The sequence below is a fragment of the Struthio camelus genome, chromosome 2 (assembly GCF_040807025.1).
Source record: "Struthio camelus isolate bStrCam1 chromosome 2, bStrCam1.hap1, whole genome shotgun sequence".
Lineage (NCBI taxonomy): Eukaryota > Metazoa > Chordata > Aves > Struthioniformes > Struthionidae > Struthio > Struthio camelus.
Genome location: NC_090943.1, coordinates 151,602,749 through 151,888,781, shown reverse-complemented (window position 1 = coordinate 151,888,781; position 286,033 = coordinate 151,602,749). Strand labels below are relative to the sequence as shown.

At 37.9% G+C, this 286,033-nt stretch overlaps 1 protein-coding gene across 1 annotated transcript; it reads right to left on the bottom strand.

The window, feature by feature from the left end:
* Window positions 1-95,270: 95,270 nt before the first annotated feature.
* MMP16 (matrix metallopeptidase 16) lies at window positions 95,271-282,261 on the bottom strand. Its single transcript, XM_009674683.2, has 11 exons — window positions 282,215-282,261; window positions 280,546-280,740; window positions 192,041-192,189; window positions 183,851-183,973; window positions 172,172-172,476; window positions 151,498-151,659; window positions 148,351-148,568; window positions 118,994-119,132; window positions 109,453-109,603; window positions 104,415-104,530; window positions 95,271-99,821 (listed from the first exon to the last, which is right to left on the bottom strand). Exons 2-11 carry the CDS (start codon window positions 280,675-280,677, stop codon window positions 99,487-99,489), a joined length of 1,830 nt encoding a protein of 609 aa, XP_009672978.2. The 5' UTR covers window positions 280,678-280,740; window positions 282,215-282,261; the 3' UTR covers window positions 95,271-99,486.
* Between the last annotated feature and the right edge of the window lie 3,772 nt (window positions 282,262-286,033).

Sequence of the window (286,033 nt, the reverse complement as noted above, 5' to 3'; positions counted from 1 at the left end):
TACTGGTACTTCTAATTCTCTTCCAGTACTTGAATGTCATCAGCACGTTGTTTATTCTCTTTTTCCAGATCATTAACAAAGACACTGAGGAAGACTTAATCTAAGATGAGGCATTGCCTCCTAACTCAATATTTTCCTCATTATCAGTGTGATTTGTTTATGATCTTTTACACAATTTTCAATCAATATAACAATGTTTCTATGTATCAAAAGTGATTTGAATTAATTTTCCAGGTAAGATTTCCTTATTCACTTCATCTAGTGCTTTACTAAAGTATTTCACATAAAACGCTTTTATAACATTTACAGATTTTGTAAATCTATTTTAAAAAGCAATTAAGTTTGTCTGGCAAGATTTAACCTTTAGAAGCAAAATGCTATCTACTTTCTCTATAGGCATAAAATACTTGTTAATATATTGAGACTTTGCTGCACAGCAAGATTAGCTGTGCTTACCTTTAACAATTTGTGAAGCAGGCTCACTGATAGAAAAAAAAAAGATGGAAAAAAAGATGAAAAGAAAAAAAGGAATATATCCAAGTGAATAAGAAGAGGTGTGAGCTAGGCCAAAGGGACATTTCTATTAACATTCACTTCTGACAGGAGCCAGAAATAGGAAAGGATTCAATCATATTTGCTAAGTATGCCCCTTTTCCTCTGCCTTCTCTGTCTCTGGCCTCATGATTGAAGTAATAGGTGGGTCACTGCGTTCCCATGTCAGAGGCTGACAGACATTATTTTTATGAATTTAATAGTGAACCTAGCCAGCCATTTATCATTTACTAAGTCATGCAGCATTAAATTTCATAGTAAATCTAATTAGTCATTGTGCTTCTTGCTGTTTGTGACAGTGCTTTCAGAACTTGATCCCTTCATTTATGTTTCCTCCTCTATTTCAAGAATCAGTGAACAGCCTGTCCCTATTCACCTTCTCCATATGACTCATGATGTGTACCCACGTACCATACCTATCAAACTAATCATCATTTTTCCAGGCTGAAGACTCACAAGCTTTTAATTTCTCCTTGCAAGGAAGCTAATACGTACCTCTGATCATCTCTATCTTGTCCAGTTCTTCCTCAAATGGAATTTGCCGCTTCACACCCAATTCAAGACACTATGGCACTGCGGACTTAGCCAGTGCTATAGAAATGTTTCCTATTTTACTCTCTGTTTATTTCCTAATTCCTAACATTCTTCTTGCCCTTTTGACTGCTGCTGATCATTCAACTAATGCTTTTGTTGTTTTTTGGAATAACAAATCCAAGATATCTTAGAATATATCTTGAGTGACAATAACTCATCTGAATGTCATCATTTTGTCAGAGGGCTATTTTTCCACTTTTGCATTATTTACGTCTATAGACGATGAATTTCGTCTTTCATTTTGTTTTCAGAGAGATACCTTACTTTCTCTAGCATTAAACAAGGACATTTCCTCAGCTTCTCTGCAGAGACTACCAATTCAAAGAATTCATCGAACTTTTCTTCTTTGACATTAGCTTTTTTGTTAAGTGTGAGAGGTAAGGTGAGGAAGAAATGAATGACCAAGCATAGAAAGCAAGTGTAAAGGAGAAGGAATAAGAAAAGCGAGAGGAAAAGAGATAAAAATAAACTGAAGGAGACAGGAAAATGACAAAGGAATTAAAAATGAAGAAAGGAACCCATAAAATATGAAACTGCTTGGGCTACTTGAATGGTAAACACAACCATTTCTATATCAAGATGGGAAAACCTGTATTGTCCTGCAGTTATCTCAAGTCTTTTGCCCTGGACATCCACAGCAGAAGCCTGGCATGCCCATTTTGGACTTCCAGGCCTTAAATGAATAAAGTAGCATGTTACTGCATGTCAGCTTCACATATTCTATCTGTTTTCTGCATTTTATACCTTCCTGAGGAAGGGAGCATCCTTATTTTCTGGATAAAAATCTATTTTCTGAGATAAGTGTGATATTTCTTTTCCTGTTTGTGTGGCAAAGGAGTGCCTGGAGGTGGAGAGTTTCTCATGCAGATGTGGTTGAGCCTGCTGAGTCACTGTCCTTTGGTGTGTAACAGACTTCCTACAAAAGGTTAAAGAAAGCTTTAATCTCTCTTCCCTACCCCATTAAAGAACTAAAATCTCTTTCTATGTTATTAAACTGCTTCTGATGTCACTTATGAATTTCAAATAAGTCTTTTAAATGAGGTGCATTTAGTCAGTTTTAAATGAATTGTATTTGGAATTAGTTACAGTGCTAGACCTCATTTTCCTTGTTTCATTAACGGCTAAACTGCTTAAATAAAGTTCAGTCTAAATATAACATCATTTTGTTCTGAATATGCCTTTTTAGAATGTTTACTTGGCATTTGCTAGATGAGCCCTCTAAATAATCTAATTTTAGGAAAAGCTTCATCAAAAGGTCATTTTCTAATGCTGAAAAAGTCACCATGATTTTCTTCTGAAATTATCTCCTTTTCCCTTCTCAGACCGTTGTATGTGATGCCCCAAAACTGCTTTATATCCCTTGCTACCTCTTGTGTTAGGGGTATTTGAATGCTAGAGCTGGTATTTATCAGCAAACAGTAACTGGGAAATGACAGCAGACATGTGTCTTGGTGACAAACAGGTTTGACTGGCTGAGACAACTCGACCGTGCTAGGCATTACAGATGCACGGGAATGGTTTGAGCCGTTCAAGGAACAGGGAAACGTGCAGTCACTTACCTATTTCTTACCTACATAACTCTGAATTCTCTAATTTGTATACAGCTCTGTGAGATTATTTCTTGATAGATATGCAGCTAATTTACTAAACCATAATCAAATATACTCCTTGCCTGCTAGTTGTGATTTACTACTGCAATATGCTTTCTCTTTTCCTATCCCTGTCCTCTCAGTGCTTTTTCCACAGCCTTTTCTTGGGGTACTTTATGCAAGAGCCTACTTATAGAGTTAATATTTTGTAAGTTAACACTATTACAAATCTTACAACAAGTTCTATTCTGCTATCAAATTTTCCCCTCTCCATTTCCTCCAATTTCTTTCTCCCTCTTTTCTTTTTTGCTCTGAGTAAGCATTTTCTCATTCAAGGTTACTTAAACATGAATGAAGAATTTCAGTGGAGCATCTCTACCCTTAAATGCTGTTAGGACCGAAATGAAGTGGCAAGGAAGATTGTACAAGTGAAGAAGTAAATACGCAATGAACTCTGATAATCGTGGTTATTATAGTAGCAGTGATTTTCTATTACAATATAATTTTTATATGTGACTTTGCAGATCTAATTTACCTGAGATTAGCTTTTGGTGGTAGTGCTGATGATGCTCATGAACATTATACAAAACTCTGAGAAGAATGAAGTATAAGGCACATTGGACACAGACAACAGGACAAGTCACTCTTTCAAAGTGCTTATTAAATAGTTAGCTAGCAGACAGAGGTGAACAGAAGAGAACAGACTTTACATTAGCAGAAGATAATTTTTTTTTCCTTACTATTAATTATATTCTTCTAAAGCCAAGATAAGCAGTCTTTACCTATTATTCTTCTTGATCTCCCACCATCCTTCCACGTTCTGACCCTTTTACTTAACTACTTCCTTTCATTGCCTCCTGTTAATGAAAAGGAATTGGAGCTGTCTTTTGAAATATAGAGAGTTGAGAAAGTTACCCAAATTTTCATTTTAAAAATTCAACCAAAACAAAACCCTCAGCCCAACAAAATAGGATTGTTTTAATTGGGCAATATCATGTTATAGACAGTTTCTGCTGTAGTCATCTGACAGTTCTTTAGCAGGCTGTATGCTATATTTTAAAATATATATTGATTTTCAAAACCTGTAGAAAGAGAATAATAAAAGCTTTGACTGTTACACTGTGAAAATCTCAGCTGGACACTGCTTGATAATCCAAGGTTTTTATCATAAAGCTCTTATTTGGTTAAGTTATTTCTCTTTCTTATTAGATCCTTAGATCTAATTTTAGATTTTTTTTTTTAAAAGATTAGATGCAAAATATAGGCCCTTAAATCTCCAAGAAGCATTTCGAAACAAAGCCTCTTAATTTGCTTTGGAATTAATACCAAGCTTCTTCAGCCGTAGTAGATAAAGCGATTTTAGTTTCCTCTCTCTCTCCAGCACACATATATTTTGTCTATCTATCTCAGCTGTGTTAGATCATATCCACTTCATTAAAATGTGTAATCTGTTTTACTTGGCTCTTGTTTCTGAAGTGAAAAGATGATCTAGAACTGCATAATCTCATCTGAATTAACAGCAATAGTTCCTAACGCTTCATTATTTTTTGCACTGGCTAAGATGACTTGCAACAGCAATAATCTTGATTTTAAAATGTCTCTTTCTTTTTTTTTTTTTTTTTTTTTTAATTTCAGTAATACTCCTGGTAGAAGAATATGGAACTAGCTAAAGTAAAAGTATACAACAATATCACAGCGGCTGTGAATCATAGCTACAAAAGCAGCTGAACAGAACAGATAGCTCCAACATTAATGTTGTATGAAAATGAACATACTGTACATTATTTTCCTATCTGGCCTGCATAATGTAACTGTATTACATGAGTCCAAAGTTCTTAATTCATTGCAGGACACTAAATTTTCCCATTTTTTTCTTTTGCCAGTTTATTAAGGAGAAAGTTTTGTGTTTTCTAGAAGAACTAGGACAAAGAGGATGTGTTCAGATTAATTTCATTTGCAATGCAAATTAACTCCATTTGCAGTACTTGAGATAGAAGCAAAAAGTTCAACAGGGTATTTAGGAAGTAAAACGTGTATATACATGTGTAGTTTGAAATATAACAAGTTAAGCTTTTGTCTTGATGAACTGTCTTTGTCTCCAGCATGGATGAGTATTTCATTAACTTCTTGTCCTCGGGGTAAAATTTAAGGTTGACTAGGTTTACAGGAGCTACCCACTTGTATCCAAGCAATCATAGGAGATTGATTTGTCAAGAATAAATTGTTTCAAACCAATTTAATATCCTTCTGTGATGGGTAACACACCTCATGCACTGAAGAGTAGTGGTAGATGTCATGCCACTTGACTGAAGGAAAGCCACAGATATGACATTCTCACAAACAAAATAAACACAGTATAGATTAACCCTACTATAACTGACTGAAAAGCCATACTCAGAGTGGCTGGTAAGAGTTTAATGACAGAATGGAGAAATGTACTGACTAGGATTCTGTAAGGATCTAGCCAAGGTCTGGTGCTGTCAAAAATTTTCACTACTAACTTGGTTGATGGAAGAGAGTGTATTCTTAATGAATTTGCAGGTGAGAGAAAGAATAGCAAGTACTTTGGAGAACAAGAATGAGTTAAAAATGTTCTTAACAAGTAGAAGTGTGATCTGAAAAAAAGGATACAGTTCAATGAAAGTAAGAGCGCTTAGGCAAGAATTACCAAAATAATACCATATCAGGAACAAATAAGAAATAAAGCTGATCAGTCTGAGTCTGATTTTACTGCAATCACAATTTGAGTCAGCAATGTCTTGAAGTTGCGAAAAATGCAGATACAATAAAATACACGGTATTACATAGTATATATTATGTGTCCATAGGTCACAGAAGCAGGAGTTCAGATTACTGAATACATTAAATATTACATTTTTTATTTACATTTGTAAGTCTTCAGTTAGATTATTCCTACAATTTTGAGTACCACACTACAAGTAAGAGATGTATTTATCGGAGAGCAACAAGAATGTTCTCAGCCTAGAAAATATATGAGGAAAACTTTTAAAAAACTGCAACCATTTAGCTTAGAGAAACATGGGCAAGGAAGAAGATTACAGTTCTCAAGGATCTAAAAGGATGCTGTAAAGAAAAGGAAGTCTGCTCTTCACATCCACAGTATATGACCAAAAGGAATACAATGAGGAGAGACATGACAAAAAAGATTCAGTTACATATCGGGCAAAGCTTTACGGTAATTATGGTAAAGCAGTGGAAGAGGCTGCCTGGGAGAAGCTACAGACTTTAATGGTGCGATTATGATCAGGCTAGACAAACAATTTTTATTACTGGGGTATGGGGGTGATCTGGAAGGCTTCCTAAGATCTCCTCCCTCCACAGGACTGTAGCCACATTCAGAATTGGGAAACTGAGATTCCTACATAATTATGGGAATTTCAAAAATTTGTAAATTGTATGGAAATTATCTGTGTCATAGAAATATATGAGTGGGGCATGGAATCGTTTTGTTTACTTTCAGTTACAAATAATTTAAGATACATGGACAGGAAGTTTTAACTCCCCAGCTCATTCATCAAAACTCAAAATTTGGGGTTGTTTTTTATAGTCTGGAAATTCTTCTTGTAATATGTGATTCAGTTTCAGTGTTGAGATTTAATGGGCCAAACTAAGACAAATATATGAGATCTGAAACTCTTTGGAAGAAAATACCGTTTAATGTTTTCTCTTAATTGCCTACTTAATAGAAGTTTAGGAAAGATTCAGATGGGATTCATCGCAGTTATCCCAGAGAGAGAAGTCCAGAGAAAAGGCAAAATCCTTACAGCTCATGCTTGCAATCACTGCAGACCGCAAAAACTCAGGGCATGTTATGATCTGCATTAAAAGAAATAAGATCAATGATTTTTTCTGTGGTATTTTCAAGGTAACTATCAGAAAAGGATCCTTTTTCAATTAAGAGTATTACTCTGCTAGAAAGTTGTAACCGATTTTGGCCAAAGCAGCTTTCAAGCCCAAAGTTCAACAGTGTCCATAAAAGTACAGCTGCTCCATGACAGACTCGGCGTGACAGTGAGAAGCCACAGTTCATCACAGGAACATATCTCACTGATGTAATCTGCTGAGCAACAGGAACCTATCCCAGCTTTAGGATTTCCTCAGGGACAGGACAGGAGCCAACCACAACACTTTTACTGACAGCAGTCCAAACATTATTTTACTCTTTGTCTGTCTGTCTTTCTATTTTACTTTTTCTTCCTTCAGTATATCTCTCTTTAAAAATACAAGGAAGAGGCAGCAGAGTGGAAGAAAGCAGGGGCTTTTCCTTTTTTTGCTTTGGAATAGACAGGCTAATAAAGTCTTTTTTTTTTTTTTTTTAATATAGAAGAGTGTTCTAGCCCACATAAAATAAATACATGCAAATAACTAAGAAAAGTCCACTGATAAAACCTTTTCAATTTGCAGTCTGATTTTTTCTCAGATTCCTGGAGGAAGAAGAAACAAATAAAGTTCTTTCTCATCTCTTGTTGGTTTGTACTTTCCATCTCATTGGCCTGCTAAATGTGAGCCCCTTAGGCCAAATTTAGGGTAAGCTTGCATACAATTCTCATCATATTTACTTAATATGCCTCTAAGAATGAATTATAGTGTTTTGAATATTACATCACAGGATCTAGCTGTAGGATCAAGTCAGCTAAGCCCTTTGCAAGCTGGCTACACTAGAACTGATGTTATCAGTAGCATTTTATTGTTTCAAAGGCCTTTTAGATATTGAGAACAGGAATTTTATGATTCACGTTCATGACGAGGATGGCTACTCAGAGTCAGTAGTGACAAAAGGAAGGAAGGCAGAGTCTGGCCTTAACTATCTCTCCTTATACAAATATTGTCAGACGATGATGGATAATAATATGTCACCTCTGTTTTTCAATAATCTCCATTTCTTCTGTTAGAGCATCTGTAGTGACACTATTATTGGGCATCTTTGTGAATGGGATTCAAATACCGAAAGCAGGAGTTGCTCTTTCATTACTACTAGAAGAAAGGAGGAAAAGATCTTTTTCTCTTCTTAACCCTTGTGGTGTGCCACCATAGCCCTCTTTAACCACCAACAGTCCTTAACCCTGAAAGCAGAGGTAATGAATTAGATTTTCCACCACTCTTCTGCTGTCCACAGGGGTTATAGATGTTGATGATATTTGCTTGGGAGAGGTTAATTTTTTATTATAGGCCTACTAGATGATCTAACCTGCCCCTCTTATATTTCTTAGATATTCCTCCATTTTGTGAAGTTTCTGTTAGCTCTTCTTTCTTCATCTCCAGGCACTCATGCAGTTTCAGTAGTAAATCCATTTTCTCCACAACAGCTGCAGAACTAACCAACTGTTCTGAAAAAAATGTGCTTGCTTGGCTATCCAACTTTGCTGGCATGGTCAAGATTTACTGGAAACCTGAAGTATCTTCTGAGGTTTCAGAGTTATTGCAAGGCTATTCTTAGCACAACATCTGAAGCTCCTTAGGGAAACATCCAAACTAAGAGCTCAGCTGTTTAGGAGTACTGCTTCCTTATCTATCTCTGCAGTGCTGGTACCTTATTAGTACCAACCCCCTTCCTCTATTGCTTTCATCATCCTGCCGTGTGTTAGGGATGGAGGAAACACTATTTTCTGTATTTTCAATTTTTTTTTTAGTCATAAGCATTTTCTGCTGTTACTTCATGTTTTGATTTCTTCTTCCTCTTTTATTTTTTGCTTTCACTGTGGAAAAGATAGTAGGTTTTCTAGTCACTCCAATGGATCTGGTTAAACCAATGCCACCAAATGGATGATATCAAATATCCTTTAAAATCTGGTTTAACTACATCTGAATAGTCCAGACTGACTGTATACATTAATAATAGTAGCTCATTACAGTTATTTATTCACATGCTAAGGAAAAGAGGAACATTTCTCTTCATCTTTATTTGGTGCAGCTGGCCTGTCCTACGCTGTCCTATGAACTAATCTATAGAAACATTAACAGTGGTTCTCCGTATTATAACTATATGTATGATTGGTCTTTATAATGGTCTGATAATACTTTTTTTTGGCTCATCTCCTGTCTATCTTTGGATAATATGGCTTAACTATATTACCGTATCACGTAGTGCCACATCATGAGCTAGAATTCTCCAAACTGTACCAATAACCCATAGAGTACAGCTAAGGCATCACTGCCCTACATTATAATACTATATATAATATATAAATATAAAGGAATTCTCAAGTCACACAGTGTGATGAACTGAAGCCTTTAAATAATTTTTCTTGGAGCTAAAATGTGAGCCTGGCAGCCATCAACAACTATTAACACATTCCACACTTTCTTTGATGTAAACTGGGAGTAATATAGGTGAAAACAGCTATAAAGGAGAAGAAATCAACCAGAAATAGTTTTTATTATCATTCCCATATAGCTGATAGGGAAGAAAGAAAAGTAAAGGGACTGGTTTTTGGCCTCAAACATCATTAAATATTACACTTTACTGAAGTGTAGGTAATACTGTGATGAAAGATCACATGTCTAAATTCATGAACAAAGGATGAGAGACTCATCCTCTATATTCCTCCCAATGGAGATCTAATAACCTGCTTCTGCAAGAACATTATACAAAAGAAACAGCTCAAATATATTTTGGAAGAAAACACAATGGAGGAAATGTTTCTCTTGTCGTTAGGAGAAACTATGAAGCCCATAATGAAAAGCTATATAATATTGTATTCAAATCACAAGAGAAAAGAAAATGTCAAAACAAAGTAAATTCGAAAAAGAAACTAAACTAATAAACCAAGAGGTATTTTACAAACTCTTCCAGAAAAAAAGTAGGCAGAAAATGCTCTAATTCACAATAGCTGTTCAACACACACTGAAAAAAAAAAAAAAAAAACCTTACATTTTTATATCTAAAACAGAATACTGTTTTTAAATCAGTGGTGAAGAATAGCTTGGAAAAGCACTTGACTCATCAGACGTCTTCAGCCTAGTTATTGCTATGTGCCTTAAAATACCAGCAGTGCAACCATAACTACCAAATTTCAGGAAATAATGAAAGAATGCTGCAATTTCTGGGAGAAACTTGATGCAACTAAACGAAATCCAGAGAAGTTCATGAGGGCTGGGCCAAACATTTACAGCTGTTGATCCTTCCAAAACCTGAGATGTTTAAAATCCCACTATAGCCAGAAGAGTTTGAGCCAGCCATTAAAAACACCAAATGGTGAAAGGCTTAGAATCTGCATGGATTTAGCAAAATATTCATAAAACTTCATTTAATCCTTCCTTCAGAGCAAATTTAAAGGCGATTTTATAGGTAAGCTATTAATTTTCAACTGATATGTTTCCCATGCAGCAAGAGCAAAATACACATTTTCAGTTTTTTGTGACGTTTATTTTAACTGAAGAAAATCTACAGGGAACAAATATGAATTTCTCTTTGATAGAAAGTGGAAAAGAAAGCGAGAAAAAGCACGGTGGCTTGAATTGCTTTATTTAAAGGATTCTCAAACTGCCCTTAAAAACGAACAGATAAACAAACAAACAAAAACAGGAAGGGGGGGGGGGCAAGTTCCTTTGGCTGAAAAGTGTAGTCTATTTATGCTAGGAAAGGGATGGGGGGAGGGTACAGAATTCCCCCACACCTGGGAGATGTCCCAAATCCTCCATTTCCTGTGCAGCTTCTCCCCCACCCGTTAAGTACCTTTTATGGGATACCCCAGACACCCCTCCCCAACATCTTCCAGACCTCTCCCTGCTGCTCTTCACCATCTAGTGAGTAGCCCTGGACCTCCCTGTCTCTAGTAGCCCTAGAGCACCCTGCTCTGTTCTGCCACGGGGTCGTGTAGGACCCTACCTCACTACTAACCTGGGACTACCCCACTTTAAGGGGTCACTGCTTCTCCTGGGAGTGGTAAAGATATCTCACCTGTCTGACAAAGACATCCCTCTTCAGAAAATCCTACTCATTCTGCTAAATATTGAAGGCACTGCTGGCAATGTAAGAAAGCCCATATTCATTTTTATGGAGACTGATAACACTACAAACCAGCTGGTGGTGTTGCCATACTACCCATTTGCCTTATGTTAGGCCACTATGTAGGTTCTGGTATTACTTTGTGACTGGAGCTCCTGGTACTCTTCTTGAATGGTCTTAAAATACAGCTTCCAGCAAAAGTAACACATTGTATTTCCAGTTGTGGGCAATACTGTTGAAAGAGCAGAACCGTGCTGCAATGCTAGTAACTAACGACTCCTTGCAACGCATGGGTAAGTATAGATGCTGCAAAAGCTGACAGGCACACTAGCCACTTGTTATTTACATTAAACGGAAAAAGCTGTTTTACAAGATAGCTGGAGATACCATGGAGAAGCAGCTGCTCAAGCCACTGAGGGCATAGCTCTGCGGCAGCCTACGCTGACCCAGCTGCTGCCTGCCAGGGCATCACCCTCCTCCTTGCCTGCGCCCTCCTTGGGCTGGCGCCAGCCGAGCTGGTCAGAGCGCCGTGTCAGCACAAAATGCTCGTCTTTACTGTCGGGTTTATTTTCTGCTGACTGACTGCGCTGAGAGCAGGGTCTGGCAGGCGCTGGAGCCAGCACAGGGAAGAGGCTGGAACGCATGGCCAGGGACAGCAAGAGGAAATGGCAGTAGAGCAACCAATAATCAGACTGGTTTGTGAGGCATTATAATTGCAGCCTGTATTGCATCTAAAGACAGTTAGCAATTAGGCTGTGTGTCTTGTGTGTCCAGTATGGCTGCACTTATTAGAGCATGGTGTGTATGAATGTGTGACAGAAATAAAACGTTGAACAGAGGCAACCAGCAGTAGAAAAAGATGTCCAGAAAGCCAGGGAAACGATTGCCTCAGATATAGCTCTTTAGAAAACTGGCTCAACCGTGCTTAGGATATTATGAGCAAAGATAACACGTGCTGTTTTTTTCCTGATTGTGTTTAGCAAAACAGAACTGCTCTATGTTCTTTATCAGTATGGACTAAATCAAAAAGCACATCTCTGTCTGACCTGAATCTCATCTGCTGTTGGAAGCTGTTCAGGAAAATGCCAAATATCAGCTATCTGTCCAGGCCTTGTGCAATAAAACTTAACATTACTTGATCGGTATTGATCAAAATAGCTAACCAGTGCAACCCTTTAACCGTATTGTTTGTGTTAAGTCTTTGAAGGCACTTGGGACACACTTGCGCTGGGGGGGGGGCATGGGTTGGGAGCAGCTCGTGCACGCACCTGGGCAGGAGCCTCCCAGGGGCTGGGGAGAGCCAGGCCCTGACATCTCGCAGCCGCACTGCTGATTAAATGGCTTCCTGCCTCTGACTTCATGAACTCTCGTGGTCAAGCCCACACGCTTCCTGTGTTGCCTGCAATGATATTGCCATGCTGGAATGCTCTAATTGCATAATTACGTAACAGCAGGTTATGGCTGATCTTTCTGTTTTTGGATTGTTGTGAATTTCTGGTTATAATAAAGCATACTTAAACCGGTTTCCCCTGATGGCAGAGACACAATATATCCTCCCTGCGAAGAACAAATTGTCTCACTGTGGCAGATCAGCTTCTCACTGTCAGGATAATTTCTTTACAGGGATTCCTAGTGATAAAAAGAAATAAATAAATTAATAGAAATAGATTAACTGTTACCAGCTTATATATTGTTGCATCATAAATATAGGATAATAAATTTCTCTGCTTAATACATTTTGTATTAACTTGAGCAGAGCTTGTGGTGCTGCTTTCCTTTCCAGTCTGAACTGCAAGATCATTTTCTGCCAGTTAGAGAAAAATAAACAGCAAAAAACTAGAAAGCCAACTGTAGCTTTAAACCCTACTGCTCTTATTACCAAACAACACAGTTTGCCTCAGCAGCAAAATCAATATACTTCGGCTAAATATCAACATTTTTATTAGATTTTTTTCTAAAAAATAACACAAAATGTTGTGCACTGATGATCTCAAATTGCTGAAAAAGGCAAGTGAAACAAACACATCAGAACAACAAAAGGCATCTACTTTTTCTGAAATGAAAGTAGAGCAAATCTTTTCTAAATGTGCTTGTGATAATGTGCTTTGCAGAGTCAGTCTTGCCCTTTCAGACGTCATCATTAATTATTCAACAAGGCAGTAGAGAAAAACTCAAGCTTCAGGCAGTATGACAACTTGTTAGCTATGCAGAATTCACAGTCAAGGTTTGGTGGTAGTCCCTTCTAACAAACAGTACCAGCCAGGTTGACAGGATCTGTATCTAGACTCGTACAGAGTTTAACAGAAGCTAAAGCTGCTAAAACAGTGAAGACGAATTGGTCAGGAATGATCCAGGGACCTTCTTGTAGGTAAGTTTTTCAGATAGATTTTTCAGTCCTTTCTTGCTACAGAATTGGGAAACAATCCTGAAATCATATGATCTGAAAAGCAGCTCTTCGCACTACAGGCTTGCTTAATGTCTTCGCTACTGACTCATCTTGCTAGTAGTCTGACTAAACAGATTTGTTCACTTGAGCATCTTCTGTGCCTTCTCTGAGAGACAACTGCTAGAAGATGTTACACATAATCCAGAATATATATTGGACTAGCATTTTCCGAGATTAATCTCTACAACTGAAAAATTAGTTAGACAAGATAGATTCTTTCAGCTTTTAAAATCTACTTGATTAAAGGAATCTATAGGTAGCAGCTTTATATTGAACAAATTTCGCTTTTGTAAAAATCTCAGTCAACATTAATGAAAGCAGTGTGCAATTTATATGTGCTTTAATTGAAAAGCATATATATTTTCAATGAAAAATAGAAAAGCAGATGGAAACACATCAACCGTATTCTTGTAATCATGACTGAATCCATTTTCTTTATTCTTTATCACTCAATGGCTTCTTCTTACAGCGTCTCACAAAGCAACTATGGCATTCTCTTTGCATACAGAGAATTAAGTAATAATAAAGTTCATCTAAGTAGCCTTTTTCAGCCTGTAAATCACGTTGCTTCTAAAAGGTCTTTTTTTTTTTTTTTTTGCTGTTAACTTCTTCAACATTTACTTTACTTACAAAGAGTCCCTAGAGAAAATAATTCCTGAATTTCTCCTTAAAAGGACTCTCAGGAGAAAATAATTTCTGAATTTCTCCCACAATAGTGGGAATCACATCCAGAAGACACACTAAGTGATCATGGAACTGAAAAATTCGACACTTTTCAGACGGGAATGATCCAGTCCAGTTTTGATCTCTGCCCACTGAAGGAGTAGTCTTAATTTTGTATTTTCACCAGCACAAAAATAAAGTTCAGTGTTACCATTTATTTATAAATAAAAATCTGTTTTAATGAAAATGTTTTAATGAACTGTTTCTTCACAAAGGAAACAGAAAATGAAACACATTTTGTCACCTAAGGTAAATAAAAATTGTCAGAAGCAAGAGGGGTGACTTCTACCTTGGCTACTAAAACTTGGACTTACCAAAGACATCAAAACTCATATCTGATAAACCTGACTGCATCCAGGCCCAGCTTTCCTGGAGAAACGCAGGGGAAAGAAATAGGATGGGAAGGGAAGACAGAAAGGTGTAATCCCACCAATATCTGGGTCTGGCTCATGTTCTATCATGTGATTTTTGCAGCCATTGTCTGTCCTAAAACTGCCATGGAAAGACAACTTTGTGCATAAACCACTGGGAAGTCTTGAGTGGTGTATTTCCGCCAGAGATCATCTGAGTAAATTTCACTTACCTTATCTGTAAGATGGGGATAGTTCTTAAAGCAAATTAACTACAAAATATTTCTGGGCCAGTATTTTCAAGTGTTGCACATGCATCACCTACTAATTTTAGGAAATCTACCTCTTTGATTCATTTCTAGAAATTACTATTTTACAATCCATGGACCTTCTAGCTGTCATTCTTTTCTTCCTTTCTCTCTCTAGGCACAAATTGTCCTTAGTAACTAAACTTGGAAACTTAAGCTTTTGTTGCCTGAAAAACATAGTTTCTGTTAGAGGTTAAATCATTTTTATTGATTATAGTGGACTGGAGGTTTAATTTTCATTTTCAGAACTTCTCTTTCGACATTGCACATATTAAGCAGTGTGAAAGAGCAATCCTCACCCAGGAATGGAGGTGGGGGCAAAGAGGAAATGTGAAAAAGAAACAGCTAAAGATGCTACAAGACCCTGACACTCATTAAGTACTGCGGACAAAACTCAGACGTAAGTATGATGGTCTGTTTTATTATCAAGTAGCCAAAAAGGGAAATTAAATAAGATAAACTCTGAGGAAACTAAATGAATTCTTTGTATCAATCCTTACCCTTAATTATAAGGAAATTCCTGTTCAGAATTTATTTTTCCTGGGTAATCAAGGAGAAGTACTAACAAAGATAGAGGTGTGTACACAAGAGCAGTTAGCCTAGCACAGGAAGCAAAACAGTAGTAAATCACTAGAGCTCAATGGCACTCATCCACCCAGAGCAATGAAGAAATTAAAAAACAAAGCAGCTAGTGAAAACAATAAATAAAGTGACATTTACCAAGGACTGGAAAGTGGCCAGTGTTGTATTCATTTTTTTTTTTCTTTTAAAAAGGAGTTAGAGGTGATTTAAGAGTTGTAAGACTGGAAATTTCAGTTAGGTATGGAAGCAATAGCTCTGAATATGATTAGTAGCCTAGGGAGGGCTGCTGTCTCTTGCCACGGACAATGCCTACAGCTCCTGGGGCAGGCAGGAGAGCACACTTCTGTGCTGCTGATGGAGGCACATGAGGCTGGAGCCAATGGCATGAGCCTTTTGCGTAGTGTACAGGAGCAGATCAGTCTGCGTGAGGATCGGGGACAAGTCCCCCAGGAAGACACTGCATGGGACAGCTCTCAGCTGTGCTGGTATGTCCCCCAGCAGGCATTGGCTGAAGTGATTTGCCAAGGCAGGATAAACTTTAGGATTAGGAAGAGAATCCTGGTGCCTACAAGGAATTTTGAACTGAAGTAGATAGCAGCTCCAAAGGAGCCATAGCTTTGAGCACCATGAGCAGCTCCTAGCTCCTGTAAGTTGCAGGCAAGGACTGGTGGCTTTTGGAGCAGAGCAGGATGTGGAGGATAACCTTCCTGATCCCCTCCACTCTGCCTTGTGTGCTCTGTGGAGGTACAAAATCTCAGTCCACAAGAATAAACAAAATTATATGCCTGTGAATCCCCCACGGGTTCTCTGAGGTGCTTAAAGTCTGGGATCAACTTCCTAATACTACCCATTAGCCATCTGCAGAAAAGCTGTTTCATCGAGGGTAGGCAAATGAAGGAGGAATCCTGCAGCCAGAGGCTATCACTTGTCAGTCTGAAAACTAGCCCTGGTTAAGCAATACCCACTTGCAGCTTGGCCTCAATGAACAGACCTGTGCTCCGAGATGTCCCACTGCTCCTACCTTGCCTTAGGCCAGTATTCATTAAAAGAGCTGCAGTGGGTTAATCCTAGCTCTTCTAAGGAAGATTTAATGCAGATCTGGATATGACTCATTTCCTACGTCAAAGAAAACTTGATTGAAAGGGAGACCTGTTGATTTTAAGACAAGCTGGGACAAAAGACTTTTATTGTCACATGGGTTAAAATAGGCTGTTTACATAGGACTTGTCAGGATACTGAAATTATGAGCATAGGAAGGGAAAAAAGCAGAAGGACTGGAGAGCGGGGATCTTTCTCTTTACTCCATGCTGTACTAAAGCAGAAAAGATCAAACTTCTGCTTTTTACTGTTGTTTTCACTTTTTCTTGTCCCTCTCCCTAGACAAACTTTCACTGACGTCAATGGCAGTATAGCCCTAGGTATCCTAGGCCAGTAGGATTGCAGGATTTGGTTTTCACATTTCATTCTTTATTTACGCATGTGTTTTCAGGTAAAAGCTGGGCAAATCACTTGGGAAATACTAGTGTTCAAACTGAAATCAGGTCACTTGATCCTAAATTCCATCTTGCCCTGAGTCCATTAGCACAACAATATTCTGCTTCTTAATAAAATACTTTGTTTCAAGGAGTTTCAAAATGCACTTGATCCCAGTGCATTTTTTCATCTTTCTTTCCCCTGCACTATTATTATCATTGTCTTTGCATGTTTTATCTATGAAATATTTAAAAAGTGTTCTTAAGCTATCCTTCTTGTCAGATCTATCTCAATAGACTTAGGAATCAGCTTGTCATTGCCATTACTTGAATCAAACTATTCCACAGTTTCCCCAGTCTTAAGGAGCCTGCTTTAGACAATCCTGGGGCAATCAAGCTAGTGAGCTAAACTCTGATAATTTACATCCAAATTTTGCATCAATAAATACCTATGGCAAAATATCAACAGAACAGAATCAGATTCTTACTTCAGTGTGAGAAATTGCATACTATCTGAAAGATGGCTCAAGAACCTTTCTCTGAATATACAGGTAGGCTTTATAACAAAGACCAAGCAATGTTATCTGCCTCAATTTTCCCTGAAAATGAAATAATGGAGCTTAGTGCCCCTCACTCTAATTTCTCATCCATATGTGTTTCATTCCTGTATTTTTCCTTTTGTAGTCGCCATTTATACTTAGGGACTCTTTACTCACTTTTAACAGCCTGAGCCCTGAGCACAGGTCTACAGTCTGTTTATAGGCAGATGGAAGCCTGCACTGCGCGTACTCAGAGGAGACAGCGGTTTGTTTTACCTAAGCCGTGAGCTGGTACAAACTCATCCATATCTTAAGTCATAGCAAGAGACTAACTCAGAGCTGCTGAGCCCCTATGAAAGCTCAGTCTTGGTGCCTACTTAATCTAGTGACGTGGTTTTTTTAAGAAACAAACTCATAGTTACCAGCAATTTGCCACATGCAGGACTTGGAGATCTGGAGAGGCATATAAAATACTATGTTTTTTGCTGAAGCAGCAGCAAGAGCAGCTCCTAGTTTTGAGATTCAAATGTTTTCAGATTAGTCTCAAACTGCACAAAGATATCTTGTTAAACTTGCATCTTGAAAGTATTTAAAGCTGCTCCCTTTGCAGTTTCATTACTCTGCTCAGTAACCAAATTTTAACAGTGCAAGACAGATCTGAATCATTTTCAGAAAGAAGTTTTTTGGTTGAACTGAATCCTTTCTGCAGGATTCTATTTAACTGTTGCCTGTGATTTGATATTCTGCCACAGACCTTCGTAAATTTTATACGTATCCACCTTGGCACCATCTCTTATGACTTTCTTTTTCATGAGGGAGTAGGAAAAAAAAGATTACATGTTTCCTGAAAAGTAATACTGTCAAAGTTTTGTCTTTTGCACTTGTGGTTAGGACTTAGGTATCTACATAATATAGACTTTTAAAACTACATATTTCATGGGGATAAATAAAATATAATACAATGACATAATTGCATGAATTTATCCAAATTCCCATTTGCCAACTTTCGAACAAATCTTTTATTTTTTCTCTGTGAAAATGTGAAAACATCTGTGAAATTTTCTGTAGGCCCTTTCTCCTTGCAAAAAAAAATGAAGTCTGTACTCAAAATGCAGGAGGAAAAAGAACATTTTGAGACAGAATGTTGTCAGCCATTACAGAATCACAGAATGGTTGACGTTGGAAGGGACCTCTGGAGATCATCTAGTCCAGCCTCCCTGCTCAAGCAGGGTCACCTAGAGCACATTGCCCAGGATCGCATCCAGGTGGGTTTTGAATATCTCCAGCGAAGGAGACTCCACCACCTCTCGGGGCAACCTGTTCCAGGGCTCACTCACCCGCACAGGGAAGAAGTTTTTTCTCAGGTTTAGGTGGAACTTCCTGTGGTTCAGTTTGTGCCCGTTGCCTCTTGTCCTGTTGCTGGGCACCACGGAGAAGAGTCTGGCCTCATCCTCTTGACACCCTCCCTTCACATACTTGTACACGTTGATGAGATCCCCCCTCAGTCTTCTCTTCTCCAGGCTGAACAGGCCCAGCTCTTGCAGTCTTTCTTCATAGGAGAGGTGCTGCAGTGCCCTCATCATCTGTGTAGCCCTCTGCTGGACTCTCTCCAGGAGTGCCATGTCTCTCTTGTGCTGGGGAGCCCAGAACTGGGCACAGCACTGCAGGGGAGGCAGAGAAAGATTTTTTTACCTTTTTCTTCCCAAAGTAGTTAATGAAAGACAATGACAGAATCACACAATGAATGACAGAAATAAGTGCCCACACTGGCCTCCAGCTTTCTTAAATCATAAAACTTCATCATTATCTCTAACATCATTAAATGCAGATTTAAGTTGATTCTCTCATATTCTCTTAAAGTGGGGTAGGGAAGGGGAAGGGGAAGGAGAAAGGGAAGGGAGGAAGGGAAGGGGAAGGGGAAGGGGAAGGGGAAGGGGAAGGGGAAGGGGAAGGGAAAGGGGAAGGGTAAGGAGAAGGGTAAGGGGAAGGGGAAGGGGAAGGGGAAGGAGGAGTTAAGATGATAAATGCCTCAGAGTAAATCTAAATTGCCATGGTTTACAGGGCATTGGCAAGGCTGAGTCTGCTCTATTTGCCAAAAGATTTAATTCCTTGACTAAACAAAATGAAACACTGCTGCATGACTATAGCCAACAAAGTAGATGGAATATGTGCATGTCAGGATTTGAACATATTTTAGTCTATTCTTTTAAATATGTTCCTTACCTAAGAGGTTATGCTACACTAGTTAACAAAATAGGGTATGATACTTGGCATGGTTTTGACTCTTGTCAACGAATACATTCACAAGCAGTACCCAAGTATAGTTTGCAGGTTATAAGGGGCCAGAAATCACTCTTGTTGGACAGTGTCAACGAAGTGTCTCTGTTTTGGGCAGTAGGAGAGTTTAACTGTGGGGGCGTGAGCTCTGCTGAGCCAGAGATGAATCTCTGCCTTATTATTTACTGTTGCATAGCTGTAGCTATAGCAGTCATGGTGATTACAGGGTTACATAAACTGCCCATATCAAAGAAAGGCTCTAACTAAAACATTTTTTTTTGTGGCTAAATAATCTACTTATAACTATTCACCAGTAGAAAAAGTCTTGTAAGCAGCATTTATTTTTTCAGTTAATCCTGGACTGAAATTACAAAGGAATACATTTCCTATCAGTTGTTCTTTCAAAACCTGAAAGACCTGTCCCTGCTCTCTGCACTATGCTGTGGATATTCCATTCCAGGACTTTGTGAGTACTAATAAGATATATAAGGTCATATATTCTATCTGTGTTTACCGTGGCTGCTATTCTCTCCCTGATTGCTGCAAGTGACTGCTTTTGCTAAAAAATAACCCCCCCTCACTGACAATCATACTGCAGAGAATATTTTAAGTGGTGAGAGGCAAATCACAGTAGTGAGTCAGCCAATCAGTCAATCAAGAAAATAGTGAAGATTGGCTGTGCAGCAATATCTTGCCCATCAGTGTCAAATTCAAAATGCAGGTGCATAAATGCACTATGATGACTGCAGAGACAATCATCATTACAAACTTCAACCAGCTGATAGGTATGCTTGGTAGAGTGAATCACTATTCAAATTCCCTTCTCACCAGGGAAGTGTTTTGTTTTCAGACTCATTTTTTTCCTTCAAGACCAAGAAGGAAAATAAGATGGATGAACTGCATGGGGATTCAAGCCTACTGGCAGGAGAAATCAATTTAAATATTCTCTTTCTAAGCTGCCTCATTTCCTCTTCCTTCTCATTTGACCTTTTCTCTGTTGTCCTTCATGTCTTCTCTGTGGACTGAGGCCTTAAATATAGCCCCCTTTCAGTCACTGACAGCTGATATTCAGTGAGACTATGCAAAATGCTTACTGTCTTCAGTGCTAAACACCCAGTTTAGGTAGTTATATCAGGAGTTGTGGTTTTCTTGTTTTCATGAAGACATGAGGTTTTCTGAAAGGCAGTTCAGAGCCAAAGTATCTGGCTCCTCTTCTAAACAGTTGTGCGAAAGTGCCTGTCTGCTTGGATTGATTATAGTTTGAAGGGACTGATTTCATGATTTAGGCCCTTAATTTAGGTGTCTGAAAGGGAGTATACCTTTTTAGCAGTGTCAAAATAATTAAAGCCAATCTAAGTTGCTGTTGTGACACCACCTTACCTCTTGAAAGTAGTCACACTTAATCTCTGTCCTGATCTTTCCTGACACTGGGGCATGCTAGACGCTGGCAAACCATTTTAGGGTGATAGCATCATAGAAAATTAGCTTTGTGAAAAAAATATCTATTGTTTTGGCTCCATAGACTCTCTCACTTCAGATGTGGACAATTTGTTGATGCTGAGAGTAGGAGTGAGAAGCTGAGACTGGGAAGGAGTGTGAGACTCTAACCTAAATCAGCAAGGATTTAGATTGGCTTATATTGTTTTGAAACAAAAGATGCAGCATAAATCTCATATGCAACTGATTTCTTGAATAGATTCATATTGCTGACTTAGGCAGCTATGCTTCCTCGTTTGTTGATGGGATTTAAAGTAGATAGCAACCACGGCATAGATACTTAAACCAACCAGAATTAAACAGTAACAAGCCCTTTTTGGGCTTAAATGCTTATCTTGGTCCACACATTTGTAAACCTGGCCTTTAGGCCTGTAACTCATTCCTGCACTTAGATGCCTAAGTTTGTGTCTGAGAACAGACAGCTTCCTTGCTGTTTTGTCCTTAGAGACTAATGATGCCTGTGTCTTGCACAAGAAGCTGGAATGGGGACCCACCGGGGAGTGAGAGGACTGGGGTTCAGGCCCTTCTCCACCACTGGGAGACTGCAGCATAACATGTCCCTTTAGTATCTTGAAGAGAAGTACTTTGCATTCCTGCTTTTGGTGCTAGGCTGTTGTGTATGAAGATTATTGGGCCCAGACAAAAAGAAAGGGTCCAAAAAAGGGCTGTGTTCCTGGATGTATCTCAATGCACATGAAGAAACACGCTCAGGTTCCTCTGTGTTGGTTCTGAGGTTGGCTATGTATGAAGCAATTCTTACCCAGAAGCCACATACATGATTTACTGTGGCACCATGCCTGACCCAGTAAGCCCATGGCTTATTAGCTTTGGCACAATACCAGCTTAGCATGGCTAAGCAGTTTTTCATTCTGGCCAGCTCAGATTATGAGCAGAACAACCGTAGGTCTGTCTGCACATGTCTGCATATTTTAGGTGTCGTGGCATTTGATTAAATGGCGAGAGTTCTTCAGTGCTTTTCTCTGGACAATATTTAAGCACTGAACATTAGACAGTTACTAGAAAAAACATTTAAGGGAGCTGGACCCAGGGACTTGTCCTTCTACCTGAAAACTTGACTTTCCCTTGTACCTCTCAATCATGTTACCTAACCACGTAGCCTAACCTGGAAATTTGATGAAAGGAGGGAGTGGCGAAATGCTTCAGTTCTCTAAATAAAGCTACTCTATACCAAGAATGCAAGAGTTATGGAGATAGAAGAGCAGCCAAGGGAAGCCCCAGAAAACCAAGTCTAGGAAACCAAGAAATGGTTGTATCGCTTTCCAATTCACCCTTGCTTGTTCTCTTTCTGTCCTAATGAGAGTCTTGAACTCCCACCTGAACAGAAAATGAGCTTCAGCCTCAGAGTGGAGCATAGTCTCTCCCGGGCTGTAGAATATGCAAGTTCAAATCTGTACCAGGTAACACAGAGTGCCTGTCTAAAGTGCAGGTCTTCCACTTCCTAGCCAATTGCATGAACCACCGTTATACAGATATTGTCTCTTGCATATAAACTGTAGTCCTCAGTAGGTGTAAGAACTTAGTGTTTTTATGATTCAGATGATTGTCTGCCTAAATTTGGAGTGCAGAGGAGCTGTAGGTAGAGATCTGTGCCTTGTTATTAATTACAATTAGTTTCTTTTGGAAGCTACAGCTTAAGCAGCAAGATATCCATTGAATTTAGGCACCTGATGAGTTGGACAAAGTAGGAAATCTGGTGAACCCTTGTTTGGGATTTAAAGGTATTTTGGACACTCTAAATATCCAAGACAAATGATACAAGCTTTAGTCCACTAGTATGAGATATTTCTTTCACCTTTTTCTGTTCAGGACTCGTGCATTTTGCATCCTGTGGCGTTCAAAGTTCTAGCTCCTTCAGAAGTGGGGAATGATGGCATTTGCTTTTCAGCTAAAAAACTCTTTACCCGATTCTTAAAGGCATTCTCCCTGAGTGTGAAAGTTACTTGTTTGAAGCTCTTTTTTCTGAGGTGTATGGAGAGAAGTTTCCCATTTTCTAGACGAATGCCTATTGCATAAAGCTGGTATTACCACGGCCTCTGTGCTTTGAATTGGATAGAGTATAATTTTAGATCCTGTCTAAAGGGAGTGCCAGTAAATGGAGGTGTAGAACAGATGTTCATATCAAATGCAACCACAGGTTTGAGACAGAAGCAGGGGTGCCAGCTGCAGTATTCCCAAGTTATGTATAGAAATGCAAATGTATGCATTTGAAGGAGTTTTTGCCAGAAAACATAAGCAGCTAGGCTTTTGTGCAGGTTAGATATGGGGAGAAGGATAATTTTTGGATAACTTTTCTGATCTGACTTTCCTAAGTTCCATTTGAAGTGTCTAAGAAATATTTTATTCTCACCTTCAGGCCTTGTGAAAAATTTTCTCCAACTTTCTGACTCGTATACTGAAAGTGAAAATGACTTTTTTTTGTCATCTTGGCATATCCCAATATTTTTCTTTTGCATGAGATGCATAATTTGTGCTGGACATATTATGAGTCATTTTTCTATTCTGTCTTTTATAAAGTACCACTATTAAACATATTCTTTTTATTTTATAATTTGAATAAATGCAAGCTCACTCATTATATATTTGTTTATTTTAAATTTCTCCAGATAGGTTTAAATTTCTCCAGATTTGATCCTTTCATTCTATGCTATTTGCTGGTCCAAATGGTTTCGTGTCACTTAGAGACATAGAAATGATAGTAATGTTAGTTTTATCTTCCTCTAAGTCATTTAGGTTCACACTGAATAAATACATCAGGCTCAAGACTTTCCCTCTTGTACTAGCTATTGAAAGACACTTGTTTAAATAAATTACTTAACCTTGTCACCACATTATGGCTGATTCTTTCATTATCCTACTGCTACAGGAGTCTATATGCCAGTTTGTCCTTCTAAATTTTAGTTAATACAGTTTATTTAACAAGAACTCTCGTCCTACAGCTGATACACCAGAGGGCTGTGCTGCTGTTCAGAGGGACCTTGACAGGCTGGAGAAATGGGCCAAGAGGAACATTATGAAGTTCAACAAAGGGAAGTCCAAGGTCCTGAACCTGGGGAGAGATAACCTCATGTATGAGTACATGTTGGGGGCCAACTCACTGGAGAACAGCTTTACAGATAAGGACCTGGGGGTGCTGGTGGACAAGCTGACCATGAACCATCAATGTCCCCTCATGGCCAAGAAGGGCAGCAGTATCCTAGGCTACATTAGGCAGGGTGTTGCCAACAGGTTGAGGGAGGCGATCTTTTCCCTCTACTTAGCACTGATGAGACCACATCTGGAGTGCTGGTCCAGTGCTGTGGTCCTCAGCACAAGAAAGATGTGGATTTACTGGAAAGACTCCAGCAAAGATGATTAAGGGACTGGAGCACTCTCGTGTAAAGAAAAGCTGAGAAACCTGCGACTGTTCAGCCTGGAGAAGACAAGGCTCAGGGGAATCTGATCAGTGAGTATAAATAACTGTTAGGAGGGTGTAAAGAAACCGAGCCAGACTCTTCTCAGCGGTGCCCAGTGGCAGGATGAGATGCAATGGGAACAAACTGAAAAAAGGAAGTTCCACTTCAACATAAGAAAACACTTCTGTAGCGTGAAGGTGGTTGAACATGGAAACAGGCCCAGAGAAATTGTGGAGTCTCCATCCCTGGAGATATTCAAAACCCAACTGGACACGTTCTTATTTGAGCGGGGGAGTTAGATCAGATGATCTCCAGAGGTCCCTTCCAAACCCAACTATTCTGTGATTTTGTGATTAGCTATTAGCTAATATATCAGACTGCTAGTATTTCTGTCTATTTGAGGGTTTTTTGTTTTTTTTTTCCTGTATTTTTTCTTAATTTAATCATTATATTAACTGGGATACAGGCTAGGAAACATTAATTTATTGATTACATGGCATATTGAATCCAGATCTTTCTTTACACTTTGCAAAAATTATATGACATTGTACCTGAAAAAAAAAAAGAGAAAAAAACACACACAAAAAATCTCCACTCATTGCATGATTAAAGACTGAACATGCAAACAAAAGAGGTATATATTCATCTTTACTTTAACATACCTAGGTTTTTCAGTGATTCACTCTAGGCCTTCATCAGTGGTCAGTTCTGACTAGGATAGAGCCACCATCAGAAAGGTCTGATTTGAAGGAGAGGGTGACAAAGATATTTTGCTTGAGTATTTATTTTCCCTAGCTTTTAATATTCTGCTGTTTGGAAAAAAACATGCCTTTTAAGTGTATTTATCAGTTGAACCACAGATACACTTTCCATTTCCTAGACAGAAATATAATTAGTGTTCACTACAGCCGTGATTGGAGATACATTAACTGAATAGTTCCTTTGAAAAGAGCAGTTGATATTGATACTATGAAGAGTAACTTGGAGTTACATCCTATCAAATATCACAGGCTCTGGCACTGTACCAGCACACAAGGATTCCAACTACTTTCCAGCCCTACTCTTTAGATAGTCCCATTGAAGTCAAGCAGTGTTCAAAATGAATAAAAACATCGGAAAGCAACCCACAGAGATTCTATCCCATTTCTTATAATCCGCAGTATTTAATTAAAGAAAATTCTATTGCTCTTTCATCCAAAACCATTGAAAATATTGTAGGATGCATCCAATCAGAACACGGTTGCATGATTATTTTGCTATCATGAGCTGAATTTTTCAAAGAAACTTTAAAAGACATTGTGTGCTGTGTTAAGTAAAATATTGTCCAGCAATATCATTTCTCAAGTAGCAGAGCTTTAAAAGGAAAAAAAAAAAAGCTGACTTTAAAAGGAAAAGGTACTTTAGGATTTTGAGGGATTTGTTTTAAAGGGATATGGACTTAGTAAAGAGAAAAGGATGGAAATTTCTTTGCTTTAGTTGTTCTCTAATCTAGAACACTTTTTCATGGCTGAAGAACTACTGAAATAAATCCATTAAACAGAGCAACAGCATGATATCTGCGTGTCTGAGATTAAATTTTAACAACATCTTCTAAACTTGTGCTTGATTGTTAGTTTTAATTCAGATCTATATTGAACAATTAATATTTTATAAAAAAAAGTCTTTCTATGAATTCTGTCTACTCTGACACCATGTCTTGAAGAAATTATTCAACAACAGCAACAACAACAACAAAGTCTGAATATCATAGTACATATGCTTATACGTTCTGAAACAAAAATGTGTCTCACTTTTTCTACCTATGTTCCTGTGGATTTTGTATGTGTAACAACATATGCCTATACCTATAGCTATACCTATGCATATACACACACACACACACACACACACACACACACACATAAATACATACACAAGTACTTATATACATATAATTAAGATATACCCCCTCACACACTCAAAAGCATATATTGAAAAAAACCATAGATAAAATTAAAAAAAATGCAGGCTGAATAGAATTTATAAACTACCTGCATTTTCCTTTTTACAATCTGCTATCATTATTTGATTAGAGCTACTTTATTATTTACTGAAGCAAGAGAAGATGCAATCAGTTTTCGTTAACCTGGTGAACTTTCAAAAAATTCACAGATTCTTGTGGTAAAAAAAAAAAAGTTACTGCCTTATATCAGGTTCTTAAGTTCATAGCCTGAAAACAATCACTTTTTAGGGAAGCATTGCTTCTACATACCAGGAGGAAAAACAGCGATAAAATTGTTGGGAGGCCTTTCCTTTAAGGAATAGGAATACATCTGTGAAAAAGACTCTGAATATTTTTTTTTTAAGTTTGAGCTGTCTTACCAAAAAGCCCATATAAATCAAATTTATGTACTGTATCTTTATGTGTGCCAAGACCCCTGAGCCTACTGAAGCTGAAATCCTTCATGAGTTCTCTGGAACTTGCTATTTCACTCATACGGTAACTGTTGTTTTGCATGGTGCTTAATCTAGTTAGATAATGAGGGATTTCACGCACTTAGCTACTATGTCCAAAACCAACTTTCTCATATAGTTGGAACACAACCGTTGGCTTTCCTAGCTGTCTTGGACTTGGTATGTATTATATGGAATGCAGTCACATTTTGTCTATGAGGGTTGTCTTGAGAAATTTATCTTTTCCCATGTTAATCTTGCCGGTGATCTAACTATATTGTATACGCAGGATATTAAACTGAAAGATACACCCTGCTGCAAACCGCAGATTTTAACCTGCTTGGAGCAGAATCAATGCATTCCATCTCTCTGGAAACTTTCTTATGAGCACCTGCTGTGTTTATTAAAGAAAATAATTAAAAATACTACCAGTGCTACTCACAAACATGTGTACTAGTAGCAACAAGTACTGTTGTAGCTTTGATGATTGCCAAAGAATTGAGGCTGTTTGTAGGGAGATTTTATATCTTTTACATGAGCATCTGATTTAACTGAAAAAGAGACGTGCTATTAAGCCTGTGAGCCCTTCTGCAAATGGCAATAGCAAAAAAATTTTAAAAAATCAATACCAATTTCCTAAATTGTGTAAGTTAAGAAACAAATGTCTTTTTTACCCCTGTGAAAATCTCAAGTGTCACAGACAACTAAAACTTTATTTTATTTTGGAATATATTGATAATATTATCTATCACTTGTATTTTTAATTTATGGGGGCAATTATATAAGAAAACACATTCAAACAGTAGTGCCTACCAGCCTCCTCTTCTACCTTGTCCTCTCCCTTCTCCCCATCCAACTCACCTACTAATTTCCTCTTTGCCAGGTTTCAGCTTTATGATCCAAGTGGATGCATATGAAGATAGAGGGCTACCACTGCAGTTGGGTCTGAGTGGTGGCAGGCTGCATGTTCCCTCTCTTGACCTTAAGGCTGCAGAGTGATGCCAGTCTGTTGGGCAGGAGGTTCATTCGTCCTTCTATTTGAATACCTGAAGGCCACAGTCCCTTTTGGATCAGCTTTTAGCAGTGAAAACTTTTATAGGCTGATATATTTTCTTGTTATGATGGGAAATTTAGCATAATCTGGGGTGACATTTCACCTCTTTATCAATCATGAACAGAAACAGGCAATTCTAGCAGAAATATGTGACCTGGTAGTGTGTGAATATTGCTGGCATAATTTGATTGTTTCAGACTGAAATAAAAAAATAAAGAGTTGTAACAAAGCACACATTAGAAACATAAGTTTTTGTTTCGTTCTGTTTTGTTTTCAAATGTAGGTTAAATCAAGCAGCAGAATGACAGGACTAGACGTTCTGAGGCAGTCTACACCTGGGATGGCTTGCGTCTCTGCTCTCTTTTCAGGAAAGAGCTGATAAAGAAAATAAATTTCAAAATAAGTTATCATTTTGGTTTATGCATCTGTGAGTTTTATACAGATTCAGGGTATCATCATCGTTGTTTCATACATCATGGTCCTATTTTTCCCTGAGGTCAGTGGTGGGAAACATTGCACGTTTCGGTAGAAAGCCTCAATTCCTTCGTACAGACTGGGCAGAGAGCAGTGCTGATGACTGTACCAAAAATAGTTATTCCCCTTGGCCGCTGGCAAGTGCCATCAGTGTCATCCATGTCACACTCCCCAGTTTGCACAGCTGTAGACACATCCTTCCTCTTCTCCCATCCTCCTGCCAGGGGCCCATGGGCACCACCAGTCCCCTGGCATGACCCAGCCGCCTGCACCCTGCCACGGCGCGTTTACCCTCTGAGCCCAGCCCGGTGCCGTCACCCCCGCAGAGCCGAGCTGTAGCTGTGCCTGGCTGCAGCCTGTGCCTGGCAGACCCTGGACTCAGGCAGCAGGTCACTGGTCTCCTGGATGGGCTTGTCTCCAGCCATGCCTCTGGCCCTTCTGCTCCCGATAGGGCTCCCTGGAGAGACCCTGGCCCTGCTTCACTGCTTGCCATGTTCAGGCCCTGGGGGACTGCGCCCATCAGTGAGGGCACAGCCTGCGCTGGGCCACCCTTGGCTCCTGGGTCCCTGTCCTTTGGGGAGCACCCAGCCCTTGCAGCACACCTAGTAGCTTCCCTTCCCGTTTACTGCAGCTCTGTTTATAATCTATTTTGAATTGCAAGGAAGGATGTCCTGAGAAAAGTGTGTCCTAAGAGAAGTGTAACGCAAAGCTTGGAGCTAGGCCAATAAAAACTTGATAGTGTTCAGAAGAGTTCAAGAGATAAGAAAATAGAGTCAGTCTCAAGCAGAAAGGTCAGGAATTGGTTTACAGGAGCAAGACGTTGTGCATTTCTAGGCGAGGCATGTTGCAGTTTTAGTCAAGATTTCAAAAGATTATAAACAACCCACATGTTCAAATGAACAAACTTAAAAAAAAGAGATAAATATATCTAAAATTAAACTTCTTTAACTATTTCATTTCATAAAAGTTTTTTCATTTGGAAATGAAATCAAAACTATCTATGAGCTTGTGAATTCATAGATAAACTGTTAGTAAATTTGGAAGCAGATCTTTGTAATTTTATTGATCTAACCCTTACAGATGCAGTACGGAATATGTATAATATAAATGTCAGATTGAAGATCTAAATATGGAATATAAAATCACAAAATCACAGAATCACAGAATCACAGAATCACAGAATGGTTGAGGTTGGAAGGGACCTCTGGAGATCATCTAGTCCAACCTCCCTGCTCAAGCAGGGTCACCTAGAGCACATTGCCCAGGATCGCATCCGGGCGGGTTTTGAATATCTCCAGCGAAGGAGACTCCACCACCTCTCGGGGCAACCTGTTCCAGGGCTCACTCACCCGCACAGGAAAGAAGTTTCTCCTCAGCTTCAGATGGAACTGCCTGTGGTTCAGTTTGTGCCCGTTGCCTCTTCTCCTGTCACTGGGCACCACGGAGAAGAGTCTGGCCCCATCCTCTTGACACCCTTCCTTCAGATACTTGTAGACACTGATGAGATCCCCCCTCAGTCTTCTCTTCTCCAGGCTGAACAGGCCCAGCTCTTGCAGTCTTTCTTCATAGGAGAGGTGCTGCAGTGCCCTCATCATCTGTGTAGCCCTCTGCTGGACTCTCTCCAGGAGTGCCATGTCTCTCTTGTGCTGGGGAGCCCAGAACTGGGCACAGTACTGCAGGGGAGGCCTCCGCAGGGCTGAGGAGAGGGGCAGGATCACCTCCCTCCACCTGCTGGCAACACTCTTCCTCATGCAGCCCAGGATCCCATTGGCTTTCTTGGCCACAAGGGCATATTGCTGGTACATGCTTAACTTGTTGTCCACCAGCACTCCCAGGTCCTTCTCGGCAGAGGTGCTTTCCAGCAGGTCAACCCCCAGCCTGTCCTGGTGCATGGGGTTCTTCCTGCCTAGGTGCAGGACCCTGCACTTGCCTTGGTGGAACTTCAGGAGGTTCCTCTCCGCCCACCTCTCCAGCCTGTCCAGGTCCCTCGGAATGGCAGCACAGTCTTCTGGTGTGTTAGCCTCTCCCCCCAGTTTAGTATCATCAGCAAACTTGCTGAGGGTGCACTCTGTCCCTTCCTCCAGGTCATTGAGGAATACACTGAACAAGACTGGACCCAGGACTGAGCCCTGGGGGACACCACTAGCCACAGGCCTCCAGCTACACTCTGCGCCATTCAGCAGCAACCCTCTGAGCTCGGCCATCCAGCCGGTTCTCAATCCACCTCACTGTCCACTCGTCTAGCCCACACTTCCTGAGCTTACCTAGGAGGATGTGATGGGAGACAGTGTCAAAAGCCTTGCTGAAGTCCAGAAAGACAACATCCACTCATCTACCCAGCCAGTCATTCCGTCATAGAAGGCTATCAGATTGGTCAAGCATGATTTCCCTTTGGTGAATCCATGCTGACTACTCCTGATCACCTTCTGGTCCTCCAGATGCTTAGTGATGACCTCCAGGAGGAGCTGTTCCATCACCTTTCCCGGGATGGAGGTGAGGCTGACAGGCCTGTAGTTTCCTGGCTCCTCCTTCTTGCTCTTTCTGAAGACTGGGGTGACATGGGCTTTCTTCCAGGCCTCAGGCACCTCTCCTGATCTCCAGGAGCTTTCCATGATGATGGAGAGTAGCCTAGCAATAACATCCACCTGTTCCCTCAGCACTCGTGGGTGCATCCCATCGGGGCCCATGGATTTATGGATGTCAAGTCTGGACAAAAGATCTCTAACCTGATCCTCCTCCACCAAGGGAGAGTCTTCCTTTCTCCAGCCTTCCTCTCTTGTCCCCAGGGTCTGGAATTCCTGAGGACTGGCCTTAGCAGTGAAGACTGAAGCAAAGGCAGCATTCAGTAACTCTGCCTTCTCTGTATCCTTCGATACCAGGGCACCCGCCCCATTCAGCAGCGGGCCCACATTTTCCCTAGTCTTCCTTTTGCTACTGATGTATTTGAAGAAGCCCTTCTTGTTGTCCTTGACATCCCTTGCCAGATTTAATTCCAACTGGGCCTTAGCCTTCCTCGTCGCATCCCTGCACACTCTGGCAACGTCCCTGTATTCCTCCCAAAATAATTCTAGACACTCATATTCATTTCTAAAACCTCTCTAATCACTACAAACAAAGCAAAATTAAATTATTTTTATTAAATTAAATAATATGAAACTATAGCATAGTAATGTATTTCTTAGTAGCTGCAATAGCAGTAGCAATCATACACTCAGGACTTGGTGGTCCGAGGAGGGTTGGATAACTTCTCTACATAGTATTGTATGTTGTATTTGACACTGTACACATGCTTCTAGGGAAATGTACATAGCTATAGAGCAGAGATAATAAAGTATATTAGGGATGAAAACGTAATTCTGCCAATGATATAAGCTCATAACTAGCCACAGATGGTAAAATGCTAATGATAATGGAGAAAAGGCATGAGTGTTCAAGAAATGAAAATGTTCTGTAATTGGTAAGAAGCAGAACAATGTATATGTATCAGGTAAGGACAATTAAATACTTCATTGTGCCATTATTAACCCCAGAGAACAGTAAAAATCTTCTACTATAAAAGTACATATTTAATAGTATTGTCTGAATAGCAGGAACCAAAAAATCCTAGAAGATCTGGTTGAATCTGGCCTGCTGATGCTTTAAATTTTTGCAAACCACTGGATACCAGGGGAATTTTAGAAAACTAGAGGAGCTTGTGACATGCCAGTAATATAAAGGGCAAAGAAGACAACTGTAACAACTGTATTCCAGCTGGATTAATATCCAAACACTCATTTGGAAGAACTTTTGGAAAAATAAAGTAAAACTGATATAACAGAGGAGTGATTTAATTAAGCATCACAGTTGTCTTCAGTTCTAACCAGCTGGTTTAGGGAAAGCAGAACTTATCAAAAACAAAACACTAATTTCATTCTTTTATGAGTCCACATGTTCCATTCCTAAAGACAATTGTCTAGATATAACACAGTTGAATTTTACATGACCTTACTTACTATTACTTCTCATTTTAATACAGCATCAATAAAGTACAAGATAAATAGATGGATGACTATATTAAATAGTTTTCAGTAGAAAGATATCATTGAATGATGAGATTCTGAGTGGACTCTCAAAAATTATTCAGGACTTGATACCTGTTCCAGCATTGTCTAAACTGCTCTTCATATGAGCATGAACAAATAAATTTATTGGAAATGGAACAGCATATACATCTACGGATAAAAGGTAATACTGTAGTCATGCATAGTAAAATCTATGTTCAGTCCCTGCCAGATAATGTACACTGTGAGTAGATAGAACATAGGAAGAGTGGAAGAAAAGAGTTATTATTCTTGATTGATCCATACTATGGTATATAGATTGTATTTCGGAAAATGTCTGTTATATGCTTTTAGACATTGTCCATAAGTACATTCTGGAATTAAGGCCAAAGAACTTTGTCTCAAGCCACACAGAAAATCTTTAGAAAGACTTCTGCAATTTTCTAAAATTTTATTTTTCTTCTTTTTTTAAAAATCATTTTTTATTATAGCCGAGAAATAAAAATAATAAGAATTCTTTCTCACAAACTTTTGACTTATTTGTTGTTCATTTACCTTGTTTGTCTTCTTTTCATGGCTTTGAATACTCTATAAGCTGCTGTATACACATTTATTCAATAGATTTTTCCAACTAGTTTTATAAACTAAATATAAAATTGAGATGCTAACTTTTTTTTTTTTTTTTAGAAAGAGTCGATATTGTGTGACTACACCACTGCTCAATAATTTCAAGAGACTAACTTTCTTTTTTTTCTTCCTAGTCCTCCCTCCCTCAATCTACATCCCTCTAGCCTCACTTCCAGTCAAGTAACATACGTAATTTTCTTATACTAGGTCTGGCAATTGTCTGACCTACATGAATCAACCCATGTCAGTAATTCTGCAAAAAAAAAAAAAACCCAAACAAATACATTTCTGACAGATTTGTCAATTGAATTGGCTCATTATGCAGCTAAATGAAGACCAGGGCAAGATCATCTAACCAAAGCCATAAGGGAGAGAGGAAGAAAGGGAGTGGAAATATAGCCATATACTGTTCTTGTACGTATGCCCTCCAGATCTTTTTCTGAACCAATCTTCATCAGCTTTTTCTTTTCTCTTGTTATTGTTTTTCTATTCATTTATTATACTGAAGGTACTGTGTGTTATGAGCAGTGGACTGTCAGATATGCACTTCTATGAGTAGGCAAAAAGAAGTAAAATAATCCAAAAGCCTGAAACAGCTGATGAGACTAAGGTTTAAATTATCAAACCAGTATTTTCAAAAATGACTTGTTGATTATCCATATTTTTTTTCTTTAGAGACAAATATCACACTTTTTCAAGTACCATTGGCAGGAAATATAAAGCAGCTAGATTCTGAAAATCGTAATCTGTTCATATGTCCCAAATAGCAGCTCCAGCTTCCTAGTCACTTTTGAAAATCTCAGCTGTGATGCCATCCTTTGGACAGCCATTTGATGCCAGTTTCTATATATAAGTTTAGTCATAGACTTCAGCCTATTCTAGAAAGACCATCTGTGAGTGCATGCACAACTGCGTTCCTGTGACTATTCACACTTTCACGGCCCTCAAGATAGATTCACCTAGCCCAGGGTTGCCATTAAAAGTTTTAGAAATAATTCTGAGATATTTCATATACACACATATATATACATATATATGTATATATATAAAGCTTAAAGTACCTGAATAGCTTTCCAAGTATAATTTTTCCATGGAAGTAATAGTTGTGGTAGCCACAGAATGCTATGCTAATGTGTTCTGTGATACATTCCCCTAAATAAAATGACTAAAATTCCGGTGTTACTTGGAAAACAATATTTGGATATTTCTGGCAATTAGCAGGTCTTTTAAAGTTGATTGATAACTGAAAATAAAATTGTGTTGAATCTCATCTTGTATCATCTCTAAGAACGAATTCAAAAGGATGTCCAAAACGAAAATATCATCACGGAGCTTCTTGCCATGCTGTCTACATTCCAGTGAATAGAGTGCTGCATTCTGAGATATGAATTGTATTTTATACCTTCTTCTAAAGGTTTTGTACCAGGAGTAGAGCTAAATGGGTAATCTACGCTCTAGTAGCTGGCAAATCTACTTGCTTCAAAGAAATATTTAGATTCACGTAGTTGACATTTGCTCTGAGATACATTAATTTAACCTGGGAATTGGAATATTCTGAATTCTTACTGATTGCATCCTGGCCAAGGAATTGAAATTGGAACAAAAACATTCCACTGAGTGGAATGTCATTGTTTTTTTTTTTTATAGGAAGGATTTGAGAAACAGCTGTAGAACTGTATAGCTATGAAGGTTAAGTGCTTTTTTCTGATAGCAAACACAGGAAAATTATTTGTGTTCCTACCTACAAAACTAGAAACCCAACCAATGTGTTAATGTGACAGCACGCATACTTGTGTTATCTAACTACAAGGGAAACAGTTTGCAAGCACTGAAGAGATGAGATTTCTCAAGATGTCCCACCAGGAGTAAGAATGAGGGAAAAAGATCTTGAGGGTGAGCCAGCGTTGTAATTGATGTGTATCTAGTGCTTTACCAAGCCAGTCATTAACATAAGCAATGATAATAAAAGATAATTTAAGGAATATTTGTTAGTTATCTCTTTGGTCATTCATTAATATTAGTTTTTTATTACAGAAACATGTAAGAGTCCCTCATAAAAATTAGATGTCCATTGTGTATGACTGTGAGACACAGTCTCAGACCTACAGTTTTCTCTTTAAGTCTTTGCAAGGAAGAGAATTGAAAGTGAGGTGTAAGTAAGTCAGAGGCAGAGAAGAAGCCAGAACAGGAACTTAGAATTATATCCAGTAGAATATGATACTTTATGATACTTCTTTTGATAATCTGAAAGCATAGCCCTATTCCGCTTCCATTCTCTATAGCCTGAAATTCTTTGAGGTGTGACTATTTCTTTCAAAGATGTATAGCATGATAATGTGCCAGTTCAATTTTGTGGCTCTGCTATTCATGATTGTCACGAGTAGCTATCAGGTTTGGTTACATGGTAAATATAAATAATTGACTCTTGGACAGGAAGTGGTCATTCTTCTTTGTAGAATGTTATTTGGCGATGATGCAAACATCAATATGCGAAAAAGGAAACGGCAGTAATTGAGGAGGAGAGGAATAAGCCTGCCATTCAAGTACATAATATCAACTATCTTCAGTCTAATTTGGGAAGGAGAAGTCATTCTCTTCCATCTTTTCATCAAAATACAGAATAACAGATTCTTCTAAACTCTTCTGAAATATTTGTAGCTCCATGACTGACTCCATTTGAGTCAGCCTGATCTTAAACAGCACCATCTGTTTGGGATTGAGTAGAAGCACTGCTTCCAGATCTACTGAATCTTCATGAGATGAGTGGTCCAGCAACTGCCAGAGATATAAAAGTTTCTATTTCTTAAAACCTATACATTCAATTGAAGGATCTTTTCCTTAATTCTAACCTCCACAGCCTGGCGGCAGAGTCTTTATTATTATTTATATTTGATTTATGATAGTACCCACAAGCTTGACGGGAGATGTAGGGTCTATTGTGATAGCTATTGTATTTTTTTTTTCTTTCATACACAATAACCCAGACATAAAAGCAATCACTGACTTAAATGGAGATTTAAGATGTAATACCTTAAAATAACTGTGGTTGCAAGCAGAAATTATTTATATACAAAAATTGGCTCACCTAATTAAAAACCTCAGTGTTCAAGCATTTTGGGGTACGGTAGGGTAAATTACTGCAGACATGCAAAGGAATTAAAGATAAACTATTCTTATGCAGGAGCCTGGAGTGCACAGGACTGACTGTCAGCTAAGTAAGTTTTATGTGAGTGAAAACTGTGCTGTTTGCTGGAACAGCACAAGGAACATCAGGCTGCAATAAAAAGCTCTGACCATTTTTTTCTCTGGCAGTTAAGGTCACCAAGCTGTGACTTGGAAATATTGGCTTTTAATTAATTGCTTCTTTAGCAAAGAGAAAATGTAACAAAACAGTACTCAAGACATACTTGTAAAACTAATGCATAACACTTCCAACAACATGCAGAAACTTGGGCATACAAGATGCTTGTATACAGAATCAAGCAATGCGGCAGATAGATAAATTTATCTTTCTAAGAGAGAATCTGTAGAGCGTAGAACTGGTTTAGCCTTTGAATTTGGGGTAACTGCCTCTGCATACCAGAAACAATTCCTGAGCCAAGAAAAAATGAGGATGAGTGACTTGAGGAGTTAAAACTAGAAATCTTATCTCCTTAATTCTTGGTAGAATTTTTTGACTTATTTATTGTGTAAGTTTAAAAACAAAGAAAGGCTAAACATTCAAACTCCACGCTCTTAAATTACATAATTCCCAAAGTTACATAATCTGTAAAGCCTAAAATACTTTACACTTTGTTTTCTTTTCCCTCTTTGCATCCATATAAATTACAGGAAAGTTCAGTGAAGGCCATTTGCACTTTCTGGTGTTCATGGTACAGCTGGCTTCTTGTTCTTGCTCTCTCAAATTATTTAACCACCTAATATTTTTAAACCTAACCTACTTTTGTATTCATTTAATATGGTTATGAGACTCCCACAGGAATATCATAACAATATACTGACATACAATGTTATGGAGCACTTAAATGCTATCATTAAGGCACTTTAGACAACTTTTTTCTTTTATGTATCATTTACTATCGAAGAGAGAATTAATTTAAAGCTAAGTAAAGCCAAGAAACTCTGTTAAAGAGGAAACTATATAAAGAAAAAACTCTAGAGGAGGAGTAAATGCTTTTTTTTTTTCTTTAAGAAAAGTAGCCAAGAAAATAGAAAATAAAAAAATGTTGATGGAAAAAGCCATTACTCACATTCTTTAAAACATAATTCTTTACCTGGAAAACTGTTAGTCTGCACTATATTATAGTGCAGTCTGAAAATGATGAACATTTAGTGCTTACTAAACAATTTTACAGATATGCTTGTTCTCAAACCTGATGACAAAAAGATTCTAGATAATAGTAACATTTGTTTTAGATATATATTCTATAATCTAACTCTGTTCTAGCACTGCTTGCACTGTCCAGATTATGCAGCTAAAAGAGCTTTTGCTCAATATGATAGCTAGGATTCTTTTGAAGCTGGTTTTGTTTTTTTACTTTCTAGAAAATTTAGAGGATATCTAGACCAAATGAATTGGACACCAGTTCCCATGGTAGCTGTTCTCCCATAGATCTTTTGTTCCATACTCTCTAACTCTGCTGTAAACTGATATAAGTTATGACAATTTTTCAGTATACTCTATGTTTAGATATAAACGAAGGGCCATCTTATTGCTTTTGAGCTCAGCTCTGATTTCTAAGTCATTCATTTAAGATAAGAGAGAGGTTTTTCATATACTGACCCCTACACTTATGAGAAACTTTAATATTGTAGTTCACTTAATATACAGCCTCCCTGAAATGGCAGAAACTTGGAAATACTGAGGCTAAAAATGCTTATGTCAGAAAAATTCATTTCTGTTAGTTCTCACATTGAAGCAGGCCTGGCAAATTTGACCATTCATAAATAATGATCCTCTTGGATCTGCATCATCTTCAGATAAGTCAAAGTAAGGGCCCAGATCTGGAATTAGTTTAAACTATGATTAAAAGGCAACTCAAATCCTTTTTTTGATTTTTATTTTGAAAAGAACATAGTGTATGCTCCTTCATAGACCAAAATATATTTTCAAAGAAGCGACGATAAATAGCAGTCTTTAAAAGGTGGATATACTGAATTATACAATAGGAATTGTTTTGGTTAATTTGTTGAAGTTTTAGGGTTTTTAATTTTGGTTATATCTCCTGCAGTTTCTAGTTGCTTTGTTTCTCAGACCTGGTATATAAACGTTTGTCAGTTACACATGACTATTAATCAAATACATGACTAGTTCAAGATAAATAATACAATTAAGATGTTCACATTGGAAATCTTTGTTGAAAAATTACTTGACACTGAAGGTGTATTTTGCTGCAAAAGGAACAAAGATGTTTGTGAAGTGATCAGAATGCCTATTGTTCTAAAAATGTCAAAATGTCAGATACAGTAAAATCTTCTTTAAAAGAGCTCACTCTTAAACAGTATTGATTGAAAAATTTTATTCTTCCTAGTACTTCAAAGAATAAAGGTTTAACACTTCAGCTCTTTGATAGATTTTCTGTTCATGCGGTTTCTATTTCTGTGCAAAATTTTCGGATGTAGAATTTTAGGCATTGTGGGAAATTTACTGGGGGAAATATGAGCAACTATTAGGTTATGAAGATTCCTCTATTTAATGGTTTGGGCCTACATTTTGTGTAAACTTTATCTTATGCACCTAAATTCTTTTGTAGACCTGACCTCAGGATCACACAGGAAACTTGTAGTGGAGCAGGAAGTTGAAATTAGGTCTTCTCAACTGCAGACTATCATCCTAATCCTTAGACTGTCTCCTTCTCCTGAGAGATTTTGTTCTGATGGGGTCAGTGGCAGCCACTCATTAGAGTATGGGGAGCAGTGTCAAGAGAACTTGGGCTATACACTGGATTCAGTCCCTCATGTACAAAACAGGAATGGAAAACCCTTATAAAAATTTGAAGCAGGTTTCTAGACACCTGGTAGAGAGAGAGAAAGAAAGAGAGAGAAAACACAGGAAAAAGTTAGATTTATGCAAAATCTAGAAACACTGGGAACCTTAAGGGAAAAATAAATATTATCTTTGCATAAAAGGATGGAAAGAGATGATATAGTTAAAGAGGACACCACATTCCAATTATTTAAAATAATTAAAGACTGTCATTCCTAGATCCTATGAATCACATTGTTTAAACTGTTTTTCTTCTGCAGATTAAATGCAACAGTCCTGCCTCTTGTTCAATATCTTTCTTCAGGTTTTGTTTCCCAATATGCATTGCTCAATTTTTCCCTTTTCTAATTTGACTTATCTGGAGAAATCATAATTTTGACAAGGATACAATAATGGGACAAGAAAATGCCAGAATTTTGCTGCATGAGGTGGGAGATACAACCCCCCTCCACTTTTCACTGACAAGGCCAAGGGTATGAAATGGTTTGTGGAGTTCTCCTGGACTGAACTGACTACTAACACTGCTAATGAACATAAATTTCAAAGGTCCCCTTCCTCAACTGATCACTGCCTAATAAAATACTATAAATGTGGAGTTTGTGAGCAGCAGAAGCAACCAAGCTTGGTTTCCTACTGATTTATATATGGAGGGTGAGCTCCTGAATGGGTTTCTCTCTGCGAGGTGTAATGCTCTCACACTATAACTTTCCCTAATGCAGTTTATCTGCTCTACCCAAGTATCTGCTTTCCTGACATGCGTAAGAACCAGGTCTTATGAAGTCTTCTACTCTTGCATTTAGTATGATTAAGATTGCACAGAGGGTCCAAATGCTAATAAGGGGATTCACACACGTGTGTATACTGACAGTCACACACGCACACACACACACACACACACACAAAGAGGCTTACTGAATAAGCCTCATTTCCTTAGGAAATTAAGTTACAGATGATCTTCTAACAAACTGTGTGTATTAGAAATTGAATAACATCTTAACTGAACAAAAAAAAATTCCTTCTAAAATCCTCCCCTTGCCTCCATTTTCATCATAAATTAATAACTGGAACAATTTAGTGGAACTTCTGCAAATCTTTTTGAATATTATGCTTTTCGGGGAGCCTGTTAAGGAGGAGATTGAATTCGGACTTCTGGCTAGGTTAAACTAGTGGAGGGCAAGAATCTTAGATTCCGGTCCCAGCTCCATTTCGTGCAAAGCACAACAGAACTAGCCCTGTAATTTTTATTCGTAGAACTATTTCTCCTTCATTAAGGACAGGTAAGGAGGTTGAAACCCATCTTCTAAATAAATATCTGAACCTCATTTCAACATCTTCAGAAGAGGGGAAAAATATTTTTTTCTGACACAAAGTAAATGTGAAACTCATTCATGTCAGATCCCAAAACTGATACGTGTGCATTAAGGTTGCTGTTAAATCGTGTTCATTAAACATAAAAGTCTAATCTCACACAAAAAAGTGACACTCTCAGCAAGTGTTGCAAATTGTCGTGGGTGGAGAATGTCAGAAAAGACTATAGTTTAGAGGTGACTGGAGAGCAACTGATATTAAGCAGAAATCATGAACGGAAAAAACACAGATTTTGGGACACATTGTAGTTGATGCATGTTCATCGATGTTGAACAGTGACATTGACAACAAAAGAGTAGTAGAGGAAGAATGTTTTCAGTAGAATACATAGATATCACAAACAGAATGGGGACTGTTCACGCATAAAAGAAAAATCAAATATCATGCAAATACTGGATATAATTTGCATGAGTGTTTGAAAACTGCCAGTTGTGCCTCCTAAGAAATAGCAGCAAATTGGATTTATATAACTTCATGTTCGAACTTATAGAGTTGTGGGTGGCTATTAATTTCTGTCCTGAATTCATGCTATTACAAAATTTCATGGATTTCAGCTATTTTTGCTCAGCACAGTAGGAAATCTCCAGTATATTTCATTAATCAGTAACATTGACCATGCACAGAGGATCTAAGAAAAGTCCTGTGCACCATTATTTGCCACTAGCAGTGCTCTCTGTCTTGCAGAAAATTTGGGAAAACTTTTTTGTAAAAACTTTTTTATATTTAAAAGAATTTCATGCTCTAATCTTTTTGAGAGGCAGCCAAGACCAAGATGGAAACTAGACTAGGCTGTGTTATTCATGCAAAATGGAGCTGTATATCTTTGAGAAAAGTACCTCTCCTTACCTCTTTTTCTCTTCATCAGTTTGTGTGCCTTCTTTCCTTTGATACAATTTATTTTGGGCACATTGGGCCTTTTGTTACAGCTCTCAGGAATCTGATGTGATCCTACTTTCAGTGATGGTTCTGGATGCTACTTGTGCTCCAGAAGTGCAAAACATATTCTATGAATTTTGTTTAAAAGTGTTAATAAAAATGGAGCTTTCTCAGAGGCCAATCAAGTCCCCAAACAGCTGGAATCAGTTTAATTCGAACAAAAGTTTTGCCTCACTCTTGGATCTCTTTTTGTCTCTTTCTGTACATTTCTATTACATTTTTGTGGAGACAAATACATCAGTTTTCAAATTAAGCATGCTGTATAACAGCTACTTGAGGGTGGCCTAATTTTCTCTCATTTCAAATACTCTGTTATTAATGAGAAATGCAGTCTAATTATATTTCCATGTGCTTTAAAATTAAAAAAGAAAGATCTCTACAGAACACGGAGACATTTTCCAGGTTAGGTATTAACACAAGCATGCACTTTGTTTATTTTTTTCTGGAAATTGACCTTTTCTTTTTCAGCTCCAAAGTGATGATAATTTAATAACAGCGGATAAAGTTCAATGCTACAATAGCTTTCTTGTCCCATGAGGGCTCAGGTACATTTCTGAATCTGCTTATTCCTCTGTATTAAAACCCAGAAACCCTCTTGGGCACAAAAATAAATGATTTCTGGATCTTCTTGTAGTGGCACACAGGAATTAACCACTTGGAGCATTTGCATTACAACTACCATGCAGCAAAATCTGAGTGTAGGGTGTATCATCTATGTTCTTTTATTTAATGTGACCTGTACCAAGATTAGCAATTTCTGACGATTTAAAAACCAAACCAAACCAAACCAAAATAAAACTCACAGAAAAATCAAACGATTGTTTTTAATTTTGTGCTAGTTTTTACATTATGTACTTAGATGTCTATCTTATTTTCTTTAAAGAGAAAATTTGAAGAGCAGTAAGCAAGTTAAACCTTTAATCTAACCTCCATTGATTTAATTCATTCAGATTTTTAAATTTTCTACTTTCCTAGTTAATTTCCTTTAACATCTTGTTAATTCAAATGTTCCTGAAGAGCTTTAGAGAAAAGCTACCTTTGTTTCAGATCTGTTTCAGATCCTTCCCCTTCAGTGAAGTACAAAGAAAGTGCTTTTATGGCATGCCCTATTCCTTAGTAAAATGAGAGCAGATCAGGTGTGATATTTCTAATACTAACTTTTACAATTTTTTATTTGACTATAATTCCACTTTTCCAACCACCTCAGTATAAGAAAGAAAAAAGAAAAATAATCAGGCATATACTCAAATGCTGTGACATTTACCTCTGAAATGTTTAAAGCATTCAATTATGTTTGAAAATAGAAGTGCCAATTTGTGTCACTCATAAAAATGCCCAGTGTACTGCTACATCTCTCTAGCTTAGAAAATTTAAGCTGCGTGTTCTGATTCGTGAATATAATGATGTGAGCAGTGTTTGCTTAGTGTTCTTTCAGAGGACTGGGGGGCAGTCAATGTCATTCTTCCAAAGAAGTGAATTCACATATTCACTGCTGGCATACGATACTGGTAAAATAATCAGAAACAAAGATTTCTGGACTCTTTCTATATACAATATACTCAATACAATTTTGTGCAAGACTTCCTGTGTTATCATGACTCTTTTCCGTAACATAGAATCCGTTGACCGAGTTACGGAACTTAAAGTTATTTTTCAGCTGGATAATGTTCTCACTTCAAAAGTCAGGTGAAAGAAAGCAAGTGGGGTTTTTTGTTTGTTTATTTGCTTATCAGAGAAGGTTCACGATCCTGGCAGCTAATACAACATCCGACCAGTTTTGCGCCAAACCGCACTGCTTGCACCTGGCACTATACAGTAGTGTCATGGAATCTTCTGGTTTGGAAATACAGATTAGCTGAAGCATTTCTAAAGTAATATCATACCAGGAAATCTGAATCCTCTATCAACAGAATGTGTCACAGCATTGACCCACTTGAGGTGCTTCTGTTTTATCAATATATAATATAACTTTTGTTATCGCTATGTCTGGGGCTGCAGACGTTCTACCTGAAGTCACAGGCAGCTCAGAGACCTGAAAGCAAATTCCAATAATAAGAGAGTAAGTCAGTCAAAAGTTATGGTGCCAAAAGAACATGTGGAAGGAAATATTCTATTTTCTACTTATTTAGTGTAGAGTTACTCCATCCTACTTGTGTTATATTGAGTCATAATCTCTTTAATACTTCTTCTAATACAAAGTAAAAGAGAAGTAATATCATTTAAAAATATTAAACTTTCTGGTTCATAAATTTTGGGTAATTTTTAAAAAAGAAAGCAAATCTCATCAAAAATTCTAATATTCTTTCATTTTCCCAGTACTTCTGGAAGGAATAACTTACAATTTCATTAAATAATTCATTTCTTTAAATTGTATAATACATTCCTAAAAATCTATCTGCATTTAGTTAGGGATCTCTTCTAGGAAGGCTGTTGGAAATATTGTATACATTCTTATCATCCCTTAGTATTATGTGTTCAGTAAAATGAAACATGAACTAAATTTGAAAAAAGTAAGAACAACTTAAGTCCCTGTAAGAATTATGAGGAAGATTTGGTATTTCAGTACAAATTCAAAGGTGAGTTCAGTAATCGAAGTATATGTAACCCTTTAAAGAAAATTTGGGAAACTGATTTGTAGTTTAACATAGAATAGGTGACATTTAGAGACTTAGAATATATAATGTGCTTTGAGTTTTTAGGTTACTTTGCATCCAGAACAAAGCCTGGCTCATAGCATACGCATCCAATTTCATATGAAAAACGGATTTCTTTTGTCCTTGAAAACTAACAGAGCTTCTCTCAAGTCGGAGCAGCCCTGATTCTCCCTTCCTCCCCAGCTGGATCACGCTCTACAGTGTTTTCCTTGCTGTTTGCCTTTATGAAAACAAGAACTAAGAGAAGGACTTTGAAACTAAAGTACAACAACTTCTCCACTTCTGTTCTAGTTAGGTTTCTGGAATATAGGAACACTTTGCCACGAATATTTTGAAGGAAGACTTTTTTATACTGAATTTAAAGTCAGATTATAAAGCACATCTAATAAAGGATAGTGGCAGCTTTATAATGACGCTAAAACACTGTTTACATGTCTGAGAGGTAAGACCGGAAGGCTACAGAAAGTCGAGTGGGAGTAAGAAGTGCAAATTAATTTGGAAAAGTCTTTGATATAAAGTAAGACAGAAGATAGAGACAACTGTTAGCAGTGGATTGGACAACATGCCTCTGCTCCAAAGGAAAGTTTGGCGAAGATGCTGTGGTTACTGTAGGAATGCACAGCTGTATTTGTGAGCTCACTGCAGAGGGCTCAGCCATCTGAGTCAAATGTCATATCAGAGCTGTGTTTCCAGAAGATCTCATTTTGGACGAGAAAACTCTTGCCTTTGCACTTACGTGTGCGCACAAGTCTGGGGTTTCTTCCTCTCAGGTCAATAACTTTGAGATTAAGTTGTTGTTCTGATTACTTTGAATCACCAAACGTATGGAGATATTTGGTGGAAAACATGACAGGAAAATCCCCCCACAAAAATATTCAGCGATTTGTTCGAGCAAAGCCTGTCTGTTTGTGCCTTTGAAAACTGGGTTCCTAAGAGTTCTCATCTTCTTTTTCTATAACAACAGGATTCACATGATAGTAGAGGTCATAGTTTTAAGTGAAGGTAGGCCGCAGAAGTTACATCAATGTATAAATTACAGGATACATCATTGCCTTTTGTGAGTAGATTTGTTTTCCTAGATCTTAGGTTTGAGTAGTTTCTTTAACAGGTCAGGCCATAGCTCCTACTTATGCAGAGTTTTGTCACTTTAGCGGGAAATTTTGTGTCCTGTGTAATTCAGTCACTTTCAATTCATAAAGAAGTTCCCAATATTTATATCTTACCATCAACAAGATAACTCTACTGTATTGCCTTGTCCCTGGTTTAAAAAGTTATTGTTTCTCCTGTTTCTAAGCCTGTTCTAATTCTGTCTCCTGTTGCACTTTAAGCTGCTCAGAAAAGTGTTTAGGGTTTTCTTAACTTGAATTTCCAGGAAGTACCTGATAACCAGTACACAATAAATGATGATAATGCTAAATGGCCATCCGGGAATAGAAGGACTAAATGACGTGAATTCTATACTGAAAAGATCAAGAGATAGATTAGAAGGTCCTGAATGTTTAAGTAACCAGCGTAGTTTGAAATCCAGTGTATGATCTAAATATAATCCCACATCTGCAAACTAATACTGGTTATTCTCTAGCCACATGCTAGCAAATTCAGGCCACGGGGAAGATTATGTGGGTTATGTCATGATCTTCAATTAGGGCAGGAAAACTGAAATTCCACTGGAAGAATGAAGTGTCTTTTTGGCGTCAAATAAGTACTCTTTAAGGGATTTTACCCTTCAGGGCAGGAAGTCTCTTTCAGGCTAGGTGGAGTTTACATGCCCCAGAGATAAGTCAGTTAACTGCACAAGAGGCAGCACAGCTCAGTCGTCTCGTTTAACATGCCCACATCTGCGTTCAGCATAGTTCAGAGCACTTTAAGCATATCATAAGCCTGCCAGTGCAGCAAAGAGGATACAACACTGCTCTTCTCTGCCAGGTCACCCGCTATAGACTGCGGCAAAGAACAGGACGTGTGTGTTTCACTGGGGGAACTCGCAATATGCCATAAGCTCTCTAACACACTGCTGTCTTTGAGCCTACGCATGGCCTGATTCTCCCTCAATTCAGATACTTCCATGCAGAATTCATGAGACTTTTGACAGGCAGGATCATTGCCATGGTATTCTGAAACACAAGTCAAAGGAGTAAGAATTTTAGCTACTGTTTCCGCTACTGTCACTCACTGACTCAAAGGCAGTTAGTTATTCTTGAAGTATCTATAACTAAAGGAACTTATTATCCAGATTCACATATACCACAAAAACAGTGGACAAAATAGGAATTCAGTCTTTAGCATGAACACTAGAAGTGCCTATAGGTAAATGCTGAAATGCTGTTGTAACTTTTAGAAAGCCAAGGTAGCATACTGACATTTACCAGCTCTTTCCTGTTACTGCGCTGAACAAGAAACCACTGCTTTCAGAACACAGTATCTACCTGACGGCAACAGGAATACAGAGATGTAGCTGAAAGGGAATTTATCTGTATAAGAATTTATCTGTATGAGAATAAGCAAAAAAAAAAAAAAAAAAGAGAGAGAGAGAAAGTGACATGATTCTTAGGTCACGATTTGAGTTTGCCTGGTGGGCAGTTGGGAAATAGTGCAATAACTGTTATCATTACAGTTATTATGATTTTAAAATCAGCAAATCTGAAGCAGAAGTTAGCAGAGAAAATTAGCATTCATTATTCCCTACAAATTGGTTTTCAGCGTGGGACACACATGAATTTTCTGGTGTATTCTGGCTCTATTAGTTCTTTCTTTTAGGATATATCTACTGTTTAGAATCAAAAGTCTCTATAATAATTTAATACACCCATCATATTTTACCAAAAAAAAAAAGCCATTGTGGGTTCTCTTCCAATATGTAGCATTTCATTGGGGCTTGTGGAATAAATTGCGATCCTCTTGCTAATGAACGTAGACACTGAGAGCAAGATTTCTGTCAGTAGTTCAGAATTGACCATCTGTTCGGTATGGGTTGTCTGTGAATATTTCCTTCCCCAGAACTGATTTCCTTTCCCCAGACTTGCCAATGTGTAGCTGAGTGTTTCATGGTGGCTTTTTTAGCACTGTTCCCTTTCTAGTTGAAAGAACTATTTAGGGATGCTCGAAGGTATTTTAAAAAAAAAAAGGTTTGCCCAGGAAACTGCAAGGAGAATTCAGTTGAAGTAACCTGCCTTGACCGTCCCAAAACAACAGGATGGGAAGTCCTGAGATTTATGATTCAGGCTGCCCTAGGTGTATCTAGGAAGATTTTGTACAGAGAGCTCTGGCAGACTGTGCAGGACGTGGCCGGACGTCTGCGCAGATGCTTGCAGCAGGGGTGTGAAGAGGCTCTCTGTTGAAGTTCGAGACAGAGCACAGCGGGGAGGAGGAGCTGGCCACACTGACCTTCAGGGCACAGGAAAGCAGGAAGGAAGGAGGCACTGTCCTCAGATGTACCCTGGAGCCTCCTGGTGCAGACACCTTTATGTTTACACGAAACACATTCCCTGGAAATGGAAAGCCGTTACTACCACAGCTGTGCCTCGCAGCCAAGGAACAACTAGGGACTTTCATCGTCCGTGTTACAAGGATTTCACTTCATTCACTGTTGTTGTGAGAGGGCTCTCTTGTATTCCAAAAAACTAAATCAGGGCAATTCTGGACTGTTATTCCTAGAAACTCTGTACCTCTGACTATTACTTTTGGAAACGGCTAGAAAAATACTTCAGCATCCACTGTTGCCTGTGTCAACAGTGTCAGGAGCAAAATATTTTTTCTTCCCCTAGGGGCCTGTGAACACGGTTTCTAAACTCTTTTAAAATTGTTACTGTTCCCCTTTATTGCTAAATGATAGGTTAGACTTAATTAAGCATAGGAAAGGCAATGAATAGAGGAACCTGCCTGTTTTCCTTGCCAAACCTCCTGTTAAATGCCATCTGCAGCTCTCTGGATAGAGTCTTAAATCTAGATTTGATCTAATCTCAAAATACAATCTTCCAAGAAATAATAGATTTTCTTATCCGCATATTAGTCTTATGCAATACGATTTCCATTCTTTTTAGAAAAATGAGAAGCAGCAGTCAGGGCACCTGCCAAAAGAGAAAATACAAGCAGTAGCCTTCTTCAGCATTATTTTCACTTGGCATATTCAAACATCTTTTAGTCAAAAAAAGTTCTTCATACATGCAGAATACAGACTTGTGTTGTCTTATTATAGCAAGCTCTGCTAATTTTCATACAGCTATTTCTTTCTTCAGACTCCTGGCAATGATGAAGTAGTTGCTAGTAGTTTAAATGGATTTTCCAACATTGTTTAATTTGAAATTTTATGGTATTTTTGCACAACTCTGCCCATAGCCAATATTAAGTAGCAATTTTCCATCTGGATAGGGTGACATGTCGTCCAGATGGTACTGGTGTTTTCTCTAGGGCTCGCTAAACATCTGTGTTGCAGAGAAATTAGAAATACTCTTTTTGTTCTGAACAGAATATACTTCTAATTTTTCTATACTGTGAAAACATTATTTTCAGATTAGCAACAGGCAAGCCGTCTATTACTTCTTTAGAAGAGGTTGTAACATAGACCTTGTGGGAGACTAAAACTTAATTGTAAGGATAAAAAGCTTAAAGACTAAGCCTGTCTGGGTTGGAATGGTCTGCAAAGAGACAGACACATGAAAAATTTTGTTTTAGATAGTGTGTTTGTTTCCGTGTTATTCCTGTTAACCCACAGGCAAATGTCTAATGGTCTAGTGCTTCATTTTTGGTTCACACCTCCAGGCTGACAAGACAGTGTGCTGGGGAGGTGAGTAGGGTTCGGACCGCAGATTGCAAGGGCTGCTCCTCCTCGTCCTCGCAGTGAGTCTGTGCTGGCTTTGCATCTGCCTCGACTCTGCTCCAGACTTGACCCCTCTTCCACCGCTGGCAGCTCCCGACCAACATAAGGGGCTAGGAGAGATGTTTGCTGGCTGTACTGGAAGTCGAGTTTCGCCATGGCGGTGAGCCAAAATGGGATCCAGACAGGACTGGCTTCAACAGGGGAATCTGTGATGAGCACAATAAGCTTAGTTTTATGGGAATCAGAACAAATGGAAGCCGGTGCTCAAAAAACTTAAATTTTATTGTACACAAGAGTATGAGAAGGAGCAAAAGCAGAACTCAGTCTCGTTGTGGAAAGGGCTAGGATGTTGCACATTAAACTATTATCTTCAGGTCTAAAATGCATTGCCATAAAATTTTATAAAACCACAATACTGGATCTTGGTTGCAGTAGTTTGCCTCTCACTTGTGCATCTGATTAGTGTGGAAAATAAGCACACTCAGAATCTTAATTTTACCCTTTTTGTATATGTGAGTGTTATAGGACTCTTGACAGTTACAAATGGGCTGATCACAGTACACTGCAAAACAGACCATATTTCTGAAATAATGACCATTATGCTTGTCAAATGAGAAGAAGGGGCTCGTTTCAGAGAAACTACCAGTGAAATTGGTGAATTCAACAGTCTTGAGTAGGGCTCTGGACTTGCACTGCTAGCTTGGTTAGTCCCATGGTGCGTAACCTTGGTACAAGGTGTTTCCTTCTCCTTATTCCGACAAGGAGCTCTTTCAGCATCATCCCCTACTGCGCATTCGTGTAGTAGCTAGTATAACTGGCCCTGCTAGGCATTTATACAAATAATAATACATCTAGACCTCTGCCATTACAGGGTTGCTTGCTAAGGAGCATTTTCTATTGTTAGTGTCATTCCCTTAGTCATCATTTAGCTAAGCTATACATACAGAAGTCTTTTATTCTTCTCTAATAAAGCAACCCTTCCAGTCTCTTCATCATTTTTATTACATTTATCTGAAGGAAGAAGTTGGAGAGGCACTAATGGTAGAGTAGCCCTACATTTTCTATGATTCTTATCAACAGTGAAAGAGTTTAAAGTTATCCATAAGCAATGTATTACACAATTCCTCGGAAACAAGCTAAACTAATCAAAGGAGTTTTGTTTGGTGCACTTCTTTCTCTAGAATTCCTGCATGGCTCAGTTTGCATTATACTTCTGACTTCCATAGTGTTATCATGTTTCAAGATATGCAATAAGAGTTTCCAATCTTAGTCGAGTTTTCAGGTGCCTTGCATGACCTCCCCCTGGTGTGCAAAAAAGTTTGACCTCAATCAATCAGCCCTGCCTTGGGATGCACTCGCCACTGAGTGCATAGTTAACAGATTTGAATGCCTGAATATGCAAAGAGACTGAGAAAAAAAAGCTTTACCTGAGGCCCATGTTCATATAGACAAATAAAAACACACCATGGAGGGGAAGGGGAATTCTAAAATTTAGGCCAGGTAAAAATGTCTGTACATGAAGCTATGCCAAACACAATGTCTTCCAGTGAGCACTTGCTTGTTAAAAAGTTATGCATCCCTTCTTTTGAGGACAAAGTAGGAGTAAAAATGAACTTTTCCCTTAAGAAAGAACTGAAAAATGCTGAATTCAATTTTATAAACAATGTTAGAAGAAAAACTGGAGAAAACTGGGACTTGATGTGTCAAGGTCATTCATTTAAGAGTACTCATGTCACATTTTAAATAGTATCAATAGCATTGATAGTGATCTATCTTTGAAAGATAGTACCGGTAAAGACAGGAACAGCAACCAGAGCTATGTCTACAGCTGCTTAATTATACATGCCTTTGTTCACATTACCCACCACATCACCTCTAGTCTCCTGCGATCCAAAGCTAGTTAATACAATGGAGCTAAAATCTACATTTTGCACTTGATAAGTTTTCAGTAAGCAGAATGTTTCTTTTGCAGTTGCAACAGTACTGCTTTAGCTACAGGCAAATTTTAGTGAAAATTAACACTGGTAGTTACTTCCTCATATGAACGTATCCACTGGAGCTGGCATTCCTAAATAAACGTTCACCCACGGAAAGCTCTGTAAACAGTCTATGAAGAATAAAATCAGTTATTTGCAAATTAACTACGGGAAAGATGGAAGAGATGATTTTGTTGTGAAAAGGATCATGCTAAAGCTGTCAAGGGAGCAGACAGACTGTTTGGTATTGCATAATGCATAGCAAGCACAGGTAGAGTTATCTAGATCAATGAGAAGCATAGAACAGATAGAATTACTCCAAAGGGTTGTTATAAAGTGTTGATTGCCTGACCCTCTCTGAGACCACAGGAGTACACTCTGCTGCATAACCCATTTCTTATGCAAAGTAATTAAAGACAAGTTCAGACAAAATTCTTGGACATATATTCTACAGATCTTGAGGAATTCTCTCTACGTATTTAAATCTTTTGGCTGCTTTTCATCAGGCTTTAAAGCATGGATCATGCTTTAGAGCATAGATGCAATCTTCAAGACCTTGGTTTTTATAAAAGTAAAATAATATTTTAAAAGACAAAATACTATTTCATTCTGGATCTTAGCTTTTCAGCTTGAACCTATCTGCAGCGTTAATAAAGTTCCTGTATGTTTGAACTTCACAAAATTCTCAGCATTGCTACGCAAACCGGGCACTTAAGCATATCCTTAACTTCATATATTTGAGCCATCCCTCTCTGTATATTTGAGACAACCTTTTGATTTCAGAGCAAAGTCTCATGGATGTAAGTGCTCTGCAGGATCAGAGCCAAAGGATTTAGTATCTTGCAGGACATAACCCCTATAAAATGGAGATAGCCTGTACTATAAAACAGGCTTTCAGATGCAGATATAATGCCTTCTTTATAAACCTATAAATACAAAAGAGGAAACAATAATTTTACAAAAGCAGTGGGTTAGGTAAAATAAAATAATAATCCTTTTCCGTGATTTTTTTGGACACAGAAACAATGTCTCCACACAGTATGAATTACTGAACTCTTACAGAAAATTATTGCATTGCCTGAGACAAGAATCAATAGATGAACTCTTCTAAGGCATGACAAACATACAGAAATAGAGCCTTTCAAATGGGCTACAGAAATGAAGTGTCAGGTATAATCTTCCTTATGTAATCACTAAGTAGGTTCATCATGAAGTATTAATGTATTAGTCAATAAAATAAGTCTAGGTAAGGTCAAACACCTTAGGTGTTATCTCCTCAGCTATAATTGCTGTTACTACATGAGTTTAAGAACAGCATGAAACATCCTACCTTTCAGCAGAGAAAAGACTTTGGCAAGCAACAGCCTGTTTGAAGACAATAATAAATAAGACAAAACAGTTAGCAGGACCTATTACACATGTGGTCACAGGGCTGCTTCTGGAACTAGAGAGCCTCTTCCTGAGGCCGATTCTCCCACCCTGCTCCTTTTGTGCAAGATAAATATGTGTAAAAGACTGGAAACCATTTGCCTTTTGGTGGAAAGCTCCATCCTTTGTGTGTTCTTTAGGAGGTCATTTTACTACTCTTATAAGGCTATGATTGAGGAGTAGTGATTCAGGAGGAGAACCTGGCTAGGGCACCCTTGATGATATCAGCTAGCAAATGGCCCTTTAGACATCTTTGATAAATGCTGTAGTTTAGGTTAGATCCTAGGATACTCTAACCTATTTGGTAAATCAGAATGCAAGGTCACCTAATTTGTATCAAATTTTTTAACAGAAGTCCTCCTGGTGGTAATCCAGCAGATCTTGGCTGATGAAAATCTATTTTCATATATCAGCTAGTTTAAGGGGTAAAAGACAGTCAGTGCCTGTAATGGATTTGGGAAATAGAAATAGAGAAAATCATAAAGAAATCTAACAGAAAAGCGTGCAAGTCACTAAGAGTAACTGTGGAACCAGGGGATACCCCCCTCCTGGTCAGCTAGATGTGAGGCTGCTGCTTTTCCCCATTTCCAGCTGTAGTCTGAGCATATACTCCCAACCAGCACCTCAAAAACACACAACAGAGACACAGCCAACCACAAACAGATCGACAGATTGAACGGGACCTGCACAGGCACCCACACAAACACAAACAGGATCCACATCAAAAATGAGCCTAACTGGTTTGATCCTATTCCTCCTCTCTGGCTAATCAGGCTTGAAGTTGGCTAGTGGAAGGTATGCTTGTCCTCACTCCCTTAACTCACATGTGTGTCCACATTTATGGATCCCTTGAACTCTGCCCAAATCTTAAGTCCATCAGGGATCCTAGCCCAAACCTTGGGTCTTTTTATCCACTCTCCTCCTTCTTGCTGGGTAGTCCAGCTTGAAGTTCACTAATGTTTAATAAGAAGCTAGGACAGACTGTGGTGATCAAGTGCCTGGCTTGATGAGACAAGCAAACTGCCTCCTCTTCTGACATTTTCCATGCTTGTGCTTCACTGATCCACCTAACCCTTCGCTTCCTCTGCCTTTGTCCCCCCTCAAATAAACAATTTACCACTTGTTATTTTTTCTCCTTGTCATTTTGCTCGCAATTCTGCTACTTCTGTAGTCAAGTTTGGTAATTCTGGCAGCTAGGTAATCTCAGCTGTATATTGTACTACTGATAGGGTTACCAAGGTACTCTTAACCTTGCAAGCCTCCACTCCCTCAAAGGTTCCCCCTTTCAATATACTGTGAATCAATACCCTGCTTCAGGAATCTGTGAAGTTTGGCCATTTATCTTACAACACTCCCATAAACACTTGTGAAATCCAAACATCCCTAACAGCACTAACTATAACTGTTGTCAGCTTCTCACATTGTTATTTCTCACATCTGCAAGTGATGCCATGTCCAGTAGTTTCTCATGCTCCTTCCAGTTAGCTTAACCTCATAACAGGGCTCATCCATCTCCCTGCATACCTTAACACTAGTTACCTGTTAGCGTTTTTAAGCACGATATGAGGGCAAATGAAAGCACAACTCTCTTGTAGTCAATTGCAAGTACTAAAGAAGCAAGCTTCAAAAAGTTATTCTTATGAAATGCATGCCATTGATTAGGTTGCTTGCAAAAGCTGACAGATACTAGTATTCATAGAGCATGTTTACTCTTACATCAGTAGCAAGTTTTCCCTAATATTGATGGAGTTTTGACTTTTGCCTTAGAAGGACTAAGAACAGGCAATGAGCAATGAGAATTATAGATTCTAGGTGCAATACAACATTTTTCTTCTTGTTGTCAGAATTTAACAGGACTAGAATAAGCCAAAAGACTTCCACTGATTTCTCTTTCTTATGTCAATTAACAGGCATTAGGATTTTGATGAAATGTAATCAATCTGCAAGACACTGGAAGAAAAAAAGCTATGTAGAGATTACGCTTCTGTACATTGAAAGTTATACACAATGTTATACATCAATCATTCAAGAGAGTTCCTCTCAGAAAGTCTAAGTATTCATGAGAAGCTTCATTGATTTCAAAGTAGGCCTAGTACAAGCCTGATCTTGCAAGGAGCTGCATGGGTCAACCTTGGTCCAGCAGTCTGTGAACACAGAATTCACTGACCTTTCCTGAGAACCTGGAGCAGGATTGTGTCTCCTTTCTATTTATACACCACCTGGCAGATTTCAGATGAGTTTCCTTAAAGGGTAGTGTAATATAAAGAAATGTCATTATTGGCTGTGGTGTCCTGATAATCTTGAATATGACAACTAAGTCATTTTATCTGGCTATTAGAAAAATCAGTTTTGTAGCATGAAAACTTTAGTGAAACTAGTTCATGACTTATAATCTGGTATAAGATGCCTTTTCGTAACATGTGCTACAGTCTCACAACGTAACAGTAAAGGTTTTAATTTTTAATCTATATGATTCAATTGATCAAGAAGTGTACAATAAGCTCATCAGCTTCATTGCCCATTTCAGAACAATGAATATATCTTGATTGCATTGCATTTCCTAAATATTTCACTAATGATGAGCTGAAAACATTTGTGTTCAACAGAAATCAGGGTCTCAACTCTTCTTCATCAGGAAAGCAAAGGGAGGAGAATAGCTGACCTAAGCAATCACGTTGATCACGATAATTAGTCTGACTACAGATCAACAATGGATCAGCTTCCTCTGGTAAAACTGGTCACAGAACCTTCCTAACATCTCTGCAGATCCTGATAAGAACGGATGTAACCAAGTTTGAAAGACTGAACAATTTTCTCCTGTGTCATTCTATGGATCATAACGGGCAATTATTTTTTCCTTAAGTTTCTGTTCTGTTCTGTCATCTCTTCAGTATGTACAAATGGCTCCTAATAGAGACAGTAAAGCTTTTGCTAAAATAGAGAAATTTCCTAAGATAATTTGAGACTTTTCCCCCCCAAGATTACAAATTTTTCACTAATAACAACTGATATGCTAAAATGATCATTCAATTCTGGTCTAACACAACCGTGCAGAACATAAAACACCAGCAGAAGCACAGAGGTTTCACCTTTCATAGTTAATTGATATTTCCAGGGAAGATTTTTGGACACTGAAGCATGATTAACTGTTAAACTGTTGGTATAGCTTTTAAATTGCTAGTAAGGTCCTTAGCATGCTTTTGGCCTGGGCCAACTACCACTCTCCCAAACAGTATTTAGACGTGATCCATGGATTATCACAGGCCAGAGATCTACTTGTACATCAGGTAGGTAGTGCAGCCAGCCCATTTGAACAGTAAAAGAGTCTAATGCTATGTAATATGAGACTATGAACTGTGTTCTGCCAGGTGATTTCAGTGCCAGAATCAGTCACAAGTCCCTTACTAATCTTGTTCCAGATACAGGTCCCATTTCATCCTCTCGGGTGCTTGCCCTCTTCCTATACCTGTGACTCCTTTTTCCCAAATTTGCTTCAATAAATCTTTTTTTCTCAGTCAAAAGATAATGAAAAAGTATATTGTCTGTAGCAATTGTTCAAGGTGCATCAATGAGACACCTTACAAATTTCAAGGAAGTCTTCTTAGAATGAGAAATAAAAAGCACAGAGAAAAAGTCCATCGAGAGTTATTAAACACAAAGATATGGCCTTGGCTCAGAAATTCCCTCAGCTTCTGATTGCTAAACCTGCGGAGGATTTACCAGAGAAATACTGCTGTATGATAGCCCCGTTCTTGCATTTTTCTGAATCATTTGCAATGAACTAGAGAGACCGCTCCGTCTCAGTACAGCTGTTCTTTTGTTCTTATAAGAACAGCAAGAAATGGCCTAGGAATTTTTGGATTACATACTGGCATCAAGCAGAACAGCAAAGTATGTAGTACAGTGTATGGAGATCCGTCTTGTTGATTAGCATAATTATTGTAGATGTTTTCCTGCAGTAATTATCTGTTATAAATGAAGGAAGAAAGTGGGAGATGTTCATATACTGTTGTAGAACAGAATAATTTGCAAAATCTGTTAAGAAGAAGTTACAATAATATAAGGCATCGCTCCTAAATATGATAAGATTTAATATTAATGCTTTCCTTTTGACAATAGGTTTTAGAAAACACTAAAAGATTTATCAATACACTTACATGCACATACAAAAGTCATGCAATGCCATTTTAAAAATGTAATGGAAAACAAATAATTATATTTTATGTGTCACATATAATTTGTTAGAGAAATAGTAAAAGGCACAGTAGCAAAAATGCTTCTATTTCAACATGGCTGTGAACTGCTGCATAACAGCTAGTAAGAACAGTATTGGAGAAGGATGCAGGACTCATTTTATTTTTCCTGAGGTCTGTGGGATGTTGTATCTGGCATTTATTTGAACAAAACTACAATTTTCCTCATGGGTTAAAAATCATCTACCTTTTTATTTATAGTAGACCAATTATTTAATTCCGGACATAAGCCAGTGATTGAAATCAAGAAAATGCTTTCTAGTAACCTTGACTTATATTCTTCACTGTTTAATTTTTCCCTTATAAGCGTTTCCAATCCATTCATTGTTAAACAGTAATTTTATGTTTAAAACTGCAAGTTTCATTGAAATAATGCAACCTTTCAAAATCATTTGAATGTACTTGCTCTTTTATTTTTAATATATTCCACTCAACCCGTACTTATACTAGTAGGTCTCCTCTTGAAGCAGTATTCTTTTACCAGTCCAGGGAGCTTCAGTTGTCTTTTATTTTCCTTTTATAAGAACATAGTGTCAACCAGGAAATGCACTGCTGAAAGAAACAGATATTAAACTTCCACCTGGCATGTAGAAGGTTACACTCTTGCTTTAATCTGTCATAGCTTAGGTGTTGTCCTATCCAGTATAAAAGTATTTCTCACAATATACTGAGCAAACTGTGCAAGTCTATTTTAACTTTTGGAATAAAACCTTTTCAGAGGTTTTATTCATTAACTATAATTTTGGACTCTGTCCAGACAGACAATATATGTCAGATTTCATTTGGTGGATAATCTACATAATGAGACTTTGCAGACTTTTTTGTCATGTTAACATCACTCTCATTAAGGTTTTTCATATTTCTGTCTAGACTGTTTTAAAACAAACTCTCTTATCACATAGGCAGGGCACACAAATATTTATACAAATAAATTTCCTATTATCCTAGATCAATTATGTATATTCTTCAAACACTAATAAAAAGCTAGATATGTCTCTGAGCTAAGTTTGTGGCATTTTTCTGACTTACAAAGCTTACGATACAAAATACATCTCATTCTTTCCACAACGCATGGTTTCTTCTTGACTGTAAATCACGGAAGGCTAGAGCAGAGTAGAGCCATGAATTACTATCAAGAAAGGCCAATCTGTTTTATGAATCTGATGATTTGTAGGGAGTAGCCTGTTGTCAATGTTTGGCTCCAACCCGGACTTAACAGAAAGCTTCCCCCATTACGTTCACAACAGTTTTGAATGCCTTTCTTATCTCAGATCCCTCCGTTTTCACTGTCAACACACATTTCAGTTATGAGGGAGTTTTTCCAGGAAATTGAGTCACTAAATCAGTATGCCCTATGTTAGAATTTCTCTATTCTAGTAAGAACGCTTACTGAAGAAATCTCCAGAAGAGAAAATATGTGTTTGACCACAGACCTATACAATGACCTTAGCCCAAAAATGCATATTACCATGATATATTCGCATCCTGTTAAGGACCAAGAGGACCCTTGTGTAATTGTCTTTTATTTTCCTTTTGCGTAGGACACAAGGTAGTTTTTGTGTAAGGCAATTTGCACAAGGTAATTCTCGTGTAATTACAGAATTTCGCAGACTCTACAAGCCAGGCAAATAGGAGGCTCTTGTTGCCTCTGTAGGTCCCTGTACTCCAGCAGCCATGGTAATGGGAATCAGAAAAGGGGCAGAGGCTGCGACATCCCTGCTGGGTCTCAAAAAATGGCCTAAAAAAAGCCCATTGCCCCACAGTTGCTACACTTATCAGTAACTATCACGAAAATCTTTCAGTTCCTCAGCAGTGTGTATGCCACATTGAAATATTCAGCATTTTGATTTTGAACACATAATAGACTTTGTCATTGCTCATCTAGCCTAACTGACCACTTGCAGCAGATCCTCTGTGATTCTACCTGGCTTTTTTTCTCATTCCTTCCCATCTTCTTCTTCATGACTGTTTCTGTAGCCATTTAGTTCTCTTATTCTCTTAACCTTTCTCTTGTCCTGCATTTCTCCCTACCTCTTTCTTTATCATATCCTCTCATTTTCCCACGCTCATTCCATGTGACCATTTCACCACAGAGCAACTTTTAGTTTACCCCAAATAAGTAATTATAAACTACTCGTATAGGTAGCAAGAAGTGTAAACAAGAGGTGGAGAAAATAGCAATTGCAACTTTCCTATTATTGTAACTCTCATGCTCTCTTGTTTGCAATTACTCACTTTGTCAGATCTAAGTTTAGACTATAAACTCCTCAAGGCAGAGACCATTTTCCCCTTGCCTAGAAACTGTTATGCCATCCTTTTGCACTATATAAATATTGATGTACATTTTTAAACACAATTAGTCATTTCGTATGCCACAATGTTCATCTGTCCAGCTAAAGAGCGCTTAAAGGGTTTGGGATTTTATATGGCACGCACTGTGCACTCTCTAAAACATGAGGTTCCTTTAGGATACCATAATTTGGGTAACTGAGGCAATTAATCATGCTAGAAATATTGAGCTAACAGCAACATCAGTCTTACGCATTTTGCACACGAAAATCTCACTGACATCACTGCCAGGAAGAACGGAGGAGAAAAGCAGCAGAAAGAGAACTGCCCAGTATTAGGAGATGCCATATTCAGTAGCCTGATAAATGTAAGGCTGCCGCAGCTCCAAGCCCCCAGGTCCAGCCAGGGGTGAATCTGGGCAAGTTTTCCCAGTGGGCACACACACAAACACATGTATATGATATACATATACACATGGCTGGTCACATGGTCAATACAGAGAGAAAATACAGCACTCAAACAAACACAGACCCCGTTATCCCTTTATTTCTCATGCCTGTTCCTCCCCAAACCACCTTGATCCTTCTCTTTCTTTGTCTTTGGTTTCACTCCTAAAAATCTCATAATCAGTTTTGTACACTCCCAGACTGCTCTTCCTGGCATGTCATAATGGCTCCCAGATCTGCAGGCAGTGACCCCCCTAGCCCATGGGGTGCTCCGATACCCCAGTCATGGCATCTCTGGGCTCCTTTGTGTGGGGATGAGCCTTTTATCACATAACCTAACCCTATCATTGAATTCAAATACTACCAGTCATACAGGACACTGCTTTTGAAAATAAAAATTTAATTCCGGCTTGAACTGTTGAATATCAACCGTGAAAAAAATATCTTACTAGGAAGAAGTATACTTGCTTCGTTTTGATTTGCTTTTTATTAGAGCCCATTATCAGAGGTTATAAAGCAACACAAATCTCAGGTTGATTCTTGGAGGGAACTTAGTATTTAAAACCTCAGATGCTTTGACTGTTACACTGAAGTAGAGAATCCCGTCCAGTTCCCTCAACTAGGTGCTGCAGCTGACAAGGCACAAGAGGAGGGCTGCTGCCTCAGCCTGTTCTACTTTCAGAAATGGGTGTTATCACAAGCAAAATATCGAAACAACTTCAGATAATGTTCAAAGCAAGATGAGAAGTAATGCCCAACACGAACTTTTTCAAAAAGCTCCATGGCGTCAGATGAGTGAAGCTTTCTTTTGAACAGGTCCAAAATCAATATTTGATCCAAAAAGATAAACAAAAGTGTATATACAGTTGGGCTTAAAGAAGTACAGTGCTCAGCAGAGTCAGGGAATGCTATAGTTGCATTTGTAGCTAATAAATCTGCTAATGTATATTTCCCAACGGTATGTTTTAGTCTTTTAATGACTAGTAAACAGTGAAATTCAAGCTGCTAAGCAAGAGGTGCCACTTCATTACAAAGAGTTCATATTCATTAAAAATGTGCATTAGGATTGCCTCATATCCACTGTTTCTGAACTATTGTAATTCTATGGACAGGAACATCAGATAAAGAACTTTGAATTGCCATTTCATTAACCTGATTAAGCACAGTACTGTTTAAAAGAGGACAAAGTGTTTACTTCGTGACCTACTTGAGCTAGAATGTAAGTCCTTAAAGGGCTTTGGTTTTCTGATGATAGTTTTATTGATTTACTTTCTGAATGTGCGGGTCAAGTCCTTCATAATCCTTCTTTACATACCGGAAGCTGGCTGTCACTTGGGGGGCACTGAGGAGAAGTCTCTAGTCACGGAACATTAAAGACCGTAACTGCAAGTAACACATTAGTCCAGAGACATTGGCTTTCCTCTTATCTCATTAATGCCTATTTCAATTAGCACTTTTCAAAATGTGTCCTGTAGATAAGGTGGCCTGCTACTCTGCTAACTGGAAGGAGCTAAACAAAGAGCACTCCTCCGTCAGTGGGTGATGTTGCAGAATTCCATGTAAAATGATGCTCAGAATGGAACTAAACAACATCTCTGCATGAATAAGATCAAAATAAATTTAAGTTTTATGGCACTCAATCTTCACATATAATTTGCTTTATTAGTATTCCAGATAGTTTAATTTTTCAATGTTCTTATCAAAAATCTGTCTATCTCAGAATTACCCCTTTTCTTTTCACCCTCCAATATTTAAAAATAATCATCTATCTGGTTTATTTCCACATCTGATTATTTCTAGAAACTGGTCTATCGGTTATTTGTTGATACAACTGTTTGCAGCCAAGAGGAGGATGGTATAAAGCAGAAAGTACAAGTGTTTGCCTATTTTTTTGTGGCATTGACTGACACGTAGATTGGATCTTTCACTTGTTAATAACTCATAGGTTATCCATTCTTGTACTCTATGGAATTTACTAAGATGATATTTGAAAGAGAAGAATTTTCTTCATCTAATTCGTAATCTGGAATTAAAATAAAAATATTGTTTTTCTTTTCCCTTAATGTTAGTATTCTCTCATGCTTATTCAATATCATTTACTTTTTATTTGACATGAAATGTACTGTGTTTACAAATAAGCTTAAGAAGGAGGGTATCTGGCTTGCTTCACCGGGTAGTGTAGCTCAAGCTACAAAAGCGGGTGTTGCACAAGCTGAAAATTAAGGTTTGCCTTATTTGCTTTTTGGAGTCTTTATTCTGCTTTATTGATGGAAATGCCAAGCTCTGACTCTGAAGGCTGGAAGCTCCCTGGGCACAAGCGCTTTATGTGGAAAGAACATTTCCTTTGCTTGCAGAAATGAAGGGAAGAAGACCGAATTTGAGGTTTTTGAAAGAAAGAGAGTGAGAGATTATCCCTTTCAATTAAATTACTGCAGAAGTAGTACGGATATTTGAGTACAGTAGGTGGGTTGGACCTACCAAGTACAGAATCCAGAATTAGACTTAGTGAATTTTGTGAAATGAGATAAGACGTAGTTAAGTGACAAGCACCAACAAGTTCGGCACATCTAAGATCAAGGTGAAGCAAGAGCATTTTGGAGGTCTCTGGAATTTAATTTAGTCAAGTACTACAGATTGTCAGGTGCCTTAGAATTTAAGCAAGGATTTGCATTTTATCCTTAGGCAAATTATGTACCTAAGCACCACCTTTTGTAAAAAGGTGTTTCTCCACTGAAAGTTATTCAAGATTTAGTGCCCTGGGAGAGAGGAAGCAAGGAACTGGAAGTGACTTTCACTCAGAACTATGGCTCAGGTCTCTTACGCACAGAACAGGTTGGCCATTCTGTTAGGAGTGGTCCTTGGCCCTTCTTAAGCCCCAGACTGTATCTGAGCATCTCAAGGTGCCCCATGCTAGCTGCTGCCGCAGATCAAACCAGCCAGGGGCTTTTGCTAACAATTTAGCAATGTGGAATATCACGCACAAGTGCTTGTTCTTGTGCCTGGTCATTTTTAGCTTAACAGTTTGATAGAACGCATTGTTGTTCTATGATATAATATACTGTGATATTGTAGCTACACGAGACATGCAGGACTGGAAACATCCAATGAATTCATAGCCTACCCTTCAAGTATGGCATTCCTTCCGTCGTGTACCTGAGGATGATCCCAAAACCGTGATTTATTTTTCACTAGATCATGGGAAAGACTAGATCACCTTAATATAGTTGCATTAAGTACGGGATGAATAGGTTATGTATTCAGCTTCCTGTGGGCACCAAGTGGAAAGGGATACAGTTGTCTTCTGCATTTTATACTTGCTTGGAAAGGACAGTAACAGAAATATTAAGACTGGCGTGAATGGAGAATGAATAGGAAAGAATGGGGAACTAGAAGGAAGAAACGACGATGAGGAAAATGGCTGTAAGTCTCGCATGTGGTGTTGGCATCCAGATTAGCAGGTAATAAAGATCTCAATGCATTTACTTTCAATGGCTTAGGACAATCAAATTGAGAGACAAAAGACAGTGAATAAATTCTGATGACTCATAGAAATGGGAAAGGATGAATAGTCTAGTTGTCAGCGCTTACAGGACATAAAAAGGCATATCCAAAACCAGCTCAGGAAAACCTCAGGAGACCTGAGGCGGACAGGCATCCTCTGTTTCCTGTGCCGTCCCAAGGAATCCTGCTCGGGCCACCTCAATACTAGTGTCTTGGAGCCCGCATGCTGAATGACCTGCTTGGGCACATACCTTTTAGTGCTTGTGAGTATGTGCGTAGGACAGTGTGAATGAACAAAATTGTTTTTTGTGTTAAGATCACCTTCTCCTGTGTCACCTCAGGTTGAGCTTTGCTACATTTCTGTTACAATGTGTGACATTATTTCCTGCAGGTGGTTTAGATGTCATCCTACTCAGTGTACTGGCTGCTGTGAATCCCCATTACTAGGCATACTGTAAATTATCCTGAGAACTTAAATGCTTAGCTTCAATTAATGAATTTCTCTAGGAGCTTGGCACATAAACGTTATGTGTGATAGCACGTCATGCTATCACACCTAAATGTGCTTGTGGATCTCGCTGTGTTTCAGTCACCATTCATTCGTTAGGAAAGATCTGTGCTGGAAACCTTGCCTGGTGCTGAAAATAGAATTTATTGATATATTTAACAGGCAAATATCACTTCTACATCTGACTACTAAAGGGCTCACACGCTCCTAAAGAGTTTCACAACAAATTGTAAACCTATGCAGCAACGCTTATTAATTTTGAGTTCTGAAAATTCCCCATGCAGCCAGCTGCGATCTTTCTCTGTATTCATAGAAGTTGTATTATCCTCATTGTACTATTAAATGATAAGCAAACAAGCCTAGATCCTCATGATCTTAGAAGGGCTGAATTACTATTAAGATGGCTTTAGTCTGAGCAAGAACATCAGGTTTTAGTCAAGCAGTTGGAGCTGAATTTAAAGATGTACAACCACTTATGGAGGAGCCAGGGCATGTGGGTGAAGCCAGACTGTGGGGGGAAAGCCTCCAGTATGTGCATGTATTGCTATTTGTAACCACCCTGCATACACCAAGTGGTATATTCTTGCTCCCTAACAAAGGACATTTCTGTCTGCTTCAAAGAAGGGTAATTTTCACTTTGCTTCTTTCGTTTATTTTGATATGTAGGGTGTCATATAATGTACAGCTGTAATAACAATAGCTAAAAACATTGTAAGGAGCTAAGCAAAAAGCGCAGTATAAAAGTGACTGCTAAACTTACAGGGATGAAACACCGGAAGGGGTCAAAGGCTGTTTCTCCATTAATGCTGGACATACATTGTAAGAAGGGTGGCAGAACAGGTTAAAGGCAAGAATTTAAATGCATAAAATGCCCTAGGTACTATAGAGTAAAGATTTAAATTCCCTTCTCCTTCTCCTTCAGGAATGTTTTCTTCACGGTTAAAATAGCACTCCGCTTCTTGGACCCTCCTGTCTGTCTCCATATATGACTTTCTAGAGAACTGCAGAATTGGAGCAGGGAAGGTGCAAAGCATGCCATCTAATGTTTAGGTCACTCTCCTTGGAAGTGAGAAGTCTGGGCTGAACACAGTCAAGCTAACAAGAGTTCGACCCCCAGGCCAACACTTCCACATCAACTGCCCTAAAGCTAGAAAAGAAGCACATCCAGTGCAATGGCCAAGTCCATAAGGAAGCTTTGGACTGACACAAGTACTAGATTCTGGGAAAGAGGTTGAACAGAGAGAGCGCTACAGCCTTCTCTTCACTTTTCCTACTAATTTCATTTGACATTTGCTCAACATGCTTGGTGCCGCAAATTCCGCTCTGTGCGGTGTATACAGATATGAAAATGCAACTGGCTCTGATCTTTTCCTAAACAAGCTTGCCTTCTGATAAATACTCATTCTCTCAATCTTCACTTTAGTAGGGGAAGCCGTAACTTGTTCCTACATGAACATTTTCACAGCTACAGATTCAGTAGCTGAGCCAGTCCCTCCTATAAGTGCAGACTTTGTCAGCAGTCACAATGACTGGATTTAGTCCATGTTTATATTTTAAAATACTTTAAGAAATGTTTGTGAATGCCTGCTATCATTGAACCAAAGCCAAGCAAAATCTGCATTTCCAGCTATGGGTCACAGTTATATAAAAAACATTGTTCACAACATTGTCTTCAGTTTAAGTTTTTTGATTATATCATAGTTTTATTTCCCCTTAAAAAGCAAGCTCAAAGTTATTTTCTGGATCTTGCACTAATATATGATATTCCTCCTTCTGCAGTACAGTTTCTTAGGTGAAGTTTTCACTCTCCTCAAATCAATGATGGGAGTCTACTGAGTTGGGTGTCAGGATTTCATCTGCAGTTACAAAAAATAAAGCCTCTTCCTGCCTGCAGTTCTGAAAGAGGGACAAACAATTTTAGCAAAAAATGTGGTTAATATACTGTAATTTATTTGCAGTATGCTGTAATTTATTCGTGGGACAGAATTAAAGACATTTCAACCATCTGGAGTAAATATTCTGTTTCCATGGGTTTGTTTTGAAAACTCATAAGGTGACATCCTGGACGCATAAGCAGCACAAGACTTGTTTTTCAGATACAATGGCTTTACTTGATCATTTGACAAATCCAAATGTAAAAAGATGTTCTCTTCACCGTTTAATGTCTTCCTAGCTAGGCTTGTTACTAAGACTGGGACTAATCCAGGCTGTTTTCTTTTTCAAAATTTTCATTTTCTCATCTCAAAACTTCTGAAGGAGGGATGTGGTCATTTTTTGGTTTAGAAGCCTCTTCTCTGACTCTTTCCTTAATTACAGTTCTCTTTTCCAAACTTTTCCAGCTGCTGCTCTAACAGAAGATAAATAAATCAACTTGAGAAGTTGTTCAAAAAGATGGATTCAGAAATGTGCATGGGATCTAAAACAAAAAAACTTCAATGATAGGAAGGAATGAGATTATGCTTTGGAAAAGGTTAGGGCAAATTGATTTTCCCTATATATCAGAGTTTTCCTACACTTGTAAAAATAAAATCAATAAATGCATGAAGAAAAATTAGATGAAATCTTGGGTTAAAATTGAATAAAATAGAAATGGCAGGTTAATATACAGAAAGTGATCCAAACCCAGTAAGTCAGTCAGCAAGTCTAATTTAATGTGAAAAGTGAAAAGACCAGCATCAGATATTTGGTGTAGCATGGGAGAACTGCTGCAAGGTAGAGTTCCCAGCCTTCTCCTTACACCTGAAGTCTCATCCTGGGAGAGGGTTGAATGCACTCACAACTTCTGTTTTCTGTTGTCTTCTCTTAGGTAATGCTGCTATTTCAAGTTCCCAAGTGCAGTACGTTGCACCACCACATGTGTTACCGACTTTTCTTGTTATTATTCTTTTACTTTCTTGTGTGGATATTAGAGATATTGGTAGGGTTTTGACGTACATAAAAAGAAGAAAGAGATTGGATCTATTTGGGGAAATATTAACTGTGTTAAATAGGAATTATTATGGCTATTTATTTGCAGTGCAGTAGCATCCAGGAGCCACAGCCCATTATTTCTTTCTTGAGGTGCAATCTCAGGATAAGAGATGTAACTCGGGCCGAGTGGAATAATTTGCTTCAGACACTTTCCCAGGAATTTGTTGTGCTTTGCCCGACTATGTGTGACTTCAAATTTCAGCCAGCACTATAGATTCTTGGATATCTGTGCCAAAAGTATTCAATAAAAATGTCAGCATTTTTTTCATCCATGAATTATTTGTAGCTATTTCTTCTATTATTGGCCTGCTCCACCATATTATAGTGCGCTTTCATGTGCGTGCTGTAGCTTCAGTACATAAAAGTGAAATGAGATTCATATTTCCTTAGAAAGTCAGTGGAGATATTTTGGATCTGCTTTCTGATCTTATCTATTTTGTTTTCCAGAGGAAATCTATCCTGGTTCATTTTTTTGAAATCACTGTGAACCGAGAACAATTTCCAGAAAAAAAGAACTATATAGAATATCTATAAGTAAATCAGATTAGGCTAATCCAATGCCCTGAGACATAACTTCTGGCCTTTTAGGGTGTAACTCCCTCTACCTTTGCTTGATTTTATATCTGATTTTCATGCTAGATCCCAAGTGATAGCTTTGCAGGTCACTCTGCCTTTAAATAAAAGACAGGTAAGTAAGTTGGCCAAATGCTCTCTCTGGCGGTGGGAGTTCACGCTGGCCTAAATATTAGAACTTAAGGCCTCACTATTGGGAAAGGGCTGTTCTTACCCAACCAACGGAAAAGGCAATCTGGGAAAGCAACGAGAGCGCTATTGAAATAAAGGTTGGGGGAAAGGCTATGAAGAGTCTAGATCTAGGAGAAAGACTTAATGGAGAGTACTGTAATTCAAAAGAGATAACTGTAAGAAAAAGGTTGCCTGAAAATGGAGGCTGTAAAAAACATCGACCTATGACCTACCTGATCCTTAAATATCTTACAGTTCAATGTGGTTTTATTTTATATATATATTTTTAATTCTTTCCTCCTTTTTCTCTGGAACACATTTAATTTATCAATGTTCTTCTTGGAAATGCAAGCGCCAGAGCTGAACACAGGTCCCATCTCACCAGCAATGGTCAGACTAACTAGTAGTGGTATCAAATGCTTCCTACTACTGATTACTATTCTGCTCTCATAAGGAAAACCCTTTCAGCCAGAGCATTACTCTGAAAGCTCACATTCAACTAACTCTCCACAGTGATCTCTCAGACTCATTATCTCCTGGGTTTCATCTTGGAAGCCCAGCCTACATGCTTTGTTCCCAGGTGCATGATCTTGCGTCTAGCCAGAGAGAAAGACAAGGAGTGTACTGAACTTACAAAATGATTCAGTTTACCACGTTAGTGACCTGTCCTCTTTGTTATTTACCGCTCCCTCAATCTTTGTTAACATCAAACTTTATCAGTAATGATTTTATGTCTTCCAATTCACCAGTAAATATCAAGTACTGTACAACCAAAAATAAATCTCCGTGGGGCTCCAGTAAAATCATAGTTAGATGGGTCTCTGTTCAGAATGACATTTTGATACACGGAGTTTTAAATATATACAATATGTGCATGTTGTTTTTCTGTTGTTCTGGTTTACGATTTAAAATGCAGTAAAATACAAAATGCGAGACAAGAGCTTTCCATTTTATCCATTAAATACATATTTTTTTCTTTTAATCATATTAATTTCATAACATTTTTAATCATAATCATTTGATGATGGGATTTGTTAAATCATCCTCTTTTAATAGCAGTGCCTTAATGACTAGTTGGTACTACTACCTGATGAGAATGTGATGAACTGGAAGCTAAGCACCAGTCTTTAAAGCTGCCTGTTCAACTCTCTGTGTAGAAGTTTAGATGCTCTACTCAAGCATTTGGATTTGAAAATGTTTATTTCCTTGCAGATACTACTGCTAAGCAACTCAGAAGAATCACAAGGACCTATCTACTCACAAGGGCCTAAAATCTAGATGCCACCTTAGAGATTTGCATGCAAAATATAAACTCCCTAAACACACAATCTGCTCGCAGAAAACTCTAGCGGTACAAACCTTAGATGCCTAAGGCTTACCAGTAAGGAGACCCTGGGGACTGAATGTGTACCACTGACCATATGCAAAAACATTACGGACATTAGTGAAGTGAATTGGTCTGAGCATAAGCCAGTTCATCTCTCATTCCTATTTTAGTGCCATTTCCAGAATTTGTTGACTGGTTCAGACCTCCTATGTAGGGAGGAGTCTTTTTTTTCATCCACCAGGCCAATGCTTAGAGCAACAAGACCTGTTTATCTGCTTAAGTTGAAGAGAGCCCATAACCCTTTTTCATAGTCCTTATTCTATTTAGGACGCACAGTCACAAATCCTACTCCTGCAGATAGTTGCTTCCTCGCTTCTCAGAGCAAGAGCTAATTAAGAATTTGTATGGCCAGGAGTCTTCAGGTTCATCCATACTGAGTCTAGTCTCCTATACAGTCCAAGGAGAATAAGGTATCTCAAAATGAGATCCAGAAAAAGTTGGCACAGTGAGTCAGGAGCCTCCTACGTTAGTATTTTTTGGCCTGCGGCTACAAAGAGCTAGAAAACAGAGGAATGGTAAATGCAAGGACAAACCTCATATCTATTCAGTAGCTGGATTCAGGGCCCCAGGAGATGTCCCTGACCATATGCGTTCCAAAGGCTGGGACCTCTCGTGAAGACTGGTGCCTGTAGAGTGTCAGCATCTCTTTTCTGAAATGCTGGAGATGGTAGTTGTCTTTCACAGATTCAGTAAGCAGATAACTGCCACTGAATTGAATATATGAACATATTTCACTTATCTGGTTATTGGATGATCAGTTTTTCATTTTCTTAAGTATAAAGGTACAATGGGGGATTAGAGGATTTAAAACAATAGTCACATCTAAAAGAAAAAGAAAATATAGATGCAGATGTAGATTTTTTGTAATCACTTGAAAAATTCTGTTTAGAACAACAGTGCTGACCCTTTCTCTACTCTGGAATGTCTGTAAGGTGCTCAGAAAGCTTTGGGGTCTGCAAGTTCAGCAGTTCTGATTTAATAGCAGATTAAATGACTTACGAATTAGAGTACTTAAGCAACTGACAGTTACCACACAGGCAAGGGCAGGACTCTGGATGGTGCAACCCGTAGCAGAAGGGTTTGCTCTGGGGTGCTACAGGTGCACCACAGCTGGCACCACCACACTGCGGGGTCTCTGCACCCTCCAATGATCCCATGATTGACAAGTACAGGCAAAGGAGAAGTGACACTGCAGACCCACACCACAAATACCTTGGTGCTGTGGAGCCATTTCCCACAGAATAAGCTGTTCATGGGTGCAGTGTTAACCACCAAGCAGCACTGCGGGCTGAGCATGGGGTTACCTGATGCTGTGCACACTGCTGTTGCCTAAAGTGTACAGCTTTGGTGTAACTAGGGGCTGGCATGGTTCTGACCGGCTATAAAAGGGACTAAACCACATAGGTTTGTATGTAGACTTGGATACACATTCAGCTGGCCTGCAGACCTGAGGACCCACTCATCAGTGGGGACACTCCTGATGTCAACAGCGTGGTGAGGAGAAACCAAGGAAAATTATACTGGAAGGGTGGCCCATAAGGGGCAAGAGCGGTTGCTGTACTGCACATGTGTTGTTCGACAATCTGGGGAAAACTATACCGGAGGGCTGGCCCTCAAGGAAAGGGAGGTCATTGTAGCATGCACCCATGATTTAACTGTAGAGCTATGATATGTATATATATTTTCAGCTCTGTTATATTTCTAGCTTTACTACACTTTTAGCTTTGTTACAACCTCTTATCTCTAAAAAAATCTCATACTTGACAAATAATGATGTCTCGAGTTTAGGGCAGCTAATCCCAGAATCCAAAAGAATCCCAGACATCCCTCTATTGATATGTAACAGCAAAGCAAGTATAAATGGCTTCCTCAACATAACACCACAAAGCCCTAGAATTTACTTTAGACTTTTAGATTACTTTGTTGTGCAGTTACGTGTCAACTTTCTACCCTAGAGGGATGATCTACTAAGGATACTTCTTCAGCTTTTTAAGATGGGAAATATATATATTTATATGATTATAGCCCAGATGTTTGAATTTATTTGACATTTCATGGCCTTGGCCTTGTCACGGTTTTTCTTCCTTTCTGGATCTATCCCTCTCTGTTTAGCTGCCAGAGGAATGCAGCTGACATCTAAGAATTTTCCTTGATGTATCATAAATGTTCTGATTTAACACTTACTGGTTCATCTGACGGGATTAATCTACCCTTTCCACATACATAATGCAACACTTGTTGCGATTAGCTCCTACCTAGTGGAGGTTTAACTGTGCCAGCTACAAAGCAATGCTTGCTGGTGGTTTCTCCTGAGTAATACGCAGCTGCAGTATGTTTGAAGCATTTTATTTTACTTCTATCTTTCTTATCACTAGACTACTTTCAATGATTTTATTTTAAAACTTTCATTATAAGAAGGAAAAACAAGAGGTGCATCCTGTCTCACTTTGGCATTTTATTCTTTTATTTGAAAAAGTCCTTGGCTCCTCTTCTCAGGATAATTTAAAAGACAAGCTCATATAATATGACTTTCTCATTTAAATTACATTAGGCAGCAATTCTTCAATTCAGACTATCCCATAATGCTCTGCTCTTATTACATTACAGAGATTAGTACTGCACCTGAAAAGAAAGAGAGGAATCAAGCCAAAAGAACATTTTATGTACATTAACTTCCTGAGTGGAAAAAAAAAAAAACATTGAAATTTGATTTTAGGCACCTTACCTTTTGTAGTCCTTTATGGCACGCTACTGGGTGCTGGCCAAATCTCCTGGATTCTTAGGAATGACTAGCAGTTCCTCTAGTCTTAAAAGAACTAGTTACTGGCAGTCAAACACACAATCGCTCACATGCCCTTTCATAGAAACAGCCAATAGACACAACACTAAAACATATTAAATGAAAAAAAAATTATTTAATCTTAAATTCAACATTATAATTTTGTTTGGCATGAAATAATTCCTCTCTCTCCCCAAAATATCTAGTTTTTAAAGTAGTATATGAGTATGGAGGTATAATAACATGAGAGATTATTACTTTTCTCGGCATTAGGATAAAGTGAAAATACAGAAAGTCCAGCTATTCTATGTTTTGACTAAGAGCTTCAAATATGTTGTAGTTACAACATAAATATCTTCTCTCTTCTTAATTTTTAATAAAACAGAATATGGGGACAGTATTGCATTAACTGTCATTAATACCTATCTGGACTAAGATGGTCAGGAAGGCTCTTCAGAGAGTGAGACTTCCTTTAAGGTGAATAGAAAGACATTGTCATATCCAGTCCATCTCAAAACAAATGCCTAAAATAAATAGCATTCCTCTTTCTTGTAGTAAATACAATAAGGAATGCCTGCATCTTTCTTCTAGAAATTTCTACCTCAAAACACCGGCTCTTAAAGGAGCCTAGATAACCCATTTAAACTTGACACTGAAAAGACATTAAATGAATCCAATCTAAAAGGATAATATAAATAAATAAATAAATTGTTGCAAGCCACTTCACTAAAAAATAGGTCCTAAGACATTAACAGAAACACCACTGACTAAGGTTTGGATTCAGAACAGAGAGATATAACTCTTTTTTTGCTTTTGTTTTGCCTTCCTTTAACACTAAGATCGTCATGCCCAGCTCCAGCTGGGGGCCCTACAGAGAAGTTCCTCAGCCCAAGGAAGAACGCTGTTAGATGTCCTGGTGTATGTGAGAAGCACTAGATGATGGAACGTCGGAAACCTCAACCTCTTCCTGTCTAGTCATTTAGGATGAAGTATGCTCTAATATCACTTACTAAAGCAGACACTGCAGTAAAGACCGGATTTTGCTAAGGCCTAAGCCACTCAGAAGTATTGGGCTTGAGTAGTTCTGTGCATGATTTGCAGTAAAATTTAGCTTTTAGAAGACAAGACTTTATTGATGGAATCATTATGACACGTTGATTAAGGACTTATAATTAACAGCTGGGTGGAGCTTTAAAATACCTCTCTGGTACCTGAACATTGGGCATAAAGAGGTAGAAGGATACACTCCATCTTATTTCCCACCTATGCTGGAAATATATTCCTAGCTGCCTTTCTAATGAATGAAAAGAGAGAGAGGAACTTCCACAGAGTGATTCAGCCTCTGGAGTAGTCTCTCCCTGTTATTTCGACATGAACATTTCCAGTTAGCTGCCCACTAACCAGAGACAGGGTGGGAGGATTTCAGGCTCTAGAATGGACATTGATCTTTTCGTTCTTTGAATATTTTATTTTTTGTGTGCTACCCTTTGGCTGTTTTTTGTTTGGTTTGGTACATATATATGTACAAATATATGTAGTTATTCTATACACCTTTCTGCATGGTTTCATAACTATGTTAACCACATAACTAAAGTATATGTTATGTGGTTTTCATTATCTGAATGACAACTGGTTTAAGCCCTGACCTGAGTAAAAATACTCATCTCAAAATTGGTTAGGTTATTGCTTGCACCCTTCCACTCCTTGGAGCAGTTTTTTGCAAGGTATGGCATTAGACCCAGCTGTCCTCCAAACTCCACCTTCTTCAGTTACCGTTGTTTATGTATAATGTTATTCATGAATTTGGTTGATGCAGATAATCAGCATATTGGTTAAGGAACTGATTCAACATTTGCATAGCGTTTAAATATATTTTCTATCCCTCTAATAATTTAGATCTTTACATTGCTGTCTGCCATCTAACTATGTCTGGTAACGTACTCATTCTCACAGGAGATTCTACCATACGTTCAAATACTGCTGAAAGATACTTTTATAAAAGCAGCTAGGCTGGTGGGAATTTTGAAGTAGCCAATTTCTCAGCAATACAAAATAAACAGGAACTGAACATGTGTCCCAGCTCTATTGCCTGTAATTCTGGTAAATCAGCCACTTCATGTTGTATAGGAGTCTGGTGATGCCCGCCACAGTGATTCACCTGCCTTTATTTTATATTTTATTTGGTTTGCCTGGCTTTCTTCAGTGAGAAGAGAGCAAACACTGCTGATTTATATTATGCAGCCAATCCTTCCAGAATCAGAGGAGCTTTACTTTAAATAGGTAGCTAAGAATCCGTCAGAATGAGTTATCCTGTTCCTCTCACACTCAAAGCAAATTGACGTCGTTGTTGAATTTCCTACGGTTTGTTTAACAAACAACCCAAAGTAAAACTAAACCTGCAGGATGATGACAGCAAGCAGTTGAAAGCTGATGGCAGATGTTCTTAGAGACCAATCATAGCAAAATTTCATTTAAGCTGGGAGAAAAAAATTAACTTTAAATGAGATGCTGCTATGACAGTTTTATATTTCCTTAAAAAAAAAAAAAAAGAAGCTTGGAGTTATATTCTAGCTCTATGCCTTTCTAACTAAAGTGATCTCGCACAGTAGGGATGGAAATTTGATAAAGGGCTGTTTACTATAGTGCCTGCCTAATTTGGGGGTCAGGTGTGGCCAGGGTCAAAAAAATAGGTAAGTGTGACTAAGACACATATGTGATGGCATTTAGATTGATTTCATTAGAAAGCATCTATAACTACAATTAACTAAATAGGGCAAATTTTTCTATTCCTCTGATAGTATGAGGTAAAGTTATTTAAGCAAGCAAGAAATGTTCCAGTAACTTATATTAAACTATTGCCTTGGATTACGTAAAATCACGTATTATAATTGCTTACTTAAAATCAGTGTTGTATACACTAAGCTAGAGTTTTGGTCAGCTGCTCTAGTGCTGCCATTCTCTGTCAAGGAGATTTTGTTCATTCTGTAGAGCAAGGTTAGAAGAGAAAGTTCAATTACTAGGAGAGACAAAAAATGGGAGCTCAAAGATTAATGAATTATCTTAGATCAACATAAAATTACTAATAACCCTTGTATCCCCCAAACCTCAGGCTCTATTATCTCAGGGCACAATACAGATCATTAGCATTCAGATCAACTGGAGTTCTTCATACACTGCAGGAAAATAAGGTCTTTTCAGACTCGACCTTAGATGCAATGTCAACATCTTAAGTATTTTTACTTAACTGTTATACTATTATGAAAACTCTCCATAGCTTTAGAGTTCTCAGATGTCCTGAAATTCACTTACAATGTCATTTATCATAGCATCTGAAGTGAAATAATTATCACTGACAGGCTTTTACTGAGATATTTAGTTTATGGGTACAGGACACTTGAAAGAAGTGGACGACTGACTTTCCTTGTGTGGCTTCTCAGTTAACAGTATCTGAAGTATTGTCTCTTTGGGAAAAAAAACCTTCACTGAGTCTTTTTCTTTACTGGAAGTGGAGCTCAGCAGTTGATGACTGCTTTTTTTTTTTAAACTAAAAATATCAGAAATCTAGCTATAATATTTTTCATGCCAATTCATTCAATTAGTTCTTCTAGCATCAAGCTTACATAATAATAAAAAGATCATATTTTACACTATTAGGATTGTCTCTTTAAAAAGACTAGGGTACATGGTCAGAAGAGCTTTATCATAATATCTCCAGGAACCAGCTGCAAAGCGTCTGTGTTTGCCTGAAACACCTCAGCTTGCTTTAGCAGATTCAGAATTTCACAAGCCATCTGCAGAATTTTAATAAAGTTAAACACAAGTGAAGGGTTCAACTAATCTTGAGGTAAAATGACCCTCTAGAACTGGAGAATATAGAAGATAGGAGAAGGAGTCCAGTTTAGGGATCAGGATACATAAAAGGTTCAATCTTCTCCCATTTAGATGGAAACTGGATACTGCATTTGACTACGGCTCAGCAAGTATGGAAATAATACTACTTCATAGAATTTTTTCTCTGTATGGTTGCCTTAAAATGACTAATGACATAAAAATATAGTTTTAATAACATTTTAGCTTCACTTCTGTCATGGACGCTTCAGTTTATTAATTCAGCTCTGAAATGCAGACTGAGAAAAATCCTTTTTTATGACAGAATTATGCTTTTCAGGAGAAGAACAGTAGTATATTCATATGCACAGCTGACTTCTCATGTAACGATCCACAATCCTAAAAAAAAAGAAAAAGGAAAATAAAGAGTATGTTTGCTGATAATGGATTTGTTAGAATCTCTATCCTACTGCCAACAGGCACAGGAAAAAAGTCTCTGGCTACATGTCATGGCTACTCCTTGTGCTGATGGAAGAACTGAAACATCTTTCAATAGCATCCAAGTGAAAGGAGATCTTTGTTCTGTGTTTTAATAGGACTGAAAACATTCATTTGGAAACTCAAAGGTGTATGTTCTAGGAAGACTTAGAAGAAGTTTGTTAACAGAGGAGGCTCCAATGGGGGAACTTAGGCTAAATGTGTCACTGTTAAATTTATGATGAGTTCCAGAGGCCCAGACAAGTTTAGGTTCCAAGAAATCTCAAAGTAATGGAGACTATGAAGGAAAATTATTTTTGCATGTACTTCACAAAGGCAGATTCATTGATTGCATAATTCTATTTTAATAAAATGTTTAAATTTGAAGTGTAAACTTCCTTCTTAGGAACACAAAATATTTCCATAGTATAACTTGCAAGTGATAAAAAAATGTATGAAAAGTATTCAGTTATTCTAAAAGGCCCTAACTCAGGTATATACATTACTGCAAAAAGCTTATAAATATCAATTTACACAAGAGTTTTCTCCTAGTTTTCTTAGTTATTTCATTTTTTCCTCTTAAAATTCTTTACTTTGTCGATGCTTAAGAAAAAAAGTAGTTTCTTCTAGTTTGGTTCTGTACTAGTTGCAAGACATTTCAATTCTTGAGCGGCTCACAAGGATGCTCACCTTGCTGAAATGGCAGCTGACAAGATAGGAATGAGTGTAGCAGTGTGTGTGAACGGGACACCTAAAATTTCCCTCCGGACTTATCATGCTGAAGAGGATGATGGTGATCAACCGGGTCATACAGTAGCTGAGGACCAAGGAACTTGAAATACTGGAGGAGTCAGATCAAAATAAAGTATAAGAAACTTGAAAATTTGTAATGAGGAAAGAGACATTTTGGAGTGGAAGCTCCATGTTTTCCATGGTGTGCTGTGGGCAGAAGAAAAAAGTTTAGTGTTTTGCAAACTGGAGACCACAGCTAGCTTCACATTCGGTGCCTCTCAGAGCACCACATTCTGCATGATGCTCCCCGGGGTAAGGCAGGCCATTCTGTGCAGGATGCAGGAACATATCTTCTACATCAATCCTTTCAGTTATAGGAGTAGTAAGAAAAAGTAAGTGAAGGCAGTTGTCCACTTTGCCTCTGGTGAACAATTCATTCTTTCATCTAATCTAGTATGTAGCACACTCCTGAGATGCAGAGAAGAGAGAGAATTTGACAAAATGACGGAAGAGTTCATCTGATAATTGTTCCACTTTGCATCTCTCCCAAACTAAACTGCTAATCTATTTGATACTATCTTTTAGTGATGTTACAATATATTTATCAATTCAAAATTAGTAGTTTGTAGAAATAGTAGGGAAAGAGAAAAACCTGTGAAGGTATTAGAGTTGGTAACATAATTAACCCGAAGAAACAACACAGCAATAACTTGTGCTTGGTACTCAGTAATCCTAGAAGAGATATTTGCCTTACTTCATTTTAAAAAAAAATTCAAAAAAATTAGAAATCTGAAATCATATCTTTATTCCTAAAAATGTCCTACAAAAAAGATTTTAAATGATTATGAGGTGATTATTGGTTCAGCACAGAGAGCACCATGGCATTCTGTAGTTGATCAGTCCCCTTCTAATACAGCTATATACTTCAGGCAGGTGGACCAAAACTCTGCAGTCCATCCATCTCCAGTAAAATATTTGAGAATATGCAGGCACGTAGGATTAATTTCCCTGTTGAGCAGTGCTTAATCCTCCTACCTAAATGCTTCACACAACTGGGGCTACAAGGACTCAGAATAAGTGCACATATTTGTAATCTATCTCTCTTCCGAGGCATGCATGTATAGTTCTAATTACTCATTGATAATTAGCTGCTACTTATTGCATAGGTATTAAAGCATATTAAACAGTATCCCTCTTCCACTTAATGATATTTTAGCTGATTCTGAAGTTTGCAATATTTGCATGTAACTGATGTTTTCAGAACCTTTGCTGGAATTACAGTGATTTTGGTTCACCTACAAAACTGTGAAATGCAAGTTTTGCAAAGATAATTGTTGCTATAATTTCTTTGCTAAGTTATCGTCAAGATGTATATACCTAGGAAATGGCTTTTAGTTAAATTGAACAATCAAATAAATGGTATGTGCATAAACGTAATGTAAGGATAAGTTAAATGTAAGGATGTATGGTTTGTCAGGATATCTTGTTAATGGGAATTCAGCATAAAAGACTAGGATAAGACGTGGTAGAAACAATAAATTAAAAGCCCAGATACACAACCCTAATGAGCTTTAGATAGCAGAGGTAATATCAAAGACATCAGGTTGACAGACCATTAAAGGACGCCTCAAAGCCTTGAGGAGGTTCAGCTGGACTTTTGTTCCTGATGAGAAGGGGGAAACAAGATGATTCTGAGTCTCATGAGAAAGAGCAGACTTATTACAGGACACTTGAAGGAGCTTATGGGATCACATAAAACCTATTATGGGACATTTGGGGCAAGGGACAAAGAAAGCAGTGTGTAAACAAGCTGCTGGCCTGCTACACTTGTCTGGCTAAGCCCTGTGCATGATCACTGCAGTCTGTTCTGTCCTCTTACTAACTCTCCTCCTAAGTGTTTTCCTATGTAAGTGTATGTACGTGTGTGGTGAGGGTGAGGCTGAGTGGGGGGGATATTTGTGTGAGACTTGCTAGGGAACTTCAAACCGGACTAGCTGGCAAGTAGGATGAGCAGCCTAAGTGCCTGCCATGGGAGATGGACACTGTAGGTCAAAGGGTCCTATAGGTCTGGTGGCTAGCAATGGGACATATTGACGGCCTGGAGGCCAGATGGATACATAAATAGATCCCTCCAGCTGGCCACATCGAGTGTCTAAGGTCAGCTAAAGGGATCCATTTATATGTATGTATGTGATGCTGGGGACCTGCGAGGCAGACTCGCAGGCCAGTAGCATTAAAGGTCTGGGAGCCAGCTGTCAGAGAGACCGTAGGTCGGGGGTGGGATACTGAAGAGCCGGAGCCTGGTGGCTGGTCACTGGAGAGATCCTAGTCGGGGCCAGCCATCACGAGGTGCATAAGGGTGGAATCTGTGCAAAAGCTTTAAGCCTGGCTAGCCAGCTGTGAGAATGGGATCAGACCTTTTGTACCATTCGCGGTTGTGTGAGTGCTGTCTGTGTGCCTCTGGCACCTGTGCCGGCCCTGCTCTCCTGCCTGCGTCATTCTGCTGGTGGCTGAGCATGTGGACAGAGGTCGCCACACACCCCTGGGAACCCGAATCCCAAACCCAAACAAGAGATGGGGGATGCCAAAGCAAACAATGCGACACAGACAGAGGGAGGATAGGCACCAGAGCACAGAATCAGAGGTGCCAATGCGCCATTTCTGACAGTTACGGGAAATTAATTAGGAGGAGCCTAGGGCCATATCATGTGCTACAAAGCAAACGCCCCCAAAAGCTATAGGTTCCTGCCAACTTAATCTGGAAGCTGACATGCAGTTCTTTCTTGACCATCTAACAGTTGGTTTGAGCTTGAGCACGTGATTAAAAACACCTTGAAAAGACACCCAAAAGTCTCACTGGCACTACTAAAAGCACAAATGTATCCTCTCCCATGTGCTGCATTTAGCATGGCCTTTCTACAAATTTTTAAAGGAAGGTGAAATATAATTCTGACACACAATTGTACAAGTACAAGGGAAAAAAAATCTGTCCCCAGAAGTGCCCGGAGGAAACTGTAATGAATGGAGTCCATTTAATATAGTACAAACACAGTACAATATGTTTTCTATAATGTATCAAAAATTCATGGCTAAGTGCTATTGATAAAGAATGCATCTATTTTTATCTTGCCAAGGTGCTGAAGAGGAAGAAATGGGGACAGAAAGAGAAATAATGTTAGTGCTATTTCTTTTGTCAGCTATTTTTCTCATTCTGTTTTGATTTTTATTTTATTGCTGTTCTGTTTTATATCTATGTAAGTAATATGTAGCCTACTGACAAAAACACTTTTCCGTGGCCTCATTCAAAGCACTAGCAAATATATGAAACATCAGAACAAACTCTTCAGCTTTCACTCAAGCTAAGACTTTCAATTTCATTGACAAAGTTCATTCTTTTAGGATTAAAAATGTGTCACTCACATCCCAGGTCTGTATTGACACTTCCTAGTCCATTTGTTTATGACAAATTGTGAAAAGATTGAATATACATTAGCTATGGAAAGCAACTGCTGTAGAAAGCCCATGGCAAAATTCTGAGGTAAAAATTTCCCGTGCTACCTTGGCTGCTCCTAAGGGCAAGGAAGATGTTATGTGCTGGTCATAGCTTACCACTATTATTAAATCCATTACCAGGACATCTTGTTTTTAAATTCACATACAAAATGATGATTTCTGAGGGTGTCATTTGAAAAAGTTCTTTAATCATCATTTTTCTACATCATGTGTCTTGAATTATTTTCTTAACACATTGGGCAAATTTCTCCCTAGAAATGATAAAGAGCCATTCATTCAGTGGAAACTGTGCATCATGTACCTAGATTTTACTTAACCTTCCTGGTTGCTTATATACAACTGCATGTGTTACAGAGTATAGAATAGGCTGAGCTCAAAGAATTATACTGATTGACTTACTATGTTAGGGATGTGCAAGACATGCGAAAACTATTCCAGGATATACTGTTTATTTTTTATTACAAAAGTACTCAGTTGGCCTCACCATGCTCAAACAAAAGAAAATAAAGTCTTTTCATGAGTCATACTGAATACTAACACACAGAAGGCATATTCAGTAGACAGTTCTAGGATGTAAAGACCCATATCAGGAAGACTGTCATAATACAACACACAGAAATCCTTATCTCAGATTAGGCCTTCATCTACATACAGATTCAATTGCTGATGGTGAACATGAGTGTTATGATAGCCCTCAAAGACATATTTTCAGGATCATTTTCCCAAAATTCAATATCCCCCAAGTGGCTGATTAGTATTGTGTCTGGTTTCAGTCAAGAGGTAGAAGGGAATTACATGTACTTATTCTATTTAAATATTGATATTAAGTATTTATACTAATGTACGGGTTGATATGAAGTATAAGATTCAGTAAAGGAAGATCCTTCACATTCACATTTGTAGTCTCAGTTATGCAAAACAGTGGGAAGCTTGGCGGTTATTCCTCACTAAGTCAATTACAACAAACGCAGCTTGTTTACCAACTTTGTATGTAAATGATGGTATGGGATCGGTTGTCTAGCCTGGTATCTTGAGCCACTTCTCCAGAGACACTGTTTTATATTTGCCTTATTCTTATCCTTTTCTACAGTCCACTAGCACTATGTAAAGTCCTGTCTCCACTGCAGTGTGTCTGAAGGACTCCCTGGGCCAGCGGTGATGGTTTGTATTCAGTTGCTCAAAAGAGATTTTACTTCTTTGCATTTGTCGGTTCACTTTTTGAGTATATATCAACTTTTAGTATAGATGATAAGTTTTAATAAGTAGTTCAGCAGCTTACCTGCGTGGCGAGTAAAGTACCTTCTTTTGCTTGCTTTGAGCCTGCCACCTGCTAGCTTCATTTCTTGCCTTTATGGCATAAGACAATGAATAATGATTTCCCATTCCCCTCTTCACGTAGCTCAGGATTTTAGACCATTTTGTGTTCCCTTTCAGCTATCTTTTTTAAAGCGTTCTTCTATATGGAGTCATTCTGCATAAAATAGACACAACTTTGAAAATTGTAATCATCCTTGTAGCCTTTATCCAAGCACAGCTATATTGTACAATATTACTACATTGCTACTATAAGCACTTTTGACATGTAAGCAGAGTAAAGGAAGCAGAACTTCAAGTAGAATTCAAGGTGCAGATGTATAATAGATTTATACAGCAGCATAAGTTTTTGTTATTTTACTCTATTCCATTTCAAACAACTTCTAACACCTCAATTGTTTTTTTCACTGCCATTGTGTATTAAATTGACACTTTCATAGATCTCTCTCTCATAGTCCTAAGAGCTTTTCTCAAATGCTAATACTTGGTTCAGAGAACTTCATTATGTATATTAAATTTAATTTTATAACTGTATATTTCACTTGTTCATCATTACATTTATAGGCCATTTCATTACCTAACCCCTTAATATTGTGCAGCCCTCTGTTTTGTACAATTATCGACACTCAGTCCTTAGCTTTATTATCTCTGGTGTCATCAGTAAACTTTGTCATATTAGTCTTTCCAGATCATTTATTAATATAATGAATAGCACAGGCTCTGGTAAAGACTCCTGCAGGGCTTTATTTATGATGTCTTTCCATTGTGAAAACCAGGTAATCCTTCCCTATTTCCTGTATTTTAATCACTTATTCATGTGAGGACCTTCCCTCCTTTGCTATAACAGCTCAATTTCTTTAAGAGTCCTTGGAGGAGGACTTTGCTGAATGCCTTTTGGAAAGCCACAAAAGCACATCAGCTCAATTACTGTTATTTACATAACAAATGTTTCAGAGAAACTATTAGAGTTTCATGAACTCTAATAGATGATTGTCTAAAAAAAGTCATTCTGATTCCAGTCGCATGTACTATACATATCTATGTTTTTACATATCCCTTTCTTAAGATCAGTTTGCTTACTAGAGTTGCCAATTTACTTGGCTGCAGTTCTTCAAATTTTGCACGGAGCTCTTAAAAATTGCTGTCCCTTTAACCAGCTTCCAGTCCTGAGGCCCTTTTAGGAAGACATGATACAGTACAACTCATAATTCAACTATTTTTTTGTTTCAGTGAAAGAAATGAATTCTTAAGTGAATTACAGCATTATCAATTATTCTTTAACTTAGGCTGATATTTCAATTTGAGATGGATGCTGTGATAATCCCATCCAGGAAGGCGGTTTCTGACGTGGGGACCTTCCCATGTTCCCATATTCCCATATTTCTCGATGATTAACATGCAAAATTTTGCATCTCCAGAGAGGTGCCAGGAGTCTCATCCAGTAAAGTAAGATAAGCTTTAAGAAGAATAACTAAAGCCCTCTAATCCCCCAAGAGGACTCTGGGAAGCAGATTAAAAACTAGCTTGGTCCACTTAGAAGGAACTTGCTCTGACAAATGCAACCTTAAACTTAGAATGTGAAGAAACACAGAGTCCACGCAGAATTTACTAAAGTGACCCAGCTTAAGTTTAAGGCACCCAATGCAAAGAGGCTATGTTTATATATCCAAGCTAGAAGGAGTTTAGGCACTAAACTCCTCCTACATTGATTGGAGAAGCACTTTAGAGTAAGATTCACAATAGTTGCCATAATATTTCCACAATACTGAAAAATACCAAAGAGAAAAAGAATTTAAAATCCTTCCTTCTCAGGGTTATGAATATGAATGGCAAAAGCACTTTGAGGATTAAATGTGTAAATTGTTCCATTTAAGATATAGAGGAAAGAAGACTGATCTGAACACAAATTGTCTAATCCCTAAGGGCAATCAGTCCAGCACTGCCATCATCTAGATATCTTTCCTCTCCTCTTTCTCACTCCAGTCACAAGACTACAAAAGCAGCTGCAAAACCACTTTATGGGCTTTGCAGGCAGAAAGAAGCAGCCTTAGAGGATCTCCTGAGTGTCCAGTCTAGTCACTGGGCTGCAAACTGAGACTTACTGCTGTAAGAATTCATGTAAAGAGTCTGAAGGGAAAGAGACACGAGAGAGTAAGATTGCCAATGCTAAAATAATTGCTTTTATATAATAAAGAAGAAAGCTCTGCATGAACTGAGCAGCTTCTGAGATAAATAGGCACATATGATTATGCCACTGCAATTTGGAGAGGATTGGGAGAGGCGAGGATAGAGGTTTTGTCCCTCTGTTCCTGCAGTCCACACCAGCGGAGATGGCATACATGCTGTGCAACACCATACGGCCTGCCTGGTCAAAGGAATAATTTAATCTTTAGAACTTTCAATTTCTTGTCTCTCTGAACCACTTCCGTTCCTTTAATCAAAATTTAAATGAGATTGCAATTCCCTGTTTATGTTTCCAAAGGTCATTAGGACCTTATGACATTTGACAATGTCCCTTTCATACCAAAGGATTTGAGAAATCATCTCATATTCAGGCGTTTTAAACTTTCCCAGTACTGTCAATCTAGATTTTTTTTCTCCTTCCTCTTTAGCTACTGATTGTACTTGGATTTAATAAGCAACATCACCAGGAAGATGTGCATTGTGCTGATTTCCCCAGAAGTTAGGCAAATAGAAATTCCACTGTCTAAACTAACTTCCGTATGTAAATGGAATAAAGCAAAGCTCAAAACCTTTTTTTCTGTATATCCCAGTCTTTACTGCTTTTCTCACTTCTCACAGAATGTTTACCTTTCTCTCATTTCATCTGTCACGTTTGTACCATGCTGTGTGTCCTCATTTGTCTGTTACCTCTTCCTCTCCGAGACCTGAGGACACAGAGTAGAGTAACATTTCTCAGCAAGATACGAGCTTGTGCTGTATGGTATAAGACAGCATTTGAGCCAAGAGCTGTACAAAGCACTGTTTGTGCAAGTGCTGTAGGCGGTATTCAGCATTACAGTCTGAGTGCATTCAGCACTGCTGCCCTTGCTAGACCTTTTCCTGCTCTCACATACTTCTTTTCTGCTAACTGATGTCCATATAGGCTAGCTCAATGAACGTGTCTTCTTTACGCTGTTTTAGGGTGCAAAGCTCTGCTATACAACCCAATTTCAACAGTGAATCAGTGTAGCAACCTTCCTTACAACTAGTAAGAGTAATGTAAGCCACTCTAAACCGGAATTTTGGTTTATTCCAAAAAAAAAAAAAAAAAAGGAAAGAAATAAGAAAGTGGTGCACCTGGAAAGAATACATTTCTGCTTGTCGTTCCTAGATGGGAGGCTCTGGGTCAGTTGTCCCTTGGGTAGTGTCCTGCAGTAGCATACAATTCTAGTATAGTCAGATGTGCAAACGTGAGTCAGATATTTGGAAACAGAAAGGCATGTATTGAACTTCCTTTGCATTTTCCTTTTTTCTGTTTGTACTGTGATTCCTGACACAGCTTATTTCTTTTAATTGTGTGGAATCTCTGAATGTTACTATTCCCAGCATCTTTTTGTGTTGCCTGCATCTATTTTTTTTCTGACTGAGGGGTTAAGGGAAAGAAGAATTGCTATAGGTATTAATAGTTCCTCTTTTTTATTATGAGACCTTAAGAAACGTTCTTACATTTTAGGAGTTCCTAGTATTGTAGAAGAGGCGTGGTGCATCACATGTGTGTAGTTTAAGAACATCCATATATCAGGGAAACTGTGGCAAGCAGATAATGACACAGAGAAAACTTAAGTTTTTTCCTTCTTTCTAACATCTAAGTAGGAAGCCTAGGGAAACATCGTCAGCTGTGCTGTTTACAGTTCAGTAGCATGTTAGCCTTGTGCTATCTTCAGCAAGTCACCAAGGACTGGGTGAAGGGATACAATCCATTTAACTTAGGTTAGGTTATCAAGATGACCAGTCCTCTTAAATGAACTCTAAAATTTTGCTCTCTACTCAGTGGAGAGAGAAAGATACCTTTGAAGGTCTCTATCTAGGGTAGAACTCTGTTATAGCCAGCTAGAGGCTTAATGTATCTACTTAATGCACAGGTTTGGGGGCTAAAAACTGGCAATTACATCCTACCCTAGACTTATAAGGGGCAGTTAGGTTCCTGTATCCTCAATTTATCCTCTGAAAGGCTACAGTTAGCTTGGAGACAGTTTAAATTTCCTTTACCTCTGCTATAGTCCTGAATCTAAAGAGTGCCTAAGTGGCTATCGGTGGTAGTCAAACAAGATTTCTTCTTGTTAGTAGTCAAACAAGCATTCTTCTACATGTCATTCCTGGATGGAAAGGTTATGTTTGCTTTTCAAACTGAGCTATTTTCAGAATAGGCCTTATGCCTGAGAGTGTTGTACCTGTGGAGTAGATAATGCTGTCTTATCCAATATTCTTAAAATAACTGTCTCCAAAAGAAAACACAGGTTTTACCACTGGAAGAACCACTTAGTACACTCCAGAAGAGTGTGACAAAAGTCAGGGGAACAGGACCTGAAAGCGATTTGGGTACTAAGTAACTTAACATGGTAACAGTTTTTAGACACCCCGCATCTTCCCTGTGAAACTACTCCTTCATGAATTATAGAGTATTTTCTTCCAAAGAGCAACACGACTAGAAAGACTCTTTAAGTTCTACTACCTTTTCAGCCTGAAACTATTACTTTAATGAAAGAATGAGCAAAGATATGCAGCAAGAAGTTGGCCAGCGTGACAAGGTAATAAATTCCCAGTGTTGAAGCAAGGGGACTGCAACCACATTTGTCATTTGTCATGGTCAGAATAATCTGACTGGTGTTGAAAATCAAAGCAAAAAGTATTTATGAACCACAACACAGCAGCAAATTGAAGCTCTGCACAATGAATCTTTTATCTAGCAATTAGATAGCAAGCAAGCAAGTCATGGATAACAAGGATGCCTCTACATGTTACTTCAGATAAATGTTTAAAAATAGAATCCTGGAAAAAAGAGGAAATATAATCAATACAGTGATTAATGAAAGTAATTTCACACAAATATCTGGGCAATTAAGCATGCTCTTTAGGAATTATTTCTTGCAGTGACTTGTGAAGGGATGAATGTGTTGCAAATCAAACTTCACATCAATATATTGAACAGTACGGTAGCAAAGATACTTATTCAGCTTGGAAACTTTCCAGAAATTAAATGCTAATATAAGAATAACTTCAAAACATATTGGCTCTTCAAATACTCTTTTTTTTTTTTTTTTGGCTGCTACTTTACTTTTGTAGCTTACGCACCCTGTTCTCCTGAATTATAACACCAAAATTTTGGATTAAAAAAAAGGAAATAATTGCATGGAGGAAAAAGCACTTAAGTGAAAACTTCTATGCTTTGCATTTAATGTAACAAACACTGAAGAAACAGAACATGTATTTGCTAAGCAAGCTCCTTTATATTCTGAATGCTTATGCAGAGGATCGTAATATGCCTCCTTTCTGGTATTTCGAAAGTGACCAAAGTCTGCATTAGTTACACATTGATCAAGGTCTAGCTTTTTGCCCTAATGAAGCACTGTTCAAATTTACACCTAAACCTTGAATAACTTACAGCAAGAATCTCTCTACTAACACACTGGTATCACTGGCAGCAGAGTACCACCAATATACTCGAGAAAAAGCAATTTGTGCCATGTCTATCATAAACTTTACGATTGAATGATATTATCATTGAAGCGCAGGCAGGTCTAGATTAGGTAAGCACCTGTACCATTTTGCAAGTCAGCCTAGTAGATGGCCTGTAAAATACTCATCTCTTAGCTTCTTTTGGGTGGAAATCAGCTGTGTTATTGTATGCTGCTTAGAGCTAAAGAAAGACATACATAATATATCCACATTTTTAATTCCACTGACAATTGTTGATGACCAGATGTTTTATTTTATCACTGTTTGCCATAATTCAAACAAGTAGCGTGAGAGAAGTTGCCAAGCAGTGATTAGAAATATTTGTTATTCATAACTAATTTTGTCTGATTGGTTAACAGAGTCACCTAGTATTGATTTTGTTTCTTGCTTAGAAAGATTTTTAGACAAGAATAATTCCAGAAAGCCAAATCTCCAATTTCAGCCCAAACATTAAAATGGAAACCCAATTTTCTGCCAAATGATCATGTGAAACAGGTGTGAAATACCTATTTGATTATGGCGCCAAAGTTCCGATGTGTTAGCTGTGATTGCTAGATTTGTTACTAAAAAGTTTTCTGCTCATAGTAACATCTTCACTTATGCTTTGAACAGTTTGATGTAAGAAAAAGACTTAAATCAACTTGGAAGTTGCTTTAATTCAGATCTTCCAAAAACACCACACTTTCATCAACTGAAGATGCTAAGACATTTATGATGTTCTCCATGCTCTCCCATTCCAAACCAGTGTTCTGCTTGCCAAATACCCTCAGACAAAGCTCAGCCAGAGCTGAGCTTCCTTCCCCTGGCATGTGAGAAGGGCAATCAAGGACATGTAGCATCTGCTGTATTCAGTTCTCTTCATTTTCTCAGGCAAAAAATAATGAGTGAACTTCTTCTTTCCTTTTTTTTTTTTTAATGATGAGCAATGTATGTATGCTAGCAAGTGTCAAACACATCCTTCAGATTTAGAATGGGAGAGAGTGAGGTTTAAGGTAGCTTAGACATCTGATGAATTTGGCCTCTGGTCCTGGATCAGGTACCAGTGCTGATCTCTTTCTTACTGGGACTCTGAAACAGTAACACCTTTTAGCTTATTTCCAAATAGATTAGACTTGTTCCTGGTTTCCTGTACCCTTACACACTCATCTCATCCCTGAAGTCTACATAGCCTGAGAATAATTACATCTTTGCAAGGCTGAGCTGCATGGCCAAAGTGCTGTAAAACTCTCCTTTGCCTTTTAGGGTTATGGTCTTCTATGTTTCTACCTCAAGAAAATCATATTTTTTGCTTTCTATTCTTCAGCTATTTTCAGCTGAATGATTAGACTCACCTTTTGTTTACACTATACCTTTCATGGTTTGTCTTACACACAAGAAGTGAGAAAATTCAGTCATCTGTTGACCATTTTTTTAGTGGCTGCAACAATAATCTCTAACAAGTGGCCCTGCAGACATTACAAAAGTAGGCCCGTCACCAGATATTCTCCCCCTCTCTCACACAAATTAGTTTTTCCTACTTTATTTTGATTAGAAAAAAATAACCAATGTTTCTTTCGCTTTGCTCATACCCACATATATCCATAATATCTCCATGCAATGGCAGTATCATCTTTTATGTATTCTTTCGCTGAGGCTCCAGCTCTCCAAAGAGCAGCAGCTATAAAACTTACACTTACAACATACACTGAGTAAACCACAATGCCTTTATGAAACTTTTTTTTCTGTTCTCTTATTTATTGACAGATTTTTTTTTTAATTACAACACAATGAAACGATGGTAAGTACATAAGATGCGATAGTATAAAAAGCCACTTTAACCCTTCCCTTGGTTAAGACACTTACAGCAGACAAAAACTGCCCCACCCCAACTCCCCCCTTCTCAAATGAAAACAAAAATAAATATAAATTAATAAATATAAAACAAATCACTGCACAGCCCTTAACTCTTTGATTGCCATGGCAAGAACCATAGTGATGATTCTAGCATGTGACTTTTTGTGGTTAAAGGTTGCCGCAGCAGTCAAAGGGTTATAGCATTGTAAACATAAGTACTTTGTTGAAAATGTTTGGTCATGTTAATGGTCTACAGCAATGAGATTATTATGATGACCCCTTGACCTTTAATGACACAATGTTGTAAGGAGTTAAAGAGATAATAGCTTGGTGAGCTGTTATGTAGATTAAGTAACCCATTTTATTTAACAATGCACTATGAAGTCTTGATTTACCAATAAAAGACAACTTGTATATAATAAAACACTATTCAATGCATTGATCAATAAAATCAATGAAAAAATCAGTCTAAGCACCACAAAATTTTGCCTGATTATATCTGACAGTCATAATACACTTTTAGCACCATTTAGTCAGCCTTGCATTTGCACACAAACAAGCTTTGTGTTTGTCAGTAGAAGCTACCTGAAGGAATAACATATGTCAGTTATAAAAAGGTTACTGTATAGAATGCTGTGTGAGACAATAAAATAAAATAAAATAACATTAATAAAATGAAATTTAGTTGTAGAAAGCAAATAAATGCTCCAGCTACTTTGTTACTAACACACAACCTAATGAGCCAAACATGGGCATGAGATGCATATGGGGCTATGCAGCTAAAAGGGAATAAAGATGAGAAATTTGCATCACACAAAGCAATCATCATATCCATATTCCGCCTTAATTGTCAGGCTTTGCAAATTAAGCGAGCAATTGTTGGGTGGTTCAGGAAGCAGAGCTTGAAAGGACTTATGTTTAACAGTAAGTGGGTTTTACGATCATATTATGCACAAAACCACTTTCAGAAATATCCTGACAACAGTACCAAAATCCTTGTCGCTACGTGAAAAGTTCATTTCTTCTGCTTCAGAGGTGGAGTAAAAACAAACACGTCACAGTGTGGGAAGAGACTCACATTTGTTATAGGTTCTTGCAAAGATGTTGGAACCAGACCAATTTCTGCTGGAATTATGGGGGATTATAGGGAGGAAGGAACGACATCTACAAGGAAAATTGAATCAGCTGCTAAAATCACAGTAAACATCCAATAAGAAGAATTAAAGAAGGAATCAGGTTCTGGTAGATACAAGAGCACAGCACTCGGAGAATTAGTAAGGTGCATGCTATTGAGAAAGTGACAGAAACAAGAATGTGCGTGAAGTATGCAAAACAATGCACCTTTCTTGTATATATATCCATATCAAACTGACTGACAACACACTGACAAACCCAGCCACACGTGCTTTAACCACTAACAATACCAACCATAGGACTGGCAGGGAGCAGCCATCACTCCCTGGAACAGCTTCTGAGCATATAGGAACACTTATCACATACAATGAACCTACAACAGTGAAACATCTGCACCTTTCTCTGCAAGATGTAACTGAACAATGCAATGAATCTGATTCCCAGCATACAGTAGCGGATGCAAGAGAGCTGTTCATAAATATGTTATTGATGTCAAAGAATTAGGAATAATTGTAAAACAAGATGGTAAAATAATGCATGATAGGAAAGCATTCGGCCATGCAACAGTGCTAGCTTATTATGCTACAGCAATAATATACTAGTGGTTGATGTATGTGTATGAACTGACTTGAAGCAGAGGAAGAACTCCAGCCATATAATCACGGTTTGCATATTTGTGGCAAATATGGTGCCGAGTATAGGCATCAGAATGCAAAGCAGAGAGAGAAAAGGTTAACGACAAGAACTGGAAATAGTACCAGCACTTTCGAAATGCAACTTTATAGACTGCCCATCTCTCAGAGACAGCATAAACCATGCAGGTAAATGGCGTGCAAGGGCTGACATCAAAAATGATAGTTCTCTTCTGTCACATCATTGTTCACAAGAGCAGTGTACAGAAGTATCCATGATGATCCACACAAGGAGTCCGTGATGGTCAATGCTGGTTGTACAACATAACTTTCGTAAGAGACTCAAAGGCAGGCTGTGACAATGGAAGGCAGAGACGTTAACGATCTTAAGTGAATACCATGGAGCTTAACTGTCAAGGGACCGACATGGACAAGATTTAGTGAAAACGTACCCTAGGTTCCTCAAATGTGCACATCATGTATTTGAGTAGCTACTACCTCTTCACGACAGACACAAAAGGTGCATTTCCTCGTGACAGACTATAAAAATGTGTGTGCTTAATGAGATGGACAGTAAAATTGTAATTTCTTTGCTAGTCTGTATATCTAAAGATCCTTCCTCGGTTGTCTTCTGAGAGTAGATTACATTAAATATCACCTCAGCCAGTCAGGAAACACATCAGGGCACAGTGAGGGAAAAAAAATAGGATCAGTAGTTTGACTGTATTTATCAATTTACATAAAGATGTAGCAATAAATGATCCATCCAAAGGTCATAGATGTGTTTCTATTACATCAAATGCCTAAAGAGTGACATAGCATGGACATAAAGTGACATAACTGACATTTAGACTATAAGGAGTGGCTTCTTTCTCCTTCAACATCTCACCTTGTGGAGTTCTTCAAAGGACAGATAACTTTGTGGTTCTAACTTCTGAAAACAAATATAAGAACATTTCACTGTGAGAAGATTCAGGTTGATGCTGGTTTGACTAAATCTATTGGGAAAGATTTGTGACTGCATCAGATAAACAATGTGCTATCTCTCTGTATTTGTAGTCAGGCTCAGAGTAACTATACTGAGGGGTCTTTTGACTGACTACTGTCCCATGGATTATGACAGCAAATATAGAATTCGATAGACTTCTATACAGTCTAACATGTCTCCCTGTTGTTGGAGATCGATAATACTTTCCAAGCCATCACTAAGTTCCTGATAACATCTCCTCCATTTTAATGTCGGTTATCAAGATAGTGGTTACATGCAATCCTACTGGTGTCAGTGGTGTATGGTTCCTTCCCTTCCTGTCAAACTGAACTTGCACTTTTATTTATGGACCAAGCTGTTCTCATTGCCCTTCTTATATCCTGCTAGAAATGAAAAATGGAAATGTGTTCATGCCGTTTCTTTTATGTCTGCTCAGCAGTCTTTGATCAAAAGACCTAGTTGGCTCTTCCGTCGATCCTAGAAGTTGTGAGAAGAAGGCTCATTTAATTCTTTCCTCTGAAGAAATTTCAGTGGAGTGGTTCTAGACAGCTGTAATTTTCATTGCTGTGAGCCAAGGGCTACCACTTTCAAAGCAACACTTAACCTATAGCAGGTCTATCTATGGTATACCTATCTTGTACAATGTGAAGGGGGAATCATAATCCTTGGTCTTATCTTATAAAATGGTTTTCATCCAGACACCATTAGACAGCAATACTGAATGACAACATAAGTCAAAATTTGTAAGCATAAATTGACAAGAGATGACTACTTGGTGTTGGAAACATATACTAAAGACAGATGCTAGGCATGTACTTAACTGACAGCGTTTTGCTAAATGCATTGTATAGCGTAAAAGCAGAGAATAGATTATTCACTTCACTGCACGTTCTTTCAACACTGGATTCTTATTCAAGATTACATTTTCTCAGGTACAACAGTCTCAGGTATTTCTGAGCTGTGTGACAATGACTACCCTGAAGGACTTTTTTAAGGGTTATCACCTACCTTGGGATGCATGGCCAGAGCTGACAGCACTTGATTATATGAGGTAAAAGACAACTATGTAAATATATGCCATACCTATGCCTTTGCAGGTATGAATTGCTGTGTTTGCCATGATCATTTGAAACAGTACTGTAAGTTGCTGATGATGCCTTCTGAATGCACATCATCACAAGTACGATTTTCTAATGCATATAACTCTGCTCACATTCAATAAAAAAAAAACTGCTTGCAACTGACATCAGCTTAGTGATCCCATAACATATAAAGAGGATCAGTATGTGGGCACTCATTATTTTTTTGTGGCAATAGCTAAGCAAAGGAGATGCAGTATGTGCCTCTCTATTTAGATTCATTGTACACCTAAATATAGGATTGTGCTGTTTTGACTGGAATGTATCAGTTGGACAACAGGGCTTGCTGAGCCGTAGTATCATGTAATTGTGAACACTGATGGAGTATTATAAACCATCACTTTATATTATGAATGGACCTACATTCTTTTTCCTGAGGCCGTGAAATGAAAGTAGGAGAATTAAAATTTGCTCACGTCTCATAAATGAGTTAACATGACTGCGCGTTGACCTTAAGCACTGTCAGCTTCCACAGGCCTTTGTTTGCAGCCATGTAAGTTAGGAAATATGTGCACAGACTGGTTGTTATACTATGCCAACATATCAGGATAGAAATGTTGATTAGATATATTATTTTCTGACTTAACACACTACGCTCTGCAAGTGGTGAACCCATCTGGGCACGCACTCATTGGCAGAATTATATTGTGCTGCCACGGGTGGGTAAGTGACATAATACTTCACAGAAAATTCTTCCCATTCTGTTGTCCTGTTGTTAAGGGCTAGACAGGTACCGTGCTTTAGGTTAGGAATTCATCAGATCCCAGTCTCCTGTTGCTAATTCCACTTCCCAGAGACCCAGTTTCCAGAATGACGGATGAAAAAATGGATGATTCAGGACACGGGCATGAGAAAGAGTAAAAGTGATTAAATCAGATGTTAGTACCAGATGGCAAAATGGAGAGATTGCTCAGTATATATTTTACTGCAATAGCAAAAAACAGCTGACGTAAAAGACTATGAATTCACATGTGCTGATAGCTGGCCAAGGAGATTAAGGGTGTAGATAAGAAAAGGATTTGACGCAATTTTGTAGGAGAGAGCTGACTACCACCTAAACAGAAAATTTTGGTTTGTGTGGCAGTTATTAGGATTATCATCTGCGGACAATGTAATTTATAGAAGCAGAAGAAACCAAGCCATATAACTGGAAAGCTTTGTGCCATCATAAATGGCTGGCATATGGCAATTATTTCTGTCAACGGTTATTTTGTTAATGCAGTTTTACTGTGACAGCAACTAACATTATGCTGTACACACAGGCAAGTGTAGAAAATCTTCTTTAGCAGGATAGTTTACACCAATGTTTCTTATATGCTTCATCTGTTTCTAACATCTATTTGCCGTATACTGTGGGTGGACGAGAGCAGTAATTAAAGGTAATTCCACAGGGCCAACTCATTTTATGTATACTTTTCACAGAATGCCAAATCTCAAAGTCCTGTTGGGCCGTTGCAGCTACAAATGTGAATAAACTGACTATAATTGTTAGATAATATGCTAAAGTGTACTTGTACTGGGAAACAAGTCTTGTTTATCATGTATGCATTTAATGTTGTTTACACACTTTGAAATTGGATTTTAAGAGCAAATGCTTGTTGTGGTCACATCCTGATGATCCTCCAAAATGTGAACTCCTGATTAGCAGTGAGCTTTTCTGGTTCTCTATGTGCACCAAATAACCCTGCATCAGAAAGAACCTAAGCTAACATTAGAAACTACTCTTAGATCAGGTGCCAAATGGAACCAGTCTATAATAGTAATGGCCTGCTTTTGATGCTTTCCAGAAATTTTCTGCGTCTATGGCACTGATGACAATCTGTTTCTCTACCAGTCAAGCCTTCTTGTGATAGTCAGCTGGAAAGTCATAAGAATGGATTAGATAGATGGGACAAACACATTATATATTATCATGTGACCGCTAGCAGACAATTTGTTGATTTTCAGGCATAAATCAGAGAGATTATTTTATGAGCACATGACGTATGGTTCATTTGTATCTGATTTTGTAACTGACATATGTTAAAATGATCTTATGATAGCTACTCTGTTTGTCTACAATCTGTGCACCGTGAGCTAAGAAAGTATGCTTCATGTCACAGCACTGTGTATCAGTCATGGCAATATCATTGGATTCAATATTAATCTGTTCCTCAGCTCATACACAATACTACTTGATTTACAGCATAGCTGAACACCTTAGCGGCCAGTAACATTTGTTCCTTCCACTGATAATAATAACGATTTTCTTTGTGGCTCATAGTGCTGCAGTCATCTGTTTATGCTTCTGGGAATAGAGCTGTCCAAAAACAGTCATGGCAGCAGCAAAAAGTGGCAGGGAGCTATTGTTCTATAACAGCCTCTTCACGTCTCCTACTGCCACTACATGTGGCTTCCTCCACCTCTGCAACGGAGGATAAAACTTAGGATACACTCCACATAGGCCACAACTTAGGCGAGGACTGTGCAAACCCCTCCTAGCTCCTCAGTCGGGTCATCTTAAGCTATCTTCAATTTAGGCTGCCAGTGGTGTCGTAGCTTGAGTTTCTGCTTTCTTAGAAACACAATTTCTGGAGCATGCAGTCTTCAGTTTGCTATATGCCTTTTTCAAGCTTTGCCCCACCGATGGTTCAAATGTGGTAAACCAGAAATGGAGTGATTCCATTGCTACTTTCTATCCTACCCACTTTTTTTTCTAAACAAAAAGTCAGAATTTGATTCTACATAGTTTGGTACCAGAGGCTACATTTAACTGACATGAGGATTGTGAAGTAAGCCAAAAAAGCGGAAAATTCAAAATTAGGCTTACACTCTGTTCTTAACCCACAGTGCCCTTGGCACAGGAGTCTCGGCTGAACAACCGGGGAGGTGAAGCACACTGTCAAGAGAAAGTGCAAGTCTGCCCCTTCAGTTTGAATCTATTGGCTTCTGTTACCTTATTTCACAATATTTGCCTTACAACATCTTTTTCTGTAATTGTTCCCTCCCTTTACCCCACTTTGAAAAAAAGAAGAACAAAAGTTAATAGGAAGATATAAAATATGTATTATGTTTATTCACGAGACTTGAAAGGGCTCCTTTGGAGCCATTTGAGTCTCTCCATCCCAGCCTATCCAGCAAATATACAGTTACATAGTTTCTTTAAATGTACTTTTGATAAAAGTTAATTTCTGTCTACAGTCAATAACCTTTTCTTAGGTTTATACATTAAAAGATCAGAGGAAATACTGCCATCATCTATTCTGGCTTCCTGCATAATACAGACTATAGTACTCTGAAGGTACACAACCCTGTATAGTCAGCTTCATAGACTGTAACTGATTAAAACAATCCATATTCAGTTTTGTATTGTTCCACAGTACAGATTGTGACAACAGCAATATGGAAATGTTTATTAAAAATTTTATGAAAAAAGTTACGGCATGTGAGCAGGAACCCAGATTTCAGAAGTCAAACAAAATATTTTCACCTTGTTTTTTCTTGATGCCAATAATTATAGGCCCTGGTATAGAATAATTGTTTAAAAAATAACATTTTCTTAAAACTATCTTTTGCTTGTTTAAGTTCAAAACTAAACTCGGCAACACCACTAGTTTATATTGAACTACTACTATAATTTGAAGCCACCCAAATATGTATTTGGAAATCAGACTGAACACAATTGCTTCTACATCTTTCACCTAAAGCAAATTTTAATGAATGTGTTACAACCTACTGAAAACAGGAGTATATAGTAGAAATGCTGACACAACCTTGCCTTGCATGACATAAACATGCCAGTATAATATTCATTTTTTCTCCTTCTCTGTGTATATAATATATATGCACTTTTAAGTAAAAGAAAATAGATTAAAGAATCAACTTATTATGTATTCATGTATCTATGATGTACCATATACCAAGCACTAGACTTATCACACTTACCTTCCTGCATAATTAAAGTTAAGTAAGTTCTCCAAATACAAACATTTTTTTTTTTTTACCTTACCAAAGAACAACAGTCAACATGCTCAGCACTTCATTACTCTCAGGGAAACAGTTGCACAAAAAGTTAAAGCTGCCACGAAAAAGATTTTGAAGTTGAAGTGAAATTTCTAAGTGAATAGGAAAACAGATAAGATGCTATTCTGCCCTAAGGATAATATAAAATTAGTTCTCCCATTGTAAAGGAAAACCAAATGCAGATTAAGTAGTGGTGTTAGCGCTTTCCACCAACTATCCAAGGGACAAAATCAGAACAGTAACATGAATCATTTTGTTCTGTCTGTGGCAGAACATAAGTTATAGCAGTTTGCTGGCAATAAAAATTTCTCTACGGTTTAAAATATGCATGTATGTGTATGTGTGTTTGTGTGTGTGTTAAATATACCAACACACACACACACACACACACATACACACACATACATACACATATTAATATATATCACAAACAGGCATAGAACTATGAATTCACTCAATGAGCTGATTTGCAGTAAATATCCTATTTACTTGATTAGGAAATAATCTATATTTTTAGTAACAATGGAATTGGATTTACTAAATAATGCTATGGGCTGATACTGGTGCACTTCTAACCTACAGTATGCAGTACCTCTACAAAACATCTCCAAAATGCCATCTGCATTGCATATTTGCTGTAAAACTATATCTTCTTCTAATCTTCATTGTTTGTTAGCCGTACATACATATATCTGTTTATGCTCTAAGAATTAAGTTTGCAATGCTTTATAGCATGCCACATATGTTCATAAAATAAGTCCTCAAATCAATATAAAATCATGGAATTGAACAAAAAGGCATACTATTTTTCATGCTATGCTCAATATAAATATAAATTCAAGGCAGTCAAGCTATCATTTCATTACCAAAATAATAATAACCATAATATATATGTATATATACCTACACTCTCTAAAAAATGATCTAGCTATGTGGATTAAGAAATCAGTAAGAAATTGGTTGTATGTAGTATAAAAAATCTTGTTTTCTGTAAAAGCCAATACTGGCCATTTCAAGTATCTTAATACTTTCCTATAACCTTTTCATTAATAACTAGTTATCTGTAGAAATGATAATTTTATACTGAAAATTTTATTCAAGTTAAATAAAAATTCACTTCTACTGTAGTTCATTTTTAGAGTGTGCACGTATACATAGCAAAATACCCTTCTACAGATTTATCATAAATATTTTAGTTTCTGCCACTTCTTTTCTTTTCTAAGAAAACAATTTCACATTCTTTCTTTAGTTTTTGATAGTATATACCAGGCCTTTCAAGAAGTAAAACCCATCTCAATTGATTAGCAACACCAGATTCCCTTCAGATTGTGCCAGTTTGCAAGTTAAAGGTCAAAGAGCAAAGACATAGGACGGTACACTTTAAGGAAATTCAGACAGTGAAGCTGTTCACAGAAGACAATGTTTAACTTGGTAATGACAGTCAACAGGTCAATAATCAAGTTCAAGGCAAGCTGTTCATTGTTTCAAAAGCTACTCCCCTCAAATCCTGGCTTCCACAAAAAGCCAGGTGTCTGACTCATGGGGTGCATTCATTCTGACCATCTTATTAAGTTCACAGCCCAGTGACTGTAAAGCCTATCACTGCAAGAAGCAGCTCCTAAAATCAATAAAGAGGTCTGTCAGTTGCTGACTTTTCTCTAGGAAAAAAATATTGATACAAACCTGCTCTGCAGGTCACATGAAAATGACAATACTGCTGTTAGCACAAATTACACGCAATGACAAAATGCTTTGGTGGTCCCTTGGCTCTGTCAGTGACATAAAGTTCGGCTACATGCCAGAGATTTGACTAACCCTTTGAGAACTATAGTGAACATGCAATGGGGTAAAACACTGGAGTATATTCATGCAACATCAGAGTCGTCATTTTAGCTTTCCTTTGAAACTGTAACTCTACCTCTGTAGAGGCAAATTGAATTATCATGCAACATAGTTTAAAAGAGAAATTCAATATGCTTAAGATAAAAGGCTAAGCTATAAAACTGTAGCCAGTTCGGAAAAAAATCCTTGGGAAGTGGTAGCAGTTATTAAAATAAGTTTGGTTCATTTAACCGGAAAGGAGCTGGTAAATATATTTTGCTTTCTATTTGTATGTTACAAATGCTTTTTTTTTTTTCATCAATAATGCAAATAATAAAAACATTCACTTGCAGAAACAGAGGAAATCTGCTTTAAAAACCTGATTTTTCTTTTAAAACCTGTATTTCCCATACACAATCCTATAATTTAATGACAATAAAGATTAGTATCCACCAGACTCTGAAAACTGATGCAATAGTTCTCAAAGGGTTACACCGATATAATACCAGTGTCAAGTTTCTCTGTAGCGCGACTGTTGCTTCAGTTCATTGAAATCCACTTCAGAGACACACGGCTTTTTACCATGCTTTGGAATGAGCGCTCCTGACAGACCTGTGAAAGGCCTGGGGCAGCTGGCTTGGTATAATTTGGGAAAGATTATGCAGGAAAACCAACCAAAACCCAAACAAACTAATAAAAAGGTTCCGCTTGAATATAGTAATGAATATAAATGAGTTTAAAACATTGAGGACATAGCCCAGAGCAGCTGTATAAAACACAAAATGAATGTATCATTAAGGCTGTTACTATATTGCAGATATTTTGGCCCCTTGTTTGTTGGAAAATGGCTGTCCGAACAGTCTGAAGTCCTGCGTGTCATCCGGCTCTCCCACCTGACAAAACTGGAAGTAGGAGTATAGGACTTTATCCATAGCAGACAGAAAGCAATCCTCTTTGGAGACAAAGCTGTTTTGGGTCTTCTCACTTTCCTGAAAGTTCCGTTGTGGGTCGTTGTTTTTTCTAAAAAAATTTACTTTCAGCAAAAAATTTTTTTCAAAGGGGAACAGGCCTTAGGGGACAAATGTAGAAACATTGGAGATTTTTTTTTTCCTCTTCATTAGTTAATCCTGATAGTTTGTCGGGTATTGAGCGTGCAGAGGAAAGGCCTAGAATCGAATGACAAAGAAAGACAAAGGACTGAAGAGACAGCAGATACTGTGTATCATGGAAGCTTCCCAGCCGAGCGAATCACCACTCATGCGCAGGACAGGCAACCCCCGGGGTTTTAAAGATCAGCTTTGTTTCAGACTGACAGATGCCCGCTCCTAGCTAGGAAACTGCATAACAGCTCTCGTGTTGAATCTCAAGTTACCACAAACTCCTGGGAGGGAAAGAAAAAAACCCAAACCCTACATCACACCCACTCTTGCATAGAGCGTTTGCAGTACAGTATGTGGCGGGGTGTTCCTTTCCTTTTGAACTGGAACACAGTGTAAACCAAGACAAGGAGGCACAAGGCCAGGATGCAGGGAATGACAATGGCTATGGCTTTCACAGTGCTGGCTGTGTTGTCCAGTTTGATGACAATGTCAACGTCATCTTGAGGGCTGTGTCGGTCTTTGTCTCGGTCTGTTGGTCCATCACAACCCATAAAATCCTTGAGGATGGATCTGGGGTAGCCAGGTTCCACCCTGAGCATCTGGTTATTGAATTTCCAGTACTCTTTTCCTTTGTAGAAATATGTGAAGCCTGAGGAAGGAAAGTGCAATTATTCATGGTCATATAGGTCAGATCATGTCATCTATATACAGCGACTGAAACCACTGGTACTGAATTTTTGTAACAATGAGAGTCAAAAAATGTAAGGACTATACTTTAGTCATGGACTTCTCAAATCTTCGGGGCAGAATAACTTCTTTCTTGTCTCTAGAAAATCTTAAAAGCCTAGATTTCTTATTTGAATAACCTGGGATTTTATTTCCCTGCCTTACTAAAAAAATAATGAAATTACAGAGGATAAGATTTTGAACAGATCAGGGGCCAGCTGATGTGTTCAACCCTTCCCCCCCCCCCCCCCAATACACAAAAAAAAAGCTAGGAAACCCAACTGAAAAGCCAAATAAATCTCTAGAGCTAGAGAATCATCAGGGACAGGTCTTGTACCTTGAAGCATCCCAACCTCTTTCAATATAGGAAGCAAACTGCAACACTGTGCAAGTCAGAAATGAGAAGTGACCCTCCTCAGTGTCACTTAAATCTATTGCCGTACTTCAGAAGAAGGAAATTAGATAAAATAACAGCAACTTTGCCAAGAGAAAACAGGTGTACCCAGATTCAAATTTTCTGCAGGGAACTGGTACTTGATCATTCAGGTGCAATCCAATGCAATTACCAAATGTGCCTAAATGAAGAAAAACTGACTCTCTGCCAAAAATCTGCAGTACTTTATTACAGCAGCTGAAAAATGGCATTGATCTGGCAAGAAATAAACCTTCAGGATGGGTGAACTTCCTCCTACTGTTTACGAGCTGATTGCAACAGCTGGATTTTTTCTTATCTTTCCTTTATAGACCTCAGCTTTTTCCTGTAGTGCTAAAGGCTACTAAGAATATTAAAACAGATTGGGCACTATTTGTCACTTTGACAATGTTTCCTGGAAAGATCAGTAACTGGCTATCTGGAGAGAATATTAATAATGACTATTCAAACAGCTGTTAGAGTCTTTCAATTCTACAAAAAAGGACTTGTTAGTCTATTTCTTTTCCAGCTCAAACTATGTACAAAAGTTTTCACAGCCTAGTGCTGCAAGTTTCAGAACGTTTAGAATATTTGAACATTTTTCTACATTAGCTATTTATGCAATTCTAATTGCCTTCCTAGCTGCTGAATAGATACTATTTTCCTTTCTTTAATCCTTTGCAGTTTTATTGTCAAAGAATATGTCAGTGTATCTAAAAAAAGGTATAATACTGTTTTCAATAAAAAAAAGAAAAGAAAAGAAATGGATTGAGTTATATAGAAACAGTGGTTAGGATGCTTGGTCATAAAATGTCTTCTATTCTGATTAGAACAAAACAAATATAGGACTACAATTCTTTAAATATGAAGAAGTTTTAAAATGTTAGCATATATAGGGTTCCTTAAAGCAATCTGCAATTGAAATTAAAAATATTATCAAGTGCAAAATTTCAGTATTTGAGCCACAAGGTACCCTATCTATGTATTTCATGTAACAATATGTAGATAAGAAAGCACTGCTCATACTGACCCTGAATAAGAACTCCAACTTTGGCAATTTGATATATCAAGACTCTACCTATATTCTGATATGTATATATAGACTATATATATACATATATCTCTCACATATCTATATCTGTGTTCTGATATATATAGACTATATATACATATACATATCAGGTGTACATATAAATCAGAATACTGACTTTAGTTAGTATCAATTGGTATCAAATATTGAAATAGCAAATGAAAAGAATTAAAATCAAAGCAGTACAGCAACTACCAGCCCCTACAGAACCTTCAGTCAAAGCACATCTCCCCCTGGAAAACACTGAAGGTAGTTTAAGCTTTCCTGCTGTTTTGCTGCGGCGAGAACCAGGATAACATGGTCAGTATCAGCCGCCGGAGGGCAGTTCCCAGCTGAGAGACGGGAGGTTGTAAGAGGCTAAGTAGTTTTAGTGCTTCTCACTGCAGAAAGAGGTGATTTCAGCTGACCTTTGAATGAGATTTCATCTAATCTGCTTGACTTTGTCCTGCAGGTATCCAGAAATGCTCCTGCAGGTGGTTACGGAGAAGCCTGTATAGGGAGCTGCTCCTTACCTCTCTGAGGAGCTAGTTGTTGGGAGCAGTGAGAGCAATGCCAAAACCCCAAACAGCGTGGAGGGGCTTAGCAGTCCCTAAGGTGTCAAACAGCAGCTCACGTTAGGAATGGTAGCATGCCTGAGGCAGAAAAGCTCAATGGGCTAATCAGGTAGACAACCTCTTATCTTTCCTCTCACTAACATTGCCCCACTGTGACTTCAGCAGAATTTCTAGGTGGGGTTGAGACTTTCTAAGCTGCTCTCAAGGCAGAAAGAAACCAGCTAACTGGAGAAATTTGTGTTGTCTCAGACTGCATGAAGCAACAGAAAGGAAATTTCTTCTTTGCGGAGTTCCCGCCACAGCGCTAGAGACCAGACTACATTACAGAAAGCAGCAGAGCGTCCAAGATGTTATGTGTGTCTCACCCAGCTTCTGGGACACTCAATGAGTCAGGATGCTGGCAATAGCAGCAAATTGTTTTTTTTTTTCTCATCTTTCCTTAGCCTCTTACTTATTCAAACATTTGTAGGTAGTAAAAGAAACCCCCTATCATCTATGAGCAGCCTTAATGTTACTTGGCATGGTTTACAAAATAAAAAGGCAAGAGAAGAAAAAAAGTATTCTTTAAAATTAGTTAGTTTAACTGGAAGACAGGCTTATAAATGGTCTCCTACAAAACTATGCAGTAAAACTTCATGTCAGCTCTGTTTCTACCCAAAGGAAAACAGTTTGAGGCAAAATACAATCAAATTCTTTCCAAGTCAGCTGTGCTACCTTATTGTATCTACTTTTGCTTCTTTTCTCTCTCTCCATACAAACAGCAGTGGAGATGTGAACCGTTTCTTAAGACATGTCTGTTTTCATGACTTCAAGGGAAATGTCTTAGTGTTCTTCTTGGGAACGTTCTGGTGTAATTTTCAGTCCTTCTTTCTGCCCCTGCGGCCCTTGCAGCCTCTCTGAGAGACCCGACAGTACCCTCCTTTCCATCCACCTCCTCCACAGTCTGATAATCAAGCTTTGCCACCCTCCTCATTTGAAGACTTTTAGAAAGACTATTAAAGCTTGTAGGAAAAAAAAAGATAAAAGAGCAGAGGAGAAATGGGTTCGCTATAACCAGGTCTTTTCTGCCTTAGCAACAAGTGTTCTCTCCTTGCAGTAGTTTCAGACCCACTAGTCTCAGTGTTAAGATAATTTTCATTGGTAATGAGAGATATATGTACCTGAGCTCAGTACTGACACTTTATTATGGGGAATCCAATCAACACAAGAAAAAATATATATCTACCTACACAGACACACACACACATGCAAATATATATGTATGCATGTATGTAAAATATCTTTTGAATGTAGCCTTCAGAAATATGCCTAAAAAGTAATGAAGGAAAGATAGCACAGATTATGTAGATTATGTATATGTGTGTATACATAATGTTTGTCTAATTTCCACATATATATGCCTATTTATAAACAACAGTCAGCTATTGAGTGTGATATATGCAGAATGCCATCTTGCCTGACCTACTTTCCTGTTAACCACAAAACAAAACAAATCAAAAACAACATGAAAAAAACACACTCTAGCCAAAATGCTGGAATCCAGAGAGGGCTTCTGCTTCTGGATGAAGCAGGTACAAAGCAAGGAAATAATTAAATATATTTCTGAAAAAAAATATACACCTATAGTAAATTAGTTAATCGAGTTAAAATTTGAAACAGGAGACTATTCAGGGTCTATACAATGAAAGAAGGCTTTTTTATCTACCTATTAAACAGAAATTAAAATAATATGGCAACATATATGTGTGCTGTCTGTGAGGTGAGTGCAACAAACCCCAAACCTACTAATAAATCAGTCATCCATGCCATACAAAATTCTTCCAACAATGAAAAGTGGTGGCAAATTCATATGTTCATCCATATCAAGGGGATCTAAAGTCTGCGCAACTGAGAGCTCTGCTGGCAGCCTGCCAGCAGCCCTGGGTAGTATTTAACTCATCTGAAAGGCAGGAGTTTGGGTTACTCTCATTCGTTTGGAGATGCTGAGATCCTAGGCTGCTCTGTGTGATGATCCATCTTGGTCCAGATAACACAACTGCATGCTAAGCAACCTGTGATCTGCATTTCTGAATCATGGATTTATGACATCTTTGATTTACACAGATTCTCAGGATATTTCTGCTTAGATAATAGAAGGTCTTGCTTCCCTGTTCTCGTAGTTCAGATGGAAGATAATAGCTTCCAAGCTGTATAAGCAGCCAACACCTTGGCAATTCAAATAGAGATATACTCTGGGTAGGGAACTTGTTCAAAGAAGTACTGTAATCCAACAGAGAATAAACATAATGGTGCAACCACATAAACATTTCCATATTCACAACAGTAAACTCTACAGCAGGAAATACTTCCTCTCTTCATAAAACAAGAATTAATTCCCTGCTTAACCTCATCCCTATACCACTCTATCTTACATAAAGGGTGTTGTTCATAAATCATTAAAACTGGAATTTGTTTGCATACCATTTTCTTTGTGGACAAAGGCTCCCTGAGGAGATTCTGGGATACCTTTCCAGATTGTGATTGGTTTGGGATAACCAGGGTCCATGGATCTCATTTCTTCACTGTACCTCCAATACCTGATTTTTTTTTAAGATACAAAATAAGAAAAAAACATTTTTAACATAGCAGATGAGTAAACTACTTTTTTTTTTTCCTTTGAACATTTGCTACATGCAGTGGCCACAAATGGCAATACTTGACTTCTTTTCCTTGGAGATACTACCAGATAACAGATAAATCAAATCTATCTGCTGATTGAATAACTGTTTTATGCAAGCACAAAGAAGATAAAAGATTTTTCCACTGTGACAACTAAATCAGCATGCATCTTAGTTACAATCAGAGCAATTCTGATTCCTACGGCTTCTGCACAGCAACACAGTGACACAATATATGCAGAAAAGTTATATGAATGTTTTAGCTAACATTTGAATCACAAAAATGACAGTAGATTCAAGACAAAATATTCACAGAAACTTAACTTGATTCCTTATGTGTATGCATTACAGTGGACTTTCATTTCATTATCATTAAAAAGGTTTGACAGAATACAAAATCCGTCCGTGCTTTGGGCCTCTTTACGAGACAGCCGTTCTCCAGTTTAAAAAGCCTCAACATGCAAATTCTAGGCAACGGGAAATTTGAGAATTATAAATAAATAACTGATTTCATTTAGACTTAGGAAAAAGTTAATACTTTCTTTATGGGCTTATGCAGCTTGCTAAACTGCTGTGCATATCTTGTTATAAGTGGTGTTGTTCTAAGTATTATCATACTATCTCTCTGTATATATAATGATATAATACATTTGGGCTGGTCATTTCATATTTTGACTGGCTCCATTAATTTAGTGGATAATTTTTAATTACTTATTTTATGCTTACTCTGATTAAAATAAATTAGCATTAATGTTTGTTGCATGATCTCCATTTCTGAATGACTGCTCCCAAATATTGAACAGTTGCTGCTTTTGAGAAAAATGAAATATAGCCACCTGTGAACAGTTAGAACAACTCCTTTTGTGCATTCTTGCAGCTGTTAAGGAAATATAGTGATATTCTATATATGTTCACTGTGATACAGGGTTTGTAAATGTTTGTGAGTGCTGTAAATTCGTTTGGGCAAAGTTTAATAAAATGTAATGAGGACAGAGAAACTTCCTATACATATTTTGAGAGTTCATACATAACACTATTATTTCATTTTGTAGAATGATTTAAAAAACTTTCGAGTAGACTCCATTAACGTGTACAGTTTTCTTGGAGAATTCTCTTTAGAAATCAATTTTACATATGTGAAAAATCATCTAAAAAAACAGTCATTCTCCATTTCAATACACAAAGAGATTGAGAATTTATCACTTTCATTGAGAAAGTGGCCACAGCTACAAACTTGACCCTATTTATAATTTGAATTTGTTTGACTCCAGCTTCTGACATCCTTGCCATGATCATTCCTGATACACTAAAGAGTCCTTAAGTGAATGATATTTTGTCCTTGTGAAGGTACTTAGACACTCTAATCAAGTCACCTCTTAATCTCCTTTTTGAAAAATTAAATGGACTAAATTCCTCTGTAGCTCTCCCTGTGAGGCATTTCTCTGGCTTTCAACTGCCAGTGAAAGTAAAAGGGGACAGATTTCAAGTGGGTTAACAGCAAGTAGTAAGTGACACTAAAAGTACTTGTGTTTATTTTTTTCCTTTCATATGCCTAAATTATTTTTATAGCCTGATTTCTTAATCTAGGTACATATGCGCCGGCTATCCAAACCGTGTTCCTCATTCTGAAATGGATCTTCTTTCAGAGTTTACATGGAGAAAAAAAACAACATACAGAAATAGTAAACAAACTTCTGAAACCAGTATTAAAACGGCTAGTCTTTTGACATCTTTTGACTCTGCATTTCTTCAGTCTTAGTTTTTCTCTTTTCACATTGCCTATTCACTGTTTCTCTCTCTCTGTTTATGCTTACTCTTTTCTGAGCGTAACATTCTGTTTCCTTTTTTCTAACTGCAACTCTATTTTTTTTTCTCAGCTATCTTACTTTTTCCTCCAGTTCTCTTTACTGGCACCCTCTATTTTTTCCTTCATATTTCCCCTCCTCTTTCTACTTTCTTCTCTTCTAAGTTTTTCCTATTTCCTGAGGTTCTTCTTCTGCTAACCTCTGTGTTTTCCACTAGTGTGAGCGTTGGAAACAGGCAGTCCTATAGGACTTTCAAAAACATACTTTGTCTTTCATTACCGGAGTATCTGGGGACACACCCAGTGTGCACTCAAAAGCCTTGAAATTGTCTTTTCTGCATTGATGAGAAACCCTATTACGTAAGGACTGATCAGGACACTAGCTGTATGCAGTCTGTGCTGGGATAATGAGCATGTCTAGAGGGTAAGGAAAAGTCTAGGCCCAGTTCTCCTCAGCATGCCACACGTTCTCAAGCAGACTTGCCAATGATGATTTGAGTGCTTTGAGCTTTACCAACTCTATGCACTCTGTTAGGACATCCCAGAGACTAATAAGTTAATAGAGGTAAAATAAATGAAAAGGTACTTTGTGGCTTAGGAGAAAGATAACTTGGAAAATATTTGCTAAAATGTTTATAACCTCTAAAACATCTAATCCTGTTTACTTAGCAATAGTCTGAACCACTGGATGACTAAGTTTTCTGGAAAAAAAGTGTTCATTTAAGCTCTAAAGAGAGCTCTGTTTATGACAGGGTCATAAACAAGGCCACGTGTCAAGAAGTGCAGCAAGCCTGTCATCATCTTGTCCTAAGCTACTGAATTCTGGTAAGAGAGAAATGACAGAGCGCAAAATGTTTTCTCTGTGGTCTTCTGTCTGCTCTTTTGCTTTTATACAGCTATTAGGAAGAATTCTCTTTAGTGTTTAAATGGATCATTTCAAATGTTAATAATAAGGTACATGGGTTGCTTTAGACATACGATTATTAGAACATCATTTATTACTTGGACCTTAAAATCTTTTTGTGATCATTCATTTTATAGCTAATATTTGAAATCTTGTATTGCTTTGCTCTAACTACTTCTTATTTATACCGCCGTTCTGGGATATTTCACTATGTCTAGATTCTGCCCTGGAAGAATTTTTTTTTTCTTTTACTACAGATTTCTGTCAATACAAAATGAGTGTATATATCCTTCAGTTATATAAGGAGAAACATACTTTCCTATTTTGACTCTGGCATAACTTTTTGATTCCCTTTCTTTGCAACCTCCTGCCACCCAGAAGCTACATTTATGTTATACTTTCTTCAGGAAAAAAATGAACCTTCCTGGTAGACTTATACAAACTTATAAAACAAGCAGGAAAATTTAACTCTAACTCTACATAAACAGCAAACTGTGATGTAAACAATATTCATGGAGAAGCTTAGTGGTATATGGGTTTATTCCCACCGGTGGTCAATATCCTGTAACAGCTCAATTATCTCTGCAAGGTTCATGTTCTTCGATCTTCTTACATACTGTATTCCATTTATGTCCCTCTGAGTTTCATTATCTTTTTAGCTCTAAGTAGCAACTTCTCTACCAATAGATGTTTTCTCTGATAGCTCTTGTTTTCTGTTATTGCCACTGTTATTCTAAACAAGCTTTGACTATAAGGAATTGTCTGCGCATGGAAATATAGAAGGACGCTGCTGAATCAAACCTAAGGGAAGTATAGGTCACATAATATTCATACTGTACATACTTTCCCAGGAACATGAAGGTGAAAAGTTGTTATCGGAGAATGAACTCATCAAAAAAAATCTTCTCAACCAACGGAAGCAAATTATGCAACTGACAACAGTGGAGACTGATTGCTTTAAATAATACCTAGCTTTCAAACGCCACAAATTTTTTACTGAGTTATTTACTTTCCTCACCAAGAGCGTTGGAGAAATTTTTTAAAAAGCTACAACAGTAAAACTGGTTGTGGCAATCTGTAATGCACTCTTACAGTACTGCTAAAAAATAATCAACAGTTGTGTGCTAAATATAGTCTATGATGTGTAGTGAATTCATTATTAAGAGATCCAAGAATACTTTTAGTGTCTCAGACTAAGTACCTCACAGTAAAAACAGTAGTAATCATACTTCTATTAATACTAACAGAAAGATTACAATAATAAAGAGTGATTTGTCTCTGAGCACTCAGAATTTGCACAATGATTCATCAATCAACAAATAGAACAACATTCTGAATACCTGTAAAAATCCATCCTTCAGAAAACTTGCAGGGCTTCACAAACCAACGAATCCTCTTGACATTTCCATAAAGCAGATAAATACTCTTTCCCTCATTTTTACAGATGGGGAAATGAAGACACAGAGACACTAAGTGACTACTGTAAGGCTTTTTCAGGGTTGGAACAGAACTCAGATTACATTTTTCTTCTGTGCTTTAGTAATCCTAAAGATGAGTTTCCCTTCTGAAGGGAATTAAAGGCTTTACTTAAAAATAATTCCTCGGGATCGCATCGTAAACTGCTCAAATAGTTTTCTGGCTTCCTGTTTTAGATACCATTTCCCTTTCCTACCTCATTCTACACCACAGCAGAAAAGCCATTTCTACTGACCTTAAAAAGCTCTGGATCATGCCATGCCTGCTTATGCGCCAGGGTTTAGAAATGAGGGTAAAAAGAAAAAGTCAAGACTCTTCATAAGATTGAAGAGCAGGAATCTACTCAAATAAAGTGAAAGATAATTACATTACTTTGAATACTTAAGTTTAAAAACTGCGACTTGCCTGTTGACTCCTGAATTATAACTTTTCCACTAAAAGGGGATATGTCATTTCAGTATATTTGCACAAATATAGTACAGGTTGTAAGAAATGTGAAAACAGGAATATGGCTGTCTATGCAGGAGGAAACAATTACATTCACAGAAAACAACGAGCTGTTTAAATGAACTGATCTCCTCTTTTCCAAAATAGAGGAAAAGATTAACATGCTTTTCTTGATATACACCAAATTGCTTCCAGCATTCCTATACCAACCTATCTCCTTTGAAGAAGTAGGTTTTCCCAACGTCCTCCCACCAAATTGCTGAATCAATACCATGGGAAGGAATTCCGCTTCCAAGTGTTATCAAATCATGAGGATACCCTGGCTGGAGAGTAGTGTCCTTGAAGACCCAGAATTTGTTACCTGTACAAAAGCATATATACACATACACGTGTGTGTTAGTCTCCAGAACTCTCAGTATTAAAATTAACATAGCTTAAAGATATAAAAAAGAGTCTGATTCTGCTAAACACATTAAAATGAAAAATGTCCTATTAATGCAGAGAATGCAAAATAAAGTGAAATATCTCTCACATACAACTTGCATTTATAAAGCACCTTTCTTTCAATATGACCACAGAGTATTTTCTTACCACCCATATAGGGATCAAACCCACAGTGAAGAATAAAGTCATCTCGGGGGCGGGGTCCGTGGATTACATTACCATCCACAGCCATTTACAGCAATGCAATAGATTTACTTTTCATGGAGGAAGAGAAGTGAATTGAATACAATGGGGTAACATAAACAAATAAAAAAGTGGAAATTCCTGTCCTCATAAAGACTATATACTTTCTGTACTCTCATTCTCCTGAAGAAGTTAAATTACTTACACAAGATGTACAAGTTCATTCTGAAAACACTGTAGAACTTGAATTTTTTTTTCACCTCACTTTTTTCCTTGAATGAGGCCTAAACACAGCAAATGGAGGTTTTAAAGACCACCAGGTGAAATCCTTATGCTACTATTTGCACCTATTTGACTTAGCACATGCTAATAATACAGGGTAACTATGTGACCTTAGCTAGTGTGCAAATGTCCGTGCAAACCTCCTATTACCTAAACTGTCTTAAATACCAATAGCAGCTCAGTGCATCCTGCACAGCAGTGCCCAGTGGCTGAATCCCTACTTTTGCAATTACGTTCAGCCTAGCTGAGTATATTGTCTGTATAGGGGTACGTATGCCTACACGCATAGCCGCAATTGCACCAGTGTTTTTGCAGGATAGCCTTCCCTGTACCTGCTTTTCGTAAGGATGTTTCCTGTGCGCTCTTTCATGACAGGATGTGACGGGTTTATCTCACCAGCCCACAACTCCAGTTTCCTCTGTTTAGTTTGCTCTAGCTTCCTAGCCAGCCTCTTCTTCCTCACTGAATACTTCCATGGATAATGTCATCCGGCTCCTCATCTCTTATTATACTTTTCATCAAATATTTTCCCCTAGTCATTCTGTTTTCCTTCAGATTCCTGTCGTGTTCTCTCCCAGGGTCTTTTCAATATTTTGTATATGTTGTCCTATATTCCTGCAGCTATCGTCTCCTTCATTTTATGTTTTTGTTTCCTTCTAATTCTTCTTCAAGATACACTTCTACCAGATTCTCTTCAGGAAAGACTTCTCTTAAACATAGCTTTAACTGGAAAAAGGCAACAGAGATCCTCATATACCTCCTAGAATCAGAGAAAGGGGAGCATAATTTGTACCTTAGCGCTCCTCTGAAGAACTTAGTTTGAGGTTGCCTTGTCTGCATTATGTCATCTAGGCCACAGCAATGTTCTTTCTAACCTAAGACTACAGGCTCCAATGTATAGGAACCATGTGTTTATTTTCTCTTCAAGACACTGTCTTCACCTATGTTTCCAAAGAGCATCGCTACTGTTAGTAGTAATAACACTGCAGGGGAAGATAGTCTTTGACATCATGTAATCCCTTCCGAGTTACATCACAGGAAGGGCTAGAGAAGGTCAGTGAACAAATAGATCTATACAAGGCCTATTGGATCTTGCACTTTGGTCCTTGCAGTGATATTTATGAAATGATAGTTAAAATAGTAGTGGAAAATTTTGAAACTATATTTGCTCAAACGTGTTTACACAGAGATCCTAATAGTGTACGATGGCCGTTCACGTTGGTCACTGTATTTAACTGTAAGGCTAGGCAGGCTGTTACATGCACACACTTAGGAGGCTAAGGCACTGTCTTGTATAAATATTTTATAAGGAAATGCAATTTCATCCAAAGGCCTAGGATCAGGTGTATACCACAGTCACCAGGAAGGAAAATCCAGAGAGCTGTTTCGCTGTTGATTTTATATTTTAGCTCTCTGGAGGTATTAAACATTTTTTAAAGGAAGTTTTTCTTTTTTTTTTTTTTTTAATCTCCCTGTTTGTACTATAGCAATTTAAAACATACTTTTGTTTTATCACAATTTTTAATTAGGAGAGGGGAATATAGTTTCAATCCCTCCCATGCTGGCTTTCCAGAGTAAGTCTTTTATCAGTTGCTTTACAGCAGTTTATCACCGACTTTCAAGCCCAGCCACTACAATTTGCTTGACAGATCCATCTTCTCCCTGCTGGCCAGGTGAAGGGAGAAAGGGTTCAAAGAACATGTATGTAGAGAGTTATTTGAAGTACTCAAAATAAAGGGACATGGATCTATGAAAAGCAGTCACAAAAAGTTAAAACCTGTGCTGACCTTGGATCAAGGCCTGCGCTAACCTGACTTTTACCTTTACTGTGTAATTCCCTGCAAAATTCACTTATAAGGGCTGATCATTGCAGGGGTCTTCATTTTCAGTCTTTCCTTGTTCCTCCTCTCACATGGCTTATCCTTCTGCCGATTCGCATGACCAGAGACAGAATGCTTCAGATGGTAATGGCAGTTTCAAATGCAACAATAAGGGAAGGAATCATGTGTTTTGGACCTTGCTAGTTGGTACTTATGGTGTGAACAACAGATGGCATCCAGTGAACGACACTGAGCCAGCTCATTTCTGTTTCAGAAGATCATTCAAAATGACAGCTGTTGCACAGCATCGAGAGGCATATGCTGTGATGTATGTAAAACCGTTACCTTTTTACGTGCCTCGCAAGGAATACAAGCAAAGGCAATTGTTAGGAATTGACCATTATCAGCCATATCCAACGAGTCAAATTCTGCTATTAACAAGATCAGGTCATACCAAAATAAACAGGAGATGAGCACACAACATTGTAAGTGACAGCATCACTGAGCCATGTATTTGCTGCATATGCAGAGACACTGCATGTGTAGTAGGGGCACACAGGAAAAGAAAGTGTAGATGTGGGAACCCGAGACTGAAGTGAGAAGCTAAATCCTTCTTAACACAATTTCTTACTATAAAGCAAATTCTTTTTCAGGTAAACAGAGAAAGGTAAATTTAACTGCATTTTATTGAGACAGTCTTACATTGAGAGCTCTAACATATGTGGGCCAGACTTCTTTGATTCTAAGTAGAGGAAACTGTATGAAACATTTGCATTGGAAGATGTGTTTAGTCTGCTACAACTATGTTGATTTTTAATGGAAAGGACTGTATATAAGAAATCCAAATGTTCCATCTGGCTGCCAGTTTTTACTTTGGGGGCTTTTGTTTGTTTGTTTGTTTCCAGTTTAGTTTCTGTCCCTCAGCTGGAGGGAAGTGAGCGGCTGTTGATTAGAGAACGATTTCAGAAAAGTCTCAGCAAGAATGAGAAGCTTTCAGACTCAGAACCAAATACTGGGAGGAGCTGAGGCTGAAAATCAGTTTTAAATTTATGTATCTTAAAATGTCTCAAAAAGAATGCTTAAGTCAGTAGGCTTTCATTTAGCTCATAACCCACTTCCACTAGTAAGTTATTAGTCAATCAACACACTTCATTAATTGTGATTATAATGAAAATAAGGAAAGAATATATGACAGCACTAGAATAATAATACCTTGATCCTTCTTATGGATACCTAATGATTGCTCAGAGTCCTAACCTATGTCCTTCGCAGCAATAAGCACTGTGTTTATTTGAAAGAGTTCTTTTTAAGGTCTGTTTAGTAGACTTGTTGTTCTCACAGAGTTTAATAAAGCTCCATGTTTCATGAAGTCACATCAACCTTTAGAGTGTTTCCTCTCTCTGCATTTATTCCCCAGTGTAAGCTCTAATATAACAACAAGCAGAATGGTAAGGTCACAAGCTGAGAATGAAGTAAGTGATAGAGAAGTCAAAATGTCTTACTTTTTGCAATAATGCTTTGTTAAATATCATCACTGTAGGGAAACAATTGAGAAGGGTGAACTGTGACTGCAATTTTTTGAAGACTCTCAGTATCTACCACTGACATTCTAAAAATTTGCTAAAAATAAAGGTTATCTGTATTGCATATATATGCTTCTCTTAAAATATCGAACATTTAATTCCAGACAGTGTTCAGACTATTTAATCACCTACTGACTATTATAAACAATTATGCAGTCTTTATCAACTGTAGTTCCTCCTTCGTATATTCAAAATGCTGAATAGTTGTGCTCCTAGGTTGTCAGTAACCAAGTTTTTTGTTCATATCACATAATCATATGTGTGTCTGCAGGACTTGTGCTGCATGGACTTGTGCATAGCAAATAGTATAGTAAGAGCACTACAGTTTTATAGCAATGAGGTAAGTTTTCAAAACTTATAGGCACCACATTCATTTGAAATTAGTTAGATTTCTAATATCTCATTTTGGAAGTTTTTTTCTCCAGTTGCTCTCACTCTTATCTTTGGACTTTCAAGCTAGGATCAAGTCTCTTCATACTAGTGGTCCTAAATTACTATGCATGGCTTCCTTGGCTTCCTTTTTTTCCTCATTCTCCCTCTCCTACATCTTATCTCTACCACTTCTCTTCTCCATAATCTGACACCACAGTAAATCTATTTTTTAAAATAAAACTGTCAGGCAGTGGGATAAGTGTAGTTGAAAGTTATGATGGTGGCACTGGTAGTATGAGTTTTACAGCAGCTCTTCTATTGCTGCATTTGGTTTGCCATAACACTCAACAGCACAGATGGCTTGACAATTTCATTTTTAGCACCATGTAAATTCCCACAGGTACACAAAATAAATTTTACTATTCACATTTCCTCATTAAAAAAAAAATCTGTTTGTCATTCTTGTGCCATCTTCTTATTATCATTTAGCATGGACACCAGTAGTGAATAATAACAAGAATGTAAACATCTGCTTTTTACAGGCAGCCACCCACCAGATTGTTATGTACTTCATGAGCATTATGAGGCAAAGGGAGGCAGGTGTCTCAAGCCACCCAAAATGTGTAAGTATCACTTTATTGCCTTCCACTACAAGCATGCTACTGAATTTTTACAATTTTTGTTTTTCCTTGTATAAGTAAATATTACTGCAAAAAAAAAGGAATATAGAACTAGTTAAAATGGTAAAACAAAACAAAAAAATCAAACCGAAGAACTTTCAAAAATGAAGAAACTTGACACAACAGTCTTGAATTTGATAGAACTTGACTGAGCAAAGGCAACCAACACATGAGGTATGATCTCAGAGGCTCCTCAGGTATTCACAGGGAGTAATTCTGAACAGGTATAAATGTACTGACAGAAAGGTTTTACTAGTATAAGTAAGGAATAACCACATTTCTCACATGTAGCAAAAACATAAGCTATGAAGATTGTTTCAAGGGAATGTAAATAAATACTCCATGCTGAGCTGCCATCATATATCATTTGCATATGGATCATATTTTAAAACATAGCTCTCCTTTACAAAATGTTATTTTAAAATATTTTTACATTTGTGCTATTTTATATTTCTACTACTGGAGAGTAGAACTTTCCTAATACCATGAATCCAACTGTACATATGGAAGGAAGAAAAAACTAGCAATAATAATGATAATACATCAGTAAAGATCTAAACTTGTTTTCTCATTTAAATAAACTATTTCAAACCTTAGATTTACTATCTCAAAAGGCAAGGACTGAAACAAATCAAATATAACATAGATTACTGGGAAGAAATAAGATCTGTGCATTTCTAAAGAGATAAATAGAATATTTCTGTCCAGCATGGTTCAGAAGATCTAACCTGACTGCACCTTAAAAATGTCACTGGCCTGAGACTGAACACTGCTTGCTCTAAATCTGTGACAGTGCAGGGTTGTAAGGAAAAGTAAAGTGAGGTGACAATTATTCACCAGCAATCACAGATGAGTAAGTTGGCTTACTCCTCTCCTCCTACCTCAGAGACTGGAGATAGCACGCCACAAGTAAGAAAGCAGGAGCAAAAGACAAGTCAGTCACAAGAGCTGTACAGGCCCTGTTTCATATCAGTAACAAAGACTCCAAAGTGAGTAAAAGAGAGGAACAGAGATGAAAAGTGTGCCTTGAAGCTCCCTTTAAGCATCTGCTTCAGAAACAGTGGCTCTCCTAGAGGGAGAATCACTATGCATTGACCTATTTCTCCAGCACACAGCACAGATTCAACACTCTGTACATTACAGGAGGTTGGATGTTACTGATACCTCGAGACATACTCAGAGGCTTTATTTTAAAATCTACAAGTAAATACTGTCTCCATTCAATTGCTACACTTGTAAATGTAGGTGTTCTGAGATGAAAAGCTGACCAGGCTTAAAAAGAAGTGGTCTGGAGAGTGTTCTCTGAGAGTAAAATTTAATGACACTACCCTAGCCCAAGCTCAGTGATGGCACTTGTTCCATCTTTTCTGCTTTTTCTCTGAATAATGGAGATAAATGTTGGCTTAGATCTGTGCTTTGCAAACACATCTATATGCTAAGCTTCAGCTTTAAAGCTTCTGCTTGGACTGATCTTTGTTCTTTGGTTTTCATTGTCCTGCACCTAGGGAGGAATAACTCCATGCACCAGTACAAGCTGGAGGCTGACCTGCTGGAGAGCGACTTGGCAGAGAAGGACCTGGGGGTCCTGGTGACCATGACAAGTTGACCATGAGCCAACACCCTCATGGCCAAGAAGGCCGATGGTGTCCTCAGCTGCATTAGGAAGAGCTTTGCCAGCAGGTCGAGGGAGGTGATCCTGCCCCTCTGCCCAGTCCTGATGAGTCCACATCCGGAGTGCTGTGTCCAGTGCTAAGCTCCCCAGTACAAGAAAGATATGCAGCTACTGGAGAGAGTCCAGTGTAGGTCTACTAGGATGACTAAGGAACCGGAGCATCTCTTCTATGAGGAGAGGCTGAGGGAGCTGGGCCTGTTCAGCCTGGAGAAGAGAAGACTAAGAAAGGATCTGATCAATGTGTATAAGTATCTGAAGGGGGAGCGTCAAGAGGATGAGGCCAGTCTCTTCTCCGTGGTGCCCAGCAACAGGACAAGAGGCAACGGGCACAAACTGAACCACAGGCAGTTCCATCTGAACCTGAGAAAAAACTTCTTTCCTGTGTGGGTGCCAGAGCACTGCAACAGGTTGCCTAGAGAGGCTGTGGAGTCTCCTTCCCTGGAGATACTCAGTAGCTGTCTGGACACAATCCTGGGCAATGTGCTGTAGGTGACGCTGCTGGAGCAGGGGGGTTGGACTAGATAATCTCCGGAGGGCCCTTCCACCCTCAACCGTTCTGTGACTCTGTGTGAAGCCACACTACCTAAGTAGCATGCTCCAATTGCTCATTATTTCAGCTTGTCTATTGCTAACACCTTTTGGAGGGAGACATAGAAAGACCCTTTTCTAAGGAAGAAATTGTTTGAGGGACTGGGAGAAGGGGAGACAATGCTTTATCTGCAGTCTGTTTATACAGGCTTCTGCAACCACGTTTCACAAGACAGTTTGAGATACTTGGGTAATATACTTGGGAATATTCAAGTATATGCATAGAAAAGACTTAGCTGAACCTATTAATTCTACGTCAGTGGGAAAACATGAATGGCACCGACGGACAAATGCCATCAGGTAGATATTGAAAAACACAAAGAGGAAGTAGCAGAGAAGCAAAAACTGAGAAAAATAGCACAAGGAAATAAAAGTAATTTTGACTTTGGTAAACAGATGAACAATATAGATATCACTGGAAAAATAAAGCAATGAAAAGAAAGCAGGTAGAAAAATATTTGCAACAAAAGATCCAGATATCATATGATGCTACCTGGAAGACACAAGATCATCTGATCTGAAATCAGAGAGCATAACTTAGGTTGAGGAGAAGGGAAAAGAACATACAGTTTTCTGACTTCCAAGAACATGATCCTGCCCCTTATGCTTGCTTTAGTTAATCCTGGTTACTTAATTTCCCAGGTAGCAAATATAAAAGTTTCACTCTGCTCACCCTGTTGTTTTCCTCTTTATGATCTACAAACTATTGAACGAACCTGTTCCTGTAAAGACTAACAGGAGTCAGCCAACAGTAGATGAAGAGTTAAATAATGATGAGACAGATTTCCTGGGATCACTGAGAAGGAAAAGAAAGTAGGTGTAAGGATCGAGCTTGATCGTTTTGGTCTGAAGCTCTTTGTCTGAAGTGGATCCCAGAATTAGAGAGGCATGTGCAGCACGTTCCCTTTGCCCTCTGCTGCAAAGATGAGCAAAAGAGTATCTACAGAATGATCTCTCTGTTTTTGCATGACCCAAGGACCCAAAGATCAAGTAGAGGGGTCAGGATTTGGAGGTAATTTGATCATGATTCCAGATCCTGTCAAATTCCAAAAATTTATGACATTAAGCTTGTCTTACGGCAGCAGAAATAAAAGCATATGTTATTCTGATGTCATGTACTGTATGGAATGCAATTTTCCTTAAGATTCATACAAAAGCTACCATTTCTCTGCTAGTGGAACATAACGTTCATCTTCATTGTACTGCTATGTAATGCTTCTGCATGTTATTAAATATTTACCATTTGGCATTCCCAAGGTGATAACATTTCCAGAGTGAATGCAATATGACTTCTATCTCCCTTTCAATGATTCTACTTGTAAAAATGAATTCATTTTTGATATAACAACTGTAAAAACATTTTTTCTACCTTTTTGTAATGAGTTAACAGGTGAGTCATTTACAACAGAAATACATAGCTGAATAGTTTTACAAATATCTATTCAATTTCTTCTTTATCCCCCAAATTACTAACTTACAAAACATATTTTACAGGGTTTTCACTCCAAGGAAGAGATTTCATTGCTCAATGAGTATTTATTTAACATATAGGATACTTTTCTTGTTAAATCTAAATTAAATTCATTTTAAGAACTTTAATTTTAAAGAACAGCTGATATTCCTAACATGACAACTTCCAGATAAAATAATTACAATGCAGTACTGGTTAGACATATGCTGCACCGATGTCATTTAAATATATACAAATATCACGTGCAACAAGGGATAAGAGCAAAGAGAACCATAAGAAAATATATTTATCCATTCTCAATTCCTAATCCAATTCACCGATGATCTACCTATAAAATTTTCTGAAAATGATTCCACAGCAGATTACTGCATTGTGATATCTCTTACTTATACTTCTAAATTTTTATAAAATAGATCAGAGTAATCGTTCGATACTCTGAAGTATAATTATAAATTAAAACTGTACTTGCCATGATGAGAAAACATATACTAGTACTTACCTAGCAATCTGCAACAGGATTTACAAATCTTTAGTAAAAATAAATATGTTCCAAGAAAAAGAAATTTGTAAATATGTATCTACTTGGTGGGATATCATTACAATTGAAAATATTACCCAAAGTCTTACTTTTAGTAAAAAGACTTTGTCTTTCTTACCTTTAAAGAAAACAAAATTCCCCTCACTGTTTTCATAAACTGCATCAATGCTCGGAGGCAGTCCCCTCCAGAAGTAGGTAATCTGCATGGGGTATCCATCCATTACCCTGTTGTTTCTCACGCGCCAAAACCATTGATCCTGGAAACCAAACATATGAGTCTCTTACTACACTTTGAGACATTAATGTATGTTCAGCTGCTGCCTTCAAAATACTTAACAGCCTATCGTAGCATTTTCAGAATATGACCTTTACCTATTTGCATAACCATATTAGTGTTTGTATTCACCTCACCTCCCCACATTACAAATGTGTCAGAACTAGTTGTACCCTAAGGTCAGAATATGTTATCCATCTGAACCGTGCAGCGTAGATAACTTTCTGTAGGACATGTACCATGTTGTACGTGATGACGTAACCTTGTCACCATTACAATAAGGGGCCCAACTTAAGATCTGAAGATTGACTGCAAGTGTTTTTAGGCTGAAACCTATATATATGTGTGAGCCCTGTATGACAGGACTACAGATAAGCTTGTGAGGATCAGCTAATTCTGCAAGTCATTTTTCTGCAGTGACTGCTAACAGTGAGAGAAGGGCTGGTAGCTATAGTTGTAACATCATGACATCAGTCCCATAAGAACTACACCTTAATGGCCATTTTATTGTAGATTTGCAGTCTTTACCAGTGATTTAAACAGAAAGGTTAACATCACAGCTGGTTATAGCTTTAAATCCAGTGTCCCGGTTAATCTCAAAGCCTTACTTTCTCTTATATTGTTGCCATTTAAAATGGCTTCTCCCTAAGGGATATTCTATGGCTTTATGCGAGAACAACACGAGGTGCATTGTTGAGGAACGAGGAATGTTCAAGTTGAGAAATGAGTATGTAACATGTAACACATTAGGTGGCTGTAGGTAAAGATGCCTTTGTGGTACCTCTTCAACTCTTACAACTACAACGGGTCCAGCTCATCCTTGTCAATATTTAGAGATGAAGGAATGGTTTAATCAAGTATTTTCACTTTTTACAAACATGTTAACATTTTTACACCATTAATATTATATACAGCAAAACAAAACCCCTTAAAAGATAAAGACAGTGCTATCCTGTCAGTTCTCTGTTACAGGACTTTTACATGGCAGTTCAGTCTTCTTTCTTTATAGGTCAACGTGCCAAGCAAAAGAGACCTGTGCTCTTGTGGATCTGGCACAGCTTAGAGAATAGATTAATATTTTTACCAGCAGCAGGCTTATGATGAACTGTATTCATCATCTTTCCAAACCTGAGATCACAACTCTCTTTAACTGTTCGTCTTTTCAATGACACTATTACTTATAAATCTCCACAAAAAGTATTAGCCATACAAATACAAAATAGCTCAATATATACACACAAATACATCTTAATTATGTGCATAAGTAAGTCTACAACTGAAAGAGCTGTTAGCCATCCCAGGTTTCTGAGGAGGACTTTAGTTAAAAAAAAAAAAAAAAAAAAAAAAAAAAAGAGGCTCAAATAGCTTACATAACCTGAAAAATATCATATTGAAAAAGTTATAACTGTCTAGAAATTCTATTCTATTCTGTTATAACCTCTAACGCTTTTGTTTAGTGGCATGTTTAGCTACGCACCTGCTAGTGCAATTTACAGTTCGCTATCTTTGTCTGATTAGACTATTTTCAGCTTTCAGTGCTTTATACTGTAAGATGTATTACAACAGTTAAGGAAGGGCAGCAAAGTAATTTTTAGGATTAATTGACTAAACTCTAGATTGAGAACAGGAAAAAGGAGGGGAATACAACTTAGATTAGGAAGATCTAACTGAAGTGTATGTTCTGAAAGCTGGAATAGATTACGTCAACTTCTTTTTTTTAATTTTTTTTTAGCATGAAGATTATACGAGAGAGCTTTGAAAAAGGAAAAATTTTGGGAAAATTTCCTGAAAATAGATATTGGGAAGGACTTTTTCATTGAAATAGTAATAAAGTCGTAAAACGGATTTTTAGGTCAGATTTGTGAGGTGTCATCAATCTAGGAATGACTTAGGTGTTGTCCTGGGAGAAATGATGTAACGGTAAGTCTCAACAGGCCAAACAGTTTTTTGCCCTCCCCACATTTCTGTAAAACCTTAAAAATACAGACAGTATCTCAGAAATCAGTTATTAAAGTTAAAAAGAAAAAAAGGACAAACAAGTAACAAGTTGTAGTGATTTAAAACTGCACTCTTTCTTGATATCTTTTACTATCTTTAACACAATGGAATTTTCCAACTTTGTCTTTCTTCACTCTAAGAGCAGGATACACCATATTATTTAGCTGAATTTGGCGACATCTTAGAAAAAACAGTTTAGTTGCAAGAAGGACCATATGCAACTCTCATAAAACGCCCACCAGCTCCAAAGGAAAATGGTCAAGATGTAGGTAAAAAGTAAGCAAAATACTTAAAGCTGAAGGAGTGCTGACTACTTAGCAGAATACAAATGGATGTAAGTACACACTTAATCACTTTGCTGAATAGAAGTGCTGCATGAAAGGCTCAGGCTTTCAGGAGTTTACCAGCATAACCCTCATACACAGGAAAGTCTCAATGCCACTGCTTTAGGCAAAGCTTGTAACATTACAAGCTAGCTAATAAATCTCAAGTTTCAGCTACTACACTAACGGAGATCTTGTAAATCACATTAATATGTTACAAGAAAAAGATTTCTGTAGCTCCAATGACAGGAACAGTCTTCTTTTGATCAGACTCAAACTACATTGCAAAACTGTCAATCACCTCTGTTGACTTCTATTTTTAAAATAGTCAGCGAAGATCCTCTGTTTGAGATTGAGTGAGTTTCAGCCTTAACGATTTGTGGAACTTATCGGCACTGACTGACTTTGATAAAAAGACCAATAAGATGATAATCTATAGATTTGTTTTGAGTTATATTTCATATAATGTATTTCACATTCAATACTAGGATTTTGTAGGATAATAGTGAGAATAGCCTAATTTATTTTTTGTTCAAATTCCTCAGCAAGTCAAAAAAGCCCTGTGCCAATTAAGGATAGATATTTATGCACAATGAAATAATGCTGAATTAATTTTTTGCCAGCTACCTTCGCTTACCTTTTGTTGAAAGCTCATTTATGCCTAGCATTGGCATTAGCAAATGCATATATGTGTGTAAACTCCATGGGGCTGCGCTGCATAAGTCCAACCTTCCATAAGTGTATTATTGTGATTATTTTAATTATGTAATAGCAGGGAAAAATTTTTGACTTTCTAATCAATCCTTTTGACTATCTAATCAATCAATCTTACTGACAATGGTCCTCTCACAGTAGAAAACTTCACTGCTGCAGTAAACCACACACTTAATGCACCACAATAAAATGTAAGAACCTGAATCCAATTTTACCTCTTTAGGTATGTTCTCCCGTAATCACCACGGGCAGTCATGCACTGAAACGTGGCACGAGTATGATACTAAAGGCTCTACTTTTCTGTTCTGGTTGCTGCATTTGCATCAACATTTGGGTGTGAAATAAAGACACAGGGCACAGGCATCACACTAACCTCATGTTTGTAGACTGGGTTTCTCTTTTATTTTTTAAGAATGAAAAACAAAGTACATACAATTGCACATAGCTGTGTGTCCTTGATGTACAGTACAAGTATTTAATTTGTCCTGACAATTTTTTCTCTAGCCACACTTCAAAGATCATTATACTTAATCTACAATTGTCAACATTAAACAAAAAGGATTTGCCAAAATACTTAAGGTTTCTAACCCTCTGATATATTTATTTTTCATTTCAGTCAGAATCCTAGAAAACACTTAAGTGCAGAACAAGCTCCAACCGGGTACCTGCCAGCGCTGTCCAGAAACTACTGATCTTCTGGATCTGGCTATTAATTCTCTTGCATTTTTTGCTACATTTATATGAAATGAATCTTGCCTTTCAAATTCACTACTATACGCAGGAAATTATTTTTCATATTGTGTTCGTGAATTACATTGGTGGTATAAAAATACTGAAAATGTCTCTGTGTCTCTGTTATATATTCTGAGAAGTTTATCCATGTAGCAAACTCCTTATTTTCCTGGGCTACTGTCAGTAGATTTATACGCCATAATAAATGTAAACAATGGGATTTTTCTCATCAGTGAAGACCCTTCAGGTTTCTATAGAAAGAACATTTTTGAAATGGGTAACTTTAGCTTTTTGATGTTCTTATATGAATAGACAGAAGCAGGTACATTCTTTGCCAATAGATGCCTATCTCTAAAAATACAATAGAGATAGGCAGACTGACAAGATTCAGCAAATTTCTGGAAATGTCTTGAGGCAGAATCGGAAGTTTGGATCATTTATAAGATGGGGCAAGGAAGGTGCTGAGGGAGGTTAATAGAATAATGTGTTTATGTATATTTAATTTCCTGGGATGACTTTCCCATGAACATGCTAGACTATTTTTAGATTGCCAGAGTTCAAACTCTGGGACACGAACTGAGAACCTCCGATGTGTGGCTACACAGCACCATAAGGACCTTTATGAAATAGTAGGTGGGATAGGCTATAGGCTGCTTATAGAAAAAATCTGAAAAATTTCAGTAGCTATGACTATTCTCATTGTACTTTGCTTAATTTACTGAATTTATCTTAGGCGAAGCTATATTGACCAGTACCTTTATCATCTGTATCTAGATAAAGAGATAAAAGTACTAAACTGCGTTTTCAACACAGTTTAGCTATTAGGGAAAATAGAAAGAGATATAGTCCAAGAGAAAGTGCATATTCTCCAAGAAAGCTCCTTTCACTGAAAAAAACTAGCTTCCTCAAATAAATAAATAAATAAATAAAATAATAAATAATAATAAGATAAATAATAAATAAATAAATAGCTTCCCTACACTGAAAAAATTAGCTAGAAACATTTTTTTGTCACAAAGTGCACCTCAATTTATTTGATTATATCAAATAAACACAATTTTATCTCTTTTGAGAAACACTTACGTATTGAAGAACTGTTGGTTTTCCACTCTATGTATGTTCAACATACTTTTAATTACTTTATTTTCCACAAACATATTAACTCCTGCAGACACACTGAACACATGACTTGCCACATGCATTTAAATTACAATCCTGAGAAACATATATATTGAATTTATGACTTTTAGTCCCTTTCCTAGTTGACCAGTAAATGTCTTTTGATAAGCATCTATAGCTAGCTACATATAGCTATATAGCTCTAACTATATGGGTCACTCTTATGCAGTTGGGATCTTGCATAATAATGGACCATTAAATATTACGAATATAGGCCTTCCAAGTAAATATAAGCCTGGACGGTTACTCCCATTAACAAAGAGCAGAAATGCAACCAAGATAACATGCAAAATTGAACTGAAATTGAACAATATATTTCAGAATCAGAAAAAAGGCACTGAGCAAGGAGAAATTGCAAGCTCTTCCAGAAACACTATTACAGATAAAAATCAATAGTAGGATAAAAGAGCATTATGACACCTTTGTTTAGAAGTTGGGATAATTTTGTGGGAAAAAACAATAAAGTGTAATGGCTTTATGAAGAAAGAGGTTATACATAAATCTTTCTTTGCTGTCAGTAAATGCTCTAGGTAATTTTTCTGTGCATATTTAGCTTAGTAATGAGATAAAGGGACTACAATTTAGTAGGACACTCTGGTGAGTAAATGCCTTGCTACTTGACCTTTCTCTGCATCAGTTTCATTACTACTTTAGGTATGATAATAACAGATATCTACTTCATAAACGTACTTGTTCATTAATAACTTGGAAGACCTTGAACAGAAGACTATATTAGTACTGTACTCAGCTCCAAAAAACCTGGCACCTAATGCATAGTTCTCATACTTTGTTGTTAGATATAGTCTCCTCCTACATTTATAATACAGACACTTTAGCTTTTTATTGATTTTCATGATAAATTCAGTGTTATTCATGTTTAATCCCATGAGCTCTTTTAGAAACATCTCTAAGTCAAATAGGTTGCGCTTTCTTTTTTATTTATTTTCCTTTGATGCCAGTAAGCATTGCTACCATCCCATTTTCTATAAATTAACTTTTTAATCTGTATTACTATGAATATTTAATTTCAATTAACATATTTATTCTCACCCTACCTGTCCTTCAGATTGCTCTCGGGACACAGCTCATGGCTAGGAAAATTAAAAACAAACTGCTGATATTTCAATTCATCGATAATAAAAAAATCTAGTAGAGGCAAAATTAATGGAGTTTTTTCGTCTCTCAGCACCTCGTTTTCTCCCTCACCTCTGACCAATAACTATTGCCCAGAGTGAAACGTTAATGTGTTGTAAAATCTGTACAGCTCTGCCCTTTATTTTTATACCTAACAAACTTCACCTAACAATTCTGTAATTACTCGCAGCACCCTAGCTCATAGTTCCAGACGATACCCACTAATAATGGAAAGATGGTCCAACATGACAGACATTCTAAAAGTTGTACAAAGAGTTAAAAAAAAGAAAAAAATGAATTTTTTTGAGTGGCAATTTTCATGTCTGCTGGAAATGAAAATTAATTTGATTTTAAGAAGTATTTAGTTCTTGTGCTGGTTTTACAGGGGACATTAAAACTCACTGCATAAAATTCACATAAGAGAAAAAAAATTAAGGCAGACAGTGGGATAGGTGAAAAACAAGGATAGATCACAAGTGCAAATTATAATATTTTGACTGTGATTATAAAAATATGTGTGAAGCCCCAAGTACTTCATGGTATGCACTCTCATCATATGGCGCACACTTCTGTGTGAATTCCTCTGCGCCAACAATACTCTGACTTGATGCTAAAGTGTACAGTGATGCTAGGGAGATTGCACCTTCAGAAAAGATGAAATGAGGCAAAACTGGAATATTGAGTATCTACAGCTTACTAGAGAGAGACAGGTTTTACTATACCTAGATTCCCCAGGTATCACTGCTTGGCCTATTTAATTTCCCACAAAAAGGCAAATATAATACCTCTGCTCTAAATCAATGTTAATTAATTTCTCAATGGCAATTAATACTGTAGTTTAATATTATTGACAGAACATATCAAGCTTTCAGACCTAGTCGTATCTTCTCCGATAAACCAACTCCCACCATGTGCAGAAGCAAGCCTCTGTTGATGGAGGATTAAACATACCCAGAAGTTACACAAAGCCAGTGTGCAGATTGAAAAATTCAGGTAAATCAGGATCCTTCAAATTTTTTTTTTCATCTGATTTTTGCAAGAGCAACTCAGTGTAAATAACAAGCTATGCTATTTATTCACTTTAAAGTATTCTCTTACAGATAAAGAAGAGTTCCAACTTTAAACAGTGAAACTACCTGAAAGACAGAGCCTGCAGAGACTATGTTTCAAAAGACTGTGGTCTGGAGAGAACAAAGCTCCCTACTACACGCCTTCACAAGATTATTACGAAACTCCCTGAATTTGGGGATTGAAAGTTGTTTTTATAGTATGCAAGTAAAGCTCAATCAGAAATATCCTGGTGAAAATCTTAATGTAATCTCAGAAGGTGTCTTCTAATGTCTACCTCCTTACGGAGGTTAGCCTACTTTGACCGAAGTTCTTGTGAATATCACTAGGAGATCCCAGTCATGGCAATATTGTGTCCACAGCATGTGGGATCAAAAGCTTTGCTCCTACTCAACTGGGGAATTCTGCTTTCTCTTTAATAGCATCCATCTTCAATATTCCCAATTTGGAAGGTATATGGTTCAACTTAAAGGGCACCAATGCATAGAATAAGAAGAGAGAATAAAATATTTTCCAGCATCTGTTTCACAAAATAGTTTTCATGGAACAGAAGAAAGATTAACAGTCTAGAGGATTTAAATGTAGAAAATAATAGCACAATTCAGCTGCGAGAACGAATGTTAAAATTGTTTTCCTTTTCTGACTTTCATTTTTAATGTAACATTTGCAAAGGAACTGACAGATTAGCCCTACTTCAGTTCCTACTTAATTTCACAGCAGAAACCTGTTGGTTCTAGGGAGACTGGAATCAGACTCTGACATTAAATGTATTCAACCAATCTAGCTCGTTCTAGGAAATAATTAACTGAATGGGCTATTTATTCACACACAGTTAGCTCAGCTTATTACTAGGCAGATTTACATTAAGAACAAATAAGGTTTCTTTAAAACTATGAAGAACTATTATCTGTTCATTAACAAATAAGCAATCTGCAATCAATTATACATTTGAACCGGTAGAAACAATTCATCTTCCCTAACTGAGACAACAGTATAGTCATAATAAGCTAAAAACGTGGTCTTAGAACCGTCATGAGAACATTTAACACTGCTCAGGAAATCCTCAGACCTCTTAGGATGAGATGCTGATCTTTTCATTGGAGATGAGACCAACTCACCGGATTCGAAACAAAACAGATGCAAAACCAAATGCTATACTACTGCTTCCCTACACTGCCAAACAAGGACTGTACTTCCTTCGTGCAACTTAATAGCTGCTCTCAGTTACCATTTACCAGTGGCAACTAATATAACACTTTCAAACTATTTAAAACTATTGTTTGTTAGGAACTTACTCTTAGAAACATATTTACGGTCTAATGCTAGAGCAGACTAGCAAACTACCTATTATGCTTTGGGATAGAGGTAAGTAAAAAACTGGGTAAACTTGCATGTTAGTTGTTTATGGGAAGTGCTATGCTGCACCTGATTAAAAGTGTCTATCTCAGCTAACCTATTGACATGAAAATTTCACTGGCATAAATATATTTTCAAGTAGAAAACTTACTGAGTGATTTTATCTAAGAAATCTTTGTTAAATAGTAGCATATATGTATTTTTGGCACCTATTCTTTTATCTTCTTTTTTTTTTTTGTAAATGACAAGGGAAAAAGAAAGTCAGACTAGTCAAAAATGTCTCTGTTTATCTTCCTTCTTGTTGGATCTGTCTTCTGAGCCCTAACTATTAACTATCAGCCTCTTTTACTCATTTCAGATTTGTCACTGGTCATGCTGAAACGTCTTGCTGTGCTTTTAAAAACATCATCATAAGTCAAAAATTTATGAAAAAATTTGAAAAATACCATTTCTTTTTCCAAAGGGGCCAAAGGACTATATACATTTTGACTGCCTGTTCTTCACAAAATAAATCTATTTTTTTCTTATTTTTAATCTGTTATATACATCTCTTTCATCTAAATAGGACATAAATGTAATAGACACTCTTTTCCATCCAAAGTCTTTATAGCTGAATCTGCTTTATACACCAAGAAAACAGGACACAATAAAAGGAACTCTGACTGAAGCTGTAGTAAAAATCTCTCTTTTACATTCTACATCAGGCTCTATTAGCCAAAACATTAGTAATCCCTCTGAAATCTCTCCTGACTTTTTTATAGTAGTTTCAGTAAAATACTTTCAGCTGCTTTCAAGTTTTCCCACTTCTAGTGATGTACAATGGTTGATCCAAAATGCATAATTTGCCTACCTTTGCCTTTCAAATTTCTTGTTTCACCATAAGCTTTCTTCTCTGTTTTCACTTGTTCTCTAACACATATTTTTATCTTTGAAGGTGGTCTCTCTCTTTTCTTGAAGAAGGAACCTATCGTGTTCTGCACACTTTCCTCTCCCCAATAGCCTCTGTTTACTTTCTACTTTCAAGGTCTTTCTCTCTCGTATATATCTCCTCTTTTCTGAATATCTGTCTTGATTCTTACGGCCCTTGTTTTCTTACACACTGCTTCACCTGCTAGCCCTAGCAATAACCCCTACCTTGCATTCAGGCTTTTTTCTACTTGCCTTATCTGTCTTTGTTTTTCACACTCTGACTGGGTCTTCACCCTGTTTAATGTTTCTGCACTCGTAGTCTTCTTATATTCAAAACACTTTTGTGTTCAAGTCTCAGTAGCATGCAGGATATTTGAGAAAAGTGATGACTTTGTCGCAATAAATAATGAAGTAACAATTAAATCTCACTGGATTTCAGAGAGACTTGTTAAAGTGTTTCAAAGCTCACTTTCACCAAAGTCATCTTGAACCTTCCCATATCCATGGGTAGGAAAACTCTTACAGATGCTAGATCCTACAGCAAATAGATCTTTGTTTTAAATTAAAAGAGGTCTTAGTGAATTATCAGGCATTAGCACTTACTTCAAAAGTAACAGAAAGTAAAAGAAATTCCATTTTCTAAAAATAAGAATTTCAATCCTAAAAGAAATGTTCTGGAAATGTAAAGCATGAGATTACAAGGCTATAAAGAAAACTCTTTGGAATGAAAACAAAGGATATTCCTCAGTAAAGGCATTTTTTTATTACTTGCATTTTATACTTTGAGGGTTTCATTTGTTGTTCCTATGCATCTGATTAATTCTCTTTCATCTGGTAAAAATCTCCATCTTTTCTCATTGATTCAGAATCCTGACTTTTTGCATTGCTTTCCCAACTGAATGGTATATGATTTGAGGAAAAAAATCACTACTTAGCTATAAACATCACTTGGTTATGTTTAAGAGGATGAACAGACAAAGAGTTCATCCCTGGAAATAGTCAATAAAAATATAGAGTGCCCTTCTGTGATATCTTTAATAATACATAAGTATTAATTTCCTCATCAAAGTAAGGACTAGATTCTACAGCTAGAACAGATCAAGATGATATCGGTTACAGTCTGAAAAAAAAACTATACACACAAAACAAACAGAAAGGAAAATTTCCTTTCTAATGATTGTAAAGTGAAAATTACCATTCCTTTTTTGCCATCATGAAGGAACAATCACTTGTTCATCTCCTGTTCACATTGTTCATTTGCAATGGCACCTACATTTCATTTAATTCAAAAACGGTAGGACAAGAGATTCATTTGTTTTATAGAGCATTGGACAAAATATTAGTATTCTTTACTATAGTCCTATATTCCAAAACAAAAGGAAAAGGTGTAATTCTTATGTTTTCCACTGTATGACAACTCTGAAATGCCCAATATCGTAACTTTTGTCCAGAATTTCTGATTTTATTACCAATAAACAAAGAATAAATGAAATATCTGACAGCAAGCTCTGCAAGTATTATGAAATTCTTCAACAAGCTGTCAAAAACACCCACTCATATTTAGACTAGATTATGTAAATCACTCTTTGATGGTATATTTTTCTCATCTGAAAGACAACATTCTTTGTTCAACTGTTTCATAGAGGTGTTATTTTGTCTAAAGTCAGTAACATAAAATGGGATGTAAAACCATTAATTTTTTTTTTTAGAAAAAGAGACAGGATTTGACTGTGAGCTGTATTCTGGGCATCTTATATTGAAATTTTGCCAAATATATTCCATGATATAAAGTAAATATGAAAAAAAGAGTACAGCCCTGTGAGCTTCTTCCTAAAGAGGTACTGATACCTCTTCCTAAACAAAATATAGCAGAATATTCAGCAGAGTACTTTATCTTGTTTGGTCATTTGCTATGCAAACAGGATTTTGTAGTTCTATTGGGTTAACTATGAGTATGTTCAAATACTTTGTATGCTTCCATGAATATTTGATAAATATAAGGTACAAAAAAAAAAAACAGAAAAAAAACCCTCTTAAAACTAGATCTTACACTTAAAAAAATGTACAAAGAGATAGAGACCACTAAAACTTTTTTTTAAAGAAAAGAAACTTGCCACTTCTCCTACAGATCTGCAAGAGAAATTACTCAATTAAATGAATGTAGGCTATTTTCAGAGGCATCCACAACCATGGTTATAGGTTCTCTATTGAAAGTGGTACCTTGATTTAAACCTTGGCTCCTCAATATCTCTTCTCGGCTCAAGTGCAGTGACTAACTACAGGATTGTTGTTGGCTGTGCAGATGAAAATAGGTTTTCTTAAAATATCTTCTATACATTTCATACAATAATAAATTTTAATTGCTCCATATCAGCTATGTAATTCTAAATTATACATTTCTTAAGACTGCTGTTAATATTTGCTATTCAATAGAAGTAGTTCATTAACAAAGACTTTCACCTATGCTTTATTAATTTTTAATTTTGCAATATTTTATCTTCATTCGGTTACAGTTCTGTTGTCTTTAGTAAATGCTTGTTTTGCATTCTTTCAATCTTATTCAATTATGTATCCCATCACTTCTTCATTATCGGACTGTATGTCAGCTTTTTATTATATATTTTGATGCATATACACCTCTCCTATCTATTTATTTTTCCTGTAAAGACAGTAGCAATGGCATTTATACATTTCTTTTCCTTTGGATACATTAACCTTTCAGAAAGACTCTGAAGCAGTCAAAAACTGAGCATCTGCAGAATGCTTCAGTTAGGGGAAAACCGCTCTGCAGAATACCTGTAAAACATACTACAGTCTTTGTTCACCATCAGCGGCTGGGTGATACTAGATCTCATATCATATATGAAATTCAGCAGTCTCAGGCCCCTAACATGATGGGCTCTTATAGGCCTGATGTAGAAGGCTACTACATACTTCATCACTATCACATCCTTCCAAGAACACTTGGCTCTTCCTGGAAAGCCTTTCACACAAGAACTTTTCCAGTTTACCTGCTTGAATTATAAAGCTGACAATTAAATATAAATACCTGGTACTATGGTACAGCTGGATATGGTACTCCTCAGGGCTATCACTTTTCTACCCTGCCTCAAAACATATTAATGGTAACAACCCAGGTATGAGAGTCATGCCACTAGTGCTTTATCTTGACCAATTAGGTGTTTTTTTTTTTTTTTTAAAGGTAACTATCTTCTTTTGGGTGGATTTCTCCATTCCTGCCTGAAGTTAACATTTCTGTTTATTCTGATTTCATTCAAATAACTAACAATAATAGGACTCCATAAAATGTTCCTTTTGCAATATGATGATGAACAAACAGACAGTCATAAAAGAGACACAACAAAGGTCTCCAGAGACATCAAATCTAAGCTTGCAGCCAGGAACCTCTGCAATGTTCCCATTCTCTCTAGCACTCTGCAGGTAAAGGCACATGAATATGAAGTAATGAACAATACATTCCATCCAGAGGATGAACATTGAGCCTTCACAGAGCAGTTGATTAGTACCCAGCAGTGATTGTATTTTGAGCCTACAAGAGACGCTGCAAATTTCCTTGAACCCAATTCTGTTGCCTCTACCAGTGGGGAGTTCACATGCAAGTCAACAGGTTCCATGAGTTCATGGAGCAATGGTGCATTCAGCACCGGAAACACACAAGAAAATTGGGGACTTTTAAATAAAAAAATTGATTAAATTTGGAAAACTTTCTCCTAACTTTGGAAAAAAGTGTTCTGCTAAGGTTATGTTACAAATACCTTATATTTAAACTGCAAATATTCTAACACTAATGGAAAAAGTAATAACAAATGCAAAAAGCATGACATTTTTCTAATGAGCAGTGTTTGCATTAAGACACATGCCTACGTATGTAATAGAACTTGGACTTTGCACTGAAAGGGATTCTTGACAAATCCATCTTTGCAACAATGTAAAGGGGTAAAAATGTTTCGTACCTAGCTTCCTACAAATATGAGGTGAAGATGTCTGCTTTGCAGCATCCTATCCTTGTTTCTCTACAAATAGTGGTGTAAAATAGGGTTGGAACGAAGGAGAGCTTTCTGAGAAGGCCTGCATTAATAAGGTTATACTAAAAATAATGTACAACTCTATGAAGATGCCATAGAAAATTATTTGTAGTGTTGCATCCCCCTAAAAAACTCCATGCCTGTACAATTCTATAAAAAGAAATAATTATCTACAAAATTATGAAAAATGATTTAAATACTGTGTTTTTTTCTATCAGATTTCTGGTCCCACCAATTCATCAATGTATTATACTCACCCTCAGATCAGTTCATGTCCATTACTTCATTACAATTTTCTTTTCTCTGTGCTCAGCTGTGATGTCAGTCTGACACCATGTGTATGTGTGGGTGCAACATGGATCTCTTTGTTCTCTGGACCGGATCATCCTGTCAGAGGGAGGCAAGCTCCTGTTTGGATCTCTAGTGGAGTCTGTAGGTCTGCTTCGCAGCTGTGTCAGTATAGCATCACAGTTCTTGGAATATCATGGGATAAAGGATGAATATAATGTTTACCTGAGTCACATCTTTTCTGCAGTTTCCAGTGCCTGCTTCTTGGTACTTCTCTTAAACTAACACATTGCCCTCCTGAGAGGCTTTCTGGGAGACTAAGTAACCAATATGAAAGGATTAGTTACAACAGTTTGCTAGCTTAAATTTCACAAACATGTGATCCTCAATCCTATTTGAAAGCTCAGTAATACTAATTTTGTAACTCCCTTCTTCCTCCAAGTCATCACTGATGCTAAATGTCATACTCTCCACTTTTCTTCGGACAAAACAATCCTTTTACAGCCTCCTTTACGTTTCATTAAGAAAAAGATTACTGAGAGTCTAGGACTACTTTTTTCACTTTGATAACATTGTCAAGAGGATTTGCAACCTGTGCAGTTCACTGGAAATAGACAGGATATGAGCATAAAAAACGTTTTCCGGATTCTATTCCCAACTGCACAGTGTTCCCTACCATCATGCTACACAGCCTTACCCATAAGAGCACATATACCAGAATAGAAATCTCTTTTCTGGGGAAGACCAAGTGTACCACCTAAGATTCTACAGAAAAATTAAGGACCTATTTCCATATTTCTCTTGCAATTCATCTTGGACCATGAGAAGGGAAGAATAAAATATCTGGGGTTTTTTGTCCTACATTTTTCACTGTAACTTATGTTTTACAGAAAGAGAAAGAGAAAACTTTTTTTTTTCTCTCTCATCACTCTGAAATTATTGACTACGCATTTGTAAGGAGTACACATACAAATATTTGAAAATAGTCTAGTTCAGTCCTCTTTGTCTGAGTAAATCTGACCAATCGTTCCAATGAAATCAGAATAACTGTTTTTTTCTCTACCTGTCTGACCTTATCATACGTAATATGATGCTTCACCATCTGCCTGAGAAGACTATTTTAACTACTACTACAAATACATCTGAGTCATCAGGCTCACTGCAATGACTCAGGCACTCCCAGAAAAACAAAAAGGACAGAGGAGAGCAAGCCCAATTCCCTGTCTACTTTTCCCCAAATACAGGGATTGATTCCGTATGGAATGCAGGCCATGGGCCTACGTAACAAAAAAAGTTCACTGAGAAATCAAGAGAAAGTGTGATCTGCTTCATCACAGTTTCTAGACACGGTCAGGAAAAATACTCAGAGAAGTCACACAGACGCACGTCAATTTGGCCAAAGCCTTAATTACTCTTTTCTAGTTTCTTTAACCCATTTAGATAGCACTGGCAGACCAAGAAGCCTGGGAAAGTCCAAGTAAAGTACACAAAGATCCTCTCAGTAATAAACAAATTTCACCTATGTGAATAAACCTGTGGCTTGTGGACTACAGCCTGTCCAGGAGACCATTTAGCATCATTTCCACCTTCAGGAAGCTTCAAAGTCCCTCTTGATTGGGGAAATAAAATAAGATAAATTATTATTGTTCACTCATGTTAGCCTGTGAAGACTAGAGAGCGCCCAGTTGTATCCACCAAGGTTACCCAAAACCAACCATCACAAAACTATTCTTGATCTTGTATGAAAATAGAGAATTAGAAATAGAAAAGCAAATGTGAACTGAAAGATTCATAGGACAGGCAAGAAGTACTCCAAATATTTTTCATGCAGTTTTACCTACCTTTATGCAGTCATCTTTTTACTCTAGAATGAGTTTTGACATATTTTTGTTAATATTGATATGCTATATTGCCTAGAATACCTATAATTTCATATTTCAGTGGTATCCATAAATTCCTACATATCTGTATTTCTCTCCACGTACATATATTCAGAACTAGTAGTAGGAAAACATTCACAAGAGAGTAAGAAGAAAAATCATGTTCAAAGTATAAATGAAAACTGGGCAATACTGTCCTAACAGAACAGTAACATTACAAGTTGCAGAGCACCGTGGGTGTCAATGGACAAGGTCATAACATGACCTAATTTAAACCACAATGTACCTGTCATAGAAACAACAAAGCAAACAGAATTCCACATGAAGCACAACCATGACAACAGCTGCCTCTGTGACCTTCACATTCATCTCAGTACCTCTGTGAAGACCCAAAATAACAGTGCCCTTCAAACTACATGATCACAGTAGCCAAATTATGTGGTTTTATAATCCACATGCAATTACGCATAATTCTAAATACACAAAGGGCAGACTGCCTGCAGGAGGCTAGCAGCACCCAGGCACACGTTGGTGCAGATGCAGCTTGCGCTCCCCTGGCTGCTCACGCTGTCTCCCTGCCTTCCCTGCACAACACATTGCGTGGTTCCTCTGAGGAGACCAAAAGTAGGTGCTGTGCTGTGACGGGTTGTATCTGAACCACAGGTGGATGCAAGAAATAGAGACTAACTTAGGGCAAAAGCATCTTCTCCTGGTTGAGGTAGATTGGGCCAGTGAACCCATCAACAAGAGAGCGGAGCTTCTCTAACCAAGCTGGGGCTCTAGAGAGCGTATCCCACTCCTGTTGCACAGTCCATGCAAGGGAAGGAGAAGAGGACTCTACTTCCCTACTCACTTCAGGCCGTACCACCTCTGGCAACATACTCATACCTATCAAGAATAGATGTGAAAAGATGTACGTCAGCCTTCAAAACTGCATAGGTTGGTACACCTAAATGGAAGATTTCTAAAATTAAGGAAGTAGAGGACATGCAGTTGTTCATGTCAGAGCTGTGTTTTCTTTGCAAAAGGAACCAGGTATTTGTAAACAATTTAAGAATTTATTGAATTTTATACATATCAAACTTTCTAAAGGTAAATAAATATAGATTTCTGCTAAACTTCCTTCTTTGTTTCCATATTATTTTATGCGGCCAGGAGGTCCGCTACTGAAATTCTCTGAAGGCCAAAAATTCCCAGCCGCTTCCCCCAAAATCAAATGCATTGTAATTGTACAATTAAAGAAATAACTACCCATGAGACAGATTGATACTAGCTAGCTAACTAAACAGTTAGGTAATGGACTAATGAGCGGATGTTTGTAAATCACCAAATGACTTACAAAAGTCCACACAAGGCACTTCTACAGAGGACGATGTCCGCACATAACCAAATACAGCTTTTAAAGATTCACAGCATGGACAGACTACATGTTTCTGTTCACTGGAGCCTGCATGTTGCTTGGTGTATGAAGTAATGATGAATGAAGCAATAAGCTATGATAATACCTGATAACATATGAAAATAAGGGGAGGCATGACACAAGGAACTCTGTAAGCGAGTATATGGGAGTTACTTCGGGTTCAAGCTGCTGAGCTGCTAAGACGATGCTAAGATATGCTGTTTGATCTCAGTTTAATGCTTGTCATCTCTCATATTGTGGTAAAAACAAGAAGAAACTCACGCACCAAATCTAGCTTTGAGTAGTGTAAGTAAATCTGAGCAAGCTCAGTAAATCTTACCTCTCATGGAAGTGCAGGATTAGGTAAAGACTGTGGTGCCCGCTATATTCATGGGTGAGTAGCCATATTATTGGAGCGCCTTGGCACTGGGATTGACAGCGGTGGCCAGAGGGAAAAACAGGCCATCAAGGGTGGCATATCCAGTAAAAAGCAGCCAACAATGGCATTGGTCATGACAACGCAAATATGAAAATGGTAAATATTCAACTGGCTTTGCACTGTCAGTCAGATGCAGGGACAACGTTAGGAATAAAGTGAAGAACTAACAGCGAATACGCGACATTGTAAATTAAATGTAACTACAGATAAAAGCCAGGAGTGCACAATCTGAAGCAGTAACCGACCATGGGTGTTTCAAAGAGCTTCCCAGACATCACATAAGCATTAGTGGAGGCTGCAGCATTATAAAACTGAGAAGAAATGCTGAAGAATTGCTCAAATGCCTGATGCAGTCATGGGTCGAAGAGGAAAGAGGTGAACTCTATCATCATCAGCTATATCCTTTTACCTAATACACAGTCTGTTCTCTGCAGTGAAGATATCACCACTGGACAGATGTGTCTAATCCATAAATTAAAATTTTCCTTGCCTTATTGCAATTTATAGGCTGGACAGGCAGGATGATCAAATTTGACATTGTATAGGAAAACAGTTCTTGTTTTCCTGTGCTTGATATTACAACCTAATCTGCTGTTTCTTGGGCTATTTTACCTAATATACATTACCCACAATATATAGTCTCCCAGTCATGCCAACTGAGACATTAACTGGGACTGTAACTCTGGAAAAATCTCAATTCTGTTCAGGTGAATGGATTTTTTTCCCATTATTTCAATTGGGCCAAGATTTCATTCTGTAGGCAAGCACAGCTTGCAGGAAGAAAATGTTTCAAAAATATTCAAGCTATGACTTATAAAAAAGAAGAAAAGAAGAAGAAATAAATATCTATTATAATGTTCTGATATATTTCAGTAGACTTTCAAATTCTAAATAGTGTTTCACTGATTTGTTGAAAAAACATATGTATGTTGCACTAAAGTATTTAAGATATCAGCTCCTTAAAAGTGCGGTGTCTTGCACAGAAAATAACTAATTCAGAGAAATAAATAAACTGAGTCTCTTTTTATCTCTGCTAAACATTATCTACATTGTCAACCCTTAACTCCTTGAATGGGCAAAAAAACAATTAAATTAAAAAAAAAAAAACACAAATACATCTAGAATACAAAGCTTTAGCGGTAAAATTGAGATTAAGTAAATATTTCCAAGACTGATCCATCGCACTGCTTGAAAAAGCTTACATTATAAGCCATGACAATGATTTCGCAAAATGTTTACCTAAATTAGTTGAAAGGCCAAATTTTGTACAACAAGGAATTTTAATTAAGCCTTGTGCTTGAAGCGTTTCTGCAATTATTCCCTTTGGTTCCATTAGGATGTAGCCCCAATTAAAATGAATTGTTAATATTACAAGATAACACTTGCTGGTGGTACAAAATTGAAGATATGCCTCCATGTAATTTTAGATTATTCCTTGCTGTGAGATTTTGCAATTATTTTTGTCAATAATACTTTTTTCTATTCCCTTGCCAATGAAATATTTTTAATCAGTTCACTCAAAGAACGCTTAGTCCTTGCAAATGAGCAAGTTCTACAAAACTAAATATCTTTTGTGCCCCAGTATTCAGTTAAGTTTTTTTTTTTTATTAGTCATTTTTGTCACTGTAAAATAACGAGTGAAAAATTAATTTGGTCACAGGAATCTCTGACTGTAACAAGTGAATATTGTAAGTGTGGGGAAAAAAAATTATGTTGATCCTGCAACATTAATTCATACCATCAGTCCTTACTCAAGTGATTATGATCTCTAAGGACTTATGTGTACATATATTTCCCATTGAGAATCTCTGTCTAGGCTTCAGTTGTTTATAGCAAGTAAATCTGCCATATCAGTCTTTCATGTTAATTTTTTTATCTAAATTTCTTAATCTATTTTATTTTTTTATAACATTCTGCAGAACTGTAAGTGCTCTGTATTTCTTACATTGGAAATTATGTGAAACTTGTCCTGATCCAAAGCACAATTAAGTTAATGGTCAATTAGATTTCACTTCAATCTTTTGGACAGATGGGGGAAAAAAAGGAACAGATATAGTCGACGGCTAACAATACCAGCAATTCTAAATCCACAACACATGCATTTTATCATTTGTTGGACTATCTTGCAGATTACTTTTTGGAACTAACAGAAAATCATAATTTAATTTTTTTCAGTGTTGTTATAAATTCTTCTATTCTTTTGTATAGAATAGCAGAGGTATTTAGAGTCCACCAATTGCAATCTATAATAAAAAATCAACTCTGCAAAAATGAATATTCTGGGGAATTTTTGACTTACGATTTACTAAAATATATCTCACATTTTTTTCATTATTTGATTAGTTTTAAACTAAATCAGAAGAAAGAATCTGTTAACATTCATATTCAAACGTCCAAAGCTTTATGAACAATGTCCCAGAGCCTACCGCCACATCTGTATATGGGTTCATACAAATGGTGGAGTACTTTGTTGAGCACAGTCTGTCCACCCCAGTGTGAAAATTCTTGCAAAATCTGAAGTACATATCTTTAATCTGTGAAGATTCTCTGGCATAGCGAGTGTAGTCTGTGGGGTAATAATGGCTGATCACGAGTACAGAAGGAAATGAAAGCACTTTAGCCCAGAGCCTAGCCTCATGAGAGGAGGGTAGAAGGAGCCAAGGAGACAAGGCAGGACCTTGTCTCACACCGCTGGAAGGGGGCACTCATTCTCCTTCCCACAGCCTCTCCTGTTAGCACTGTGTGAGCAGCCAGCACAGACTCCTCTCCCGTCTGCCTGGCCCTTTCTCCTGGGATGAACGTAGCAGTCATTAAATGATCTCTGGAGCAAATCTGGCTACTTACTGCCTGTGAGGGCTGTAGCCCAAAAGAGATGGTGGCTCAAATGCTACTGGGAAGTGAGAGGCTGAAACAGTCACATTTCAGAGGATTCAGGGGAGCATGAAGAAATTCTCGACCCCTGCCTTGGAAGAGCATGACGAAACAGCTGATACAGACATTTTGGGAGGCTATTCCTTTTTAGTCTTCACATTACAGTTACTACACATAATCACAGAGTGACTGAGGTTGAAAGGGACCTCTGGAGCTCATCTCGTCCAACTCCACTGCTCAAAGCAGGGTCAGCTACAACAGGTTGCGCAGGTCTGTGTCCCGTCAGATTTTGAGCATTTTCAAGGACCGAGACTCCACAGCCTCTTCAGGCAACCTGTTCCAGCGCTCAGTCTGTAAGGGTTTACTGTTTTTCTTATGTGTCAATTGAATTTCCTGTATTCCAGTTTGTGCCCATTGCCTCTTGACCTCTCACTGAGACGAATCTGGTTCCGTGTTCTCTACTCCTCCCACCCACTCCCATCAGGTATTTAGGCACATTGATAAGATCCTCCCTGAATCTTCTCTTCTCCAGTCTGAACAGTCCCAGCTCTCTTAGCCTCTCCTCGCAGAGGAGACGATCCAGTCCCTTCGTCATCTTTGTGGCCCTTCACTCGACTCACCGCAGTAAATTCATGCCTCTGTTGTACTGGGGAGACCAGAACTAGACACAGCCATCCAGGTGTGGCCTCATCAGGGCTTAGTAGAGGGGGGAAGGATCACCCTCCTCGACTGGCAACGCTCCTTCTAATGCAGCCCGGGAAGCTGCTTGTGGCTTCTTTGCCACAAGAGTACATTGCTGCCTCAAGGACAGGTCTCTGTCCACCAGCACAGCCAAGTCTTCTGCAGAGCTGCTCTCCAGTCAGCCAGGCTCCAGCATTATTGGTGAATGGGGTTGTTTTTCCTCTGATGCAGGACTTTGCACTTCTCTTTTTTGAACTTCATGACGTTCCTCTCCACCCATTTCCCCAACCTCTTGAGGTCCCCACAACCATCTGATATCAGCTACTCCTCCCTGTTTTGTATCGTCTGCAAATTTGCTGAGGGAGCACTCTGCCCCATCATCCAGGTCATTACTGAAGAGGTTAAACAGTCTTCAGACCCACTATGGACTCTGGGGACACACTACTAATGACTGTCTTCCAGCTGGACTTCATGCCACTGATCACAGTCCTATAAGCCCAGCAGGTCAGGCAGTTTTCAGTCCACCTTACTAACCACTTTTCTTGTCCATACTACATCTGTTTGTCAATGAGGACACTATGGGAGACAGTGCCAGATGCCTTACTAAAGTCAAGATAAATAACATCCACTGCCCTCCCCTTTTACACTGAGCCAGTCCTCTCACTGTAGAGATTTTCAGGTTGGCCAGGCATGATTTCCTCCTTGTAAAACCATGATGACTATCCCTAATCACCTTCTTGTCCTTTATGTATCTGGAAATGGTTTCCAGGATTAGTTGCTTCACCACCTTCCAGGGATCTAAGGTGAAGCTGACTGGCCTGTAGTTCCCTGGGTCCTCCTTGCCCTTCTTGAAGGCAGGAGTGGCATTTGCTTTCTTCCAGTCTTCAGGCTCCTCCCCTGATCACCATGCTCTTTCAGAGATTATCAAGAGTGTCCTTGCAATGACATTAGCTAGACCCTTCAGCGCCCATGGGCACAACTACTCAGGTTCCAAGGACTTGTATATGCCCACATCCACCTCAATGTTCCCTCAACGCCACAAGGTAAGGGAATAATAGCTATCAATCACAATTCATATGATTATATGAATACGGCCCAGCCTGGGCCTGGCTGCAGAAGGAATGCAGACCTCATCAGTACCCCACACAGTTCAGAAACCAAACACCTGAATAATACCATCCATATTACCCACATACACCACTCAAATGAAGCATTTTTGGAGGATGGCCTGAGACACCTTCATCACTACCTCGTCCAAAGGGTCAGCTCAAGTTACAGGTTGCAAGGACGGGGAAGGTCTGGTGCCAGAATGCCCTCCGCACCCTTTGCTGTCTATCAGAAGAACGATGAGGAGTTCCAGACCCTTAACTGCTGGTACACCATGGGCAAAGTGGTCACAGGGGCAAGGACACCCTAACAGGCATTCTGCTTGTTTTTCTCTCAGCAAAAGAAAATTCAGAAGGATGAGAGTCAGTAAATTCAAGGTGATGTTTCAGTACAGCTGTTAAACAATCTACTCTTCGTTCCCCATGGTATATTGCAAAACTCACTGCACAAACTCAGGGTGAGGAGATAGGCAGGCAGCAGGTACCATCGTATCACTCAAAAATGGCACGAGGAGAAACAATAACGATTTTTCATGTGGAGGTTTCTACAGGTGAAGATGGAGGGGGCAGTAACATGTTAACTATATGGTAACATGGCTTGCATTAGATGAAAGGATTGTGTGGTACATCTGCAGGGGACCCACCGTCAAAGAAGCCAGTATCTGTGGAACAGCTACCCTTCAGAAAAATCTGAACCACATGGATAGTGGAGCTGCTCAGCCTCAGAGGGCAGACTGTATCTAATTGAAAGCAAATCTCCCAAACCACATACGATGGACAAGTGAGGAGCTCAGTACCACCTGCTTTGCTACTGATCAAATACTTTTGCACCACATTATTTGCCAATGAAAATACAGCCTCCTTGGAAAAAGTAATATTCTTCCTTCTGACAAATCTAAAGCCCTGCTGAAGAAACTAAGTCACGCATCCTGCTAAGGTTATAAGGTCAGTACATGAATAAGAGTAATTTTATTAGCCAGACAGTATACGCTGTTAATCAGTTCAAGAGGCCAGTAAGTTACGTATGCATTTCAATAACATAAATATCCATTATACTGACTGGTCAGTGAAGCTCTAATAATTTCTATTATTATTCATTATACCTCTATATATGTAATATTTATATGCATACATATATACATGTAAATGCTAGTTGAGAAGTATAGCTCTGACTGAGTGATCATCTTTCAGATGGACATAAAACTTTGTAATAAAGTTAAGATAACTTTTTAAAAGGTGAGAGGGAAGAAGAATTGTTAACTGGACTAATCTAGTAAAATTATGACTCAGGTGATTACACTCTTACCTAAATCCCTCTACAGCTGGATGGAGTATACTATATAGCGATGAAGAGACTGTGCCTTGCATTTTAAACCTTTGAAATATGTTAGCTAGATCTTTTCCCAAACTGAGAAGCAGTGAAAGATTTAAGTAACATTTGGAAAATACTTTGACATCAGCCAGCAAAAGTATCTGCACATCAAAGAAATACAAACTATGACTTTTTACTATTCCAGCATTTCACCCTTATTTCCTTCTTGACATCCTACAATCTGTTTTTGTGTCAGGATTTTTAACACACCCGTCCTATACATTTCCAATGGGCTTGGCCTACTGCGATATACTGAAGACCCCACTGAGTTTTAGATGCCTTTCTTCTTCCTTTTCAATATAGAACCCAAGTTACCTGAATTAAAGCTGTCTTCCTCACTCATGAATTCAAAAAGACAAATCACATCAGATAGATAGTTCTTCCTAACACAGTGAAATAAAAAGTGAGGTTATAGGAGTCTGCTCTGTGCACCCTTAGCTACTTCTGACCTCCTATTCCCAGGCTTTTACAGCTGATATGTTAAGTGTTTTTCCCTCTCAGATCCCAAAGTGTCTACTTCCACAATATCCTCTGCTGAATTTTCCCAGGCTGTAACTGACAGTCCAGACATTCACAGTATCATGTGACAAAAAACAGCTACACAAACAGTCCAGGAGAGCTTTGAAAAAATATGTTGAGTCAAATCTCATACTCTAGCTGCTTCTTTGTCTCTGCTTTTTATTGTTAGCATTTTTCCTCTATCTTAAGAGTTTTTTATTGGGGCTACTAATTACTGTTAAATAGCTAATGCTATAATGTCTTGAAAACTATTCACTTCTTTACCACATGTTAAAAGAAGGATATTTTATACTTCATTTGTGTTTAATAGTGTACTCTATACGAATACACAGTTCTGAAAGAGATTTTAAATGGCACCTATACAGTTAGGTATGAAAGCAACTGCAATCTAAACTAATGCCAAGGGGTAATGACAGCTTAATTGGCTTGCCTTGTTTGGCACTTCATAAATGTTTTTACAATGGTTCTTAGCAGATGAAGAGTCAGAAAACACATTTCTGCAAGTTGTGGAAAAATTGCTATAAAATAGTAAAACACAGCCTGTTAAGACCTTCCTAAAATTGGTTCCCTGTTCTACCATCTGTAATGTTAACATTTCAGAAGAGATTTGTCTTAGGCTGTAAATGCTATTTCTCTCATGGACAGGCTTCTTTCACTAAATAAATTTATATTTACATTACACTACAGCAAACAACCTAGTACATAACAGTGGCTAAAAATGCTGCTATTTTTCAAGGAACCAGGTAACTTTTCTAACAGGAATACTAAAACTGGTAGGGATTACACAGGAGAAACTTGTTGGTTTGTTAAAGATTTAGCATTAAAAGAAAGTAAAAAGGATCAATGCAATCTCTACCAAGATGTTCTTCAGTGAAGCAAAAAATGATGTCCCATAATCAAAGAGAAGTGACCTGTCCCTCTAACTTGCTGATTATGCAGGAGAAATTCCACGCCTGTAGGGTACTCTTCTAGAAGTAATCTGTCCCAAAAACTAGGGATTTTATTACATGCAATATGTGAAACTGGAAAGGGGCATAAATGAATAGGATATTAACAACAGTAACACAGATTGCTGAGACACAGGTAGAGGTAATATTGTTGCCAAGGAACAATCATCATGCAGAGTCAAAAACAAGCTAGACGACTCCTCAAAGTAACAGAATAAGCAACAAGCGAGACACTGCATCCTCTAAGAGAGAACCAATTTTGTGCAACCACTTCAAGATCTGCCCCCCATGAACCGTTTTTTAACTATGTACTAGATTCATAAGGCGTTAACCTAAGTACTCTTATTCATAAGACAGCCCAGATTATCTTCAAAATTCTCCTCTTTGCTACAGAAGACAGAAAAAGCAGCATGATTGGCACAGAGCAACGGCAGAAGATGGAAATACATGGTGCAAACATCTTCACTGATGGATCTTTTCTGGTGACCTTAGACTACGGGTCACTTCCTTTTCATGAAGGATGAGGCAGTCTCTCAAACAGGATTCTTTCAGGAAAGTGTAAGGAGAAGACAGAAGTGTCAGATAGCACTGAGATGGCTCTGTACAATGTCTGAGAGGTTTTCCCATTAAAGGTAGACAGAAAGTGTCATACCACTTTGCACAGCTCTCCCAGAGAAGGAACACCAATCTGTTTTTCACCGTTTTTCAGCCATTTTCTATGTCTCAGGGGAATTCTAACTAAACAGAGAGGAAAAAATAGCTGAAGAAAGGACTGGAAATGAGAGTGACAGCTAAATACTAATTGCACTCAGCATAAATACCGAAGCTAACTGGAATCTCAAGATAAAAACTTGGCACTCATGAATTTTGGCATATAAATTCTGCTGTCCTGATGGTTGCTTGTACCAATTCAAGCATATTTTAAATAATAACAGCAATTAAAAAACTACATTCAATTAAGATAACCTTCCTACATTTTGAAATACCTGTTGATGACAACTGAAGCCAATATTTATGACAGACTGATTTTAACTAATATTTTTGTTCTATAGCATACTGTGCCCCCAAGCATTATAGCTAGCAGTGGCATTTTAAGGGCATCTAATTTAAGGGCAGTTTCTTTTTATTTCATTTGTTTGAATCATACAAATTTTATCAAGCTTTACTACTATCAAGTTGTTACTTTGTCAAAGTGATGGCAAAACAATAAAAAGAGATGGATACGTGCAAATTAAATTTTCCCTCCAAGCCTACTGTTTTTCAGTTTCACCCTAGAAATATCCATTTAAAAGAGCTAAGTATTCTTAAAAGCACAAACAGAGCTGATCAATTTGATTCAAAGCAGTAATTGCCTCTGAAAATTCTGGTACACTTAAGTACACCCTAATAGCTCAACAGCAAAGAGAAAGCAGTCTTCTTGAAATTAGTATTGTTTGTCATCTACTATGAAAATACACAGTGTATATCTCAAACTGTTACCTCCTGTGCCTCATTTTTATGCTTAAATTAGAACTTAATTGTTCAAAAGGACTCACATTCTTCAACTCCATGGCTAAACTGCCAACAACTTCAAGGATTAGTTAAACAAACTGAGCACCTGAGCGTGAGACTAGTCCATGAGACAAAGAACTGGCTATTTTCAAGTTGAAATTGGTATTTAGCACACATACTTTTCAGAAAGCAGTAAAACCTGCCACAACACAATCACTACAGGCTATGGATAAAGAGACAGAAAGCAAAGGATATCATTTGATTAGCCTCCAACTTTATTAATTTGACTCATCTGGGAACTATCCAGCAATAATTCTTCCAATTAAGGTCATAATTCTTCCTTAATTGTTTCCACCTGGTACAGGACTGCTATCAATCCTCTCTCCTTCGCTACCTTGCTATACCTGGCTCCCAGCCTGTTGCTCACTCCTTCCCAATCTTTTCTTGTTCCCGCCTTAAGGGATAAGGGCAAGGAGGTTGTTTTTTGTTACCTCAGACCATAGGAGCTCCAGCTTCGCTCCCTCCGCTGCTGGATGCTTTCCCTAACTTTGGCCCCTATTCTTGTTGGTACCCGCACTGCTCCTGCTACAGTTCAACATGCTGAGCTCTTCCTGACATTCTGCAAAGGAAGGAAGAAAAATACCAGCAAGCCCTAACTTTTGTTAATTCCTTCTTCACTTTCCTGCTCCATCCACGCTCCCCGCCCCTCAACCAAAAAGAAAAAAAATTACCAGCTAATGAAATTTCTTTAGCATAAGAAAATTTGTATTAGCAAGTTAACCCCTAAACCAAGAAGTTAAGGCTACAGAGTCTCTATTCCTTAGGTAAACCTTATTGCTTACCATGCTAACCCAAGTCATGTCTTGCTCCAGGGTATCCCTGAGGAGATGAGGGGGACTATGAGACCCTTAAGGTAAGTCATCCAAAAAAATATCATTGCTTTCTTTCCTTCCTCAGCACCTTGCTTTTATAGTTGCAGTGACTGCATTTTGGAGAGTCAGATCAAATCTGAAATCTGAAAACTTGCTGTTATTGGTTGTTTTTCTCTGCTAAAGTTTCACCATACTCACTGGGATGTGGAGCACAAATGGAATTTTAGTTTTGAAACATAAATGCAGTTTGCACACGATTAGATGTAAAAGCTATATTGTAATACAGCTAAGTGCTAAGGCAGTAAGCAGTTAACACTTTTGGAGCAAATATAATTTTTATTTTCCATCAGAACAGGTAAAAGTGGTTAGTAATGATGGTGAATCTATTTATTTAGGCAAATAAACTTGGCTAGACAGGAAATCTTGTATTAGTGGGATAGCATTTCACTATTTATTGATTTATGTCTAAAATAAATGAGAATATGTTCTATTGCTCTTGAAGTGCATGACGTGAGACTGAAGTAGGTATTTTAATATCCTGTTTAATGTCAAGATAGAAAATTAGATTCTTCCTTAACCTTTGAGTTTTAGTCGCAAGAAGACTGATGGTTCAGGACCTCCCACTGTTTGAAAATATACCATCTATTCCAATGAAGAGGTCTGAAAACATCCTTACCCATTTATGGGAAAAATACTTCCTGCCCATTAGGTTAAGGAAGCTCAATAATTTTGAATGAATTCATGCACAACTATTTCTAAATATTTCTTACATGTAGGCTAAAGAGCCTGGATAGTACTGTTAAAGTACTGCCCAAGCCTAGATGGGCTCGTGCAGCTTGGCACGGGGCTATATGAGCTCACAGAGCTCGTACCTGGAAAGAAAGATTACATAAAAAAGAAATATAAGGGACAAATGGGTCCTATCAGTATGTGTAAAGAAAGGACAAAAAAAAGCCATTCTTTTCTAGGTATAACACTGAAGTTAAAAAGAGTCATGATGTATATTTACAAAACAAAGGTCTCACACTTCCTATTGCTTAACCAAACTTAACACACCAATACAGAGTTCAAGACAACATAGTATCCTGCTTATTGCTGCACATCCCTGTCAGGAAACTGGTTTAAGACATAAGAGAGTGAATACTAATGTTTCCGTAATTATTTTTTACCATTCGATACCTTCTGGAAATGATATTATAGATCATTCTCCTAAAATGGCTTTGATGTCTATGAGCCTTAGCAAAGTCTTTCTATCAAAAGAAGACTGCCTTTTGGTTCAGTTTATTTAGTTCAGTTTGTTACACCTACTACCTTTATCAGCTTAGAGAAAGAAGATGAATGAAAATAAACAATGATACCTTACCAGTAAGGTTCTTATGGCAAAGACCTTTCCTCAGATGCTGTGCTTTCAATGCAAGCACTACACAATGACAAACCTCCGTTGTAAACAAAGGATCTAATTGTAAAGTTAAAATTACAGCTCCATCCAAAAAAGAGTGTGTTGAAGACACAATATCTATACTACGTCTGGATGTGGCTGTATGCTGAACAAAATCATCCCTATTAGCTCCTATTCATGAGTAAATTTATGCTTTTTTAACTTTCCATAACATGCAGAATTTACTTTCCCTTACGTTTTGAGGCATTACAGTTTCTGCCGACATTAGTATTTTCCCAAAATAGAACATTACAGCAATCCTATGCTAGACGTTTAAGCCATGTGTATGTTTATTTTTAAATTTCTCTCTTAAACTTTCTAACTATGAGAAGGCTGGGAAAGTGGAGTCATGATGAATGAGAGTTTTTGCTTTTTAAAAAAAAAAAAAAATAGAAATGTAGACACTTGATGTAACACTGAAAAATTCACAGCCTCCTACCTTGAAAACAAACATTTCCCGGCGAAGAATAGCTAGAGTGTTGAAGTTCCCATCACAGATGTTAGGTTTGGCTCCAGGATAGGAAGGTTTGTCACCAGTGGGTGGCCGAGGAGGTTTAGGCTGCCTGTCATTCTTCCGCGGGTCCACTGGAGGGATTGAACGATGTGGGGGCACTGTTGGCAGAGGTCTTGTTGGTGGTGGGATCTTGTCAGGTGGACCTTCAAAAATAGCAGCAGGATGTAATTTGTATGCCTGTGAACAGCATTCCAGAAAGAAATATACAACAAAAACCTGCTGTAAGCAGTATAAATCCTACAGCAGAAGGAAAAAGTGACCTAATGTGCCTTTCCCACGTTGTTCAAGGGTATAATGATGAGTGGGTACCACAGAACCAAGGCACAAATGAAGAAAATTAACTTTACACTATCCAGAGTCTTCCTTCTTTATTGGAACAAGGTTCAGGATGCAAAGCCCTCCAACATTTAAGATGAGAACTAATTCTTAGCATGTACTTCACCAACTGCAAAAGGTCTGCCTAGGTAAGAAAAAAGTCATTGTCCATTGCATAAGATGTAGGAAAAAAAATACTGTACCTAATAGGACCATCATTGCAAGTCAATGGACTTGCAAACCACTGTTTTAACTTCCATCTTTCAAATCGAGCCTGCATATATGCTGCACACATGATAATTCCTGCTGATCTAATTTATAGGCCAAGTAATATCTTCTTGTCCGTTAGCGACACGCTTATTTTCTGGTTTCTTGTGGACGGAGTAGAAATATAAGTTCTTTATTATAGGGAAGGATATGTTTCTGGATTTCTACACTGTCCCTTGTAAAGTTTGAAAAACTGATATCTTCTCTTGAATATTCTGAAACTAATTACTTTTGTTTTATTTGTAATTTTTATTTTCCTACGAGTTTTACAAAGCCAGGTACCTAGAAATTAAAATAATTGATTCGAAGGTAAATGAATTGAAAAAGGCTACTCAAAACTAAAAACTAAAGCTCTGCAAAGAAGTTTTAAAATGTTTTTTCTTCTATAAAGTACATTTTATAATATATATGGTTTGATGACAGGTGAACTATCACGCTCATAATTTCTCTGTCTGAAAGTAATATGACCATTCTAGACAGATGTTGTTCAGAACCCTAATGACATACTGAATGCCTTACAATGCATGTACTGAAAATGCCTTTCCTTTTCCAGACATATTAGTACATCTAGTCACATTTTCCATGTACAAAACAATAGAAAGTTTAGGTTGGATCAGTCGTATTTCTGGAAGCAAGATGAACATTTTAATCTTCTCACTCTATTTAACTGTCTCTCCAAATCCTTTAGATGCACAATCAATTTTGACATAGAAAAATAAGCATTATTTTCATGACAAGCTTCAGAAAGAATTTTGGATATTTAGATAACTCTAAAACTGAAAAAATGGCATTTGAATTTCTGACACTTGTTCCAAATAAGTACCCTTTTAAATGGTTGATCAGTAAACATTCTTTCTTTTAAGGAAATGTTAAGCTCCCCAAATGGTTATCATACAATTAAAGAAGGCATTTATTTCATTCATAATTTTAAGGCTTGTGACATTTATAATTTAGAGTTAATCATGGTGTTTTGAGGAATACTGCAGACCAAAGTAATTATTTTAATAGGTATGACATTTTTATTGAGGCATACGATTCTAGATGACCTCTGGAATTTAAGAGAGGAGCAGAGGAATTAGTTTGCAGTAGCTCATGTTGGAAAGAGTTTAAATCCAGACCACAGTTTTCATATGCCATTTGGTGATGATGTCAGATATCACTTCCCAGGGGTAACACATTTCTTCTAACGTATAGCTCACAGCTGTTAGAGCTTAGTGGTTAGTGTATGGGCAACGTATTCTTGTCTAGCCCTTAAGTCTAGACTACCAGCTTATGAGGTCATAAGAAAAAACCTTCCTGTCCAGCTAATCATATAGCAAAAGAAATCAACCAAATAAAATTTGAGTAGCCGATCATTTTGAAAGCTTTTCAAGCTTAATGACAATAACTGAGTATATCAATACTTGTTAATATTATATTTTAAAAAGCTTGCTAATATAAAACATTCCATGGAAGTTGCAGAGTTTTAATCAGTGATACAGTAATTGTATACCAATATAGGTGTCTTTTATAGCAGTAAAGATAAGCAAGGAATGGCCCTGGTAATATTCAATTTAACACTGAGAGAACCACTTAAGCTTCTAAACTGAAAAAAAAAAAAAAAGAATATTAAACAACACAAATGCAAAATTAATTGGGAACATTAACCACAGCATTTCAAAATGATATGTGCTGGATACATGGCGTTAACATATGAAAAGCAAAGACTTTTCACTGAAGAAAAAAATTATTAAAAAATTCAGACCATTTAACAGAAAAATGAAGAACAAAGTCTTTGGAAATGTAAGGAACAGTAATATAGGAGTTAGTATTACATGCAGCCTGTAATCAGAATAATGTTATTGTTTTGTTTTTTGAATTTCCAACTACCTTGCTTTTTCAAATTGAATTCAACAGATTCAGAATTTATATACACCAGATGCATCTTTTATTTCAGGCCACACAAACGAAAGAACAGTATTTTAAAGAAGTGGGACCCTTTTCCTCTATGTAGCACAAAATTTTAGGCTGGCAATAACCTTCTTTTGAGATCAATTTGTTATATTTATCGTAAGAGAGGGTGTTCTAGGACCACAAAATTCCTCCACCCGGGGGAACTGTTTGGTATTATAACTGATAAACTGAAAAGCAATCAATTCATCCAGTAATATAAGCTTGGAGTACTGTGGAAATAAGGTCATTACGGTTAAGACCTGCATTTGTTAATATTTTAATAGTTTGGGATCCCTTTGCAGATATTTCCTTTACAGCCTTTTAAAATATTTAAGATTGCCATGCCAGCTGAGTACAAATTTAAACGAAAGCTGTGAACATCGAGGAACAAAGTAAAACAGCTTCATCACAATCTTCGGCCTTCTCACAAGAAGGCCTTTGGGATTGTGACTGACAAAGCCTACATTAACAAACTTCTTGGCGAGGTGGAGTGGAGAGAAGTTCTCAAATGCATTCTAAAATGAGAACCTGAAATCATTTAGTTAAAATATGACATACCGTATATCTTCTGGATGCCCTGTAAATCATCGTTAGGTAGTTTGAAGTTGTCAGTTTCCATATACTGGTAAAATGGAGCCATGATTGCAGTGGGATCATTAGAGTGCTCCAAGCCCAGAGCATGTCCCAGTTCATGCACTGCAACTAGAAACAGATCATTTCCTATGGAAACAAGAAGGGGAAAAATGCTTTGAAACTATCAGCACAGTAACAGAAATAACACAAGTGGAGGACTCTTGACCTGAAAGACGTTTTCAGGAAATGTGAATTCTACAAAGTAATGCCTCTACAATGAAGCATAAGGATAATGCTGTAGCAACAGCTGCTTTCCCATTTTTTAAAATGACGCAACGATTATTATTATTATTAGGAATAATGTATGATACTCTCATGGATACGATAAATGTATTCAGTTTTGTTTTATCTAGGCACGTGGTCAGCACACAGTCCAAGTGTCATACTTCAGATCTAGGCTTATGTGCAATTTTAGATTTTGAGTTGATGCTGCAATGAGCTTCAGTATAAATGCTTACATCAAGACAGAGTTTTCAGTTGCAAAGGGAAAATATCCCTGTCATGTGTGCGGTAAACTTCAGAAACCGAGAACTACCTATTTAGGACAAAGTCTGTAGAGAACCTGAGTCATCCAACTGCTGGTAATCAGACTCCTGCTGATTATTTGTACATGTCCATTTCTGAATCACCATTACTGAAATCCTAACGAGAAAAATCTGCGTGTCATGTTATCCTTCTCAAAATAGGACACATTTATTTCATTGTGTAATTCCCTTACAGATGTAGTTACTTGCGTAAGTATTAGAACCTTTTGATTTATATAGCTCTAAAAAATAAAATATCAGACCCATGTTATAGACTAATTTCATTTTTTCATTATTCCTTTCCATTTTTATTACAGGGTATTGGAAACAATTTGAAATTTTGACAGTAGAATTATAGCACTCTTAGAAGTAAACATAAATTGAAATCAATGGGAGTATTTCTATAAAAGTTTCAGAGTTGGACCGCTATTATATTCATTTTATCTAATTTTATCTATCTAAGAGTTAGACAGCTCAGTTTACTTTTCTAAGAGTCCTTCATACAGATTCTGTCTGTAGTCAACCTGTCTTATAATGAGACTGTGGAAAAATGCTTAAGATTAGGAAAAAGGTTCCAGCCACCGGGACAGAGGTGCATCCAGAACTATTCCTCATTTTCCTCTCAGGCATCTATCTAAGGATGGGAGCAATCATCTTGCAGAAGGGTGTTCCTGTCACACAGACTACAAAAGTATTTGAGATCACTTGCTTATGCTGAACACCTAACTTCTCGGAGGCTGGAGCTAGGTGTAATGAGTCCCACCTGCAGTAGATGGTTTCTTATTGAAATATCACTGTTAACAGTAAAAAAAATAAAACTCTAATTTTAGAGTTTTACTAAAAGAGTGTAAAAACGTAAAGCCTAAACTGTGGTCTAGTAGACAGTTTACACATTGGGACAAGAAAATGCTCAGAGTTAACTCTTATCCTATGTTTTGTAAATTTTTTGGGGGTGGACAGTTTATTTTCCACTGCTGACACATCATACACTGGAATTCTAATACTATTATAATATTAGTAGTAATAACACAAAAAAGTTGAGATTAGAAACTTTTTTTACCTATGTATACGTATATTACTTTGAGGACATAGTTGACAGCATTTCAATTTTTCAACTATTTCCTTTTGCTGACATGAAGAAATAAATTTTCTCCCAAGTACGTAAGAAAAGGGAAACACTTGGCAGTAAATGTCTTCATGATGTATGGAGCCATGCTGGTATTTGTAAAATAAATGTTTGATTGAAAGCATGGAAACAGTCATAGCTAAAACTCTGTGCTGAGTTGACAGTCTTTTTTTGCCTTTTCTTGTTCTTAATCCAGAAATATGAAAAGTAAACGCTTATGCTCTTTTATGCAGTATGGTTATGCAGAAAAATTGTGTCTTTCAAAAATTAATGTGACTTAATACGCTTCCAAAAATGAGAAGAGTTTATCCTATCACTTGTACTTATGTAGTTTCCAGATGAAATATTTTCATAACAATATTTTTTCCTAGATGTAGTTCTTTTTACAGAAAAGTGGATTCTGAATGCAGTGTAGTAACGGGTCTGAGGAGCTTGACTGTCCCTGTGAGGAACGCTTTCGATATCTGAATGTGCCCTTCCACATCCAGCCAGAGCTGATCTTGATATAATCTCACACGAATAATCCACAACTAATGTAGCTAACCTCAGCCTTGCAAGTGATGCACAGGAGGAACTCTGTAAAGGTTTTTCATTCTGCAGTCATAAGGGAATAATTAATATCATTTTTAAAATGGTAGGCTTAAGACTGAAAGACACAGAGGAATAAGACTACTGTATCCTAACTACTGTATTGTGGCATATCTCACATTATTTTGCAATTCTTTTCTGCACTTTATAAAAGTTACGAGTTCTAACCCAAGTTTATTGCCATGAAACATTTTCTTATGTGGCATTAACTTACACATGTGAGATGGAGCTCTCTTGCTCTTTGTACCTTGGGAAAGGCAAACTTGCCTTCTTGGGCTCTCAATATCATAATTAAGAATATTAACCACTCTAAGTCCTTACATTAATAATTGTATTACTAAGTTGGTCACAGTACTTGTTAAAACAGTTTTAAATAATTTTATACTAATAAAAGTTGATTCTATCAATGTTATTGGGCTAGTCAGTATGGGTTGGCCAAAGATTGTGCCCAAAAGGCCTCACGTGGTGGGCGGTGGAAAGGAAGAGAGGGGTTGAGAACGGAGCTTTTTGTAATTTCTAAGCTTTCAAGAAGCTTTAGTTAATAGTCTTAGAAGAGTCTACTTCATCCCTCTGCTTGTGCCAGTCATGCAATACAAGAGCAAACAATAAATCCTCTGTTTATTTACCCCCACTGAGCATTAGAGATTCCCAGGAATTTCCATATCTTCTTCCACGTTGACCTTGAGCCTACATGAACCACGCAGGAAAAGGATAAATAAACACACTGTCATCTAAACACACTGTCATCTATTGGCATATGTTCCTTCTGGGGGCATAGATAGCACATGGTGGAGTACTTCCAAACTAATTCTAAACTATAGTGGGACTACGTGAGAGAACTGGTGTTACACAGGGGGTTGCTGTTTCTTAGACTGTCTTTTTCCCTTAGTCTTTTGGGTGGCGGTGATTTTGTCAAAAAAGAAATTCAGTCTCTGCCTGGCCCCTCTAGACTTAGTTAAAGCCTAAGTCCCAAAGGAAAAAAGGCAGAACTGTGAAAACTAATTTTGACTTCCTGCAATGCAACTTGTAGCCATCAGGGGAGCTATTAAATGCAGGAGTGCAAAGACGGAGCAGCCCTTGGCACAAAGGGACAAAGGGGAAGGGAGAAGGTCACAGGAAAGAGCTGGGAGAATAATAGTCTTGCCTGGGGTGACAGAGTGATTTAACAGGGAACATGTTTTCTACTTATAGTCAAATAGCCCCATTATTCATAACACAATTTCCATCAAGAGTCATAACTGTCCCCAGGGTATCCTGAGTTTAAACTGACCCAAATAACTTATTACAGTGGAAACTGAGTTTTAAACCATTTCAAGATGTGTCGTGTGAGACCAGTGCAGGTAAGATTCACAAGTGGCATAGTTTTCATCCTCTTTCCCTTTCATATAATCAGATTTCTACACCTTGGCAGCAATTATTCTGTCCTTCTGTGCTTTGGGGAGCAGACTTTCCTTCAGCATTGCAATGTGCTGTGCCATAACTGGCTATCAGGAGTGCAGAAGGATAACCCTAACAGCGTTCCTTCTTGTCTCCAGGTGGAGCAGAGGCACGCTTGCAACTGCGAGGCTGGTAACCAGCCAGCTGCAGTTCCCTGGCCGGTGGTCGGAGTGAGATGAAAGAGTGTGCAGGCAATTGAGCACTCATACTATAGCAGAATAGTCTTGCTATTGCACTGACATCAGATATTTTAACATTTTCAAACTCCGGCTTGAAGGAGAGAGTCCTAAATCATTCCATACTATCCCAGTAGAAGCATATACTTTAGTTCACTTGGCTAAAGAAGCACTATCTCAAAAACTTTAATAAGCCATGAGCACTGGGAGTTAAACTACATCTGACTATGATGGCTTTTAAGCTAAAAGTTGCCACTGAAGGATATGCTATGGTGAATATTCAGTGTGATAATCTCAGTTACATCCTGCTATATGTGTCTATGGAGTAGCAGAGAAATGTTGCGAATTATATTTCAATACATCCAGATGAGTGCAACTCTGTTGTGTGTTACTAGCACGTGAACTTTGAATAGAATGGGTATATGGTCAAACAGCTTGTGATTAATTTTCTTATTTTATCTCAGGTTTAATTTCACATTAAAAAAAAGATACTGGGCTTGTATGGAAGGAACTAAGACAAAATGACGATTTTTATACTGACACTTTTCTCTGAGGCTATGAACTATTTTAGGCATTAAATCTGCCTGACTTTACAGTCACTGGCCAAACTCCAGACTATAAATATGTATTAATATATAAAATATTCAACAGCTAGCGCTGTGGAGCATGGTGCACGAAGAAGCCTTTCTCTGCAGCTAATACATACATTATTTTTCATGTCTCCAGATAAACAGAGCTAATGTTTGTCCACAGCAAGCTATTAAGAAATCCCCAGTTCTGAAGACATTCAGAATGTTTTAAATGGTATGTGAGCTTAATTTAGAAAAGCAATATCTTAATGGCTTAGCAGTCCTTAGATTCATCACCTGGCCACCTTTTGGAGCTGCTCTAAATGAAACCCCAGCACATGTCACCTGGTTCTTCTCCTCGGCAAGTAACTGCTATAACTGTGAGCTCAAGAGCTGTCCATCACCTAAATGCCGTGTGACCTCAATGCTAAAGACTTGCACATCCAGCGAGAATTAAAAAAATTCTAGAAGCTGAATTTTAAATGACAAACAAACTGGAAAACTACAAAACTGTCTTCTATGCTAACCTATGCTGTTTTTTCAAAGATTATTATTCTACTTCATTTTTCATATGATGCAGACAGATGATATCAGATTAAATCCATATGAACCTGAAATGTAAATCTATACAAGAAAGACTGCTATTGCAGTCTTAATACTTACAAGACAGTACTCCAAAGTACTAAAGCTTGAAGTGCATCAGGAAATATTACACGTGTACTGCTCATGAACTTGTGTCTGATGTATTTACAATTTTCATTTTCATTAGTGACTTCATTCTTACTATTCACTTACCAAACCAAAGCTGCTAATCTCAACTAGCGGAACTTTTTTCTGTAAAGTTTAGAATAAGATTCTTACTGCTACATAGCATCCAGAAAAAAATGTTATATATCTTTGTTATTGTTATTATTCGCAGTAATAATAATAAAGACAGATAATACAGGACAGAATTTTGAACATGCTACTTCAACAGTCAGTGTTAAAAGGAAGATTGTTTCTCTCTCTGACCTGATTGCAACATAGCAATATTGAGCATATACTTATGTACACTATTACATAAGCACTATTATATAACATTGTATATAGAGAGCATAGAAGGACTTAAATGCGAATCACAGGCATACTCTTACCCCCTCAAAAGGTGTCACATTTTCCAGTTTAAGGAATTATATGCAGTTGCTTGAAGTTAGCTCAAATTTTTGTCTTTGTCACTGAAATTTGGTAGCTTTGTGGTTATTTTGGGAGGAAATTGTAGTGACTAGATGGAGATGAGATGATTCAGTAGCTTTGAAAAGCAAAGAGTAAAAACTATATCTTTGTATTTTTAAATAAAATAATATAATATATCAGAGAATCACAGAATCACAGAATGGTTGAGGTTGGAAGGGACCTCTGGAGAGCATCTAGTCCAACCCCCCTGCTCAAGCAGGGTCCTCTAGAGCACACTACCCAGGATCGCGTCCAGGCATCTTTTGAATATCTCCAGGGATGGAGACTCCACTACCTCTCGGGGCAACCTGTTCCAGGGCTCACTCACCCGCACAGGAAAAAAGTTTCTCCTCAGCTTCAGATGGAACTGCCTGTGGTTCACTTTGTACCCGTTGCCTCTTGTCCTGTCACTGGGCACCACGGAGAAGAGTCTGGCCCCATCTTCTCGACACCCCCCCCTTCAGATACTTGTACACGTTGATGAGATCCCCCCTCAGTCTTCTCTTCTCCAGGCTGAACAGGCCCAGCTCCCTCAGCCTTTCTTCAGAGGAGAGATGCTGCAGTCCCCTCATCATCTTTGTAGCCCTCCGCTGGACTCTCTCCAGCAGTGCCATGTCTCTCTTGTGCTGGGGAGCCCACCACTGGACACAGGACTCCTAGATGTGGCCTCACCAGGGCTGAGGAGAGGGGCAGGATCACCTCCCTCCACCTGCTGGCAACACTCTGCCTCATGCACCCCAGGATCCCATTGGCCTTCTTGGCCACAAGGGCACACTGCTGGCTCACGCTTAACTTGTTGTCCACCAGCACTCCCAGGTCCTTCTCTGCAGAGGTGGAGAGTATTTATTTTCTACGTAAACCTACTGTATTTATTTTGTATACACAATATTTTAAACAATCTTATATATTTCATTTAGCCATTTTACCATTGTGAAAAAAGAGAAGAACATAAAAATACACTTTCCATTCTATTATTAAATATACTAATATATATATACTAAAATCTTTGCAAATTGATTTACTGATATATTTATACTTGCAATAGAAAGGGAGGTACAGACACTTTGTTACATACAAAGTATATACTCTGTGTCTTATTATCATACTCACATCCATACATTTATATTTAAAAAAAAAAACTGTTCTTTTTAAAACAGGCCAGCAGCTTAGTGTGAGATTTAAACTTGCCTGAAATTTTACAAAAGGATATTCTTATTGGGCAGGACTGTCTTTTGATGGTTCCGTGATCACTGTTGGGATTCAAGGACATGTGAGTTTAGAGGTATGCATGCCATTTTTTGCAGTATTCTATTGGTTCTGCATGTTGTGGGCATAATGCAGAAGAAGTAAGGAACCTGATAAGTAAGACTTTTGAAAGAAGGCCACATTCTTTCGTAATACAGATCAGCATAAATTTTAGAAGGCAAGGTCATGTAATAAGGTAAGAATTTCTGCCTCACCGCTTACATTTATTATCAAGTTCATTCTATAGCTTTCTAGTAAATAGCTTGAAGTGGGTGAAATTAATTACTTAACGTATTCTTAATTTTCTTTCTAAAAAAGTGAGGATGTAAACATCTTTCCCTTTTTTTTTTTTTTCTCACAATCTCAGTCACTACTACTGAAAGATTTCCTAGCCTATTCTGACTGGCGAATCAATATCAACTTCTCCAAAAAGCGAGAAGTGAAGCAGCGGGGGGTGATCCCAGAGGACATAAGGGACACCCTAAGAGCATGCTGCTTCTTCAGAAGAGGTGTAGATATGGTGGCATGAATTCCTTCTGCAAATACAATGCTTATGGCTTGGTTTCACGCTTTGAGGAACCCCTGCTGCTACAGAGAAGCTAACAACCTAAGAACATGTACACTTATACTGAATCTCAGGCTCCTGGCATTAACTTCGTCAGCGCTCACATCCCATACTGAATTTATAGAGTATTCACAAATGGCATTTGCATTCAGATAGTAATAAAGCCATATCAATTAACAGATTGAAAGTTCTATTTTGAGGGGGTTCATGGTCATCTCTAGATACTGAATATTTTAAATAAATCAAGTTAAAATTACATAAGAATTTTGCATTTTGCCAGGAAAGGAGATTTTCATAAACTCCCAGCAAGCTCACACTAGCAGAAAGATTTAAAAACACAATGGTCTTTCTTACAACATTGCAAATAACTAGGAAGCTAAACAACATTTGCTCTGTGTTTCCAGGAGTCTCAGTGCAATTGCAAATGCTGCAAATACTGTAGCAGCCTTATCTATTTATACTCTTTCCTGTCTTCTCTTTGTTGCCATTTTTAGTTGTTGCTGTGGGAACAATAAGCTGGAGAAGTATTTAAAACTCCTTTCTGAAGGCTATGAGAACGAACACATGCTGGGACTGAAGATTTGAATATGCATATGAAAAGAGCATGCATCGCGCAATTCTCAGCTTTCCTCCACGCTTCTGTCCTTGAGCATCATTCACGTGAAGAGAAAGGACGACTTCCTACCACTCCTGAGTGAGTGCCAGGCTGGGGGATGACAAAAGTAAACAGAGCTTAATTGTGCATGTGCCCATAGTGAAATCAAATCCTTGGCTTTTGATGACAACAAATGTAGGTTTTGTTTTTAAGTCACTTAGGTAAATGCTGGTGCGCTGAAGTCATGTCTGCTCTTGTTTTGAAGAGATTTTTTTTTTTTTTGCCCATTTCCCTTAATGTCCTGTGTTTTCCACTATAAAGAGAAAAATATGCAATTCCTGGGAGGAAGGTCACAGTCACACTGCCAATATTCACAACAGATGTAACTTGCCATGGGGCAGAAAACAGCAAGGGGACTACAAATAGCTGAAATCCCCACAATAGAACTTACATACAATTTAATTTACGTATGACTCTTGTGTTGGCTCTCTGCAGAGATGAATTTTTACCCATTGTCAGTTAAACTACTAAGAGTATTATCCTGTAGCTTAACTCCTACCAAAACCATCAAAAACAGGCTATCATCTATATATGACTTCCAGATTTTTTAAAGATAAAATAACATAGTGCTGTATATATATTTGGAGATTTTATATACGAAAAGTTCTTCTTCCACCTTTTATTTAGCTTATTTAATTTATATTAAGGAAAAATGCCAAAATGGAATTGTTGGGTTTTTTTTTTTTCTTGGACAAGTGATTTTCTTGGACAAGTGGGAATTTAATGTCCTAATTGCCAAGGTGAGGAGAAGAAAAACATCATCACAAATTCTCTGATCTGAAAAGCAGATACCTTTTCTAAGAAGGCCGTCGACTTCAAAGGGAGCCCTAATGCAAGTATATATCATATTCTAAGTTAAGGCAACTCAAACTGGGGCTCAAATAAATAGAGAAGGTAACAGAGACAAATCTGCTACTTTTCATTACGCTTTTCTAAATTTGTTTTTTAATTTAGATTGTTCCTTTTTGATCTGTTTTCATCTTTTCCCCAACCTGATGTTTTAGCTGTAAGTGTTGCCAGGCAGTGGTGTTAGCTGCTCAGCATTTTTTGAAACCCAAGCCACTTAGGAAGTAGCCTAAAAATAGATTACAAGATGCTGGCCTCAAGAACCTATGGTTTGAGCATTTTGAAGTGAAGGAATTGCCAAGGTAAAGTTTTCATGCACAAATTATTATCTAGCCTTGATAACACAGACATTGCCAGAAAATCTTTCGGGATTTCATAATAGGAAGTCATATTAACACAGTCAAATACAATATTTCCTTCTGATTATATTTTAGGATTAGCTTACAACTGAGTGTAGCACATTCTACTTTTGCAACAACAATCCACTCAGGTTCTGCCTAATAGGTAAAGAAGCATGCAACTACTGCAAAAGTCTTGTCTCATTTACAGGAAATCATGAGAATATCTACAGTAAATGGGAATGCGATTTTTCAGATTCTATTGGCATCTGGAAAGCTAGAGAAAGGAAGAAACAATATTCTATAGAATGTCTATGGGGAAAAGCTGAAAATCAGATTCCTTAGGGCTGCTTCCTTGGGAAAAAGCTTCCAAAAAATGGCTCTAGCAGATTCTAAGATCTCTGTGGATCACATGAGAGTTTGAAGTGCCAAGCCCTGTGCATGTTACAGGTAAGAGAAATGCCACTTTCCATGCAATGCTACAATGAGAGGACTCACAGACAGTTTTCCTTCTTAGTTTCCATTCCAAATTATTCCTACTAGCAGATCAGACTGAAAATGATAACTTCAAACTATTAATTTGTCCGGTTTTTGTTCACTTGTGAATGGGTTTTGATTTTTATGAGAACTTCTTTGTGGTTATAAGGTAATTTTTTCTTTTTTTAACTTGGCATATTTGAGAGTACAGATTTTCATGTGCTCTCCATGGCAAGTAATCCTTCAAGAACCTAAAACTGTCTCTGATGTCAAATCTCATCAGTTCTGAACTAATTTGTTTGTTATTAACGTTAGTGTTAACAGTATTATTTACATAGCGCACATTTTTAAAAGTTGAAATATTGCCTTTTTGTCAGAAGAGGGAGAACGTTTATAAAAAGATGCACAGGAGATAAGAAAAAAAAGGACTATGTTAAGTCCTTTTTTTCCCCCTGTAACTTTCTGCCATGTAGGAGAATACGTGAAGGTGTCTCACATCCTGGACTCGGACTTAAAAACTGCTAAATTCCTTCCTAAGAGCAGGAAAGGTAACGTAAAGAGCTAGATTTATTTATTTGTTGTGTGTGAGGTGTTCCTTTTTTGTTTCTTGTCATTTCCAAAGAGTAATCGTGTACATATAAAGCTTGGGTGCTCATGTAAATAATCATGAAGAGGCTGGCCCACATTATGTATATATCTGTTTGCCTGAATGCAGAACCCTTCCCAATGCTCTTTCCTAGCATACTGCAGGAAAAAAAAAAAAAAAAAAAAAAAAAGGAAATATGGTTAGCTTCAACTTCCTAATAAATTTAACAAGTATGTTTCAAACAAATTTCCCCATGTTAGCTCAGTGCTCTTCATATACTAACATGAGCATCTGATTAAATGAATCAAATCTGGGAAGATATTAATAAAGTCTTATCTCCTTTGCTGTATAAACAGATATGTGAGACAGACACCTTTGGACCAAAAAAAAAAACCCGTCATGGTCAGTTATTTTTCTGTGAATCTAGCTGCAGCGGTTGCACAAATCATCTGCAGAGGTCCATTCTGCCTTTCAGCAAGATGTTTCCTCAGCGGTAACGCTGATGAAATGACAGTGTGAACTTTCCTCATTTGCTACTGCACAAAGTCAGCCAGTTTAGTTTTAACATTTTTCATCAGCAGTTTAAGATAGACTCGCTGATAGTGAGGCAGATGGCAAACGCATGCAGTTTATTCTACTGGCTCTGATATGTGGGAAAAAACCTGCAACAGCAGTTTGAATGGGTAACTGAGTTTGTAACTTCCCAAACCACTCCAGATAGGTTTGCAGCGGTCTCTGTTGTCTGCCTACACTATGACAGAAGCAATATGCAATTTGGTGGGTTAGGTTACACTGCCGTTTTGGTCTGTGGCCTGCATCATGACTGTCTCTGCTTGGCAATTAAGCTGCAGTGTAAACCCCACCTCACCTCTACGGACACTAAAAGCACAGTGTAAGAGGTGCTTAGCAACCTATATTTCCATTGCTTTAATTAGGAATATTGCAAAGTCCCTCTCCTTCTTGACATATTCCACAGTCTCTCTTGGAGTTTGCATAATGGTGCAATTGGCAATTTTAGAGCAAAAAGGGAGCAGAAAGTATGATATTGCACATTGATAGCCCCTGGGATATATTAAAAGCAGCCAGCTAAACACACATCTAGAACACTGGGCTGGATTCATCCCCAGGACTCTGCCTTCACTGACTGCCAGTGTTTAACAGGTTTCCCTTTTAACGAGATGTAAATGAAGCGCTTTTCTCAAAGCTAAAAGGGTGTTCCATGGAAGCCAAAAAAAAAAAAAAAGCCATAAAAAATGAGCTCATTACTTTGCCAACTGCTAATATTTTCCATCGTCTGGCTTCTAGCCAGTAAATGGGGTCTAGCAGACAGCTCCTCGTCTCGTGCCTGCACAGTCCTATGCCTAATTACTGAGTCCCCACAAACAAGTCAGGGCCATTTATGGTTGTTTTTAAAACATTTTCCATCTCTTCAGTAACTGAAGGGGTCTTTTTGCTCTCAAGTGTAGCTTTACATCCCATCTTAATACCTTCAAGGACACATTTTATACCGCAGACACTGAATGTTTCAGAGTTATCATTTTATGCAAGGCCCTGGTGTGACAGGACATGGGACAACAGGCACACACCAAGCAACTACCATCCCTGGAGAGTTTGGGAAGCTGGAGGACAGATTCCTCCACATAGGTCTATCAACACAACATGCAGTTACAGTCGGGCAAAGCCTGGTTTACTTTTGAATCCTGGAAGCCTTGAGATTTAGCAATAGAAAGTATTATCTCATGGCACGCCCAAGTTTAAACTCTGTATGAGCTGACTATAGAATTAACCTGGATTTGAGGGAGAACTGTGAAACAAAAAGAATTAATAGTTACTCCATGCATTTGGTACCCGTGAGGCACTTTTAAATATTATCCTGTCATCTTTATCATTTTGAAATGCTATAATGTAACAGTTTTTTTGGTCAAATTTTATAATACTGCAAATTGTCTCATTCTGCACTCAGATAGATTCACTTTATAATATAGGTTGTGCTTACAACACTATGAGCTGTGCTGACACCATATAACTACATGTAAACAAAGCTGTGACTCAGCAGGCTAGGACTCTTTAGCCTGGAAACAAGATAGGACAGAGATATGAATGGCGTAGATATGAATGGCATAGAGGAAGTGATTAAGGAATCACTGCCTCACAATATGAGTAGTGTACATAAAGTGAGTTCAAAAATGGCAGGTTCAAAAGTCACAAAGAGGTAGTTTTTCACCAATCTGCTTAAACTATAGAACACACGGCCACTGGAAGCTGTGGATACTAAATGCCTACATGGGTTCAAAAAAAGATTACACCAATTCATGAAAGAAAGTCCCTGAAAGGCTGTTAAACGCAAAAAATATGGCCTCTGGCTCAGAAATTCAACGAGCCACAGATTGCTGGAAGCTAGGAGGGAGTGTGCTAGGGTTTTATTGCCATATGCTTGCCCTGCTCTTATCCTCTTCCCTAGGTATCTGCTAATGGCCCTAACTGGAGACAGGATATAGTCTAGGAGAACCTTTGGTCTGACTTGACATTGGCAATCCTGTGTTTTAAAATATATACGCAATATAATACAAATTGAGATAAGACATTCAGCTTTTACATATTTACCCCAGGAGTACAGCACTAGAAAACAAGCACCTGACAAGTGCTAGCTTACACAGCCTAATTACAGCTCAAACTCAACACGGATAAATGCCTGGTAAGAGCTGATTAAAAATATACAATCAATTAAATAAGAGCACTATGCTTTATGAAATGAAAGGAATGCTAATACTGTAATACAAAGTTCCTTTAGTTTGAAACACTCAGCTTTCTTCATGCTTAACCATGGCATGACATGAGCACTGTTTCAGATACAGAGTTCCCTTAAGAGACTCTGTTTTCAGAACTCCTCTGGTTTGTCTTTCCAGCAGCATATATCTGCTGTACTGTGTCAACCACACTGGCAGCCAAAGGAAATTTACTACAAGTTGATCTATGCAGTTCAAAGATCAGGATTTTCATAAATTTTCGTGGGCTGCTAGCACAGTTTGCGCAGCAGAATCTATGCACTAACTAGAGTTTCACTAGATGCTGTATTTGCATGAAGTCCAAAACGCTTTTGCTTGGCGATCTACAATCTGCATGGTACAAAGTGATAGGCTTTTGGTTTTTTTTTTTTTTTGGTCTGCAAAACTTGAATAGGTTTTAAAATGCTGGAGTGTTAACAAAAATTTACCAAAGCCTTGAAAAGAGCTTTGCTTTTGTTATCCCAAAGCACAGCTTTAAGTATACACAAGTTGCAAACATTCTACATGAATGTAAGCACTCTGTAAACATATTCTTATTGCATTTAAAGGTAAATGTACACCAAAATATCTATTACTTCTGTGGTACCTATCTAATGCAAAAGTTTCCCTTGCTACTACTTCTTACATACATTTATATATTTTTTGGATAGATGAATACATTTCTGCAGAATTTTAGTATGGTGCAGCATCTGCCACGATAAATTTGCTACAAATTTTTACTCATGCGTTTGACTTCAATTCCTATTTTTATTGCAGAGATGGATACAAATACAAGAATATCAGGCTAATACTACTGATCTACTGCGTTTATATATAAGGAAAGCTTATATTTACCTTTTGCCTAATATTTTCTGCCACTGGGAGACACAGTGGGAATAGCTCTATAGTCAGACCTTCAGTCAGCAATTGGTATGTTAAGCATCATGTCTAATCTGCTCAAAGTCTAAGCTCTCAGGACATCTTTTTTTTTTTTTTTTTTCCCCCCAGGAGCTATTTCTACATTTTGCTCTGTTTTAAAAAGCTGCACTTGTGGAACTAGGTCAATCTTAAATTTATCTATTTAAAGTAGTGCATTCTCCATTTAAACTGGTTTAACATTCACATAAATAGGTTTAGATGCTTTCAGTAATTTACCAGAAAAAATAAACGGCTTTAAACCAGGTTTAAACTGACTTAAATGCATTTAACCAGAACAATTCGAAATCAGTTTTGATAAGCTAGCATAATTTTTGAAATAGAGGCAAGAGTAAAAGTTAGAGAGTTTTACTTGTGACAGATAGCAAAAATGTTGTTCATATACTCTCAGGAGAAGAAAGGAAATATGTAAATTAAGAAGCCAGAAAATATAAGATGACGTACACTAGTGATAGATTTTACTCTCTATTAAAATTTAGTGTATATATCTTCATCCATGATGGCCTGCTCTCTGAAAGTCTTCCTTTCTGCTCTATTTACTCTGCTATAATTTTTTGGATTCCATCTGAAAGCTTTTCTATATTTAATGGGAATTATGTTTATAATAAAACATACAGTAAATCCAGGGAAAAGAGACTGATGAGAAATATGTAAGGCAATAGTGAGGAGGAAGAATAGATACATCTCAGTCATCAATCCCAAGCGATAGGAACAGTCTATGTCTCATTCCACAGGCAAGTAGCAGTAACTACAACCTGCAAAGACTCTCACAACCCCTTCTCTCTTTCCCAGCCACCATCTGCCAAGATGAAACTCCCGAGCACGGTTACTAGTTAGGAACCTGGCTTCGATGCCTTGGGACTGCCAAGGAATATCAGGGCGTTACAGAAACTCAATCCCATTATGTGGCCCGTGGGGGCTACCAACAGAACTAGTCAGGACAATCAGCTTCACACATTTCTAAAGACAGGGTCAGCTTTCTCTGAATTCAATGTTCAGAAGAGTGAATACAGGCTCCTCATCTGCCCCTCTCTTAGGTTTTATTTCATAAGGGGAAAGGTCTGAGATTCATTTAGCACTTACTTGACTTTGTCCACTTTTAAATTTCCTGAGAAGACTACAGACTAAATTGAGATTAACTCTCACCCTCTCCAAGGCTTTGCAAGGGATTCACCACATATCCTCAAAAGCCTCAGACAACCTCCCTCTCCCCAGGCCCGAATCCATCAGCTAGTTTTTCTATAAGAGAGGCTATATTTCTGCTCCACCACTTCATAAGCAGTCCCCACTACGTAGACTACATTAAGCAGCTCTCAGATCAAATATTGCCTCCTCTGCTTTTTTGAAGTACACATAAAAAAACTAGCCTACCAAAATCTTTTATCATTTTTATTACCATATACCAGCAACAAGGCAGAGAGTTGCAGGACAAGTCCTACTCCTAATTGTGCTCCTGTATGAATATACCCTCAATTTTTTTTCAGTAGCAAACTTCCATGTTCAGCAGATGTTATTTACAATTTACACAGACTTATTAACATTGGCTGCCTGTTGCTCAAAAATAGAAGAAAATAGGGAGAATATAAGTAGAAATAGATATCACCTGTGCCTCATGACAGAGAAAGCAGATGTCTATATATGACTTTGTGAATGTATATGGTAAACTGTGCTGCAGCAACCTGGGCAGTCGTGGGGAGTGAGGGAGGCTACAGGCTCTAAGGCTTAGTGGCTCCATAACGAAGCAGGTTTGCCAGAAACCTAGCACACATTCTACCTAGCACATTCGACCACAATTCAATACTTCGACCTGTTACTCAATTGCAGCTCAGAATGCGTCAAAAATTTTCCAAGCTAAAGATTTAATAATGGCTAGAGGAAGACAATATGCGGGAAAGCCTTGTGGGAAAGCAAATAAGAACACTATCTTCAGTTTCAGTGCAGGAAGACAGGGCATAGTAGAGGATTTTTTTCTGCTAGCAGCCTGAAAATCTACAATAGAGGCAGCTCTCCACACCCCGATGGGGTGTGACTATGAATTTGGCTATGACTTTGAATTTTGTCACTGTGATTTGAAACATTTGCAATTGAAAAGATGCTTTGAAATAGAGTCTTGTTGTGGATTTTGACAAAACCATATCTCCAAAGCATTGGCACTCTCAGCAAAAGGTCAATGTCTTTTTCTGGGTTTAGATCCATCACTGAGTGTCTATAAATTTTTCATGACAAAAATGAGGTGATTTATATCACCTAAATGGAGTGGAGTCATGAGAATGATGAAATCTCTCCCTAGCCTCAAGCCCGAGAGAATTAAATTTCTTTCTTTCCTTTTTTCCTTTTTTTTTTTTTTTCCTTCCAGCACTTAAATCCGGAAGAAAATAAATATTTAAAGTTTTTCCTAATAAATGCTGTATTTTTCAAATAGCAACTTAAGTCACTTGAGGTTGCTCATTCTCATCTCCTGTGTATACTCTTTTCCCTTTTTATATCTTTAAATACACATATTGTACACATTGTTTTGTACGTTTGTCTTGTCATTAGACTAAACTCTGTTCCCTGTGAAATATTTTCCTATGATTTTCCTGCCCTTTCTAATTTGCTGTTCCTCCAGTGTCTGACTCCTAGCGGTTCTTTCCTCTGTCCCTATCTCCTCACTCCCTCCTCATCTACCACAGTTCTCAAGGGCTCCCGTAACTGAGCTGTAACTGAGGGTGCCTAGCACAGCAAGGTACTTCAGAAGCTGCATGAAGCAAACAAAATTACAAGCGCGAGGCACTAATCTCACAATGAAGCCTGAGGAATAAGGGAAACGGCCTGCTCTCATAGAACGCCTTGAAAAGTGGGTGTCATACAATAACAAGCAACACAGAACAATACAATAATAATACAATAACAATACAATAACAAGCCACACAGGAGGGTAAGTGGAAGAAGACTACAGGTCGACGTATACAAACACTTTTGCCCGAAGTATTTGAACACTGAGATCTCCCTACTTTGCAAAAACGCCCCTTTTCTCCTCCAGCATAACCCTCTCCGATATAGCTCGACTAGAGTTAAAATACCAGCTCTACTCTGCTCACAAGGCACTCTTGAAATAAAGGGACACCTAGTTTCAGAGAGCCTGCTAGTGTTAATCGTGGGACAGAAGGTTTTTTTCTGAGTGACAGGCCCATTAGTCTTTACTCCTACAAGAGTCCGATTCATCCTTCAGAACAAGGGAGGAGCCAAAGTATAGACCTCTTCCCCAGAACATGACCGATAGGAGCGGAGCGGTCTGCGATCCGTGAAAACACACCCCTGGAGCAGGAACAAAGGAAAGCAGCACTGAACTGCAGCGTTGATGCATTTCTACTGGAACTATCCTCTCAGGCTAGGACATTATTAAAACCAGAAAAAAACATAACAAAATCAAGCAAGCATGATGAGGAAATAAAAAAAACCCCACCATCCACAGTGTAGCTGCAGTTAACTAGTCAATACAAAGTAACTTTGGAATAACCACACTCAGAATACCGAATCTATATACGTTTCCTTATATTTTTCTTTGTTTTGTGTTCATTCAACAGAACAAATTAGCAATGAAAATTATTAAAAAAAAGGATAACAGTTTATCAAAGCATTTCAAGAAGTTGGTTGTCTTCTCTGAAGTAGATGGTATGCAAATTGTTTTCATTAGCAGAACAGTACACAGTGGAAAATGAGGCTAGTTCTTTTCAAGAGGATCTGAGATTGGCATTTTTTCTGCTAAATAACCAAGCTGATCTGTTTTTTCAAATCACTCTGGAATAACAGAACAGGAATCAGAGATAATCAGCCCTCTGGGGCTAGACTTAATTTAAAAATAAAGATAAAAATCTATCACTAAAGCTCTTTGCTCTTCTGTTGGATATCTAACTACACTACACGAAGATGACTATCGAAGGACTACTGCAGCAATGAACCTTAAAAAAATGACACTCACCTGGGAAAAATGACTCATGGCTAAGATCATAAATACATTTTTCAACCTTCTGCCTTTCAGTGCTCTGAGACTGAGCTCAGGATGATAGGGAGCCTAAGAGAGCTGTAACTTTTCTTCCTGTCAATCCCAAAGGGTATGCTTGTCTTCTTTATCCACCTGGAAATTTTGTCCAGTCACAAGAAAAAAAAAAATGTGGACATTTCTTCAGGATTCCTAGATGCAAGCTAATGCAGTAAGATCATCAGCAGAATTTGGCCTGCCTGGTATCTGGAAGTCATAGACAAATAGGAACTCTGCATATACGGATCAACTGCACATACATTACTTTCTAGAGTTATAACACAAGCCTTATGTTTAGATAATGGCTATAACATAATGCTGCATATCACCTCATGACCCACGCTACATATCACCTCCAGGAGGTGACTAGGAGTCACCAAAATTCAACAGAAACTTTTGTTGGTAAGATATTTATTGTAATTTTAATTTATGTTGCACGAATTTTGCAGTCATAAACTCTCCTTGGTTTTCTGTCTTGACTGTATTCCATTCTAAGAGGAATATATCTCCTTCAGAAAAGTAGATATGAGCACACCAAAGTACATAGCTTATTAAATTTGCGAAACAAATTTCCACTAATACCTCTTGACCCTTCATGATATAGATTGCAAAACATTTTCTTGTAGGTCAGCACTCTAATATTTATAAAAGCATGTTTTTAGTGATAGTATCATTTTACCCTCACTTGAATTTTTCTTTCAAAAGATCTTAAAATTCATTTATAGGAGAAATAGCTTTTGGCAGCTGCTCTACAAAACTCAATCATAAAAAGTCACATAAAGAAATGAGTGCCTTGGTGCACTCTGAAAAGTATTTAAACTAAAGTAGAAGGAGACAGCCAGAAAGTTGCACGTTTTCATAAAGATTTAAAAGTATCCGTATGTTGAACTGCTCCAAAAGAATTATCAAATCTTAAACTGAGACTTTACCTTGAATGTACACACGCCTATAGATTTTTCTGAGTGCTTGAAATAAAAGCTCAAAACCCAGAACACTAAGTATGTGCTGTGTTCGTTTCCCACTGAGGCCCATATAAACAACACCTTAATTTAGCCTCACAACACTGTTACTGTCTAGGTACCTGAACTGCACAAACGGAAGATTCCCACTGATATTTCTTTGAGCTGAGCTGTGTCCAATTTATAATTCATGAAGAGCACAAATATATGAGCAGTGCAATACCACAGATTTTGCCCCAGCAAGAATATAGGTTTCGATCCACATAAAATAAGCTTCTTGAACCCCTTCTGCTAGTAAAGGCCTTCACGATCCAGATCACTGCTCTGTTGCTTCACTGCGCCCACCACAGTGGAAGAACTGCACCATTAGGAGAGTTACAATACACTATTTATACTGCTGAAATATTAACTCAAAGCTTTGTTATAAACACCAGCCTAAAAATACGCTATAAGAAAAAGCTCTGAACTTCATTTGGAAGATCTCAGGTGAGAAAGGGCAAGGAAAGGAATTAAAAAAAAAAACAAATAAAACCCTAATTCTTCACAAGTTAGGTGCAACATCCAGATTCAACAGTTTTGCATTTCTTATTTGTCATCTTTATCCTCTTTTGTGCATTAGTAAACGCATTTTTGTTTGTTTGTTTGTTTTCTAAAGAGACTCTCTCAAACTCTGTATAACTGACTTGGGGAGATCCACTAGCACAACAAAATGTATTCTCTTCAGCTGGAGCCACTTGGAACCAAAACCTGTCAAAACACCAGAGCAGTGAATGCAGGATATGTCTACATTAAAAAACTCTTATTGGATACTATTCTGCAGAGACACAAAAGCTAACTTTGGATTAGGCGTCTTAGAAAATGGTAGTTTAATGGCACTTAGCCACATGAACTTGGAGCTTAGCAAGGGTCAGTGTGAGAAGTGTATCTTTATTCTAAATTCAGTAAAATTTAGGTATGTCTATTGTACTATGCAGCCACTAATGTGACTATGGGAACTGTACAACTTAAATAATGAATTAACAATCCCAAAAGAAGTCCTGTAATTATTAGGAAACACTAGCTGTGTTCTTGGAATGGCATTTTAAGACTTGATTTTGAACTCTTATGGTGGCATCACCGTAAAGGAAAACCTAGAAGACTAGGTTTTATGTTCATAGGTATCCACTGTACTGGTCAGTATTCTCAGTTGTTCTTAACCTCGCTCATATCATCATTGCTAATAAACATTCAATTTTCCCCAAACCTAAATAAATTTTATACGGCATACAAAGCTCAGAATGAGAGCACTTTATGTAAACAATGAACAGTTCAATGGTTGAATGAGCACAAAGGTTCCTAATAGAATTCAATGCTTTACGAAAGAGAAACACCTCTTCACACTGAAGCTTACATTCAGAAACTTTTCTGCAGAAGACTCCTAATTGATCCATCAACGACAAATATTTCTAAAGCGATGTGAGAAAACTACGTGCCTTTCAGGACAGGGAAGCACTGAAAGAGTTCTGTTAGCTGAAAATTCATGACATATTCTAGTTAATTTTATTTATTTTGTTTAAACTGAAATCTTCTCTTACCATCATGATTAGGGTTTCCCAAAGTCCATGGCTCATCTGAGTCAAAATGAGTGTCTCCCCCAATTCCCGGCCCAGGAAAATATGCATGGGCTAAAAATCCTCCTTCCCCATCAAAGGGAGAACTGTCTCCATGAAAACCTGATGCAAAAATGATTGTAATATCCACGTCCCTCTTGCCATTTTCTAATTCAATGTAAGGAACTTCTTCAAACGTCAATGGAGTTACATTCTGCCACACATCAAAGGCACGGCGAATGGCTTTACGAGTTTCAGCATCACCTACTTTTGGAGTGACGTTCTTTATGCTGAAAGAAACAGAGAAACATTAAATAGATTAAAACTGACAGAGCGGTCAATAACATTGCTCTCATCCATTTTTCCCTCATTATTAAAAGCACGATGCTTTTAATAAACAGCGCTTGTCAGTCATTATAGCCTTAAAGAAAAATATTTCTAAATAAGCAAGTGAGAAATTATTGTGCTATTCTCTGCAGTCTTTTATGCTAGAATTCATTATAGGTTAGCTAGCTGATTCTCAGCAGTACAAAAATCTTTATAACATTAAAAATATTTCAAAACCAAAAATTCTTCACAGTGGGAAAACCAGATTAATCAACCACTGACTGTTTACCTCTTCGACCACAATTAGAACCCACCATAGCAACAAAACTGCATGTCATTTCTGATCAAAAGCTGAAAATGTTTCCAGTTAAATGAAATTTTAACTTCTTAGTGAGTCCATTAACAGCAGCAGAGCTCCATACTGTGACCACAAGACCAGTACTTACAAAGCCTTGAAACCAGTTCTTGTTACATTTGCAACTAGATAAGACAATTCCTTATTAGAAACAAAGCCTTCCTATTTCTTTGTACACTAAAATGTCCTTTTATGATCTGACTACTTCTATTAATTTTGCATAAAACTGTAGAATTCATCAGAAATATCATTTGATAGAAGATGTAGAACAACTATGTGTATTCAAAAATACATATTGAGACAGAACACTTCGGTCTCCACTATTTCTTCAATGACACATACAAGAGAAGGGCAGAGAAATGCCAGAATTCTGTTTGAGTTCAGAGTTGCAGTTGCTAGTAAATTATAGTGGAATCATTGAAAAAAAAAAAATTGATTCATACGGCCAGCCAAGACTCTATTGTTTTTCTGGGGGTTGGTATTGAAACTGCTTCATTTGGATGCACTTTTGTTGATTTGATATGTGCTTGACTGAATGTCCAGCACAAGTTTCTGAAGTAACATTGTCCTACAATACATGTAAGATTATGTAAGATTTAGGTAAGTTTACACAGCCTGATGGGTAAATGGAGAACAAAAATATTTTCATGAATAAACCTGAAGTGATTCATGTATTCGGAGTATTAAATGTGTTTGGTTAGATGGTACTGTGGGTTTATGTAAATTGAAATTTTATAGATTGGATTTTACATATATATTATTGTCTTCACAGGCTCATGCGAAAACCATGAAGTTATCTCTTTTGACATCCACTTAATTATTCTTGTATAGAGTCCAATAACATAGCTCTAACCAAAGCATAATTTCTTTTTCGCTAGCATGGACACCTCCAGGAAGGTATCAAGCCAGATTAGAAGAGAGTAGAGAATCCACCACTTCCCTCGATCTTTTTTTCCAAAGATGACTTAACCCATCATTACATACTGGTGCCTATTTTCTTATTTGAGTTTGTCTGGCTTGTAACATTGGTTCTTGTTGTGTCTTTCTCCTTTAGATTCAGGAGGTTTTATAATGTTCCATTTTTTCTCCTCCAAAAATATTTATCTGCACTGCAGAGTAGTTAATTTTTTGTTCTCTCCTGAAGTTTAAAAGTTTGAACTCTTTAAATCTCTCACTATAGGGCAGTCTTTCAAGCCCATTCAATATTTTCTGTGATTCTTCTTGCACTCTCTCCAATTTTAACTGTCCTTTTAAAATTGAGTGTATTAGAATTACAAAGCATTGCTGTATTGATCTCACTGCCGGAGAAGAAAAGTCCTCTGATCTGCAGGCCTGTCCTTACCCCTGCATGATGCAAATATTATGCGATTCAGATTGCTTTGTATGATGCCCTTCCCCCAAAAATATGTACTCATCTGTAAACTTACGATCAATGTTGTGCTGATTTTCAGGTGATTGAAAAAAATATCGGATGCACTGGGCCAAGTATTAACCTCCGCAGAACTCCATGCTAAAAACCCCCTCCTTTGTGAATTACTTTTCAAAGATATCTCAGTTAGTGAGGTCTTAAGCTACCAACCCTGTGCCTCTTGAGAATGCATAGTATTCAAAAAACAGAATGTCATGTGGCACTGAGTCAAAACACTTCACAAAAACACATACACACTGCCTGTACAAGACACTTCACAGTGCTTAACTTGCTGCTGTGCTAAGATCACCACTTAGAACGCTGACAAGCTTCGTCTAATCTTGCAGTGTGCTCTGTAAAGGGTCAGAGTTCTCTTAGTTGCTACAACATAAAATGAATATAGCAAGTGAATCAATAGGCTTGTATGGAAAATAGGACATGTCTAACAAAACTGATTTCATTTTTGAAGTCGTTAAAAGCTCAGCTGACAGAATCACAGGATAGTTGAGGTTGGAAGGGACCTCTGGAGATCATCTAGTCCAACCTCCCTGCTCAAGCAGAGTCACCTGGAGCACATTACCCAGGATTGTGTCCAGAGGACAAGTACAATTTACTACTGTGTTTATTGTCTTGCATTTAGGAATCTTACTAAAGGATCAAAACCACACTTTGCTTGGGGTTATGTAAACATAATAAAAAAATGTTCTCTTGCTCTTCTACCTGATGAGAGGAAAGAGAGGGATAAAAATAGATCGCAGATTTGTATCTGATGGAAAATAATTACTTGGTCTAAGAAGATTTGACTCACATTTTTAATTTTATCACTTTACATTTTCACACTTGTTCAGTGCTCAGAGTTAAGTTTCTGTGATAGATGAAAAAAGAAAAATTAAGCCACTGTGGTAGTTTCACATATGTTAACTAGGGGTGATTACCTAGGTTGGGGGACCCATTCCAGGGGCTTCAGCTATTGAGTTACTGCTGAAATAACATTCCAAGTCCCAAGATTCAAAGTAAAGAAAAAGGATTTTTCAAAGCACACACTCTATATTACAATAAGATACATTTTTGACTTCCAAAAGAAGCCTTCTGGAGAACTTGAAGTTATACTGAAAAATGTTGCTTCTAAAAGAAATGAAATAAATCACTAGCTATTCCAATATAAGAGTATTTCTAGAAAGAATTTTTAATAACTATGGTCACCTGGGAGACTGGTAAATGACTGTCCATTTTAATACGTCTTTAATACAAGCCATGATCATTTCTAAAAGGACAAATTCTAATCTTATTTTTAACACTAGTTTTGAAGTTGTGCAGCTGAGAACCTGGCTTAAAATATTTCACCAATGTAGACATGTAAAACCCAAATAATTTTACATTTCTTTCACAGTGTTAAGCATATAACCTCCAAAGGGGAAGTACAGTAACAAGATCAATGCATGCAATGTATTAACTCAATCAGAGATTCTGTCTTAAAAGTCTTCAGTTTGGACATACCACCACAGTAGCAAATTAAATTCTTATGTACTCCCTTTTCCTGCTATATATTGCTCTACATCTTAAAGTCATCACTCACCTGAAATAGTGGTAACTGTCACCAGTACCATAAAAGGAGGAAATAAAAATCTTATACTCAGTGTGTCCAGATAATAAGGCTCAAGTAAAAATCTGTGGAGGACATGCCAGCTGAGACTCTCTCCTATTACAAGGCAGCAGCATAGCAAGACAAAGGCCATCATAATATGAAAACAATATCTGCTAAGTACTATTTTCTTAACCTCTATGTCCAATGATCATTCAACAGAGAAAATATCCAACAGAGAGAAACCTTGAATGCTGACCTTGAGCAGATGTGCAACGGGAACCTTGTAAAGGAGCTGAAAAGTATACTCATCATGCTTTGCAATGTAAAAGTTTTTTAGTGAACAGAAGATGATCTGTAAGACGAAATATCTAATTTTTTACAAACAAGTAAACTGAGCACCACTTGTGTGAATTCTTAAGCTCCTATTCTTGGATGACCATAGCGGTATGCCCTCTGAATACAATATTTTGTGATTATTGTTGTTGTTGTTGGATGCAATGCTGTTTTCAACCTGGTAGCTGACTTAGGCATCAGAGCTTTTAAATCCATACCTTTTACACAAGAAAGAATAATATTGCAACAGTGATACGCACTTTTCACACTGATGTACTATTTCTACAGACGCTTGAAAGATTTTCTTTTGGAGACTGAGTCTGAAATTCTGAGTCCTGTTATTTTAGAAAAGCTCTAGGTTTTCCTTCTCCCTCTCCCTCTTCCCCCAAAATATCCTCCAAAAAAATTCTCCACTTTAAATGACAGTCGTTTAACTGCAACAGCTTTAGGAACCTTGTAAGGCTTTCAGGATATACCTCACTTGGCTGTTTGGAATCAATCATCTGAAATTTAAATACAGTATATAAAACAATATATATTTGCCTTTATATTTCAGCATTTCCTTTTTCTTCCTGAACTGTCACTAGAACAGCTCCTTATAATATTTCTCACAGAAACTGATATCATCCTTTATATAAAGTTAACTTTTCTGACCCACCCTAGACCCAAGAGGTAGGTCAGCAAAGGCTGGACAAAGCCTGAAATGTATTTGTATAGAGCTTAGCACTGATCTCACACCTTAGTAGTAATGGTCTTCAAAAGAATGGTAATAACTCAGTAATAACTTTTTCATGGTCTGTAGGTTTTGATACTTCTACTCTCTACTGCAAATACTGCTGTAAAATAGGTCCTATGCTCACTTGTGCATTAAATTCAGGGTACTGGATTAATAATGTCTTACTACACTGTTGTGCTGATTAAACTGGACGACAAGGGGTGCTCTCAGAACGCTTATGCAATTATAACAATGCAAGAGGGCATTTTTATTTTTCTAGAACATAAATATATCAATTTAATATAAATGAGGAGAATATTTCTATGATGCCATTTCCCTCAACCATTCCAAGATTTTCTTGGAGGAAAGTCACAAATGGGAATCCCTCTTCTAAATAAAGAAAAGATAGAAAATAAAAGAGTAGCAAATTAGCAAATTCAACTGAATGGGTAAAAAGTCAGCAATCTTGCTGAAGTAATCAGCCAATTCTAGATCTGTACTTGACATGAAATGATTAAGATATAATGAAATTAAATACAGCTTAAATCTGAATACCATGTTAAAATCTTACCTTTCCATTGCCATTGCTGTCAATCAAAACTAAACTGAACTGAAACTGAACTGAAGCTTTTCTCTTTTTTTTTTTTTTCCCTTGGTCTCATTGTTACTTTTATTGAGATGAATAGATTACACCTCTGGTCAAAGGTGTATTTCATTTTGTGCCACCATTTCCCTAGAGATACTTCCCATCAAGTTACTTTATTAATTTCTCACTGGTTTGGGTTGTCTTAGCTTAAACTCCTTCCTAGTCTCATTTTGCTAACTCTTTGTAGCTGTAACCTAAAAACCTTTTTCATGTAAAATGTGCTTTTCGTTCATACTGCTCCAGCTCCAGCTGATTAAACTCAAGTCAGAGATATTGCTTTTGATTTTCTTGTTCTATGGCTCCATTAAAAGTCAGCCTACTGTTGCCATGTTGGACAGAATCTATAATTCTCTTACCTCTTCTGTTTCATGGATAATATTCTCTCTGTATTCATTAAAAGGAGCTGAAAAATGACAAAGGTGGGATTTCCACAGAACTAAGATTAGCAAAATACTTCACAGACAAACGCTTCTACAGGAAATATATTCTAAAGATCCCAATGTCATAACTTACTATTTAATTTAAAATGCATAAAAACGCAAGATAAAAACTTTAAAATGGTAACATATTGATGTTCAAATACAGATTTATTTCAAGATCGCTGAAGTAGGTAATTGTTAAACAAGAGAGAATTGATACTCTACAGTGAAGGTAAATTTTAGATGAAAAAAGCTAACACTAAAAATATCTATGGTGAAGAACATTTTGTTATTAATTATACTGTAGAAGAGCATAGCTAATCAGCTTAATTGCCTGTTAAGTAGAGATCCTCTCTCACACGTACAGTTATCTGGACTTTTTTCATTGCATAAAGTTTAGAATCAGCATGGTGTAATTTAATCACCTTTCATTAGATATATTTTACGTGCCCTCCCTCCCTTCGGAGCTTAGAAATGCTGAGGTACGTAACACTGCTAATACTGTCCTTTAAGAAAAGGAAAGCATCACCCTTATTAAATTGCATTTTAGGAAAGCACCAAGCTTTAAAAAAGGGGGAAATATGCTTAAATCAGCACTCAGGGAATTGAAGTACTCAAGTTTTATTCAGATTCCTAAACAGTGCATATCACAGCATTAGAGACAATCAGGTGGATGGGAAACTTTCCCACGTCTCATAAGGTTGACTAGAAGTGTGATTTTTATGGTATTCTGACAAAAAGCTTGTAGGAGATGCAGTTATACTGGCATTAAGAGTGCTTTTAAGGATCTTAGTTAACGATCTAATTCTACATCCCTGCTTACTACTGAAAGCTAATGCTTACCCTCAGGAATCCCTGGTATCACCCCTGTCCTCTCAGTTCTTAGGGGCTGAAACCGTATGGTAGTCTAACAGTTTATCAGAACTTTTTAGAAGAAAACAATTAGTCTCTGTAGTAGAAATCCCTATTTTTCTGGAGTTTACAGCTGCAGCAGATCATCAGAGCTCTAGCAAAACATTTCAGTAATAATGATAAGAACTCAAAAGCGGGTCACTTTGAAAGCACCTGCCTTAGCAGAACCCTAAAAACTTCTTCATGCCGCTCAGAGTGCTTCCTATATATGGAGATATCACCTCTCAAAATAAATCTCTGCATGCATTTTCTATGCTACCATGTGCTCTGTGATATAGAGGAGCTGTTAACTTGAAAAATTGTTCTTGATTTCAAACACAGGGTAAGACTCTAGATTCTTTAGCAAGCAGACAGCTAGGTATTTCCACTGGCTTAAGGTCTCTTAGGCCTCATGTGCACATATGGAAACAAATGGTAACGAGGTGCAGCCCAGTCCTGTAATTGCTTCTAGCGCGTTTCAAAATGTATTGCTTAGCTATAAATCAATACAAATGAATTAAAGAGTGAAATATTGATTCCATATTGGAGAATGGTTTTCATAAGTTTCAGTTATTCATAAGCTAGTTGAAGTTAGAATTCTGTCAGCATCTCTGAAAAATTAGACCATCATTATTTCCCCTTAGTTCTGCTACTCATTTTTCATGGAAAGAGAATAGTTTTGCGTGTTGAGTCTGAAACAACATTGACATGTATTTCAAAAATAATGCAAAGTGCATGTCATCATAATGCAAAGTTTATGCCATCATTTCAGGATTGACAGAGATTGTATCTTTCATTCAAGTACAAACTATTGTGTTTGAATGAAAATCACGGAAATTCAGCATATACTGACTGTGGCAATTACAATCACTAAACTGTGTAATTCCTCAATTTAGCAAATTTTCTCTAAGAATTACTGCACAGTTGCACTTTTACAATATTTCTTTAATTCTAATTTGTTGCTGCTTTGAATCAACAAAGTATCACTCTAAGTATTTTTTTTTTTAATTCAGTGTTTTCTTATTTTTCAAGATGTCTTTAAAATATCCAGGGAAAATGATCTTTTCATATTCCACATACTGTGGACCAGTGAAATAATGCAGACTATTGTTAATGAGCAGATAGGACCTCTCATTGCATACTGGAGCTCCCAATTAGTATTAATTAATCTGACTAAACAGCATAGAGTTATACATGTCTCAATTTTTCATCTTCCATTGCTCTCTGAAGAGCTGAAGTCGAGCTTGTTGAGAGAGGAAGGAGACACTAATCTAGTGCTTGACCCAGTGCCCACTGAGGTCAAGAAAAAGATTCAATTATTGCTAACAGGTTTGGGATGAAGCCCTTAACCATCTACAGCTAAGTATGTCTTAAAGATTAAATGAATGTTGCATATTGCTAACCATTGAATTTTTTTATTTTGCCTTAAAACAGTAAAATAGAGGTGCAGAATAGCTTTTAAACTATTATTTTATTTTAAAACCATTATGAGTTTTAAGCAATGATGAGCTAAATTCAAGACAATCTTGGCTTGAGAGCACTCAGAGAACACTCTCTCGTTTTATTTGTGGAAGTGTTCTCCAGACTGAATAATCTGAAAATTGATCAATGACTGACTCATAGTGCTAGAGTTAAAATTATGAATAGCATGCCCAGATTTCTGATGAGGCAGACTTTATATTCAATAATTCTCCTTCTAAAAAAACATATAGCTTTCACATTCTATTTTACAATTCTGATTGCTTTATTACTATTGATTCACAATCCTGCTCCTTCTTTAAAAAACTGAATGATCTACCTCCCTAGCAAAAAAGAGGTGGCTGTTTTTTAAGAGAGACTCATAAACGTCTTTGTAAACAGCTCCTTAAAAAAAAAAAAAAAAAAAAAAAAAAAAGAATCCCTTAATAGATTCCAGAGATCTCCTCTCCGACTCTGTATATTATTCAGTCAGAGATTGTTGTGTAGCCTAATACAGTCTAAAACATGAAGGGAGCATCAAGACCGTATCATAAAGATCCTTCTAGTTTGCTCTGTAATGGAGCTATAACTTTCATATACTCTAAATGTTCTCCTTTAGTCTTATACTCTTCTGGCTAGCAAAAAGTTTCAAAAATGATCATTCCCTATTTAGTTTCTCTTCCTCTGTTGGTGAAAGTCATATTAGTACAAAGCATAAGTACGAATAATCATGCTTACAAAGTATACAGGCATGAACTAAACATGGCAGAAGATACAGCAAGTAATATTGCCATATAACTTCCCTAGCAACAGAACTCCTAAGAACCACCCTATTCACCAATTCATGCAATTGGAAACCTACATTCCCTGAAGGAGAGAAAGTGTAACTCGTATAACACCATATGCTATACAGAGTTACTACTAAAACGCTACATTAACATTCCAAACACTGGAAATTTGTATCTTGTTGATATGGTCTGCACATTTTTTTCCAAGAGTAATTATCACAGTATAAAATATAATATGTGGCCAAAAGGACAAAATTATCATAATAAACGATCATAGCAAATCATTTGTGTGAAGCTCCATCTTGAACTCTTGTGAAACTATTGCAACTTTAAAAACTGCAATTTGAAAACACGGAAATTCAGAAAAAATAGGATGCAAGTCACATCTATCTGTTTTGATATTCTTATTCATGATTAGAGATATAAACGAAGGGGGGAAATATTCTGAGCAACACTGATTCATTTACATTTAATAGGTGCCAGGAACAATTCTTAGGGACAAAATAACAGTGACAGAAAATACTAGTTAGATGTATAAAGTAGACATAGTTTAAAATGTATATGTGATCTCTGTTCTGTTTCACCATTAGTAATATTTCAATATTCTGCTTAAAGTGCAACATCTGAGCACATACTGTAAGATCAAGTAGCCAGACTGCAAGTTAAGTAGTAAAGCTACCTTTTCATCCAAGGATTCCTCTCAGCCATGGAATTGCACATGTAGGACAGTGATATATACAAAGAAGAAATCCACCTCTGTGGACTTCACAGAGTCCATTCAGAGTTTATATTTTACAGTATTATATTAAGTATTTTGTTAATTAGCAATTAAGAAGCTAATTTGGAAAGTGTTTCCTGCTAACCTCACTGTGATCCAACTAAAATAAATGGCAACAAGTACCAAATATTTTAGGAAAAAAAACTATTAACTGCTGTTGAGGTCCATGTTCTGCTCATCTTTACTGATTTCCTCTGGACATAATGGCAATGCCATGAAATACAACTTGTTGCTACTATCCTTCTAGCTCAGAAAAGCGGATGAGTGTCGTCCTGTGATAAGATGACTGTGATGGATGGCATCTGTTTTATTGTTTGTTCTATGTTTCTGTTCTGTTCTTTTTGAAATGAGGGTGAGGTGGCAGACACCGAAATGGGGGAGAAATTGTTCTTTCTTTGGAGGAATTACTAAGCTTGCTTGGGATGGAGGTGGTTCAGACCGTGAGGTACGACTAGCCAGGAAGGCACAGAATGGAGCTGGATACCTCCATTATGAAGGTTATGAAAAGACTAAGAAGTGGTACTGAGATAAATGGAGTACGCAGGCGATACCAGAGATATGACGAAAAGTTTGGGTAACAAAGCAACTGAAGAAGTCATTCAGTTAACTGGAATTAAGCCTTTAAGCAAAGAACCACAGGGAAGGACAAAGCAGGTGGGGAGAAGTGTGTAAGATTTTTATTTCTTTTTTGTTGTTCTTAGTCACTTTCAGCTTTCCATATTCTGAAAATTTAATACTATATTTTTTGTTTTAATAAAATTTGGCTTTTGTAGTTTAAATATCTTTTGCTCCGTGGATTGCTACAAAAAAATTTATAGGCTGATTGACCTCAAAGCTCTGGTCAGCTGGAGGTCTTGTCACAGCGAGAGAGTGAACATTTTGCAAGAAGGAAGACATGAAGTAAAGAATTGCTATAAATTCTTCAGAGTCAGAAAGATTAGTTGCCACATGGCTTAATACTGGCACCCTCATTCACTATTATGACTAATGCCTTGAGTGACAGTACAGGAAAATATACAAGTGGCCAGATTTACACTGTTGTAAAAAGTTTTGTAATGGAGTAGAGAATTAGGCTCCTCCCTGTACAAATTAGGGGGAAAATACACATATATTTCTACATACCTTTGCATGCATAGTCACATTTATGCCACATATATTATATTTAAATTTTAAAATGTAGATAAATGTAAAATGCCGGAAGTGGACATTCTTATTCTAATCAACTATCTACCACATCTGCATTAATAATAAGGCATGTTTGATGTTGTAAAAAAAAAAAAAATCATTAAAATATAAGTCATAGCTTTGATATAGAATAACTAAAAAAACTGTCTCTGCATTGTGGTATGAAGAACAGACCAGGGACAAATCATTTTTTACAGAATTTAGGTGACATTCCATGTAAACTACACGCCAGACTTACGCTAGAATTGCTAGAATTATACAGGTGTTCACCCCTAAACATGTCCCTGTGCCCATCATCATGTAGGCAGGAAGTGGTTAGGTCAGTGACTCACCAAATGGCAATCAAATTCATTTGTACTTTGAAATAGACCTGTAGGCACCTACATTTTGCAGAGAGTGACTCCCTTCAACGGTGTATTTTACATATTAGAGGCCTCAGTTTCAGTACACTACTACTTTCAGAGCAATGTTCCCTGAGAAGTTAACAAGACGGTTGAAAGATAGGGTTAAGAACATATTGGAGGTTAATTTGATGCTGAAAGTTTCAAAGAACTTACTGTTTACTAAACACATGCCATTTAAAACCAAGAAAATCAGTTGGTTCTTAGGTAATACCTAGGTACTTTTCCCAGAGTTATTCAGATTAGTATTTTTATATCACGCATTGATAAAAATCTTTTTGAAATGTTGACAAATATTTCAGAATCTTATATTTACCTTTAATAAATACTCACTGCTACCACTGAGTTATAACTCTATATTAATCTTTTTGGTACCTGTAAGTGATATGTTTGTGTTGCCACTTCTGTCCTGTTAACGCGTATCGTTTCCGACGAATGTTAAATTTGGAGCTACCTCTTGTTTGATCAGGAACACCACATCGAGGCTTCTTCATCCAGCTGCAAAAACCAGTACCACGTAGTTAAAGCAACATGGAAGACAAATCATAACCACTGCAAGAAGAATGTCAGCATTTTTTTGAAGTTACGCTATTACCGACTTTGTGGCTACAAACAATAATGACTATGAACAGGAACAGTCATCTTCTCATAGGCTTTGGATGTATATTTTGTGGAGTTTCATTGCCTCCCATGACACTCAGAAACAAATTCGTTTGCTGCTACTTTTCCTAGTTTTCTGTTGCTACAAACTCTGGACAAAGACTTCACAACTGGACGTGTCTTTCAGCATTCATAATTTATTCTGATTCTTTAAAGGTAATTATGAGCCGTACTACCAGTTTACCTACTGAAGATGAAGTTAAAATATATATACAAAGACTTAGTCAAATCACTAGGTCCTGAATTTTTTTTTTTCCTTCTATGATTCTTCTCTTTTGTCTCATTGTCATTATATTTAAACAAGCCTCAAGTTCTTTTAATCAGAGAGTCCAGTGAGCTGGAAAATATATTTTTTAAGTCAAGATACTGAGAATGCTAACATTATAAAACTACTCATGTCTTCATTAAATGCTTTCGCTATCTTACTGCCTTTCAACACAATAAAAGGATTAGCTCTAATCACAACTGTAAGCTGTTAGTGGAGTTATCTAAATCAAGAATTCTGCCTACGAATATTTAATGCACTGCACAGAATCAAACTGAAAAGGTCTAAATCATCAACAAAATGGTCCACTGGAGTAGCACTTGACTTTCCACCGAAGTGTTCAATTTTTATAATAGCCTGTATTCCAATGTATTCCAATATGTCAAATATTTCAAATTTGTCAGTATTCCAAATATGTTAAAATTAGGATGATACCTAATTCCAAAGCACAGGTTCACTGTCCGTATCACTGAATGAATAGTTTCTCAGTTGCAGTGCAAGGAGCTATTTAGTTTGAGTAAATGTAGCAAAGTTAAGCTGAAGTCGTCATTATATAGGAAAGATGAATAGTTGCAGAACAATTGTCCATTACTATCAGGAAGACAGTAAAACTAAAGACATTTGTTGTACAAGTAAAAGACAACTCCTGTGTTACTTCTCTGTTTCACTGACTTGACTTTTATCAGGCCAAGTAATTATTGACGCAAAAGCTGCATTTTTCTGTGCATTTTCCAATTTTTTTTACTGCAACAGTAGTATTCATATCCTATATTCTGACTTGCATGAATGACTTTCTGACCATTACCTTGGCATTTAACCACCATATCATAAATATATACATCTAGGAGCTGTATATATGTATGACTGGATGGCAGAGAATTCATTTGAAATGTCACCTAATTAAAGCATAGACTACTTTTAAAATATGCACAGGTAATAAAAATGCAACAACAAAACTAACCAAGCAACCAACCATCTTTCATCTTTCCTGCAGGTATTCTTTGTTCAATATACCCAAAATGAAGAAAAATATGTTGTTTTGTCCAAAAGAAAACACGGAACACTCACAGCGCAAAGGACTATTGTATATATAAAACATAACCAAATGAAATCTTTCATTTGTTAAAGAAAACCAATCCTAACAGATAGCAAATAAAGTTTTTAGAGTAAGAAAGGCATAAATTGTTCGGTTCCACTCTCAACGACTGAGATGTGCATTCTAAGTTTTACAGCTACCGACAACGCGTATTGCATACCGAATGAATTTTTAGAGACAGGCTAACGCAACACGGGCTTCCAGTCAAAGCCAGCCACGCTCATTTTCATAAACCAGCATGAAGAGGTATGTGAGTACAGCCAGGCTTATAACACTTGGTATATATTGTAGCTATGGATTTATAGCAGATAACTGTTTAAATGACTACGTATGAGTTCAGCCGACCAGCCTGCAAGCAAGTGTTGATTCAGCAAAGTAGATGTTAGCAGCTTCTGGGATACGTTACTATCGCGAAGTTAAACCCACTCTAATAATGAAGTAAAGAGGCAGATCTTAGTTACAGACTAAAGGGCAGTTCCACTCTTCTCAGTATGATAGCATATTTACCTTCAGCAAATGAGATTAAAAATTGGCTCAGACCTCAGGAAACTTTTAGGCACGTGTTGTCAGAAATACTTTTTCTCAGTGAATATTACATCAGCATGCAGTTACCATGCATTGTAATGATTGGGTATATTTGCATTACGTGGCTGAAACTCCACACATACATTGCAGGACACATATGCAACAAAAGACATGTTTTCTCACCTTAAGGTGATATCACTACATCAAAAGAAAGAAGCAAGGAATAAAGCAAAGAAACCCCAGCTATTTTATTTTGTTAGAAACTGTACAAAAATGTAAGGGTCTGGCACAACATATATAATATAATGTATCATTTATAATTCTATTATTTTAGGGGCAATGACTGTAAATCAACTGAATCAGGCCATAAAGGAAAAAAAAAAAATTAAATTAGTCAACTTAACTGATGGAGACCTATCTTAATAACAGCGTTTGCTCACCTGGCAGAGAGCCAGGGCAGATAAGAAGTGTAAATATTCAAAGCTGTGGATTTAAAAGTCAATCTTCAAAGCCATTACTGAACTAAGCTCTCTAGTTATGTCAAAGGTTCAATACCCTTACAGAAAATACAGTTAGCATTATAAAAGATCTCATGCTTCACAGAAAGGTCTAATACAAAAAGACAAGACTAGCAGGTAGCAGAGATTCAAAATTCAACACTTCATCATCTTACTAAGTGCTAAAAATTCATTTTTTAACAAAACAAAACATAGGCCAAAATAACTGTTTATCAAGATATTTAAGAAAACACAGTTTATTGTTGCATTGGTTCTGAGTGGTCTGTACCTATCAAGAACATTATGTTTCTCTATAGTTTGAGTGGGCAGAGGATGTTCTATGTTTTCATGGTTTGACCCATTGCTCTTCTTACGGTTACAAAGGTGACTGGTTCTGTGGCTCATACACAATAAAAACCCCAAGGCAAACCAAATGGAGAACTTTGCACATCACAAATGGCTCACTAGCTTTCAATAATCTTTCAAAAATCTTTGTGTAAAAATTCAGGAAAGGTGCAATTCATTCCATTTATGCACATGAAGAATTGGACTGTCACCAAACCTATCACCTAAATCTTAGCTGAGCTAAGTTTGTCATACAAAATTTCCAGTAAATTATTGAACAGTCAATATCAGAGTCCAGTCTTTTCTAGCACAGAAATGAGGCAAAAGGTCAACAATTTCTGCCACAAAAATTCCCTTTTCAAATTTGCTTTTAATTTAAAAAATACTTTTGCAAACAGTAACTATTCTCATTCTGACTCGGGGGAACACTTCTATCAGGAATAATTATTAATGCCCAGGACATTTGGGAATTCTGTGCAATGTCCTTTTCTGTCTGTGAGAGAACTGACAACAAAAAATCATCTCTATTTTTTTCCAGTTATAGCTGCTTTCAACATAATATGATCAAGGTGTTCCATGTTTTTGATTGCTTGTTGGATTTTAATTAAATTTTTATAAATAATTATTTTTTATAAAAACAGGTGCATACTGGTAATGACTTTGCCTCTCTTTCATCCTTTCTATTTGTTTCCGAACCTGTGGAAATCTTTTATGCAGCAGCCCCTAAAAATTAATATTTTATCAGAACTCAATAAAGAGGCTTGATTGTGACTAACGTACTCTATCTGCAGACTATGTCACACCAAATTCTTCTCTTAGCTCCATTAGTTTAAATCTTGAGAAGACGCATACGTCAAGAGAATTAAAACAGTTTAGAAACACAGAAATTCTGAAAAGATTGAAATAAAAATATGCAGCAACACCACAATGCTCCTGCAGTGGAGAGAGAGCTGAACCTGAACTTCTCACAATCCGAGTCAGTTTTCTAATTACACTTGGATATTTGGGGATAAGAGGAAGAATCTCTTTCTCTCTCCCCTTTCTTAAACCTCCAGGAAAAAATGTGAAAAAGTCACATTTTGTTTTTAAGTGGAATGAAATCATTAAAAAAAATCCACTTTAGTTAACCCATGTATTTTTATTTTCTCTCTAGTCCTAACCAGAAGTGCTCTCTCTGTTGCTCAGGCTCCATAAAATTAAAAATAAACAAACAAACAAATAAAAAAAAAAACTCTTTGCTTTTGTCAGGGATATAATGAATGTTTGGAAGGCTTGTTTTAAGAAGAAGTAAATTCAGCTACCAAAATAAAGAAAATGAAAAAAGGAGGGTGCCAAAGATCTAACTTGCCTTAGCGGCTGAAAAAACTACAGACATTTATTAAAGGAAATTACTGCAAGGCTTTCCCCTGGTGTCTCCCATTTTCCACCTTTTATCACAAAGGTCTCCACGGTTTTCATTGACTTCAGTGGTCTCATGGTAAAAGTTCTTGTGAGGGGAGAGATGTGTTTTCTGAACTTCTTTACTGTCCCTACTGTACTTTCACTTCTAGGACTTTACTGCCACTCCTGTAACTCCTGGGAATTAGTCAAAGAAGAATGATGTAAGATACTATATTTCAACCCTCTTTTTGAGGATGGTTTCTTTGCAAGGCTTTTCACTAAATGTTAGCTGAGGAAACAAGACCTCATAGACAGCTTTTGTATTAAAACAGCAGTCACCATTGAAACAGACCGCTGAGTTTGTTTTAATAGCTTAAAATTTACTGCTCGCTCTTATTCTGTGCCTGATAATTAATATGTAAGCAGCAGAGATCACGCAGAAGGGATATATGATTACATTTTAATTATAAGCCCTGAAGTAAATTTGTAGAGAAGCCCACCTGAGTATTAACTGGCACACTTGCCGTTTATTTTAAAAGGATAACATAAAGTGGATGCTCTGATACTACTGCATAAATTTGTTCAGCATCCTTATCCACTACCATTCTATTTATAAACCCAGAAGTTTGTAATGTATCCCCTTTCATTAGAAAGCACATTTTTGAAATGCAGACATTTTTGGCCCAATTACGTAGCGGTTTTAAGAAAAGAGAACTACTACTCTTTTCCACTTAATATGTTTGTTTTAGGAATGTGAAAGAGTTAGAAGCCAACAGTGGGTCCATTTTTGAAAGCCTCTTATTTTAATAAGCCATTGACTGAGTTTGGTAACATAGAAATGAAACATATAAAATAACGGGGCATCCAAAGCAAATGTCAGACCATATTTTCATTTGGTTTGCCATTGTAATGATACCTGTATTTATAATAGCCCCTGTACTCTCACACCTTTACAATAATGACTCCTTCTACCACTTGCTCTTCCTTATTCCTAGCAATCATGTGCATCAGGCTTTTCAAGCTACTTGAGAAATAAATAAAAAAAAGAGAAAAACTAGTAAAGGATGAGGAGTAGGAGGAAGACGAATACCATTCATATTTATGCACACCAAAATACTCTTTGGGCGATTATCTGTTTCTCACAACAATAAAACCCCCCAAGAGACTTCTGATGATGATGATGCTACAGGATATTGTTTCTCTGCTAATATTCCCAAAGTTGGTTCCTACCAAGTTACTACAATAACTTCTTTTAATTATTTGTCCTTCTGGAGACTAAGAGGCACACAGTAATCTCTTCTCAAACATGCTAGAGAGGCATGGAAATCCCCATGCAACAAGATGAGAACATACTGTTTCTACGAGCCTCCTGCTGCAGTCTTTATTTTGTAATCTGAGCATTGTACGTGATTATAACATTCAGTAATCACAGAGAACCAAATGGTAAGTTGCCACATATTTCTGGCCAAAAGAGAGTATATTCTCTTCTCATAGATGAAAAGAGAAAATGATTTTAAATGTTTACAAAATACGGCTATAATTGAACAATTTAAAAAAAAAAATCTATCCTTTATTATATAGCTGCATCTCCCAGGGATACTCAGTGGTCTAAACTGATGGTTACTTGAGGCCATACTAATGTAACCCAATGAGTTTATCAACGCAAATGTAACAAGTCTTTAAGGAGTCAACAGGACCAGAGGCAATGGGCAGAAACTGAACCACAGGCAGTTCCATCTGAAGCTGAGGAAAAACTTCTTCACTGTGAGGGTGACAGAGCATTGGAACAGGTTGCCCAGAGAGGTAGTGGAGTCTCCATCCTTGGAGATATTCAAAAGCCGTCTGGATGCGATCCTGGGCAATATGCTCTAGGTGACCCTGCTTGAACAGGGAGGTTGGACTAGATGATCTCCAGAGGTCCCTTCCAACCTAAACGATTCTGTGATTCTGAGTCAATTCTGCTCCCAACTTGACTGAAGTAAATGTGTAAGCAAATGCAGAATTCATCCAGTATGAGTTACATGCACTAAAAAATTCTCAAGCTTTAATATATCTTTCTGTGCAGCAGAAAATCCTGCACCAAAAGATCTGGAAGACTCAGCCTACATCAGAATACAAAGCGAAGGCTTTGAACTGCTGTGTAGGTGGATTCATCTTTTACACAAAAGGCAAAAAGAAAACAACCTTGCTGACATGCTGGCCAACATGCCCAAGTTAGCCAATATAAAATAACTCCCTCTGTAGTTAAGAGTTTTATTTTTCTTTTTTATTTTCAAGTTGCTGCCTGACGCACTAAAGTAAAAGGTGGCCTCCACTCTTCCTTTGGTTGCCACTTTCTGTCTTCTCTGCACTGCTAACTGAGCAGATTATTTTCCTTTTAGTGAAACGGATTGCCTCTTCCATAGCTTCCATTAACGTGTCTTTAAAAGGCTCCTAGTAACTAGTGTAGTAGCAGTCTCCCCTCGAGGATGAATCACTGAAGCTGTGTGAAGAGCCCAGGCTGCCCGCTCTGCAGCCTGGAGCATAAACATGCTTTGAGCATGGCTCTCTCACAAGGCATTTTCTGAGTCTACTGCTATGGCACTGCCTGTTCTAAGGTCCTTTAAATTCCTAAACTGAGGGATGTGACCAGCTCACCTCCCCTTGGGGCAGCCCTAAAGTCTGCTTTGCTTTATTGCTTTCCAATGCAATAATACATGTGCCAGTGGAATAAAATGATTTTTCCAATCCTGCCAGCACTTTAGATAGTCTCTTCCCTAAACCATAAATGATTGAAAAATCATTCATGTCAGCTACTTTACCGGGAAAGAATAAAACAGATGACACATTGGGGTGGGGCTGAAAAGTCAGAAACAAAAGAGGAATTTCTTCCCCGGAAGTGTTTCTATCTGCTAATATTAAAGAAACAGTAGAAATACATGTCAATATAGTAAATGTCAGAATTGTAACCACAGTGTTATTTTGTTATCATTTGCTGTTCAAGTAAAGTAACTTCTTGCTAAAATCACGGTATATAATCTTTATTGCATTTTAACTGGAAAAAGTCCAATGAGCACTTAAAATCTTAGTCCCAGATAAGTTTTCTTAATTGTGTACTACTATTCTTTCTTTTTTCATCTTTCTGGTACATTTCTATTTGCATAGTATGTAGGCATTTGGATATATCTTTTAATCATTCTATTACATAACATTTGACTTTATCTACATTCATCCTGTCAGTAAAATCAGATGCTGACTACCTTACATGACTTCAGGCTTGCAAAGGGCATGCAAAACTCATTTGATTTTACTGCATGTTAAAATGATCACACCTGTGCTTTTGTTACTGGAAACCATTAAACGAATGGGCCAGTGGAGAATGCTAAAATTTTTTGCAATGAGGATGAGGGAATTTACACTAAAGATTTTCCAGTAAGAGAAGACTCTTTCCATTGAGATACATTTTGTTAATTTTCTTTCCTGCCAATTTTGAATAAATCTGGCCACTTCTGCACTGTTAACCTTTTGGCCCTTTCTTCAGTTAACCCTAAAACAGTTTCTTTAGAATCACACGCCCAAAAGCAGAGAGCAGAAATCTGGCCATCAGGTACAATGAAAGAGAGCACAAGAAGAAGAAAAAGTTTAAAAAAAAAAAAAAAAGGCAAGGAGAGAGAGAAACAATTTAACTCCTCATTCAAAGTTGCAACATTATTTGGATATCCCAGTCACCATGCTCCACCTGCTTTAATGTTTTCCCAGTTCTCTTCTACTCTTCCTGAAAGAGAAAAGTCAAGAGCAGTCCAGCACCAGTTACTTACTCAATTGTGTTCCTGTCCACTTTGCCTGTCATGTTAATGCCATAGAACTGCTGCATGGCAGCTATAGCTGATTGCATGGTTTCCGCAGAGCGCAACACCGACATTCGGGGGTCAGTTGGCGGAAGGTAGCCGTACTTTTGTAACCATACCTGCAATGACAAGCGTAATGGCTATTGAATACAGATTAGAGGTAAATAAAATGCTCCCTAGTAATCAGATTTGTACCGTATGTGATGAAGCTTTTAATTAACCAAGCATAAATCCTGTCAGTTTGGTATTTTGCAGAGAAGAAATTCTTTTGGGCTTTTATTTTATCTCTTTATTAAAGATTCTGCTGTTTTACGAGTTAGGACTTGTGTTTTGTACCCAGGAGCCAGCTCTCTTTATTCTCCGATACCTCCCGTTTCAATTATTTGTTGAACGTATTTATTTGTTTCAAGTAAGAGCTTAAGCACCTACCCCTGGCTCTAGGGGCTTCAAGAAATTTTTAAAGCAGACAAAATGTAAAATCTACAATATATGCCACATATAATTGACTGTCTACACGGCACACAATATTATTCACCAACTATAATAATAAATCCACAAAAGCCCTCACACAATGGTACTACATTGGTATTTTCTCTCAAACAGCATGAAAAAGAAGGTGGGAAGAGATTCAGCTTTCCAGGAAGATTACTGAACTCACACAGTGATAAGCAAAGCAGGCCCACTTATAGGAAACTCCCTGATGACACGATCCTCCTTTTTAAATGGAAATAATAGATTTAGTGCAGACTGTTTATTTTCTTAACTGTGTAAAAGTGAGAGGGAGAGGGCATGGTCCCAATAAGTGAAAGCTTTATGGATTAAAGCCAACATCTCAAATACACCTGGAAAAACAGGAGCTCTCACAGCACTCTGAAATATGCTCTCCTCTTGAGGCAAAGTTTAATAAACAAATAGTTGCAGTCATCCTAACATTTCTAAGCATTCTCAAAATCCAGCCTATGCAGGGCAGACTGCAAGACTTTTGAAGGGATGAGAGCACTGATACATCTTTAAAAATGTCCTCGACAGCTTCTCATCTGAAGCTCACTACACTGAAAGGTACATATATTGCCACTATACAACACAAATTCTATTGCTGCAGCCTCACTTCCCCCAGTAAAAAAAATACCTGTGACCCCATAAATCTTCTTTCTTTCCTTCTTTAAAGAAAAATGAACAAATAAACAAACAAATAAAAAAATAAATTCAGACACCTCTCTCTAACACAGCACATCCCAGTCTGCAGATTCCGGATTGTTGCATTAACGAATGTTATCCACCCACCCTCCCCTTAGACTGCGTTGTTGGATTTGTCTGCTTCATACATCACTTTTGGGTTATCTGTCTGTGTTTATACACACTGTTTATACACACCCTGACATCAAAGTGCATGTTTCATGATTCTCAACCTGAAGTTTAGCTTGCAGAGTCAACCCGATCCAGTTCTGCAGCAGGATAACCATGTTAGTGGTGCATTCCCAATTTATAGAAAGGAAAAACTGAGCTTTGGTTTTATATCCAGCGAAGCAACTCAAAAGGGATAAATTCATTGGTATAGTAACTTTATTATCCACTGAATATGGGTGAATATCTGGCTCAGTGCAAACCAAAGATGAAACCAGCATTAGAGATAGGTGAAATCTTCAGATTGTGAGTTCAGATATTTCTAATTTAAACAGATTTAAACTGTACCCCCCTCCCCTCCCCACCCTGAGTGCAGCTCATACACAATATCAGCAGTGGTTGTGAGCTCTGCAAAACAGAGAGATGCAGTACAGACAGGATTAAGATATAGTCTGACTTCTGCTGCCTTAGGACACTATCTCCATATACAGGTGCCACTTGAGTACAGGAATAAAATTCTATTTAATAGATAGACTGATGCTATTATTTCCAGTTTAATTGAACTACATGCTGTACCCATATCCAACTTTTGCATACTCCTGACTTTTTGCACTTTTCAGTTCCAAAGATGAACTTGTGAACTTTTGTTTTAGATTAGTGTCTTCACATAAATCATTTAACTTATGTGCCACTTTCTGTAGGAAGCCTGTTTTTTCTTTTATTTTTGGAGGGTGGTTTGAAGAACCAGCTAGAGTTGGGAAGTTGACAGAAGCAAAGTGAGGTGTGGAAACAAGACTATGGAAGTAACGGATCAGTCTGACACAGTCTGGGTGGATTTCAAGGTAATACATAGAGTTCCTCTGAATTAATATTCACAACAAGTGTAACTAAGAATTGGGTTATTTTGAAACCCACCCTTTCAACTTATTGCAGAAGAGGTGGAAGGGATTAATGCCAGAGAGTGACATTAAAACAAATTATCAGTCACAGAAGCAAAATAATTCTGAGCAACATGTTACTATTGCTTGAATTGATCCCACTCTGTTGCCACCCTCTCAGCATGAATTTGGGATGCAGACACTGAGCTGGGCTCCCCATGCGGATCTCTTACAGGAGCTAAGGGCATACAGAATTGCTTGGTAGGCTTGCGAGGTTGCCTATCACCATTCAAAACAACCCTCACTGTGGCATAACTGAAGGAGACAGGGGTATGCAGGTTACAATTTATCAAATTTACCGGAAGCTAAAGCTTTGGTTATCTTAACTGGAAAAGTTGTAAGGAGAGACAGAGACAGAAAAAAAGAGCTTGGGGAGTACTGATCACGGAGAACAGTAGTGGAGTCTTCCAGGCAAACTGGAATTAAGCAGAATACCACCGCAGACACAAGGCAAAAAGACTGCCTTTACTGAGGTGGCTCAGTAAAAGCAGGAGAAGACAATGTAGCCTTCCCTCTGTGAAAAAAACTTCAGTTAAATACAGATGCCTGGTAATGACTCCCTATCGTTGAATAGAGGAAGGAGACCACTTGAATCTTTCCTCAGTCTTCAAAATAGCAAGTAGAATACAAAGCCAACACACCGGAAAGTCAGTTGACACTCCGTACACGGGCTCCTTCTACTGAAAATCCATAGACAAATTGACATCCAAGCCATTTAACTGGCGAATGCTTGAGAATGTGAGCTCCGGTATTACAGAAAGGCTACTGAGTTCTGAGAACGGGCCGTGCAACAAGAGATGAGACAACAAATCTGGTTGCTGTCGCATTCCTGAGTTTTCCTAGTCTTCTATTAATAAATTTTGAAGGAAGTTCATTCAGTGCGCCAGATGTAAAATATGTCCCTAAGATTCTACTGTGCATAGCCCAAATGTTGGGAACCGTGAAGGAGAAACTTAAGTTTAGAATGAAGTCCAAAATATATGGGTGAGGAAAACAACAAAGTGGGGGGACGGGGGAGAATGAGGTAGCCACAGCAAGAGAATAAATGAAAGCCTTGGTTTTCTGAGACACCCATGTTAAAGAAATTATGGCAAGAATTTCCCCCTCGCCCTCTACTGAAATTAGATGTCTGCCTGCCTTAACACACTTTAGCAGCGTCAATGCAATCTTGGCAAGAAACTGTATTTTCATAAGCTACCTATTACTCTGAGGAACTCATCTATCACAGAACAAGAAAATAGTGAAATAGACTCATCTAACGCGTAACGTCTGGGACAACAACAAAGACACTTTGCACAAACTCTGAAATTGGTGATACCTGCCATGCCTGTCTACACTTGAGGAAGATAAAATATTGTTACTTCAAGTGGAGTTTTTGGGCAGGACTTTCTCATCCTTCAGCAGTCCGAGAGTAACCTCTCACTCTAAACACAGACAAACAAAGCTGGAAGACAACAGGCTCCATCACCTCCATCTCTATTCCAGTGCTTTACTATCCTACTACTGTGACATTTGTCTTAGAGCCAAATTTCCCTTGTAATTTAAGTCTGTAGCCTCTCACCTCATCTGCTATGGGTGAGGATAAATGATTATTCCTTTCCCCTGTGCAGTAGCCTTCTTTCAATACTGCATACCTCAACCCTTACGTGAGTCACTCTTTCTAATTTTTTTGAAATAAACTAAAGAAATCCCATTTCTTTAAGCCCAGAGACTTTTCAGTGTTCATATTAACCAACTGGAAACTAGAAGCTAAAACCTCTCCTTACTAAGCATCTGCTTCCACTAGATTTGTACAGTGGTTCCCACTGTTAGCTTGTTAATAAACACTGGAATTTAGCAGAAAAGTTTTAGGGTTTTTCAGAAGAATATGGACACTGAAACATTTAACTGGGGAAAAAAAGCACAAAACTAAAATTAGCCTAAAACTATTTTTTCTCACTGTTTGAACTAAGCCTTATGTCACATTTATTAAGACATTTTAAAATGGTGAAACTCTGCTCTGTACATGATTTTTCCACCAGACAAAAATACCCATATAATTCTAGCTCATCTTTTCTATGAAGTCCTAGACATAAGTCTAAGGAAAAAGGTAAAGAGAACTGATGGGTAATGAAACTTTAAGAGATGTTGAGAGTTTGCTGAGGATCTGCCACTCCTACAGGAGTCTGTGAAATCTGTAAACGCTCAGCACATGTCTTTCAAATTCTTAATGTCATTGATGTCATTAGATGTCTTTTTTTTTTTCCTGCCATAATGAAAACATCTTTTCATCTTAATTTGCAACTGATACTAATGATGGACCATCTGGCTACATGGCCATTCTATTTGTCACATCTATGTATCCTCCAACCGAAAGGATAAAATATGGGCTAATTTAAAGGATATTAAAAATGGACTTCAGTCACCCAGATTCAGGGTTGTGGTGAGTGGTGCAGAGTCTAGTTGGAGGCCTGGAGCTAGCAGTGTCCTCCAGGGGTCAGGCCTGGGTCCAGTCTTGTTCAGTGTATTCATCAATGACCTGGAGGAAGGGACAGAGTGCACCCTCAGCAAGTTTGCTGATGATACTAAACTGGGGGGAGTGGCTGACACACCAGAAGGCTGTGCAGCCATTCAGAGGGACCTGGACAGGCTGGAGAGGTGGGCGGAGAGGAACCTCCTGAAGTTCCACCAAGGCAAGTGCAGGGTCCTGCACCTAGGCAGGAAGAACCCCACGCACCAGGACAGGCTGAGGGTTGACCTGCTGGAAAGCACCTCTGCAGAGAAGGATCTGAGAGTCCTGGTGGACGACAAGTTAAGCCTGAGCCAGTAGTGTGCCCTTGTGGCCAAGAAGGCCAATGGTCTCCTGGGGTGCATGAGGAAGAGTGTTGCCAGCAGGTCGAGGGAGGTGATCCTGCCCCTCTCCTCAGCCCTGCGGAGGCCACATCTAGGAGTACTGTGTCCAGTTCTGGGCTCCCCAGCACAAGAGAGACATGGCACTCCTGGAGAGAGTCCAGCGGAGGGCTACAAAGATGATGAGGGGACTGGAGCATCTCTCCTATGAAGAAGGGCTGAGGGAGCTGGGCCTGCTGAGCCTGGAGAAGAGAAGACTGAGAGGGGATCTCATCAATGTCTACAAGTATCTGAACGGAGGGTGTCGAGAAGATGGGGCCAGACTCTCCTCCGTGGTGCCCAGTGACAGGACAAGAGGCAACGGGCACAAACTGAACCACAGGCAGTTCCATCTGAACCTGAGGAGAAACTTCTTTTCTGTGCGGGTGAGTGAGCCCTGGAACAGGTTGCCCCGAGAGGTAGTGGAGTCTCCATCCTTGGAGATATTCAAAAGCCGTCTGGACGCGATTCTGGGCAATATGCTTTAGAGGACCCTGCTTGAGCGGGGAGGTTGGACTAGATGCTCTCCAGAGGTCCCTTCCAACCTCAACCATTCTATGATTCTGTGATCTCTGCTAGTTTAGGAAAAAAAGAGTCCTCTCAAAAACAGTATATTGACACCATATTATTAATCAGAATCAAGAACACCCCTATATCATAATTAAACATGAAGCAAGAATATTATGAAGACAATCAGAGTTTCAGAGAGCTTAGTAATTTCTAAGATAGAAGAGAACATAAAAAGGAATTATTAGTGTTACTGAATGACAGTACATAGTATAAGCTACAGTACTTTTATGTTCTATAAACCTGAAAGCTTAGTAAATCAGTCTAATAAAGAATAGATCAAAACAATTTCACAGACACCCTCAGTACTGTAGCTACATGTCATTATTATTCATGTATTCCTGTTCCTTTTTTAGATTTAACATGCACACAAAAATCCTATTGGTGCTCAGTAAAAATGCAATATTTCATAATTTCAAAATATTGTGATATTTTAATACATTTCTACCAAAGACAGTACAGGTAAAATGATTTAGAACATTTGAGTATGTGCATTTAATAACCTGACTCTCACTGAACACCAACAGGATTTAGCAGTTTAAGTGCTGATGTCATTTTGAAAAGAGATTTTTACTTTGCTATAGATAAATAAGCTAACATCAGAATTAGAAGCAGTATAGCTAAGTTAGTGCTTCACGTAGGCCAATTTATCATATACCTTGCTAATCTCTAGTTTCAGATTTAAGTTAGTATCTGCATTATATTTTGTGTTGGGACACACAGGCTTGTTACTGGTACTTTGATACCACCAGAAACAGCTCTGCACAGCTCTGGTGTTGACAGAGCACTTCTGAAACTGCTGCAATATGCCTAGCATTTGAAGAATATATCAATGAAATGTTTTGTACTCAGCCGTGCTTTTCTCCTAATGATGTTGTAATGCTGCAAATTGTTAACAGCTAATGGTGTGTTTCAATTAGAGGCCTAACAGCTGCAGTTAATACTGACTTTTCAGTGACAACCTGAGGAGATAAACCAGAAACAAGTATTTACATTGAGCAACATGGTGAATTTTCTGTTTTTCCTACCTATTAACTCCAATTACACCAGTGTCTTGATGACTGTTTCCTCTTTTTAAGATAACACACATTGTATGTGAATTCACAGAATACAGAAAACAGGTATTTTCTGCACGGTATCAATTTGGTGAGAAAATTCCTTAGTTAAGCACTTCCCCCAAATAGCACATAACAATAACATACATTTGAGGTGACCTTAAGCTAGTCTGTGAGAAATAACTATGAAATATGGATAAGAATTATAATACTTAACAAAACAGTTTAATCGTTCTGATAAGTTTGCTACCTAGGGTTGTAATCTGAGATAACTGACCCTTAATAGCTAAAAAAAGAGCCTGCACGCTCAGAATGCATTAATCTGCAATGTCTTGAAGCTCACAAACAAATCCTGCTCTTGGAAATTTTATAGCCGGGCGGAAAAGGTTTCAAATGCCAGGAATAATCTTCAAACCAAGCAACTATCTTGCTTGTTACTACAAATATGTCAGGAGAAAAAAAAAAAGAAGAAAAAACTTGCAAAGTTAGTTTGCAGATGACCTAACTCTTCCTAACCTAGAAACAGACCAACTTCTTCTGAATTACTGCCACAAACCCAAAAAACAATTTAGCCCTTCAGGTACGTGTGGTGTTGGCATAGTCTGAGACAGTGGATTACAGAATTTGTAACAAGGACTTAATAACTAAGAAAAAGTCTATAGGATGTCTATGTTGCAGACTACACTACAGTAAGTACTGAGCTGCAGCACTACACATACTACCAGAGGTGAGGTCACAGTGAGCCAAAGAAATGGACAAATTAGGCCTTCAGTGCTGCTGCAGCTGGATAGCTAGTTCAAAATTAGTTAAGCCATTCCTAAAGTTTCAGTATGTACATGCTTGTAGTTTCTTCTGTGTTCCTGCTACAAAATGGATGGGAAACTGAATATTCTTATTATACCAGTCTCTGACAGTACAAAACCAGAGTTGTCAGTAGATGTTCTTGTATGTCTTCTCCTATGTGAAATCAGGAGAAAAGGGTCAGAGTCTGTGAATTCCTCCTGCAAGTGTATGGTGACAGAGATCATTTTAATAGTAAGAGATAATTCCATTGCAAGATTCAAGAGCGCAGCCCAAGGCTGGGACAAGGTCTCCCAGGTTAGTGACTTGAACAAAAGTCAGACTCCAAGGAGTGGCAAGAGTAATAAGCAAAATATACTCAAGACTACTGGTTGTTTCCCTAATATTTACAAGTCTAAGTCGGTTTAAAAACAAAATAATGCATATGTAAGTACTTCCTGTGCTATGTCCTTTGCTTTACTGCCGCACTTGTGCACGGAAAATCCAAAGTACCTTGAAAGCAGTAAGAATGAACTGGGTATAAGAGCATCCAGGAGCACTGGGACAGAGCTGTTTGCCGATTCCAGACACGTGGGGCCCTACCAGTATGTGACAGACACTGGACACACATTTAACATTGTGCTTGAGAGATGCTAAGATACGGGATCAGATATTACCCAGGTCCAAAGGCAGAAGTCAAATTGTTCATGCACTACTTCTACTGAGTGTCTGTACAGACAGTGGGTTACTGTTATAACAGAGCATGACACAGATTCGTGCTCTGGAAAGAAACTGTTTGTACCATATGATCTGCTCATTCCCCGTAAGAGTATATGTATTTATAACTGACTGAAGAATGCCCATTTTATTCATTAATTACTCAGGAAAATGTTCTCCACTGCCTAATAGAAACCTCTGGAGAAGACTGAAACCAGACCAGTGGAAACACCTCCACCGATAAAATTGACAGTTCTAGTAGATGTAAACACTCCCTCATAGAGGGAGTGTTAAGGGATACGAACCTTAGGGCTTACTGGAATTTCTGTAGCTTCTCGGAAAATAATGATCCACATTATTAAGGATGCTCTGTGTCAAATAAATTGGCTGGATAAGTCAGGAGTGGTTCACAAACAATTTTGAAACTTCTAGACTGAAGCCCCCTAAACTGTAATATCCTGAGGACTTACAGATTCCTGTTCACACCGGCTCAAACCATGTAAAAGTCACCAAGGGACTAGAAATCGAGGTAAGTCAATACTGATATTTTTATGTCTTTTTTCTCTGAAGTCTACGGTAACCATCACTCTAAAATTATTCCAGACTCCTTCTGAGATGGTAAAATGAAAGGATATAATCTTTTACTGCATACAGTAACCCCAGACTGAAGTGAATATCTATTTTAGGTACTACAGGGAAAGGTGTATAGATACATACATGAATCTATCCTGAGGCAATTTGGCTAGGCGTGTATCACTTGCTAATTACATCTACAGTGGCTTGATTTTCCTTCAACAGACAGTCTCCTCATGGAGAAGAGGGAACTTTGTTTGGTATCATAACTCATATAGTTGTATTACTCCAAGACCGTCACACTTGTGTCACTCCAAGATCTCCAAAGTAGGAAGAACAGTAGTTGCCTAGGAGGAAAAACATACCTACATTCCTATATTGCTGAACACTCAGCATGTTTCCTGGGCTCTCTCACCTCAGACCTAGAAGGCACTGGCACTGCTCCTAACAGGAGGATAAAAAAGGATTCCTAGAGAACCAGGAAATATGAACATGGGAACAACACTAATTGTTAGCATTTACACAGTAGAAGATAGATAACTTTCTATAATAAGCAACAGAGTCCCATTGTGCTACACAGAACAAACTAAGGATGAGACACAATTCCTTCATCAGAAATATATGTTATCTAGTTTAATGTGAAGTGAAAAAACAGCTGACAGGAAGGAGATCCTGAAAGTTTCTGTGAAAAAAGGATGATAGGCAGAGCAAAAGAAACACTAGGAGATGTTGTACGCACATACAAAGAGTGTTGAGTCATTTAACCTTTGAATGACATAAAGCAGAAAAACAATGAGTAATTCTTAACAATCACCTACAGCCATTGAGGAAAAAAAAAAAAAAAAACATTGAGGTGATGGTCTTAGAGTAAATAATTTATCTAGCAGGATGTCACAAGACTACGGGAGAAAGTCCTCACGTTCAAAGATGAAAATCAGTCCCAGAAAGTGTAATTCTCCACAGAGCTTTCTATATAGTCTATTCAGTAATGCTTTTTATTTATGAAACTCAACCTAAGGAGGAACTTGGGTGCAATATTTTTTTGTTTATCTGATAGCTATACAGTCTGGTTTCTGGAATACATTTTGCAAGAATTATGGTATACTTTTCCTCTGATAACTAATGTCCTAATGTAGGGTATGGAGGTTGCCTGCAAGAACTCACAAACTTCCAATACCTACTTTCCCACAGGCTCATTTTACTTGTTGCTGTTATCCTTTTACTCCTGCTTTTTTGCCTGTCTCTCTCCTACTCTGAAAGGCAAGAGTTCAAAGTGACTCTCATCACACTGCACAAGATTACACCAAGGTGAGGGAAAAATCTTGTTATTGTCTTGGCATTAGCATTACTTTGACCCCCATAGCTTTGCACTGCCTCATCTGCAAGTTGATTGTTTTGCTCTAATCCATCTAATCCATATAATGCCGGCACTGTTTTGACTGTGCTTACCATTGCAGTATTTGAATGCAGTTGTTCCTTACATTTCACTAAGAGTAAGCAGAGAACTGAACACTAACCAAAGAAACACTTTGCTGCTTACCTCCTACAGCTTAGCACTTGCTTGGCCTTTTGGTTTTCATTTTTTAGATTCCACAAGTAGAGAGAGGTAACAAAAAATTTCAAAGTGGTTGACACTGACTAGAAATGGCGACAGACTTTTTTAAGCTGAGAATGATCATTGCAGTCAATCAGGTACTTCAAGAGAGGCACTCGTATCAGTAAGATTTAAGAGTAATACAGGACTTGCCTCATGGACCACACAATCATTGGCATCATCATCTATATCAGACAAATAGAAACTGCATATTACTATACAATTAAAGTCAAAAGTTATAGTTATCTGGCACATGTTCTAAGGCAAAATATTAAGTTAAATGCAGTTATGTAGCATATGTGATATTGACAATATATTAACCCAAAATACATTAATCAGTACTGCCTTTTTTTATAGGTCTCAAGAGAGTACTTCAAATTATCTTAATAAAAGCACTGAAACTTTGTTCTAAGACATTTACATAGGAAATACATAAATACATAATGTACCAACAGATGGTATTGTGCTACTTCAAAAAGGCTCATGGGAAGGTAGTCCATTGTAATAACATCAAAAGGTCAAGCTGCAAAGTTCCTTTGGGGAAATGATTATTCAAGTCATATCTGACATTTGGTATTTTAATCCACTAGATAAAATAACACTACTATTGTAGTTTATGAAGCTTTAAGTTTGCATCAGAAAAATAGAGGAACTGCTGGTTAAACATCTATCGTAAATGTCACTCGGCCAAATGTTTTTTTCCTCAGTACCACTTATGTTTAATTTTCTTCATTCTAATGTATATTTTTTCATTTAATAGATATAAGTAATATTTTGAATCACAGACACATTCATTAAGTCTCTATAAAAATATTTATTATATCTATATCTTGAACAGTCTCACATGATGGATGAATTAGGTTGGCACTAAAGCAAATGAATAGAAACGTAAAAGCACATTGTATTATTTTTTTTTTGTGGGTATATACTTCATGGTTTTGTGAAGACACCTTTACATGCAAGACCTCATGTAAATTCATGCTGTATTGCACATAAGCTGTGTTTGAGAATCTGTGTCTGAGGAGGAAGAAAGAATTGGCTACACTAAAGTCAACAGCAAAGTAGCCTTCAGTGGAAACAAGAGGTACTTAATTGAAGCAGATAGATAAATCCTTTATTTTGTTGAATGTTACCCTTACTTATTTCCTTTGTATACCTTCTCAACAATGATGTCACCACTACTTGCGGTATAAGCAGAGTACGTTTGTTTCCCATGATTAAAAGGATCTTTTGAATATAAAATGATAATAAAACCACTTTTATATTCAATTTGTCTTCTGCTTTTCAAAGAAGCCAGCTAATTAAGATGTAAACTTTACACAGGCTGTGCTTCCTAGGTGGATATCATTCCATGAGTTAGAAATCCTCCTTTTTTAGAATCAGGCTGGTATAAGATTGGTGATATTTTCAATACTATAACGGCACTCTGAAAAATACAATTCCTGGTTTTCTGTAGAAACATGTAGCTAGAATATGATCATGGATTTTATAAGGTACAAAAAATTTACAGATAATAACAAATTGTTGCCTCCCAAGGGCAGTCAGGAAGAGAATGCAGTGAGAATAAAAGGTTTCCCAAATCACTTTACTTCATCCATACAGAAGAATGAAAAAAAAAAAAAAAAAGACAAAATTGTCAGTACTCTTGACATACATCTGAAGAAGAAACCTCATAACTTCTCAAAAGAGGCCTGGGAGCTAAAGAAGGAGGAAGGAAGCATAATCCCTGGAACCTACAGTTTCTTAGGAACAATGCCTCCAGTTTGGGAGGAAGGAGGGCAACATTTTAATTCAGCCACATTCTTCCCGTTTTGCAATGAGGACATTCCATGCAGCTGTGTAGTAACTCTATCTGATCAGAAGCTGTAGGGATGAACAGGAAAAGGCTATACAGAAAAGAGCTCGCCATCTGTCCTACCCTCTTTTAACTTCTGATTTATTCCCCAGTTTGGAAGGTGTCCATCCAGCAGAGGAGTCTGCATGAGATATTGACCTGGAATTAACGTTCCCCACTTTCATTTTCAACCCTTCTTCAGGAAATGCCCATGGGGGACTACGACTCTGTCACAGGGAGGGTGCTGATCAATTAGAATCCAGCCTTGCATTTTTACATGTTTGCTTCTAGTGATTCCCTCTGATAATTTATGCAAATGACATCTGCCTTATTTTCCTCTTGTACATGTAATTCAAATGGAGCCATGCAGTGCTCTACAACGGAAGAGATAACAATACTGCATAAATATTTGTACAAGCATTTTTAATCATCTTCAGTAGTTTCCACACATTTTTCATAAATTCGCTACTGGCATGCATTGTAATAGGTCAGTAGAGTAGCTTTTCTCTCTAGAATTCAAATCTTATATTTAGTAGCAAGAAAAAATGAATTTAGTAAATTGTCCTAGTGATGAGTAAGGCTTCCTAAGACTAAGTAAATGATGAGTTCCTTGCTTCAAAACCACCACAGAATCTGTCACAACCGACTCCAGCAGCAGACATTAAGGTGAAGTAAACTGACCGAAAGTGTACAGAAAGCTGTCTTGCTTGCTATAATAAAGACCATATCAATTGTGAAATAAAATACTCTCTATCCATGAAATGACCTCTGTGTAGATTAATGATGGAATATGACCAACTCAGGCTAGCTGCATTAGCCTCCTACTTCCATAAAGATAAAAAAAATTGTCATCCTTCATTTCATAAGTAAGTCTATTTTGCTCACAGTACTCTAACTTACCAGCTGTCTGCAATCCTGCAAGGAGCAGAAAGACTGCATATATTTCAGTACATCTGCAACTCTCCTTTTTATGTCATCCTCTAAACTCTATTTTTGTTAAAGGGCAGAATTACAAAAATAGAAGGCGGAAGGGGAAGTGGTGGATTGATGCAAGTTGAGGGATGTGACAAGGTGATTCCTGCAGGCAAAAAGGGACATACAGTAATTGCTTCAAAGCAAAACACGAGACCATCCGTATTAGCTCCCCTATGGGCTACTGTCATGTGTATTGCAATTTAAAAATGTAATAGAACAATTTTAGCTTTGCTTAATTAGGACCTGATGCTGTGAATTGCTGAATACCCTCAATAGCCATAGTTTCCAATGGATGCTTAGAGCACTCAGGGTTCAGTAAAGTCTCTCCATCAACCAACCGCAAGACTTATTTATACTTTTTATATATATTAAACCAAAAAATATGTTACTACAAAATTAATTTCCTTACGGTCATCACAGGTAACACTTATAAGAGCTCAGACATTCTGGGTTTTTTTCCGTATGTATATTTTATTTTTCTAGATCAAGTATACGGATAGATTTAAAGAAGATGAAAAGGCCAGGGAAAAATTTATACGGGTGTTTTTCTGGTTTTTTTGAAAGAAGCATGATCTTCCATACAATTAAGAAAGCGAACATGCAAAAAAAGCCATCTAGTACTTTAGAAATTGCCATTGTAATTAATAAAAATACTAGGTCTTGTACTCTCACAGCAATGTTATTAGCATGCTAATTCCATGAACATTATGTTTATCTATCCCAAGCACCATCTCACTTGATATTAATTTGATTCCAGTTTAACATAAGCTATTTAGACTTGCTCTACTGTAAACTGGTGGTAAAATTAGAGCTGGGATAACCCTATTCAGCAGCTAAGCCCAAGCTTCCACCCGTATGCATGTATTTTTGTACAGGTTCAAGCTGCAAATGAGAACAGCTTTTGCATGTATGCAAGCCAAGCATTTTTACAACTGTTGATCTGTGTGTGTATATATAAGCTTAAGATAGAATTACACATTTTTGTAGTTTTAGTCTTGAGAACAGGAAAGAACGCTTTAGTAGACTGAGTTAGCAATTATTAATGGGCAAAGACAATATTTGATTTCTCAGCTCCTATTAGCATAAAGAAGCACAGTAAGTTTGGTTATACTGTGCGCGCGCGCACACACAAACACAAAGTTTTTAAAGAGTCAGAGAAAAAAGGGAAAAGAGTGAGAAGTCAAATGAAGTTCTGCATCTTGCAAACCTTAAGCTCACCTTCAGATCAAGGTGCCTCAGAACAGCAGCTGAGGTACCAACACCCCAAACCCCTCCAGCCTGTGACCCCTCTATGAACAAGCAAATACAGATTAAGATTGGCATATGCTGTAAACTGGGTAGGATATGTTGTTCTACTCTATTCTGTCCTAAAACAGAATGGACATGTAAATCATTTCCAACTGAGATCTTCAAATAGGTGGTGGACATGCTGTAGTACTCTCTTTCCCTCATTTTGCTGAAATTTTCTGTATAACAGCTAAACTTGAGCACATTTTAGACCCTTGGTAATGTTTTTTGACTTGCCACAGTGAGATAAGAGTTAACTATATGTTTTAGCATACATTTTGAGGATATCTGTATGGTAAATCCCATCTAGACTATAAATTTCATTTTTACCAAAAACCATCTCCTTTCTCACATCAATTTTTTAAATATACCTTCATCATATCTATTCTAGGATTTATATTTTTAAACTACAAATGTTTGTGACAAATTTTTTTCTATAAGCAAATTTTCACAGAAGTGTAATCTTTCTTCTTTCCACAATCTAATACCTACTTTGAGAAAAGTGATGCTTAAAATTTTTTTTTTAATAATGACAATTTCTTGTTCCTAAAAAGTAGAAATTTCTAGCATTTCCTTCTAATTTTGGAATGCCGTATGAGATCAGCTTTTAAAGTAATCATAGCTTTATAACTCAAAAATCTAACTTAGGTTATTCTTAAAGGCCCTTTTTTAGGTTTTTTTTTTAGATTTTTTTTTTAAAGATACCATTAGGGCTCAAGTCTTCCTTACTTTAATGGTAGATTTCATAATGCAGCTGTTCCCTAAACACAAACTGATGCACAGGTGACTTCCTGAATCTGTAGGAAGACTACTCCAAGTGCTTGTGCTGCTCTTGATGGTCTTTTAAGGAGAAGCAGGGATATGAACAGGACTTTCATGAGAAGTCCCTAGACAGTGAAAGCTGTGAAAAATTACATTGATTTCATGCTATTGCTGAGATTTGCAGCAGGTAAACACTGGAATTATTCACCAGGGATGTAAATAGAGACTCAGAGAGTGCCAGTGACCTTTCTTTTCTCTCTTCACAGCAGAAAATCTGGAGAAGCAGGGATGGAGACCAAGTCTGCTTACACCCTTGATGCTAAAGAAAGTTCTGCTAGCTCATAACTAGTGGAGGACAAGGCTTCAAAGTTATCAAGCACCTGGTAGTCAGCAGTAGATTTCAAAACCGGGAGCTCTCTGGTAAGCCCTAAGACATCACCTTAATAAAAGCTATAACCGCCTTTCCAGTAGTTGCTGAGGTACCTATAGTCATTGATGCATCTCAATTGCCCTTTCCATGAAGCTCAGCAGTATGACTCTCAGGAACCTACAGTTACCAGGCAGAAAACTGCAATTTTCTCCTCATTCATCTTTACGATGACATAGTCGTATTGCCAAAATGAGGTATGCCTAACAAAATAAGAGTTTTTAGTGAGCAGCATTTTTAGAGGCATCGCATTTAATTATCTCTTGTTCTCCTTCCCCTCCCTCCATTCAGACCAGAAACGCAGCCTTGTTTCAGCACTGACTAAGTTTTGCAGATGACCTAAAAGTAAAGGTAAAAAATCTGGTAAGATCAAAAGCTGTTAACAGATTGTATGCCAGGAACATTATGCCTATTACATAAACTGAGGCATGATCAGTGATTGTAAAAATTGTGCATTTATTTTCAGAAGTGATTATTAAAAATGCTCTGCGGAGAGGGGTCTAGGGGTGCTGGTGGACAACATGTTGACCATATGCGTTGTTGTCAGCAATGTGCCCTTGTGGTCAAGAAGGCCAATGGGATCCTGGGCTGCATGAGGAAGAGTGTTGCCAGCAGGTCGAGGGAGGTGATCCTGCCCCTCTCCTCAGCCCTGCGGAGGCCTCACCTGCAGTACTGTGTCCGGTTCTGGGCTCCCCAGCACAAGAGACACATGGCACTGCTGGAGAGAGTCCAGCGGAGGGCTACAGAGATGATGAAGGGACTGGAGCATCTCTCCTCTGAAGAAAGGCTGAGGGAGCTGGGCCTGCTGAGCCTGGAGAAGAGAAGACTGAGAGGGGATCTCATCAGTGTCTACAAGTATCTGAACGGAGGGTGTCGAGAAGATGGGGCCAGACTCTTCTCCGTGGTGCCCAGTGACAGGACAAGAGGCAACGGGCACAAACTGAACCACAGGCAGTTCCATCTGAACCTGAGGAGAAACTTCTTTTCTGTGCGGGTGAGTGAGCCCTGGAACAGGTTGCCCCGAGAGGTAGTGGAGTCTCCATCCCTGGAGATATTCAAAAGCCGTCTGGACGCGATTCTGGGCAATATGCTTTAGAGGACCCTGCTTGAGCGGGGGGGCTGGACTAGATGGTCTCCAGAGGTCCCTTCCAACCTCAACCATTCTGTGATATGTATTATCTTATCAACGCTGAATTTCACCTGCCACCCTGAATAAACTGACAATCATCCACTCCAATTAACACATTATGAGAATGGTACCATGGCACTCAGTAAATATCTCTCTAGAAACATATTCAAAATCTCATTATAGTATACCTCACTTCTTAGCTAAATATGTGGGAAAAAATCTTGCAAGAATAAGTATCTACTTGCAAGAATAAGTATCTACTGCAACAACTTTCCAAGTTCGTAGAAAATACTCTTTTCACTGGCAATTTGAGAATTAGGATGGATTTTTTCCCTAATGGTGATGCTCTATTTCAAAGCAGAATTAGTTCAGGGAAGTCCTATGACCTTTATTATAAAAGCAGGGTGATCTCCAACAGTCTTCTGTGAGAACAGGCCTCACACTATTTTCTTCTTAGTGGACAATCTTACTTACATAAACACTGTAGCAGTAGCTATTAGGCTTGCATTTTTGCATATGTTTTAGAAAGTAAACACCTGTTCACCTTATCTCAGCCCCACAGAACATATGTGGCTGTGACAGCTAAGAGACAATGCTTACAGTAAGAGTAAGCGATACAAGTAAGAGATACAAGGCATAACAATTTGGAAGGTCTGGTATTTGATGCCTGCAGGGAATAGTGCAGAAGCCTTCAAGAAAAGCAGCTGGAACCAACAAACAACAGGATATGCACCTGAAGAAGGACTAACATAGACCAGTAAGGTGTTAGAAGGAACTGGAAAAGATTCATTTGGTATTAATGACCACTCAACTGATTTGCAGAATAAACAAAAATGTGACAGAAATGAATCATAAGTCTGCTCCTTGAGGTGTGGGACAATGAATTGGCCAAAGGGCTATTTGTATAAAGGCTTCCTTTGTATACATAAGGCCTAGACAGGTAGAAAGCATATATCTACCCCTTCAAATTTAACCAGAGTCAGTTTTCTGCCATGGGATAAAATAATTTGCTTGCAAGCTCAGAATAAGCCATTTATTTCATTTATTTCTGTAGGGCACACAGGGCAGCTGAAATGTCAAATTCTATATATGTCATTCTTCGTAACGGAACATTTTGTCAAATCCTTACAACTAATTAGTGTGTGGAGAATATACAGAAATTGCTCTCTGTTCTCAGTTTTGTAAAGGTCTTGAAACATTTCAAGTACTGTCAAGTAGTTCACAATTCAGTATTATAACAAAAATGCTTGCTAAGACCTTTTTTTCCTCCTCCTGACACTAATCTTATGTTCTGCTTTCCTTCTTAACCTTAAACTACTGAGAACTTGTAACAACCAGGGAAGCACCTGAAACCTTTCTGAACAGCTGTACTGATCCTCATGCCACATACTGAAAATCCCATTTAAAACTCAGTGTCCTCACATGCAGAAAGAAGGTGGTATTTTCAGGCACTCTTCTGCAGTTCTTAAAGGCTTCCAGAGTACTCTATTCTAGGAAGGCACAGAGTCTAACTTTGAAATATTCAGACTTAAAACTTAATTTCTGCACAAAACAAGAAAAGTTTTATTTTATGGAGAGGTTAATTCAGTAGAGCACAGACATGTACATGTAAAACTCTAACAGAATTTAGACTGCCTTAAAAATCAGATTCTCTGAATATTTCACACTTTTGAAGTATCTTTTCTAGTGGATCAGATTTTACAAATCAGTTTCATGGAATATTTTCAATTTTTCTTCTATCTGAAATTTTCACGGTTGAAAGACCTGCAACTTGAAAATTATGAATCTCATTCTTTTAGAAGCAGAGTAAACCAACAGAAAGTGTGGAATACCTTATTCCCTAATGGTCTTAGCGCAGTACTTCTGTATTACTTTTGAGGACATACCATTACACATTTTCCGTGAGTGGCCTAGGCATTTTCCCAAATTCCTGGGGTTGTTTCAAATTCAGATTTGTCCTACTGCAAAAGATATTTGGACTACAAAGGTACACATGAAAATGTGATGCTACATTCATTTAAAACAGAAATAATGGAACATTTCAAGCTAGTAGAATTTCAAAATAAGAAAATATTGCAAGAGTGGAAAGAATTTACACTGTGTATTATGAAGGTTTTTTTGATCTTCTCAGACCATAAGGTTCAATTACACTTTTAGGCTTGAAGATCAGATCATTCAAAGATCCTTCTGAAAACTTTCCATAATGACGTTTTAAAAAATAGATTGAATTGCATTATTACAGTAAGTTATAAAGCAGTTTCTAGAACACAAATCATTTCCATCATGGACGTACTGTGTGCACTCACTACACTCTGCGTACTCACTTATGGACTTCTTAAATCTTCCATTTTAACATATTATCCAAGAGTCAGCATATACAAATCAACAACAAAAAAAAAGGTCTCCTTTTGTTATTACAATTATGCAAGTACATTTTCAGTCAATATTACATTGCTCTTGCTCTAAAAGGAATGAGCAATACAGGTGCAGAAGGAAATGAATAAGATGATACTTAGCATACAGAGAAGAGTCATTTAGAGAAGCCAGGAGGACAAAGAAAATATTAATAACAAGATAATGTCCTCTACAAATGATGAAATTTTGCTGAGAGGTATAACTATCATAACCTGCTACCCTCCTACAAAGCTCTGGTGAGAATTTCTACAGAACTAGACAGAAACAGAATTCTCTCTTGCTTGCTTATTTTGTTTTGCTGATGTTCATTCCTCTTAATGACAGTGTCACTGTCATCTTTTGGGTTACTGTATAGTCTAGAAGATACAGCATAGACCATACAAGATCTGGGTTGTAGGTTCCCTCCTAAGGAGGTTTAAACTTACATCCTCAGCTCCCAAGGGAATTATACCAACATAGAGTCCCCAAGGAGACTTCTCAACAAGCCTTTGACTAGTGACCAAGCCATTCCCCTAAGAATATGGTGTGATAGGTTTCAGACTCTACTATTTATGTATTTTTTCCAACATAATCTCTTTAACAGAAAGGGCAATAAGCAGTCTTTAGGACCACGACTTCTCCTCTTTCCTATTTCAACCACTGGAATGCAAACCCACACTATTCCTTGCACTGTTCTCTGTGGAGGCTTTTCCATTATTTTAGGTGCCACTCCTGCTACACAGTAATATTTCTTCAGAGGGTGGAGAGCCTCAGCCTTGCCTCTAGTCTAATAAACTAGAGTGGCAGAGGTAGGTTCAACCCCCTTGGAACAAGAACAGCCAAGAACTGAGCAAATATTCTATTTACAAGACCATTACGAAAAAGTTGATGGCCCCTCAGCACCATCTATCTGGCAACCCAAAGAAATTAAGCAACTTGATAAAACCTGAGGAGAGTAGATGTCATGGACAAATTTCCCTCTTCCTTATTTCTGAGTGGAATCAGAAGTTATTGCATATTGCACGCTGATAAACTCTCTATTCAATGTAATGAGAATGTGGATTCCTAACATGTTTTTGGATTCTTTTTTCCAATCTGAGCACTTCTGACACTCAACTCGGTCACTTTGCATCTTTTTATCTGCCTGGGTTCCTCTTCTTCACAAATGGTTGCACATGACAGTAAATATTACAGTGAATGTGAATATGAACCGTTTAAAAAGCATAGACTCAGACAAAATAGGAAAAAAGAACATGACAATGAAAACAATACAAAAGCCTAAATAGAGGCGTAGACAACCAAGGGAGGCATTCGCCCTTTTGCTCCAACCTAGAAACTTCTTTAACCTTCTTCTATGCCCTTACATATAAAATTTAGAATGCATCTAGGTTTTTGCAAAGTTCAAGACTTGCAGCAGTTACACAGAGAATAACACGGATGATAACACATAGCAACAAACTCAAATGTTCTCAAGTGACAGCTCATGTTGTTTTAATTCCAGAGCAGCAGCATCTCAGATGTAGACTGAGAAATCTAATAGTGGACTTGAACAAATATTCCGATTGTTGGTTTCAAGGAACAAATTATAATCTGGAAGTGCTTCTGCTTAAAACCAAAAGCCTGGAAAATTAAATCAAGGTCTCTTCAGAAAGATAACTCACTAGCTCAGGTGGAACCGCACCCTGGCTGAGTATTATAAGTTAGTATTTCCTCTTTAAATATTTGTAACTAGCTAAGCTTGGTTATATCATGAAGGGATTTTTTTCCAACCAAAACCATATTCTCTTACTATATATTATCCATTATTGTAGAAGGACAAAACGTATAAAAAGTACGTAACATACATATCTATCTACACATATGGTTGCCTGTGACGGTGAACATTACAGTGATTGTAAATATGAACTGTTTAAAAAGTTTTCTCAAATTATGAAAAAGAACTTGACAATGAAAACAATATAACAGTCTAAATATACTAAGCTATTAAAACCACAACTAGTTTCCGTTTTTTATGCTAACAAAGTGACAAGGAAAACTAAGAAGCATGGATTTTCCAACTGGAAGTACAGATGCACTCTACATATACTAGTCTGATTAAACTAAAATACTTCATCTGCATTCACTCCGCAGTCAAATAGAAATGAATTATTAATTTCACAGTGTGTTTACATTTTCCTTTTACTACTGCTACATTAACGGCCTCATACTTTCAAAATACTCCAAAGCTTCACTTGACTGTGCTTATTATCCTTCACAGGTGCTTTCCTCCCTATTCTATTGCTTTCAAGTGCCTTTCATTGGATAAAACATATTTGCATTTCATTTTACTCTGGCATTAAGTACTATTACTGCGTATACTTGGGAGTTATTTACTACATTAAAAAAAACAACATAAATTGGCAGCTAGGTAGAAGCTTTAAATTTAGGTAGGGAGTCTCTGTAAGCACAGTTCTTACCAGATATTTTTCTTGCCATATTATCGGTGACAAGGTTCATAGATCCATATGACACCCTAAATACTATCATTTTACTGTAAGTGATCCCAGCAACAACGGTGTGGCTTTCATTTCAGCCACAGATTTTCCATCTTCACAACAAAATCTGTAAATACTTAAAAAAGAGGTCTGTGTTTTGCAGGATTCAAAGTATCACAGTAATGCTTTTAATATCGCTTGTAACACCCAAGCTTTTGTTGATAACTGCACTTCAATTAATAAAATGAACTGCAAAAACATTGGTTTTCACAAAGTCGTAAGTTTATGTTGTTTTTTCAACACTCGATCGTGGAAATGCGGAATTAAATCCAGACCCAGATGTCCTCCCTTGTGTGCTACAAATTCATGCAGTCTTGCACATGAGAAAAGGCTTAGTTTAAAGCACATGAAAGTCACGAGTTTATCATCTAAACTGGACGTTATTAAAATTTGGATTAAAAGTTGCCTCACAAGATATTTACTTTCGTGAAAAACCCTTAAGAGGGACAGTGAGCTAGACTCCTTGTCAAACATTTACTGTCCTTTTGATCAAAACTTGATAGATATTTAATAGCATTTAAATAAATTATATGTCCAATGTTTTGGAAAGAGTTGTCATTTTAACCAATTTTGCTGGCAAACTTCGTATTAACCTTCTGATACGCGATAGTATGACAAATTATTTTGAGAGTTATAGTTTCACATAACAGCACACATAATGCTCAAGTTTTTATAACAATTAGTCTATATTTTACTGACCCTAAATTCAAACCCAATCTCGGTGACAAGGGATCTCACAAAGAACCTCTAAGCAATGCCATCTGTGATGAGAATCTGACAAGTTCAGCTTTAGTAAGGTCAGTTCAGAAGGACAACCTTGCTTGCAGCATCTATCACAATGCAATTCAGTAGCTTGGATGAAGAAAATGCTTTCCTTTAGCCTGACCAATCACACAGTACCAAGGCAACTTCCTGAAATGTTATAAACAAGCACTAACTTGTTCGTAAATATTGATTTTTCCTTGATGTTGTCACCTTCAAATCTGAATAAATGCCCAGTTTGAGAGAGCGCGTCAAACCATTCGACACAGTAGAAGGAATGAACTAGAAAAGTTGCTAGAAAAAAATACTTTAGGAAAGAAATAGTGTTCTTTTTGTATCACAGCTTTCCATGAAGCTGCATATTTCTAAAAATGTCTAGTTTTAGCTGAAAAGTAGCTATAAACTTATATTCTCATTAGCTAGTTACAATTTTATTCACTCCAACAACCTCCAAGCCATAAGTATACCACTTAACTGTTTTATTCCCTTATGGGTTATTCAATCCTTTCTATGTAAACAACGGCCTTCATCAACTATTCAGTGCTTTTAGTTTAGAGGAACTCTTCGACCTTCTGTACGGCACTTCAAAATATGGCAGAAAGGTACATTTGGCTTTGTTCAGAGTTCAATTTTTTTCCCTGGATATGTCATAAAAACAGCTATAGTAATCAGGCAACTTCAAGACTGCAAAGAAGGCTGGTGTTACTTTTCGGTAGTGCCAGGTCGCAGCTATTTAACTATTAAAAAACACAAGTAGCAACTATACATGAATGCACGTACGGATACAGTGAGCCCTGTTCAGAGTTAAGGCAAATAACGTGGAAAAGACAGTAGTAGTAACACTATGGAAAGCTAGAGAAGAATAGCCTGAGGCCTGCTGTCATCCAAATTAGTATCAAAACACTGTTGGATTTTTATGGCACAAGGCCTGGACTATCTCTAATTTGCTTTCCAGCTAGCTGAAACTAGCTATACCTGATCAGTCAGAAGCCTCCAGACAGTATAAATGTGGTCCCATCTCTTTGGTTACTTTTCACTGTTGAGATAACACACAATGATAATTTACGTATGAGGATAATTATTTCTTAGGCAGAATGGGGCACTCATTAACACTGAATTCAAGAACGTATTTATTTCTTTAAATAGTTCATGCTCTCCTTTTACTGCAAATATAACTTTCATGTAAACAGATTATATCTTCCAGAAGTACCACTTGATCTTATTCTTTCATCCATGTACAATTGTTGCTGCTTTTCATTTTGTTGGCACTAAAAGAACAATTCAGCAATAGCCATATTTAGCATCCTAACTAGAAAGCTCCTGGAAAGTACTTTTGGGTAGCAGTCTACAGGTAGAAGTACAAACATGAAATAAAATTGGAGTGTGATGAAGATGCTCAGATCCATGACAGTCGCTGTCATAGAAATACGCTTGCAGTGGTTAGATGATAATAATTAATCAAATGTATTCACAGAGAGATTTTAAGGATTATTCCACCTCTTAGCTGTAGAAACAGCACTACCATAGTGCCACTCAATGAGCAGAATCTGCAGAGGTCACCTCAAATTCCACTATTTGTTCTAATTTCATTTTAAGGAATGCTTCAGAATGAGTCCTCCACACAAAATCTGCGATGCCACCTTGCACGCATGTTCATTTAGTATCTATCTGCAAGTCCCAGTGGAATGGTAGGGAGAAAGAAACCACCTAAGGTTGACCCACATATTTTACTTCGTCGATTGTGCCATGGGCTTCTTTAACCAAAACCAAGCACATGAAAACAAGGCAATGACTGTTAAAATACGTAGGAATGCCCCAGAGGTCTCTGGCCAGTTCCCCTCGGTTGTGAAACCTTCTAATATGCTGCTCATTAGACAGGGGCTTTCCTGTATAATGAGCAGCAACTCACACAGAGTCCGTGCTGCGTCACACACACACTTCAGAAGTCTCCTGTGCCAACTCTTCCTCTCATATGGTGATGGCAGCATCTGGCACTTTGTGCCAAACTCTGCACAGGTGCTGAAAGAGGCATGCACTGGCTACTCAACTGCTGTTGTACATCTCCTATGTGAATAAGGCATCAGGATGACTCCTATTATAATTTTACTGCTATTATTTTCCATGCTGCTTTGAAACAGATAGTGTATGAATTGTGAAAAAACATAAACCACAGTTTGGTGATCCTTGTTTTGGACTAGTACAAAAGTTAGCGAACGTTCTCCTATATCCAAGATCAATTTTAACTTGACAGTAGCTGGAGGTGGTGCAGATCCATATTACTTATGAAAAAGTCCAGAGACGACTATGCTCCTACAGTCTGTATTACAATGCTGCTCCCAAATCTACTGTGCAATGATCATTACTGCAAACAGTTCACACTCCTATTTAAGCTCAGTGCTTTCCAGATATTCAAGATGAACAGTCACTCTCACATACTTTCAGAGCTTAAAATGCATTCAACCCTCCAATCCTGACAGCTTGCACCAAGCTCATCCCCAGCGCCAGCTAGTTAATAAACACACATCGGGCAGAAAGGTGAGACAAAAGAAAGAAAAACCGCTGCTGATCTAAAAGTCCCTTGGGTCTGCAGGCAACCAGTGCAAGTCAAAGCACCACTTAAAGCACTTTCACTTGTGCTTGGAGACTGGCTCTGCGAGAAATCAGCATGGCTTGAAGTCATTTTTGCACCATCCACCACTTAAGATGTGCCAAGCCCTACCTGGTCACAGCTGTGGCTCTAAACCAAAATATCTCTCATTTGAAAAAAACAAATACGTCTTTCACTTTCAAAAGGTAGGAGCTTCCAGATGGTACAACTGTCAAGGCAGATCAGTTTCTGATCCAATTCCAGCTACCTTGACAGCACTAGTACTGTCTTTAGTGCGGATGCAGACAAAAAAAGTCAAGCGATGTAACAAGACAGATGAGACTTGAATTTCAATTGCAAGACTCTCTCTCTTTTAATCTTGTGATGATAGAAACTTTAAAATAAATTAACATGCTACTACTGCATTTAAAGCATATTATACAGCTATAAGATGCAGATATCATTAAAAAAGCCCACCTCTGAAAACAGTACAATGATGCCAGACGGTAGTATTTCACAATACAGCCCAACAAATACACGCTTTATTATTGTTTCACGCAAAAGGGAAGCAGAACTGGTAACAGCTGAAAACTGACATATCTAAGATACGAGAACACGTAAATAAAAGAATCCGCACATCCAACTCAGGGAATATTCTTGACATTTGTGAAGGAATATAATAGAAAGGAATAAGTTAATCTCAATTTAGAATGGCACACAGTTCTAATGGATTCAAATGATAAGTAATTTCCTACCAAATTTGACTCAAAGTTTCCTCCATTGTTCCATACTAGCTACACTGCAACTTTGTCCTTTCAAGAACCTTTCTCAGAACCACTTGGTGTTCCTAGCTCACCCAGATACTGCCACCGAAACTCACAAATCCATGGGATAAACTGGCTTGTGGCAGGTGACTCTTATGGTGAAAACATTATGTATGATAGATTTAAGCAAAGGGATCTATCAGATCCCAAATGTGGGACTGCTAACTCCTAGAGACTGCAGAAATACTGGATGCTTGGGAAAGAGATTTCAGAAATGTGATCGCAAGGAGAAAAGCAAGTGGGAAAAAACAAAGAGAGAGAGAGAGAGAAGAGAAGAACAGTAAAATATTATTTCTTTAAATTTACGTAAGCTAAACTTGTAAGTTCATTTATATCACTTTTCATTAAACTTTCATAAACTAAGGTATTTCTAACCCAAAAATTTAAACTAGTTCTAAATAGGTTCCAATATATGCCCACAGGAAACGTTCTGCAACATACCTGCGACGTACGCAAACCATTTTCTTGCTTTTTTCCTCACCTACACCATACAGCACGCATAAGCCATAAAACAGACATGCTTGAGGTGCTCGTCTTACCGCCAGTTGACTTTTTATAAAAAAACTGACATTTGTAAATAATTCCCCCCGTTGTTAAACATTTTTCTCCATTCGAGGAAAAACAAAGGAGCGGGGCACCGAACCACACAAAAGGAGCCATTATAATTTCAGAAAACATAAGCAGCTGGTGGATAGGCAACTGGATGTTGATGACAGCGCTGTGGAGCATAAGGAACGTATTTCCATTCCACGAACAGATCCAAAATTGAGCTACCTATTAATTACCCTAAAGCAACATGAATATCAGCACTACATTTCATAATCAGATCTATCCCAGATCTGAAAGGGACATCTGTGTCCTGTTCCAGGTTACTATGTGAAAGGGATTTACCCAAACGTGTCCAAAGAACATCTACAGCACACCACAAACCTCAGTGCCCCCACCACCTTCCAACCACATAAGAGGCTTCAGACTTTCACTACAAAAGATCAGGAGCCTCACAAACAGTAATATTTTAGCTATGATCTCTTCTCTTTAGGGATATTATGATGATTTATTTGGAAACTTAGGGTCTGAATAAGAGGAGCATTACTGTCAAAAGGAAAACTTGAGGGCATACTGCGATTAAAGTCTCTTCTACTTGGTTTCTCAGGCCTGCATCTGGTGGTGCCATTTATAGCTGTTTGCCATCATAAGCATACTGACCCAGAACGAAAATAAGAATCATTACAGAATGACATGCGTAAGCTTTCTCATATAAAAATGCGCAGGCAGCCATCAGCAGAACAAAATTCGTATGATCAACCTGAAGTACGCGCTAAAGCAGCTGTGTGGTGATTATACTGTAGAGGGAGAAACAGACATTTAAACATGCACCCTTTTTAAAAATCACGTATCTTATATTATTTTATGTGACTGTATAGTTAACTTCCATTTATTTCCCCACTGTCTCCGAAAACCTGACTGGTGCAACTCCTAAAGCTTTCCCTGCTGTCATCCACCTGCCTCCTCTCCTTCCTTAAACCTTGATTCATAGTTCTGCCTTTGCCTAGTTCAACTTTTACACGATTGTTTCCCCTGATACCCCATTTAGACTCCCTACAAACTCTAAGAAAATGTTACCTCTTCTCTTTCATTATCCTCCTTGAAAATTGAAAGTATTAGGACTACATGCAGTACTTGCTCACTCACTTCACTTGGGCTTTACCTCAGCCTCTTTCCCTGCCTTTTCCATGCCAATAGCCTCCATATCAGATTATAGGCTTTCTGGTAACAGCCCACATGAGTCCACATAGTGTGTTACAGGAGATGCTGACTTCATTCTGCCTGCCCTGCAAACAGTTAACTAAGATGTAACTGCTTTACATGCAGCTAAGCCTGAATTTAAAAAGCCCTCCCGAGATCCAAAATACACCAGATCAAACTCAGCATTATGCTAATACAGTTACAGACCTTTTCAGTTCAACCCGACTCACACTGCACTTTCTCAGAGTGCACATGAGAGACCCGTAAGTCCACCTACAGAATACCTCGGAGAGATTTCCTTACTCTCCTAACTCTTCCTCCTCTCAAATCTCCATACATTCATATAAATTTGTGCAAATCATTACGGGAGAGCGAGGGAGATGAAGTTCATGGTCAGGAGTATTCTGCCTTGTATCCTTGCTTGCTCTCTAATATTTTTTCTTACACTTTATATTTTCCCTTCCCCCAAACCTTCTGCTGAAGGTGCAAAAACACTCAAGCCAGCTCTGCCTAGGCCCATGTGGGTATGGTAGGGCTCCCCAGCACAGGCAGTACCTCACTCAGGTACAGCTGTACTGCTTTGATGTTACCTCTTTGTTGGAATTCCTTTTTCCATACCTCGACACTTTTCCCACCATCTTGTCAATATGATCCAGAGACCACATCTGGATTACCATGTCCAGTTCTGGGTTCCCCAGGACAAGAAAGACATGGACATACTGGAGCAAGTCCAGGAAAGGGCTACTAAGATGATTAAGGGACTGGAACATCTCTCATATAAGGAGAGATTGAGAGAGCAGAGACTGTTCAGACTAGAAAAGAGAAGGCTGAGGGGGGATCTTATCAATCTGTATAAATATCTCAGGGGGAGAAGTAAAGGAGGTGGAGCCACTCTTCTCAGTAGTGCTCAGTGACAGGAGGAGGTGCAATGAGCACAAATTTAAATACAGAAAATTCCATTTGAAAAATGTTTCTCACAGAGGGTGGCCAAACACTGGTACAGGTTGCTCAGAGAGGTGGTGGAGTCTGCGACCTTGGAAAAATATTCAAAACCTGACTGGACACGGCACTGAGCAATCTGCCGTAGCTGACCTTGCTTTGAGCAGTGGGGTTGGACTAGACAGTCTCTGGAGGTCCCTTCCAACCTCACGCCTTCTGTGATTTCCATTAACGTTGTGTCTTTGATCCATTTTTCTACTTTTCTGGCCCTTTCTGCTCGCAACTCCCTCTTCTTTCTCCTTCCTCAGTTCCTGGCACTTTGTGCCTCTGTCTCTCAGAAGGCTCATTAATGACACCTAAATGCAGAGCCTGCTCCAGTCGGGAAGCAGCACAAGGACCTCCCCGAGGTGGCTAGGCTGAGGAGCCCTGCACACCCAGGAAGGCCAGGCCAGAGCTCACTGCGCTGACTGAGCCCTCAGCATGATTTATGAACACGTCAGGTAATCTTCCCACTGACACGACATAACGCTGACTTCATTTCTGTTCTCTCAATTCCTGCTCATCCCTGACACTTTCATCTAAAATATCATTTTTGGTTTTTTGGGCCAGGTAAGAGGTCGTGAAAGCTCTGACTAAACCTTAACCACTTCCAAGACTCTCTTTTACTTATTATAATAGGCACCATTTGGCTATTAACCAGGAATATCTAAGTGAAGAAGGTCTTAAAATCTTGATTTTTTAAGCAAAGACACGCAAATTTGTAATTTCATTAGTTTTTCACACACTTTACCTTTCGTAAAATCAGTGTATCCAAAATGGAGACAACCACCCCACCCCACCCCTCCAGCCCACGGGTGAGCAGCAGGCCTGATCATCCTGTTATTAACTCCAACGGCTCTGGTGCGGTTATTCCTGGTTTATGCTGGTGTAATCAAAAAAAGAAGCTTTACCTCCATGCTGTAGGATTTGCATCAAAGGACTGGACAAAGAATGACCAGGCTTTACACTTCTCTTTTTAAAACATTGCATTTAATTCCTGTTATAAGAATGTCCTATAATGAGCGTCAAAGCTGGTTATATATTAACTGGGTTTTTTTGTTGGTTTTTTTTTTTTTTTCCCCTAAACATGCAAGCTAACATAAAGGAAAACTTCATAAAGGAAAGAGCTCTGCTTGTCCTATTGAGATGGGCTAGATTCAAAAATAAGAAAAAGACAAAGCAATAAATTATTTAACCAACTACATATCCTCTTTACTAGAGGCTGCAGTATAATAAAGCTTTCTCTAATAAGATTTTACAGTATCAGATATCCAAACAAATAAATAAAATCATCACCCTGCTTCATGAAAGAATACCAACTACTAATGCCACCACATTTTTTATGCCTTTTGTTTTATAAGCTGGTAGTGCTAAAAGCTAGATGGTGCTATAAAATGGGTAATTATACTGAAAAACAGTGACAAAGCCCCAAGGAGTTTTAAAGGCACAGACAAAAGCCAATACAAAAAGCCAACAGCTCTGTAGCAGGGAGACTGGAAGTAGTGTTGCGTGACTTCTAATCCTAGAAGAACGCTAGCATGTCAGAATCTAGCTATGGTAGATGCAGATATAGGTCAAAATGATTGAAGGGCTATCTGGAAGAGGAAATAGGGAAGGCCTGCCAGAGAAGCAGCTCTCATTTTAGATCAGTGGCATGACAGCCACCTTCATGACTTTAAGGAAATGGAATTAATCCTCATGAACAGAGAGACTTCATTGGTAGCTACAAGCTACCACTTGTTTTTACAGCGGTTAGCACAGGCCCAGCTCTTGCAGTCTTTCTTCATAGGAGAGATGCTCCAGCCCTCTAATCATCTTGGTAGCCCTCCGCTGGACTCTCTCCAGCAGTGCCATGTCTCTCTTAAATGAATAATGAAAGCTGTACTTGTCATTTTTTGGGACCAGAAACAAAAACATTCCAACGGATGAGGAAATATAGTTGCTGTTGTTTAAACATACAGAAGTTTTGCATGTAGTTACTTCCATTATTCACAAATCAGCAAGTACTTAAATGTTTTCAAGGGACTTTATAGCCTTAGTGAACTTCAGTGAAAAACATTACATGGTGGTCTACTACTCATTTTCCAGAACAAATAAAATATAATGCATTAACAAGAAAATGTGACTGTTTTGCAAGAATTAAAAATAAACAAAGAAGCTTTCACATAATCACTTCAACTGCTAAAATCAGAAAATTCATCTTCAAGAACAGCAGTATCATCCATCAACTAAGCAGGAGAAAAATAAGCAAAACATTACTTTACATTACTGTAGCTTCCTGAAGCAATGTCTTTCCTTAGACCAACCAAGTATCCCTTTTTCTTTTCCTTTTTCCCTTTATTGAAGCAATAAAGATTGGGATGGCTGAAAAAAATTCATTTCATCACCAGTGAAAACGAAATATTTCTATATATGCTTTCATATACGCCTCTCAGCCTTTAAATGAAAGGAGAAAATTTCCTAGAAAACATTTTTAAAAAAGAAGCCCTCTCAATTATGAAAGGAGGCCATGTTTTCCTATTGAATCACACAGCTTGAAACAATACACTTTGCTTCTCTTACTAACACAGGTACAGATCAGGAGTAACTCTATCAAAGCTTATACATTTATTCTGATACAGAAGTCATGTAAGCAAACGGAACATCAGGCACAATTTGTTCTAAGATAGCAGTAAAATAGGTTAGTCTGTCTGAGCTATATCTTCCAGGAGGCAGTTTCCATGAAGTTTCACCTAAATGAAACCGCTGTGATACAGGAGATAGATATAATCCAGTAAGGGAGACAGAAAACAAATGTCAAAATACTGGAACTGCCTATGGGACAAAATTTGTGATTTCAGCAATGTTTCCAGATACGCTGGCTGGCTGCCAGTGGCATCAAATAGCCCCCAAATAAACAAAACAGAAGCCTGGAGAGGTAATAGTCTCAATCCACAACACCGAGAGGCTGTTGTGATTCAGATGCACATCTGGAGCATTTGCAGTACAGAAAAGTGTTTGAGAAAGCTGTAGAGGGAGTTATCTGTGGAGTAATAAATAGCAGCAGTCTAGCAAATGACTCATCTCAAGCTGATTCAGAAGCTCTCAATGTGCAAACCTCTTTGGCATAACTCCTTAATTGGGAAGACATAACATTTGTGGTAACCTGTCCACAGTTCCCCAAATACAAAGACTAACATTAACATTAAACTAAATAGAAGTTCAAGAAGAATACAGATTAGGGTAGAATCAGTATCTCTATATAGAATTTTGCAAAGAATCATAAAAATGGAAGGCTGGCTAGGAGCACAGGCATAATGAAGTCACTTCCCTATCTGTGAAGCAGAACTAGAACTTTGAAAGTGCATCTAGACTACTCCTAACAGATGTTTTTTTCTTAAAAATCCCCATCGAAAGAGAATCCACACTATTTCCTGGCAGTCGGTTTTCTTGCATTTCATTCACAAACTGAAGGATTTTCCAAATACCAAACCTAAAGCACTGGGCTTTGGTTGGTTGGTTGGTTCTGGTTTTTGGAAAACTAAGCAAATTATTAACTCTTTACACACATGTATATCTTTCTTTTGTCTATAGCAGTCCTTTACATACTTCAAGTCTGTTATCATGAGTTTTATCATTTAGATTAATTCAATACAATATGTCTTCTCCCCTCAAAAGAGAATTTCCCATACCTCTAGTAATTCTGCAACTCTCCTCTTGAGCATGCTATAATTTTATTTATGAATGCTTTAAGGGACTGTGTCAGAAACCTTACTGACGTCAACATCAATCCTAAATGTTTCTACATCCAATTAGCCCAAAATTTCATCAAAGAAAGTAATTAGAGTATTTTGGTATGTTTGTTTTTGACAAAATCACGCTAGCTGTTTTTGCTACTTTATTGTCATCTCTGTACTTATACACTGACTGCGTAGTACTTGTTCCAGTAACTTTCTGGATATTGAAGTTACAGTGATTCTTTTCTGAAACAGTAAGTTTATCCTAATCTTCTGAGGAGACCGGGTCTACCAGGTCCTCAAATTGGTCAAAATCTGCTTTTTTTGAGGTCAATTGTCTGTATTCTGCTACTACTACTGTTTCTTCCTAAAACCATGAACTTCATTTCACATCACTTTCACCCAAATTGACTTCCACCTGCAGATTCTTACCTCCCTTCAGAACTCTCTTAGTCATAACCAAATCTAGGTAATGCTTTTCCTATTAAGTTTCTTTACCTTTAAAAAAAAAAAAAAAAAAAGTTGTTCCTATGTCAGACCTTCTCTATCCCGATATAACATTTTTGGAACTGAGTAACCAAAATTCTCCACTCCCACATCACATCCTTCAGGTGTGTCTAATAATTGCACAAAAACCTCTATTCTTCTGACCACAACAGTGTCTAAATTAGATTCCAAGAATCATAACGTTACTTTTCTTTTCCCTTCTTAATACCTGTCTGGTGAAGCTCTGCCTTCAAGAAGTCTGCCTCTCACTTCCTTGCTTGAACGTCAGAAATATAAGTACAGTTTTCAGAACACGCGTGACTCCACCCTTTTTCCTTGGGTTGCCTTTTCTAAACAAACCATATTCTTTTTTCCTACTATCCCAGTTCTGATTTATTTCATGGCATCTCTGTGATCCATACTGAGCAATAGTTCCAGCTGTCTGTTCAGCTTCAAGATCTCCCAGTTCATCCTCTAGTTTATTCTCTAGATATCCTCTAGATAAACCTGAAGTGTTTGGCAGTTTTACCCTACTAACATTTGCTACAGTTGTTCTGCTATTTCCAGGTTCCTGCCTCAGTTTTCAGTTCTGAGAATAGTTCAGCCTCCAGTGATATTTTAACTCACAAATAGGTTCTTGTCATTAGTACCTTTCAAGTTCAGTTTAAAAAAAAAAAAAAAAGCAAAAACCCCCTTAGGCTCAGTAAGCTGACAATGCAGCGTATTCCCTTCCTAAAACTTAGTGGAAGATTTTTACTAATTGTACATATATGTTAAAAAATGAAGTAATATCACAAAAAAGGAAAAAAATAGGTATTTACAAAACATATAAAATTATGATAAATGTTGTTTACCAAATTAATCAAATCAATCAATAATAATACTAAAAATCTACACAAAGTAACATTTTATGATTTTTTTTTTTTTTAAGAACATAAAACTTTTTGTTACTGCTTTAGGTAGAAGTAACAGAATTCTAAGTGCCTTCTTAACTGGTAGGTATGATCTGAACACCTGTCAGTCATGTTCCTTGACCTCATTAGGAGTGCAATTTTCATTAAATTTTCTTTAGAACTGGAAGGAAACTGAATTACAAAGGTTACAATGAAAAACGTGTGACTTACTCTACTAAAATAACTTAAAACAGTTTATAGTAAAACAATCTCTGAAAGTGAGTATTCAGAACACTGGACAATGCCTGGAGCAACTAGCTGTTCTTGCTATATTCAGTGAAGTCAGCACAGAGATAATTGTACAATAAGCCTACATGTGCAACAGAAAGTTCCACAAGTGACCCTGCAACATTCAGCTATAATTTTAATGCCCAATGTGTGACACCTTCATTATGCAAGAGAAGTTATGGAAATATAGGTCTTACTTTTATATTAGCAGACTAGTGAAGGAAGCTTACTTCCTCAGTCAGTAGGCTTTGGAGAGAACAGGGATGCTTACATAAATCCATTCAACATCACAGTAAGAAATATCCAGAGTGCCACTATACCAATGCGACTCCTATCATCAGAAGCCTGTCTTCTGAAAGGAAGTGAGTAATTTGAAACACACACCTTCACACTCCCTTTTCAAGATAAACACATTTATTGAAACACTGAACCCGTGAAAACTTTCTGTATAAACATATACAATAATCTTATCATTTTATGAGCATATGCAGTGATGTACACATACTTCTATATGTAGATATCGAAACTGATATATAATGAGAAATAATGACATCATTTGCATTCTTGAAAGGAATATATGAAACTTACAAAGTCTCTATATATTTTGCGTTACACACATATTAGAAAAAAGTAACAAAAATTTTAAAAGACCCATCAAATTCTAAAACCATTGCTCATATAAAGCTGATATACTTAACTCCAGTAAATACTAATTTAAAGACTGGACATCTCAGTCAGAAATTCAGCACTCCACTGTCCTAAAATCAATTTAATTGAAAACAGAATAAATTCCAATAGCACAAAATATGCTCATGCTTCACACACACTACTGCAAAACAGATAAAGAGAAACGCTGACTTTGTAACAGTCAACTAGTACAGTGGAATTGTTTGCATTGCACTCATTATCGAATTTACATTGAATGATACTATTGTTGCATTAGCATGAGATTTTCTCAGTATGCAACTGTTAGTACACCCAACTCTGACCAGTAAAAACCAGTATTCTTTTTGCCGCCTTCTGCAGTAGTGAAGTAAGCTGTATTTCTAAGAGTGGGTTTCTTTTACTCTGTAACTAGAAAATGCTTAGCAATTTAACAGTCTCACTACAGTATAAACATTTACAAAAATGCCAGTCATTGTGGCTTCCACATGCGTAAAAATATTTAAGATTTCCCCAGAGGGTGGTAAGCTCAGCTCTCCGTCCTGCTCTTGGTGCGCTCATAGGCTGTTATTATTGAAAGTCCTCTCACATTTTCTGTCTTATAGCTGGACCTAAATATGGTGAGAAGAAGGTTTACTCTAATGCCTCTTCAGAGCTTCCTCTAAAATGATCTTACGTCCAACTCCTCTGAGTTTGTTCTTGCGTTCTCTTCAATATGATGTAGGAGATGGCTTCTGGGGTCTTTAAAGTTATGTGCACCTAATCGTTAAAACCTTTGTAGATCTCAAATCTTTCCCAACACAAGATACAAGCATTATGAAAAAGACTGTCGCAAAAATAGTAAAAAGGAATTTAATGCATTGCATGATTGCTAAAGATGCCCAAATCTGGTTCTATTTTGGAGTTCTGTAAGCTGAGCTCCCCATGCTATGCTGAATTGAGAGTAACAGAGAAGCACTTTCTTCATCATTTAGCTCATTTTAATAATTTAATGCTGAATTAGATAATGGTATTTTAGTATGAGTAATGTGCTCCAATGGACAGAATAAACAGAAATTAAAGGAGAAGGAGAAAAGCTGCTAACATTCAAATACTGGGAGATGACATCCCTTCGCTAGAAGACAACTCAAATAAACGAGAACACAATGACCTTCAGAACTGTACAAACATGCCAGGCAAAGCTAAGAGGCCAAGCAAACAAACTACAGCTTTCTAAAACTAAGGAGCATGTTAAACTCAACATAAGGTCCATGAGATTCAACAAAATCCAGAGTTCCCCGGGACACTACAACACCATCGCTCCATTGACCCAATTGACTAAAAATGTCAAAGATGACATCAAATTCTAGTGGAAAAATAATGAAAAGAAGGTTTGAAAAGGGTAATACAGTTTATCAAAAACTGACAGCAAAAGTACATGGGAGGTAAGTTTCAAGAAAAACCCACTTTAGGTTAAAAAAAAGAGTGAAAGAGGTCAGACAGGTTGAATCCATCATAGGCTTTGCTACAGATAAATTTATTAATCTTTGATGTTAAAATAATAAGGTAGCCCTGATCTGTTTTTGCAGTAACCTACACACTGCTTGAACCACCAAAGTAAGTTGTTACAGTTTCCACTAGAAAGGAACAGTCTTTTTTCTTATTAGAAGAAAATGTTATAGAAATTCAATAACATATTCCCAAAGTTCACCCTATTCCCAAAGTTCACCCTATGAATTGAAGAAAATCGTGTTCTCAAGAGTTACACTTGCATGCTAAAGAAACTTTAAAAGGCAATCATTAAAGCAATTGCTGAATCTCTCCTGGTTTACATGAACTTTGTTAAGAAATAGAGGAGACATTTTATCTGCGGAGCAGACCTGTTAGAAAATTAATGAATGAAAAAGGAGTCAACAGGCTAGAAAGATCTGAGAAGGCAAGTTTTTATTGTGATGAGTTGCAGACTCTCAAACAAGTTATGTTTTTTAAATTTCACCTAACTTACTGCAATTAGACCCTTGCTACCAGATTTTCTACACAACAACAAGAGTTATTAGTAAACTAAAATGTCATTGTATTATGTGTAAAATCTCACTAAAATCACAGTCTGCTAACCAGCAGTAGGTTCCAAGACGTCACAGCTAAATGAAAGTTAGAAGGCTTGAAGTGTACCGACAGCTTCTGACCAAAGAAGAATCCTAAAAACCTAAGAGTGCTATAAAATAGAGTAGATGAAATATCAGTTACAGGAATGTTACGAAAAGCTTGTTTTGCAGATAAGCACTGAGCACGCCACAATTCTTTTACCTAGAGCAGGGGACCCCAAACTTTCCAGACCAATTACTCTCAACAATATTTTTCATTTTCCATAGACAAACTTTAATTACTTAAAGGTTTTAAGCAATAAAAATTTCTGCAATCCATTGTTTTTTTATTATGGTCCTGAACTAATAGCAGATCACTCACTGTGAGCTCATGGATCAGTAATAGTGTGAAGACCACAGTCTGCGATTTACTGAACTAAAAAAATTCAGGAGAATCGATAAATGCTTTAACATGGCAAAGATTTTTCTTCTGGAGTCAGCTCCAGGATACATACAAGGATTTGTAGGCTTCAGAACAGAAACTGCACAGAGAGGAAAGCACATAATGTTCCTAACGATCTACAGTTTATTCCTTGCAACTTTTTTGTATTAGGAGACTAGATGCTCATACAGAAAGTAGGTGATTACAAATTCCAAAGACTTCTTCCCCATTAGCTCCTTTCTGAAATGTGCACTTGAAATTGGCAGCGTTACATTCTATTTTATCATGTGCTAACACACAGACACACACACAGACAAAGACACAGACGCACAGAAGAGCAAGATCATACTTAACAGGTCCTGGAATCAGATAAAGATTAGATTTTCAGATTCTATGAACAGCTATATTTGTGTTTAACTTTCTGTCTTAATAAAAGCTCATGCACATTAAGTTAGGAACCTGCAAGAGTTTTCAAGAATTATGAACTAAGAAATTTACACACACATAGTTGCAGAAGCTGGCTCAGTGAATTTTATTTTTATTTCCTTAGAGTGATGGGGCTTGAGATATGAATTTAATGAAGGAGATATACGTGGCTACCAACCCCAGCTTTCAGTTGTTTCTTTGCTTCTCACAGAATCCTTAAGATTTATATTTGTTTAAATCTCAGATAAATTTGTACCTTCGCATTTCTGTCAAGGCAAATAAGTTATATTCAGTAATTTTAAATAGCTTTTTTTCATACAGTCAAATAAATGAGCAGGAAAATGTCTTTATACCATTAAGGAGAAAAAACCTCCCCTTACTCTCGAATTCATCATGTGCAACAAACAGAAAATGTTGCACAAGAACGAAAAGTTCATTAAATTTTTAAAATTTCCCTGTTCTTCTCGGTTTTGGTGAAGTTAACCTAAAACAAGAAGTAATTACAGCTACACTAAACCTCAGATGCAAATAAACAGGAGTCATCATTAAGCAGTATATATGTATCTCCTAGCAAACATACAGAAGTTAATTATACTAATTTCACGCACTAATGGTTTTACACTGCACCTAAAAGTGCCTGCAGCCCCTTTCTGAAAGGGTGAAAAAAAAAAGTTGCTGAAAGGGTCAATTTGAAAAACAGTGTACTGCTCTTGTTTAGAGCTCTTACAACTGTACTCAAATTCTTACTCGGTAAGTTAGCTAGCAAAACTTTCCTTCCTTAGCTGTATGTAAATCCTTATTTACTGTTTTTAAGTCAAAGCAATGAGTTCCAGATCAACTGAAGAGAAACAATCAATTCTCATTTTCTAAATGGAAAAAGCCCATTGTGAGCTCCTGCAACAAAGCCAGTTTAATTACAGTTCCAGCAGCAACCTATCAGAATCAGGTTTAAAAGAGCCTATATCTAGAACCGAGTCTACTCAATTACCTCTAAACAGATTTTTTCCTGACATATTAAGATATTTATTTGCATCATTTGTTGTTATAACAGCGTGCTAATTCACTTTCAGACTGAAAAATGTGCTATCATTCAAATCCTAATAATCTGCAAGGGTTCCACTCTGCTTTCATTGAAGTTATAGGGCACTCTGCCTTTGACTTCAAGGCCACTGTGACATTGTAGCCTTTTAAAGCATCTACAATCTACATTTCAGCCATAATGTACAGACCTGCTATCATCTTCTTTTTATCTGTGGTAAATTTTACAGGGCATAAGCAGCTAATTCTGAATAAATTCTAGATTCAGTCCTGGACATAGTCATTAAAAATACACTAAATTCCCCCTATTTTTGAATATCTGGTTTTCATACAAGGCCACTTTAATATTCGCGTGATTGCTATGATAATTACCACATCGATTCTTCTCAGTCCTTCAGGCCATTGCTAGCTCCCTCTTGGTCATTTCCTTGGCAACTGAGAGGCAACACAGGGAGATGTTACCAATGGACCAACAGAAGCGAATGAAGGGCAGTCGCTCCTGCAAGCTTTCATATACCCGCACTGCTGGAGAGCTGCTGAAATATAACCTTATGATTCTTATGGAACTACTGAACTGGGAAGTCTGATTTCCTGTTCAACATACAGATGTCCAGAGCGCTCCTATTAGGAAGGATGATTTCCAAACCATTACATGATACCTTGTTTTCAGTCCCCTTAAGGCTGTTCTTTTGAAGAGGACTGAGATGTGAGAATCTACCGCAAAATCATCCATTTTTAATTTTTCAGAGATAAACAACACCCTTCTGAGAAAGCGGTCTAAAAACTATGCAAATATTCATCATTTTTCAACTAGTATTCTGAAAAGTAACATTGGGAATTGTGGTGTATCCTTCAACGACAGTCCATCACTGCAGCAACAAAAGGAAAGTAGAGGCCAGAAGATAATACCTATATGCATATGTCTTCCTAAAATATTACAGTGGGTTTATCTCCTTTTATTTCCACCTAACAATGACGCTAAATATTTTGCAATTACTTATTACAGACTAGTCATGATCCTGATCCTTGTAGTCAAATTATTTTGAATGTGAATTAAGCATCACACTGTTTTTTGTTTTCCACAGAAGAATAGCAAAATTATCATACCCTTTCTCTACTTCTATTTAGCCTGCTTGAAGTTAATTACTACAATGGGCTCACAAGAGATTGCACAATAGCTATTTCAAACCGCTTTATAATGGGGAAAAAAAAAAAGGAAATTTAATTTACAGCCACTTTACATAGGTAACACAACTTTGACTTTTTAATGACAGGTTAAGGGCAAAGTCAAGAGAAGAACCCAAATCTTCCGACTCCAGTGCTCTATTTTGCTGCGCTATCTCAGCATTAAGTTTTCTCTCCTACCTTCAAAACAATTACTGAAACACAGGCTCTAGCTAGCTAACTATATTAAAATTGTGGCTTAAGCAAGATAAGTTTTTATCTTTTTAATTGAAAAACATGCAAGTAAGTGTCTGTCTTGCAGCTCTCGTGAATTAGGTGTACTGCAGCAATATCCTGTTTTAAATTCTGACCTTGTTTAATTACAGCCATGGGTAAATCTGCTTTGCCTGTGGTTAGCATAAAACTGATATGTATGAACAAAAAACCCTCAAAATCTTAAAATAAATCTAACAAAATCTACTCTCACCTTATTTTAAAGTACTCCAATACATTCAGCTGATTGCCCAAAGTCCTTGCAAGATTAGAAATTGCCATTTCCTGCTGCTGAAGGAAAAATAACTTACCCACATTATCCTGCATAACAGCGACCGGTGCGTAGGAGACTGAGTCTGAAATAACGTTAGTTTCCAAATACAGTGTTAAAAGTAGTGACATCTATTCTACAGGCCCACAATTCCCACATCAATTTGTGTTTCTAGAATCACACTTTATTAGTTTTAACACCGTTTTTCTCTCCTCTTTTATGATGTGAAACACCTATACAAAAGTGGGAAATGATTTATTAGCACCCTTTTTAAGGAGATCTAATGCACAAAGATGCATTTGGAGCAACTCCCTACTCCTCTGCAGCCTATTTATCTTTTTCTAAACTTAAACAAACTCATTTGCATACACAGCGATGTTAGAGATAGTGCTCCTATCTGGGACAGATGCTAGACCCAAGAAACAGGTACTGAATATAGATAGCGTTTTCCCTCTGATGGAGACAGACAGTTCCAATTTGCTTCAAATATTACTGATGCATGGCAGAATGAGAAGCGCTAGCTCACTCATGTAGCATAGACAGTTTCCTCATGTGTAAGTGGGTAGGAACACTTGACAGTAGTGGGAAACTAATTGCAGGCACTGAAAACGGATCTGTCTATGTGACGGGGAAAGGCAAAAGTAGGGCACAAACAGAAACAAAAAAACGACATGTCTGGCTGAAGTCTGCACCTCTTTTTTTTCCCCCCCGTTAGTTTTTCTTCCTAATAGTACGATCTTTCTTTCCATTACAGATGCCCTATTGCAACTCAGTGAAGGAACAAAGTTCGACCAGTGACAAATCATGAAGAATATATTTGTTCTCATTTGCTCTCTGAAAGGTGATGACTGGTCCAAATGTCACTTCCAAACACAGAAGATACTTAGTTGAACCGTACGCCACTCAATATGCAAAATTTTGCAGTAGTAGCCAGCACTGTATTTTCTACTAGGCAGAAAGAGAACCCCTTCTGCATGCGTCCAGCTGTCCATTGTAAAAAATGCTCCATTTCTTTCTAATCTCTACTTAGTTGTTAAAGAAATGTGATAATCTACTGCTGCATAATGCGTCCCTACAAAAAATATTTATCAGTATCCAAAATTATTTATTTTTCTTTTTTAAGTTCAGCCAAAAAGTTTGCACTTCCTGTGAACTCAATGGACTGGCTTAGTACTATCTAACAAAACCACCTTTTTCACTTTAGATTTAGAGCTAGTTATTTCAGGCCGTTGTCTTCTGTTTCTTTCGCTATGCAGACAGTAACATGAAAAGCCTATAATCTAGTCTCTCTTTAACTTATTGAGACTCAACACTTCAGTATTTATCCAATAAGCACCCTTCTCAAATTGGTTCATTCTTGACAAAAATGTGAAAAACAAGCCCTGTGTAACAGCTTGGTTCAGTTCTGTTCTCAGTGTTCTCAGTCTGTTGTGATTACACACCTAACTCACTACAACTCTACCTCTGTTTAAGCAACTGGTGATTAACAGGTTTAGTTTGGCTCTCTCAAGCGCAACTTCTGATGTAATGATATGCCAGACTAGCAGGATCATCAGCTGCCTCAACTCTGGAACAAGCTCTTCAAGCCTTTTAAGTGCCACAGTTAATTAAACATCTTTCTCCTAGAAAATACACAGCTATAGAAACATTGTGTAAAGGACAAAAAAATCGGTAACAGAACTCAGGTTCAGCAAAGGTATTTCTAAAATACGTCAAAGTACTGTTGTCCTAAAAAAGAAAACAAGCAAAAATGAAAAAGAAGCTCAAGTTCCTATGGTAAATAACTTCCTGAATGTAATTTTATTTGTGAAACTGGTAAAGAAAGTGACGTTCATCCAGAAATGAAGTTCGCTCTTCTCTTATGCTCAATTTCTGGGCAAAAATAGCCTTCTTTGTCTAGACAACATACTTTGAAAACTTTTCTACTTGCTGTTTCAACGGAAGTTCTCTTTGCTCTAATGCTCCTGTCATTTGCTAGTGGATTTCTGGCCAGAGAGCTGTTCAGTGTAAATGGCATTGCCTAGAGAACATCCATACTGTTCCCAGAGGGAATCAACGCCAGTAACACTTCATTTCTCTCTCCCAGCTTCCCACAATGGGCAATAGTTTTCCTGTACAAAAATGAACTCTTAGAGGCTTAGCAATAGACACACACACACGCTCTTTGGAAAAAAAAAAAAAAAAAAAAAAATCAAGGAATTTAAACCTTCGTGCGGACCTAGCCATTATGCGGTCATAGTGTTTAAGACACTAAAATATGCTTCTGCTTGAGTCAATGAGAAGAGTCAATTTTAAAAGGTTGATTCCACTCTGAAGAGCATCCCTGTGAAAATAGCACCTCAGAGCTCAACATTTATTGTGCTTCAATGGTTTTTATCAGATTTCAAATAACAAGATTATAAAGAAACCAAAAAAAGACTCTCAGCCTCCTCCAAAGATAGTTTTTTGCCTCTCTTTCCAGTTCTCAGGAGGGGATCCATAAAGATGTTTTTTCTAATATTCTTCCCAGTGATCTTGATCCAGCACGTACATAACAAAGGACAAAAATAGCAAGGCCTATCTGGACCTCTGTCCTCATCTGTAAATGTGGACATTAACAACAGCCTTCATTAAAAAATGATGGTTTATCTGATAATATTTATGTCCTACACAAATATTAAAATGGATCTGGAAGCCACCCCAAATTGTGCGAAGTCTGGGCAAGCTACAAACTCCAGATACACGTCTTATTTGAAAAAGTGTCTTTATATGCATTTTGAAGGTTAGCAACAGTAGATAAACTACAGAAGCAACTGCGCTCCAAGGCTGCTGCAGAAAGTGACTGGGAAAATTTGAGAACGCTCTCCGTAAAAAGAAGTAAGTTCTGGAGAGACTGGTCATTTTCAGCTTCTACAAACTCACGTGGGATAAAGGGTATTTGTTCCTCAGTTAAGTGGCCCCAGCAATATTAAAAAATTCTGCTCATAAAACTCAAAAGCAATTTGTCACCTGCTTTTGCTATAGACAGAGCATTATCAGTAAGGGCAGGGATCACATGCCCACATGACTGGTTGTACAGCATCCACTACGGTGCTATCAGGATGGATGATGCCACAGCCTGCAAGAGGCTGCACAAAGGAGACAGGCAAAGAGCATGGAGAGGCAATGCAGTCAGGCAGCTGCCTCACGTTTAGTCGGACTGTATGCCCCAGCTGAAGGCTGCAGCCACCTTCACCTGCTGGGCAGATCCAGGCTATACGAAGCTAGAAATGATTACACCCCAACTGTTCAACCGTTATTTTTAATTTCTGTATTAGTGGTTTAATTACTTTTTCATATTTTTAAAGAGTATTCAAGTGCAATATAAAACCTTAATTCTTCAGCATAAATCAGGGTTTCATTTGAACCGTGTAAGGGTAAAATATCAGCTGTGTTAACAAAGAATTTGGTTTCAGCAGATAATCCGTTTGACTGCACAAAAAGAACCGCCACCTTTCATAATACAGTATGCAGTCAGAGGTTACATTCTTGATTACCTAATCAAACACCTGCATTTTGCAGTGCTGGACTGTGTAATTAAAGGTGCAGCACTGAGCTGCAGTGCCCAGGGTCAACAACCAAAAAAATCAATTATTTAAGTAATAAGCCCTGGCTGGCTTTCCTATAACTATTCTTCAGTTGTGAAGTGTTCTTAAACAGATCAAGAAGACGGCTAGATTATGAAAAAGTTATATTTCTCCCAACAGACCTTTTCAAAAGTTTTAAATAGAATATAAACTTGAGACATCTCAGCATAACATGCCTATTAAGACCTATATATAGGTATAATCAGGAGCGCTATTCACTTACAAGCATGGCATAAGATGATTTTGCCCTTCCAAGCTCTGATATTCCTTGCAAGCTAAACACTATTATCTTCACACACACAATTATCTTCATCAACTGTATCTTAATAATGCCCTCTATTGTTATGTAGACATAATTTATCATGTTTCATAAAGTTTTAATTCAGGTAGCTATTTAAATACTAAGGATGTTAAGTTATCTTCTCTAAGTCAATGGCTCTTTTTACAAGGTATACAGCTGAAAATTAACCTGCAGAAATTTTGAAGGTTAGCAACAGCAAACAGACTGCACAAGCAGCTGTGCTCCATGGCAGCTGCAGGAGGTCACTGGGAAGAATGAAAATTACTTGCGGAAGGACCCTGTGAAATCTAATGTGAGGGGAAAGAGGAGGGAAAAGAAGGGGGTGGAGAACGGTTTCACATCTGTATCTCATGAAGGTTGAATAGCGCTAGTTTTTCTTAAGCAAGACTCCAGCTGAACGTAAGGGACGTTCTACCTGACTTACTGAGCAACGACGAAGCATTTGGTCCAAACTGCCTTTCACTGAACTATCCAAGAACAATAAAATGACATATTACATTTGCATCTGTAATGGGAAAGACTTTGTGAATTTCTGAATTCTGCACTTCAGCCTAATAGAAAAGCAACCCAAAGGTTCTCTGAATGGCTGAAATCATCCCTTTTCTCCATTCAAACTTCCTGTATGGCCTCAGAGGTGCTAAGCGTGTCTCATTTTATCCGTTTAGAAAGCGGGGAATAGTATCAACCATGCACACTGATAACAGGATTATTTTCTTAATTGAAAATGGAAATACCTTCCCTTTTTAATAACTCTCAAGCACTTAGGTACATAAAAAGTTATAAGACGAAACCATATACTGTAGTGCAAAAAATGCTCACAATATTTCTACAGGGCCATCTCACAAAGACATGATTAATTAATCTCATTTATGTTTTCAAAGCATCTTGAGATCTTTGAATTAAATTATTTAACGATTTTTAATGACCTTTACTCTCTCCATACTCCAGTGTTCCATTTGAACAGAGGAAGCAAATACCGCTGTCCTTGCTCTTCCATTTCTAAAATGTTCTTTTTTTATTTGCCTACCCAAAATGTAAAAAAGATGGATCATTAAAAAGCAAGCATGACTGAAAAACAGTTGCTATGATTCACTGTGTTTTACAGAAGTGCTGAGTGGAAAGGAGAAGGAAGGAAGGAGAGAAGAATGGATAAAGTGTTCCAAACAGGGAAAAACAAATGTTTTGGAGAACATATGAGTCTACTCTGCAGTTATGAATGTTCTGAAGAGGAAAAATTTCTTATTTCATTCTTAAGGGCTAAGAAGAATTCTTATCTATTTAGCCTAAATATCAGCCTCTCTAAGGGAAAAAAAAAAAAAAAAAAAAGCATTTCCAATACAGTGGCTACTTCACACTCTATCACTGTTTCTTATAGCTTACATATGCATAATATCTTTAAAGAGAAATCCACTGACTCTCTGCACTCTGCTCCCACTCAGGATTGCGGACAGAGATGTGTCGATGTTTCTGTAAAAAAAAGATGCCACATATTCTAAAAATATCTTTAGATCAACTGCAAAACTTAAGGGTTAGTCCTAAGAAGGAACCTCATGATTCATGATTATGTGAAGTAACTACCTTCATCACATCAGCATTTGATTATCATTCTGTAGATACCATATATATCTGCCTCCAGACCCGTGTGATGAATCTCACACAAAAAAGTACAAATCCCTTTTATTCGAAAAGGATATGGAAAGATGGTGTTGGTTTTAAACCAGAGACTAAAAATAGTCCTTATTCTTTGTATAGTGATATGCGGATGCATGTAGGGATACTTACCTTCTTCAATTCCTAAATCATTTCAGATCTTAAGGCCTTGTATCATTCTTTTTAACCTGAGGCATTTCTTTTAGTCTCGCTCCTCTTCTACAAACGGTATTTCAAGCAGTATAAATAAACTTCTCAGAAAATGACAGCTTTTCTGTTACATTACTTCTGTACTAGTATTTGTGCACATATTTTTTAAAAGAGTTCTTTTTAAAGACTAAACTAGAGGCGAGGCCCCATCCATTAACCACAAAAAATGGCTTATTTCCATTCATTGTGTAGTTTCAATCAAGACTTGCTAAGGAATCATCCATACTATTATCATTTATATGTTTACATAAAGTTATGGCAGTCTGTTGTTATATTAACTGGGCATTTCAGTGTATAAAGTGTAAAAACTTTCTGGGTTCAAAACTCGACATTCTCATGAACTTATGCACTAGGAAACGGAGGAAAGAACTGTAAATATCAAGAAGATTTGAAGGAAAAAAGGAACTGGAATAACAATCTGTGCTTAAACAGCAGATACACTATGCAGAGAAAAAGAACTCCCCAGATTCTAGCTCCTCAGTTCCTCTTGAACTACAGAAAACAGCATTTTCTCTTTAGTAGTACTCTTCTGTTCTTTTTAGATAAGAAGATGGTCAAGACATGTTCATCTTTTCCAGTGCACTGCCTGCAACAACCTGTTAGGAACTAGAACATATAGACAGATGAAAGACAAACACTTCCATGTATTTACATTTATTTATCTTTCCTCCATTTGGAAAATATCAGTTTTTCTTCTTTTATCCTGAGAAGAAGTGAAATTTGCATTCCGCATCTGTTTAACAACAGGAACAACTTCAGCTTATGTAGTTTCTTGACATCCCCATGTATCTTTGTCTGTGTACCACCATCGTTTGATTCATACTTGTATAGTGCTAAGAACAGTGCTTACTTTTTAACTGCACCGATGTAACAAGGGAAGAATTAAAATATCTTTTGTATATGCCACAGAAATAGTATTTTTAAAAATCTTTACATCATAATACATTAAAATAAGCGTAATTCAGCCTAGATAACGGGAATCCGAAGACGACAACTCAGCAGAATCTAACACTTAACAGCTAAGCCTGATTCAGTGTCTGATATGTAATATTTCGTAATAACTACATTAGGCCAGATTAATACCTGACTAATGTTTAACTTCACCGAAATCAAAGGCAGTCTGACCACATTATCTGTAAGGACCTGACTAAAAAGTTGTATCTTATTTCTGGTAGTGCTCCTAAAGTACTAAAGAACACTGCTCTGCTGAACAAAGGCTGCACAGCTCATGCCTTTAAGAGTCTGGTTTCCAGTGAGACAGAGAGAGAAAACAAAAGGAAAAATTGTTATTTATTTATATCTCAATGGTAAGAATTAATCAGTCACATAGCAATATTGCATCCCTAAAACGTTGCAGATTTATGATATATTGATGATCACAAGGTCACCTACAAATACGTAGTTCTAGTTACTTGCAGATATAGATCTTCAAAGGGACTGGAAAAAGGAGGAAGGAGTGACCTTGCGGACAGTGCCCGAGTTCCGTCCTTATCCAATCTGTTTGCTCCTATTGCCACTAACAGAAAAAAGGTGTTTTCCCCAAGGTGTTATCTCTCAACAAGAATTCTTACGTGTGTGTCCCGGTGTGGCAACATTTTTAAAAAAAGAATTGGTCTGAAGAGCCCAGCATGTTAAAAAGCGTAACAAAATCTTCCCTGTAATTTAGTTGTTCCAGTAGGTAACTGGCACTGACCTACGCTATTTCACTTTTGTTCCAGCGAAGCAGCAAGTCGTGTTTATGGAACCTCAGTCCATTTCTGAGTTATACATATTTGACTCAGCAGTCAGTTACAGATAGAAGAGTGTATTTTTTTCAAATGATAAATCTTAACAATAATAGCATTAGCTAGCTGGTACTGTGGGATTAAACTTCTCCTCCTGGCTCATCAGCCACAATTTAGCCCAGTCAAGTTAAATTAGGGTCCAGGGTTCAGGTACAGCCGGCTTTAGCTGAGGAACTCTGGGATAAGCAGCGCAGGTTCACTATTGATGTAACAGTTCAAGAAAATGTGCAGACAAGCACGCTTTCATTCAGTTCATTTCTACCTACAGGTCAGCTTAGCACAACAGCTTCCTCTCCATCCCTTCTCCATAATTTTGTCTCTCAGCAGTTTGTCTATTCTAAGTTTTCAAGAGTGTATCTGTATTCTAATTTATTATTAAAATACCTTTGCTAGACCTACCTGTGGAGGGCTTACTTTTCTTAATCATTTCTCTGCTACATTTTGATACTTGCTTCACCTGTTGTGCCTGCAGTCAAGCAGGGCATGCTCTGCAGATGCTTCATCCCATATTCTCATTTGAGTTGTTACCAAAACTTCATCAGCCAGGACATGCTTTTGCAAACGGAGTACAGAATGAGGTAGCTAGTGGGACAATGTCTAGGGAGGAACAAAAAATGAGAAATGGGAATACAATGGAAGGAATAATAAATTTTGAGAGGGAAACTTGAGGAAGCAAAGGGAAAGAGAAGGCAGAAGGTTTGGGGACGCAGGGTAGTAGTGAAAGCATTCTGACTATTTGGTAAAATTGTATGAAAAAGGAAGTAAGGTAAACAGAGATAATGGAGGAAAATGGGGAACAGAAAAAGGAAAGGAGAAAAAGGAAAAAAAACAAAAACAAAAACAGGAAGCCATGGTGAGCTTTTCAATATTTTAGAACAAGTTCTCAGTCAGTAATTTATAGGTATTACAACGAAAAAATAGGTATGTCTATTAAAAAACTAAAAGCTTTCCAAATATTTGAATGAGGAGAAGGCAAAAACACTTTTCTGCATCTTTGAACTTGTAATACTGCTTTCACTTCCTTACTGGTAAGTATGTGAGTTTACTTCAATTGATATATTCTGTTTCACCAAAGGAGACTACTGAAAGGAAGGCTGGGCCATGGGAGTTCCCTTGGAAAAGTAACTTCCCTACCTAGATGCAAAAATTTCCTCCATTCACAGGAAATAATATTCAAGACCCTTCTCAGAACTCATCAGTCACATAGAACTATGCAATATTAATTGCAAATTAGAACAACGGATAAGAATAAAACCAGCTGATGAAAACAGTAATGCAAAAGTAACGGAGAACTTCTTGCAAAGCTTTTTTCCTTTCTCTGAAATTTTGATATATTTCTTTTGAAAGGAATGAAATGAAGCAAAAAAATCAAAAATTTGTTTCTACTGGCAGGTTTTGTTAGACGGACGTTTCTCCCATTTTCCACAACAGCCATGGGAAGTGAGTATCAAGCTACTCTGTAAACTATCAGAATCGGACAACTTGTTGAAATACCTTCCTGCTAAGGCATTCAAGCTGCTGCAGGCATAAACAAGTTGAAAAAGGCAAACATAGAAAAACTAAGAATATGGTAAAGCAACCTATTTTTGGCTCCTTACTTATAAAAATCCTGACTAGTAATCATATTCTGAACAATCAAAAATGAACATGGGTAGATAATTCTGGAAGATTCAAACAGTCCGAGAAGTGCTATCCAACAGAATTAAATAAAATTCTGCAGCTGCAGTCACTTATACTGAGCTAGTACAAGCATTTCAAGAGACAGACACAGAAATGAAATGTGCGGTAACAGTTTGAACATAAAACTCAATACACAATCAGAGTGTGGAATGAAAACATACCATTTGTACAAAGACAATGTTATTTTCTCCTAACAGTATTCACATACATTTTTTATTTCAATGGACATACAAGAAAAGAAAAAGACCTGAATACCTCAGTGAGAGAGTTTACCAAAAATCAATATTTAATCCAGCCATCAGAAGATAATAAATTTTATATAAATGACTGCTCAGGTTTTACAAGTCACCATTTACATTCACTCACAGAAAAATGCAAAATATAGTGGGCATCAGCCAAGAGTTTAGCTTACCACAAACCATAGGGAAGGATGTTCCAATAGATTCTGTATCTTGTACTGGCATGGCATCTGCTGTACATAGTAACACTTTATCTGATGTAACAAGGCTTTCTGCTCTCAGCTATTCTAAGTTACAAAACAAATGCTTAAGTGATTTCACCATGAGCGGCCTTATGATAAACCAACAAGGTGGGATGAATATAATAGAGTTATTGTTTCACATGCCAGCCACCTTGTGACACGATATATCAAGAGCTACAGCTAAAGTTTCTCCTTTTGTTAGCAGATTATATCTTCTTAAAAAGAACCTAAAAATGGTAACTTGCAAACTGAGTGGAGGCTCCTTGGTGTTTGCTGGTTTCTTATACTGCTTATGCCTGTGGATAAATGTATTTCAACAAAAATATAATAAAATCGATGTAAACCACATTATCAATAAATGGCTATCCATACTTTGAAATTACCCTGTTAGCTAGAACGTGATAATATAAATAGCACCATCCACAATTTCCAGGCTATAAATCCAGAATATGTTCACAGCAGTGCACCTTCAACAAATACTAAGACAGCACAGACAGATTTCACAAACCCATGCTATGAGACGCTTAGAACAGCTTCTCGACTCTACAGTCTTTAGAGTAGAGGACCGTTCAAGAGGATAGGTGCTTCCTACAGAGGCCCTCTCCCATTTTGTCACTGGAACAGTTAATAGAAATGCCACTGATACCCACTATGGATGGAAAGGTGGGAAAATATCATGAGAAAGTTGTTTTCCTGCAACGTCTCTGTCTTAATCATGAACCAGTAGGATGGTATCATAAAAATTTGCTCCAAATAAACCACATATCAACATTCCTTTTTCACAGACACTTTGCCACCAAATATAGCCTTTAATATTTTCTAGCAGTAGAATATGTATCTAAATACACAAAGAGAGAGAATATAAATGCCATAAAATCGATGAAGAACGACATGCATTCATCTCCCTAACTCCCTAACATTCCACAAAAAAAGGATATGGAAACTACCCATCGCCAGTCTGGATTTCCTCAAAGGAATGGAGACACAGAAGAACAAATTCATTCATTACCTCTAGAATTCATGGGAGTCTTCATCACAAAAAAAAAAAAAAGAGGAGGAAAAAAACCCACCTGAAGTTCACGTCCATGTCTGAACGAGACTAGGAAGAATCAAGGCCTCTGAAGTTTTTTTTTTTTTTTTTTGGACACTTAACACTATCTCACTTATCTGACTCAAAAATTTTAAATTCAAAAAACAGTAGCAAATAAGACAATCAGAATACACTTCAAGACGAGCAGAAATTCCTTCTGAAATTAAATCCTTTATTTCAGTTAGGAAGGATGAAGGCCTGACCCTGATTTCCCACTGGAAAACTTGCTGCCTGGTCTCTTTCTCCTTTTTTATTTCATTTGACTAGCAATTCTAACTTAGACTTGAGATAGAATTTGCAATTAAAATCTCACTGTTTAAATACACCTTTAAAATGTTTCTGTACTACAACTTAGCATTTTCCAATACAGGCCATTCCTTAAAAAATTTCTATCCAGCTCGGCCTGTCCTACGTTAAGAACACTGAGCAGGAAATGCTTTCACTCAAATCATAAAACTACATTATATCAAAAATGTTTTCAGAACGCTCTCTCTTCTAGGAGTTAACTTATTCTGTCTGAGTTCAAAATGACAGTTGTAATAACAGCTACTGACAGAGTAGCCCAAGACTGGACTACAGTAGAGATTTCAGAGATTTCTTCAGTGATGTCCTGTTCTCACGTACCAGGGATTAATCAATGACATTAGTCACTTGTTCTACTACTACCTCAGTCTTAGAACTATGTGTGCTTTTAAACATTCGCTACTGATGTGTGAACATCACTTTGACCAAGATGTGTACCATCAAATACTTGCAAAAAATATATCTTTTCTGAATTTTAAGAGTGAGATGGATTACCCAGAACACCAGAAAGTCAAACCTTACACTCCTTTTCCTTACATATTTTTATCTTTCAAGCCCTTGACTCTCTAATCATATCTCTTACACAAAAAAAAATGCATCTCAAGCTACAGTAACCTAATCCTGTTTAAGCAAGGGGATTTTCTTCCAAGCTTTCTCATTACTTGTAAAATGTGTGTATTTTCTGGCTTCCGAAACTGGTTTCAAATAAAGATAGGCTTAGAACATAGTACACTTTTTTACCCTCAGGATTACCTTTGATTAACATACTGCAGAGATACCAGAATTTATTTCCTCTGTGATAAATATCAACCTAACAGACTATCTCCTATCCTCTGTTTTAGAGGAAATCCAGCACAACTGTACTGGTTATAAAAGAAATCCTCTAACTTCATACAAGTACCAACAACAGTAGAATTTGCTCAGAACCTACCTCTCAGATTTGGTTTCCGAGGAGATTTGGAAGCTCCAGGATGCCTCATTTGCAAACCTCCACAAACCTCAACAGGGATAACAGGTCCTGAGTGCTCTGCACACAAAATTACGTCATCTCTAAACATCTGTAGTAGCAGAACTTGAGGTAAGTGATCAGCCCTCAGTAAGGCTTTTGGAGAATGATCTTTTGGATTTGAGTGCTAACATTCCACCTAAATTTCCCCTTGGATGCTACAACGCTGTTCAGATATTTTCTTAAAAGAGGTTATATATAAGGAAGACGTTTTCATTGTTTGAAAGCACTGTATGCTACATACTGTGGATTTTTTAACACTGCTAGATAGAGCATCTAGTGAGTCAATAGTTCCTTCCTGCTTGAAAACTCTCGTTTCCCAATTCTTTTCATGCAGTACTTCCATTCCGTAACTAATCGTCAGTAATGAAACAGTAATATGTCTTCCTTCATAAGAACAAACAACTGCTAACCCAGTTGGTATCTAAAGGGATCAAATACAATCTCTCAGTAACACATCTAATTTTCTAGCAAGCCAAGCCAAATGAAACACATCCAAACAGCAAATGTGATTATCACAAAATAGGAAGGCCACCCTTTTCCATTCCAGCCACTGATACAGAGCTCTCATCCAGATTTGCAGTGTCAACACAGGTTTTCAAGTGTTTTGGTCTAAACTCAGAAGTAATTACATAAGAGAAGTCAATTCCAGGGTCTTATTTGTTGGGACTGTGTTTTCATTTTGAACAGAGTTCTCTAGGTCTCCGTTTTCAGACTTTTTTGATAAATCCTGTTTCCTGTAATTCCTGATTCCAAGCATTAACTAACTCATCGTAGATTTGATTTCAAAGGAGGATAAATACATTCAGTAATGGGCCTGAGAGGCAGAATGCTAAGTGTTGCAGAGATCCCCTGGCCCTATTTCCTAACACTGTCACCGCTGTATGTGAATGAAGTCATGCTGTATGTGAATGAAGTCAGTTACTGAAGAATTAATTACACTGGTCCCTAGCTGGAAATAGATCAGAACCTCTTAGCTAAGGAGTAAGGACATCAGAAGAAGAAAGAATACCAACGAGGGAGAAGAAAGAACTTAGCTAATTTGAGCCAGAGGAAATGAATCATTCAGATTTTTCAAACAACCAGGGATACACATCAAGCTTCTACTAATATTTCCCCACAGGCGATATTTATTTGCAAGGTCCAGCACATGGAGGCATGGTCAGGAGTCTCTTCTTGAATTTAACACAGTAGCCCAGGTAAAAGTGGATTTTATAGGTTCTGGAAAAGGAATGTGGTATCAGGCTGATCCCAGGAGATGCCCTGGTTCTCCTCACATGAGCAACAGAATTGGGGGCAGAAAAAAGGCTAGTTTAGAACAGCCACACCCAACACCCCCTCATCCCCAGAGACACTATGCAACCTCCAAATAACTTGCCGTGATAATTCTAGACTGTCTAAGAGCAAATGGGAACTAAGAGCACAACACAAACAGTGGAAGAGTTGACCCTCGTTTTGATACTGTTGAAGGCTGGGATTAACCACCCTATTCCTTTTGGCTCACTCAGTGATAACCAAGGACCCAGCTATCCTGCTGTGGAAAGATGGCAAGGCTTAGCCTGGTGGAGACAGGATAGTGTGGCAGAAGAAAGCAGGAGACACACAAATACAGGAAATGGTTTTAATGCAAAGAACTCCTACTCTTCTTTTTCTATTTAACTATTTGCCTGAATTTCCATGCAGACTGGCTCTAAGCAGTAATGCTCTTGCTCTATAGGGGCCGCAAATTGAATTCTGAGGTTATGTCTGCAGTATACAATGGTGCATATAGAGTTGCACAAGGTAGCTCAAAAACTACAGGCAGTATAGTTGCACTATAGAAGTCTTCTGCGATAGCTAACTAGGCCAACCACTGCATCATGTTGTGGCAACATACCTTAGGAGACTTAGTGAAATCTGACATTAGATTTCTCTTAGATTATTATTTTCGAGATGCTGTATCTTTTGCTGAACCTAGATTGCTTCGTGCCTTTTGAAACGCTTTGGATGCTAAGCTTCCCATCTGAACCAACTCGGAATCCCCAAACCAATCCCTTCTTTTGCTGGAATCCTGGCTACTGTCACAGCCTCTTGATTTCTTTCTGGGTAAGTTTCAAGCTGTTTTGTGAAGCACTTTACAGTTATCAGCATACACCAATTCTTAAGTTCCATTTCAGGCAAACGCCCACATTGCAACATGCTCCAAGAGCGGGCCCTGGTCTTTGTAACAGAAGTTTACTTCACTCGCAATAATTTCCCACTTCTTCCTACTCTGTATTTTACCAAGAAATAATTTATTAACTTTTTGAAATCCCTAGAAGTCCAGTAGTTTCACAAACAGTTTTACAAACAAGAGTACTTGCTTTTCAGAAAAAGAACAACCAGTTGTTACTCATATCCTTCATTTGGAGGCTTCTCCTACCTCCTGAACCACTAGTTCAGCTTTAAAAGCTGTGCTTTCTCACTTCGATCTGTACTACTTTACCTTGCAGGGTGGATCAATTTACCCGTTTGGATTTCAATACTGTCTACTCTGACATTAGGAAGTTATTCTTTGCAAGTTTTCAGTAGGTCTGAAAACAGTATCTTCAAATTTGTATCCTAGGTCAACTGGGTTATGGGAAAAGACAAAACGCTCTTCACAGGCATACCTTTCTCCTCCCTATCCAGTTTTTGACATTTTTAGGCAGTATTTAGGTGAAGAACAAATGCCTGGATAGGGCATCAGCATTATCATGTTTGTGCCCATGTCTGCTTTAACTATATAATCAACTATAGCATTTCAGTTTTTTTTCTGACCACCCAGCCTTCAAGATTCCTGAACCATAAAATCTATTGCAGGGACATACTCTATCCTGAATAGAAAGTAAGAAAAACTGAATGAAAATGTTATTTAAAGTAATCGCAAGTACAAGGTTGTGTAATAATTCCTCTCTTTTCAAGTTACACTTCTGCTATTATAATCCACCACCTTCTTAAGACACTGCTATGCTTATATACTGTTTTTAGACTGCAAGGACTGCCACGTATGTTCAACTTAAAGGAATTTTGAAATGCAAGTAGCCTAAAACTAAAGAAACTACAGGGGCTCTTAATGTCTGAGAAGGGAAAAACACATTCTGTTGACTACTGGAAGTTCTCCTTTCTCAGTAAGCCTGTGTAGTGTCTCTGCAATATCAGTCTGGAAATACTGACTCAGCAGAACAGGAGGAGGACCCTGTAAAACTTTTCATATTCTGAAATGAAAAATTAGCCATTTCCATACAATCTGAGTTATTTCAGAAGAAATGCTGACCTCACTGACTTACAATCCTCTTTTTAAATAATTCTCTCCTCTCTGGATTCAGTTTCCAACTGACAGCCTTCAGTTTATCACAGATCACTTGCCACATACTTAAAAAATTTAAGCACATACAAGGATATGTAACCAAGATAACAAACAGGTCTGGAAAGGCCTACTTAATATGTTGTAGGACTACTAGTGCCGGCAAAGCTATGCTGAAACTCCCACCTCTCTCTTTGTTTTTATGTTCTCTCTCTGTTTCTCCTTCTAAGCCACCATCTTCTCTACCAAGACCCAACCACTGACCACCATACTGCTCTGTCCAAGTTTTTCTACGCACAACCTTTCAACTTCTGAGCAGTTTTGCACTGCCTTTGTTGCAGACAGATAGCAATGCTTAAAACATATAACAGTCATAAATGAAAACCATATGTTAAACAGTTACTGTATTTTAAATTGTGAACATTAACAGTAATGTTAATCAAAGAACGTCCAGCTTCAGTCTACCATATTGTAGCTGATGTAATCATGCTTCTCAAAAAGCAGAAAAACACAATGCATACACAAACCTTTCCAGAATGCAAAATGCAAAATGTTTATGATATCAAAAAAGAGGAAACTAGCTTGCAATTTTGTGACAGAGACTTACATTGTTGTGAAATCTGTTTTGATAGTATGAAAAAAGGCCATGATTCAAAGTTGTAAACATGTGCTGCACTCATTTTTACAGAAACTGAAAGTTTGCTGACAGGAGATGTACACTAAGCAAGCCTCACAAAATTCGTATAACTTACTTCAGAAGAAGGAATGCTCAAATATTAAACAGAAGATTATCACATAACAACAGAAATGCTTTCATATGGTCAAAGTACACATCTCACCAACTAAACTTCACAACGAATGAAAATAAAAGAAATAACTACAGCATTTTCTTGGACACTAAGGAGCCTGTCCCCAGGGGGCTCAATAAGAACTCCGGAAATATGAGACTGACCTCTAACAATTCAGTGTATACAAGTCACCAACTCCATGAACTGTACGTGCGTTCTTACGCACAACCATAGACAGACTAATACAACCAAGCACCATGAACGACTGAACGACATGTTCTCCAGTACCTGGCTCACAGTCCTTAAGACTCTTTCTTCTTAGAACAAAATGAATTGATCACAACACTGACAACAGTTATATAGTATGCGTTATTGGAAGAAATACTCCTGTCTGAATGTGTTTTGAGGAAACGTTTAGAAGTGCCCCCCATTCAAATGCCTTTTCCTCTTCCTTGAAATGCAGTAGGATTATTTTTAGATGAAATCACAAACTGCAAGCACAAGGGAATGAAAACAATTTTAGAAGTGTGCACAGGCAGAAATAGAAAAAATTGACTTCAGACATAATCCTCACTATCTTTCCGACATTAGCTGTCACACATTTTTCATCGCAATTACCAGTTTGTGCATATACACCAAAAGGTATTCTATACACAGGCTGTAGCGTAATAATCATTTTGGTTTGTGGCTTCTCTTAGCATAGCAATTGTAGCCATACAACTACATCCCCTGATTTAGATACGGCAATACTTTACCTACATTATGTTACTGATAGTTCTGTATCTTTCTAACTTCCTGCTTCCACACCTAGAAATAGATAAACCATTACGGAGCACCTTCATGCTCACGTCAATACCCCCAACTCAAACTGGAGTGGATTTTGCTACTTTAACTAACTCACTTACTGCCAGGAAATAATTTTGTAGTGTGAACAAGTTGTGATGGGTAGTTCTCGGTTTTCATTCCTGATGATAATTATGAACACTTGTTGGGATGGAATCTGCTGAAAGGAGATTGCTCCTTCGTCAGGGAAGTTACTGACCCTCCTCAAAGGGAAAAGGGTCAAGCAAAGGAACCTGCAAACAGTACAGTGCTGGGAGCCTGAAACTCATATGAAAAGGTGAAGGAACAACTGCAAGGAGCAGACAGTCAGGCCTCAGAGCTGACTGACAGAATATTTTTTCCCTATGGATATCAGACGATGGTGCTGAGTTTGCTGCAATTCAGGAGGTCAATGAGTTGACTGGAAGCAAGAATCAACTCTGTGAAGACTTTTGTTTATAAATCCTTCTTACTTCTCTGCTTTCCCTAATTGCTTTGAATTGTATCCGCTCAAAAGTTAACTATTCTAGCTCTATGCTCATAAAATCTGGAGGTTATTTACTTATGTACTTGTTTAAAAGCCTTTGGTTTTCTTTGAAGAGCTTGTTGTAAGGGAAAAGCTTAAGCACATCTGCGTCACAGCTGTGGCTGATGTGGGGTACGACCACACTGAAATTTAGTTCTCAAAGCAGGAAAACTTCAGATGTATCCAGCAAAAAAACAAAACAAAACAAAACCACCACCACCACCAACAACAAAAAACAGGAACAGGATCAAGCAGTATCTCATATGCTAGTCTCACAGCTTCACAGATTTGGCCATCAATTCAAGAATTCAAAACCTCTAACTTTTACCTCACACATCATCACTGCTATTAGATAATCACCTACCAGGAGATAAAAGAAGCACCTCATGAAAAATGAAGTCTGATTCAATCGAGCTATTAGAAACAAGGACGATCACATCCACAGCACCGGTCACCTCTCTGCAGAGCACCTTCAAATACCTCGCTGTTCCATGAAATACAGTTCGAGAACACATGCCTGCAGCAGTCTGGCGTAGGGTTGGGACAGGTTAAACCCTCCTCCCCACAGATGGCTCCCCTACAACTACGCTGTCACTGGCGTGGCAGCCAGCGTATGGAGACCCTTCCAGAGGGGCAGGCGGGGAGCGCCCGCCCAGCGACAGCCAATCGCCAGGTGCTGCGGGACCCAGAGCCAATCGGAACCGGGCAGCCTCTACCAACGCGGCAACCGGTGGTGTGGCCTCCCTGAGGAGAGCCCGGGCAGAGACCCCGCCGGAGGGCTCACAGTGGGGCGACCGCCAGCCCGCACCACTGCGACTGCCACGCTGGCCCGCCCGACGCCTCCCCCGCCGCAGCGCAGGGAGGTCGCGCGAGGGGCCGCCGCGCTGGCCTGCCCGACGCCCCCACAGAGCAGCGCAGGGAGGTTGCGCGAGGAGCCGCCATGCTGGCCCGCCCGACGCCCCCACAGAGCAGCACAGGGAGGTCGCGCGAGGAGCCGCCGTGCTGGCCTGCCCGACGCCCCCACAGAGCAGCGCAGGGAGGTCGCGCGAGGGGCCGCCGCGCTGGCCCGCCCAACGCCCCCACAGAGCAGCGCAGGGAGGTTGCGCGAGGAGCCGCCATGCTGGCCCGCCCGACGCCCCCACAGAGCAGCGCAAGGAGGTCGCGCGAGGGGCCGCCGCGCTGGCCCGCCCAACGCCCCCACAGAGCAGCGCAGGGAGGTCGCGCGAGGAGCCGCCGCGCTGGCCTGCCCGACGCCCCCACAGAGCAGCGCAGGGAGGTCGCGCGAGGGGCCGCCGCGCTGGCCCGCCCGACGCCTCCCCTGCCGCAGCGCAGGGAGGTCACGCGAGGAACCGCCACGCTGGCCCGTCCCACGCCCTCCCAGGCTGCCCTGCCTCCACTACAGAGCAGGGAAGTTGTGGTGTCACTGGTTAGCATTAAATGAATTTGTAACTAAAATGTTTCGGTCTCCAAGACCCTTTAGTCTCCATATTGTCAATGTAATCTCAAACTGTGACAGCCCTGTGCAATATTCCTTTAGTATTTTTCATTTCTGTTTAACTTATATCAACTTCATTCAAACTTTTGTAAACGTATTTTTGAAGTCTGTGCTTTTAAAGGCAGTCTGAAGTTGTTCATTTCTAATTTAACTATTTAACAAACTGAGTGATGTAGATTCATTTAGTAGTAATGTTTGCATACAGTGTACTATTAGTAACTATACATATACCAGCAGCAACTTCTGGAACAAAACCAAAAAATAATGGACACAACTGCAGAGCACCATAGCTCAGCAGGGAACTGTCCAGCAGTGAAGGATATAAGCTAAGTTTTGTTTACACTCTTCTTTCAACTCATTTCACAGCTGTGCCAATCACTGAATCAATTCCAGGCAGCATCTTTTGTCCTGAGTATTCATCTCCTTCTGGGAATAATTCTGCAGTCTCTACATAAGTTTAAATGTGTTATGAGAGTCATTCTATGCTTCTTTTTCTCAGTCTTATTTATGCAACTATTCAATTCGATCTGACGGAAAATTCCAGAACAGCATTAAAGTAATCAGTCTCTAAAGCAGATTCAGTCCACTGCACTAACAAGTAAGAGTTGAAGTGTCATTTTAGAGTCATAATTTACAGTAGAAACTTTTCCTCTCATCTCCCAATTGTACTGTCTTTTTGAAAAGCAGGTTTAACTAATATGCAATGTATTTCTTAAATAATGTTGGTTTTAATTGCCTAAAGACATTGCATTTCATACTCTTAAATTACGGATTATAGTCTTCTACTTCAGCAAAGCTATGAGGTCATACCATTCATTAAATGTTAATTAGGATATATGCTCTCAGTCCCTCTTAAATCTAGGAACACAGGAATGAGTTCTGCAGAACAACTTGGGGCAAAATTCTCTTCCCTTTCATCTGGTGTGTAAGTGACAGGTGTAGTAGTGGTGCACAGAACTTCCTCCTTTGACTTGAACAGCAGCTTTCTTTTTTGTAAGTAAAAACTGTATAAAATTTAAACTAAATTACAAAAATGTTTTCAGTTGCACAAAACACATCAGGAAAACAACCAAACAAATATACTAAACTGGATAGTAGACCTTTTAGCTGTTTGCAAATTTTGCTTGCCATCACCATAGTATTTTCAAAAAAGAAGCAAGTTTTGCCCTTCAAGATGCACAAACGTCTCTCTCCTATGGTACACTAAAGTCACATCTTAAAGGGACTCTCCATTAAACACAGCTGCAAACTAAAGATGTCAACACTTCTTTAAAATACCCTTCATCCTTGCTCCAAAATTTTCGGTTTTGTGTAATAGAAGAAAAGATAAGAAAAGAGGGGAAAAAATTGTAATCTAAGGCTAAATTATACAGCTACACTATTTACAAATCCGTTTTAACTATGAGTACAATCGGTTTTTAAGTTTACTCATTAGAGGTTCTACAACTCACTATTAAACACAGTTGAGACATTTAGTTTAGACATTTAGTTGAGACATATCTCAAAATATTGTAATTTCGAATTAGTAATCAAAGCTGGTGAAGGGTTCTGGGTTCTGAATCACTCTAGACTGTGGCACTGGCAAGGCAGCCATCACCTTGGATGATCCATGCAAAGCACCAGGATTGATAAAGAGATACTACAAAACCAAAAAACTATATATCTGAAAATAAAATATATTATTTACATGCTATGACTTTAAAAGCAATAAGAATATGAAAAATCCATTCCTAACTATTAGTCTCTCTTTTAGAATTTCAGATTCTTTGATCAATGTTAATGAGATCAGTCTAATCAGATTTTATAATTGATTTCACCTGCATTGTTGTAACGGCGTTTCAATGAATTTTTAATTTAATAAACAATTGTTTTCACTGGATCCCATAAAGATGCTTTAAAGTTCACTCTTTTTGTAACATTTCAAAAGTGAAGCCAAGTGTAAGTTCACATGTTTAATTGTTTAGGAGTAAATAAAATCCATGCAACTACACATACCCAGACCCTCTTCCTCTTCAAACATAATATAATCTAAAAGAAATGGATATGTAATCGCCAGATTAGTAGAGTGCCACTTTCTGATTCAGAGTCAGTTCTGCCAAGAAAAACAGAGAAATAGTCCTATAAATGAAGAAAAACAAAGCTGAAAAACTAAGCAGCAATCAAAAAAAAACTGATTATGCACAGAAAATATGGACTTTTTAATTCCCTGTGGCCAGAGACTTGTGCTTCTTTTTCTGTTGAAGCCATTAATGTTTCTGCATTGTAGTATGTAATGACAACTCCTTTTCTTAGATCATTAGCTGTCCTTCTCTGAAGCGTATCATATATCTTCACAGCGATTTTGTTAGGTCCTCAAATTCTTGAATTCTCTAGTCTATAACGGCTCTGTATTTACTAAGTCATCTTCATTTGGAGCTGGCAGATGCAAAGATGTTAGCTATACCCAGGAGACTGACATGTGACTTCTTGAAATGTAGAAGAGTTAGAATTTTTCCCTTTAGGGAACTGTTCCATGTTTTATTTTCAAGATATGTGAGTCCCAAGGCAAAAAAGAGGTTACGAGACTGACTTATTCATTTCAAAATGCAGATTTAATGACTAACATGCAGCTTTTTAGTTCTAGTAACCTTAGCTAGCTAAGACTTCTGTTCAGTTAATGTTACTTCTAGGGAATAAAACAACGTGCAGAGGGACAGAGGAATCTCAGTCACCTCATTCTGAGTCCTGCTAGGGACTTACAAGCTAATGGGGTTATGAAGAGAAACCTTCTCATTCAGGCTGAAGCTGCAAAGACGAGTGGAGTGAACGTTAGCCACACCACTCCTCTGTGGGCCACTGATTATGAGAGGTAATAGCACCGGCAGCATTTCATCAGGTTAGTTCTAGACTCCTTACAATCCTTACTTAGCGCTGTTGTATAAGGAGAAGTCATAAACTGATTAGTGCATCGCTTAAAACATAGAATATGTGGGAAACAGAGAGAAACAACATTTAACTTTTTCAAAAGGAAGAGAGATTTACTTGGTCAGTGATAGTATAAAATAATCTCACCTTTAAAAAATCTTGCAGAAGAACCTAACAGTCCTCTTACGTAAGAATGTAACACTATAATGCTTTGTAGAGCTAATTTTTTTAAATCAAAAAATGTGTCTCCAAAGTCCTAGGTGCTAAATCAAACTGTGTACACTTGATATGTTATCTTTTCCCTCAATATTCACAATTTTCTTTATACCTGCAGTAGATAATACTACTAGGAATAACAATACCTTCCCTCTAATTTATTTAATTAAACTCTCCACCTGCAAGTATGCCTCAACCCCCAAAATTGCAAGTATGCATTTTGGATTAGATACATGTAATCTAAACGCAATGACAAAGCATAAACAGAATATAAGTCAGTAACTTTGTCAGAACCACTCATGCCTACCAATTGCTCTTTAATAAACTGATACAATCATTTAAATACACAGAAACACAGAGCAGTTTTTTGGTGTAACTATTTCTGGGCCTCACCATTTGGTGTATGATATTTCAAACTCCGTTGTAATTTCCATCTATGATAATATATTGTTAAAAATTAAAAAAAAAAAAAAACAAAATTTTTCTAAGATAATTATATGATTACCAAAGAAAAAAGACCATCAAATGACAGAATTATAACTTTTCTATTCATAACTATTGACAAAATGTGAGCTTCCAGTATGGAGGGAGATTAATAGCTAAGCCTTAAGAAAGGCAAGAGCAACCTGATCATTCTGCTACCGGGTCAGAACCCCAAAGCACAACGGTATAAGCAGACTGATATGCTCTCCTTACTGCTCTCCTCAGTTAATCACTAGGAGCCTGTTGCTGTATTTTTTCTTCAGCAGAGCTAAATAATTCATCAGGGCATGGCGTTTTGTGAGCAGGCCAGACTGCAGGCGTCAGGCCAAGACCAAGGTCGCCATGGAGACCTACAGGCAGCTTCATGCTCGTTCCCTTCCTTGCTGAAACGACGTGTATGAAAAATGGCATCAACTGAGCAGCTGTGTTCATTCTAGCAATGAACAATAGGTATAATAAAAACAAAAAAAGAAGCAGAATAAGGGTATAAAAGCATCTGCTGAAACTGTGTTGAAAGACTTAAATGACAAATGACTCATTAAACAGTTCCTATTTGTACTGATACAACTATTTTAGAGAAGTACAAAAAACTTAATAAGAGCTACTGCTGTTCTTCAAATAAAAAACAAGGCAAACAGATGATCCTATACACTGCAGGTGGCAACCTATTAAAGGTATATGTTCTTTATACTTATTTTTTTGGTGACAAAAATAAAGCTGTAGGGCTAAAATGAAATCTTAGCATAGAAACAAGATTTATTATTTAGATTTCTGTTACCTTCTTTTATTATATACACTTGCTCCAAAGTACTGACTTTCAGAGTTCTGTCATTACTCTTTAAAAAGCAGGCATGTTTATTACTGCAAACAAAAAACAGTATTCAGAAACACCCAACATTACATCAAAGAGGAAAAAAGCTTTTGAGTCTTGTTTCTTGAAGTGTTATTTTATTTCTCAACTATATGGTATATAACATGAAAACAGCATTTTTGTATATTTTATCAATGAACAATTTAAAATCTTTTCTGAAATATTTATAGTAGATTAGCTTAACTTTCTAACCAGTATTCTTTTCTTTTTTCATGCTACATACGTTGTGATCCAGTAGTCCCTTTCTAGACAAAGGACATTCCTGTGGTCTGAACCACAGGAAGTTCCATCTGAACCTGAGAAAAAACTTCTTCCCTGTGAGGGTGACAGAGCACTGGAACAGGTTGCCCAGAGAGGTGGTGGAGTCTCCTTCGCTGGAGATATTCAAAACCCACCTGGATGCGATCCTGGGCAATATGCTCTAGGTGACCCTGCTTGAGCAGGGAGGTTGGACTAGATGATCTCCAGAGGTCCCTTCCAACCTAAACGATTCTGTGATTCTGTGAAATCATTTTTCTTAGACTAACTTGCTCTCCAGGCAGCTGTTGTTAAACATCACCATAGTTTATAACCCAAAAACATCTGTACAGCAAAAGCCTACTCATGTTTTTATTATAAAGTAAAAATCTAGCATCAAACTACATTCTGCAACCTCCTAGAATCACATTCTTGACTTTTTCTCACTTCTAAGCCTCTTTATTCCAAAATCTTACAAAACCACTCCCTCTCCCACATTCACACACTCTGAAGCTTATGCATTTATTGGAAAAAGTGATTCCGCAGAATGTGACATTGCAGTAATACAACATAGTACTATATTCATAACCTTTGCAAGCCACAATGGGCTCTGCATAGGTGATAGTGATAAACTTTATAGTATGAGACCACAAGCACAGAAGTCAACGGACCACACGACTCCTATGTGCTAATCCTGAAACCAGAGCAGAATCTCTTCTGACTGCTTTGCCTGGAAGGTCTTTGTTTGGCCTCCTATTGCCTTCAATACACACTCCCGGGTTCGTGCTACAACACCCTGGATCTACTAGGGACTTACCTCTTAAAAGTTTTTTTTGTCTGTGATTCCAAATCTCATTCTCTGTGTAGCCTCAATTCTCTCTAGTAACATTCCTGTCTATCACTTCCCCTCTCAGATGCTTCTTTTGACTAAAAGCTGTAGTCTGATTACATGAGATGCCCCCATAGAGATGCTCCCTGTTCAGATGAAACTTTATAAATCAAAATTCCACAATATTTTGCAATATTGTCCCCATTGGCCACTGCATGTATGCGAACAATTGGGATTTTGAGATAAATTTTTCCAGAGGGAAGGCCGATAGACAGGAACTGGAGATCAGTGCATCTCCTGAAAACTCTGAGAAAACAGAAGTCAGGCAAGCCTTGGTTTCAGAATTGCCAATTTAAATCCCAGTCAACCCACCAAAAGCACTGATATAGATGTATTTCTTTTTCACTGCTGTAAAATTATGAAGGAAGTAGCTGAGTTCAAAAATACACCTTCATATGCTTTAAAAAATATATATTATTTTTTCAGAATGATATTTTGGCATGAAAAGATCCAGAAACCTAGGTTCTAATGCATGACCGACTCTGTCACCATTACATATTTTCTGGACAGAAGGCATGTGAGTCTTTCTGGTATTTCATCAGAGAACACAAGTTCCTCTGTCTAGAAAGGGAGTACTGGATCACAACAAATATCTCCGTCGACGCCCTGAAGCATTCTAGACGGAAAAAAGAAATGACAAGACAAATGAATGAGCAAGATAAATAGAATTCCTTTGTTCAGTTAAGAGATAGCAACCCTCCTCCTTCCTCTCCCCAAATGTTAAAACTTTGCAGCTCAGGTAGGGAGAGAATGAACTATTGCTGGAAATACAGATTCCATTGCAGGAGGATAGCAGACCTCCGGGTGGAGTTTTCATGCTAGATGATCTAACTACAGCCTTCTAAGCCAGCTGGCCATAACATTTATTTTCCATTGGATTTGACAGATCTGGTCTGCCTCCAAGGCTGCACACAGAACAGACTGAGTATCATGCATCTGAAGACCTCATTATGAATGTTAAAAAAATCCAGACACGGTAACACAAACATCAGCAAGTGCTGGATAGCTAAAGAAATGTGGTGAATGATTCTGATGTTCACGTTGATTTTAAATGGACCAGAAGAGAGTCACTTCTGATTCGACCTTAGTGTAATGCCAGAGCCAGACCTCCTTTCCTCTTGCAAACATACATAGCTTGGAAAAAGCTGTTATTCTTCTGCCTTAGATTGTTCCGTTGTTTATGAATATTGCCCTTACGTTTCTGCAAATCCTCCAACTATTGGTATAAATAAATCTCTACTTTGCTCTGTTACTTATAAAAAGAAATACAAAGAAATATGTAGCCTAATTTGCTTTATCTCTACAAACACACAAAGAAAAGGCATAAGTGAGAGTTTGTCGATGCAGTTTTCCGTGAGAACAAAGCATAAACGGGATGGGGAAAAGAACAATTAACATGAAAACTTTCTAGAAACATTATTACAGAAGGATTCATGGGTTGCACAAGACACATGTGATGGGAATAAAGGAAATAAAGCACAATCACACTTCCTGATACAGTTTCCGCCTTTGCTATCATGATTACATAGGAGATAGAGGACATCGGATAAGGGGTTTTTGGAATTGGTTTTCAGGTACAGGCCTTTTAAAAAAAAAAAAAAAAAAAAAACTTCTGTCCACATTAGGGAGCCTTGCAATGGGCATAAATGTCACTTACACACCTTTAGGTCCTTTTAACACTCAGAGAAGAATGTAGAGAATGACTTGTGCACACAGTCTCAAAATCCCTGAGTTGCACTAAATTTCACATTGTCCCAAAGCAATTTTCTCTTTCATCCATATGCTCTTAGGCCAAGATGAGGGGGAGGGAAAAAAAGTGAAAGGGTGTGCAAGACCTTGTCCTCTGCCTTGACAAGACACAGCTTTAATTAGAGGGAGGCTATTTTCTCCTTGCTTTACAGGTTTTACGGTCTCTTTCCATCTCCTGGCTCCTTTAGCACCCTTTATGCACTCTGCCATTAGTTTTTTGATCCATATTTCTTCTGATCCTGTGTAACCCTTATACAGAGTTAGACTTACGTACTGGTATACAAAGATCATTATTAGGAGAACGTGAGACTTAGTGGTCTGGCACTGCTCTTTCAAAGCTATTAATTGTGACGTCTGATTCTGACTCACTTCAGTGAGTTTTTGGTAGATTGATTGACTCCAGTTTCCTTATCTGTGTAGGTATTACCGAATCACAGAATGGTTGAGGTTGGAAGGGACCTCTGGAGATCATCTAGTCCAACCTCCCTGCTCAAGCAGGGTCACCTAGAGCATATTGCCCAGGATCGCATCCAGGTGGGTTTTGAATATCTCCAGCGAAGGAGACTCCACTACCTCTCTGGGCAACCTGTTCCAGTGCTCTGTCACCCTCACAGGGAAGAAGTTTTTTCTCAGGTTCAGATGGAACTGCCTGTGTGATAGGCTAACAAATACATCTTAGAAAAATCCCATATGACAAAGTAAGAATTTATGATTTTGTCTAAAAAAGTCTGCTAAAGTTTCACTGGGCTAGCATGATACTAATATACCGGTTTAAATTAGCATGAAGTACTGTGACTAGCCTTTGTCCACACAGATCAAATGATCAAACATTTCACTTATACCTGAACTGATATGGGAAAGCCTCCTGAAGGAAGAACTTCTGGATCCATACCATGATGCCTTAACCACTTTACCATCAAAACACAGATAAAATCTATGGCATGTGATACTTCCATAGGAATCACTAGGGATGGTGGGCTTTTACTGAAAAAGATATTTAAGCAAAGTGAACATGTCTAGACAGATGATCAGTAAAAGCAGCACAGACAGCAACTCAAACAGAGCAACAGGACTATGGCAGAGTGACTGAAAAATGTCTGGAGTGATGATTAATATTTTCTAGCAGGAATATAAAAGATTCCAACAAATGTCTTATAAAGTGCTAGAGAAAGTGTATAGATAATGCCGTTATATAGCATTATTATCATTGTGAGAATTTGTTTGCCAGTGTTTGTCAAACATTGTGAACAAGGGTATATTTGTATAGAAACAATAAAATTCAATTATCGTTAGCTGCTAGGCAACTACGAAAGAAAGAAAGGCTCCAGAACTCCTCAAGACTGCCACCACAACTTCACTTCATATTAACACTCCATCTTTCCTTCCTATGCACTTGGGCATCATGGAGGTGTATGATTTGCTTCTACTATTTTAATTGGCCAGCAAAACGCTAGGTGGACTAGCACAGTGAAATACAATAAAATAGACTTCCAAATTTGTAAATGACCTCCCCCAGGTCTCTAATCAAAAGCACTAACGGCACGTGAGTCTGGATCTATACACACACGTTAATTTTCTGACACACACGTTAATTTTCTGTTTTTAGAGACCGGGATTTTGGGGTTAGGTGTAGCACTGTATGACTGCTCTTGGGAACCAAACTAGCATCTCTACCAGTAGGCATACAAGGTAGAAGCAATGGTAGTTTCAGAATATCTGTGTTCTACTGTGTACTGTAGCACAGATATGCCTTCATCTCACAAGCCGTATCACAGACCACTATGAGCATCTCAAATATTTTAAAATAAACGCACTTGATTTGATCTTTCTCTCGCAGATCAGAGGAAGAATAACACTGCTAATGCCAGCGGACTGGCAGCGGTATAGTATTTCTCTCTCACTCTCTTCCTCCACAAGGAAGGAAAATACAGAGAATTTGTCCCAGGATGTAGTTCTGGCAAAGAGGCTAGGTCAAAGTAGCATGATGTTGTTCAGATTAATTTTGTGAGAGAAGCATTTTAAGTTAAGGTTTAAAATATGTTACTGTTTAACATTATGGCAAAACGTAAGAAGAATGTTTTTAGTGACCTGGTATATAACTACCAAATACAATACAGGTAAGTTAGGGGGCTGTTAACTTTGTAAACCTTGATAGAGGTTTAAACTGAGGCATTAATTTGAAAAATGACTGTAAAATATCTTATTCAAAGGATCAGCTTCCTGTATCTTCTCTTCAGAATTTTTTTTTTTACTGTTTTTATTTTGAAAGCCCTACAGGGCCACAACTTCTATACAAAATAGCAAATAGTTTCTACCATGTCTGCACGTAATGAACAAAACTCTCAAGCTGAATTTTGTTCTGTATTCACAATTCAGCTGCCAGACTGAAGACAACGCACTAAATGATACCTATTCTAGTAAGAACATATGAGGAAGAGAATACAATAGTAGATTTATTTATTTCATTGAATAATCAAAGCAATGCATCAGTTAACATCCTCCCTGTTAAGAAATAAAAGTTATACCAAAAAAACTACAGAAAGGAATATATAAGGTGTCAAATAAAAATTTGTAGGAGTTACTAAGCAAATTCTAAAATATCCAGGCTTCTCTGATGATCGGTATCTATTTGCTTTCATTATAACATGGCTTTCACGTCCCTTTTTTATTTATCTGGAATAGCTACTTTCAAAACCATGACCAGACAACACCAGGCTGAAATTGCCAAAGCTGTGATGGAGGCCTGTTGCTCTGCTGCGCTATGAAAGACACAGTGGAAACAGATGTGCAGATTTGGTTCTATGCTGGTCCTAAATACACTGGTTTGGGGAAATACCTTAGAGACTAAATAGATAGGAACAAAGTGGGTCAACAAACTAAACATATATTTAAGAATCACTAGTCCCCAACCACTACAAGTGCAGCCAAAGGAAAAAAATGTCAGCACTTCCAACTCACAGGCTGATCAGTAGGCCAGAAGACCAGTCTTCTGGCCTCTCTCCAGAAAGGATAATAAGGTCCTTCCTTCTTCCCCAGTTACGAAGTCTAGGCTGAGTTTCTACCTGTGTTAAGACACCTTCCAAATTCTTTGAGCAGGATCAAAAGAAGAGATTTTGGGATTGTTAGGAAGGACACCTAGGGAGAGAAGCCATGCTGTCACTACACGTGCTGAACAATTAATGCCTCGTTTGAATGACAATAATTCAAATACTTAAATTTGCAAAGCAACAAGTGCTCTTACATCAATCTAGTAAATCATTTGAGTATATGCTTAATTATACACATGTAAAAAGTGCATTTTTTTTCCATATGTTGCTTTTCTGTATGTTAATGTACAAAGTAAATTAACCTAAGAAATTATAACAATCAAATACAATTATTGGGACGCTCCAAAGCTGTTTCAGGATATAAGCAAACATCAGATCATGACAAAACCTGGGAAAAGGCCTTCCCAATTGTCAGTAGATACTGCTTGTTTTATTTTTGCACAATGAAATTTAAAACAAATATTAAAAAATTCTATGTACATAACAGTTCATTTTATGATGATTGTCCTCTTTTCTCATATTGCCAAAAGGAACATTAAAACAAACAATATGTAACTTTTATTGTAAATATTTAAGAAAAATGCAGTGATAGCCACTAGACTATAAAATATTCTCACAACAATTGCAATAGACATATAGTAAAAGTACAGAGCACCAAGGACAACCCTTCTTTGACAGGGCAAAGAACAAAATTCCCTACCTAAGTGTCTCCCAATTCAAAGATCTACATTGCCTCATTTGATATTTTACTGTATTTTGACATTTTTAAATAAAATAGAAGAAATAGCGCCGAATGATTTAAAGGTATCTTACTAAGCATACAAGAAGCACTTCTGGAAAACTATCAGTCATTTTTATCAGCCACAGACTTATCCTGCAAGCAATACTCCCCTGAATTACAGTTATCCCATAATCTACAGCGCTCAAGTAATACCATTGATGTTAGTAAGAACTAATCCCATGAGTGAAGAACACAAAGTAAAAGCAACATGAAACATCCTAGCTGGTGACAGAGGATTCCAAGGCTTCACACATATTTCTACGGCACTTTAACTGAAAGCTTTGTAAGAGAAGCACTCCAGGTGAAACCACAGCCACACAAAGGTCAGTGTAAAACTCCCATTAATTTCGGTCACGACACAATTTCACCATAGGAATTTCATTTGTTGCTAGCCTTGCTGTATTTTCAATACCTTTCATTCTACTTAGAATAAAAATGTAAAGTTTAAAAGGGAAGAAGAGGAAGCACCACACATTTTATAGTAATAACTGTATTTACATAAAGAACAAGGGAGGTTGTGAAGAACTGCAAACCAGTAACTCCGACTTCACTTTTAGGACAGAAATCGAAAATGCTTGTTACCAAAGTCTTTTAAAATGTACCGTGCGTAGACTGGCCAGAGTAACTCAGAAACTCGTTAGAAAAACCTACACATGGCAAATTTGATGTATGTATTATTGATATGACAGACAAGTGTGGCACAATTACAATTTTTATTATCTGGATTTCAAATCATTTAATGCTGCACCACACAGCAGTTTCACCTACAAGATTAGACAACAGAAAAATTCTTAGAGAGGTTAAGAACTGGCTTAAAAGAGAATGCAGGGTGCCAGCAAGGGGAAACATTTGACTTGTACAGCAGTAATAAGCACCATGGGTATCAATAATTTGATTTTATGTACACTATTTATACTGAAGTTGGTATTTTACAGGTATCAGAGGAGGCTAATTATATGAAGGAGAAAAAACCCACTGGGCTTTCTCCTTTTCAAGACACTGTGCAGTCTGGCTTCCCAAACTTGGCTCTCAAAAGCATGCTTTCCCAAATGCAGGCCAAAGTCCTCTGCTTTGTAACAGGCTGAGCTTTATAAAGAGAAAGAAGGTAAATGTAGCATTTTAAAATGTAAAAGAAAAAAGCAGAGGAAGGGTAATTTTTTCCCCCCATATAAGCACCATTCTAAATGTGGTCTAAAGGACTAGCAATGCTAGGTCATTGCTCTTACAGGAACTCAGAGGGCTGCTAATACATAACACAAGTTGATGGTCTAAGCTCAGTTCCCAAAAATACAGCTCAAATCAATTCTCAGTGCCATTCTTCTTGACGATCCAGGAAGTACCAAGCAGTGACTGTGCCTCTGAAAGCTCCTTTGACTTACCAGATTGTCTGCATAGGAGAACATGCACTGGTTGAGAACATGCACTGGTTGCCGCTTATGCCCGAGTCATACCTCAGATAAATACCAGCATGCAACTGTCCACATCCTAGGATGACGTGATAGCCTTAGACTGCATCTTAGGGAATACGTTTTCCAGTAATATTATGTCCATTGTGAGACTATGCCTGGAGATCTACACCTGAGTGTGAGGCAATAGCATAGCATTTAACCATCCACAACCTGCAACGTTAATAAAAGCTGCAGCTTGGTCCTGCAGCATGCAAAGTGCAAGGAAGCTGTTCACGAGAGCCAGTTGTGTAGGTCATGCTCGCAAGTGATATTAATGTTCCTGCTTAAGTTGATTCTATATTCGCACCCACACACTTGGGTGTTGCCTTCTCCAACTCAGGTCTGGTCAACATGGGCACAGTGTTGGGCAACTTGCATTGCCCCTAACCGTTCCAGAGACTCACTAACTTACTAACACAGACACAGTTACAATGTCTGTTACTGAATTTTACGCTTTTCCAAACATAACACGTGAACTTGAAACTTAACTGGTTCAAGTTAACTTATTAGGAGCTTGATATCTCGCATCAAGTAAGCCGACAGGTGAAAGACAAAAAGTTCCACAAGACACGAAATTTTTCCAAACCTATCTGGTCTACGCTCTAGGCTTGAAATTTCTCAGAATAATTAAATAATATACTACAGACAGATACCAGTTTTGATTAGGACTGTACTGTAGCAATTTTAACTGCATTGGCACTTTTACATGGAGTTTTCCAGAAAACTTGCAAAAATAGCTTTATTATTTCAGTATATTACACACAAACACAGACCATTTTCAGTACTGTGAAAAGTCAGACCTTTCAGTACTGTGTTCATTCAACATAAATCCATACAGCATAACTTGAAGCTCACAAGGGAACTCAAAGGACACCTTCCTGTAGAGAGACTGCCTCATCTCGTATGAGACAAGGTTTTTACTATCATCTGGAACTGTTTCAAACACTTTTTCATCTCCCACATTGATGCGGTTAGGGCTTTCCACCCAAGCCGGACATGAGGAGTTAAATTCATTCCACTGTCTTTAGAGAGACTCTGGGACTACAACTGAGCAGCTGACTCTAGCCCTATTAACGCAAGCAGAGCAATGCCTGAAGGCCCTGCCTCCTCTGTTCTTTCAGAGCAGAGCGCCACACCTTCCACTGCCCGCATCTCACAAAAGAGTGTGTTTCTGTTTAGTTCTTACTCTCAAATTCTTTACTTACTGTCTGCATTCTATCTAAGCAACATTTGCTGAATCATAAGAAAGAAATATAATGGCTGATTTTAAATATCTCCCATTATAGACGTGCATAGTTAAAATAATGCTGAAATACCACTGTTTGCATTCTTGCAACAAGCAGAATCCCACACAATCGCCAGGATTTCTAAACGAAGTCCCCTAATGTTCAACTCCTGACTCATGCACAAAAATCAATCATTAAGGGAATTCTGAAGTTTAAATTTATATCGTTAAGCAGTCAACTGTCTCCCCCTCCAGATCAATATTCATTGAAAATATATCACTAGGATTTTATTTATGAGGATGTTATCCAGGTGGTCAGCCACCTTGTTTTGTTTTCTCAAATTGCATGCAGTTCCATCAAGACAAATAAAATAAATTAAAATAAAATAAAATAAAATAAAATGCATCTCATTACACATGGGGTATAAAAGGAAGGAAGGAAGGAAGGAAAAGTTCTATTATTTAAACACTGATTCTCATCAACAGTTATTAACCTCTTTAGTTCATAAATGATTTATAGCGGATGGCTAAACGTACCTATCATCACCGATACTGGTATTTAAAATACTACTTTTGGAAGGCTAATCTTGAACCTCTAAGACACTAGTCCTGTTTCACTATAACTCCATTTGTCTCTAAATGATGCTACGAAACATCAAGTTAGAGTAGAAAATCACAGACTTGGCTTAAAAGCAGTGAAGTCTGTGCTTTCCTTCTGCAATCAGAGAAATCACAGATCCTGTAAAATGAAAACCTAAATCTCTGGGGTTCGAACCAGTCCCTGTTCCTGCAAACAATCAGTGGCTAAGTATGAGAATCAAACGTAGGCTTCTCCAGTGGTCAGGCAAATAGTGATGCCCAAGGCCAGCAGGCTAGCCATTGCTACACAGCTCAACAGCGTTACACAAATCGTGTAATTATAGTGCTCATCACACAGCCCTTAGAAAAACAGTGTTTGGTGGCAGTTAGAAGTATTTTAACCTTTGGAATCAGCAAGTTGTAACAGTAACAAAAATAGCAACAAATACAATTTTGGGGATAAACCTGAAATGGGGTATGAAGTGGGTATTGCGGCTGGAGCGTTAGACAGGTTTCATCTTAAATATTTGGTATGTTTCCTGAAGACTTAGCTTACCGGAGAGAATAAATATATTCTAAATCAGCATTCAGTCTCTTCTTTAGCTGTGAAATTTTGGCCCTTTCTATTTCAGGAAAAAGAAATCTTGAAAACGTGAACCCAAAATGCTCAAAAAGCAAAGGCAACTAAAAATATTCTCAAAGTCTTTTTATCATTTTCAACTTAGTCTGGTTGATTCCACAGACCTTATTCGCGACTGGCAACACTGAATTAAACAATATTGAATCAGAGACACTTATTTAATTGAGACTTTCACTCGCAGTGTCTGAATATTTAAATGACAAAAAGCAATGAAGTAGAGAAGTCAACTGATGCAATAAAGTCCACAGTTTTGGTCTAATGCTATAGCTATAGAGTTCGTAAGGCAGACAGACTAACAGAAGAATAAACATTACAGCCAGCCGCTACCAGTACAGCTACCGGTCTCACTGAATAAGGAACATTACAGTTAGATTGAGGGGACAGGACAAGGAGGGAATCTCTTCCATTACTACTGATCGGAAGTTATGCTTTCTAAGTCCTTTCATTAAATAGTTAAATTCTGTCCCGAAAAACACTGACTCTTCTCTCCCCCCCTACTAGTCTTTCTGGAGAGTGGTTCCAGAATCTCACTTCTCTAGTGATTTTAAACTTTCTTTGAACTCCAAGACTCAGTTTACACAAATAGAGTTTATTATCTCAATTTCTTCTTGTACCAATTTTATCTTTAAGTATAGATAAAGACTATGGATTTCCATATTAGAACTCATCAATATTCATTTTAGTTGTTCAACATACATATGCATATACTGTTCATTTACTCAGTTAAAATGCCTGACAATTCAGGACTTCTCAAAAAGTTTGGAGCAAAATCTTGGATTCAATGAAGTAAATGGCAAAATTTCATCAATTCCATGAAGCTGAAATAGTGTGGTAAGATTCTAAGACCACTAGCTAGATCTTATTAGGATAATAATTAAATAAGTAAAGAAATAACAGATATATAAAAGAACAAATACGGGTGGCTTCTCCCTTCCTTCCTGTCTCTCAACTGTTTATCACTGAAACATGGATAGTACAGGTCTAAAAAAGAAGTCATGGAACGAAAGCAAATATATACTCTCCTTTTGTAAAGCAATCTCAAGGGTGTTGACTTCTTCCAACAACTCTGTGACTTCTTTGTTCCAAAGAAAAGAAAAATCAATTGTTATTTTATTAAGTATTTTACTAAACATATTAAACAATTTTCAACTACATATGTAGCTACTTTATCTCTTAAGACAAGTTAATACCTACAAAGCAAGGACATTTACAGTTAAAAGCCCTATTCCGTCTTTTCCTAGCTACTACGCTAAAGCTAACAGGTATGATGAATTTCTCCATTGTATTAGAGTTGGAACATTAGAAAAGCTATGGTTAATGTTGCTTAAAGCTCTCCTGTCCTCAGTCACTCATAACTTTTACAAAACATCACAAAATACATCATTCTAACATTTTCAAAGCTTAGTTTCATTTTAAGAATGATTTCCTCTGTTGCTGAAGATTTAGGAAAGGAAAGAAATATTCATGGAGACATTAAAAAGTGTTAAATATAGCTGAATTTTTATTTTATTTTGAGCTGAGAAAAAGTAATCTCACTCTTTCGGTCTAATTTGAGTTAGCCTCAGCTCCTTAAAAGCATCTTGCACATAGAGAAAAATTCTCTAATACCTCAATGGAAAGGCATCTAAGCAATTAATCTATGAAGAACAATGACTCCAGCTTTATCTGACTGCTGGGACAAAAAGTGAATTCTCCTGGCAGCCAGGAAAAATGATGGGATTATTCACAAAGGAGCTAAAATACTGTTTTACCCTCTACGTGAGTCCGTCAGTACAAAACAATAGAGTAGAGCTCAATATTACAAAGGAAGCTTTTTTGAAAGAAAAAGATTTCAGATGTATTACTCTTCTTTCCCAAATGCAGAACTATAAAACAACATTAGATCTATTTTCGCCATTTCTACAAGATAGTGGAAAACTCATTGAAACAGTACGACAGGCAGCATACACTACTTCAAATTTTTGATTTATAAATAAATAAGCAAACATATGAACATCAGCTAGCCAACAGCTCTTCTAGTCTGAACCAGTTAGGTTCAGAGTCCCGAAGACCTAAAGCAAGTAGTGCAAATAATATCAATGAAATTACAAACTAGACTATGATGAGACCTAAATTCTAATACTAACACAGAAATGCAAATTTTTGTTGAATTAATCTGTATTTTACTTTAAACAATGAGAGTGCTTGAAACTCTATAGCCAACTATTATTGCGGGCTCAGGGCTCCTACCCAGAGAAATGATTAAAATGTCATTTTCATGTTTATCTTCTTGGAGATTGTCTAGCAGACAAGAGACATTTAGCAAGCTTTTTTTTTTCCCCCTCAAACATATTTTCTAATTACTTTCTATAAAAATGCTTAGCTTTCTGTTTTCTCCCATCAAGGGCAACAAATAGATGTTCAGAGGTTTGTTTCTTTAGGAAGGAAAGGCAGCCTCTAAAATCATTTAGGGTAAGGAATCAAAATAACAGTCAGAAGTATTAAATTCTTATAAAATACACCAGAAATATTCTCTGTAAGCTAAGTCACTCATTTTACATCATTTAACCAGGCTGAGGTCTATTTTCATTACGGTGGAAGGCAATAGTGCCTTCACGTCAATGGAGAAATGCGGCATTCTTTGTATCCCTAGCTAAAGATTTAAAACGTGAACAATCTAAATAAGCAAAAAAATACATTAGTGTCTTGTGCTAAGGGAAACACTTACTAAATGATGTGTGGGGCATTAGAGTGGCAGGACAATAATTGTACTATAGTAAAAAGAGAATTCTGCTCTCAGCTTTGTTTAGAAAAACAGGTGTCTAGTGTGATCTGAGATAACCTATGTTACCAGAGGCTGGCAGATATGTCACTGGACTTATAGGAGGTCCATGTTTTTCTGGAACATTATCTAGAGGTCAAGCAAGATACACCACAGGGCTTAAAAGAACACCAGGTACCAGGGCAGGTGTAACTGAACCCCACCATTGCAGAGGGAAGGGCTTCAACTTCAGACTAAGATATCTGAATGCCAGTGTTTACTGGTGGGAATCTCATTTGTGTAGGTGTCTCAGCACCCTCCACAATTACTTAAAATTTGGATTAGGATCCAACTACCTAAACATAAGTGTTTTGTGCTATCTGAGATGACTTAGGGCACACCACTTGGCACCCAGTTTCTAACCTAAAAGGTCTAGAACTCCCACAGGTCCCACGTTATTTCTGCCAGTCTTGTGCAGATGCCTCAGCCCTAGGGCCACCTTATATGGTGCTAGATAGCTACATGTAAGCAAACGAATCACGATCTCTGTCAGTATTAACAGGACAGTACAGAAAAAGATTCAGGTCACTAACACAGACATTTACTGACTGGTCAGCTGAATTACTCTCTACTTCATGGACTTTTAAGGAGTAGGTTTATATTAATATAAAGGGAACATATACCTCTAACACATTTGATCACCTAAATTTAAGTACTGTACTCTCAAACATCTCACCCAGAGAGTAACCCTGCAGCTTGCACACTGACTGGTAAACAGAATTCATCCAAATCATCCTGCACAAAGCTCAGCAGGATGTATATCAGCAAACAAATTCACCCTTCCCACATAAAACATCTTGAGATCCTTGTTTGGCAAGTGTTACATAATTTGCAAAGCATGGACATTACGATAGCTCACATGTGTCAGTGTCATGAACATCTAAGTTTCTGCATTTGTGGCTGCTACCACCAATGCTGTAATGTGTGAAACTCCAAAATAAGATTTGTTAACAGCCTAATATCTAGATATCCATAAAACTCCTACTAGTATCCAATTTTACTCACTGGGTAGTAGTGTTTGAATACAACAAGGTTACAGAAAATCACCATAAACTAATCAAGTCCTCCTGAGACAGTGTCAGCTACTTGTATACAGCTGTGTATCTTTTAAATTAGGCTGTGTTAGTCCATTTCACCTGCATTAAGAATTTCAAATGGAGTAAGAATTTAAATGAATTTTCATTTCTCTCTGCCCCTCCTTTCATTCTTATAAAGTCAAAGAAATACACTGAATTACAATCAGTACATGCCATCTATGGCCATATACAGCTGCTATCAGCTTGGACTGCAGAACAGGTTATCACTTCCCATAAGAAATTGCCAACCAGAGTCAACATGAAACTATTGTTTCCAGTAACCAAAGGAAAAGTCTACTCAAAAGAACTCTTCAAGTGTAGTCTTCCCTTCTGTACATTTATCACAATTTTTTCAAGTCCGATTTTGGAAGTCCCACCACTGCAGACTCTTAAATCTTGACTTGACAAAACATCGGCAAATGCACAGTAGTAAACAATCCTGCGTTAGCAGAGAAATAGGCTCTATTACTTAGCAAGTCTTTCCCATCTCTGTTATCTATAATTCTGTCTTTCAATAATGACTGATGATTTTCCTTGGCTCCAGACAATGATCTGTAGGAAGATAAGCTGAGGGGAAAAAAAAAAAAAAAGATGAAAATGAAAGAAGAAATAAAGAAGCAAGGAAAAGAACAGTAAGAAGAAGGAAAGTAGAAGGAAGGTCATAAGGTGAACTCAAGGTACAGGAACCCTGAAGAACAAGATTCAGTTTCCAATTCTATCATACTTATCCTGTCAGCATAGTGAGTCTCTTACTTTCTCTGTGCCTCATTTCCCCACTACTAATTTTTTTTCACATCCAGGGCTACATGAACAGTATGTGTAACTATGTCTTAAAGATAAAAACGTTAATACCTGGAGCACTGAAAAGTCAATCTTTTATTGTATCTCATAAAAATCCATAAACATTCAATATTCAAATATGCTTGTGAAACAATTCCCTTATTTAATAGTACATGTATTTAAAAACAGATAAAACAGTCTTTGATTTTGCATTGTGTAGCATCCACAGCCTGATCCAAAACCCATTACATTTGTTAAGACACTTACATTTATTTAAATAAGCATTACATTTTAATAACTATGTTTTGAAGTAGATTATATATGTGTTGCCCAAACAGGAAAACAAATAATCTTGATCAAACTTTCGTTCTGAAAGAGAATGGGACGTTGTGTACGTTCAGTCATCTTATGACATTCCTCATATAACCCGGCTGACAACACTTTCTATCAAATTTTGGTACTGACCTTAAAACAAAACACAACACACCACACAAAACGGGGTTTAGAGTGCTGTTACAGACATGTTCACCTTTCTGCTGTGGTACTTCTCACTTGAAGATACTCACTACTTGAATTACTACACAGATGACCAAACTGAAACTTTGTATTTATATTTTGTGATATTCAACTACTGTTTTTTATGAAAAAAGTATGTCCTGAGTCAAAAGAATGAAGAAGATGCATTCTTAGCTTTTTTACATCACTTCTATTGTTCTTGACATTCACTGGAAAAGGCAGAAAATGCTCTTTAATTATTCCAGTTCACATTAAAGACTGGTAAATTAGCTCATCCAATATCAGTATCTGTAATCTTGATGGTACGGGTCACATTACCCAGACTTCTAGCCCCTCAGAACAACGCCTCAATCACCTACTCTCCTTGCCTCCTTAGTACTACATATTTGAAAATACACACAACAATTAGAGAGATAATAAGCATCACTACAAAAGCAGACCATCCACAGAAGAACAAGGAATGACAGAAGTATTAATTATAAAGTGCTGGATTCTGATAAGGAACTGAAAAATGGAACACAGACCTGCTTTTTTGAAATACCTGGAAGTAGTGAGGAAAAGTCTCGCTTGCAAGACCAAAATCATGCTGTAGACTTAGCCATATAATACTACTACTGCTAGCAATAATAATAGATTTTATTAGGGGAAGACAGATCATTTATTTTACCTGCAATTAAATACATTATTACCATTTCGTACAGCAGGTGAACCACTGCATGTAGATAAACACAATCTGTCAATTTCTGTGAGAAGATAGTGGCTCAAAGCCATTGGCTAGAAGAACGTCACACAACCAAGCTCTAAGGTAAGACAGAAAAATATGACAGGATCGTCACCTCCAGATCAAGATACTGTCCAAGAGGACATTCAAGGAAGTATGTTCCTTTCACTGAAAGAGATGCTTGTTTTTCTGGTTTGCTCCTTTTTTTTTTTTCCTTTAAGAAACTGATAATCTCTTTGCCCTTCAACTCGTAATTTTCTGCAACAACGAACTCTCCCCCCTTGCCAACCTGTATTTCACACTAGTAAGTGGAGACGTGATTATATGTCAGCAAAAATGAATAGGACCAGTGAAGCAAAATAGCTGTTTCTTTACAAGAAGGTGGTGGGGGCGGGGGGGTAGGTTAGCGTTTCTTTAGCATTTGTTTTCAAATTAAGTATATAAATTCTGAAACCAGTTCAGCGTTCCACAATGTTAAAAGGTAAAAAAAAAGTATAACACCATATTCGTGTATCACAGTCAAGTATGTCATGTGAGTGGGAAAAGCTGATGAAAATCCAAATAGATCTATCTTACAGTAGCCACTTTGTCACCAAAAAGCACACCCTGATGCAAAGAGTACTGGTGAGTTAATCCAGTTAGGAGTTCAAAGAGGAGGGTATCTGTCCAAGGGATCTGTATGAAGGTAGAGTCATTTGCAGACCAAAAGGTAGTGCTAGATACACATATCTATTTCCTCTCTGGCCCCAGAGTGACAGAAGTCCTTTTCAGATGCAGCTGTAAGAAAGTTGTTCCTACATACCGTCCAAAGTATAGAGCCTTCAACCATGAATAATCCATAACAGGACTGGCCCATTCTACATTGCTGTTCCACACAAGGGTCAATCATGACACGATGCATAAAGAATTTAAAAAAAAAAGAAAAGCAAAATATTTTTCATCCACAATCACAAAACAATTGTCAAATCATACTGAAATCACATTATGAATATATTTTCATGCAGTGTAATAAAGACTGCTATTGTTCTACAGAAAGAAAGCATCAAGTGATTTGAATATTCTACAGAATTATGAGATCAGACTGCCAAATGCTAAGCACTGAAATCAATGGGATACAAGTTTCCTCACACCTTGAAGCCTTGATCTTGAAATTAAGAAAAAAGGAGATTTTAAGTATGACAAAAATATCTGAACAATCCCCTAAGTCAATTATGTTCTCGTATACCTCAAAAGGTATGTCAGGACCATTACGATCACCGCTAACGCACAAATAGTCCTCAGCTAGCATAAACCAACTGTTAATAAGAAACATTGCACCAACAGTTTCAGTTGATAGAAAAATTTATTTCCGTAGTTTTACTTATTTCTGTAGTTTCTGTCAATTTTAATTCATCACAGAAATAAGTTGTTACCACTTAATTGCTCTTACTGTAGAGCAAAGATGCTTATAATGAATGATGATAAGCAGAAGCATGAATGAACAGTTGCCAGGCAACTAATACATAAAGGTTCCAAATAGCACGACCTCTCTTTAAAAGATAAACCTTTAATCATAATTATTTTTCAAATTCATTCCTGTGCCAAGTAAAATCATGTTTGCAGCACTCATCCTCATCTTCCTCATACAAAATGAAACTAACTCTATCATTTGACATATCACAGGTAACAACTTAAACAGAATCAACCTGCCCTTCAGATTATGCTCAATAGCGTGGTTTGAGGACAGTGAACAGGTTAGACAACTAACTGCAATCCTAAACAGAGAAGTGACAAGCATTAAGCAATTAACTTCTTAATGTAACAGTTTTAAATGGAGGCATTAAAGATTCTTCAAAAAGCATCAACATGAAGTCCTCCAGCTTTTAACTCCACAAAATAATCATATGCTGAAGTAAAAGGATGAGATAGACTTTAAAACACTGAGAACAGACGCAGTTTAGAATGTTTAAAAATCCATATAATACTGCATTGTATCTTTATAAACTCTTACAGCTCAGTCCTGCCAAGTGCATAAACAGAGCTGAGGTGCCTAAAGCAAGCACTGACCTTTTAGAGGGATTCAAATAAAACTGACAAAGAGCAGCATAAATCTTAAGCCAGTTAAAGAAGATAGTATATCCACTCTGAAGAAAGAATGAATGGTTATGTATGAGTTCTACATTATTCTATTGTAGGCTTCTGAATAATGGAAGGGGGGAGAGCCTGGGTTTGTTCAGGGTTTTTAGTAGGCTTATAAATTGTACATTTATTTTACCAAGATCTAACATTAGCAATATGTATTTTGGTAGGTTTATTTTGCACTAACTAAGGTGATTAAATAAACCTCTTTACTTAATCGTGTCATTTTTCTTCCTTTAGGAGAACTGAGAACCGCTAATGGCTGTGATGCTTAAACACTAAACAGTTAAAAATGTGCGGAAATTAAGATGAACTCCAACAAATCTCTCTTGCAGCTAAGGTCTAACATACTATGTAGGTTGTGAACTCTTGAGAGCAAAGAATATATTTTCAATCTGTAGTTGAACAACATACAGGCAATAGAATCCATAAGCTTTTCTGCAACATTATTAACACAAAATAATCTCATACTTCACAACAGGAAACTGATCTACTGGAACTCTGGCAAACACGAATTATGGCTTGAATTACAGTAGAGAATGCAATATGCTACATAATAGTCTCCACACTTATTTCTTCCTATCAAATAAAAGTCAGCTCATTACATAGTAGGTATCTGCCTTTTATGACAGAAGAGGGGAAAAAATGTGTTCTGCTGCCCACCAGCAAAAGCTTTCTGATTAGCATTTTCCTTACATAAATATATCTGTTCATCAGAAGCCTTTATAGTAGAGTTTCCTTGTGTTTATATTTCCTCAGCAATCAAACAGGAAATACATCACATTCTATCTAGATTTTTATTGAACAACATTTCACCAACCGGCCACCTCCACCACCTGATCCAAATAACTCCTCTCCATCCTTCTAGTAATTTTAATCTGAACCTCTTGTTCTAACAAAAAGGCAATTCACTCAGTAGATACTTCGTCCAAGAACAAGATCCAGAACTTAAATAATTGAGAATAATGATTGAATCATCTAAAAAACAATACAAGAGTCCCTATACATTCCTTTTGGGACACATGGCATAATGTCATATCTTTTTTAAAATCAAAAAACACCAAACACCTGAACTGCTTCTCCATATTTATTTTCAAGCTTGGATTTTAATAAGTTATTAAAATATTGCGCTGTGCTTCCAAACCTAATAACGAAACCTGCTAGTTGAAAAATGTGCAAAAGTGATATTCGAAGAATTCTTCCCTAATGAATGTTTATTCTTTTTCAACTATAAGTTGAATAATTAAACTCATACATTTTTAAGCTTAGAAAGACCCAAAGCCTGTGGAAGAAAAGGTTATGCACTGCTGTTCAGCAGGAGCTGGCTGCTAATTGTAAAGTTTATTACCAGTGAAAACAATGGGGTTCTCAGCCACTTATTACCATGGAGAAAACTGACAGTATATCTCTGAAGTTTTGATTCCACTGTACTTTGTTCCACAAGAGTGCGATTTGACTGTCACACATCCGAAAATTGGAGGAGAGAAAACATTGTATTGTTTTAAAGAGTTGCTCACGCTAAAATAAGAGTCATTTTAAAATCTCCCCAAGGGATTCAAGACTATATATTTAACATTAAAAGAAGGAAAATAGAGCAGAAATGTCTGCTTTTGGAAAGAGATGATGAAGCACGCTTTGTCTTAAGCATTTCCCACATCATGGATGCAGTTAAACTGGGTGTGATACTACAAACACTTCTTTGCTCAACAGTCTTTACTCACACAACCAGCTGGATACAGTTACTCATGGGAGTAAAAATATGCATTATTAGATCTGAGATGAATCTTATTCTACGTTCTGCTGATCTTGCCTTCTGACCAAGGGATTCTGTTTCAACGACTTCTTTTTTTCCCCTTAACAAAACGGTGGCACTGTTTTATATTCATAATATTTATGATTAATATACATATTTAATATTTGAAAGTAAACAAAATACATACAGATTCATTATTTAAATATATATATATATATATATATAAAACTAATGAATAACGTTAGAACACCACCTCACAGGGTAATATCAGCTCAAACAGTAAACAATGATTGGTTTTAGGAAAATATATAAATAAATATATAATCTATATGGGTGATGCTTCTGAAAGACCACGTGTAGACATTCCCAGTATCACCCAAAGGAGTTATCCTTGAGCAAAACAAGAAATTATTACTATAGTGAGGAAAAACAAACATGGTCACCTCAGAATATCACCATCCTTTATCAATTTTTTGGTAACAAAAGATCTTGTGTCCGCTTGTTTCAATTTTATATTTTAAATATTCTTTTTAGTACCTATTATTCCATTCACTACTTCAGTGATGGACACTGGTATGTCCCTATTCTGCCATTAGTAGCAAATAGCAGAAAAACTCCACACTGACAGATATTCTTCTGTTAGTGGAATTACTTATTGATGTTACAACTCTATACCAATAATTCAGCACTGAGAATAAGGTGCTAACAGTCTAGTCCTTAGTTTTTCTCACGATGTCAAGAACAGCTACAAAGTGCTCACCAAAACGCCACTGGTAGCCAGTAAACTTTGAAAATTAATGCTAAAATCCTCCTACAAGTAAGAGCATGTGAATCAAACTTCAGCACGATTACTTAACCTATCAGTTTACAGCCATCTCTCATGCAGCTTTATCACAAAGCTGTCATTGACTCAGAGAGTAAGTGCGGGCCCTCAGAGTCCAGTATTACCTGTTCTGAATCATACTCAGCTAGGTCTATTACATAAAACACTATATGCATGAATAAGTTTCAGCATTTACAACTCAGCTATCATTGCAAGCTTTAGGACCTCATCCATGTAGACATTTGGCTAAAATAAATTTTACAGAAGGACAATACAATTACAAAGAAGGAAGAACAGTACTGTTCGTAACAGCTTGTAAACTTCAGCTTTCTGTTTTTCTTTTAAAAAACAATATTTCATTTACTATCTTAGAATTACATATCTCTTAAGAATTTGTCTGGCTCACAGCCTAACAAACGTGCACTGAAACAAACAAGCCAATATTGTTACACAATTTTTGTTCATTGCCCAGGAATTCAGATTAAATGAAATAAAATTACAAGAGGAAATAAACAATCTCCAAATTTAAAACATTCAACAGGTATTATCTATACATTATTCAGAGACAAAAAAGAATTAAAAAAAAATCTGCTTCCTAACCATCCTAAGCATTTGTTCAGTGACATTTCATTCAACTAAATGTACACTGCTTCTTTCCTGAACTCTACTTCGCCTGTTTATTTCTATTTTCCACGAGAAATAAATTTCTCATAATTTTTCACAATTTACTATCAAGTACAACTGTCTTAAGCACTTGTGCTGACACACAGAATTGTATGGCACAGTACATAAATGCTGTTGCCAAGTCCATTGCCTCAGACTTCCCATGCGTTTTAGCCTTTGCTGTTTCCAACAAAAGAAGCAAATTTTCAGTGCTATCCAAACGATTTAAGCACAAGAATGGCCGTTCTGGGTCACATCTCAGGTCCATCTAGCCCAGAACTCTGCCACTGACAGCGGTCAAAAGCAGTGGCCTAAGGGAAAGTCCCAGATTACAGCAACTCTTCAATGCAAAAGTAGTTCCCTGGAACATCCTCCTAACTCCCAGCAATTTGTGGCTCAAAGACTGGGAAAAAAAACTGGGGGGAGCTGGCATGTGACACACACTGTTTCAGAAGGGCAGGGAGGAAGAACAAGAGATGGCATATTTCAAGAGGAAAAAATATGTACCCTCATCACACAGGCACCACTTCATTCCACCAATCAACGTTTCTTGTTCCCTGTATTATCTTTTGCCCTCAAAATGTGCTGTTGTCCATATGGAAGAGGTGGCAAAAAATGACAGTGTTTCCCTTCTTTCCTCATAAAACCTCCTTCTGACTGGAGCTGGCCTCCTGTTCATATTCCACTTGACTAAACCAATCTTTTTCTCCTCCCACACTAGCTCCATCTGCCGCCCGTCTCTCCAGCAGAGCCAGATGCCAGCAAAGCAGACTACTGTGGGAGGAGAAAGTTCTGTTTCTGGAATTTCTTCCCTATACCCTGCAGGGGGCCAGCCTGTGAAGCCTGGAGAGGATGCAGAGAGCAACTTCCTCTCTTCCACACTGCTTTCCTCTGCTCATCAATAAAAGGCAGCTGAGGACACGAGCAAAGGAAAGATAAAAATTTCAGTGCGCGCTCTGAAATTTGTTACTTTAATACTTATGTTCTAAGAATCTCACAATTGGAAACCAGACTCCAGCATGCTATACACTGCGTGAACATGTCAGAAGACATGAGTCTGCTGCCACAAAGAGCTTACAATCAAACACAAGGGGAGATACACGCGTGTGATAAGGAACAAACAAGAGCGTCTAGAGAATAGATGACAGCAGAAGAGACAAGACCAGGGTTAACAATGAGGGAGAAGAGACCTTAATGATGGGGTAAAAAGACTAAACTTTCTGGAGAGATGCAAGCCACAGAGAGAAGCTGGAGGTGCGTGGTGTTGCGTGTGTGGTGTCACGCCAAGCAGAGGACTGCATGTGGCAAAGGAAACTTTTGGTAGAAACTGAGAGATTAGAATCAAAGTGAACACGGGAAGAAAAGTGATTTTTTTACGTTGATGGAGATTTTGCGTGAGGCAGACGGAGAAGCAGCACAGGGAGAGACTTCAGACAAAAAGGGAGGCAGTCTAGGGACAGAGGAGTGCCTGTGGGAGTAGCCTTGCCACAGAAAGGAGCAAGAACGAGTGCCACTGAGTGAGAATAAGAGCTCACATGAGGGGAAAGAAGCAAGTCTGCCTATACGCGAGCCAGAGAAAAAGGTATAGACTTCATTTCTATCAGAGAAAGAGTTGTGAGAACACAAGACAAGGAGAAGAAGCAAGAGTCACCGAGGGCGGTGTATGGGTGCAACAGAAAGTTTGGAGTGGGGCTGTCAGGACGGAAGGAACTGAAGAAACACAGACCTAACAGAAAAACGGAATTATAACATGTTTGGGAAGTTGGAAAAGCACATATAAGAGAGACACGCACAGCAAGAAAGATGAAGGACTTGGACAGGGAAAGAGATAGGGAAATGCAGAATACTGAAAATCAGATTAAAGGAAATCACACTGCAATAATGAAGAAAAGGGGCTTGCAGTAGAAAGAACAGAGTGACAGCAGGAGGGAAAGGGAATAAAAAAATGCATGCAAAGCAGATCATGATTTTCATTGAACAATGACTGTATGTAAAACTCCAAACTGAAAACCTGGGAGCGTACAGAACAGCGACGAGAAATGAACGTTCACTCACTTCGTACTGTGGCAGTGAATTCCTAAGGTCTGCCTTATCTTGGTACTCCCATATTCTGTCTCACTTGGAGAAATTCTCTTTCCTGGTCCTCCGCACCCTCTAACTTTTGCACTGTAGTTGCCCCTTTATGCCATTTGTTTCACCATTTCTAGTAGCAACTCTTTCTGCTACGTTTAAGCGGGGGGGAAGAGGAGGAGGAGACCTTAAATTTTGTCAAATATTTTACCACAAAGAAATGTGTCAAAGCCTCCAGCTTCCCTTCTCCTGCCCGTTAAACACTCTTTCATTCATTCCTCCTGCCAGGAGGGGTGGGGGGACGACGGCAATACGGCAGCACCTGAAGCGCGGGCGGCCGCGGGCAGGGCCGGGGTCGGCGCGGCGGCCGGGCCGGGCCGCGGCCGAGGGGCGGCGCGGCACCGCGCTTTGTGCCGCCGCCGCCGCCGCCGGGATCCCCGCCCGAAACGCATCCATCGAGCCCGGCGGCCCGGGGAGGCGAGCGCGGCACCGGCTGCGGGAGGGAAAGCCGACACGGACGGATGCCCCGGCGGCTGGCAGACATGGCTGGCTATTTGATTTCATTTTATTCAGGGGGGTTTTATAAAGGGAAAAGGGAGAGGAGGAGGCACACACGCTCGCACACGCATACGGCTGAGCTTACCTCCACATTGAAATACTGCTCCGCTTTGCACGCTGTAGCGCATAAAATCCAAAGGAAGGCTTGCAAGAAAAACACCCTGGACTGAGACACGAAATCCAACCGGCTTCCAGTGCTGAAGGCGAGTACGATCATAGTGAACTGTGCCTCCACGGATGGAAGATCTCTCTTTTTCTCGCTCTCTTCCTCTCTCTTTTCCTTAAACAATTACACAAACAAACCAGCCCCCTCCCCGTGTCGGTGAAGAGCCCGTAGCGCAGGTTCACCCACAGCAGGGGAGGAGGAGGAGGAGGAAGAAGAGGAGGAGGAGGAGGAGGAACAGCCACTTCACAGCACCGCCGGCAGCAGCAGCGGCGGGGTCAGCTCTCGCTCATCCTCCCCACCAGTCCCGTAAGGAGGGAATGTGGCGCCCGAGCGCAGCCGCAGCTCCTGCGCGGCTCCTCTCTGCCCGGCAGCGGCAGCACCGGCGGCAGCAGCAGCCGCCTCTCCGCGTCCTCCTCTTCTTCCTCCTCCTCCTCCTTCTTTTCCTCCTCCTCCTCCTCCCCCTCCCCCCCCCCGCGCCGCCACCTCCTCCTCCTCCTCCTTCTCCGCCTCCTCGCGGGGAAGACCGGCCCGGCCGCCCGGCTGCGCTGCTCGGCGCCCGGCCCGGCCTCGCCGCCCCGCGCCCGGCCTCGCCCCCCGCCGCTCCCCTCCACTCCAGAATGTTCAGCCGAAATCTACATAGCCCCGCCCCCGCCGGCCCCCTCCCCGGCATCTTAAAGGCGACGGGCGCGGCAGACCGCCCGGCGCTGCACCGCGGCCGCCCCTCCGCTGCTGCCGGGGGCTCGCCGCCCGTCCTCGGGCGAAGGAAGCGAGGCAGCCGCACGAGCCAAAGGCTGCGGCGGCGGAGGGCGAAGCTCCGCGCCGTAACTGCCCCGCGGCTCTCCCCGCTCCCGCCGTGCGTGGCGGGGCGCGTGTGCGCAGCGCGGTGGTTGCGCGCACGCACACACAGACGGACGGACGGCCGTGCCGCCGCCGCCCGCTCAGGGCCTCCCTGCCTGGCAGCCGTTTGTGCCGCGGGGCCCGGGGCGCGCAAGCCCCGTTGGGGGGGGGAGCGGGGAGTGCGCGCGCGCTGCCTGCCGACCGTTAAACGTCTGCCTGGGGCGGGCGGCAGCCGGTGTCCCCGTGCCGCGCCGCGCTCTGCCCGCCGGCGAGACCTGCGGCGCGGCGCGGCGCCGTGGGCAGCCCACGTACGGCCGGGCCACGGCCCTTGGCAAGGCTCGTTCGGGGGGCAGGTCCGGCTGCTGCCAGACTCGCTGGCTTTGCCTCCGTGAAGCGACCCTTGGCGCCGTGCCGAGGCGTAAGGCAATAGTCTGAAGTGCTAATTAAATTGATTGGACGGTAGCTAAGGCGGAGGGGCGCAGTTGTTCAAAATGCAGCTGCTAATGGGGAGTGATGGTCGCATCGTCGTTAGGGTGTCCCGAAGGGGTCCGTTCTTTCAGTGACTCGGGAGGAAACGTAAAATCTCTGCTGATGAACTTTACAGAGGATAAAATAATGGTAGTGTAGTTACCAATGATATAAAAAAGTCAGTTATTTAAAAAGAAAAGTATTAGCTTGGTTTAAGACTAATGCTGCCAAATGCATCGTCATATATTTAGGAGGGAAAAAAATGTATAAATCGAATACTTACGTCATAGACAACCTGTATTCTGGATGTTGTGATGTTCAAAATGCCTTGGGATTAGTGCAGATAAATGACTCTTGGAGTCATTTAATGCTAACAGGGCATTTTATGCAACCTTTTGATGTGTTAACAGGCTTATCCAGTCAAAGGAAGGTGGCGTGGTCCATAACATTAATGAGACAAACTGTTGAAGTAACGCATCTTGTTCAGATATGTGCAAAAAAAAAAAAAAAAGGAGCAATTCAGAAGATTCCAAGATTTGAAAATTTATCTTATTTTTACCTCTGAAATTCTCAATAAAGATGCAATGGCATTTGATCATGATATAGAGTTAAGCAGAAGTAAAGACACCCGTGGTAGGCAAAGGCTCTTTACTCGGATAGATGAGGCCACTGGCTGGAATTGAAACACATTCAGATGAGATGCATAAAATGTTGATAACACCTAACAATTGGAGTGGAGTGTAGGATTATGGTAGGTTCTCCATCATTCAGTGTCCTAAAAGTAAGACTTTTATCTCTGAAGAAGTCATGTTCTGCCTCACCAAAAATAATGAGGTTTAAGCTGAATGCCTTGTATGATATACTATTTTTCATGTTAACTACTTAAAGGTATTTCCTGTTCTTCACATCATTAGTGACATGGATGATGGAATCAGCAGCAAGCTAGAAGGATCTATGGGCGCTTGGGAGGACAGTATCAAAAGACAAAATGATATTAACACGTTGGAGAAACAGCCTAAAAACAGCAGGAAGAAATTTAATACTGAAAAATGCAAATTATATTTAGGAAGAAAAAAGGTAAAAGCAGAACAATACTGTTAAAAGAGCAGCATTTCAGAAAAGAATCTGGGGGCTGTAATGCACTATAAAATAAATATGAGTCAGCAGCATGCTACAGTTAAAGAAAAGTCTCATTGTGCAATGTGTTAATAGGTGTGCAGTACATCTGACAGGACAGATGAATTTTATGCTAGGGCCCGATGAAGCCAACTGTGTTTGGTCTAAAAGTAGAGAGAGTACAGAGCAAAATAACAAAATAGTAAAACATTTAGAATGTAAGACATATGCAGAAAAGTTGAAAGAACAGAGTTTGTTTAGTCTGAGAAAACAGCAGATAAATAGTCTGTCTATATGGAAAGTGTTGCTGTAAAAAGGACACAAATATTTAATTCTTTTTGGGTTCTGTGTGAAGGAAAAAATAAATCAACTGAGTTATTCAGAAAGTTCAGATTTAATATTAGAAAAAACTTTCTAAAATACGAAGGGGTGCCGTTTGGAAAAAGATACCTAGTGGGAGGAGGGTGCAGTCTCTTTCATGCAGAGGTTTGATAGACAATATTATAGCTGTACTCTGTCCATCCTTAGTGCAGTGGATTGGGTTATGTGATCTAATAAACTTGTTTCTAATATTTCAGTAATTTATTTCCTTTTATTAATGTGTATGTTAACCACTATAACTAGTGGCAAAGCAATACTTCATATAGTCCGTTTTGTTTCCCTTTCTTCTAAAGGACTCTCTCCTAGTTTTCCCTCCCAGTGAGCACTAGCTCTATTCTTGCTCGTTTATTTTGTACAGAATATCATTAGTGTAATACCTGGAAATGGAAACAGAAATGGAAATAGATATGTTGCTGCAATGGGATTTCGTTCATATCCCATGTCAGAACTGCTGTATTTATTATAGAAGGCATGGGGCCATGGATACAGCTACCTCCTTCCTCTACGCTGTATCGGTTACGAGAAGAAAGAGGAAAAGCAACAGCAGGATTAGAGCAGGATAGAACCGTAGGGAACAAAAGAACCTGAATATTTGCATGGAGGGAGAGGCCACACAGGTAAAGAAAGAGATTGGTAGGGAATGAGAGTAGCAATGTAGGAATATGAGTGCCAAGGGAAGAGACAAGGCATATGAAGGGCAAAGAAGATCTCTGAAGTGAAAAATATAATTCAAGAACGGTTGTGTGAGGGAAGAAATGCCAGCAATGATGGGAAAGGGTCTTGAATATTTATGAGTAATCTGTAGGCAGGAATATGTAGGAGTAGGGTCAGAGCCTCATGGGATGTGTAAGAAGGAAGAGAGAAATAAAGATATTTAAAACTCCATACAAAGGGCTGTTTATAGGTACCTGTCTATGGGAACATGAGGCAGAGTCAAGAAAAGAGCAACAGAAGTAGAAGGCTATATACCTCTTACAGGTAGAAAGCTACATACCTCCTTCAGACAGGAAGAAGAAAAATCCGGTGGAAAGAGAGCTGTTTATTGAGATACATGAATGATTCAAGACCTACATTTTTTAAGTGGCTTGCAAATTTCCGTCTTTAAATACATCAAATACCTATACGCTTTCTTCCATTCTTAACCCAGCAGTTACTAGCAATAAATAATAAACTGAGTGGGTTTGTAGGAAAGCAAAATTGAAAATGTAAGCCAAGCATCAGTTGCAATAGTCTGCAATATGGTTTCCTTGTCTCAGAGAACTAATTTTAAGGGTAAAATCTCCTCTATGAAGACAGTTGTGAGGCCTTGAGTTATTTTGGTCTTCGTGGTGACAAGGTCCATTTCAGCAGTTAGAGTGTGAATCTCCTGATTTCTGGAAGGTAAGAGAAATGACCAAAGAAAGTAGAGAAATAGGGATAGAAAATCCAATGCTGTAGCTGAAGACCGAGGGAAGTACGTTTCAAAGAGGAAGAAGGTAGTATTAAATAAAAATGGCTCCTGGAGGAAAAACATCATGAAGCACATAGCGTTAATAAAATCTTTTTTTCAATAAGAACATTTTCATAAAAACATTTTTAATAACGTTTAAGTTGATATAAAGTTAATAGTGAACAATAGTTCTGAAAAATCCACTGAAACAGCCAAGTTCCTATCTAACTGTTCATATCAAACTTTATTTTGTTTACTTTATGACAGTTTTCATGCTGATGTTTTCCCTCCCACTCATGATACGTTCTCTCCATGCTTTTTGATACTTGGCTTCAGGTATATCAGCAATTTCCCAACATACATGTTTCTAACTGAAGGGTTTCCTACAGCCAAAGCCTTAAAAATGGTCCAGCTGTCTTTTGGATTGTGTTGATGGTTGCTTACTCAATTTACAGTAATGTCAGAATGGCAGTTCAGTGGTTGTTGTAAGTTCTTAACCGTTTGTGTTGAACATTAGCTCCTTTATTTTTATGGGATGCCTTGTATATGAGATTGGCATTGTTAAAAGCTAACAAAATAGTACAGTACCAAAACAAATAAATAATGCACAATAGCAACAGGTGAGTCTGACAGACTTGAGGAGAAAGAAGCAAGGAGTTCTGAGACACTATTCTGGCATAGCTTGAAGAGCAACTAAAATGCCCAAAGTACTCTTGGGAATATTAACAAATTTGGTCAAGAAAGAAGCATGTAGGCATTTTTCATAAATACTGTGTTTTATAAATATTAGAAGGTTTTGTTCCTGGGTGGCTTCTGCAGACATAAAGGCCTCCAAAACTCTTTATTTTGAATCTAAACTGGAAGGTAATTATCCCAGCTTTTGTGATGCTCTAACCTGGCTGGAAATTCTGCAGCAGCACTGGCTAAAATAGACCTATTTTAAATTAGGAGATTAATAAAATAAAAAAAGGAATTGTACTTAGAACCTGTGTCATTATGTTGCTCACATCCATGAATTTTGTATTGTCTGTTTTCAGGCTTCAAAGCATTATTCCCTACAATTTTTTAATATGTGTACAGCATAAACCAACATTGGAAAAGTTACCTAGGGAGAGGAGAATCTGGGCAATTAGAGTCTGAGAAAAATAGTTCTGTATTTGGCACCTGAAGAGTAAA

Excerpts from the sequence above, each read along its gene's own strand:
- MMP16 (XM_009674683.2), bottom strand. The coding sequence starts at position 280,677 with ATGATCGTACTCGCCTTCAGCACTGGAAGCCGGTTGGATTTCGTGTCT. Across the intron at positions 151,660-172,171 it reads GGGAAACCCTAATCATGATG|GAAATGATCTGTTTCTAGTT; the intron begins GTAAGAGAAGAT and ends TTGTTTCCATAG. Across the intron at positions 148,569-151,497 it reads GGGCATCCAGAAGATATACG|GTCCACCTGACAAGATCCCA; the intron begins GTATGTCATATT and ends CTATTTTTGAAG.